At 34.5% G+C, this 203,654-nt stretch overlaps 11 protein-coding genes across 23 annotated transcripts; 6 read left to right on the top strand and 5 right to left on the bottom strand.

Annotated features, from left to right (window-relative positions):
• Positions 1 to 1,508: 1,508 nt before the first annotated feature.
• On the bottom strand, positions 1,509 to 3,550 carry LOC105214536 (PIN2/TERF1-interacting telomerase inhibitor 1). The gene is made up of 2 exons (XM_011188022.3): positions 3,316 to 3,550; positions 1,509 to 3,251 (listed from the first exon to the last, which is right to left on the bottom strand). Exons 1-2 carry the CDS (start codon positions 3,386 to 3,388, stop codon positions 1,552 to 1,554), a joined length of 1,773 nt encoding a protein of 590 aa, XP_011186324.2. The 5' UTR covers positions 3,389 to 3,550; the 3' UTR covers positions 1,509 to 1,551.
• Positions 3,551 to 3,767: 217 nt separating this feature from the next.
• LOC105214535 (WASH complex subunit 2) lies at positions 3,768 to 9,748 on the top strand. Its single transcript, XM_011188021.3, has 6 exons — positions 3,768 to 4,023; positions 4,093 to 4,293; positions 4,359 to 4,498; positions 4,553 to 5,972; positions 6,037 to 9,220; positions 9,286 to 9,748. Exons 1-6 carry the CDS (start codon positions 3,922 to 3,924, stop codon positions 9,435 to 9,437), a joined length of 5,199 nt encoding a protein of 1,732 aa, XP_011186323.2. The 5' UTR covers positions 3,768 to 3,921; the 3' UTR covers positions 9,438 to 9,748.
• Positions 9,749 to 11,847: 2,099 nt separating this feature from the next.
• Positions 11,848 to 44,859, bottom strand: LOC105214545 (uncharacterized). Of its 6 annotated transcripts, none has more exons than XM_054233900.1 (7): positions 44,720 to 44,859; positions 34,915 to 35,585; positions 19,530 to 19,688; positions 16,481 to 16,720; positions 15,893 to 15,993; positions 12,882 to 13,246; positions 11,848 to 12,799 (listed from the first exon to the last, which is right to left on the bottom strand). In XM_054233900.1, the coding sequence occupies exons 3-7, from the start codon at positions 19,590 to 19,592 to the stop codon at positions 12,129 to 12,131; spliced, it is 1,440 nt and encodes a 479-aa protein (XP_054089875.1). In that variant the 5' UTR covers positions 19,593 to 19,688; positions 34,915 to 35,585; positions 44,720 to 44,859; the 3' UTR covers positions 11,848 to 12,128. The 6 variants fall into 6 exon arrangements, with proteins under 6 accessions (XP_054089875.1, XP_054089870.1, XP_054089873.1 ...); XM_054233895.1 differs by having other exon boundaries at positions 19,530 to 20,521; XM_054233898.1 differs by having other exon boundaries at positions 19,530 to 20,521; positions 44,729 to 44,838.
• A 3,653-nt stretch (positions 44,860 to 48,512) lies between these two features.
• LOC105214534 (protein rigor mortis) lies at positions 48,513 to 58,713 on the bottom strand. Its single transcript, XM_011188020.3, has 10 exons — positions 58,547 to 58,713; positions 56,864 to 58,486; positions 56,427 to 56,766; positions 56,195 to 56,363; positions 55,377 to 55,530; positions 49,924 to 50,840; positions 49,671 to 49,827; positions 49,447 to 49,597; positions 49,125 to 49,382; positions 48,513 to 48,878 (listed from the first exon to the last, which is right to left on the bottom strand). The coding sequence occupies exons 1-10, from the start codon at positions 58,593 to 58,595 to the stop codon at positions 48,758 to 48,760; spliced, it is 3,939 nt and encodes a 1,312-aa protein (XP_011186322.2). The 5' UTR covers positions 58,596 to 58,713; the 3' UTR covers positions 48,513 to 48,757.
• LOC105214533 (uncharacterized) lies at positions 52,279 to 55,366 on the top strand. Its single transcript, XM_011188019.3, has 5 exons — positions 52,279 to 52,985; positions 53,059 to 53,239; positions 54,074 to 54,423; positions 54,485 to 54,736; positions 54,804 to 55,366. The coding sequence occupies exons 1-5, from the start codon at positions 52,539 to 52,541 to the stop codon at positions 55,302 to 55,304; spliced, it is 1,731 nt and encodes a 576-aa protein (XP_011186321.2). The 5' UTR covers positions 52,279 to 52,538; the 3' UTR covers positions 55,305 to 55,366.
• Positions 58,714 to 59,100: 387 nt separating the features above from the next.
• Positions 59,101 to 60,862, top strand: LOC105214532 (presenilins-associated rhomboid-like protein, mitochondrial). The gene is made up of 7 exons (XM_011188018.3): positions 59,101 to 59,262; positions 59,327 to 59,525; positions 59,587 to 59,884; positions 59,943 to 60,163; positions 60,226 to 60,327; positions 60,399 to 60,496; positions 60,565 to 60,862. The coding sequence occupies exons 1-7, from the start codon at positions 59,216 to 59,218 to the stop codon at positions 60,647 to 60,649; spliced, it is 1,050 nt and encodes a 349-aa protein (XP_011186320.1). The 5' UTR covers positions 59,101 to 59,215; the 3' UTR covers positions 60,650 to 60,862.
• On the bottom strand, positions 60,840 to 61,879 carry LOC105214531 (RNA-binding protein 48). The gene is made up of 3 exons (XM_011188017.3): positions 61,465 to 61,879; positions 61,246 to 61,390; positions 60,840 to 61,185 (listed from the first exon to the last, which is right to left on the bottom strand). Exons 1-3 carry the CDS (start codon positions 61,558 to 61,560, stop codon positions 60,905 to 60,907), a joined length of 522 nt encoding a protein of 173 aa, XP_011186319.2. The 5' UTR covers positions 61,561 to 61,879; the 3' UTR covers positions 60,840 to 60,904.
• Positions 61,880 to 62,037: 158 nt separating this feature from the next.
• LOC105214530 (GTP-binding protein Rit2) lies at positions 62,038 to 65,609 on the top strand. 3 transcript variants are annotated; one of them, XM_054234608.1, is made up of 6 exons: positions 62,038 to 62,189; positions 62,545 to 62,744; positions 62,818 to 62,874; positions 62,935 to 63,200; positions 63,263 to 63,394; positions 63,454 to 65,609. In XM_054234608.1, the coding sequence occupies exons 2-6, from the start codon at positions 62,663 to 62,665 to the stop codon at positions 63,565 to 63,567; spliced, it is 651 nt and encodes a 216-aa protein (XP_054090583.1). In that variant the 5' UTR covers positions 62,038 to 62,189; positions 62,545 to 62,662; the 3' UTR covers positions 63,568 to 65,609. The 3 variants fall into 3 exon arrangements, with proteins under 3 accessions (XP_054090583.1, XP_054090582.1, XP_011186318.1); XM_054234607.1 differs by having other exon boundaries at positions 62,046 to 62,295; XM_011188016.3 differs by having other exon boundaries at positions 62,052 to 62,295; positions 63,266 to 63,394.
• A 434-nt stretch (positions 65,610 to 66,043) lies between these two features.
• Positions 66,044 to 70,068, top strand: LOC105214525 (polynucleotide 5'-hydroxyl-kinase NOL9). The gene is made up of 4 exons (XM_011188012.3): positions 66,044 to 67,283; positions 67,346 to 69,533; positions 69,601 to 69,752; positions 69,806 to 70,068. The coding sequence occupies exons 1-4, from the start codon at positions 66,155 to 66,157 to the stop codon at positions 70,066 to 70,068; spliced, it is 3,732 nt and encodes a 1,243-aa protein (XP_011186314.2). The 5' UTR covers positions 66,044 to 66,154.
• Positions 70,069 to 70,146: 78 nt separating this feature from the next.
• Positions 70,147 to 70,652, bottom strand: LOC105214527 (39S ribosomal protein L34, mitochondrial). The gene is made up of 2 exons (XM_011188013.3): positions 70,489 to 70,652; positions 70,147 to 70,432 (listed from the first exon to the last, which is right to left on the bottom strand). The coding sequence occupies exons 1-2, from the start codon at positions 70,512 to 70,514 to the stop codon at positions 70,210 to 70,212; spliced, it is 249 nt and encodes an 82-aa protein (XP_011186315.2). The 5' UTR covers positions 70,515 to 70,652; the 3' UTR covers positions 70,147 to 70,209.
• Positions 70,653 to 70,930: 278 nt separating this feature from the next.
• On the top strand, positions 70,931 to 138,235 carry LOC105214529 (dystroglycan 1). Of its 6 annotated transcripts, none has more exons than XM_054234609.1 (16): positions 70,931 to 71,425; positions 107,842 to 108,276; positions 121,118 to 121,321; positions 121,453 to 121,578; positions 121,810 to 121,952; positions 122,035 to 122,160; positions 122,914 to 122,983; positions 123,666 to 124,721; positions 127,275 to 127,508; positions 129,874 to 129,924; positions 129,992 to 130,356; positions 131,386 to 131,585; positions 131,650 to 132,606; positions 132,675 to 132,869; positions 133,824 to 133,985; positions 134,063 to 138,235. In XM_054234609.1, exons 2-16 carry the CDS (start codon positions 108,151 to 108,153, stop codon positions 134,182 to 134,184), a joined length of 4,137 nt encoding a protein of 1,378 aa, XP_054090584.1. In that variant the 5' UTR covers positions 70,931 to 71,425; positions 107,842 to 108,150; the 3' UTR covers positions 134,185 to 138,235. The 6 variants fall into 6 exon arrangements, with proteins under 6 accessions (XP_054090584.1, XP_054090585.1, XP_054090586.1 ...); XM_054234610.1 differs by having other exon boundaries at positions 122,035 to 122,136; XM_054234611.1 differs by lacking the exon at positions 127,275 to 127,508 and having other exon boundaries at positions 70,932 to 71,425.
• The last annotated feature ends 65,419 nt before the right edge of the window (positions 138,236 to 203,654 follow it).

The raw sequence follows: 203,654 nt of genomic DNA on the forward strand, positions 1-203,654 counted from the left end.
TACCCTGGTCTACAACACACTGCGGGTATAAAAAAAATGTAACGAAAGTAAACGGCCTGTGCAATAAATTGTATAATTATTCTCGCTCCGCATAACGTGCAGGATCGTTGACTAGCTAGTGGACTAGGCGCGTATAGCAAGCGACACTGGGGAACCTGCTGAGGGCGAACGAACTACTTGTCTGCAACCAATCGGCCAATCGAAGGCAAAAGTGGGCTGGACCGCTGCGGTTAAAAGGGTAAGCAAGCCAAACTCGTCAATGAATTATAAATTGGTAACATGTGTACGTATGAGCAATTAGCGGGCAAGTAGCACAAATAATAACAAAAACAACAACAATATGAAGTAAACAGGAAAAATGTATTGTTATTGTACAATGCTGGCGATTGTTTACATAATTAAATTGCCAGCTAATTACATATTTGTCAATAGCTCGTTATAAATGTAATGAACGTGCACGGTTGTTGTTGTTGTCTGGTTTGTTATGCGACAAAAAGGATGAAATAACGATAATTGCACTTGTCAGGCGCGCGGAAAGGAATGTCCTGAATGGATACAGGCATAGATATGTATTGGTATTTGTGAATGTGTGTGTGTTTGGAGCACCACTAAGTGCATATACGAGGTATGTTCAAAAAATAACGGGAATTTTAGTATTTTTTTGTAATATTATATCTAAATGTTGTCGCCTTCAAAATAGTTCCCATTCGATATTATGCACGTATGCCAGCACTTCTTCCAATCGTTGAAAAACTTCTCAAACTCGATTTTTAGCGTATCCTTTGGCTCTTTCAGCGATTTCTCGTATGCTTGTAAAACGAGCACCGTTTAAGATTCTATTTATTTTTGTATACAGGAAAAATCACACGGAGTCATGTCTGGCGAATATAATAATAATTTTTGGCCCCTTTGACAGTCCTGGGTCATATAAATATAGGAAGCCGTTACGATTACGTAGAACAGTAATTAGTTCTGAGTTATGTTGTCCTTGGCTAGATAAAAACCCGGGTCCATACCGTTTTTGTAGAACCGACTGTCGTGAGAACATAGTTCTGAGGTTTTTGGTCTGATTGCCTGGTGTTTTTCAGTAGTCAAGATCGTTTTTGGGATATTTTTTTCGAAAAAGTTATTCTTACATATAGTGATGGGCAAAATTTCGCACTTTTGGGGCAAAAACAATCAGTCTAAATCGCAATATTTTCTAATAATATTTTCAAGATTTCTGCTTTTCTCTGCAGCAATATAAGCAAGTGTCTACTGAACTCTCAAAGCAAAATTACTACAAATGACTACGTTATACCTTTATTCCAGCGTTCCAATTTTAGTGTTGATGCTATTCAACTAATGGAAAGTTCTAAATGGTTTTAAGTATCCAGCGAACAGCTGATAAATTTTTATATAAAAAACCAATTCTAACTCTTCTAAAAGCTTGATAAATCTTTCCATAAGCTAGACAGAATAAAAGAGGTTTCTAAACAAAAAATACAACTGAAATAAATACAAATTAATTTACCTCTAAGTAGTAAATAACTTCTTTTTATTGTGTATCTTTCATATTGGTTGGAAAACACTTTTTCTCTTAAGCGACTTGATGTTAAACAACGGTAAGGGTTTCTTTGCATCTTTCTTATTTCTATATGCATTTATAGTATTTTGTTTGTATCTGCCAAAAATGGCTTTAGGATTGACTTCAATATATTTATCTTCACTGCAATTCCATAATCTCGTGATACGCTCTTCATCTTTGGGTTCATTCACCACCTTCAGTTGAATATCGCCCGTTTGTGTATAACCTGGTATATGTGTTATGGTTGAGCCTTTGAAGCTGTCTAAATCAACATTGCGGAATTTTTCTGCTACAAATGAGGAAATTGTGTAGATATTGTAAGAATTATATTTGGCTATCAATTCATCAAGTGTCAACGCTTTGTTATCTTCACTTACATCTTTTTTGGATTTCTTCGACTTTTTCGTTGTTTGTCCGGCGTCGACACTATCTTCGTTTTCACTTGATTTCTCATTTTTTTTCTCCTTTTTGGACTTTTTATTTTTCTTCACTTTTATACCATCCGTTGGTACTTCTTTTGCATGGCTTTCCGCTTGTTCCGGTATTTGCAATAACTTCTCATATGTTGACGGTTCAACCGCTACAATTATTACATCGTCATCATCTTGTGATTGCTTCCTTTTACTCTTTTTTGATTTCTTTTTCTTCTTAGGCGCCTCTGTTGCCGAATTTTCTTCTTCCTTGATTTCATCCATAACTTCGTTTTCATTTGTGTGTTGCTCTAATTGGTTTTCTTTGGACTTCTTCTTTTTCTTCTTTTTGGGAACATCCTCATCTTCGTTCTCTACATCGTCCGTTAAATCCACAGTTTCAATAGCACTGTCTTGCAGCTTATTTTCGTCCTTTTCGGAAGTTGGACTGTCTTCCATTTCTTTAAGAACATTTGCTTCGGTGGTTTGACTTTCAGCCTCAACTGCTTCCCTTTCATGCTTCCTCTTTTTAGATTTCTTTTTATTTTCTGTGGATTCCTCATCTGGCACTTCTACTATTTCTGCTTCCTTTCGTTCATTATTATTCTGTTTCTGTTTGTTTTTCAATGCTTCCATTTTTTGTTTAAAGTAATCACTCACCGACATACCTGTGCTAATTGTTTGTACGCCACCAAAATTTGGCTTTACTTCGTTTTCTTCAGCATCTGCGGTTTCCGTTTTTTCTTTATCTTCTCTAGTCATTATAGCTGTGAGCTGCGCATAAACACCATCCGCTTGTTCCGTTTCAACGACTTTTTTGCCAAATATATTTGCAAGATCTTTTTCACTATATTGTGCTATATCCTTTCCTTTCGTAAACTTTTTGTAATGTACACGAGCTTTACTATGTTTTGACTTCTGTTCCAGGGAAATACCACTAATTTTATCCTTCAACTTTTCCACTTTCGGTTTTTTCGATTCGGTTGCGAATCCGAATCCCACTCTGGGAGTTTCCTCATCAGAAGCACTGTCTTTATTGTCACTAACTTTCTCATTGTCCTCCTCCTCCTCACCATTTAATGATTTCAGCAATCCATTAAAATCTTGTTCATGTTGTGTCCAATGGTCATCACGATCTTCAAATCCCAAACCTTCGTTTGTGTTACGCATACGCACACGCACAAAATCTTGACTACCGTTCTCTTTGGCACCGAGACCTTTTCCTTTGGACCAGCCCATTTTCTCCAACATTTTTGTGCCAAAACGCGTATCATCTAAATTATATTTAATAGTAGTTAAAATAAAAATGAATGATATATTACTTCATTAAACAAATACCTTCATATAAGGCCTTGCCTCGCGGTGTTAAATTATACCGCTTACGCTGTCGTGGTTCAGCTAACATAGCCATCTTTTACAACAATTATACAATAACGATATGCTATGTATATTTTGTGTATTTTATGTATATTTTACTATATATTAACAAATTATTTTAAAACGATTGAAAAATATTCGCAAACAAAACTAATCACAAAGTGTTGCTGTCAACCACACGTGTATTAGGTACGTTCAGTGTTCATAAATAATATGCTGTCGTCAACTGTCAATATTTTAATATTAGACAAATCAAGTCAACAATTATTAAAAATACACACAATTATTAGATTTTCGAGTCAATACTGCTACCAGCAATTTTTTTAAATAAATTTGGTAGAAAATTATTGCAATGAATTTAAAGTATATTCATAAGAGTTTACTTGGCAAAGCAACACAGATGTGAACAGCCCCTTATATTTCATATCTCAATAGTGAACATTGAACATACTGCAGTTGCTGATAACAGCTGATTCGTGTTACTTGTTTTTGTTAAATAAATTAATTTAATTAGCGAGTAATCTAATGTTAATTTTAGTGAGTTGATAAAGTGAAAATAAAGAAATAATGGAGGAAAACGCAAGAGCTGACAAAATAATTTCACAGGCAACACAATGGAGCTTTGAAGGCGATTGTTCGCTGCTCGCCTGGATGCAAGAACTTTCGCAGGTATACCATTAATTTACGCCTACTAATAAGTGCAACTTGTTATTTAATAATCATCAAATATTATCGCAGCATATCGAACAACGAGCCACCAAAACCAATGATGCACTGCAGCAATTAAACATAAATGTTAATCGCACTGCAATTGCCTTGGATAATGCGGCCAACAGTTTAACTGCACTACAGTATACGCAATTTGTGGAGAGTCGCTGTCATGATGACGACGAAACACAAACCACTACAAACGTAGTGGATACAGAAGCTGCGGCTACGGTATGCAAAAATTAGCTATTACTAAATTAACTATGTATAACTAACCAACTTTTAATACAATACAGTCCACTGCAAAAACAAAAACACCCAAAGAAGTTCTCGAAACTTTTCTACAAAAAAATCTGCAAATGTTGCACAACTGTCATGAGAAGTATGCGCTCGATTTTGAAGACTCCGATGAGGATGAAGCCACCAACACTAATAAGTATGTTATAATATAATCACTAAATTAAAGTATATTGTCATTATACCAACACAGCTACATCTATCAGCCGAAAAATCCCTATAATGATGCTTTACTGCCACATATTTACGGTAGTAAGTTATGGAAAGAACACTGGCATGTAGGGCTCTGCGATGGCGCTAACGAATACTCCGGCGATGAAGCATCCGATGCATTCTCTGAAACCTCCAGTTCCTCAGCTGCGGATAATGAATCATATGAGAGTAATACCGCCAATCTCTCTGAATGGGCTTCGAGCACTTCCATACCAATTGAGCATAAACACCCAGCATTGATGGTAGCGCCGAAAGAGCATACATTACCTGTTACAGCAGCCACAGCGTCGCGAAATAAGCATTTGCCAAGCACACAACCTGTACAGAGCAACGATGACAGCGACACCTACTCTACAACGTCTCGAAGTACTGCAACGAATCCGCCACATAGAGCGCATGAGCATGATTTATTTGCTGCTTTACGTCATGATACGCCAATCACCAGCTCAACCACTTCGTCTTCGCCACAGCAACATGCTGCTGCAACAGCGCAGACACAACGCGTTATACCTTCAACAGCAGCGTCGAGAACGCCGTTCTTTGATGTTACGCCGCCTACTGATATTTTCGCAGATGCAGTCACAGAGCCGCAACCCACCAACCGTGGTGAAAACATAACAGTACAACAAAAATCAACAACCGGTCAAATTAAACGTAAACCCGTGAATCTATTTGATGATGATGATTTTAATTCATTCATGACAGAAGTCGTAGATAAGGCCCAAAACAAAGCTGTGCAAGAAGAAAAAGTACAACCTGTGCCGGCCAGTAGAACATTGCCTTCCAGAAGAGAGACCACGAAAGTAGTGGACTTATTTGCCGAGCCTCCAAGCATTCAAAAGCCAGTAACTGCACCAATCAAAATTGAAAAACCAAAAGAAACAACAACTCGAAAACCAGTAAATCTATTCGACAGTCCCGAAGGTAGCCTCGAAAATGATTCGCTCTTCAAGAACACTATACCGAGCGATAATAAGGCGAAAGACGTGGCGCCAACAGTTGCTGAGCCAAGCATCACTGCTAAGTCGCTGTTTGATGATGACGACGATGATGATGATTTCCTAAATGCGTTCGGTGCGAGAAAACTAAATCTGCCGCAACGCACTGCAGGCAAAACGCTGCTATTTGACGATGATAATGAGGCAGTAACACGCCCACCTATGAATACTCGTACAACAGTTAACTTATTCGATGATACACCACCTGAGGATGATTTTACTCAGACAACGGCAGTATTTAAGGAAAAGAACAACAACAAAAAGTCGAACGATAGTCTCACAGTTAACGGTAGTGTTGGTAAGGAACTAGATCAAAGCAATGAAACAGCAAAAACAGAAGCTGCAGTTGTGACAAATACAACAACAACAAAAACATCATCTGAAACTGCTTCGAACTCACAGGTAAGTTAATATAGTTCAAGTTTGAGTAACTGTTAAACAATTAATTTCATTTTCTTATTCACAGTTGCCTCAACCGCCGCCATTGAAACCCGTTAGTAAGCTCTTTGGCACCGATCTCTTTGCTGATGACGATAATGATGATCTGGATGATTTGTTTAATAAAAATTCAACGAAGCAACAAACAACAAAAACTGTTAATAATGAGTCAAGTAATAAAGTGCAAGAAAATGTGACAACAACAAATGTAATTACGCCGCAGAAGAATTCACTCTTCGGAGATGACTTTGTAGACGATGAAGATGATGATTTGTTCGGTAGCCAGGCAAAGAAGGTTGATAAACACTTAGTCGCGCCAACTAAATCTAATCAAAGTGCAGTTAGCACATTTAAAAGCTCGTCACTTTTCGGAGATGATCTCGATGATGATGCTGATGACTTGTTTGGCATCAAATCAATCAAGAAAGTAAGCAAAAATGAACCGAAGATTGCATCCACTACCGCTGCTGTCGTCAAAGATAATACACATGTTTTGTTGGAACAAAACGAAGACAAGTCTTCTAGCAAGCAAGCGAAAGAAACCGAAGTTTTTGAAACTGTGAAGAATGCAAGCCCAAGAAAATCGTTATTTGAAGACGATGATTTTGAAAATACTAATGATTTATTTGGCCCAGCAAAGAAAGATGCACTTTCCAGTGTGGAGAAGGTAGCAGAAGAGAATTTAGGCAGCAATGGTATTTTAGATCAAATACAGGCTGCCACAAGTGTTTCAGAACCACCTCCACTTGACACTGTTTTTGAAAAAGAGAGTGCAGCGTTGGAGCCGACCCCAATTAATGGACTCTTTAGTGATAATTTTGAAAGTGTGAGCGAACAAGAGAGTGAAAAGTCTCGGAAGACTCCTATTTCTGACATCACAGTGGAACAAATAGTCGTTAGTGATGAAAATAATGTTGAAAATATAGAGAACAATGTAGCGCAGGAAAAGAATTCCGCGCCGGATAGTTTGAGTAGCCCTCACAAGGGTATACCAAACAACGAAGAGATTAAGGAAGTTGAAACATTGGCGGAAACTTCGCACCACGAAGATAATAACTTGGAGAATCAGTTGGATTCATGGTCGAAGAACGCAGAGCGTCCTGAAAAACTCGAAACCCCACAACCCACATTGGAATCCTTGGAAGAAACTATGGAAACCTCTGACGATGTTGTCAAACCTCCTGCTGACACTAACAAAGATGTTGCGCCGGATAAAGAGAACACATCGAACCAACCAAAATATACCTCCATCTTTCTCGAAGAGCCACCCGATGATGATGACTTCTTTGCAACACTCAGCAGTAACACGAAGCCGTTATCTGTCTCGAAACTAACGCTCGATTTGGAAAATGATTTCTATGAACCGGCGCTACCGCAAGTACCGACTTCCGCAAGATCTACAACAACTGCAGCGACAACAAACACACAGGCAGGCACTAGTGATTATGGCGGTCTACGCCTATTTAGTGAAATTCCACCCGACGACTACGATGAGGACGATAATTTCAACACCGCCAAACAACAGTCGAAACAAGCCGCAGATAACGGTGTTGGCGTCAATCAGCGTTTGCATAGTGTCTTCTATGATGATTTCACAGAGACTTTGGAGGCAGTGCAGCAGATAAAGGAGAATAAAATAGCGGCGCATGCGTTATTTGATGATGAGCCGCCATCGGATGAAGAGCTATTCGCTGTTAGAGCAATGGAGACGCCGAAAAATTTAGTGGAAACAAAAACAGAAGAAGATTCTTACAAGATTGAAGGCGTTGAACCAAAAGATGAAAACTTTGTGAAAAACGTTAGCAAAGTTGAACCCACTAAAGATGTAACGGATCGTGTAGTTCCTAAGCTGGCATACACTGCAACCGCTCCTCCGCCGGACAACTTCGGAAAAACCATAAGTAAAGCTGAACCCTCGAAAGATCTAACAGATCGTGCAATTCCAAAGCTAGAAAACACTACAACCGCTCCTCCACCGGAGAAACCACGCGCTGTTGCTGGAAAATTGCAAATGCCAAATATCAAGATTAATGTGCAAGCCTTGCTGCCCGGCGGTGGCGGTAGACCAAATTTCAAGAAGTCTCCAACCACGCCAGTGGTGCCCATACCCACACAAACGCAAAGTGAAGCTTCCGTACCGTCTCCAGCGGCTGAGTTGAGTAAACCAACCTCAAGCGTAAGCTTGAAATCCACGGCGTCCGCTGCATCGACGAACGACAGCTTGCTGCCGAGCGTTTGTAAGACACGCGTGCGTGCGCCAGTCGGCAGGCGACCGTCCACGCGCAGAGCGCGCCAGGAGAACTATCGTCAATCGCTCATCGCGGAGCAAACGGACCACATAGTCGGGGATTTTGATGCAGAGGGCGCATCCAGCAGTAGCGTGATAACTGGAAAGCTGGCAAATCAAACTGAAAGTGATGCAAGGAATGCACAGCCAGCGCCAAGCAGCGTTCCGAAAGCACCAGCAGTCAATGCCAGTGTTAATCTTGCAAAGTCCGCAAATTTATTCCTAGATGAAGACGACGACGCCCACGACTATGATTCACTATTTAAGCCTGCGCAGGTTAGTAGCAATAATTCAAAGCAAGCGTTGAATGTAAAAACAGTAAAAGGGATAAGTGTGCAAAGACCGGCTATGCCAGCGAGTTCCGCAAGCGAGACACCTACAACTTTACTAGCTAAGAAAGTGGATTTCGCCGGAAGCGATGCAGACGATGATGACGATCTTTTTAAGAGCGTGCGGGTCGCGCCTACAAGCGCCGCGTCTAAGCCGACGAACAACAGCAAAGCAGCAACCACAACAGCAACAACACAAAGCATACCACCAACAAAGCCTACAACAAAATCGCTTTTCGGCAACACGCCGAGTGAGGACTCCGATGATGATCTCTTCAAAAGCAGCAAATCGCTTCCACGAATAACTACGAAGGCTGCAAGTCCGCTAACAACAACAACAGAAACTCCAACAGCCACAGGAAGCCGTGTAACAGAAACGCCGAAAACCACAAACGAGCGCAAGTTGGACTCGATTTTCGGTAGCGACGATGAAGATGACGATTTTCTGTCGAATCTTAAGCCCAAAAAGAAAGCAATAACGAGCTTGGTGAACGCAAGCGCGGGTAGCTCGGCAAAGCAGTCAAGCGCGGGTCTATTTAGTGATGTTGAAAGTGATGAAGACGATCTCTTTGGCGTAAAGAGCAAGTCCAAACCAAGTAAGATTCATCTTTATTTAAAAAAAGAAAACGTTTACCAATAACTGTTTTCTCATATTTTACAGTAACTAGTAAGTCGAAAGCAACATTAACAACTATGACGTCCACTAGTACGAAACAGAAGCCTATAACAACAACAACAACAACAAAGCAACAGCCACTCGACAAGCAGAAGTCGTTGTCAGATAATCCCTTGGCCGATCTGTTGAATCCATAACAAGTCGTTGGCCTTCTCGTAGTAAATTACCGCTGTAGTGACAAAGAAATATCAACGAAAGTGCATTAACCGTTAAACACATTTATTTTCCATGCGCCCACATTGTGTGTGCGCGCGCATCCATAAGTATTTAGCGAACAAAAAGTTAAAAACTTCTATTGAATTTTTAATGAATTATTTTATGCTTTAAATTTATTTTATATCTATTATATTATACACACATTTACATATGTATGCATACAGAAAAAAAACTAATTTCTTTTTTTCTTAAATATGCAAATCTACAAAATAAAATAATTACAAAAACATAATATGTGGTTTATTAAATGATTGAAAAAAAATAAAAAAAATATTATTAATTGAGTCAATTAGCAAATATTCACTTAATGATTCCAAAAACAATGTGTTGAGTATTAAATTATTAAAAAAAAAAATAATTGAGTCAATTAGCAAATATTCACTTAATTATAGTTGAGACAATCAACTAATTGAGCAAATTAAGAAATCTGCCTTAATTGTACGAACAAATTTTAGCAATTAAAAGAAAAAAGATATTTCATTAAAAAATACACTAAAAATATATTTATCGGAAATTTATATAGTCAATTTTTTATAATTATTTTGAATTTTGGAAAATAGCAAAATTCTAATTTTTGTTTATTTTAATTAAATAATTGAATGTGACATTTACTTATTTAAATGTAAAATTAATTGGTAAAGTTCATTTTTCAATTTGATTTATAAATAATTATTAAAGTATTTAAAACTTAAAATAATAATTATTTTTAATTTATTATTAAATTAAGAAAATATTTAATAATATAAAATAATTATTATTTTTTGCTATTATCATTTTCTTAGATGCCCCTTAAAGTATTACAACAATAAATTATTTGTATTTACTCATATGTATGTATGTATGTTTGCTAATTGTAGCACTGTATTGATCCAATTTGTATTTTTAGTAATCAATGAGTTAGTTTGCTCTTTGGTTGTCGTTATTACGTGTATTGCTAACGGTAACTTACTCTTAACATCGATTTGTCACACTTTAGTGAACTTTTATAGTATTTTTTTAAATAAAATAATTCAAAAAAGTTTTAAAAATTACAAACAAAAAAGAATCAAAATTAAATAAAATTAATTAAGAATCGAAAATTTAGATATAATATAAAAAAATTACATATTACATGAGAACTTCAAAAATTAATTAAAATAAATAAACATTAAAATATTAACTTTTTTTCAATTATTGAAAGATAAAAAAATTAATTGCGAATTTCTAACTAACTTTTTCAACCAACAAAAAATTTACAAAAAGTTTCAAAAAGTAAGCCTTTATAGTTTTTTTTTTATGAAAAAAGCTTTATAAATTATTTTAAATTAAATTCAAAAATTAATTGAAGTAAATAAAAAGTGAAAATTTTAATTTTTTATTCAATTACGTAATTATAATATTTTCAAGTAACAAAAAGTTTTACAAAAAAAAATATGCATTAAAAAAGTATTGAATTATTTTTAAAAATATAAAAATAAATTTTTTTCTTAAATTTCATATGAGCTTCAAGAAATATTTCAAAATTAAACTAAATATTAAAGATCCGCAGTTTATTTTATTCAACTTTTCTTTTTATTAATACAGTTGAACTTCCATAACTCTGAGTTCTCCATAACTCGAGCTCTTTAATTGGCAATAAAAGTCAATTTGCATAACTTTCCGTAACTCGGAAGTCCCTCTAAATCGAAATTTTTTTTTGTGAATTATTGTGATTTGTTTAGGGAAGTTCAGCTGTATATACTATGTATGTTCTAAACGAAACAAAAAAACCTTTACAACTTGTAATTTTTTTTTATAAATAAATATTTGTTTGCATATTTCGTAACAAATATAAGATTGAAAAAGTTTTTGTAATTTAATATTTTTCAATTTATTTATTTTTTTTGTTATAATTTTATATAATTTTTTTAAATATTTTATTTTTTTAAATAACTATTTTAATTTTTTTTATTTTATTTTAATATTTATTTTTTGTATTTAATACGTTTTAATTATTATTCTTCATTCAAAAATTTATTCCAGTTCATTTGTTTGTTTTTTAGTTTTAAATGTTTTTAATATATTATTATTAATTTTTCAAATAATTTAATTTAATTATCCAATTTTTTAATTTTATTTCACTTTTCAAATTATTAAAAAAATACTATATTTAATTTTTTTTATTAAAACAATATTATTGTCATATATTTCATTTAATTATTTATTCAAGCTCATTTCAAAATTAAAATATGATTATTTTTTGATATTATTTATTACAACCTTTGATTTAAAATATATTTTTATATATTTAATTTCTTTTCATCTTTTTTATTTTTAATATTTATTTTATTTTTTTTGAGTGTATTTAAGTTATAATATTATTATTATTTTTTCCAATTCATTTATTTATACATTTACAAATACATATTTTTTTACATTAATTATTATTTTTAAATTTAATTACTCTTCATAACCTCAAAATTTATTTAGTCAATCAGTGCATGTGGCTTAAGCCCAATAATAACTACATACACGTCCTACATTTATACATTTAACGAAAAATTAATCTAACCTCAAACTAAAAGCTAACTGTAAACATTGACTCATTTTCTAGCACCTAAACACATAACCTAAGAATCATCTCCTGTGTGCGCCTACAGCGCCACATCGCGATACTTCCGATAATCATCGGACTCATTGCCCAGCGATAGCTTACTGTTCGCCGTTATGTAGGGATTCGTGTAGTTCGCATAGTCGAAGCCGCCGTAGTACTGCAGCTGCTGTGAGTTGCGACGCGGCAGCGGTTGCGCTAACACGGTGCCCGAGAAGGGACCCACCGCCGAGCCGCTCGACGGGCGACGATACACCCCAGTGCCGTGCACCGGATTGTTCAAGTAACCGCTCAGCATGGCCAAATAGTATTGCTGTTGTTGTGTGTAGTTCTGCAACAGATTATTGCCGTAGGCGGCCAATTCGTTTTGCACCTTCGTAATGCCGTCCAAATTCTCCAGCGAAATGCAGTTGCGCGTCAACTTTCCCGACGAAGACGACGATTGCACGGACTTCTCGGGCGAACGCTGACGCTGCTGCGGCGGTGTCGGCAACTTCGGTTCGATCGAACAATAGATCGGGTCGTTAACCGAACCAATGACCGACGATGGGGGCTGATGCTGCTTGTGCGAGTCCTGTATGCTGTTCTTCAGGTCGTCAATGGTGATGTTGAAGTACTTGCCATTCTTGTCCTCGGTGTCGAGCACATAGCGCGGATTATACATGCCGGGAAGTGTGCAGCGCAGATCCATTAGCGATTGAGCGCGATTGCCGGCTGAAACGGAAATGAAAAAAAAACACACACACGTTATTAATTAATGTACTGTTATTCTTGTTGTTGTTATGTCTTCACTCACCGTTGCGCATCTGCACGCCACCTCCACCGCCGACGCCGCCGTTATGACCGTGACCGTAAGCGTGGCCGTTGAACTGTTGCATGTACTGTGGCATGAAGATCGCCGCATTGAATTCATTTTGTGAGCCAAACAACGGATTGCTGTTGTTGTACATGTTGAGACCTTGCGCCTGCGAGCCGCCCATATTGATCTTGGTCGGTTCGCTCACCTCGTAGCCGGCATTCTCGAAGCCGGCGCTCTGTCGCCGTTTGCTGGCACGTCGCGAGTCGGCCTTGACGATGGGCACGCTCGGTGGCGGCGTCTGCAGCTGGAGACGTGTGGCCAAGCCCTGCAGCTGTGTCAGCACCTGTGTCTCGCGGCGCCATCTGCGGGTGGTTAATCGATTAATCGTAGATACACAAACAAAAGACTTAAGCGACAAATTTCAAATGAAAAATGGAAAATGAAGTGAAATGCGCTGGAGAAGCAACTCGAAAGTGCGTAAGCCCCGCACACTTATTATTATGGCATGCACACATTATTATTTAAAAAAAGCAACAACAACAACAGCAAGCATAATTTTAATTGAAAATGTAACGCACGAAGAAATTTCAACTCGTTTTGCTGCCCAACTTCACCAGAAATCAGCATTTTAATTTGCACTTTTACTTTCCTACTTGCGAACTCACTGCTCTTTGGCAGAAAAGTATAATAAATATAAATATAAATAAACAGCAAAAATCGACGCAGTGAAAATGCACATAAATTTTGCGTGCTGTGAAATTGAAGGCGCTTTCTTTGCGTTGAAGTGCGCAAATTAAGGAAATTCATTAAAATTTTCATTAAAAAATAAAAAAGGAAAATCTTTAATGAGTTCTTTGACTCACAGCAAAGGTAAGAAAGTGTTAAGTTGAAAACGCTTAAATAAATATATTTCAGATTTTTAATAAGAAAAATGTTGTCTGTTTCATTATTTATATTTATAGACATCATATAGTGGATCACGATGCGCCAAAAAGCTTTATAAAACCGAAACGTGAAGTTGATCTATATAACTAATAATGTACAGATACTAAATGATCGTGTTGGACATATCGTTCTATTATTAGGTTATACCAAAGTTCAATATAAAGCGAGTATCTTGGAAGCGCACCATCTAACGAGAATCGGTGAAACATCGATGGAAAATATGCACCCCAGCTCTGTTTTACTGCCCTCAAACCTCAAAAGAATGACCTTGTAAAGAAATCGCCGAAATGAGAGCATATTTTATAGCATATTCACACAGCCAAATTAATTGATCGATTAAAATTTTGATTGAGAAACCAGTTTTTACACTTCACACTGCCGGCTATTCAATAATCAATCAGCTGTTACATATTTTTGTTTTTGCTTTTCATAAGAAGTTTCATCAGCTGATTTCTATTATTTTATTTATTTCCAACAGCGACATCTACCGTCGTGTAGGTTGAACAACAACTCGTATATATAATCACAAATACGGTCTATATAGTAGTGTTGCATTTCATTTTCATGTCGATTAAAATTCGTTTAAAAATTAATGTAGAAAAATGAGATTTTTATTTTGTATGGTAAATCGATCTAAATCAGCGTTTTAATCGAGCAAAGACCGGTTAATTGATCAATTAGTGAATTACTGTGTGAAAAGTGTATTATATTAAAAATAAATTGTACTGCAAAATTTTATCGAGAAGTTCATGAATTTATTGCCTTCGATTAGCATCATCTTCTGCAATGCTTGGTCAAAGTGATGTTATAAATATCGTTCCGCCGGTGTATTGACTACTGACGGTGTGATGAGAACAAGATTTATTTATTTGATTTGAAAGTCAGACTTTATTCAAATTATGTTCATGTAAATCATTAAAGTCACAGCGTTTCGACTTAATTGAGGTTCTACGGCTTGGCAGGAATTCGTTCAGTGAAAATTTGACCTAGTAAGAATTTATTCACATAAGGAGTCGACTCTCACCTTCTCAAATATGAAGAGAAAATGAAGCAAAGTCTGATGAGTCGTCATGTACGGCTGAATGCAGGGAGTGAAGAGAGCTCTTAGTTTTCTCTTCTTTTTTCTCGTTTACCCTCTCTCTTTTCTCTATATCCGTCTCTGGATTTCCAGTTTTCTCGGAATTAAAGCGGAATATCCTCGACTATATTCAATTCCTTTTTATATAATTGATTTTTCTAGTAGACCTAAACAAAACTTTGATAGAATCAGACTGATTGAATCCAGATGATGTCAGATTGCATAAGTCATGCATATATATACCTATTCACACACATATAAATGAGGTTATCCGTCTATAAGAGGGTTTAAGTATTATATATTATATTCTGATCTTTAAAGATAAGAGGAAGTGTTGAACATATTTTTATAGTCCACTATAGTCCAAATATAAAAAAATACAAGAAAAAATATCGACTCTCGTTTAAAAGTCTTGTTTGTTCTAAAGAAAAAATAGATGTAAAATCTCGACCAACCAAATCAACTTTTTATCGTTTTCTATCCAAACGACCATGATTTAATTAAACTCAGGGGATAAATGTAAAAAAATCGATTTTTTTGATTTTAACACCATCGGCTTATGACAGTAACTTTAAAGTTTCTCACCGCGGTCTACCACCTTTTCCCCATAAACACCTGTCAATCAACTAGCATGAATAAATAAACAAGACAGACATACGAGTATGAATGTCTACACCTACATACGTATACACATATAAGCTGGCGTGTTTAAAGTATGTAAAATATTTGCAACCTTTCGTTTATTTCACCGCCTGCCAAAGCGGTTGCATGCAACAACACCTGAGCGCGAACAACCTGATTCCTAGACCAGTTGCAAAATGTGGGTTAACAGCGAGTCGCGGCAAGGTCGAAAGTAAAATTTGAATGCTCACTGTGTTTATGATGTTAAACGCTTTTTAAAGCGACTACTGTTTGTTGTTGTTGTTGTCTTTTTTGTTGTGCTGTGGTGACTTTGTGCTCATAGTTTTTTAACTTTTGCTCTTACCTTATACCGGTTGGTATCACACAAATCAACGCAAAACAATTTATCACCAGTCTTACGAGGTAGGAAATGAGCTCAGTGAGTCCATGCACCGATTGTAGACCCTGAGAAAAAGTAGGAGAATTACGAATGAAAATTGTAAAAGTGAAAAGGGAAGTGATTAAACAAAAATAATCTTATAAAAATATATAAAAAAGTATATACAGTGGCGTAGGTAGAGTAGGGGTGTATGTATTTGGAGGTTTTGAAACCTCCTTAAGTAAAAATTTTATGATTTCTTAATATTACATTAAATTAAAAATTAAATTTTAAATTTACTTATTTTAAATTTTTGAAAAATATTTTAGATACCCCCTTTTGCTATTATTCTGACTACGCCTCTTATAATGATCAACAAAAAGACAAAGAGTTGAAAGTTATTAAAAGATTGTCATGTTTAAATTATTTATAGCATTTATATTTCATATTTTCTTTCGCACCACTTCAACTTCTTTTCTTTTCTGCTTCAGTATTTTGGCAAGTCAGCAAACCGAGTTAATCAAATGTTTATATATTATAATATATATTTATGTATGTTTGAATGTGACTTACCCAATGTTGCGTTGTCATAATCATGACAAATATCAGTTCCGGTATTGAAAGTAGCCCAATAACGACTGACCATGCGAATAGACCCCACGGCAACCCGGTGACCAGTCCATGTATGAGTATTGTTGTTGCCACAAAAACGATGAAGAATTGTGTGCAAAGTATATACGATGACATCGGCAAATCACCGTGTGCTTCCAATATCCAAGACACTTCGCATGAGAATGCACCCAAATAGACGATCTGTTAGGGAATTGTGAAAAATTTGTGATTTTGAGTGCATTAATAATTGCTATCATGAAGATATATGAAAGAAGTAGGATGAAGCAAAGTTCGAAAGGTACTGAACTTATATTAAGTAACAACAAATAAAGTGAAATAAATTAAAATAAAATTATAACAAATTAAAGTAAACAAAATCTAAAAATAATAAACAAAATAAATAATAATAAAAAAAGGCAAAATAAAATAGATTAGAAAGAAAAAATATTATTTTAATTTAATTAAATTTAAAACATTTTTTTATAGACTTCTTTATAATCGATAAAAGAAAAATCAAAGAAAATGTAAAATGTAAATAAAAAAAATTAAATTCATATTTAAATGAAATAAAATAAAATGAAAGAAAATCATATAAAATTTAATAAAATAATAAATAATTATTATAAAATGAAATAAGATTTAAATAAAATATTCATTTTTAATTTCAATTAATAAAAATTATAACTTGTATGTACTTCAGTGAAATAAAAAAAACATAGCATAACCAATAAATTAAATTAAATATATTATTTGAATAAAATATTATTTTAATTTAATATAATAAAAAAAAGTTTTTTATATATTTCAATAAAATATAAAACAGTCGATAAACAATCAAAGAAAAATAAAAAAAAATGTTATAATATAAAATTAAAAAAAAAAATAAAATAACGTTCGAAGTAAAATAAAGAGACATTAATTAAAGTAAGATATAATAGAATAAAATAAAATAAAAGTGTATTCAAATTAAAGAAAAAATAAATAAATGGCTTTGAATATTGATCTAATTTAATAAAACAAAATTGAAATACTTCGAAGAAATAAAAACTAGGTTGTGTACAATAAAATAAAAATAAAATAAATATAATAATATAAAATAAAATAAAAGAAAAAAATTATATTGAATTAATTATAAAATAAATTAATTATTAAATAAATATAATACAACTAAAGTAATAAAATTGAATTGATATGAAAAAAATGCAAGAAATTAGAAAATGTTAAGAATGTAGAAAAAAAATAAAAAATTAAATTCAAAAAATTTAATAATTTTATCAAATAAAAATAGAAAATAAATAGAAATGTAGTAAACAAAAAAATTATAAGCAAATAATAAAAAATAAATATAAAAATTTAGTGAATATAAACTAAAAATAATATTAAAATAAATTAAACAAAAAAAAAATAAAATACAAAAAGTTAAATTAAATATAAAATAAAAAAAATATAAAAAATCCATGATTAGTAGTCATAAATGAAATAAAATATCAAAAATAAAAAAGAAAGAGAAAGAGAAAAAATAAATTAAAAAATTAATAATTGGTAATAAACAAAATAAACAAAACATTTAAAAATATTTTTTATAAAATATTAAAAATAAAAAAAGATAGAGAAAAAATAAATTAAAAATTTATTAATTGTTAATTAAAAATTAATAAACAAAAATAAAAAATTTTTTTATAAAATATTAAAAATAAATAAGATAGAGAAAAAATACATTAAAAAGTTATTAATTGGTAATAAACAAAAAACAAAAAACAAAAAAACAAATTAAAAAATATCTTTTATAAAATATTAAAAATAAAAAAGATAGAGAAAAAATAAATTAAAAATTTATTAATTGTTAATTAAAAATTAATAAACAAAAATAAAAAAAATTAAAAATATTTTTTATAAATTATTAAAAATAAATAAGATAGAGAAAAAATAAATTAAAAAGTTATTAAAAGGTAATAAACAAAAATAAAAAATAATAACAAAAATATTTTTTATAAAACATTAAAAATAAAAAAAGATATAGAAAAAATAAATTAAAAAGTTATTAATTGGTAATGAACAAAAATTAAAATTAAAATAAAAAGAAGATGTAAAAGAATTAATAAAAATATTAATTTTTCAATAATAATATAAAAATTAAAAAAATTAATAATATTTAAAAGTCATAAAATTTCATTTATTTTCACATCAACTCTTATTATCATAAGCAATATTAAACTAATAACGGTATTATTTAGGTAATACAATAATAACCGCAATGCAACATCAACTAAACAGAGCACAGATTGCAGCCAAATGCCACAAATGCCAACAAATAACAAATCAACGTGAGAAAGCGAAAGTAAATCGCTCAATCAGTCAATTAAACCGCCAATCAAACAGAGAGAAAAACTGAAAAATTTTTCAATGTTACATATTTAATTGTTGTTTAACTGATTTCACATACGCACGCTTGCAATGCGCCGGTGAACTATTACACAATGCAAACAGTGGTTACTGTTGTTGTTGTTGTTGTGTATTTACATTGATTGTTTGCATTTACCATGCTTATTTGCGTAAATAGCGGTAATTACAGAGCAAATGTGGGTTGTATGTATGTGTGTGTGTGTGTGTGTGTGCGCGTGCGTTTTGGTAATATTTGAGTTTGTTTGCAAAACAAAAACAAGAAATAAATGAAATTGTGGAGTTTGCATTTACTCTATTTTCACTGCGTCACATTGATGCTGTTTGTTGTTGTTTTTGTTATGTCTTTCTTTTTTTTTTGTTGACTACTACACTTTTTTCCATTTTGTTAACAGTTGCTTGTTTTTGTTATTGTAATAATTGCTATTAATTCTCATAGCTGACACCTCAAACAACCGTTACAATTTCATTTAGCCACCGACTAACGGAAATATTTAAACAAACAATACAACTCACTTTCCACAGTTGCCGGTGAAGATACATGACATGAGTAAGTGTTTGTCTATAAATTGTATATGTATTTCTTGTTATTGTATTTATCATCACTTACCAGTAGCAAACCGGCTGCCACACAGCAAATCATAAATAAATTGGCCTTTATGAAACGCTCCATTATTTGATCATTCCAAAATGTTTGTATGCTATTTGCGTTGTTGTTGTTGTTGTTGTAGCTGCCTTTGCTCTCGTACGGCTGCGTTTCACCGATGGCCTTTTCATAGTTCATTTTGTTGTTGTTGTTGGATTTGTTTTGTTTTTTGTATAAACAAAATTTTAATTAAACAAAAGCAAAATTTGTCATATATACCGTTATATGTATGTATGTATGTATATATGTAATTTATGGAGCATCAATAACGGCATTCGAAAATCATTGGAGCTGTCGCGCGTTTCAATGACAAAGCGTGTGATGGATGCGGTGCGTAGCGTTTGAGTGAGTTCTTTGGTCGCTTGAGTATTTTCGTTTGAGTTGAGTCGTTTTTAGCGGCGGCGTTTGAGTGAAGTCGTTGTTCGTTGAGGTCAACACCACCGTTTGTTTGGATGTTTTGAATTATTTTTTACTTCTTTTTTTTTTGAATTTGATCACCTTTGTTAGTTTTTTGTTGTTGTTGTGTTTTTGTCCCGTTTTTGGTGAATGTGCTTATTCTTATGCTAAATTTGGCCAATATATATGCTCTTATATGTAGATATGTATGTTTGTAGGCATATGTGCTTATGTGCAATAATCGCTGTTTGATGACACCTTTTTGATGAGGAAGAGCTCGTTTTAGTTGTTAGTAATTTCGTTCGAATCAAAGCGTTTTTTCTCGAACATATTTTTTTCGATTATTATTAGTTATCTCCGTTGCCAATAAATGTGTTATGGTTTTTTGAGTTTTTAGTTTATTTAATTTTTGGTTCGCCTTATGCGTATATACTTTTTGTTGCTATTTAGTTTCAATGTTAGCAAAAGCGTTTTTTTGCGTTAAGCCGCTTAAGCGTTTCGGTATTTGTCTGTTGGGTCGATATATTTTTTATCGCGCTTTCAATGTACAGTTAGTTTTGCTGAAATGAAATGAATTTCCACCATTTTTTTTAATGTTTTCTGATAGTGGACAACAACAAATGAGTGCGTGTGTATTCTGTTAGTAGTAATTGGAAGGTAGAATTAATGCTGAATTCAATGGAGTTAGTAAATTGGTGAAATATGAATAAGTATGATTGTGTGAATGTATGGAGATTTTTCTATTAATGTATTATTTAAATAAAAATTTAACCAGCTTATAAAAAAGAAATAAATTAAAATTAAATAAAAATTATTTTTGAATAAATCAAAGATTCTTAAAAACAGGTAAGGAAGGGCTAAGTTCGGGTGTAACCGAACATTTTATACTCTCGCAATTTATTTATTTAATTTTATTTATATTATATAATAAACAATTCGTCATATATATTGTATAAAGTCCATTGAAAGTTGGAAACCATAATATTAGGTTAGAAGCACCGAGGTCCTCATGTTCGATATATGGGGCCTTAAAAACCTATGGTCCGATTTCGGCGATTTTTAGAATGGTGCAAAGTTCTGCACCGATATCTTCACTAGTGCTTACTTTATATATTGTAATGTAAACGATTCAGATCGTCTCTGGTATATAGGAAGTAGGCGTGGTTGTGCAGCGATTTGGACTATTTTCACAACATTCACGACTATTTTCACAACTGATATTTTTATTTTTTGGACTGTACTAAGAAGTGGCTAAAAAAAACGATTGCAGATAGCTCTATTGGTTTCCGAGATATGTACAAAAAACCTATTAGGGAGCGGGGCCACGCCCACCTCCCCAAAAAAATTACAGCCAAATATGCCCCTTCATAGTGTGATCCTTCATACCAAATTTTATTTCCATAGCTTTATTTATGGCTTAGTTATGGCACTTTATGTGTTTTCGGTTTTCGCCATTTTGTGGGCGTGGCAGTGGTCCGATTTTGCTCATTTTCGAAAGCAACCTTCCTATGGTGCCAAGAAATAAGTGTGCCAATCATTATTTCATTAAGATATCTTAATTTTTACTCAAGTTACAGCTTGCACAGACGGACGGACGGACAGACAGACATTCGGATTTGAACTCCACTCTTCACCCTGATCACTTTGGTATATATAACCCTATATCTAAATCGTTTAGTTTTGGGTGTTACAAACAACCGTTATGTGAACAAAACTATAATACTCTCCTTAGGAACATTTGTTGCGAGAGTATAAAAAATTATTTAAATCAGTATTTTTTAAATAACAATAATTATAACTCGAAGATCTCCTTAACTCGAACTCTTGAATTGGCAAATTTCATACAAATTTCCTTCTATAAATTGAATTTTTCGACCAGAGTATAATACAAAATTTACAATTTTAATATCGAGGCAGAATTTTAAAAGAGTCCCTCTATATGGTAAGGAGGCGAACAAAAAATATGATATTACACTTATGGATTACATAAATCATGTAACAAATGCATCGGATATAGAGGTCAAGAACCAATCAATAGCAAACTGCAACATACAAAATTAGAGAATATATTACTTTTTGCGAAGTAAATCAATGAAACTGAGTATCAATCTAGTATATTTTACAGCTGTTTGAAAAATTGTACGTTTTAATGAAAATTTCTATAACTCGAAGTCTCTCTAACTCGAAGTTTTTTTGTGGCTTATGGTGATTCGAGTTAGAGAAGTTCCACTGTATTTTTTTTGTTTCAAAATATATTTCATCATACAAAATAGTTTGTAATAGTTAATTAGTTAATTTGTCTACAAACTAAAAATCTAAGAAATATTTATAATTATTAAAATCTTGTATTTCTTTAATAATGTTTTAATTATAAATTTAAATTATAAAGTTTTAAATTCAAATAATAAAAACAAAATTAATTTGAGGTTAGGTCGGAGAATGTCATTAAGAAAATTAATAAACGTTGTAATTTAAATAATTATAATAAAAAATCGTTTAAAGCTTAAATTATTTGTTATAAAAATAATATTTCTTAATTTAATAAGAATGAATTTTTCAATAATTTGGCTTTAAAATTTTTATCATATGTTCCTAATAATTTACACATGACTGTAATACTTACAGATCTGCTGATTTTCTATTAAACACAATTACGTTACCATATTTAACAATATTTCCCCAATTTCTTTCAGTATCAAGCATGCTGTCTGAGCAAACAAACAAATTTTGAACAAAAGACTTAAGACACGAACTCGTTCACTTCATTGAATTGAATTCTCAAGCGCATTACTTTAAATCACTTTTATTGCCCCACTAGCACAGAGCGAGTGCGCTTTATGGCATCATAAGCAGTAAGTAGGTTCATAAGCCAACAAATTATGTGACACATTTTCGTTTTTATTTAATTTGTTATATTTGGCACAAGAATTTCAGAAAATAGTATACCATAATATGCATGCCATTGCAAATAAATAATGAAGATTTTCTGCGAATTCATTTATTTAGAAATGACCATTATAGATTTTTTTATTGATATTGCGTACCGTTTGGCACAACATAATCTGTTACACCCTTTTCGTCATTCATAAAATCATATACGAGTTCTTGTTGAAGTTTTTGCGCCGCTGAACGACGTCAATTGATTCGGAAATATACAAAACTGTTTAATTTATTTTAAGTGTTATGCATTGCTGTAAGGGTTATACGAGGGTGTAAGAAAAGAGGAATCTCTTTCAGACATTATTAAAATGTTTTTACGACACTACAGTAGATTGGTTAGGGAAAAATTTTTTTCTCACCAATTGGACAATTTTATTTGGAATCTAAAGTATACTTTAAGCTAGATCATAGATAGATAGATTTGGATATTTTAAATTATGATTATTTGAAAGACACTTTATTTTGCAGTTACTTTTACTAATATGTTTTATGCACATTTATTTTATTCATAAAGCTCAGTGTTGCACATAGTGCTACCATATTCTTCAATGAAATATTTAAGAATTTCAATAATTTTAGAAATCTCTTAACCATTCATGACAAAAGTATATACATATATATAGCAAAGTCAGTCATATCAATGGACTAGTCCCAATTAATGTGCATTAAAATGGTTGAGGATGAGTTTATTCTCCTAGAATGTCATTGATGTGAAAGAACAGACGAGATGAAGTTAATCACTACTCTTAACTGCGATTCAAGGCTTTACTTTGACTTAAAACACTGATTTGGCGCAATTTTAGACAGAAATTTAATTTTACTTTCAGAATGTCAAACATAACCTCAAATTATTAATCTTCATGAATAATCGTTAGTCGTGATCTAACATACTATAATGCAAATTTTGTATAGCAATTCTTAGCCTAACTGATTTTTGTTGTAAAATAGACCAATCAGATTCGATATAGAATATATATAGGAGGTGTTCAAAAAATAACGGGAATTTTAAAATTCATTTAATCCATTAAAAAATCCATACAAGTTTTAAAAGTCCAACAGTCTAATTGTGTTTTTTTTTAACAGCTAAAGACTATCTCAAAACTCGAATTTGAGAAGTGTCGTTTGGAAAAATGCATAAAATCGAATGGGAACTATTTTGAAGGCGATAACATTAATGTAGACGAATGAATGTATTAATATTTTTCAAAAAATTAAAATTCCCATTAGTTTCTGAACACATATATTAATAAAATCGGCTTGATAATTGTCGACAATTTTTCGAAGATTTTTAGTGCTCATTTTAATATTTATTGTGATTCAAGAAAAAGAACATTTGGGTTATTTACCGGAAATGATGTAAGCGTTTCGATTGTCTTCACATAATGCAATTATTCAACATTTGTAACTATTAAACTGTGTTCTGTGACAACACACTCACTCTGAAATATGAAAAAATGCCGCAAGCTCATAAAAAAAGTACTTAATTCTAATGACGACTCAAACCTTGAGACTACTGAATTTTCCACACTAAAACGCTTGACTTGGGTGTGTTATCACCCACACCGGCCGCAAATCGGAGGCGTAATTTCACACAAAGATCAATTAAAATCAATGCCAACCCCAAAGATATGCTGTGCAATACCGCCATTTGGCCAATTTCGTAGAGCCTAAGCGCATTAAAGATTCACAAAAATCAAAAACAAAGAAATTATTGTTGGTAATTTAAAACATTTAAGCCGGCGGCGATGGCAATGTAACGCGACGCTTTATGGCATTATTATGTCATTTTTGAAATTCCTGGCGACTACATATACGAAGCCACGCATATTTCTCTTTATGAATGAGTGTGTGTGTTTGTGTGTGTCAGAGTGTCAAAAACACGCAGCCAAGCCAAGAAATTCATGTTTTTTTTTCAGCTTACTCACTTGTGCAGCCATTGACACGCCACTTGACAAGCCAAACAACTACAAAAACAACAAACGACAAATAAAAATACACCTCCACCAAAAATATATGCGCGATTACCATTACTTAATAGCTCGCTTGGAAGCATTAAACATTAAGCGCGTAATTTATTGAAGAGCTGCCAACATGGCTCAATTAGGTGTGAGTGTGTGTGTGTGTGTGTGTGTGTCTATATAAAACTACTTTGGGGGTGCAGTGGCACTTGTTTCACTTGTTTGTTTGAATGATTTCTAACGCGATGACGCCAGCGCAACCAAACTACTTGCTTACATATAGACAAGCTTACTGTAATCACTTTACACAAACATTTTTCGATTGAAATTTGTCATTTGTCAATTTGTTGGTTTTATTGCGCCAACATGCTCGCGCACAAGCCTATCAGCCGATTAGCGGATTAGCCGCCTGTGAATGCCACTGGTCTTCTTATATAGCGCGTGCGCGCCAAAAGCAAAAGCAAATTATGCTGAACAGTATAAATAAACGGTGAATTCTATATACAAAGACATTATATGTGTGTAAGAATGTGTAAAAAGAATAAACGCGTTAAAACAATTCAATGCCGTTTTATTGCCGAACGGATGCCGCACGACAACCGCAACAGGCCAACACCGGATATTGCTGAATATAATGTAGCTGTTCAAGTCTAGAACTTTTTATTGCTTTTCAGTTAGTTTTTTATATATTTTCATACCGCAGCGCAACTTGTGGAAGATGGGATCAAATATAGCTTAGAATTTATTATAATAAACAGAAGACGAGTTGAATTGATTAAGTGTATATGGCAATCCATAAGAAAACAAATTTTGCAAATGCAACTGGAGTTAAATGTTCTCAGACATTAGGAATCTAAAAAATTCGCCAAGCAAGCTCTAATTTCATTGAACGCTGAGTATCTAAAGCCCGTTTGGTTTCCAATTTATAATTTTTCTTGACAAATAAGCGATTGTGAAAACTGAATTTCAAGAATTGGTTATTCGATTTTTACTAAGTTGTTGTTGTAGGTTAATTTCTTACTAAGGCCATTATATGTTGTTGTTGTTATTAATGTCATGGCTTATTGAACTGTCGGTAATAATAGTTTAAGTAATTTCATCGACGAAGTCGCCACTATGTTAAGGTCTTCTTTGCTCACCTTCAATCTTAGCTTCCGATCATTTATGAGCAAGCAATCCAAACCACTGGTTATATTACTACCATAAATATTTAGAGTCAGCTTAAAACTTGTAGGTCCCTCGTTTGTTTATATTGTTTGTTGCCATATACAGGAGAATCCCACAAATAAGACGAAAATTTCAGAAAATGAGCAATTTTGGAGGATTCAGATCACAATAGTTTGACTTGGTAACATTCCGCATTGAAGGAATGATGGAACTCTATGTGGACCACGTTTTTCAAAGTATGAGTAAGATATTTGGCTGAGCGGAGAAATGTAGGTTAACAGTGTATTGACCTTGAAGATTTTGAATTTTTTATGTTCTTCTACTAATCTACTTGAAACCAACCAAAATTCTTAACAGGCTATATGCCGTCTAATCCAATATAAAGAGCAATGATCAAGACATGACAATCGATTTAATTATATTTAGCAGATATTTGAAACCGTTGCGAAAATTTGAGATTGATTCGCGTCATTTAATAATATTTTCTAATTCCGAAAGAGAATATTTTTTAAAGCTATTAAAGGAGTATATCGGCACCAGTTGAATGCATTGCTGGTCTAATAATATCTCTTTGATTGTTTGTAACTATTTCGAAATCACTGAGTTGTTGTTTCCGGACTAGTACCGGACTAGTTCAAAATACAAATTAGATATTGTCATCATTAAAATTTATGAATGATCATACTGTCAATCATTAAACTATTTTATACGTATTTTAAGTTCAAAGGAGAAGAAAAAAAAGAGGTAATTTCAAAACAAATAAAACGAAAACTAAAAGTAATATTCGCTTATAGCAAAATTTCGGTTCCACTCGAATACAAACAACCTTACTTGTTTATTTTTTCATTCATATTTTATACATAATTCTTTTCTGCGTACATTTAAGGAATGTAGAATTCATGAGTATGCGTATTCACTTGCTGTTTTCGTACGTGTTATGCCGCCGCGAATGCCATTTGTGCATTGAAGCGAAGTTGCAACGGAGAACATTGCAGAAAAGCATTATGCACATGCGCCATATAATACACTTACTGCCTTTCTCCGTTCTAAACTTCCACAGACTTTCGTCACTAATGCTTTCATTCTGATTTTGAGCTGTGGAATATTTCGAGTTCGTTGCTTAAGTCTTTGGTTTTTTATAGTTAGTACTTCATTGTAAGTTTTTCATTGTTATTGGTTGAAATATTCGATTTTTACAACAATAATAAAAACAATAACAAAGCTTCAGAGCTTCTTCTCAAGCCTGAGGTCTATTTCTTGAAGTTTTCAAAGGTTTAAGAGTCCTGCTAGTATTTAGAGATTTCTGATGGGCTGCTGAGCTTGCATAAAAAGATTTTAAAAAGCAAAAATAAATATTTTGATTCTTCAATTTGTTGAGTGTATTCTTTTTTTTGGGCTTAGAACTCAATAACCACAGAGAACAAGTCACACCCTCAATTCACTCGGTTACGGCGTTCGTCCAGGCGTTAAGTTGTGATAATTTCTAGCACTTTGCAAGTTTTCAGTTAACACACACAGCCAACGCTGCCGACACTCTCTAAGTACAGCAAATTTAAATAAACCATCTTTAGCGGCTTTTCGACCACCTTCAGCACTTTGCTTTTATTGTAATTACCCACTGCTAATGCAAAACTAAAACTAGCATAAAATAAATATAGAAGCATAAGTGTGTAAATAGCATAAAAACTTAGCGGTAATGACGCGAACAACGGCCAGCCGCAAGCAGCGGAAAGAGTAGTGACGCCAATGTTAACGTCAACGTCGCTGCCAGCGCCCCTCATTGTTTATTTTCGATTTTGACGCTGCGCTCTATGAACAACAAGCACTTTTGTTCGACAACATTGTTGTAGTTAATGTTGTTGTCAGTGCTACTGTTGTTGTTGCCATGTTTCTTTTGTTGTTATCGGGGCCGCCAATATGATAGCACCGTTCGTTCGTTTATACATCCATTTGTGCTGTTGTGCTATTCTACTTGCCAATTGAAAAGAAAAACAACTGTAAATTTACGCCACATACTTTCCCCCTTTCCCCCCGGCTGCTTAGGCCATTTCGTTGGCATACAAAAGAACCGTTGGAATCAAAAGTGTACAAGTGTGGCCAGTTGGAAGTAGTCTACGCAATAAAGCACACACAGATATGGGTGCATATAGACAGACATACATACATATGTCTGAATAAATTTATTTTCTAATCAAATTGATATGTGTTCATATCTCTACTTCCACGACAGTGTGTATGTATGTTTGTATTTCTTATAATATGCGTGAATTTGGACAGTTGTTTGACTTGTCGATTCGCTTTGCTATATTCACAGTTTTATCATAATTATTACTTGGCAAAGAAGAAATATGGATTTGTGCGTAGAAGTTGTTGGCATAAAATCGTACATTTTAGCATAAGGAAGTCTTCAATCTATACGGCATTTTATAAAGAAAATGTGTGTTCGTACGTGAACAAAGCTATTTTATGAATGATTTAGATTAATACTATAAATCTAGAGTTTCGAAAAAATCAAATATGCTCTTTAGCACAATTTCTATTTATAGCATATGTATCGTCATTTAAATAATGGTTACTGAAAATTTTCGACTCCAAAAAGCAGAAAGATTTTAGGTAAAGGAAAAATTACTGTAAATATTTCAACATTTTGAAACGAGTAGTCTGTTCATAACGGCATTTGGTATTTAAATATGATTCATCTAGTTTATCTTAAACCATATAATTACAAAGTTAATAATGCCAGAACTCATTATTATTATGTTATGCAGTAACCTACTCGGAATCTTAATTAATCTCACAAGATTATTATAAAATGTCAGGTATTCAGACTAATACAGTTGCCCTTGATTATAGGGGATATTTAGGATCGGATGGATTTTATATAACCGAAAAATAACTCTTGCACTTGGGAAGTAGGTACGCTAAAATTAGCTCTAATTAGTTGTCAAAAGACTCACAAGAACTCAGAAATTAGAGTATTGACACATCATAATTCAAAGAAGTAATGGGAAGAAGCACAGTAGATTATCGGCGTTAAAGGTAACTAATGGGCGTATTTTAATCCATTATGTGAGCACAAGTTTGTTATGTAGATAAAGCAGATACAGTGGAACTTCCATAACTCGAACTTCTGTAACTCGAAGAGCTCCATAACTCGAACTTTTGAATTGGCAATAGCGTTTAGAAATAAAATTTCATACTAATTTCCTTCCATAACTCAAACTACCCTAACTCGAAGTTCTCCATAACACGAACTCTTAAATTGGCAATAAAGTAAAATTTCATACAAATTTCCTTCCATAAATCGAACTTTTCGACCAGGGCATAAATAAAATTTAAAATTTCACAATCGAGTGTGGATTTTAATAGAGTCAGTCTATATTTTTTGTAAAATATTATGTTTTTTGAAAATTCTATAACTCGAAGTCTCTCTAAATCAAAGTTTTTTTTTGGATTATGGTGATTCGAGTTAGGGAAGTTCCACTGTATTCGGAAGCATTCAATAAAACTGAACTGTGCAAATTAACATTAGCCATGTGAATGTGAATGAAGATATGAACAAAATAAGCGACTATTCCGCCACAACAGTTTTCTTACTTTTCTTACTATTACTGAAAAATAGGATTCCTGATAATCTTAACATTCCACTTCAATCATCTTCAATCGATATATATTTTCCACATTCCCACAAATATTACTACTTTATTAAGTAACTTAGCCCCCTTTTTCGGACTTCGTCAAACAAGTATTCTTTCGTAGTCTCGTATAAATTTTCTGTAGTTATTATGGAATCATTTCTTGATCGCGAATAGCACATTATCGATCTGTCATATGGGAAGAATGCTCGGAGAGTTATTACTTTGTAGTTCTCAACCATATAGGACTCAATATTTTGTCTTTTAAAATCGCACTATAACGCTGGACTACTAAAAATTGTATTGAATTATTTAAAAAAAAAATATCTATATAGATATATTAAAACGAGTTCAGTTACATGTTCAAGTTATGTTCCTCCGAAAAAAAGGAACCTCATTATAGGTTTTCAAAAGTTAAATAGAACTTTCTAGGGTGAATGCAATTATTACGAAAGGTGCCAACACCAATATTGATATATATATATTTTTCATATATGTGCATCTCAGTTTGCTTGAGTTCAGAGTAAGATGGATATATGTAATTCGATTATATGTAGCGAAAAAAATATATATTCAACGAACTCGCGATTGTTCCGTAAACAAAGTTGAGTTGATCACCAAACGCCTGAATGAATCTTTCTACCTCCAAATGCTTGCATATAAAAATGTTGACGTGACTTCAAATTGTCGCATAAATATTTACTTTTTGAATTTTTACAACTATGATAATGAGTTGGTTAAACATTTTAATATGAGTATAAGCCATTATACATTAAAGGAATTCGTTTTGATAATATTGTCAATATTTTTAACTCAATACAAACCCGAGTAAATTGTGGCATTAAAGAAAGATTTTTTGTGAATTTTAACTATTCACAGACGATTCTTCATTTTATTTAACTATTTTACATTGTAATTTTTTAGTTATATGGAATTTTCTAAAATACTTGCGGTTGCTTTAAGCACTCGAATTTTTATGGGAGCTATTTACGAGTATAAGACTAAAAGACTTTCAAAAGCTAACAAACTCCACAAATAATAGCAAAAAACGTGTTAAATGTATACTATCTTCATTAACCCACTTTAGTAATTCTCTTCAGCAATATTTGTTATAAAATGCTGTATAAACTAGACATACAATGACATAACCTATTTGCATTACCTATTTAAAAAAAAATCAAAAATTTTGCTGTTATTTGTTGAAGTACTTAGCCTAATAATGAATTTCGATTGCTTCTTTCACCAACACACATACATCAAATAATATAAGTATATCCATATGTACTCAACATTTTTGAGTGCATATCACTTTTAACTGAGTGACTGTTTGCCACTGACTCGAGCACTGCAAAATAATTAAGTTGAATGCCCTAAAAAGCGAATACACTTTAATTTAATTATATTACCGTTAAATTGTATTTAGAAACTATTTTTTAATAACGAGCAAATACCGATATGCATACTTGAATTATTATTTGTGCAATTATATTCCGGAGAATGACTGTCGTAGTCATGTGGGTTGAGTGCAATGTACCGTTAGGTGAATTTTATGTTTACATTGTTTTCTTTTTTTTTATTTTATTTAATGGCAATCACTTTCCAAGTGGTATGTTGAAAGTAGTGATTTCAAAGGGAAAAATACAATATAAAAGAAAATGTTTTGATATTTGAAAATCGATTTTATTCGTTACTCGTCCGCTTTTCTCAAATTTTATATATTGCTATTTTCTGTAAATATTTAAGGAATGTAGAATTTATGATCATGCGTATTCACTTGCTGCTTTCGTACGTGTTATACCGCCGCAATTGCCATTTGTGCATTGCAGCGAAGTTGAAATGAAGAACATTGTGGGAAGCATTATGCACATGTGTTATATGCTGAATAGTGTCTTTTCCCACTCTAAACTTCCACAGACTTTTGTCACAAATGCTTTCATTTCGATTTTATACTCAAAAGAATTTCGAGTTCGTTGCTTAAGTCTTTTGTTTTTTATAGCCAATGCTTCTTTTTCAACTTTTCATTGTTATTGATTGAAATATTAGATTTGTACAACAATAACAAAAACAAATAAGTCATAAATATTCTTTCTAGAGTTATTTTACAGAGCTTTCACTCAAATTGCCTTGATGTTTTCACAGAAATTAAGGGTCCTGCTGGTACTTAGAGGTTTCTGAGGGTCTTCTGAGTTTTCATAAAAAGCTTTCTAAAAGCAAAACAAAAATTTTCGAATATATTCTTTAAGACATTTCGGTTTAAAACTCAAAACTACCGAGAGTGTTAACTACTGTATTAGTTCAACGTTCCTATCACAGTCGGGTTCACGTTACCAGAATAGAACCTGATTTTTTATCAGCAGTCAACTCGCAAATATTACCAAAAATTATTAGAGGAACATTTTCATCTACTATAATATGTACAACAACAAATTCTATCAGCACAGATCACTTTTCTTGGTACTGGATTTTTGTTTTTTAATTTGAGAGAAGGGTTCAACAATGAGCTTCTCTTTTTAAAGCCTTTAACACAACAAAAGCCTATAATAACAAACATAGAAGATCAACAAAAGTTTAACATTCCCATAATAAATACTCGCGTCTTCTAAGAAGATTACATAAGCAACTCCAAGTCATAGAATAGGGACTAAGATGCTTAGAAATGTCAGTTAAAAAGTATAGACCGTAAAAGAGCGCGGTGTTTTATAACTCACAATCAATTTATGGCTGTTTTAGACTTCAATATTATCAAATTCTGGTTCTAAGAAATTTGTAAAGTCCACTGAGACAGTTCTAAGAAAAAGGAGAGACTTGAAGCCCAACTATAATACTTTATAATCCATTTGCTTTGACCCAGGTACACAGCCGATTTTTTCAGTGCCAACCACACCTAATTAACCGTCAAGTGAAAGCTCTTCAATATCTCTCTTAATCTCAATGCAATGAAGATGAGCGAAACGAAAAGGTAAAACTACAACAACAACAAATACAATGTAATACCAACCGAGATGATGTCAACACAACAACGCTGATTACAACAATGACATGCCACGATTTCATAATTCCACGCAGAGAGCGTTGCACAAACCGACAACGCACGAATGTTGGCTGATGAATTGGGTGTGTTGCGCTGCGCCGGATGATGATGAGCTGATGCATTAGACAAGCAGACAGACAACAAGCGAAAAGAGGTGGCGACAACCAAACGAATGCAGAGGAGCCGCAGAGACGAAGTGCAGAAGAATTGCGTGCGTCTTCATTTTAATATGCAAGCGACGCAACAATTTATGCGCATTAAACACTAAATGGAGCGGAGGCGAGTAGGTGGGCCACGGTGTGTGTGTGTGTGTGATGCTGCACCTTGGGCATGCGCGAGTTCAATGACAATGCTACCATATTTTTTTGCGCGGAGGAAATTTACATTTTCACTAAAGACCACGCATACCGCGAGAGTGTCTCAAAGACACGCCAAGTGGGGCACTGAAGTGGTGCGGGGAACCCTGTTAAAGGGAGTGCATAAAAAATTATGGAATTTCCATGCGAATTCGAATGGCTTAAGCTCTAGCTTAGCAATGAAAGAGTTCGCATAAATTTGATTTAGCAATTAGCAAGCGTTGCCAATGGCATTTTTTCTATGCTGTGGCTATCAGTCGTTGGCTGAAAATTCACTAAAGTGTTATGAATTCATGCGAATTACATATTGCATTTCTGCATATTTTACATGCGAATTTGCATTTATGTGTTTATTATAAAGCTAATAATCGCAATAGTAACAATACGATTCGCTGAATGTTCACTCTATCATTCATACAAAGAGCGATTACATGCGATTACGTCTACACATGATTGGCTAAGAGGAGGCAAGGTAAGGCAAACGCACAGGCAGGCCAGCAGTGAGGCGATTATGTAGCATATGTCTGCACAATGTTTTACAACAACAACAACATTTGAAGAAAAGAAGGCAATGCCAAATTCGGAATGAACCGACTTACTTTTATTTGTTAGTGAGTTGGAATATTTATTTGGCCCTAGTCCTTCGGAATAGATTTCCATATAAGTTTTGACAAGTTTTTTATAACAGTAGTCGAATTTTTGAACTTTTATGAAAGCTTTTTGATGACAAAATTCGAATGAAAACTTTGAAGTTATTTGAAAAGCTTTTATGGAAATATTTTAAATAATCGCAATTTGATGAAAGCTTTGAAGCTTTTGCGAAAAGCTTTTTCCTTACAGAAACAGAATTAATTATTTGAATAGGCTGCCGAGTGAAAATATTTTAAGTTTAGGAAGAATTTACAATAAAGTAGACTTACTTTAGCGTATTGCTACGCTAACTGTAGATAATGGTAACGAATCAAATCTAGGTCATCCGAAACCACTCCGTTTAAGCCACATACCCAGGACACAACACATAGAAAAATATTAGGTGATACAGCCAGCAAGCAACTAGCCATGAAAATTGCCTGCGAGCGCGGATTTATGGAGTTCGTTCTGCTATTTCCCTAAACTTAAAGCCGCATTTGCACGTAAAATTTGCGAACGGATTTTTTTCTGAGAGAAGTGCGATGAAAGCTGTTTATGACAAAAGTTCATTGAAAGCTTTAAAGCTTTTGTGAGCTTTTATAAGGCAAAAGTTCATTGAAAGATTTGAAGCTTTTGTAAAAAGTTTTATCACAGAAATTGAGTTGAAGCATTGAACGGCAAACGCTGTTTTATGTCAAATGTTCAATGGCATCTTCAAGATTGTGATGAAAACTTTAAAGCTAAATATATTTTATGGCTAAATTTCATAAAAGCTTTGAATCCAAAATTTTTATGAAAGTTTCGGATTTAAATATGCCCTTACAGCCTACATATTCACCGCTATCGGTTAATGTTATTAAAAACTACCGTTATGTGAGCAAAATCATAATACTCTGGCGAAACCGATTGCCCCTGGGTTACAAATTTTTTAATTTGAAATGCCTTTCATTTCATTTCATTTCGCTAAACGCTATAATAACTAATATTGTTGTTTTTATTGTTCGTATTATTATTATTTAAATCGCACCCTGTGTTGTGTTTCCTACAATAATAACAAAGCATGAAAATAGCGGCTTTATAAAATTAGATTATCAAAGCAATATGAAATATGAATTATGCGGGCATTATGTATAATGTGATGTGTTGGAATGTATGTATGTGTGCGTGTGTGTTTTCAGTTAACTGTACCAAAATGCATTAATAAATTGAGTTTATGTTTGGAAAAGTACAAATTACCTTTCACTTTCGTTGTGCGTTATGCTTGCTGCTGATGTGTCGTTGTAATGCGATTTGTTGTTGTTATTGTTGCTACAGTTATAGTTGTCGTTTAAAACAGATTGTTGTTGTTATAAAACACACAAGGAGTTTATATATATTAAAGCTCACAATTCCCACATTCTCTTCAGCACTGGGATGCAACACTGCCACACACGTCTGTAACACATAAGTTGTTGTTGTTGTAAGTAGCGCTTAAATGCAACACCTTGCGCTGTCAGCAGAAAAGAAAATGTGTCGTTATTGCTTTTGCTGTTGCTAATTACGATTTTGTTGCAATTAATTTTTTATTGGTTCGTCGCGTTGTTGTTGGGTTTGTTATTGTCGCTGCTTATTTTTATTGGTTTTCTTTTATAATTTTTTTTGTAATTGCACATTTATTTATCACGATCGTTTCACTATCCAATGTCTAATCACATTTACTTATATATCCATATATATGCTTATGTATCACTCGACACTGTAATTTTTATTACTTTTACTATTCACACGATTTTATTGCTGTCAGCGTTTTATTATCTGCATTTTCCGTCTAATATCTTTCGAATGCTTACAATGTTTTTGTATAGTTTGTCGCCGATTTTACAGGAAGTTTCATTATTGTTTGCAATTCCGTGTGTATTTTTGTATTCCTTAAAAAAATAATTACATAATTAAATATATTTAATTTTCAGTCATATTTCTTGTTGCTTACTTCAATCAAATATGAATAATCTTGTAAGTATATGTTGGGAGTTCAGTACAAAGTTATATAAACTTGCCTTGCTGATAGTTGGCAACTCTTTATTGAAAAAAATATATTTTTTTTATACACAGTTTATACATTTTTATACGACTAATATATTTAAGAAGTTTTTTCTCATTTTAGACAGGCGGCAACTCTATTCATACAATAACGTTTTCGATAAGTTGTAATAATAACCAATTCGTGCAATAAATCAATATTTTTTTGGACCTATTTAAGTTAAGCATACAGATTGCTTACTTGGCAACCCTTTTCCAAAATATGTCTAAATTATTTTCCTCCTGGCAGCTTGTCCACATCGCAACATGCGTACACAAAAGGCAGATCCGTGGATACTGCACTCCATTCATTGGTATACAACATTGATAAAGCTCTAGAATACAAGGAATATGCTCTGGAGCATTCAATAAGGTGTCTACGGAATTCATACTGCGAAGTATTGAGTCAATGGGTGTTGAGCCTGTCATACAAAGGTGGGTGAAAAACCTCTTGATTTCTAGAAAGATAAAAGCAGAATGGAATGATACCAGTGTGGCCAAGGAAGTCTGTAGAGGTATTCCGCAAGGCGGAATGCTATCTCCACTCTTATGGACATTAGTGGTAAATAAGTTACTAAAACAGTTTGAAAACAAAGCTTCCAAGATAACAGCGTATGCGGATGACATCGCCATCTTAAAAACGGGAAAGTGTCTGCACACTGTCAGCAGTATAATGACCAGCACTCTCAGCACTGTCAAAAACTGGGCAACGCTAGCGGGACTGGGGCTCAATGCGGAAAAGACAGACCTTCTGCTGTTTACTAGAAGGTACAAAATACCTGCATGGAGGCCCCCTTCGCTAAATGGAACCGAGCTCCCGCTCAAGCACCGTACCAAATACCTAGGGGTAGTCTTGGACACCAAACTTATGTGGAAGTACAATGTGGAGGGGAGAGTGAGGAAAGCCAGTAATGCTCTGTATGCATGCAGGAAGATGCTTGACACTACCTGGGGGCTTTCTCCCACTCTCATGCACTGGTGCTACACAGCAATAGTGAGACCAATTCTGCTCTACGGTGTTCTGGTGTGGTGGACAGAAGCCGATGGAAAAGGACATTCGCTGCTCTAAAACGAATATTAAACCTGCCACCTATATATCTCTTTGTCGAAAACTGCGCGGCGAAATCGGCGGGTCGACTGATGACAATAGGTGAATTCACATACAGATCCTTCGGACACTGCTCGGTTGCTAAGGGCAGTCTGACAGGTATCGACTATCTGGTCCCATTCTACAACTGGGAAAGAGGGTTCATGGTAAACATGGAAAAGGATGGTTGGCGCAAGGGCACCGTAACTACACACAACACCTTAAATATCTATACGGGTGGCTCTAAAATGGATGAGGGAGTATATGCAGGAATATGCTGTCCGGAATTAGGCATAAGACAACCGTTCAAACTGCCGAACCACTGCAGTATATTTCAAGCAGAGGTCTTTGCTATTGGGAAGGCAGCAGAGCTAGCCTCCAGCGCACAATGCCAATACTCTAAAATTAACATCTACGTAGACAGCCAAGCGGCAATCAAGGCAGTAAACCTCGTGTCGAATATTGGCCAAAAGTGTCCTGAGCAGCAGGGCAGCAGTGGTGAAGGTCGCCAGAAATATAAGGCTACACTTCTACTGCGTGCCAGGCCATAAAGACATCGAGGGCAACGAAATCGTAGACGGGATTGCCAAGAGTGGTGTACAGCTGGAAACATGATCAACATCGGTAAACCCATGCACATTCTGTACGATGACATAGACGGATGCATGGCAAGAAAAATCATGTCTCGCTAGAAGGATGTACCGGGGTGTAAACCTGCAAAGGTCATGCGCAAAGCGGTAGATCAAAAATATACAAGGTTCCTACTGGAGCTCGATCGAAAGGGCTGTAGGACCATGGTTGGCATTCTTACCGGTCACAGCCTTGTAGCGGCATATGCCTATAAAATGGGGCTGTCAGATCGGGAGGAATGCAGAAAAGGTCAAGAGCGTGGCACCAAGGAAACAGTGGAGCTCTCTTGTGCGTTTGTCCTGCGTTAGCGAGACAGCGCTTCAGGTACTTAGGGGCCCCACTGTACGATAAGTTAGAGGAGATATCGTCAGTGAAGCCTCATAAGCTATTAAAATTCACGACAGGCGCAGGCATCGTGAACGATGACTACTACTCAGGGAACACGTAACGACACTCCATTCTGGTATCGCAAAGGACCATAACTGGTCTATGCGTGGCCTGCATGCCTACCAGACCAACCTAACCTAACCTAACCTATTTTCCGTACAGCTCTCGTAAACTTAAAAATACAATCAAGTAGATATCGGCAAAGTCATTTTTTAAAAAACATATATGCATCCTATTTGTGGATGAGGCAAAAAGAGAGAAAGAGAGAAGACGAAAGTTCCTTGAAATTGCTTAATTCACTTGGAGACTAGTAAGGAAAAACATTGCCCGATCCCTCTGGATAAATTTTTAATTGAAGAAGAGTTTAATGATGACGACTAATTTGCCTTAGAGAACAAATCCCTTGCGTAAAATTTAAAGAAATACACTTATTTAGTTGATTAGCTAGAATCGGTCTTTCAGATACATCATTTATAAAAATAACTATCTTTAGAAGCGAAAAAACGAAGTTGGATGGCCTGTAGCTAAATATGAACCCTCCGTTAAAGAAGAGCTCTAAACATGAACTTTCTGGAAATTAGTCCATATGAGTCATAGAATACTAAATTTTTCTTTTGATGACTTACTGAATGGAAAAACTTGCAAGTATTGGTATAAGCAATCTATAAAAATCCATAACAAGTTTTACTAACCAATGCGCAGAGCTAACCTGTGACGGAAGTTGAGACAGCGCACAACAATGTCAGTACCACAAACAATCGGTCAAACGACTCCACAGCTGTCTAAGCAAAATTTTCTAGCTCTCTAATTATTATAATTAGATTCCAATCATACTTTTATTACTTAAATACCATCCATAAATGCTATATATGCACGTAAAATCCACACATATGACAGATACCTGTATCGATCACATTAAACTTCTAACGAGCTTATTGAGGTATTGGTGAAGGCGTGTCAGTCTTGCTAGAAATAAATAATAGCAATTCTTACCTCCGCTTCTGTATGAACATACTCGTATATAATATATTCCATGACAACAAATTACAATTATTGACTTTGTTATTGTTTTTGCTTTTGCTTTTGCAAATACTGTAAATAATACAAATAATCACGCCGTGGAGACTCGCGCAAAATATGCGAGAATCGTAGAAATTGCTAAGCGCTTAGTCACAAGAAAGCCGTCGGTATGTGGTCAGACACTTGCATATGTGTTTATAGGGTTTCTCAATGGGAGAGTAGGTTGACTTAGGTAGCAATCAGCAAATAATTGATGTTAGTTTGAAAAACAAGGGATAATGGCAACCTTTCATAGACCACAACTAAGCTCAGGAACCTAAGAGAATCAGCGAGTGTTTCCGGAATGGTCTTCGAATTTTATGGAGGTCACCGTCATTTTTATCGAAATCTTACTATTATTTCAGAAGAGCCATCAATCAGTGCAAAAGTCCTATAAGTGATCACTTTAAACTAAGGACGACATCTCGAAACCCACCAGATTATATAGCTTGGTTGGAGTTTTAAACCATCGACTTCGTAAATCCAACTCAGTCACCATGTTGTTCTTTAGAGAGTGTATATCAGATACATTTTAACCCCAATAATTTTCATGAAAGCAATTCGATTCATAAGTATGCCCTGATGTATACGTAACATCAGATATTTGAAGTTATGGTCGTCTCTTTCAGGAGTTTTGTAGATTTACTCATAAAATCGGAAAGTTTTATTTTTTAATATGCTTATAGAAGGGGAATGCTTATAACGGAAGGTTACGATTTGGGATACCGACCGTTCTCACGTAGTGTGTTCTATGTAAACTGAACGGATCCAGATTTTTATCCGTTAGGAGAAAGTCCCCTGCCATTAAAAGAACAACAAAAACATCAGTATAAACTTTATATGCCATAGGGCTACAGAACCACTTAGGTGGCTAACAAGTAAACTTTGGACGACTCCAAAGGAAAGAAAGTTCTTCCGACATCAGAAATGCAGTCAGAAGGTTGGACATTGGCTGTCGAGAAGCGGATGGTGTTAGAACGAATAGTTTCAAAGTTTTTAAAATTTTCACTGTCGTACTTCGAACCGAATCCGGGTCATAGTCGTAAATTCAACTGTCTTGACCCCATTATAACTATATAGAGACTTTGAAATAAAAATAACTATCTTTATAGTTCTGTACAACTCAGTTTAGCTCATTTCTATTGCGAACAGTCCTAATTGTAGAACCCTTTATCTGTAAATATACACATAAAAAGCTGTTCAGAGCTACGCATGCACCTCGAGCAGTGAAATTTTAGCTTGCGCGTGCCCTCACATCATCACACACGCACACACACACCATTATACAAACCATAATAAATATGAACAATGGACAGCGACGTGAGTGGAAAGCAGTATCAATAGCAATGCTCATATGTATGTATGTACATGCATATGTTTGTATGTGTGTGTTTATTAAAATTCAGAGTGAGGCGGAGTCGCCGTTCGAGCTGCTGACATTTTACTAACTGTGGTGACTAACTGTGAAACTTTGTGCTGTGAGTCGTCACTCACTCACTAGCTACTGCCGCCTAACGGACTAACTAACAACTGGCTAAACGACTAAGCTGAAGCAGTCAACAGTGCGTCGCGCCAACTGACCGAATAGTTTCTTATTAAATGGCAATATTTTTCCACGATTAAAATCCACAACTGACTTTTTGCTTTCCACTTTAATTTGTTTAATGCTTTAATTTATTTATTTTACTTTATTTTAGTTTTCAGTTAGTGCTTGTGTGAAGAACTTGTTTCTACTACCTCTACTATATTGTTGTTTTTATAGCTTGACACTTGCACTAGTTTAAATTGGCATTTGAATTTGGATTTTGAACGCACTTGTTCTCATGCCTTTGATTGTGTTTTGTTGTTGTTGTGTTATTGTTTTGTTAATTTGTTGCATTTGTTGTTGTTTTAATTGTTATTGTGAGGTCGCAAAGTCACACAGCAATTAGAGCAGTTCGAAAGAATGGAAAAACTACAAAGTTTCAAGGCACCGCCAAAAAAGTGAATAAATGGAATAGGAGAACAATGCAAAAGGTTGAGATTAATTGAAAATTGAGTTAGTTTAAGAATAAGTAAAATAAGAAGTATAACAAAAAATAAAGTACAACGAAATAAACAAAAATGTGTAAATTTTTTAATAATATTTTAAATTAGAATAAAAATGTATTTATTAAAAAAATAATAATATAAAAAATATCGAAATAAAATATTAATGATTTCAAAAAACATGCATTAATCTTCAAAAAAATATATGTATTAGTTTTGAATTTTTATAAATAAAAATAAAATTTAAAAAATATATTTTTTCTACTTTCTTGGAATTTTTAATTACAATAATAAATAATAAAGTAGTTAAAACATAAAAAGTTGTTTTTTTTATTATAACTAACATATTTGATTATTTTTATAAAAAAAAATATTATAATTGTTTATGGAATTTCATAAAAGCACACACTTTCCTTTAGTTTAGTTTTTTTAGTTTTTTTTCAAATAAATTTTTAAAAATACCTTTCGAAAGATTTTCCAGAATGTTTTACTTAGAAAACGATCTACTCTGTTCCACTTTACCGATAGGTGGCAACTCTTTTACAAAATATTACTTAATTAAAAATTAACAGAATACTTCCGGTTGAAAGCGTTATTGTTTTATTATACTCTCGCAACAAAATTGCTAGCAACAAAGTTGCTAAAGAGAGTATTATAGTTTTGTTCACATAACGGTTGTTTGTAACACCCAAAACTAAACGAGTTAGATATAGGGTTATATATACCAAAGTGATCAGGGTGAAGAGTGGAGTTCAAATCCGAATGTCAGTCTGTCCGTCCGTCCGTCCGTCCGTCTGTGCAAGCTGTAACTTGAGTAAAAATTAAGATATCTTGATGAAACTTGGCACACTTATTTCTTGTCACCATAGGAAGGTTGCTTTCGAAAATGAGCAAAATCGGACCACTGCCACGCCCACAAAATGGCGAAAACCGAAAACACATAAAGTGCCATAACTAAGCCATTAATAAAGCTATGGCAATAAAATTTGGTATGAAGGATCGCACTATGAAGGGGCATATGTGGATGTAATTTTTTTGAGGAAATGGGCGTGGCCCCGCCCCCAAATAGGTTTTTTGTACATATCTCGCAAACCAATAGAGCTATATAAACCAAACTTCCTGCAGTCGTTTTTTTAGCCACTTCTTAATACATTTCAAAAATGAAAGAAATCGGATAATAACCACGTCCACCTCCCATACAAAGGTTAGGTTGAAAATTACTAAAAGTGGGTTAACTTACTAACGAAAAACGCCAGAAACACTAACTTTTACATAAGAAATGGTAGATGGAAACTGCACTCAGATTTTTTTACAAAATGGAAAATGGGCGTGGCGTCGCCCACTTATGGGTCAAAAACCATATCTCAGGAACTACTCGACCGATTTCAATGAAACTTGGTTTGTAATAGTTTACTTACATGCCAATAATATGTTGTGAAAATAGGCCAAATCGCTTCGCAACCACGCCTACTTCCTATATACTAGAACTTTGAAGACAATCTGAATTATTTACTTTACAATATATAAAATAAGATCTAGTGAAGATATCGGTGCAGAACTTTGCACAAATACTATGTTTATAGTGTGGCAGCCCCATTCTAAAAATCGCCGAAATCGGACCATAGGTTTTTAAGGCCCCATATATCGAACACGAGGACCTCGGTGCTTCTAACCTAATATTATGATTTCCAACCTTCAATGGACGTTATACAATATATATGACGAATATTTGGGTCAAATTGTGTATTATATAATATAAATAAAGTTAAACAAATAAATTGCGAGAGTATAAAATGTTCGGTTACACCCGAATCCAAATCGCTTCGCAACCACGCCTACTTCCTATATACTAGAACTTTGAAGACAATCTGAATTATTTACTTTACAATATATAAAATAAGATCTAGTGAAGATATCGGTGCAGAACTTTGCACAAATACTATGTTTATAGTGTGGCAGCCCCATTCTAAAAATCGCCGAAATCGGACCATAGGTTTTTAAGGCCCCATATATCGAACACGAGGACCTCGGTGCTTCTAACCTAATATTATGATTTCCAACCTTCAATGGACGTTATACAATATATATGACGAATATTTGGGTCAAATTGTGTATTATATAATATAAATAAAGTTAAACAAATAAATTGCGAGAGTATAAAATGTTCGGTTACACCCGAACTTAGCCCTTCCTTACTTGTTTTTTCCTTGCTTTACTCACAAATTACAATTTCAGCTTTTCTTAAACCATAATACGATTAGCAATATCAAAACCGAACCATTTATATGGCAAGGTAATTTTTGAAATTTTTACATATAGCGAAACCAGTAAAAAAGAATCAAACAAAGAGCCCGAGTATTATTGCGACAAATATATATTCTGTTTGTGAACACATTTCCAGACTCTACTGGATAAGCTTTTAACAGAGAGGAATTTATTATTTTGCCTTAAAGAAAAATGTCGAAGCGCTAGCAGTCTTGTTTCATTAAATTTAGAAAGACTAAATTTATTAGATTACATCGAATCAGTCTTTCAGAGACATCATTTAAAAATAGCTATCTTTAGAAGTGCCAGACTTGGACCCTCCGTTTAAGAAGAGCTCTAAGAATGAAGTTTCTCCATAATGAGTACAAATCATTCTTATGATACTAAAATTTCTCTAGAAATAAAAATGAATTAGAAAACTATTAACAACTAAAAAAAGCCTTTAATGCTAAATTGTATTTCCAAAAAAAAAAAATTAATAAATGTAAAGCAAAGAGCTTGCTTAAAAAAATTATTTATGAAGCGAAATTAAAATTAAAAACTTAATAGCAAATTTAAAACCAAAAGACATTTGCCTTGAAAGAGAGTAATTTTACTAAAATAATTAAATACCAAAAAAAAAAAAATATTCATAATTAAAATATATTTAAATAAATGTTAAAAATTAAAAATAAATTGAAAGTAAAATTATTGACTTAGGGTAAATTACAAAAAAAAAACACCTTAAAAGCAGAAAAATATATATTGAATGAAGTGAAAAAATTCACACTTTTAAACTTAATAAATGTTTATTTTATTTTTTAAAAATATTTTTTTTTATATTTTATATTTTCCAACTTTTTTTGCTAGTTTATCTTATTTTATTTATAAACTTTTTAATAACAATTTTCATTAGATGCTGTTTCTCTTCCTTTTCACACACGCTTTCTTAACAAAACACGCGTGTGTTTCCCTTTCTTTTGTCCACAATTAGCGCTTTAATTGATTTTTAATTATTTGTCACACATTCAGTGAATTCGCTTGAACACGCATTTGTTATGCGCACATGTATGTGTGTTTGTATGTGTGTCACACATGCCAGCAGTGCAACGATCGGCACTAATTACACAACGCACTTTAAACAAAACATTAAAAGGAGCAGAGGAAGCAAAATTGTATCAAAATACACACAAACACACACACACATACGAGTAAATGCCACCGAATTTCCCCCCCTCACTGCCGCGCACTAGTCTATTTATAGTAATTACCGCAAAGGCAACAGTTAATTTATGCCAATAAAGTAAATACGAGTATCTCGACGCTTTGTCTCGGTTTGTGCTAACAAGAATGTATCATCAGCACATCTTTATGTTAACTGTTTACGTTGCCGTCACTCGCAAGCGTTAGAATCTTCACTCCACTACGTACACACACACACACCTATTTGTATGTGTGTTTGTATGCCGGCGCTCAAGTCACACCGTTAAGCGAAAAGTGAAAACGAACGAAAGACTTAAGCCACGAACTTGTGCGCTGACCGCTTACTTTGCTTACTCGCTCGTTCGCTCGCTGCTTAATTGCTTGCCCAAGCGTTCACTAACCGCAACTTTTCATTTGTACGTATGTTCACCACGCCGATCGCTTTGCAACTGATTGTGCTCGCATGTGCAGACGCTTTTGAGACTGTCAAGTTGGATCGGTGATCGCTGGCTTCGGCTTCGCTTTGGCGGCTTTGTGGTTTCGGGCGTTCCGTCGTCGTCGCTGGCCTTTCGGCGGCAATGCAATTGAATCACTTCAAAGTGAGCGCCGTTTATAAAGAGCGCCACAGCTGTCGACATTAGCGGGCCGCTCTGCTTCCGTCACTCATAACACTTTTAGGAACAGTGGTTGATTTTGATGAAAAACTCCAAAGTCTGATTTCGAATAAGCTTACGTCTAATACACTAGGATGGAGGCAAAGCAATACGAAGACACCTTTCAGATTTTCCTGTCAAAAATAAATCATTTTTGAGTTTACTTAAAGAGGATCGGTATATTTATTTTCGGTGTTACTTGAACTCACACTCTCTTCTGATCCCTCATACAATTGCTTCTGTTACCGATGATTTCGTAAATGCGAGCACTTTTATAATTGTACTATGAAAAATCCTGTAAAGTTCTATAAAAAATTTAACTTAGAATAAGCAAGTTCGTACTGTGGAGAGTCGACCAGGTCGATTAATGAGTTTGTAGCTGAGAAACTACTTGGAGCATTCGGGGTAACTGTTCTCCGCAAGATCTTTGGGCGGGAGCGAGGAGTAGAAGAAGAAGGAACCATGAACTTTATGCTATATTTTATGACTATATTTTATGAAAATAGTAAAGCGCATATAAATCCAACGAATGCGATGGTTGAGTCATGTCGTACGTATTGAAGTCGATGTCAAAAGCTCCTTCGACTCGGGACCCATGGGTGGATGCCGGAAGATATGGCGACCACGCATCTAATGGAAGGACCAAGTGAATAGGGGTGTCTGCACTCGGGATGTACAACTGGCGTGACTTCGCAAAGGATAGAGACAACTGGCTAAGTTTTGTGTTCTCAGCCCGGACCGATCCACGGTTCTAGTGCCAAAGTGGAAGAAAAAGAATATGTTTGAAAGTAAATAATAAAAAGTATATCTACCGACGAATAAGTATAAAGTGAGAGAAAGAGATTGGCTTAAAAGCAAGACATTATCAGGAAACCCATAATTTATGCAGAGCACGTTTATCAAAATTTATAAAGCTGAAAAAAAGTTATCGGTTATTACTAGACCCTAGAAAATACGTCCAACTGAACGATGTCTGCATCCTCCCAATCAAAGGACATACCCAAATGATATGTATTAGACTGATACCACAGTAATCATCCCTGAAAATACCTTCTTACTATAGACTTCCGGAGCGGTATTCCTTCCGGAAGCGGTAAGATCGATTTACTGAATTACACTTTAAATTTACATGGAATGAGATGAGCTATAAATATATATTACAAGACCTCACTGTCTTAAACTCATCTCTAGCAACGATCTGTTTTTGGCAGTGCCGCTTACAACAACTTAAATCGTCCAGCCTGAATAGGACACATGACACCAACAACAAAACAAATTGACAACTATCTTCTAACAATAAAGAATATTAAAGACATGATAACTCTCTGTTCTTTCGTTGAGGTTATAGAGCTGATTGGTATCGCTCTCTTATTGTTGCCTTAAAATGAGAGTGGAGTTTGGAAACAAGACAATCGGCAATCACTTTTCGGGATTGAAGCGATTTAAAAGACATTCTTTAGAATTTACCCAAAAACATATCAAATAACGGTCAACTCTCTTATAAAAGCTTCTTAAACTTCTCGCAAAAGCTCAGAAAAAAGCAAAGGATAACTGGCACTCTTACTGTAGATATTTGAAGAGAACGGCATTGCCACAATTATTCCACAATTTTACAATTTTATGCTCTCTTTATTGTATTTTCAACTTTTTGTTAACTTCTTTATACTTTTTTAAATCAGTGAATGTAGCGCAATTTTAATAGCAATAGTGGATTGTTTTTTTTCTGCTTCTGCTTCTTCGTGTGAATTTAATTTTTGGAGCCGTAAACAGAAATGTAAACAAAAATGTACGAAATGCCGTTTCTTAAAATAGTTTTTATTAAAGCTGGTGCTGTTAGTTCAACGGTATTCAAGCGAAGAAGGTGAATGCGCGACTAGTGGCGAGTGGCGCGAGCGTCGCTGGCGGTGCGGGGGAGTTGTGTTAAATAAGCGCAACTTTATAGTGGACAATGCAAGCACTTGTTGTTGTTGTTGTTGTTTATGGACACTCACAATTTTGTTTTGTTTATTCTTTCATTAATTTAATTTTTATTTTTGTTGTTTTCTTTTTTGCTTAAAGAGGATGAACTCGTGTGGCGATTGTGGGAATTTGCCGCCGTTTGCAGAAAAAAAACAAAATTATTCTCCAGAAATATACATACATATTATACATATTTACACCTCAGTATTGAAATGCGGAGCAATTATTTATGTTTTAATTTATGGTTTGCACTACTTTATTCGGCTTACGCGTTCACACATACATATACACTATGGGAAATTAACATCTCAATTTATATGTACGGGTGTATGTACTCGATAATAATAGTTGTTGGCCCGAAATAGAAGTAAAGTAAAAAATATTTTAATTTATTACCGTTAAAGATAATAGTATTTGGCTTAAGAAACCACTGGAATAGCAAGCAAAACTTCGGAAGAGACCGTTAATTGTGATAATGTCGTCTTTTTTTTGGATCATAGGTTCGAATATTCTAGCAGACCGACTTCTCAAAAGTATGAAGGAACAAGTAAGGAACGGTCAAGCTCGGGTGTTTCCAAGAACATGTTTCTATGAAGTATTACACAGATAACTCACAATTTGTGTGATTGTTGTTGCTTTAGAGGTTATCGAGATCTGCTTAAACTGACAATTATGAATCAATTGTCAGCCATCTAACTGAAGGTCCAAGAAACTGTAGCTGTTTCGACGGAATATTGAATTGAAATTCAGTGGCAAACACCGGACTTCGGACGCAACTGACTTCCGACAAGCACTGAGCGCCATACACAGAGGAGCTATTAAAAACCTTCTCGACTCTCTCCTAGTCAACGGGAATCAAATCACCAATTCGAGTTAGGGAAGGTTCACTGCATTTAGTATATGGCATCTGGGGTAATTCGCGGGCCAATTTCGCTCATTTTCGATATATCAATATTTCCTTATATCAAGAATATGAGGGCTAGATAAAGTACTGAACCGTTTTTTATCAATTTTATGCACTGTTAACAGAAAAAATACCGTTTGAATTTCAGTTATTATGAGACCCATCTTTCAGCGCTCAGGCATTCTTATAATCTCCCTTTACCACCATGCAGCCTTGAAAGCCAGCGTCAAATCGCTATTACCGACAAGTTTGGTCTGGGAAGAACGGTTGGACAGAGCTACTTCTTGACAATTTTAAGAACCTCTGTCGTACATAGAACGTAGCGATGAGCTGTATAGACTACCGCATTAAAATCAAATGAAGTCAAACGCTTAAAGAACACGATTTCGTTCCCAGACCAATTGAGTCTACGGCTTTTTAAACAACCAAATACTATTAACTCAACTGTTCAACTTTGATTACCAACAATATTATTAAATTTACTTATTTTAATTGATAATCTTAACGGGAAATCAAAACAAATTTTCTCACAACTTTTTTTTCAATTTTGAGTTCATTTCTTTATTTCCTTTATGGTTTTTCAAAATCAGTTACATAGAAATTCATTTGTATAAAAATTATGAAAATAAGAGTTTTTGAACCGTTATAACCGTTATAATAACGTAAATATTGAGTAAACAAATAACAATGCCATTCAAGCAATTCTTAAACACTACTATACTTTAACACATGTGAATGGTATGTACTCGTATGTATGTAAATATATGTATAACTATTATTGAGAAATGTATATACTCGTACAATTTAAATATGATTTTCATATGTATGTATTGTTTTTGTAAATAACAAAGTGTTCACTGTTCAACCTTATTGTTTAGCATTCATCTTTTTATTCAACATTTCCAGCACCCGTTCGATTTCCGGATAACTATTACGAATTCTGGAGAGCGTGTCATGCGCACGATTATACTGTCCAGAGAGTGTGGAACTGAAAGATTTATGAAGAAGATGAAGTAAATTAATTAAAAACAAATAAATTAATTAAAAATTAATTTTGAAGTATTTTTCAAATATTTTAGGTTAACTTATTATATATATATTCTTAACTTTTCTTAATTTTTTCTTTTCTATTTTTGTTATTTGTTTAACTTGATTTACTTCTTTTTATTCTGATTTTTTATTTTTATTTTAATCAATAATTAATATTTATTATAATTTCTGTTTTAACACTTACAGCAACGCCGACCCAGTAAGGTTGCCAGCCAGTACCAAATGCGAAGTCCATTTATCGACTATGGTCAACAATAACGGATCGTCCTTTTGTAAGTGAATGCGTCCGATCAATAGCGCCTCCTTGAAGTAATACTTTGACATGAGCATTTCGATAGCTACCTCGTGCCGATGCAGCGCTATGATGTAGGTGGCTGCCAGCAGTGCATAGCCCTGTTCCAGCAGTTGCTCGGCAAAGACTTGGCAAACGTGTTGCCAAAAACTGCAAACGTTATATTTTTGATTAATTTATACATTTATATAAAAAGGTGGATGTATTGGTGTACCTGTATGATATGGTTGGTGCGAGGGCAACATGCCATTCGCACAGTTCTTTGGTTTGTATAGCAATGAGTATCTCATCTTTGAGCGATGACTTTACCTGTGTCATAAATAAGTTGGCTACGCCAGCGCTTTTCGTAGTCCTATGAGTATTTACTGAAAAATTAGAAAACATTTGGAATTATAATTGTATAGTCAGGACTTATATACCCAACGGCATACTACATACATTCGACGTCCAATAATCTTTGTGCGTCCGCTTTTGTGCCAAATAATTTGGCGAGAAGCAAAGGTTTCGTATCTCTGTTGCTCAAAACCATATTCAATTTTTCGAGAACATCTTTATTCAGCTCCTTGGTTGTCAAGTTCATTACCGTGGATGGGGTCTAGAAAGTATATATTTTTAGATAAAATTGTAAAATAAAGAGAGAGAGAGAGAGAAAAAAAAATAAAACGCAGAAATATATGTAAGAAACAGTTACCCTCATATAGATCGAGCCGTTAGTCCAGTCCAAATGCATCTCATTGGCCTTAGCCACTTGCATTTCCTTACTCGCTTTAACTTCTTCCTTAACCAAGGCTGTCGCCGACTTCTCTTCTCTCTTCTCATTCAACTTCAGTGAGCCTAACAGATCGGCCACCTCAGCACCAGCCTCACCATTACCAGCCGCAGCACCATTCGCACACTCTGCTGTCGCGCTGTTCTCGGCTGGACCACCGACTAAAGCACGCTTGGCACGACGCCTCTCCGTTGCCGTCGATGGTTTTGTCACCTCAGTGCGCGGAGCCACCTTCATGGCCCACTTCACTTGATCCAAAGTGTTCGTGCGCTTCCATTTTATCGACGAATACATCTCAGACTCCTCCAAACGCATATCGAAGAGCTCCACGGAAGTGGATTTGCCAGCGCACATAACGATTTGCTCGTCGGTCGGCAACAACAGACCACATATCATGGGACAGGGAAAGAATTTCAAAAATTTCTCAACATTCTTAGTAGAATTGAGATCCCAAACACGTACACCACCATCGAAGCCGCACGTGAGAAATTCATTGGCATTGCGATTGCTCCATTTGACGCAGGCATTGGCCGCTTTGGGGTTTTTGATCTCTATGCGACGCACGGGTGTGAGTACACCATCCGTCGATTGTGCCTTCAGTATGTGTATGTTGTTGGCATTGGCCACAACGGCGACATGATCGTTGGCGATTGGGCTCCATGAGATTTCGGTGATGTAACGTGGCGCTAACGGTACGTCCTGTACTAGCGAGTAGCAGTATGCGACATTCGGATTACGTTTGTAGACTTGTACATGGCCACGTTGAGTGCCTACATAAAGTATGCCATCATGTATCGATACGGTTGAGATGCTTTTAACCTCACGAATGATGTGTGCATCTGAGAGGCGGTTGGAAAAAAATACCAGAGGTTAGTGATGCAGAAAAAGAGAGAACTTTTAAATATCAGCAATAGGACATATATACATATATTGAACCACGGGATAGTCCGCTAAGGTCCGAGTCCAAGCACTAAGGAATGGCTTCGCGTGTGGTGTGTAGGATTAATAGGACCAAGCTAAAGATGTTACCGAATGACGTGATGGCTGTCGAACTCACCCCTGTATAAGATTGCATGAAACTGAACTGTCTTCTAGGAAAACCAAGACATTAGACCGACACCGATAAGTAATCAACATGTTAACGAACTCTTTTCCCATGTAAATATATTTAGTTATGGGAGTCAAATCATTAACAACTGAGATCAAATGGCATGAATAATTTAGTGTAATCCAACTCTACAGGTCCTATATTATTCCCGCTCTGATTTATGGGGCAGAAGTGTAGACAATAAAAGTTTTCGAGAGAATGGTTTTGCGCAAGATTTATGGTCCTCTGAACATTGGCAACGGCGAATACCGCAGACAATGCATATGATATAGTCAGTAGATGTAGTTCATAGCTCGAATAACAAGACAGTGGCTGCGCTGGTTAGGTCATGTTGTCCGAATGGACGAAAGTACTCCAGCTCTGAAAGTGTTCGATACAGTACCCGCTGGTGGAAGCAGACCTCCACTTCGTTGGAAAGATCAGGTGGATAGTGACCTGGTGCACTTGATATTTCCAAATGGCACCAAATTGCGAGAAAAAGAGACGAATTGCGCGCTATTATTAAATCGGCTATCATCGCGTAAGCGTTCCTAAGTCAATTACCACTATGTCCATCTTTCTTATGGTCTGGATAATGAACAGTTAGTCGTTTTAAATTAACCCACTGTCACTGATGGAAAAAATCTGTCACTAATTACCGTTCAGTCTCGCTCTATATTCCTATATAGATTTCTCTAAATTCTTAAGGTCAAATCCGTACAATTTCTCAGTAGAATAGCCATCCATTGGTTCCAAAGGACCTAAATTATAGTCCAATTGGTGTCTAACCAATTGAGAACCCTACTCAACGGCTTAAATAAAGTCGACTAACTGAAGTGAGACGGAAAATTCTCGACAAAAATTTATTTGGACCCAATTTTAAAACACTAAACTAATACTTCAAAGTATTTTATGGCTTCAGCTGAGTTCTAACGATTTTATAATGGTAAACTGTCTGTCTTCAAATGACTTTAGTATTGGCAATGGTACAGGGTCATTCCCTGAATGGTACTTCTGTAGCACCTACCAAGGCACTTCTTGAAAAGCGGTTTAAATAGTAAAATACATATGTAGATACAGAGTGAATATGGAGAACACAGAAAAAAAATAATTCGAAAGCATTGCTCATAAGAGAGTGGCCACTTGTTTTATGCATACAACTGTTATACATAAAAAAACACCCGAGATCTGGTAGCTGTCACAAGCTTCAAATCAATTTTAAAATTTTCGTTTGGCAAAAAATTTGTAATTGAATTTTTCTTTTCCATTTTATTACATTTTTTCAACAGTCTGCACAACGGTTGTCAGAGTAACGGTACAATAAAACGTCGCGGTGGTAATTCGCTTGTTCGATATTTGAATGAAGACCTTTTAATGAACCAAGAAATATTGTAAAATATTTTTTTCCATATTTTTTTTTACATTTCCCAACAATAAAACAAATAACGGTATGTCGGTTAAAAACGACTTCGCGCGCATTTTTGTACAATTCGTGGATGAATGCAAAGAGAGCGGTTTGGAAATCGACAAAAATTTCGCGTATTTCTATGTGCATTTGTTGGCGCGCGACGCACGACTCGGGCTGCGTCAGGAAATAGCGGACAACTGCAAATTGCTGCAATTGAAACGGAATGCTATTCAACTGTATAAGAATAAGACAGATCCGACAATGAGTAATCTACTAATGACCTATTGTTATCGAAATTTCCGCGAATTGAATATCAATAATTTGAAAGAAATGTACGAGGCGAGCTTTCAAAAGAAGCTACAAACTCTCATCGAGGGCATACTACAATATCCGGAGACGAGCAACGACAAGCAGCTGGACGAAATGCTCTACAAGATGCAGGTCTTCATAATAGCCAGCTACAATATTGGCGATCCGAAGAATCATGTTGTAAGTATAATGCGGGGGGATGAAGTGGAAAGTCTACTGTTTCCAATTTAACATCAATTTTTTTTGTCCGTAGCTCTTGAAGCAGACGCGACAAAGTCTTAAAAGCGTGCTCAGCCATGGAGATTTGCAAAACTTTGTTTTGAAGAAGCGTTATCATCGTTTGGAGTATCTACAGCGTTTGACAGCCACTGTATGCGGCATACTTATCTACAATAATTGTGATCCGAATGGCGAGCGGGAAAATATGCGTGACAGTGAGTACAAGAGTACAAGAGACTAATTTTGTTGTTGCTGACAGACAAATCCTATTTTGAGGTCCAGTTACTATGTCGAAGTTAAATAACGTACAATTTCGAATAGTCGGACATAAAGAACAGTTATTTTTAGTTGAATACTTCCATAAGACATTTTGTTCATTATCAATAAGATACTTCAGTTAATATATTGAGAAAACAGAGGCGGATCCCGTCTCAATTAGAGTCTAAGGGAGGTTATTCGGAACCTTTGTCTACATGTACGACTAACTTGAATAGGTTACGAAGGTCTTGAATCGCGATAAATAATGAGAGTCTGCCCGTAGAGATCCGAAACAATAAATTGACAGGTTTCTACAACGCATGCTCGAATCTTCTCTACAATACGAACTGTAAACTCTTGTAAAGACTCTCTCGACTCGTTTGGACCAATATTTTGGCTATTTATCTATAGCAATGTAGGAGGTCATATTCACCTCTGAAGCAGCGTTCTACAGTACTCGGAGTCTTTGACAAAACCGACAGGTCTACGAAGCTAAAACAGATCCGAATTTCGATGAATGATTTACGATCCAAAATTGAGAACAACCTTGCGGAGGTTTTATTCGTCCTTTCGAATAGAAGCCTACCGAATACCGCTTCAAATCGGAAGAAATATCTACTTCTAGAATGAGCAATATTTTATATGAGCTAGGAATTTTTGAACCCAAATCATCAGATCTCGTCATCTTTCCAAAAATTATAGAAATAAGAAAATAGACTTTCATCAGAAACTTCAAAAATTGTAAAATATTGACTTTTATCAGCAACTCCTTCCTTTCTCCCCCCAAATAGTCTTAACCGATATACAAATGGCAAAAACGAACACCAGAGAAGCGCTTGAAACTGCTATAGAGGATATCAATCACTACATAGCGACTGGCATAGAGGCTATAGGCAAGCTAATAGAGGTGGATACAAAGCATAAGAAGGTCCACTGCAAGTGGCCCATTGAAAAAGTGCGCGAAATCAATAAATACGTAATATTGTTCAGTTCATATGATAGACTACTGAAAAATATAGTCGAGTCTTTCGAGAAAACGGAATATCTAGTGAGTTTGGATCAAAAGAAGATGGATTGCATAATAGAGAAAATTAATGAAATACTAAAATATCGCACAGCAATCGAATCGCAATTGGTGTTCGTAAGTAGAAGACGTTGAGATACATGAAAATAATAAGTTTAATATATTAATTTACACGCAGCCACATTTCAAGTACCTCTCGCAATTGTGGACCTCATTAATGCTGTCGCTGAGCCACTTGGCCGAATTGAATAGGCTCAAAGAGCTGCTGGACGAGTATGTAAGCGAGGAAATCAAGGAGAATTTTTGCAAACTTTTGAAGATAACCGAAGTGCGACGCAAGGTGGTGAAAAATGAACTCCTACAAACATTCGGTGAACTTGTGGAACGCACCAATAAAGCGCATCCCGTTATGACATCACTGCAGAAAGTCGTAAGTATACTTTGTTGTTGTAATATTGCATATTTTAAATACATTAAAGACACCTCCCGCTTTGCAGACAGTGAACTTTCAAGATTACTGCGCGCTAACGATCGCACTAACTAACGGTTTGCTGACACCCGCTTTTCTCACGAAGAAACTTTGCGAAGACTCACAATTTCGTTTCGGTTTTGCCAATATAGAGTTCGCAAAATATGCCGAACGTTATTTCGAAGAATTCATACATACACTAAAGACGGCTATTTACACTTCAGTCGATCTCATTTTACTCTTCGGACTGGCCGATGTGCTGCTACAAAAGGACTTTGTGGACGAGCATAAGCAACGTAGGAGAACACTAGTGTCGGCGAGTGGCACACAAACGGAAATGGTTGTTGTAAACGATCTCACGCCCGCAAATCGCATAAATGTCACCTGGAATCAGTGGGACTTTCATCGCGAAACTATACACTTGGCGTATATACGAAAACTACAGACGCGTTCGCAGCAGACCGCATTGTCGTTCGGCACCATGAATGCGCAAAACGAATGCTTGCCATACGGACATCGTACAAATTGATTGTTATTTTTGTACTGTGAGATTTTTTTGTCTTTCAAATAAATGTGTGTATATAAACTGGGGCACACTCACCTTTTTGCTCTGAATTTGTTTCGTAAACGGCCAAAATGTCATTGCAAACCACGAATATATGGTCGCCTTGCCAGTCAATGGAATAAATGGGCTTGCCACAGAAGGGGTGGAATGTGGTGGTGGGCTTACCCGACTCCACATTAATGACGCCAACCTGTTGGGCATTTAAAAGGGAGTAATTGGTTATTTTTATTGAAAAAATTTACAATTTTTCAGAAGAATTTGAGAATAAAAAAAATAAAAACAAAAAATAATTAAAAAATAATATAAAAAATAATTTAAAAAATAATAAAAAAAAATATAAAAATTAAAAAAGAATTATTATTAAAAAAGAAAAACAATAAAAAAAATTCAAAACTGATAAAAATAAATAAAAAGTTATAAAAAAATTATTAAAAAAAATAAATAATTTAAAATAAGTAAAATAAATAAAAAGATATAAAAATATAAAAAGATTACATAAAAAACAATTTTTATAAAATAATAATTAAAAAAGTTATTTTTTATAACTTAATTTAATTTTTAAAATATATAAAATAAATATTTATAAAAAAGTGAAATTTTTAGAATTTTAGAGTAAAAAAAAATATAAAAAAGAATTATTAAAAAAGTAAATAATTAGATAAAATAACAAATAAAATATAAAAAAATATAAAAAATTATTAAAATGATTAATTTAAAAAATATATAAAATAAAAATGTATAAAAAAATAATTTAAAAAATATTTCAAATAAAAATGTATAAAAAAAATGTTTAAAAATAAATTACATATTTTTTATTAAAAAAATAATTTTATTTGTTATCAACAACAACTTACTCTGCCCTCCAACGTGCCAAATGCCAAACGCTTACTATCCGGACTCCAAACAAGCGCCAACACGGAAGCATCAACGCGTGATACGAAATTTTCGATGAACACATTAGTGGCAGACATCTTTGATATGTCAATGATACCAACACGACGATCGGAGAAAGCCAAAGCAATTCTGGAAAACAATAATAACATATACATAGTATTTTTGAGCAATAATAAATATTTCAGTAATTACTTATTCATATCATCCGGGCACTCACGCATCGCCGAAACATTAGTGGAAGAACAACAATATTTGAGCAATAGCTTTTCCGACTGCAAATGCTCGCAGCTGATTTCACGATATGACGACAAACACCACAACAAGTTGTTGGCATGCGAAATGCTGAAGGACATGACGCTGCGCTGTTGGAAAGACTTTTTAGTGTCTGCTTTGAACTTGTAGCGTTGACGTTGATGCGTATTTATGGTTTCAGTTGGATTTGTTTGCACCATGTACCAAAGTGTTAGCTCGCCAGTTTTATTTGTGGTAAGGAATTCGGTTGAGCTCAGCCAATCAATGTGTATGCTGGTATCTAAAGGATGGGAATATTTAATTTTTAATTTATTTATTTGTTTTTTTGTTTATTAGTATTTTTTCTTTTATTACTGTAATATACACATAACACTTACTTTTGCCATGTTTTCCGGTACTTATGGCGCGCATACGATCACAACTTGCGCCGGTGTTGGTGTTCCAAATCCAAAAGTTGCCATCAATGCTAGCGGACGCCAAGAGTGTGGGCTGTTGTGCTGCTTTCTTTTCGGCAGTGTACGAGTTGGCTTGAGATGCGACGCCGTCAATGGATGGTTGTTCGGAATTGCTTTCAGAAACCGTGCGTTTATCTTCAACCTTCACTTCAACTGATGTCTTAGTGCTGTTTTTATCAATGTTATCGTCTGCCACAGGCTTAGTTGTTAAAACTTCCGACTTTTCTTTAATTTCTTTCTTTTCTAAATCATTGGATTGCTCTGCATGCACCTCGGCCTGATGCAGTATTTGTTGTTTTTTATTTAAGTCTCCCCCATCGACACAAACCTCATCGTCCGACGAACAACGCTCAGCCAAATCCAAACTACCTTCAGTTGACTCACCACTGTTGTCATCACCACAGCTTGAAGATAAATCGTCTGCACAAGCCACCTTTTGGCAATCGGCCAGTGTGACATCGGGCAATTGTTTGGCATCACCATCACCATAATCTTGCTCCTGCTTCAAAGCGTCAATTTCGCCTTTGAGACTATTACATGCTTCGACAAAATCGAATTCTGTTGTTGGACCACATTCCATGGACTTATCAACAACAAATTCTTCCGCTGTTTCCTTAAATTTCTTCTCCGTTTCTGTGGGTGCGCCAAACTCGTTATCCAAATAGTCGTAATCGTAGATGTCAAAGATGTCATCATTACCAACTGGCATTATCGATTTTTTCGAATTCTTTTGTGTTTTAGCATTTTGCTTTGGCGCAGTCTTTGTTTGCTTTGCATCCTCAGTTAGCTGTTGTGGTTCTTCAGTGGAAACTTTTTGCACATCATTTTTTACTTCTGTATGCGCTTCGTCAATTTGTGCAGTGTTTTGTTGTTTAAACGGTTCAATATCTAGTGGACGCCAAGACAGTGAAGTTATCGCAGTCTCATGGCCACGCAACATATACAACGTGCTCATGCTTTGTAAGTCACCAATTACAACCAAACCACGATTTGTGCCTACAGCAAAGATATGTTCATTGTATGGCGAGCAGCGCAACACCGTTAGCGTTTGATTTCTGCTTGAAATAAACATCGGTCGGCGACAATAAGTATTTGAAGCCACACAATACACTACAATATCTTGTGCATTAATCGAAAGCACATTGCGATTGCGCATATAACTTAGAAGCACATGATCTCCCTGCGGCGATGGTCCATTACCCTCCATATACAACGCTGTGCTGAAGTGTGCCTTATGGCCGCTCATCGCACAACCCAAATCGAAATTCCAAATTTGCACTGAATTATCCTGTGCTAAGGCTGCGAAATACTTGGCATTGTTGTGTGTGTTCGCCACTTCAGTCGCATTGTCGGCTGCTTTTATTACTGATCCTGGCCAACCCGGATCTATATCTATACTCAGTATACTTTGACGTGTATGGAAAACTTTAATTTCTGGCGGTTCTTTTATACCGTCTGCACCATCAACTTGTTGAATTGGACCAACGTAGTTAATGCTGCGTGATCCTACATATAGGAAACCACCATCCGGTGTGCAAACACATCCTTTGTTAAGAAAACATAATTTTAGTAACACAACAAATTACGCATAACTTATATATTTACCGTTTGTTAAATTCCATTGTGGAGTAAGTGGCACTTTTGCCAAAACCATATTTTTGATATGCACGTGTTTTATACAAATACTTTTGCACAACTCCTTCGTTCGCTTTTTTGTAAACACTCCTTGACCGGCGTCTTTAGTTTGTGAGTTCAAATTTACCTTTTTATTAGAGATGCCACTATTAGTTCGATTTATCGTTGTCTATGCTTGCAAAGCACATATCGTATTAAATAATAAATAAAAATATTTAATATTATTTAAAATAAAATACGTTATTTACATATTAAACTAAATGTAATGGTGTTGGGATATCAGTATTTGATTTCTTATTTGATTGAGTGTAATCGTTTATTGAAAGTTATACCGAAATGTGACTGCAACCATTAAATACTAAATATCGTGAAATTGTATTTAATTGTTATATAAAATTAGCATAATTTAAGTATTTTTAAATAAAAACTATTATTTAAACTATTTTTAAACAAATTGGTCTGATTGGGTCTTTCAAATGTTATCGAATGTGAAATCGTTCAACAGCTGTTCAGAATGTCAAATGGAGAATGAAAACAAATTGGAATAAACAGCTGTTTCTAATTGAATGGAGGCATGTCGAAATTGCGAAACGTTGCATTTTATTTGGGAAAATTATTGTAGAAGTCACAAAATAAAAAATGCTTCTACATAGAGCCTTATGCCGCAGTTGGACTCGCCAAATTGCGTAAGTACTTGAAAGCTGGATACACACCGACAATTATTAAAAAAATATTTTTATAAAAAAACAGCGAGCCATTATTGCCCAGTTACAGCAGTAAATTACTGCGACCACGTACAATAATAATGCGCTCAATGCGCAGCAGTCCACGCCATCAGCGTCCACCGCGCAGCGGCAGCCTACAAACATCGCCACCATTCGAAAATTACGCTTTCGGCGGAGCAGTGCCACCAAGTAACGTGGTGAAGGCACTCGTATTCACCGGCGCGGTATTATAAAATAATTATGGAGAAATTCCAAATTTTTGTAATAATATTTTCTTATATGCAGTTCAGTGTTGGTTGTTTCATGAGTGTCACTATATTGGAATATGAGAATACACGTAATATGATGTTAGAGAAAGCACGTCAAAGTAAATTTCCTTGGCTACGAAGACAAAATGTCAGTCAGGATAAAAGTGTTTGGCAAGAACTAAAACAGGAGGTGAAACAACATTGGGACAAACTGACACCCGGTGAACGTGTGTTTGTGCCACTTTGTGCGTTGAATGTAGTCGTTTTTGGTCTTTGGCGTGTACCATCATTGCGTAACACTATGATGACTTACTTTTGTTCAAATCCTGCAGGACGTAAGCTACCAAAATACTTTACTAAAGAGTTCGTTATATATGAATATATTTTTTCCAGGTGCGGTTTGTTGGCCTATGTTCCTATCGACTTTCAGCCACTACTCGTTGTTTCATTTATTCGCCAATATGTATGTTTTGCATAGCTTTTCCAATGCAGGTGTTTTGTCGCTGGGAAAAGAACAATTTTTGGGTGTCTATTTGAGTGCTGGCGTAATTGCCAGTCTGTCAAGTATTCTCTATAAAACGGTGACTTCAAAGCCGGGACTTTCAATAGGGGCGGTATGTTTCTTTAGTACATAAAATACGTATATTTGCAATTTATAACTCAAAAATAATTCTAGTCCGGCGCGATAATGGCGATTTTGGCTTATGTTTGTGCTAAGTATCCAGACACGCAATTAAGCATATTATTCTTACCAATGCTGAATTTTTCAGCGGGAGCTGTAAGTTGTAATACAGTTGCAAAGGTTTTCTCAAAATTTATTCTTGCTTTTCTCTTCATTTATTACAAAAGGCCATTAAAGTTATAATGGGATTTGACTTGGCCGGTTGCATATTAGGTTGGAAGTTCTTTGACCATGCCGCCCATTTAGGTGGTGCTCTTTTCGGACTGTAAGTTAAAAAAACGCAATTCATATATATTTTAACCGAACTTTAATTCACATTTACTTTTTTTACAGCTTCTGGGTTTACTTCGGCACTGAATTATGGCAAAAGCGGATACCGTTTCTAACAATGTATCATGATTTACGAAAAACTAAATAGCAGTTTTCAAAAGCTTTTCTGTTAAATTCAAGACTAAATAAAACACATAATTGTGTGGTCAATAATAATTTTAAATGCGTAGTTCGGTAAATTATTATTATTAAGTAGTGAAAACCACATATTTTTATGCATTCTTATGTATTTAAAACGCTAATGTTTTTCATGAGGCAAAAACAAATAAAAGCAAATCTTATATTCTATTTCCACAACAGACTTCTTGTTTATTTTATATAATTTTCCTTTTGTTTCGGCACATTACGACTCCTTACTAATTTTATCCGGCGGTTCATTAAGTTGAGCTTCAGTTGACATTGTTTTTGCCACTTTTTCGTTAACTTTCTGTCTGTAGTTGATTTCAACTTTTCTCTGTAAGAGTTTTTGTCGTAGTTCCTCTGTGGTTTCGTATTCCGGAGCATAGGATATATGCAATATACCGCCATAAAATTCTTGTGCGTCTAAATACCGTTTAGCACGCCGCGCTGCTTGCACCTTTGTGTAGGTCACATGATATACATCAGTGAAGGCTTCTAACTCCACTACAAAGTAAAAATAATAGTTGAATAACATATTTTGTAGAGCATTTATTCATAATTAACCTTTCTTTGCAATCTCTTCCGTAACACATTGTATAAATTCAATATCACCACACCGTTTGAGTTTACACTTGATTTCTTGTTTTAAATTAATCTTTGGCACTCCAAATACTAGCAGGTGCTTTGATTCATTTGCTACAGTGTAGACCTGATTTGGTATTAGAACTGTTGACAGATTATAGTGAAATTTGAATTTGTTGTATTAAGTTCGGTTTTTTATACCTTAACAGCTCTTAAACGTCGACCTCTTCGGTATTCCAAACGATTCCTACAATAATTCTGTCGTATATGGTGATTAGCGTTTTCGTTTTCATCCATTATTTACACATTAAAGCTATTTTATTGCAAGGAGAGAACTTTGGTTATTTAAAATTCAATAATTACATTTTCGAAACTATTTTTTATAAACATTGTTTTGTTTATTAGGTTGTGATGTGTTTGTTTATTACAATCGAAATCTTTTTAATTTATTATCGATATATCAATCGTAACAAAGATTATTATTATCGATTCAGCGTAAAATAACAATTTTTTATTCAACTCATTTCGCAAATCCAAACTTTTTGAACCTGCTTTAATTAAATCCCAATTGGATTTGAACAATTTACATTGATTAAGTTCTTATCAATTTAAATGCAAATCCAATTGGTTCTAATTGGTTTAGTATGGTGAAAAACGCTCCTTTGATTAACTCGCAAAACCAGCTGATAATGAAACATCTCTGCTTTACATTTACCATTTATATACAATACAATATACTTTTATATATACAGTTTTCAGTGTTTTTGTTTTTGCTTCAGCTGTCATTGTTGACAGTACATAATGCCACCAAATACACATGAAAAGTTGAAAAATCGAATCATTATGAAAATGTCGCACCTAAATTGATTTTAAACTTTGGCATTTCAAGCATAAATAAATTATATTTCATCTTGTTTTTATTGAAAGTAAGTGTGTGCAAATACGAAAATGGTGCTGGACAATTAATTGTCTAGTTTTTTAATTGTTAAATAGTCATTGGTTTAGTGGCTGGAGCATCGCAAAAAAATCCAGGTAAACAAGTGATGTGAAAAAAAGAAAAACACCAGCTTTTGGTAAAATGTGTTAATGTTTGTACATATTATGTCTGCACTCTTTTGATTTGCGATATGCGAATTTATTATAAACCAATTTTTCAATCATTTACTCTGAATTTCCGTTCATTTTTGATGACTGCATAAAATTACATATAAGGAGCACATACATACATACATACATTTAAAATGCATATTGTATTAAAACAATTATAATACTTTTCCTTAGGTGCAAATAACAAATAGGAAACGGAAAACGAATAAAAATATAATATTCACAATAATGGCTGCAATGTTTAAGTTCTAGAGTTACGCGCCCAACCAAAGTAAAAAGCTCGTGGGGAAAAATGCCAGAAAAACGGAATACGCCTCATGAACTGCGTGTCTACAAGATTGTGATACTTGGAGACGGTGGTGTTGGTAAATCGGGCAAGTTAGCAACAACGCACAACTCAGATAAATAGATCTTAATAATATACAATTTTTTTTTTTGCCATTACAGCTGTAACTTTGCAATTCGTAAGTCATAGCTTTACGGACTATCACGACCCAACCATCGGTAAGTGAATACTATGAATTAAAATAGAAAGATGTCTTATATATAATAACTTCTTTGCAGAGGACTCCTATCAGCAACAAGCAGTGATTGATGGCGATGCCGCGTTACTGGACATACTCGACACTGCTGGCCAGGTTGAGTTTACAGCCATGCGTGATCAGTATATGCGTTGCGGTGAAGGTTTCATAATATGCTACTCAGTGACGGATCGACATAGCTTTCAAGAGGCATCCGAGTATCGTAAACTAATACAACGCGTACGACTATCCGAAGACATACCATTAGTACTAATAGCAAACAAAATAGACTTGGTGTTAGCACGAAAGGTATCATTATTATTTTCTGCTAAATATAAGTGCTTACAAATATTAAATTAATGCTGCTTAAGCAGGTAACCACTGAGGAGGGCAAAAATTTGGCAAATCAGTTTGGCTGTCCGTTCTTTGAGACTTCCGCATGCGAACGACACTGCATTGACGAACCATTCTACACGCTCGTACGCGAAATACGTCGCAAAGAGGTAAACGAAATGTTTTTTATATTTTTATTTCATATTTGAATGCTTTTCTAACGCAACAGGCACAAGGCAGTGGCACAAGTTCAGAAAAGTTACACTCTCGTCGACGCAGCCGCTGGTGGCGTATACGCTCAATATTCGCTTTGGTCTTTCGACGCCGTAGAAATCTGAATTAAGCATGCGTCTAAATAAAATAATAGCTAACGTTGCGAAGTAAAGTATATAATCAAATTGGATTTATTAAAAACGCACACAACAAATCGGTAGTGATATTTGGCCTGCAACTGAGAGGGTTGTACATGCAACACAAAATTTTCGTTTTATACTAACAACAATAACAAAAGCATTTAAATCAGCGAACTTTTCTACTGCTCAAATCAACTTATACTAAGTTCTTTGCCACTTCTAATAAGGTATGTAACTACTTGTGCGCCGTCAAAGTGTATGCCAATTTGCTGCGTATAGCCAAGCTATGACTCAATATAGATTATCTTAATTTATTTTTTTGCGCCTGTATTTAATTCTTTTTTTACATGCAAAGTGAACTTTCTTATAGTTTTTGGTTCGCGTCATTATTTTATAACGGTTTGCTCAAATGTCAAAGGTGCAAAGACAGTGAAAAATTCGGTGTGATTTTATTTTTTGTGTTTTTGTTTTGCCTAAATGGGAAGAAAATCGTGTGAGTACGAAAGCTCGTGTGATAGATTTGTACGCTAAAAAGTGAAAAAAGAAAACTATTTGAAGAATTTATTCACATATAAAACGGAAGAGTGCGTAATTTTCAAAAATATCTCTTAAAACAGCAATAAACTACTTTTCAACCTGTCCCTCAAATACGTATGTATGTGTATAATATGTATTACATACATATAGAATTGTATATAAATACAAAATAAATGCTAGAGCATGCAACATGACAACTAATAAATTATAAATATTATACAGGAAGTAACATAAAATTACAAATTCTTAACATTTTACTCCAATAATTCAATAAATCTTTAATAGCAAATATTTACTATACTTCCGTAAAGCAGTTAGGTGGCTTAATACAATATACAAATACAAAAAACAAATAGTGAATATGTTAAGTATGTGAAACAATAACTAACTAGTTAATTTAAATAGAACTTGTTAATTTTATGCAAATACAAACACTTGATAGCTCTGAAACTCTTATCCCAAAAAGTGATAAACAAACTATTGAATGCGCCTAACAGCGCAAATTCTAATATGGGCCATATTCTGTAATTATAAGGATTTGTTGAAAAAATGTACTATACTAACAGTCTGCAAAAAAAATTCCCCCTACATATTGTACTACTACTATTAAAAATTGTTACAGATGTGTTAACTAGTTGAAAATTTACATGTAAAATGTACTCAACATAAATAGTTGATTTTGAATTTTGAATTCAAAATACATAAGTCAAACTATATAAATATAGTTGACAAAATATAGCTGAGTTATATATATATAGCATTAATTTGAAAAAGCTTTAATATATTTATATTTATTATTTTATTTTTATTGTTAAATAATATGTAATTTATTTTATTTGTTTTTATTTATGAAATGTGTAAATATATATCTTATTGTACCTGGGTGAAATAATATTACTTTTACAAGCACAAAAGATTACACAAACACTCGGGTATCATGTTCCAATAAAAATTATAGCATAACAATAAATAACAAGATTATAGCAGACATTGATATGGTCAAATACTAACTACATAAAAAATTGAAACTATAAGTTCCTTTGTTGTTGAATGGTTTATTTAAATTTATATTTATTGATTGTATAATTAATTAATTTATTTTTTTATTTTTATAGAAGTAAGTTTAGTTTTAATTGACTTTGTGTATATGTTTCACAATTGATGCTTGAAAGTTGTTAACTTGTGTTTTGTACAGAAGCATATTATTTGAACTCCGAGAGATAAAAACAATTTAAATATATACGACTATTTTTTGTTATAAACACAAATACATATATGTATTTATTTTTATTGTTTAAATTTTGTTATTTTTATTTTACTGTGTACTGTGTACAAATTTATTTCATATAATTCAGTTAATAATAATTAAGTTTAAATATATAAATTATACAATTAAATTATTGATGAAAGTAAATGTTTAAAAATCCAAAAATTAAATAATATTATACTTTATGTCTCCTAATATCATTACAAAATAAATCAGAATATTGCGAAATGGAATTTTGTTTGATTTACGTATAACTATATGTTTGGTGGATCTGATTTCAACTTTGAGGTTAGGTAACGTAATAAATGCATATCAAAGCTCCCAACTAAACTTGCGTTTACCCAATCAAAACAGCAACAACAAGACAGTAACGTTAAGAATGTTTTGGGTACAAAATCATTGTAATTTTATACCTAATTTCGACATTTGTGAATATAATATTTAGATCAAAAGAAAAAATTTTGTTTAAAAATATTGCTCTTCTTTTTGTAGAATACAAATAATATTTTGCTTCTAAAATCATCTCTTTAAGGTTTAATGGTACCAAAAGAAGCAAGTTTTAGGTAAAATTTATGTTCAAAATAGGTATAATTACTGAAAATACACGGTATACAGAATTCCAAGATATGGTAACCTTAATGTGTACGCGGTAACAAAGTATGGCAACACCACCGCCGCGATGGAACGTGCGAATTGTTTTGGTTTTTCGTTTGCACGTTTTTGAATACTTGATTTGGAATTATCGACAACTTCTAGAAAAATAAGTTATTATAATGAAAACTGAAAAGAATGATAGTAAAAGTGATAAGCTGCGACAGCGGCTAACAAGTATGTTTAAGAAAGGAAATGTGAAAGTAGGTACACAAGTCAATGGTAAAGCCCATAAGGAAGAGTTAAAGAAGGAGCCGTTGCCAACAAAAGTGGGAATGCCGAAGAGTAAAGTCAGTGCTCAAGCTAATGGCAATGCTTCTAAGTCGGATTTAAATAAAGAACCGCTGCCGACAAAAGTGGGAAAGCTGAGAAATAAAGTCAGTGCTCAAGTTAATGGTAAAGCGTATAAGGAAGCGTTAAAGAAGGAAAAATTACCGACAAAATTGGGAAACACGAAAAGTAAAACTAATAGTAATGCTTCAAAGGTGGAGTTAAAGAAGAACGGGCAGCCGACAGAAGTGGGAAAAGCTCAAAGAAAAACCAGTACACAAGTCAATGGCAATGCTCGAAAGGAGCAGTCAAAAAAGGAGCCGCTGCCAACAAATGTGGGTCAAGCGAAAAGTAATATAAAGGCACCTTTACAAGACTTGCCAAAAAATAATAACAGAAAGAGGAAGCTACAGCAAAATACTGCTCCCAAGCAGGAAAAGAAATCGGCCACAGTTCCAAAAAAGCAGAACAAAAATGCAAAAACCGTTGGTGGAGGTAATCACCAAGAAGGCAAAGTTGATTCAAAAACTAATTCAACTACTAACGGCAAAGGTAAAAAATCTAATAACAAGAACAAGAAAGCTAAAGTGGTGAAGGAAGAGCAAAAAATAAATTTGCCATTGGTACAACACAATGGTAGCAATAATGCAGAAATGTCGGGTAGCGAAGACAGCGAAGATTATTTTGATTCTGAAGAAGATTATGACTCTGATGACGCTTATAGTTTTGATGATGATTATTTTCATTATGATCAATATGACAATGATGATTATTCTGATTCAGATTCGAATGATGAGGAATATTTTAAAGACTATGAATATGGCTATGAAGATTCTGATTGTGATTCTGATTCCGATTCTAAATATACTGAAAATACCGAAAGTGAAAATGAGTACCATTACGACTCCGATCCATTTTCCGGAGCTGATCCAGATTATGAACTTCCACGAAATGTTGCAGAAGATTTAGTCATACACAGAGGTAGGTGTTAATATTAATTTGACAAGTGCACATAGTTTATTTAATATTTATATAACACACAGGCACTGCACAGAAGCATGATTTGAGCGAAGAACATAATGTTGAATTCGATAGTGATAACGATGAACCACAAGTAGTCGAATTGGTTGTAGAAAGTAAAATTAGTGAAATAAAACAACCGGATGCATATGCAAAAACTGAATTACATAGATTAAATGTGGAGTTTATTAAACCAAATAAAACACCCGTCGTAACAAATGAATTGAAAGAAAAAGTTGAAAATGAGAATGACTGCCCACAACTAGTACCAATAGTTGATGAAGATGGATTTCAACTTTACAACCCAGACAGTGATTCTAGTGATTACAGTTCGTATGAGGAAGAGGAAGTGAGTGATGAAAGCTCTATACCTGAGGAGGATATAAACTTGAAATACACTTGCAGTGGAAATGTTTGCGATAGCGATTGTGATAGTGACGATAGTTTACCAGCAAAGAAACGAAAACCAATTTTCAATTTAGGCATTGTTAATGTAGAAAACTGCATTCCACAAGAAAATAGTGAAAGTGTGATTAGAAATGATGAAGCAGAAATTGATAAACCGATTTTAAATATGCTCCATACCGCAAATACAAAATGTGATAAAAATACAATAATAACAGTTAACATATGTGAGCGAACAACGACTTCAGAGCCACTGGAAGAAACAGTTGAAAAGAAGTCTGATAATAAAGCTACACAAGCATCTGCTGAGTATGAAAAACAAAATGTCAATGCAAATTCGCTTAATCAGCCTATAAATCAGGAAACTGAATTAGTTGCAGTGAATGAAACTGTAAACGATGATGTTGTTATGGTCACTCCAAGTCTAAACGAAGAAATTGTGGTAGCTGCTGAGAAGGAGATTGAAGATCTCAATGAGGAAATGGACGTAAGCGCTGATTTTGATGACGAGATAGCTAAAAGCTTTAATATAAATGAAATCATAAACCATAATCAGGAAACAGCTACTTTTCGTTCAATTTTTACTAACGCTGTCAATTCAAATCTTGTACTTGTGTTGGTAAAAGAACCATTCTATTTATATGGAACAGTTACTGCAACACTTTTAGCTGGCAAAGTTGAAATATACGGTTATACACCACGTCTCAATGAAGAGTTGGAAATATTTTCACCGCGTGGCTGCTGTAGCGTTGATATAACCAGCATTCCATCAAATGCATCAGATAACGATAAAGCATACGAAAATTCAATGGATTCTCTACAATCCGCATTTAGTTCAGTTGATTTGGAGCGCATAGAGAAGGCTTTTGAAAGTGGTCGCGATGCATTGTTGCTATTGCAACGTAATAATCGTCGAAAGAAATTGAAAAATATTTTCAAAAAATATATGAATGAAAATGTGTTCCCCAACATGAATTCCATACAAACAGATCGACCGCTTTATGCCAGTGAATATCTACTCGATTGCGTCTTGAATATAGATACTGAAAGATCTTTGCGTATACCAAAAGAATGGCGTGACTTATACTTTACCAACAATTCGAAAGTTTTGCTGGCCGGTGGCAAGTCGGTGGGCAAGTCGACGCTGCTCCGTTATCTATTAAATCGTCACTTAGAGCACAGTGAACGTGTGCTTGTCATTGATCTCGATATTGGACAAGCGGAACTTTTCACACCACAAACTGTTTCCTGCACTGTTTTGACACAGCCTTTGCTGGGACCTGGCTTCTTTCTCAATCACCAACCTACACGTGCGTATGCTGTAGGACATTGCAACATTATACTTTGTGCTCAAGCGTATATGCGCGCCGTTAAAAAGTTAATTGATTACTGTAATTCAAACAAGGAATTTGCGGAGATGCCTTGGCTGATTAACACAATGGGTTATAATAAAGGATTTGGCTTGGAAGTGATGCACGTTATTACACAGTTGATAAGACCAACCGATGTAGTGCAATTGCAAAGTAACAGAGAAATTAATAATTTTGATATTTTGTTGCATTCACATGCGTTAGCGCGGTTAGAGCGTACGATTTACACACAGGATGAATTCAAAGCGCAGAAGAGTGATTCAGCAACGGTGGAGTATCGACTGCATATTTTATCCTCAGCTATATTGCAAGAGAGTCGCTATCAACGAGATTGGGAAATGAGTGCTAAAGATTTGCGTTACGCAACTTTGCTATCGCGACTGAGCGATGTGTTGCAGGGCAGTGCTGAGTGGCTGACCGATTGTATGCCATTTGGGTAAAAAATTAAAAAGTTAAAAAATATTAATTCACAATTGCTCTTAATGCGTCTCTCTCATTTTTAGCGTATTTATTGACAAGTTACAGCTAGTGAATTTGGTTTCCAATAAATCGTCACGCGAAGAGCTGATCCACGCTTTCGAAGCAAATTTAGTGTACTTGTGTCGGAAGGAAGTGGAAAATGAAAATAATGAACCAATTGAATGTTTCGGCATTGGTTAGTTTTTTTTTTTCAAATTGTTTCACTATTTAATATGTGCATTTTTACAGGTATTGTGCGCGCCATTGACCACAAAAAATTATACCTACTGCCGGCGATGTCTTACGACAAATTGAGCGTAGTGAATTGCTTAGCTTTGGGTGAAATGCCGCTACCGGCATCATTGTTCACAAATCAAGGACCCAGAGTGTGTCATATGGCGGCTTATCTTTACAATACAGTTGATGCGAAAACTTCCAAATCGATTAAGCAAATTTATCATCGCCCAACACAATTTCTGACAGGGAAACATAAAAACGTGCTTGGCGAATAGTTTAACAATTACATTTCTGTATCCTCTGTTAATTATACTTAATGAAATAATGAGTAAAACATGGACTGCATAACCGGCTTTATCTTTTAACATTGTATTATATTCACTTAAAATCATACACTTTCATTGAACTGCTGTTTATTAATGCGACAGTACATGTCGGCCTTTAAGTATGCGGCGCATTAACACACGACGTCCCTCTGGTGTAGACATACGCGTGTCCCAACCATGTACGTTTATGCGTTTCACTTCGCGTGGCTTGGGGAAGTGGCAACGAAGCTTAGTCTTCAATATTGTGCGATTGAAAACATGTGCCTCCCGATTTATTATGACTTGCGCAACATTGACAGCACCAAGCAACGATCTGTAAATTAAGTTACATTACTACCATAAGCAATAACTGAAATATTTCATAAATACCGGCTTAACGCATTTAAGAAGGACATTTCTAAGCTGAATTTAGCTAATAGCAAATCAAAATAAGAATTATGTATGCAGGTGATATTCGATTCTTATAAGTAAAAAATCAGCTGTTATACAGGTGGTATGTTCAGTGCGAGGCGATGCTGCCAACTAGTTATAAATTTTTAGATTTTTCAAAATCTAATTTTAATAAATGAAAACAACTCACTTTATATTCTTATAACTGTATTAAGTTGGGTGTGCTGGTATAAAACTACTACAACAGTAACAATTGTGCATGAATATTACAAATCAAAAATTACTTAATACTTTTCCGAAGGTTAATTTAAAAATATGGTGACTTTAACTAAATGCTGTAGAAGGAGCGTAAACAAAAATACCACTGACAGCTGTCATGTGCAGCGTTGTGTTCTTGCGCAGCTGCTTTGCTTATTTTACTTCACCGTACTCTTGTAGTCTTGTTCGGTATTCGTTTTTACCGCCGACGTTTTATGTTCATTCAAGTGCGAGCTGTGCTCCAACAATAAAGCTAACTAGCTAACTAGTTTTATAGGCTTTAGTGAATTATGTGTACTGAAAAATCGGGAAATAAAGAAGATGTAAAATAAAAGTACATAATAAGTGAATTATAATTGAAATGACCAGTGAAATTATAAAAAGTGCATATATTGTGTGAATTGAAAATTTTTTATACTACCCAAGCGCAGCATTCATACCTGGATATTAAAGTTTTCACGTAATAAATAGTTGAAAGAAAAAAAAAATAAATATTTTACATACCTTTGCTCGAGTTTTATATACATACATAAGTATATTAAATATAATAACTAATTGTTTAGTTATTTTTGAATTTGAAGTGAATGAAATGCTAACTACTAGCAAAAGAACGGTTGCGGCCTTTGCATAGGCTTGGATTATAATTGCATTACAAAAGGTAAGCCAGCACCAGTGCAAAAGCCTTCTTAACTCACTGTAGCTATGTATATATGAATATGTATTTGCGAATATACGACATAATCGATTCAGACTACATACATATACGAGTATAAGTGAATATGAATGTATGTTGAACTTCATTTCCGTAAAAGCAATATTTTTTCCATACATCCACACAACTTATTTCCCCAATTGTAAATTCCCAATACCTTTGATGTTTTGACTAGGCATGGAGGCTGCTCCACCTCTATGAGTCTTACCCCCAAAATTGTAGCAGCTTCATAGCCAAAGTATAGTGGCAGGAAAATCGATTTTTGCTTTGCTCTGTCTGCGAGGATAAGCAAATTGAATTTGAGCCATACAAAAGTGGCAAGTAAGCAATAATGGTCAGGAGTGATGTGTTTCAGCCACATGACAATTGCCAATGAGTTAAAAAAGAGGCTGCAGCATCATTCTCATCCTCATCCTGGTCATCACTCACAATCTGACACTGACAAAGTTATTGGAGTGTATAGTCAGCTGTCGCTACGTAAATGTTCAAATAACGTATTAGCTGATGGGCGTTTTGTGTTGTGTCCATCAGCGGCTCAATTGTATTTGTTTTGTTTTTGCTTCAATCTGAACATTTCACATAAATTTAATAGGTAGGGAATGGAGTGGAATTCAGCGTTAGTTACGCGAGGGAGGATTAGAAAATCGTGCGTGTTAATATATTTGCATTGATTCTAAGTTCGTTGCTGATACAAATAATACGATTTATTATTGTTGTTGTTTTTGTGAGCGTACAAAGGGAATTTGTCAGTTGCAGCAACACCAACACCCTCATCTAAAATTTACTTTCTTTGACTGCGAATCGCCGTTGAGGGCAGCTGGTGCGCGTACACTCGGCCAACCAAATGACTTGGTAAAATATCGCCAGTTGTATGAATGTATATCTCTTGGTAAATTTATATACGCGTGAATAGATAGAGGGGTTGTGTTGCTGGCAGCCGTGACACAAAGCAGCATGAAATTGAAAATTGTGAAATTTTTATGTATTTCATAAAATCTTAATCTGACCTAATTTATGTTTCGAAAAGCAACATTTATATGGAATTTAATCCAGTTCGATGTTAGTTTTGTAATATGTGAGGGTATAAATTTCACTTTGAAATGATTTTGAAAAAGTTATACAAGTGATATTGTAGGAAGAATAAAGATTTAATCTTAGGTTCCAATGGAGTTCTAATTCAGTTAGGGGGGATTTCGTGTGCATTATCCTTATATATTTACTTATACCAACATATCATATATGTATACGTTTGGGATTTGTGGTATTCATTGTCTTATATCAAAAGTGTTCATATTTATTTGGTGTATCTCCATAGAACGGACCTACCACTTTAGTATCAAACCTAATTTTTCAACATTCGCGTAGGTAGCGTATTTCATAAAGCAGCGGCTCCTAAGCATTTTGTAGATTAATGGCTTCTGTGACACCTGCAAACACAGACCCACGATAAACACACAGAAAAGGCACAATTTCTACAAGAATATACAAAAATTTATTCACAAAATTTGGATGAAAAAAACATTTCACCTTATCTGCAGACAACCTGTCCTTTTCAATGTTGTTGTTGTTTTGTTGGTTGTTGCAACAGCATAAAAATATCGCCTCTTGTGGCACTTAGTGGCAGAGTAGCGCCACAGCGCCCAATTAGAGAACCACTGCATAAGTACAAACTCCACTGTGTGCTTTGCTCATCATCTCAAGCATAGCGTATATTTTTAGTGGTTTTTCGTTGCTTTGCGTATTTACTAAAATTACGAATCATAATTGTTTTTACTTGAACTCACGCTCGGGTTATTCGAGTGCGTTCTGCACCAAAGTGGCATGGCAGTGGCAGAGGCAGCAGACACTTTGTGTTATTCAAATGTGCACACATCTGTGCATTTGGATATTCACAAGTACAAATGTCCGTATATATGTATCTATGTGTATAAATGTCTTTATATTTATACATAATTGTGGGTTGTTTTGTACACGGACGGGTGTAATTTCTTTAACAAACTTCACTTTAAAGTGGAGTGTGTTTTTATTGTATGCCCATATAATACATACATACATACAAACAAACACATTTGTACTTGTCGTCTCTGTACATAATTGCTGCGCCTTTGGACTTATTTGTATTATGAATATTCTGTATATATGTGTGTATGTATTTATGTATGAAAATTTGGTCAGTTGCAAAGCGTATTTTAAAGATGCCATTAAATACTTATTTGTGTACTTATGTAAATGTAAATGTGCGTTATGACTTTAAAATTAACGTAATTATTCAAAACTTAATGAAATTGTCTACGTAATTGTTATTTATGTACTTAAGTACATACATACATACTTATATTTATATAAAATTTCTATAATTACATAGTGTCTCAAAAGCTATTATTTAGAATGTAGGGAGCGGGTGTAGGCAGCTTTTGCTATTTGAGAATTCCAGTTGGATTGTGGAAGTATGAAATATTTCGTTTAATGAGCTCTGTATGGCTGATATTGTAAGTTGTATGCTGAAGATAGTTTTTTTGTTTTTGTTGTTGTATAACAAAATATTTCTTGGTTGAATATAATTCTTGGTTAGCGATTATTTTCCTTGCTACTATTGAAAGCTTTTAATAGATCATTCTTCTCCAAAATGATAAAGCTTGTTCTGGGAGAAAGCGATAGAACGCTACGAACGCAGACCAACTCTGAAAATATATTGATGATCCGAAATGATCCGAAAAGATCCGAAAACTCTGTTATGGACTAACTAACTGACTCTTTTGAGGTTTCCTAACGATGGTGTTGTTGTTGTAGCGGTTCGTTGGGCATGCAAAGAAGTAACTTGTATCATGCGGAGAATCATTGCATGCATGATATATATTCTGTATGTCGGGGTTCAGTCTAGATAAGTAGGAGTTTAACCTGCTACAATATCCAGAGCGAAGTTACGCAAGCGTAGGTTTTACGTAACAGGAACGGATCCGGATTTTTATGCGGCAAAGGACTGTCAAATCAGTAGCATTCCTCAAAATTATTTGGGGAATGTTTTATGCCGCTACAACAACAACAATCACTTGTCATCGAATTCATCCAACAGGAGGACCAAGAAACGAGATGCTTCGACAGGGTCGGACCAAAGGAAAATTCCAAAAGGTCTAACGAGAATAAAACAAAACTTTGGTTCTCTGATTCCTCTTTAAGCCGGCCTGCTCATTAAAATTTTTTTTATTGTGAGTGTAAAGGAAATATGGTTGTTTTTGCTAGAATATCTATTATTTCAACTAACTAATACTATTCTTTAGTTGTTGGTTGGAAAGTACACTAATATTATTTCCCAAAGGCCGGTCTCAAAAAGTGAGCGATTATTTTTTAATATTTTGAGATCCCCATATAGAAGAGTGCAGTTTCAAGTAATTAATAAGTGATAAGTGACAGAGAAATTATAGATATTGTTTAAAAAAAAACGTCGCTACCTAAAAAATTGTTTATAAATCACATTACGAATGAAGAATGCTTAATTTTGAGTCCCAATATATCGGTTGTGTTTTTTTTTATGTTTTAAGAAATGAAAATAAATCCTTCTTTCAGGGATCCGTTGATTTGAAATTAACAAAAATTTAAAATAAATTATTTTGTAGTTGTATTACTTTCGTTTTTGCACGCTATTAAGCACTGTTTAAACAATTATAACAACAACAACACGGTAATATTTATATTTCGGGGTTTGGTATTATTATTTGGTAAGCGGTATTACCCGCTTGAGTTCCACAAAGGTGCGGAAATTATGACAAATAAATGACAAGATTTTTGGTATACACGATTTCCTTAGAAATTCATTAGTAATATCAAACATTAGTGATGTCTGTGTGTATTTTTAATAAATTGACAACTTCATTGATTAAATGAGCCAGTTAAATGCGAATGTGTCCGTCCATCCATGCAGTGCTATAAGCGCAACAGTAGTCAATCTATTGCTCTAACAATTCGTGGAACAAAAGCATAAAAATTGTTTAAATGAATGTGATGACATATTTATGTGTTTATATACATATACATATAGATTTGTGAATATGGATGTGTATGTGTAATATATATGTATGTATGTAATATATATTTTAGTTTTGTGTTTGTGTATGGCTTTGCAGCGTTGATAGTATCTGCTGATCTTTCCAACAATATAGCCCATACTCACTTACATGTATTATAGTCAGTCTATCTCATATGCCACGCCGTTGAAACAGAAACTCTTCATTGTTGCCATAATTACAAGCAATTAAACTTCATCAAATTTTTGATACGGGTGCGGCGGCGGTGCACACGCGTTCGATTGCCGCCAGTTCGAATAACGCCAATTGCGCCGGCAAAGAGTGCATTGCTGTAAGTATGTATGCATTGTGGGTCGACTGCTGGCTGTTCAATTTTGCTTTATTGTAAGCACCCGACACACAATGAACGCTGACTCGTATTTCGTTGCTTCAGTTCTTCATTAATTAAATGAAAAAAAAAAAAAGAATGAACGAATGAAAAAACCGCAGTGCGTTGGCCGCCCGGCTGCTCTAAGCTATTGTCACGCAAATCGAGAACATATTCGGGCTAATCTTACCAGCCACACACAAGCCTTTCTTCGGTTAACCAGCAACCCACTGGTTAGACGTTGGTTATTGAGCGATGCTTTCTTGATTTCGTTCATCAAACCTATCAAAAGTCATAGAATACAATGAATAGAAGAACAACAACAACAATAATAAAAAATATTGCTTCTTTGCCGCCAATGTTGCATGGGTGCGCGCGGCATGCCATTGGCAAAGCTGGCATTCAAGCCGCATGCACTCTCAACTGATGCTGGTAATTGCTGGCGGCATGTCTGCAGTTTCACAAACACACACACATTTGTAATCATATCACAATGGTTATACAATTCCAATATGCGCATAGAAAGGGTCACAAGCGGCTTACATTGAATTCTTCAATTCTTCAAGCGTCTTTTATACGGTTCCTATGTTCTTCCACACATCCAAAGCATAAGCGCTGCACTCCTTTTTCGCTAGTGAGTCATCACTTAATTCAACAGTAATTACGACTTTGATTCGGTTCGATTTGTTGTCCCATTATGTAGCAGCTTCGAGAGTGTTGGAGCGCTCAAGTGTGTGGCTTTTATTGTGTCCATACCAAAAAAAAAAAAAACATGCAAACAATAGAGAATGATTACTTCTTAAGTAGAATCACTTAAAAAAGCGAGGTTATGGCATCATGTAACTAGTACAATAAATAAATATCTGGCAACCCACACAAAGTGCAACAGTTAAGATAAAAGTCGGAAATAAAAGCGGTGTTTGCGCATACCTTTTTGAGAAGAATCTTTTATTTGAGCAGAGAAAAGCGTGGCGCAGTCTGGGAAACATAAAAATAAAATATTATCACGCATGCGCGCGCACCATAAAAAGAACATTAGAACAAAGTGCTTTTACCAAACTGTGGACCTCCGTGTAGTTTTTGGAAGGCAACTAGTATTTTGTATTGTCTTATCGGGCGCTTTAGGCCTAGTTACCAAAAAAAAATATTGTTTAAATTGCATTGTCTATGCATTTTTCTTGTTTGTGAGTGGAGATTTAGACACTTTATAGCATCGGTTTCCTGTTAGATAGACTTCGCATGAAAAGTGTCTCACTCACATCTCACTTGAAACTCTCTTGAATACCTTATAGAAGGTTCTTAGCTGCTTACAATTTTACAATTTTATTCTAAAAATTTTGGTTTAACATATTTTTCTATTTGTTTATCACTTCTGAATAAGATGATTTTGAAATAGACCTACAATTCTACAATCTTTTGCAATGGACCTGAATTTACTACCATCTTCCTGTTTTGGAGACATAAAATTATCTCAACTGATTCCTGAAATAGTCCTAACCTTATTTTAGACAATTTCACCATTGCCATAACCTCAGTTTGTCGAATGATTACTTTTCTATGTCATTTGTGGTCGATCTTTCAAGAATTCCATTTGGAGTCCGCCTTTAAACTTAGTGTAATATTTATTTTCGTTTCCAAAATGTGTCGAGATCGCTTACAACTCATAAAATACCCGAGAAAATATAAAATCACTAATAGAAAGAACAATGAGTTTAACAGTTCTTTGGAGCACATAGCAAATTCCAAGCAAAAATTACATTCGCGAAGTTTCTTCAAGGTTCTTCATGTAATGTCGAAAACTCTAATCGATCCGACAATTACATTTCCGGATCCTTCTTAAGACGATCTTTAGACGTTTAATAGATAACTTCGAAGCTTTCAAGTTTTCCGCACCTCTTTACCAACTTCGTTGAGGCCAATTCCCACAACTGCCAGTTCTACATTACCGGATTTCATCCTGACTTTTTCTGGTCAAAGGGTTACTTCGACGATATAACCCTGTTTGGATCGGTAAGTTTTAAATGTAGGATCTGTCAAAATTTTCGGTTAACTATTTTCCTTTTCGAGTACCACTAACGGTATCTAAATATGTCCTCATATTCTAAACTGAACCAAAATGTAAATTTTGATTTTGATGACGGATCGATTGATTCCGCTAATGACAAAGCTTTCCACAGCTAAATTTGGATATGATCTGAAGAAACTCTTACAAAGTAAGCTATAGGACCGCTGCTACAATGGCTGAAGAGAGTAGAGATTTAGTGACTATATTTTCAAATTATGCATTTTACTCAAGACTGTATGGACCCACAAAATTGTATTAATTCCTGCACTGTTTCATTTCAAACTCAACATGACTGCCTCGTGTTCCAAAAATATATTTACTTTTCCAACAAAGGCACAATTATTCTTAATCGCCAGCATCGAATGCATTTCCGTATTCCCCCTTCTTTTTTGGTGAACCAAACCACACAGGCAAACATACATATTTAAGCACATATGTATATACAAAATTGGAATTCTCAAGTGGCTCTCCCACAATAACACACCTAAGCACATAAGTACTACATAAGCACAAACAAGTTCGGATCTTTAAGAGATGAGGAGAGTCAGTGCCTTGCAACATGCCCAAAATCAAGATTGACCACTCTTTTCGCTGAGCTTTGTGAGTACTCGTACTTATATACGATATAATGTGAATGTGTAAGATCTTTGCGCGTTCGTTTGCACTTCGGTTGCTCGGGTATTTATGAGCGCAGCGTGTGCATGATCAATCCTTTACGATCGCAAACTATTTTCATACATTTCTTGAATGCTATACACGAACAAATACATATACAAGTATACCGTATACACTTGCCACAAAAATACTCGGTGCTTAGTATTGGCACTGCAACGCGCTCCTTGTCATTGCTTGCTATAATGTGTTGCATTTACTTACATATTTGTTTGTATGTATACTGATATACCAGTTTCTTGGCTTTCGGTTTTCACTTTCTCTGCAATTCACAATCATTTCTTTGTATATCTGATTTTCTGTGTTTTGCGGTGCTTCCGAGTGCTGTTTACGGATCATTTTCGTTAGTAGTCGATTTCATAAGATTCGAAGTGAACTGAGTTTCTTCTTTTGGTACCCTTTTAGATTTCTAATATTTTCTTTCTTCTAACAAAAGCTTGAAAAGTTCAACTCCATAACGTTTTCTTCGGGGCTTTGGACTTTCAACCGCTAGGAAGATAGTTGAATAAGAAAAACAAGGCCAAATAATCTGAAGATATAGTTCAACCGCATACTTCGATCGTGCCCACGAGAGTAGGTTCTATGTAACCGGAACGAATCGGGATTTTTTCCGTCCAAGAACTATAAAATGCGCAGTTTTTCTAAAAATGTTGTTGTGTTAGTCTACGTGATTTAATCAGCGATTCTTCGACTTTTTGAAGTAGTTGATATTGTATGTCGAACTTCCGTAGCTTACAGTCCGGCATCTGGATCAGCATCCATAAACAAAGTCTATATCTTCGCACAACATCGTTCGAGTCTCAAGCCATAACTAAGAGACGGAAAAAATTTCTTCAACTTCGAAATATGTCCTAGAAGGTTACAGTTCTTAGCCTGTTAGAAATCCGGTTCATTGAATCAGGCATTCGGTTTTTCACTTTTTCTCGTTTTTTGTATCGGCTATGAGAGGTGTTCCTCTTATAAACGTGGGAACCTAAGGCATTATATTAGTATTATACGATATGGTAATTTAGTCTACACGATCTAACCAGTGAGTGAGTCTGTCTTCAACTTGAAGATGAAGATGTCTTCAACTTCGAAATATGTCCTTACAGGTTACAGTCGTAGAGTCAAAGATTTCATCAACTTCGAAGTTTGTTCGAGAAGGTTACAGTCCTTAGTCAATTAAAAATCCCGATTTTTCTACATAGTCCCTGTCTGTCTTAACGAAGAGATAGTTATTGAAGGTGGACTCTATTCCTTCTTAAATCAGACTTACAACTCTTCACCTTTTCTTGTTTCTTTTGACGTCTATTTTTTCCTTTTAAAAAACTTCGGTTCCTTATGTTTTCTCTCATTTGGATATTAAATGGAACTCTGATGAATATTTCAGATCCCTAATTACATAATAAAAATTTATAAGCGTGAAAATAAATGTTATTTAATTACCGTTATACTATGCAATTTGACCCAATAGTGTTGATATATAGACAGTGACGAAGTAGTGCGCTAAAGTGCTATCAAATTTGCCTTACAGACCGTCTGTAATTGTTGTTTGTACACTTAACGTCTGCTTGCTCGGTTTAAACCCCTTTCAAAGTACTTTCATACATACCGACATACACTCATACATACAAATTTATATATATATATATGTATATATTCATATATTTATACATACATAGATACAATCATCATTCGCCATTTCCCACTTTGTTGACTCCCTTCTTACTTCCCCTTAACCTTCTATTTGCCATTTCCATTTCGAAAATATGTACATACACACAGATACAGGCATATGCATGTTTTTGTTATTGTATTAGTGACTACCGCTGTTCCAATTACGGCAGAATTCTTCCGCTCGTTCGCTCGCTAACGCAAAGTATTTCGTTACTCGTACACGAGTCATCACACATGCATCTGCTGCGCCTTTTTGGTGGAGTTGTTGCGGTAGTAGTTGTTGTTATTTATTTTTGTTTAAAATTTTTTTTGTTGGTTGCTTTTAGTTGCGTTTCTGCCGGTTGCCGGGGCTATCGCCGTTCCAGTTCATTGATGATGACAACCATTTAGGCTTTATGCGTGCATCAGGCAAAAAGGCAACAACAAAAAGAACAAAAACAAAATAAAAATTTCGAAAAATACTGTAGAAAAAATACTGCAGCGCCAACGCCATCACTTGCTCAATCCCCTCAATATGAACCAAAAATACATATGTACTATATACTATATACATACATATGTATATACAACAGTTGGCATCAATAATATGTCTGTGGCTGTTTATTTCTGCTTTTAATGTATTTTTGTTATTTCCATTTTTCGTTTTTAGCTGTTTTTATTTGGCGCTTTTTTCATTTGGTTTTCGGTTTTGGAGATTTTGTTGTTGTTTTTGTACCGATAGTGTTGTTGTTGGCGCATTGCATTGCTTTTGCGTGTATTCATTGCAGCTTCTATGCTCACGTACGCACCAACAACAGCATATGTAAATTCGTTTTTTTTTCTGTCTGTGTGTTTGTGGAGAGCTTTTTTGGCTCACGTTTTGCCACCAATTTTTTTACAGTCGAATCTGCATAATTGCAGCTCGCTCGCATACTAAAAACCTGTTTTTTTCATTTCTGAAATTGCATTCATTTGAATTCAAGCGAAGACTTCGAAAGCGTGATCTATGTGAATGAAATGTCAGAAAGTGTGTCGTGTTACCAGCACCTACGTATAAATAATATAATACAAGATCTGTAGGGTTCTTCAATTGATTCTAATTTCGTTTTGAGGTTGTCTGATAACTCTCTTACATATTCGAGAAGTTAAGGTCTTCCAAATTGAACTCTTACTACTTATCTGTCGAAATAGGAGTAGCTAGAAAACCTCAAAAAGATTTCTACCAAAAATGTTGACACTGTGATGAGCTGGTTTCGACTTTGTTATATAAAAAGCATTCTTCAAGACTTGAGATCACCCGAGGAGTGGTAAAGAATGCAATAATGAGTTGAAAGTGCTAACGAAGCAACTGAAAAGGGAATTTTTTCATCTTCGTAGCTTTCAAAATGAAGAAGTCTGCCGGTGTACCCCTGAATTATTAAAGATCTATTCGAGTCGAAATACATCTACGAATAGTGTGATCAAATCTCAGTGTTCTGAAGAGGTTTATTCGAGTTCATTGATCTTTACATCTGTCATTACCACTTTTACTACTTCTATATTATAGATATTTATCTTAAGAATATCAATAAGAAATCGGAGTAGACCAAACATTTACCATTAAATTTATTTTACATCGACATATGATCTCGAAAATGGTATTATATATAGAACTCGAAATGCGACTGAAACTAAGAAAAGCTTTATATCCCAAATTCACAAAACTTTATGTTGAATGGTGGATCTAATACATTTAATATTTATTTTTGGTAAAGCGGTACTTGAGCTCAAAAAATTATATACATATCGCTCATTTACTTGAATAGTGTCACAACTCAAAAAACACACTCATGAGTTGAGTATGCAGAAATATGCGCAATTTCAGCATCCGTATTGTATAAAAATATCATTCCGATGCGTAGAAAAATAAACCGTGATATAAGAATGTGCCGTTATTAAACTTGTTATGTTGGATTATTTTTTAACTACAATAACGACACTTCTCAGTGGTGCCAGAATTAGGCATGGATTTTTTTCTGAAAGAGAGACATATTTTGTGATACAACACATATTGTCATAGGATGAATTTGCTTTTCTTTTCAGAAAGAACGACACATTTTGTATTACAACAATATTGATGAAAAGGTAATTAAATTTTTCATGTTGCTTTTTTCAATAAAAACTACACATTTGACTAAAGACGGCGAATTTGAATTATTTTTTTCACAAATAACGACATAATTCAAAATGGGTCACGTTTATGCCCAAGAAAATGCATCAGTACACTCTATTTGGTCCATTTATGCTCAACATGGTATTTAATATATTACACGCCACTAGATTTGTCAATAAACTGATGGCAGTTTTCTATATTTGCTAAATAAGAGACAATTGAAAACCTTAAACCGCTCTCCTGAAAAATCGACTTTTTTGAGTTGTGACACTATTCAAGTAAATGAGCGATATGTATATATACAATATTTTTCAAAATATGAAATATAAGCTTTATTTCCTTTTCTATTAGTCAAATTTTAGTTTGTCGGTGCGATATGCGATTCATTACGGTTCATAAGTCGTTAAGACAAATCCAACCATGGTTTCTAAAAGATGCAACATTTATCGTAAATATACCATATATATATATATATAAATGGGTTCCTAATTGGAGCTTTCATATTACAAAGAGTTGTCAAACGAAAAATGAGCTTTCACATGAAAAAAGAGCTTTCATATCAAATATTTACTTTCATATGAAAAAACTTTCATACGAAGAAAGAGTCTTCATTTCAAAAAAGTGCATTCATATCATTCACGATTCTAAAGTTATTTTTAGCACTGTGTGCCAATCTACATTTTTATTTATTTATGCCTTTCCAATATTAAGAACCGCCTCAGTATTTATTTATTTTACTTTTCTTTTATTTGATGTTGCTTCATTTGTTTGTTTTACATCTTCAATTTATCATTTGATTCGGTTCTCATTTCGTGAGTTTTTGTTGTTATTTTTTTGTAGTCTTGTGTTTCCTCGCCTGCGCTTTATTTTGATTGAATTTATGGTGACTTCAGCACACCAGCACTTTTCTTGGCCACATTTTCAAAGCTTACCATATGTGTTCTCGTAAATGTTTATTTTTCTTCGGCTATTAATTGCTGCAACAACGGCATTTTGTTTACATCAGAGCGTTGCATACACCTACAAATGCACACAAATTTCCCTTAATCACCCGCATTGACCTTTTGCCATGCCTCTTTGAGCTGACAAAGCGCATATTGTAATTGTACACTCATTACCGTTAAACAAATTTGTATCGAAATTGCTTGAAAATGTTTCCCATAACCTCAATCTAATTATAAATTTATTTATTTAAGTAATTATTCGAAATAAATATGCGTTTACTTGTGAGTTCAATTTCAATTGCATACTGAAATATTTTGAGAGCAAAAGCGTAGAATTATATACCATATACAAGCTTATAAACATTTTTATACTCTCGCAACCTGTTGCACAGAGTATCATAGTTTTGTTCACATAACGGTTGTTTGTAACACCAAGAAATATAAGAGTTGGATATGGGGTTTTATATACATAAATGATCAGGATGACGAGTAGATTTGAAATCCGGATGTCTGTCCGTCTGTCCGTGCAAGCGATAACTTGAGTAAAAATTAAGATATCTTAATGAAACTTGGAACACATGTTCCTTGGCACTCTGAGGAGGTTGCTTTCGAAAATGGGCAAAATCGGTCCACTGCCACGCCCACAAAATGGAGGAAACCGAAAACCTATACAGTGTCATAACTAAGCAATAAATAAAGTTATGAAAATGAAATTTGGAACATAGGATCCCATTAGGGAGGGGCACATTTGGATGTAATTTTTTTGGAAAAGTGGGTGTGACCCCGCCCCCAAATAGGTTTTTTGTATATAACTCGCAAACCAATAAAGCTATATAAGCCAAACTTTCTGCAGTCGTTTCTTTTAGCCATTTCCTTATACAGTCCAAAAATGAAAGAAATCGGATAATAACCACGCCCACCTCCCATACAAAGGTTAGGTTGAAAATTACTAAAAGTGGGTTAACTCCCTAACGAAAAACGTCAGAAACACCAAATTTTACATAAGAAAAGGCAGAAGAAAGCTGCACTGATATTTTTTTACAAAATGGAAAATGGGCGTGGCGTCGCCCACTTATGGGTCAAAAACCATATCTCAAGAACTATTCGACCGATTTCAATGAAATTCGGTACATAACACTTTCTTGACACCTTGATGACACGGGTGGAATATGGGCGAAATCGGTTCACAACTACGTCTACTTCCCATATAACCCAATTTTGAATTCCATCTGATTCGTTCACTTTATAATGTATTCATAAGGAACCAATGAAGCTAGCGGAATAAAACTTTACACAAATACTGTATTTGAGCTGTGACATCACTTGTGGAAAAATTGTCAAAATCGAACCATGACTTTTCAAGGCCCCTGATATCAAACATGAAGAACTTAGTGCCTAAGGTTAATTTTTCACCGAAAATATAGGTAAATCCCTCAGATATTTTAATGTAATTCATTCCCTCTGAATTTTTTTCTTATAACAGTTTCTCTCTGTACCTGAAATGGTAAAAATTGGGTCATAACTTCCCCCAGATCCCATATACCTAATTATAAGTAATATTAAATTAAGTGAGCGTATAGTCTTCGATACGTTGTATCTTGGTGGTGAAAACGAGTGAAATTGGTTTAGGAATTACCTCAGTCCCCATATACTATTTATGATGATTTTCGTTATTCTATTGAACTTTATGCCGAATATATGGGTCGAATTGTGTTGTCTTTATAAAATTACATCAATAAATTGCGAGAGTATAAAATGTTCGGTTACACCCGAACTTAGCCCTTCCTTACTTGTTATAAATATATATGTATGTAAGTAAGTTCATATGTTTATAGAAATGTGTCTGTATGTTTCGAATTTGTTTCGGAACTATTGCTGCCTGTTGTGCCCACATTTATCAGGTTAAACACACACGTATTGACCTACATACTTTTGGTTTTCAGCTATTTTATTTGCTTTTTTTATTCAAAGGTGATTAACCCATTCAAAGATAAGATTCTCCCAAAGCGTTTAATTTCATTTATAAATTTATTTTCGAAAAAAAACGTGATAAACAAAGTTGTCGAATATCATTTGTATTTCCATTTCCATTTCTATTATTTATTTATATTTTCTTTCCACCGAATTAGTCCACAATCAATAAATTGCTTATTAGTTTTTAGTTTTTTTTTTTGAAGTTTATGGAAATTAATTTTCACTTTCTTTCAAAGCATACGCCTCGTTTGCACTACCGTAGCAATGCTTAAATGCCTTAACGGTAAATAAAAACGTTAGAGATATGCTTTCAGTTAGCCAGTTTCGGCGCATAACATTTTCATATTAAATAATCCAATTGGAATTCGTTAAGTTTAATTGATAACCAGAAATTGATAACAAACACGCTTCACGTGGCATTCACTTTATACCGTATGGTCGTATGTGTGTTCGCTGCGTCATAGACTAGTCAGTTGCGCAATCTATGATTTAGTTAGCGACTAACTAATCATAAACTAATGTGTTTTATTGTCGTTCTTGGTTTGCCGAAAAGGGGGCTAAATAATAAAAAAAAATAGTTTTAAAGCATTGTTTTGACACCCGAGTATGTATCTATCGCACCTATATAGGTTCTCTAACATAATCTTCTGTTTATCCTAAATTACCAAAAAATATTAATATTGTTAGCTTCGTGCCGACTTATGATCCCATGCAAGATCCATCTACAATTCGAATCAGACTTAAACCTTATGTGATCTTTCTTTTTAGCATAATAACTAAGTTCCGTGCCAAAATTTCGAGAAAGATATCGTTCAAGCATCTTTCGAGCACACTAATAGTTACGTTATAGAAAAATTTTCCAGATATCTGGTAAACAAAATGTCTAAAAATCTCAGTCTTATGTAGATTAAGATCCCTCTATTATTATGTTTAAGATGGCAATTCCTAAAATCACCGTCACTCATCTCTTTCAAGATAGCCCTTACTAGGGCTACTGTTACCATTTGGTATCAAAATTAGTATTTTTATACACTCAAATAAATGAAAGAGAGAAAATGCATTCATTTTTCCTTACACAGAATACCTTGTGAAAGTTGAGCCTTTGAGCTAGACTGCTCGAACCATTTAACTAATTGTCTTTCCACAATTGTACAAAAAAGTTACAAATAGTGAATTTAAGGGGTCGAGCTAGTGATAGTTCCCCTTTTTACAGCTTATCTAACTTTGTAACCGTCTAAGCGATCGTCTCGGAAATTTTATGTGTTACTGATATTTTTCTTCCTTACCGAAAATGTCGCAATAATATATACAATAACTTTCTCATGTCGGACTACTGATAAGAGTTCAGAGAAATATTTCCAATGTTTTAAAATTTCTGTAGAGCTTTGTAGTATGCTCGCGTAAGTGCTAAGAAACTTTTCTAGACCCAAATTCACTTTATCCCTCTGTTGGATAGTTGATATTGCAGTTAAATTTTTTCTTCTCGAGATATTTTCAGGAAAGTCAGTTGTTTTTAATTGCATTAACTCTCTATTCTCCCCTTTCTGAGATGAGGTGATCGGTCATGGATCCTGTTTTGTCTCCATTTTGATGATTATACGTTCTTTCTAACTCATCTAACACTGGAAAAGCCCGAATAACATGCTGGAAAAGCAAGTTCTATGAGAATTTTAGATGAAACGAGATCTGGGTGTATCATAAGACCACAAGTCTGGGATCATTCAAAGTAATCGGGGAAATGTAATCGATCTGATAAATTTTCATCCACCTTCGCGTCAAATATCTTGAACGTTACTTTTCCGGTGAGAAAAGTGAAAATCTCTGCAAACGAGTTACCTCACTCGTTAGTAGCGTTCGCCAAGCACTCAGGAAACCATTTTTCATTCGTTTTATTGTGTCTCTAGAAATATGGGAATATAATTAATGCTTAATTACAAATATATGAGATGTTTAAATATGCATTTGCTGTACATCAAATTTACATACATACATATGTGAGCTGTATTCATATGTATGTATGTATTCATGTTTGTATGTATGTATTTTTATATAAGTGAGCAATCAGCTAATTATATTTGCATGAACAACTTAATGTCTTTCCAATAAGATTCATAAAATGCATCATTTAACACTTTCCAATAACAACAAATGCAAATGTGCATTTATAAATATGCATCTACTTATGTAAGTATGTATGTATGAATATGTATGTATGTATGTTGTTGCTTGTTTCTATGTGCATACGCCCGTATTTATTTCTGTACACACGTTTTCGCGCCATATCTGACTGCATTCCTTTTCGTGTACGATCAAATATGCATATGAACATGCAGAAATACTTAAGGCGCTTACATGCAAACAACAACAACAACAAATACATGCATACTCAATAAAGGCGTTTCAAATATTTATGCCATGATTTTAATATACTTATATAGCATATATGTATGTATGTACATATATTGTTCTATATATCAAATAGCAGTTAAAGTTTAAAAATTATATTATTATTATTATTATTATTATTAACTTTATTAGTATAAAAAATACTTTTTATATCATATACATATTTACAAATTTAATAAATTATTTGTCTTATTTCTAACGAATATACACATTTGCTTAAATGCTACGCTTCTTGTTTCATTTTTTATTTCCAATGGTAAATTGTTAAATATTTTTAAACCTGTATAAAACATCGACTTTTGCGCTTTGGAACTTTGCTTATATGCAATTTTAAAATCATTGTTATTTCTTAGATTGTAATTTTGGGTTTCCCCTACATATTCAATTTTTCCACTTAAATATTTAGGTGCGCTTCCATTTTTTATTTTATTTAAAGTTATAAGAATATTGAGTTCAAATCTTTCTCTGATACTAAGCCATTTTAACGTTTCTAACATGTGTTTTATTGATGTATATTTATTACATTTTAGAATAGTTCTCATTCCTTTATTTTGCACATGTATATGTAATGGTGGAACAATATTCAAAATGTGGCTTTATCATCACATTGTATATATTTATTGCTGTTATAATATCAACTCTTTTACGTATCCTTTTAAAGTATGCTATTTTTTTTCCAATTTTTTTACAAATGTACTCTATGTAATCATTGGATTTTATTTTCTTTATCTATAATAATACCCAGATATTTAATGTTTTTAGTTCTCTCAATACATTTATCGTTTATTGTTAAAGCAAAAGTCCCTTTGAAATTTATTTCCATAAATTTCGTTTTACTCTCATTCAATTTAAGCTTATTCATCTTTAACCAGTTACAAACTTCATCAATATCATTGAGTATCTTATTCTTGCACTCCTCCTCATTTTCGTCTTCTGCATATATTAGGGTATCATCAGCATATAGCGTTATCTTACAAGCTTTTATTACCGATTCTATGTCATTTATGTATAATATGAACAGTATCGGTCCTAAAATCGATCCCTGTGGTATTCCCTTCTCGACAGTACCCCAATTTGATATTTTTCCATTTACTTTTGTTCTTTGATATCTATTTTCTAAATACAACTTAAACCAGTTTAGTTCGATTCCTTGAACCCCGTAGGTATACATCTTATTTATAAGTATATTCCTATCTATGGTTTCAAATGCCCTTTTAAAATCCAGAAAAACTGCTATAATTTTATTATTTGTTCCCTTTGTTTTCCATTCGTCTATGATGTAGTTTATCGCTGTTTCACATGAGTGATACTTGCGGAAACCCGATTGGAACTCTGAAAGAAGCATATTATCTTCAAGATATTCAATTAATTGTTCTTTCACTACGATTTCTAACAGTTTTTCAATTGTTTTTAATGTGTTAATTGGTCTAAATTCTTCTACTTTTTTTGTGTTGCGTACTTTTTGAATTGGAGTTACCATGGATTCTTTTAGCGATTGTGGAAAGACACCGTCTACTAACGATTTATTGATTATTTTTAAGATATTATATCCAATTTTTTCCCAATTATCTAATTTAATAATTCTCTATTTATTTTATCGAAATCTGGTTTATTTTTCATATTTTTTTAATTTAAATTTAAATCTGCTGTTAACATCCTTAATTCGGTTTATATATTTTACTTTTTCAATTGTACTACTGATTTCTTCAATACTGTTTATGAAATACTCATTAAATTTGTTTGCTATCATTTCACTGTCATTACATTCGACTCCCTGAAATATAACCGTATTTATTTCTAATCTTTCTTCACGTAATACTAATTCTTTGATTGTTTTCCACATTTGTTTTTGGCTTTGGCAATTTTGTATACTGCTCTTTATATAATTATTTTTTACATTGTTTATTTCTTTTTTATATTTATTTCTACTTTTGGTATATATTTCCCAACTATAATCTGTATTTTTAAATTTTGCTGTTTGGTATGCATTAATTTTAATAAAATTTTAATTTTAATTAAAAATTTAGAATTGAGTTTGTCAATATATAAATATACATAAGCACATACATATATAACATAACCTCCATAGAATTCATTCTGAATTATTGCTGTTAAGCTTCGGTGTTAGATTTCAAAGCTTTGTAAACAACGATAATTTTTCGAGCGTGCTAACCTCAAAGACAAATGTCTAAGAATTTAATGAAAGAACATTCCTTTTCAGTAAGAAATATACAAAAAGAGAATAAAAGCTTCTTAGCTGTCTAAAAGCTGCTTAAAGTCTACACAATTTTATACAGCTTTTGAAAAAGTTCTTAGTTCATTCAAATTTCATCAATATTTATGAAATTGCAACAAAAATTTAACCAAAATCGTCAACTGTGGTGTATTGGCTTACGTCAGCACAACCCTGCCATTGATTCGTTAAATATTACATTTTGACGTTAGAAATCAATCTAGACTACTAATATAAATTAGTATTCCAGCAATTTCTTCGGCTTTCTTAAAAGACACAAGTAGAGCATTTACCGTTAAAAGACGTGATCAAGTCTCTTACCGGTCAATTCAAAATAAAATATACATTTCATTATTCCAAAGTAAATAAAGTAAATAAAGTGTCTAAAGTGTCGGTTTTCCAAAACAGCATAATCGATTAATTGATAAAAGGTCAATTGAGTGAGTACACGATTGGAAATATGTTTGCTTATTATATTTTGAGCATTTAAACTTTCGAAGAAGGTACCCACTCCGAAGTTCTCTCAAAATCTAAGCATATGTATAAGGGGTGGTAAATCCGTTCGATTGAAAAAAATTTCGATGAAACATTGCCGCCAAACGAATTTGCATTGATCTTTCTCCAAAGCATTAAGGTTGGAGATCCCATATCAAGCTTGGTCTCGTAGTTTTTAATAAAGTACTGGAAGATCACCTAATCGATCTTGCATCATTATTCATATATATATGTATGTATGTATATCTATTTATTACTCGACAATTTGATGTTTTCAAAATTCGTAATTATTTTGCAAAAATTTTGAAACCCAATTTTGTTTACATTCATATTTTATCGTTGTAATTTCTAGAATTTTGTGCAACGCCATGCATTTGCATATAAGTTTCCACATTCCGATAGATATTTGCATTCACTTGTAAACAAGAAAATGCAACTGAATTGCGCCATAAATTTTTGCACCCACCAATTGGTGGTGTCTCCATACACTCAAGCAGACATATGGAAATAGGTATACGTACATATTTATTAATGTATGTGTTACAGTGTTTCAAGCTCATGTAAATTATAAGGAAATTCTTTTTAATGTAGGAAGACTTACTAATGATAGAATTTTCAAGGGTTCTATCGTAAAGAACCGGTTGAAGTTTCGAAGATTTAATTTTTCTTGAATGGTAGCTTGAAGTTTCTTGATTTAGAGCTGAAAGTTCAGGAAGAAGAAGAGAAGACTAAAGGATTTTAAACACTTCATATTGGGAGCAAACTCCCGTCGTGGAACAACCATAAGTTCGACTTCTTTATCGTAAATATTTAATATCAAAATCTGTTGGCTTCATTCCGTAAACCCTATGCTGTTGTTGATTTTGGAAAAGTTCTATATAAAATTTCTAAACACCAAAATAATCAAAAAAAAATCGAGTTGTGTTCAAGGCCAGCTAAATATTTGATCATTAAACTCGATTTTGTGGTGGAAGTGTTAACAGAATGTTGTTATTGTTGTGATTCTAAAATATTTGCATTCTAATTATGGAGAGCCGCGTGTCTAATGTTTGATCAAAGAGATTTATTGTTTAATTTTATAACCTTATTTTGAAATTTAAATATTTTTGGCGTGCTGTCAGATTGTGTGATTTTAGGAAATTTTGTAATTATTAAAGGAATTCGATCATTTTAGTATCAAAGGCATAAATATTTTAGCGGTGGCGGGGAGAGAAGAGCCTGATCGATTAAATTTTTAACTTGTTTATTCGCTCGCTTTTGGGTATTTGATGTTCGTACGTGCATTTAGGCATACCGCCACAGCAAATAAAATAAAATTCAGATTTGCACACTGCACTTTGCACTCACACGCACACGCACACATACATATGTACATACGTATGTATATGTATATTGGTTAGACCTGTGTGAGTATAGAACTATGCAGTTAGTCGCACGCAAATATATAGTATGTCGCCATGTTTGAATACATACGAGGTGTGTTCAAAATATAACGGGAATTTTCGTTTTTTGAGAAATCGTCGAAACACTTCTCAAACTCACGACAAGCAACGAAATGTGAGCTTTTAAAGATCGCCAAACTCATAAAGAAAATAGGTTGATTTTAGCGGCTGCTAGAAGACAAAGTAAGAAATGAATATAGCTGGCAAATTTTATCGTACTTCAGGGGCATGTAAGTTAACAATTTAATAAAAGCAAATATTGAAAAAAAATTGGATTTAGGGAAATCCTGTTATTTTTTGAACACACCTCATACATACAGATGTATGTATGTATGTATTTTTGAATTTTTGTAATTTTTGAAAATACCGCACCCGCTCACTTTAACCTCCCTCTTCTCACGCTACTTTCAACGGCAGCTGTGGCCTATCTTTTCGACTTTTAGCATACAAAAAGAAATGATTGTTTTTGGCCAGAACTGAGAAAACTTATATGACGCCGACTTTTGGTCGCAACATTAATTTACACACTTGCTCAAGAATATTTACATATACACTTAGATAAGTGTTTGTATGTGTGCTTGTTGCAAGCTGCTCAGCCAGTGAATTCCAATGTATGGCAGTCGACTCTCGTTCACTCATTTCTCTACGCCACAAAGCTAAAATGTCTTTGGATATGCTTTTTACAAACATACATACATACATACATGAATGCATTCATATATCACTATGTGTGTGTGTGTGTGTGTGTGCACGCGTGCAGCAATCAATTGCACTGCGTTTGTCTTTATTGCCTCGTTGCTTTTATTTATGAACTCCACAGTGTGTTCTCTCTCTCCTTCTCTTTCTCTCTTGCTTACTACTAGCTTTAGCTGCTTCAGGCCAACGATCGAGACGACGTCGTCGTGTTGCAACGGGAATTGGAGCTAAATAACAACAAGTTAACAACAGCAACAACAACAACACACAGCTAAACCCTTTTTTTAAACAAATAAACACACACGCATTCCGACTGCTACAAAATGCAAGTGGCGTAGTCGTCTTCTACGCATTTACATTTAATTGTTTGTGCTTTGACACTTTTTCTCGCTTCGTCTACATGTTGGCGCATATTTATGTGCATCTTAATGGGCGTATGTGTGTGTGTGTGTTGTTGTTTTGTTGTCACTGCAGTTGTTTTGTCGTTGTTACCAATAAATCGCTGCTTCTTAATGACGACTACATGCGTATATAAATGCATTTTTTCTACTTGTGTACACTCATTACTTTGCATCTAGTGTGTAACTAGTACATTATCGACCAATAGTCGAAAGTTTTGATTTAAAGAATTTAGGTCGGAGGCACTATTTTAGTCAGTATTCAGCAATTGTATCAAGTTAATGTTATATTTTCGCGTTTAGTTAGCTAGTCTACACATATTTTTACTGCATCCACAGCTGTATTTCGACGTTTTTTTGTCATCTGCGATATTTACAAAACGGTACACATGAGTTTGTATGTAGCTTCTAGTATATTTATCTTCTCTGAGTATCTTTGTTTCTTTCATATTTTGAAAACATCCTTTTCCCATAACTCACTTTGTGCTGTTAACCCTTTGGCGCTCACTTTTGGGATGCACATATTTCTTTATTATATTTCAGTTGATAGTCTAAATTATATATACTTCGGTACTTACACAGTTACTTTACGTACTGTTTGAAATTTGAACCTTTTGTATCTTAGACAAATTTGTTCCTAACCGTGTAATTTATTATTTTACCTTTTTCGAAATTGTGTTATTAATTACATTATTTAATTTTTTTTCGAAACAATCGATATTTTACTTTATAAAATTTTTGAGAAATAAACAATTAATATATCAAAAAGTTCAAAGAAACGGAAGAAAGAAATACTCATCAAGTTGCATAAAATAATACTGAAAATCATAAAACCAGAAAACTGAAAGAGTGGATTTCAATATAATATAAGCCGTCTAAGTTATTGAACATTAATGTAAGATCTAAAAATATAAAAAAATCGATAAACGATAGTCACTTCATATCTTAAAAATGTTAAAATGTAAAACGTTGACTATCGATCCAAATTCAATAACTTTATTATGTGTTAAGATTACACCTGAATTATCGATAAAATTTATGATAATTTCGATTTTTTTCGTTTTAGGCAAAAATCACAAATGAATTATCGATATATGTTAGATATTTTTGGAGTATTGAATGATTTGACAATAATGCTGAACAATCTTTCAACTCAAGCCAAAAAGGTGGACGTTTTATTGAAAGAAAATAGATTTTTAAACAACAAAACTTAAATTGTAACGAATATATTTTTATCAAATTTAAATCTCAATATATCGTCCCCTCAATACAACAATAGCGTATAATTTTTTTTGGGTTTTGAGAAAATCGAGTTTAAAGTTTTTGTCAAATCAGAAAACATGAACAAAAAATATGAACATGAAATTATACACCATTTTTTCCAATGACATTTTGACCCACTTTGTGGAAGTAGAATTTGACGAAATTTTGACCAGACATAGAATCAATGATGGAGATTCTAAATATGCAATAAAAAAATAATGGCGTATGAGCACATACGCTTTTGTTATATTGAGGGGACGATATATACTTGTAATCTTGTTTAAAAATAATTTGGCATTTCAAAGGTTCAGCATTAACTGCAGTCTATGTGAGTTTTTTTGTCTCACTAACTCTTAATAAAAGAATTGTCTAAGACATACATATATTGTTCAAAATACTGAAATATATTAAAAAAAAAAAATAAAATAAACGAAATTATATCGATAAGTGGTGGAGTATAATCGATAGTACTATTAAGAAGTGCCACTAAGTGGAACTTAACGATTTTATGGTGCTAATTTTAGTTATTCAATTAGAAATTGAGTAAAATAAATTAAAGAAGAAACTCTATTAAATAAGTGTTTTCAAAAATATTACGAAATTAACTAGAAAATCGCAAAAATTTTAAATAAATACATTAGAAGCTTAAAAATATTTTAAATTAGAAAAAAAATTAATTTAATTTAATAAAAAATCAAAATCTTGAAAATTTAACCGAAATGGAAAACCAAAAAAATGTCGACTGCAAATTATCGTTTAAATAAATCTCGAACCAAAAAATCATGATCGCTAATAGAACATATATTATGTATACTGGCTAATGCACACATTTTTATACATTTGTAAGTGTTTTAAAATCTTGTTAAGACAACAGCGGGAGATTGCCAACAGAGATCGCAATCTTTCAAGCTCGTAACACTTAAAAAACATTACAAGCAAGCTTTTATGCTTTTGACAAATTTCTAACACCCAAAAAATTACATTTTCCCCACTCAACACAATGCTAAGTAGCGGGTTAATATTTGGTCCAAGCAAAACTGGTTTACACGCCTGTTCTTCGACTGCATTTAACATTTTTGTGATTTTTTTTTTGTTTTTTATTTTTGTTTACACTTCGATTCCTTTTCTTCGTCAACCATTTATGCCTGTATTTCGTTTCTTCGACGCAAGAGAGCTAGGAAGTCGATAATAAACACTCATACTGCCCCTTCACCGCGCCTGTTGGCCAGCCCACTCGTCGGCATGGCGTTGCCGCCCACATTCCAATCACCCCCAATGGCCCTTCCTATGGTTGTGAGACCTCGATGTGTCTGTCTGTCTGTCAGCGGTTGTGCGGCCGGTTTGCTTGTTGATTGTTGGTCGCTGGTGTTTACGCATAGTGCTGTTGTTGTTGCTATTGCTGTGGCCGTTGCTGGTGTCTCCATCGTTGGATGGATGTGAGGAGCGCCAGCTTGCCAGCCTGTCTTCCCGTCTGACTGATGATGGCATGCTTCGCTGCATTTTAAGTTCACTTTATTGTTAATGTTGCCGCATTGACTTTGTGGCAATGTTGTTGGCGCGAGTTCACTGTTGCTACTCTTCTTCTTCTAGCGTGTGTGTGCCTAATGAATTGCTATTTTTGTTGCCCCGCTCGTTAGATTTGTTATAGCATTAGGGCGTATCGTGACGACGCATAACCTCACATTTACATACAAACGTACAAAAGCACTCTTCGACGGCGGTGTGGCGATCGTTGGCGCAGGCGGCAACAGCTGCATCGACTGCAATGTTTGTTGCTCCAGCTTGTAAATAATAAACTTCGAAATAGTTGGCTACACAACATTTGCACACTGTTCGTTGTCGAATGTCGGCTATGAACTATGCGCCTACATTTATACAGCGGTTGACGACGAATTGGAAACTCTGTTTAGAATAAAGCTAATGTGAAGAGATTTTTGAAATTTATCTTCTAATACTCTTCAAATAAAGTGTTTCGATTATATTTTAAGTTTAAGAAATGACCGTTAAACGAAAATATAAATATTATTAATAAATCACAGAGTGGAAAAACAAATACGCGGAATATCAAGACTATCAAAACTTACCGAATTCATAGAATATAATATAAAATGTATTCTATACGATATTATTTTTGAAACTTCTTTAAAAAATCTTTAATTTGTATATTATTTGGATCACATATACATTTTTTCTTTATATCAACCACTAAGTAAATGTTTCTAAGTGTGTTTAATTAGTTGTCGAGCGGTTTATAGCTATTTTATCTTTGTTGCTTTATCTAAAATCATTAAAAAGTTATGTAAAACCATTTGTAGTTAGGTATTTATGATCTTTACATAACTTTTTATAGTGTTTTCCAAATCGTCCACGATTTACTGTGTCTTAAAGAAAGATAATTTGGAAAAAAAGCTTTTTGCATACTTGAGTGATCCAACATCCATTGAGTTTGAAGTTGATGCTGCAGGAGCGCAAAAAACTGCTCATGTATATTTTTTCCGATCTCCAAAGCGTCTAAATTATACAACAACTCGTCACCAACCAAATCGTCACCAACAGCGCGACGAGCACCGCCTATATCTGAATCGAAGAGTCGAAAACGTACAACTTTCGCAAATCAGCACTTGAGGAAGGGTATTGACATTTGACAGACAGTACTTTTCACAGACGAAAGGTTATTTAATCTTTTCGGCGATGATGAACCATAAAAAGTTTAGTGAAAACCGGAAACAATGCTTCTAACTTAAAATTTGCGATGTACTGTTAAATATGATGGAGGCAACTTAATTGTTAGGGGATGTATGGCAGCTTCTGGAGTTGGAAAGCTGATCTTTATTAGAAGAAAATTGACAATGAACAATATTTAGAAATTTTGAAGCAAAATTTAAAGCAGTCAGTTGAAAAAAATGGGCTTAACTGATGCTTATGTTTTAAAACAACACAACGACCCAAAGCATACTGCATATTTGGTTCGCGAATGAATGCGAAACAGCTTCACACCTCTCCACAAGGTCCGGACCTCAATCCCATTGAATACTTAAGCGATTATATGAAAAAGAATCTTTAAAAACATACAATTTCGTATGAATACTTCAAAAAAGGGCTTAATAGAAGAGTGGAACAAAATACCGACTACTTTTACAGCTACACTCATCTCTTCGATGCTAAATAGAATGAAAGACCCACAAACTACTATATTTTAAGTTTCTAAACAAATATATCGCGTATAACATAATAGTAAAGATATTGTTACATAAATGTGTAACGTACGATAAAATATGACGCAAAAAATTTGTTCAGTTTAAGCTTTTTTTAATTTATCATTTTTATTTTGAAATATATTCAATCAATTTGCATATAAATTATACTATTTCCAAGCCTTCTTTTATCTATAGAAGAACTTTTTTCATTTGAGTGGATTAAAAACGGAAATTTTCATTTTAAAGTACCGTACGATGAAATATGACGCTGACTGTATAAGACATTCAGCTATTACTAGAGTTTACGAAATATGCTTTAGTTGGTTTTATGTTTCAAAAATTGCGTTAGAACTTAGCAACATTGCAGTTCAAACGTCCACTTTTCTGCTTTTATAGTATGATTCTAAGCATTCTTAGTTCCCATCGTGCACATAACCTTCTCGTGTCAAGAAAACATATTATCTTCCGCCACACCAGTTGATTAGTGGATCTGTCAACAGGCACAGCTACTACACGCACTTTAATGCCTACAAGTTAATGTCTCCACATGCGTTGCATAAATGTGTCGCTGCTCATTGTGACAGCTGTCAAAAGCATTCTGCTAATTTAGCATACAATAAAGTTGTCAACAACAACAAACAACTTGTTATATTAAATTAAATAGTTTGCAGGCATTTCATCACGGATCGTCCGGCCGTCCATCCATCCATCCATTCAGCTACAACAATTTCACCATTCTCATTGCGAAGGCGTCTGCTCGTGTGTATGCGCTTCACTCAGTAATACGATATTCCCATGCAAATTAATCATAATTTCCCGTTTAATCCACGCTATTTAATATTTCATTGACGCCTGCAAATTGCTGTGGCATTTTCTGTCATTTTTTCTAAATAATTCTTTAATTTTATTGACCTCGAAAAGGCGTGTCGCCGCGGCTTTCTCTCCCGGGAAAAGCGCTCCATACACTTCCCGTCACATTAAAAAACATAAATTTCTGCTGTATCAACAACTTATTTACAATTGTACGTGCGCAAATGCATTTTATTGTCATTTAAGCCAGCATGTGTATGCGTGTGTGCATGTAAATATGTTTCGCCTATTTTTTTCTCAACAATAAAAATTCTAACCACGTGCATTTTAATAAGCATTAAATTTTCTATTTATTTTTATGTTTCAAGTTACAGCTCTACCTGCTTGCACTTAATGCCTATCTTTAGTTTGTATGTATGTATGTATGTATATGTATGTTAGCGTGTTCATTGCAGCGTTGCGTGTTCGTCACAATTTATTTGGCATTTGCTTAGACACAGTGGTGACAAAAAGCCGAAATACTAAAGTTGCATTCAAATTCTCACCACCTTATATATGTATATGTATGTATGTTTCGACCAAATACAGGGACACACATGCATACAAACAAACCTAATTTATTTACATATGCACACGTACAAAAGAATTTCTAGGCGCTTAGACATTTCGACTTGCTTTTTGGTAGTGCATTAAAAGGGTTAACATATTTGGTTAACTAAGTCACTGCAGTCATAGTGATATTGAATACCCGTCAAGTATTTTACGGGCAAATATGAGAGCTTAGAAATAAAAAAGAGGCATGTCAAAGAATAAATTTCTTGGTTTCTACTTAAATATATAATAGTACAAAAAATTAAATACGAGATGTGTTAAAAAAATAACGGGAATTTTCGTTTTTTTGAAAAAATAACATCGTCTACATTAATATTAATAGTCTCCAATCGATATCATGCACTTATGCTAGCGCTTCTTCCAATCGTCGACATATTTAAAATCCCTAAACCCATAAAAAAATGTAACCTTAGGGGCTGGTACAGAGAAATTTTTATCCTACTTCACGGGCATGTATACTATCATAATCAAAAGAAGTAAGGAAAGGCTAAGTTCGGGTGCAACCGAACATTTTATACTCTCGAAATTTATTGAAGAAATTTTATTAAGATAACACCCAAATTTAACTATAAATTCGGCACAAAGTTTTATAGAATAACGAAAATCGTCCTCTATAGTGTATGAGGGCTGAGGAAATTCCTGAACCGATTTCATTCATTTTCACCAGCAGGGTGCACTATATCCAAGACTATACGTTGACTTAATTTCGCTAAGATATCTCACATATTAATCAATACATATATGCAGATTAAAGCCCACCGTATTTTTGAAAAACCTATAATTAGGTATATGGGAGCTAGGAGATGTTATTATCCGATTTTAATAATTTTTGGAACCGAGACACACTATTAGAATAAACAATTTCCTCTGAATTACATTAAATTATCAGAGAGATTTATCCATATTTTCGGTTAAAATTTAACCTTAGGCGCGGAGTTCAACATGTTCGATAACAGGGGCCTTGAAAAGTTATAGTCCGTTTTCGAAATTTTTTTCTCAAGTGAATCTAGAGATGATATGTACTATTTGTGTAAAGTTTTATTCCGCTATCTTCATTGGTTCCTTATGTATACATTATGAAGTGAAGGAATCAGATGGAATTCAAAATTGAATTATATGGGAAGTTGTCGTGGTTATGAACCGATTTCATCCATTTTTCACATGTGTCATCAGGGTGTCAAGAAAGTATTATATACCGAATTTCATTGAAATCGGTCGAGATATGGTTTTTGACCCATAAGTGGGAGATGCCAAGCCCCTTTTTCATTTTGTAAAAAAAATCTGAGTGCAGCTTCCTTCTGCTATTTCTTCTGTAGTGTTTCTGACGTTTCTCGTTAGTGAGTTAATCCACTTTTAGTCATTTTTAACCTAACCTTTGTCTTTATCCGATTTCTTTCATTTTTGGACTGTATAAGGAAACGGCTAAAAGAAACGACTGCAAAAAGTTTGGTTTATATAGCTTTATTGGTTTGCAAGATATATACATAAAACCTATTTGGGGGCGGGGTCACGCCCACTTTTCCAAAAAAATTACATTCAAATGTGCCCCTCCCTAATGCGATCCTATGTTCCAAATTTTATTTTCATTTTATTTATGGCTTATGACACTTTATAAGTTTTTGGTTTTCGCCATTTTGTGGGCGTGGCAATGGTCCGATTTTGCGATTTCAGGGTGCCAAGGAATACGTGTTTCAAGTTTCGTTAAGATATCTCAATTTTTACTCAAGTTATACGTTGCAGGGACAGACGGACGGACGGACAGACAGACATTCGGATTTTGACTCGTCTCGTCATCATTTTGATATATATAACCCTATATCTAACTCGTTTAGTTTTATGACTTACAAACAACCGTTAGGTGAACAAAACTATAATACTCTCTTAGCAACTTTTGTTGCGATGATGCCTGGGATTACTTATTAAATGAACTTTGTGAAAATATTCGACAACAAATTGATTTCCATTAATTTTTTGGTTATTCCGCGCCTGAAACTAAGCTATACTTCAGAATAATTCTGATTCACCAATACAATTGCAAAATTTTGATTCCATAAGATCGATCGAAATAAGAGAGATCAGCTATGGCTTTAAAAGATCACCATAAGATCGAACTGAACTGGGTTTGCTGGCTGCTGTTTTTCTCTTTGATAGAAGGTAAACGAATGCTAGAATAGCTGTTGCTTGAGATGACAGGTATTTGAGCGGATTTAAAGTCTAGCCTGTTTCAGTCACGAAGTTCGCTGTTCACTTGTTGATTTTAAAACTTTAAATCAATCTTACCTTCAACCTCGCTAAATCATCGAAGTCATGAGACGTTGAAAATTTTTCTGCTAGAAAGAAACATTGAAAATTGGCACCTTTCGTTTCAAATGTTAATTTATTGTTTTATGAACATATTGTTGGTAAATTAGGCGCTATGCCGCCAGAAAAACTTCGGGCTCCCATTTCGCAATCGTTCTATTAGCTTTTCATACGATTTAGGGAGCACTTCTTGGTCTTGTAATATTAAATATAAGTATATAGTGATAGTGATTTTCGTTGATTTTTCTTGTATGAACAATTTATAGAATTTAAGAAACATAATCAGACGAAGTACGATCTGTTCAAAGTTTACTTAGTAACTTTTTTTATTTAATATTATAGTAGATTCGCACGAACATTTTTCGAGTAATAAAGACTACAAATAAATACCTGAGCTTTGGCATCAACTATGGCCTAAGTCATTTGAGATCCGTATTTAGTTTAGTCGTTGAGGGTTATTTAGCTCTTAGCTAAGTAATCTTCTCTAGGTTTCAAAAAAATTCTCTTTAAAATTATCTTTTGGCACTATTTCGAAGTCAACACCCTCTGTCGAGATAATTTTTTGGAAAAATATTATAGCTTGGTTTATTATAAGTCATGGAGGCCAGTAATTATATATTTTTTGACAGAATTTCGCCCTAGAAGGCGGGAATTTAACATAGAACAAAATTTCTATTCTATTATATGAATTTGAGAGCTTTAGGAATTTTTCTAGTAGTCAATAAAGCAGAAGCGCAGAAGAGAAAAAATAATTCCCCGGGAAGCATTAAAATTTTAGTTGCTAGAAAAGCATAAGTTCACATTTGATATTCATGAAGTTGAGTAGAAAATATCAATTTGATCTGCTGGGAAACGATTAAAATACAAACATACAACCATTATCGTAAGTTCTATATGTAAATGGACTTACGTACTTAGGCTGGACAATATTCGAAAACCATTTTGTATGTTTGTAAGATTTTATTCGACTGCCTAATACGTTGATCTATAAAAAATTGGTCTCCATTAAAGCTTCCTATAAAATACCGTTGCCTTAATACCATTTCGAAACATGCATTCGATGAACGATCTAACGAATGAAATATATTTTTTCTAGCTCGCTACATATGCTTATACATTATTAGCTGTAGTACGTATGTTTGTGCTGACAATTGTTTTAAAATATTCAATTTTTGATGCTGTGAACTATAGCTAGTATAGTGTTGTACGAGCGGTGTTGGCCCAGTTTTGGCATCGTAAATTTTCCACACGTTCGCAGTCGGCATTAAAAACTTGCTACAGCCGAGTGGCCGAGAGCGAAAACTGCCTGCCGAATGAACGGCAAACTTTAATTTCCCCTTCAGCTTTCAGGCACACATAGAAACATACATACATATATGTATGAGTATGTTATGCTGTATGCTGCGTTATGTTGCCGTTGCCTTTGGGATGTGCTGCATAGATAGAAGTCATAGTAGTATTCGGCTTATGCATGTCTGTCTGCCTGCCATATTCAGAGCGGATGCGATCCGGAAACCGATTTGTCTACCTAAAACAATTTGGAAGTTTATGTTGTAATTTCGTAAGATAGGAGGGTGCGCATGATTTTTAATAGTTATACTACAGATATATGTATGTATGTATTTATGTATTTATATGTTTGCGTGTGTGCTCTCAACTATGGAAAAAAAAGTTTATAATTGAAATAACAGCAAGTGAAGTGTTTTTTTGTTATCATGACTGATTAAAAATATGGAATGTACTTTGTGTACTCACATATACATATAGACATATATGCGTACATATGTATGTATGCTGCCTGCTCTATGCTGTGTTTGTTAACTAAATTCCATTAAAATATATTTTGGAATGCGAATTTTTGATAGTAATATAATCTTTTTAAACTGAATTTATATTATTTATGAGCGCTGCTTGACAGACCAGTGACGCCTTGAAGAATTCTTCTGAGATAATCTTATTTTTCAACATTATTTTTCGTTTCATAATTTAGTTCAGTTTTTTCAAAGTTCTTAAAATAACCGTTATTGTTTATGAAGACCTCTTATTTGAACCCATTGAACTTGTAACTCGCACAGGGCCTTAACACTTTATAATATATTCTATTAGGATTCACTTTGTGAGTTTTTTCTGATAATGCTGCTAATAACGGTATTATTTAGTACAATTTTTTACACGGAATGTTTTCATCTCAGTTATAAACCAATTTGATACTTTTTTAAAACGGTTCCAGTAATAATTTTACACCTTTAAAATTACAAGATAACCTCCGATTTTGGGGGAAAGTAGTGCGTTTAAGGTCGTATGACGACGGAAGATTTCTAGGTTGCCTGATTCTTGCTTCGTTAATACGAAATATTCATAATGGTATTTCTTTAAATAAAATTACATCCTGGTTATATATGCGAACAAGATTTTATTGTCTCGAGTAGTTTCCCGTTCGACATCGCTTAAGAACCGGTTCAGTTTTGTTTGTCTCATAATGATTCCCGGAATTGTTTCAGAGGTAGTATTGAGAAGCTTAAACCGATGACATCTGATTATAAAAACATTGGGAGAGAAAACCACATTTATAAACATGTAACTAACGGAATTGTAGAGTTTGGTTTTTGTTCGTCGAGAGAGGACTTTACTTTTCAACTGCCTACTCAATCTATAGTAGCACCTGTTGGCAAGAGTGATTCTGCTTTGGATTTGGCTGACATTATTATTGGTGTTGATGCTGGTGCCTGGGTATACGAAATGATCTACAACTTCAAAGTTATGACTGTCAACAGTGTCGTGGGAGCCAAGATGCACATGCGCTGACTGTTTGTTTGATGACAGGAGATATTTCGTCTTGTCCTCGTTCACCACCAGACCCATTCGCTTCGCATAAGGTTAAAGGAGTCACAAGTCTACAAGTCCCTCATGATTCACGTCCTACTTTATGGTGCAGAAACGTGGACGATGTCAACATCCGATTAGGCGACACTAGTAGTTTTTGAGAGAAAGGTTTTGAGGAAGATTTATGGTCCCTTAAACATGGCAATATCGGCGAATACCGCAGACGATGGAACGATGAGCTGTCCGATTTATACGACGACATTGACATAGTTCAGCGAATAAAAAGACAAATGCTACGCTGGCTAGGTCATGTTGTTCGAATGGACGAAAATGCTCTAGCTAGAATGTGTTCGATGCAGTACCCGCCGGAGAAAGCCGAGGAAGAGGGTGACCTCCATTCCGATGGAAGGACCTGGTGGAGGAGGACCTGGCTTCACTTGGTGTTATCTATTGGCGCCAAACTGCCAAAAGGAGAGATGCGTGGCGCACTGTTGTGGACTCGGCTATAACTGCGTAAGCGGTTACTGCGCCAGTCAAGAAGAGGAAGAAGAACTAACGGAATTTTCACTGAGTTCTTTAGTCTACTTTTAGGCGGTTGACGCAGCTCAGAAATCATTATCTCAATATCATATCTTATGTAGGCCTGTAGCTCTAATTTTGCTAGTTCGGTTATTTGTAAAATGCTTGATATTACACTTTACTGGTGTTTAGAGAAAATAATCTTAAGGTCATTTCTTTAAAGCGTAGTCAGTACAGCTTTTCCTCCTTACTCTTCCTGATATATTTTACAATAGTAGCTCTCGTTGTTATATCATATTCTCACAGTAACCTAACTTAACTTTTTCAATGACTTTTGTGTTGAATGAAACTCACTGCTTTAATTTTCAACGCAATTGTGCTTTGAAATTACCTAATAAATCGGGCAATAATTAGAGTATAAGTGTGACAGTCTCAATTCCAATTTACATATTAACATAGTATATATTTGTACAAGTATTTGTATATAATGCATTTCATTCTATGTAAATACGATTTTACAATAACAAAAAAAACGAGTCAACAAAATTAAGCCTCTTCAATTCATGAACGGCTACGAAATGAAAGCGAAAGCCTTTGTTTACGAACATGAGGCGAACAAGAACATTGAAACTCGATGTTAATCATATGCTAATTGAAATGATGTCAAAGTCATTAATACTCGTGCATTTGTGTCTGTCGTTCTGGTGCTAAGCGGCAACAGCAGCATCGTTGGTCAGCGCGTTTTAGATTTTTGAGCTTAGTCAACATTAAAAGCGGAATGAATATATAAATAAGTGTGTAAATATGTAACTGTAATAAAAACAATTTTATTTGGTGTTACGAAAAAGGGGTTTTCAGTTCACGGTTTTCACATTAATTCATTTTAATATGATTTTTATTATTAATCAACTTAGTTGTGGAGAGTTTTACGACTCCAATTTGTTATAATTTCCATGCGAGACGCTAAGGGTGTTTCAAAGCTGTTTCTTTTTTTAGACAGAGTGTTTTTTTATCAATATTTCGTCGAAGATTTCAGAACTTTCAGTATCAGGATTACAGATTCATTAACTTATAGGCTTGTTTTTTACCTAAGCAAGTGCCAAAAGAACACACAAATCGTATAAAAGTTCTCTGTGCTCAGCTACAAGTGAATCGTGCTGCGTTATGAGTTCCAACAAGAGCCGTTTCTATCTATCAGAGGCCCCACATTACCACCAGTGCTATGTAATCGAATAGACTCCGCGTATGGTATATTTACAGTTGTTCCAACAATAGTTATGCCTATGACTCAAGTGCTTAATGATAATCAGTTCTGACCCACTGCTAAGCGCCATTATGTCACTTTGTATTGTCAATATGTAAATAAGTCGGTAGTAATCGTGTGTTTTGTAGTGTTGAATAACGCATTAATTACATTTACATACGAACAGTTGTAATGAAATCATTTCCGTTGGTGTGTGTGGCCCTTCGGTGTGGAATGGAGTGTTTATTGTCACACTTTGTAAAGTTGTGCTGTCAGCTACTGACACGAATACCAAAATTGGTGCGAAATTGTTCGAAGTTTTTTTTTTAATTTCACATTACTGGTTCTAAATTTAAACACTTTTGATTTCTTTCTTTGTATTTTTCGTAATTTAATTTATGTCATGTCATACATAAAAATATATATTAATATGTATATGTAGACAATTTATAATATAAAAAATGCGTATTCTATAAGAAATCGTGTTAGCTTCCATACATACTTAGATACTAATATAGGAAAAGGTGCTAACTGTCAAATAAATTTCTGATATTCTTATTAATATAAACGATTATATTATTTGTTATAAGACCTAACAATGTCAAATTAATTATATATGACAAGTTAATTATGTATACAATGTTGTGCAAAATATAGGGAACTGCCTTCTTAACTTGTAAAATAGTTTTTTTTTAATATTTCTTGAAGTTTTTTTTAAATGATCTTCGATGTAACCGATTTCAACAAAAAACGATCTTTTTCAAAATCTCTTTCATGTCTATTCTAATAATGCTGTGTGAAAACCTTATCATACTATCGATTTGCTACTACGGGAACTAACCCTATATTTTTCTTCGAAAAGTTTAAATAGGCTATTGAACAGAATGGCTACTTAGCGAGTTTTTTCAAATCAGTGCTATATGAAGTGTTGTAAATGCATTAGTAATACATATTTAAGAAAACTCGAGAGATAATTGATATTTTGAGACTCACGAAAGCCATATTACAAACCAGAGTTCTTTTTACAAAAAATGTCAGAAAACTTTCTGAAAGGCTTTGGGATTATTCAGAACACAACAAAGGCACACAAATAAAGCAAATGCATTGGGTGCAATATGTTCGGCGGTCGAATGCTGATATTTTATATTGATTTGGCATTCTTACTCGGTCATTGGTAGGGTTAAATAACTATAAACGCCTGACTGTGAAAATAAGGCTCGAACTAACCCTTAAACGACTAACCCTTTAACTGACGGATACAATACAGTTGAACTTCCCTAAAGGTAGTAAGATGATTTTAATAATTGATAAAATTTTAGGCAGTGACCTCGAAACTAAGTTAATTTGATAACCGAGATTGACTAAAATATGGTCATAAGCTAACCTAAAAGCAAAAAAAAGTGCATCTTATTTGTGAGATAAATAAAAAAAGATCACGAAAATAAGTAAACTCAATACTTAAAAAAACTCTAATATTTATCACCTTTGCATTTGTTTTGCACTGTACTATACAAATAGTGTTATTGATTGATTTTTCTCAATTTTGGAACTTTAGGCACACATATGACTGTATGTTTATATTTGTTCACCACACAGCCTTCCCTCTGCCTTCTCAGCAGGCAAATACCCGCTAAATAATCGCACTAAGTGACTTTTGGCGATAGAAGTTAAAACAAATCCAACCAAATGGCGGCGAAGTCGGTAAAATCACATCAAAAATGGATGAGCAAATAGCGAAAACACAACACGACGGGCTTAGCGACAGAATTATCGAATAACCATGAGCAATCTAATATGCTTGGCGCTGCCATTTGATGTGTATGTGCGCCGATCTGTTTGGTTGTGTGCGTGTGTGTGCATGGTATTTAGGTGCGTAAGCTTATGTAAGCACAGCTGTGCAGATATTTGCTCAACTTTATTTTTGGGCAATATTTTTCTTTTCTGTGAAATTTCGGTTAGTAATTAAGCGATGAGCCAACCCATGTATCTCTAACTATATGTGGATAACTATATTTATCTTATATACTCATATATAGTGACTGTTTGTACTTTGTCATTAATTCTTTCATTATTTTCCACATTCTTTGCAGATAAAATCCACAAACGAACGCATGAGCACAGCTAAAGCAATTACGAATTGTCTCAAAACGACTCAAATCGACGCCAAATTCCTCTAATCCACAACAGAATTTGGAGATCACAGTGTTTTAATTTATTAACAAATATAATTTTTTCAATAATTTTGCCCAAAATAATTTTCGGCAAACCTTTAAACGCGCACCAATAACATTGCAGTGCAACGCACACTTAACCAGTTTTCAGTTTCCAGGAGTGTGGCAACACCACCTCTCCCCCACCTCTACTCATATCGCTTTGCAGCAAACAATAACAGCGTAAATATGCGTCGAATGCCAAAATTTGATTTAACGTTATCAAGCAAAGCGTCAACGCTGCTGCTGCTTTTCGGACTCGCCTGCTTGGCCTCTGTACGCGCGGAGCGTGATTTCAACTTTAACGACTCGCAGGTATGTACTCGAACACATATAGCTAAGTGATTGTTCTGTGTAATTTGCCGCGCCGTTATCGCTCTGAAGGCACATTTCTCATTCATTAGCTCTGAAGGCGTTGGTTTTGGCTCATTCATGTGGAGCCACAGTGTGTGCTAAAGTTATGTATACGCCTTTCAGAAACATATATATTTCTGGCCTAATAATGAAAATAGGAATATTTATCAATGAAAATAGTTTTATTGTTTTTCAAAATACTCTCCATCAAGATTTATACACTTTTGCATGCGCTCAAACCAATTTTCGAAGCACTTTTTTGAGCCTTTTTTTGAGCGATTGTCAAATTGTGCGGGATCCAACGAGAACAAACCTTTTTTACGGCCAGGTGTTCATGCAATATCGAATGTATGCTGGTGGGAGAAATGCATAGGTATACCTCTATCTGAAGGTATGTTACATGACGGTCTTGCATTATCAGTTCACGTACGGCATCGATGTTTTCTGGCACAACGGCTGTTTTTGGACGACCTTCACGGAATTCTTTGAGCGAGCGTCGGCCACGATTGAATTCGTTGTACCAGTTTTTCACAGTGCTATAGGATGGTGCTTCATAGCCATACAAAGATTTTAGTTAATCGATGCACTCTTGTCGCGATAATCCACCTCGAAAGTTGTGAAAAATGATCGCACGAAAATGTTCACGAGTTAATTCCATTTTTTGGCCGAGATGAATTTTTTAATTCCCTGTAAATAAAACAATTCACGATTAAATGACAAAACATTCTGAGTGATGTTATGGTAAACAATGTCAAACTTTCCAATGGAAATGTCAGATTGCACCTGGCAACACTTAGTGTTGCCTAAGCCAGAAATATATGTATATAGCAGCCCTCGTATTTATATTCGAAAAATCCATCATTAACAAGTAAGGAAGGGCTAAGTTCGGGTGTAACCGAACATTTTATACTCTCGCAATTTATTTAACTTTATTAATATTATATAATACACAATTTGACCCACATATTCATCATATATATTGTATAAAGTCCATTGAAAGTTGGAAACCCTAATATTAGGTTAGAAGCACCGAGGTCCTCATGGGGCCTTGAAAACCTATGGTCCGATTTCGGAGATTTTTAGAATGGCGCTGCCACACTATAAACATAGTATTTGTGCAAAGTTCTGCCCCGATATCTTCACTAGTGCTTACTTTATATATTGTAAAGTAAACGATTCAGATCGTCTTCAAAGTTCTGGTATATAGGAAGTAGGCGTGGTTGTGAAACGATTTGACCTATTCTCACAACATACTATTGGGATGTAAGGAAACTACTACAAACCAAGTTTCATTGAAATCGGTAGAGTAGTTCCTGAGATATGGTTTTTGACCCATAACATGCCACGCCCATTTTCCATTTTATAAAAAAATCTGAGTGCAGGTTTCATCTGCCATTTCTTATGTGAAATTTAGTATTTCTGGCGTTTTTCGTTACTGAGTTAACCCACTTTTAGTAATTTTCAACCTAACCTTTGTATGGGAGGTGGGCGTGGTTATTATTCGATTTCAACTTTTTTTATGGCGTGTGGTGGGGTACGTAAGAGAATCGACTGCAGAAAGTTTGGTTTATATAGCTTTTTTGGTTTGTGAGATATGTACAAAAAACTTAATAGGGGGCGGGGCCACGCTCACTTCCCCAAAAAAATTACATCCAAATATGCCCCTTCATAGTGCGATCCTTCATATCAAATTTTATTTCCATAGCTTTATTTATGGCTTAGTTATGGCACTTTATGTGTTTTCGGTTTTCGCCATTTTGTGGGCGTGGCAGTGGTCCGATTTTGCTCATTTTCGAAAGCAACCTTCCTATGGTGCCAAGAAATAAGTGTGCCAAGTTTCATCAAGATATCTTAATTTTTACTCAAGTTACAGCTTGCACAGACGGACGGACGGACGGACGGACGGACAGACAGACATTCGGATTTGAACTCCACTCCTCACCCTGATCACTTTGGTATATATAACCCTATATCTAACTCGTTTAGTTTTAGCTGTTACAAACAACCGTTATGTGAACAAAACTATAATACTCTCTTTAGCAACATTTGTTGCGAGAGTATAAAAAATGCTGAGTTAGAAAAATTTATTTTCGTAAAAATTTATGTACCGTTAGATTTACAAATTTACAGTTTTGCCCACAAAAAGTAGGTTTCCCCGATAGTTTGCTTTAAGACGGCGTTGTTTAAAATTTCTTAAAAATCTGTTATATATATATATATTCTATATCTATTCTGGCGCGATTCTCGAGAGGTTTGTGGTCAGGCATTGAAGGCAAAACTCACAAGAATAAGTTCATAGTATCAGAAAAATGTCACTCCTATCAATTAATAGAAACATCCTTTTGTCGATTCAATTGTATCTTCTTAACACCGATATGTGAAAGCTGGACGTGACCGAAGACAAGATAGTCCAATCTATTAAGCCGCAGACACCGAAATTTTCAGACGTTCGATCTGCTGTCAATTAAGTATACGTAACTGTAATCGGGACAGGTAGGGTTTAAAGGAGCAGAACATAGTATTGACGAGTTGGTTGAATTCCCTAAATTAATAAAAATTGCGAATAACAACAACAACAACAACTGGCAACATTTTATGCTTCTACTACAACAACTCATGGTGAAAATACACGAATTGTGAGAAGAATAAAACGTGTCACAAAGTTCTCAAATTAATCTCACAAAAAAGTCAGTTTGGGTTATTAAAGACAGTAGTGAGCGTTGACCGATGGGTACCGATTCCGTTGCATTTATATAAAGAGAGCAAAAGAGTTCTGTAATGGACTGGTAAGGTAGTCGCATTCCTTAAGCTAAACAAAATTATCAATAACGGTAACTACATCAATAAATTGCAAAATAGATATCGTAAAAAAGTACCGTTATAGGAAAGATGATTTAACTTATCAAAGAATTTTGGTATTACAAGATTTTCTTCATGATATTCCAGTTTCTACTCGAGTTATCGTGGTTAGTTGCTAAAAAGACATCAGCAAATGTGGCTTACAATTACTTCTGAAAAAAAAAATTATTTCTGAAATAAAATATTAAAAGTATACATACTCTTGTCGCACACTGTATATTTACTAACGAAGTTATGCTGTTAGATATGCGTACGTGCATTTACATACGAGTATGCAGTGTAGACACTTCTATGTCCAGGTATGGGTGTTTCTACAGATTTACATCTCTATTGCGTTTTAGCGCAAACGCTGGTGCAACATCAAACGTCTACATACATACGTACAATAGAAACAGGCTAATAGCTTTATAATTGTTTATGTTTGTTTGTGCTATGTTTGTGTGTTTGTTTGTTTGTTGATTACCAAAAAATATATAAATAAATAAAAGTGCATTATAGTGCGCTTCCAAGAATCAGCTTCCGTGTTCTCGGTGCACATGAAACTATTTGGGAGTTTAACTTGTTAACACATATGTACATACATATCACACATGCGCGTCATTTCTGCGTTCTGTTGTGGAGCTTCTTGCCCAATTAAAGCCTACCTGGAAGACCACATTGTGTTCCGATAATTAATTTTTTATTTCTTATTTATTTATTCCTTTTTAATTTTTATTAAATCTCGGTGCAGTAATTTAGATTTTTATGTACATTTTTTCTGATCGCTTCCAATTCTTATCGTCTCTATTATGTGTAATCTTATCAGGTCTTCCGTGGGTTTTTATCATTTTCTGTGTAGAAGATGAATATATATAGCTATGTGTTTGCATGTATGACTACACTTCTAATAATCGCTCGAGAGAAGAGGTCGGACTATTGAAAGACTGAGACTAGTACTTTTCGGGTGCAAAAGTAGATCGACCGTAATCTTTTGTATCACCGTCTATGTATCAGCTTGGTCAATGAGCAACAGTGAAATTTTCCTAGTATGGACTCATGCGTGTGTTTCTATAAATAACTAGAATTTATTTGTTTTTATTTTCGTTTTTTTTTTATTCCAAAAAATTTCTCTCTGTGTACTTTTACCGCAGACAGGTAAAATAATGAAAGAAAAGAATAAAAACAAAAAGAGCATTGGTAATCTGAGTGAATGCGTTCGCGTTTCGTAGAAAATCGGTGAGGCAGATGTTGTTCCATTAATCATGACACCATAATGCACATACATACATACATACCATCCATAGACCTCCGTTTGTTTGCACGCATCTTTGTATGTGTGATCTTGTTGAAATGATTGTACACTTGTAAAGGCCCAGGGCGTAGACTTCAAAGTGCTCAGTTAAATGAAAAGTAGTGAATAGACATGTATTGTTGCTTTTGTTGTATCATACATACATACATTAAAGGACTAGAGACTGCAAATATGTACATAAATCAATGTTGGCGTGATTGCCTTCTTCTTGATCGTGGTTGCCTCTTCGCTTCAATGCAGTACTTCTAGAACTGTTAAATTAGTTACAATGAACTTTCGAAACTTTTCTGCTTTCGAATTGTGTAATCTGGAGATGGACAATGTTACCATCTCAATTTGTATATTCTCTCAGAAACCGTTTCATCTGGCGAAATCATTCGGTTTTAGTTCGAATATCAAAATTTTTACTCGAAGGATCGTTTGCTGGAGATGGATTTAAGAGAACGTCCTGAAACAATTTAAATAAATATTAAACAAGTAAGGTAGGGCTAAGTTCGGGTGTAACCGAACATTTTATACTCTCGCAATTTATTTATTTAACTTTATTTATATTATATAATACACGATTTGACCCACATATTCGTCGTATATATTGTATAAAGTCCATTGAAAGTTGGAAACCCTAATATTAGGTCTAATATAGGACTGCCACACTATAAACGTAGTATTTGTGCAAAGTTCTGCACCGATATCTTCACTAGTGCTTACTTTATATATTTTAAAGTAAACGATTCAGATCGTCTTCAAAGTTCTGGTATATAGGAAGTAGGCGTGGTTGTGAACCGATTTGGCCTATTTTCACAACATATCATTGGGATGTAAGGAAACTATTACATAAGTGGGCGATGCCACGCCCATTTTCCATTTTGTAAAAAAATCGGAGTGCAGCTTCTATCTGTCATTGCTTATGCGAGTTAACCCACTTTTAATAATTTTTATACTCTCGCAACCTGTTGCACAGAGTATCATAGTTTTGTTCACATAACGGTTGTTTGTGTCACCAAGAAATATAAGAGTTAGATATGGGGTTATATATACATAAATGATCAGGATGACGAGTAGATTTGAAATCCGGATGTCTGTCCGTCCGTCTGTCCGTGCAAGCGATAACTTGAGTAAAAATTAAGATATCTTAATGAAACTTGGAACACATGTTCCTTGGCACCCTGAGGAGGTTGCTTTCGGGCAAAAATGGGCAAAATCGGTCCACTGCCACGCCCACAAAATGGAGGAAACCGAAAACCTATACAGTGTCATAACTAAGCCATAAATAAAGTTATGAAAATGAAATTTGGAACATAGGATCCCATTAGGGAGGGGCACATTTGGATGTAATTTTTTTGGAAAAGTGGGTGTGACCCCGCCCCCAAATAGGTTTTTTGTATATAACTCGCAAACCAATAAAGCTATATAAGCCAAACTTTCTGCAGTCGTTTCTTTTAGCCATTTCCTTATACAGTCCAAAAATGAAAGAAATCGGATAATAACCACGCCCACCTCCCATACAAAGGTTAGGTTGAAAATTACTAAAAGTGGGTTAACTCCCTAACGAAAAACGTCAGAAACACCAAATTTTACATAAGAAAAGGCAGAAGAAAGCTGCACTGAGATTTTTTTACAAAATGGAAAATGGGCGTGGCGTCGCCCACTTATGGGTCAAAAACCATATCTCAAGAACTATTCGACCGATTTCAATGAAATTCGGTACATAACACTTTCTTGACACCCTGATGACACGGGTGGAATATGGGCGAAATCGGTTCACAACTACGTCTACTTCCCATATAACCCAATTTTGAATTCCATCTGATTCGTTCACTTTATAATGTATTCATAAGGAACCAATGAAGCTAGCGGAATAAAACTTTACACAAATACTGTATTTGAGCTGTGCCATCACTTGTGGAAAAATTGTCAAAATCGAACCATGACTTTTCAAGGCCCCTGATATCAAACATGAAGAACTCAGTGCCTAAGGTTAATTTTTCACCGAAAATATAGGTAAATCTCTCAGATATTTTAATGTAATTCATTCCCTCTGAATTTTTTTCTTATAACAGTTTCTCTCTGTACCTGAAATGGTAAAAATTGGGTCATAACTTCCCCCAGATCCCATATACCTAATTATAAGTAATATTAAATTAAGTGAGCGTATAGTCTTCGATACGTTGTATCTTGGTGGTGAAAACGAGTGAAATTGGTTTAGGAATTACCTCAGTCCCCATATACTATTTATGATGATTTTCGTTATTCTATTGAACTTTATGCCGAATATATGGGTCGAATTGTGTTGTCTTTATAAAATTACATCAATAAATTGCGAGAGTATAAAATGTTCGGTTACACCCGAACTTAGCCCTTCCTTACTTGTCAACCTAACCTTTGTATGGGAGGTGGGTGTGGTAATTATTCGATTTCTTTCCTTTTTGGACTGCGTTAAGAAGTGGCTAAAAGAAACGACTGCAGAAAGTTTGGTTTATATAGCTTTATTGATTTGCGAGATAAACACAAAAAACGTATTTGAGGGCGGGGCCACGCCCACTTCTCCAAAAAAATTACATCTAAAAGTCTAAAAGCCGTCTCGGAATAGATCACAGGTTTTATAAAAGACCAAAGAAGACTATTACATTTTCCGAGGTGGAAGTGAAATCAAGGAAAGGTCTTTGATGAATGTATGTCGATTCCTCCAAGCTTTTATATTGGGTATTTTTTCATTAGTTAGACATTCCCTATAATTAGCCTTAGAGTTATTCAAATACAAAACTCCCGTGTACTTAATTGTTTATACCTTTGAGAACATTAAGAAGTCATACGATCAGTGAACCCAACTAAATATGAAATTTAGCACATCAACCTCTAATCATTTTAATTAAATTGTCGAAAATAGTGTCCAAAATTTTAATATGTGACCAAAGTTTTCGTTCGTTTTTGTCGATACCGCCGCTATGATTCAAAGTTTTGATTCGTCACCAATCAACATTAAATAACTTCTGACTGACGTAATTCTTTCTTTCTATGAGTCGTAGATTATAAGTTATTTAACAACATAATCCTTAGCCATGTTTTGGTTTCTAAAACCGTAAATATTCCGTTATCAGTCATCGAGTAAGAATGTTGACCACATTTCTGAACAAATCTGTAGTGGCAACTACAAAAAAAATATTTCTAGACAAGTTTTTGAGTCAGTTCGTGAAGGCCAATTAGGGGTTGTGGTTTGAAAAAAAAAATGGACAAAACCAAGCTTATTTGTTCTCAAAGAAGGTTTTGGACTTGGTAATAACAGATTACTTAACGGTAAAGAAATTTGTAGAAGCATTTTCAGTTTTTGGAGGTATTATATGACGGGTTCAATCTTTTAAAACTAATTATCTCGCTTTCTTTCTTACTTTCTCTTCTTCTTCTCTCTCTGGCACTGTCTTCGAATTCTACTAGACTCTTTTTTTTTGTCGGAGTTAACAGTTTTTGATGAAAATTTTCTTTTAAAACAACAGATTTTTGCGTGTACGCACTAATATCCGCTCTCACATTGCGCTCAGAGAGCAAAGGTCTGTGCTAAAAAGACCCCAATTATTTTCGTTTTTTCCTTCTCAAACAATCAGTTATAAAATAAAACAATATTTTTTTAATTTCAAGCAAAATTTCCTCGCACCAGTTTTGAATGTGCGGTCTAATGACCCTACAGTTGCGGCTACATGCCCATATGTACACACACTCACCTACAAACGAAGACAAACACAAGTCCGTGGCCAAATGGTAATGGAGTCAAAAAGCGAACTATGCGCTGCGCGGAGATGGGGAAACATTTGAATGTTTACATATTTGCACTGCTCAAGTTTTGTTTATGTTCAGTTTCAACTGTTCGTATGCGTATGTTGTGTGTGTGTGTGTGTGTTTGTACATTGCAACATAATCAAATATGGTGGCCGAGAATTCACTGAGAACAAGACACACAAGTGAAACTAAAATAAAAGTAGCATCACATGGTTTTGTTAATTGTGAAAGCTTTTTTCCCTCCAAATGTAAGACATTCTTTGTTCTTTTATCGAAGTGCACCTTGTTCTTTTTTGGTTTTTGTACATATGCTCTGCTTCTTCTTCTTCTTGTTCTTCGGGTTCTGGCTTCTGGAGGAGTAATTCAATATGTTCTGTCATGAATGCGATACATATGGTCGATTTGTTATATATATATAATCATATATGTGTGTAAGGTATGTATAAATATATATGCCGACATTAAGTTGAATGTACGACAAGTCCAACGTTTTGAATTTCAATTTGTTATTTAGAAATTAATTTTTATGTTTTTTCTACATTAATAAATTCAATTGATAATTTGTCATTCGCTGAAAAATATGCTTACATACTACATACAAACAGACAGGTTAAGAAGGTCATAAGATTTCTCCGAAAAATAAATTGTTTAATCAAAATTGAATTTTATTATTAAAAAATTTTGTATTGATTAAAGCGGTCTTCGAACTTTTCGATAGTAGTCTTGTAGAAGGTCATTTGCTTCAAAGTAGATCTCAACCACGGCGATTAAACTCTTGAGTTGAGAAATCATATGACTCACACTTTTTCGGGAGCGCACGCATACCCAAAACTTCATGAAGGACATATCCAATACGTTCCCCAGATAGCTTTCGAAACTCATATATATAGTAATTCAAAATCATTTTGTGAGTTCTTTTTGATGTTTTGGTCTGTAAGATCATATTTTGGACGTCCATCGGTTCGGTGCTCATATGAGCTCTACGGAATGTACCAAATTACTAACTAGTAGGTTTATTGAACGTTCCCCGGAAGGGTTGTTTGAGTTTCGGGAGCATGAAAAAATCTCAGGAAGTAAAATCGCGCGATTATGTTGGCAGAGCGATGGATGAGTCGGTTGTCGGTTCGGAAGAGATATGTGCATCTTCTACTACTTCTCTAAAATTAATGTAGATAATAACCTAGTCGCGATTTCTATTACTTTTCGGTCCTATCTCGTAATATCATATTTTAGACATCCTCTGTTGGGGTTCATCGGTTCGTTGGTCAGGTGAACCGTTCGAACCGAGTGACTTTCTCGAATGTTCGCTGTGATGTGTAGGCTTCGGGAGCAGGAAAAATGTCAGAAAGTAAAATTAGGCAATTATGTGGGCAGAGTGATGTATGAGTCGGTTCGGAAGAGATATTGGCAGAGCGATCGATGAGTAGGTCCAGAAGAGATATTGGTAGAGCGGTGGTTGAGTCGGTTTGGAAGAGATATGGGGTGCTTCTACTATCCCTCTAAAGCTAATGGGACAACGAATAGAGTGGCCACTATTTGATCTTTGAGATTTTTAATATCGCACTGGTTTCAAATTGTATAAGTTCGAAAGTGTTTGAATTGAATTAAGTAGTTGCTTGAAGCACCCTATACATTATTCGGTAGATATCCAATCTCTTTTGATTAAAACTAAACTGTACCTACTGATGAACGCTGTAAATGATTTTAAAGTTCGATAATTTCATGTAGTACCAATTGAAATATCCTATATATATACATATATATATATATATATAATTATATAATTTCAAATCGTTATGAATTAAATAATAAATAATCATTAACCTGGGTTCGAATTCTTTTGAAATTACAAGCAATACCAATTGGAAACTCCTGTATATCATTACAAAGTACGACCATGTTCTCATAGTCTGAATTGAAGTACCCTATATATAATTTTGTAGACTCAAAACTTTACGAAAAACTAAGAAATACCTGTTTGAAGTAGTCTCTTCCTTAATTTGCGGAATTAAATCATTTTGGAATTGCAATCAGTACCAATTGAAAGACCCTGTATATGGTTTTTATCGGCATATAAAAATAAATTTTCGTATCTATTTAGAACCCTGTATAAAATATCAAAGTTTGTCGAACTTGTCTAAATGTAGTTGATACCGATTGCCTCACCCTGTAAATGATTATTTTATTTTTTTCTCATTTTCCGCTTTCATATTTTCCATTGCTCTATATAAATAAACATTTACAGGTGTACATCGAAAAACTCAGTAGTTTGTAATCTCGCATTGTTTATCTTAGCTACGGACGGCCATCCGGTTGCGGCGGAAAGGTAAAGGTCAACTTCTTGTACGGGTATATGAATGCGCTATGCAGTTGGTAAACAGCTGTAATATTTGAAGAGCGCATTTACCTGACATTTGCTGCATAGACATATGCACGTATATATGTAGATAGTCTTTCATACCTTCACCATCTCTTGTGCTGCTGCCGACACCTGATCTTTCCTGTAACCGCACATAGCGCTGATTCAACGCTTTGGTGCGCCAAAATTGAAAGAAGAAAGACATTCATCCACAAGCCAAGCCTAAGCGGCATGTCTACACAACTGAGTCAGCTCTGAAGTACTTGGCTTTGACTACTTTTCACCTAAAAGCCAAGCAATGATTCACTATTTAGAGATTTCGCGGTTTTAGCGGTCCATACCGGTTTCCGGTTTTGAACGTACGACGCTCTTATTACACGCACCGCCCGCTCCTTAACATGGCTTATGAGTTCCTTGACTGCTAGCACAATGGACGTGACTTGCTTTTGCTATTGCCACAAACACATACACACACATGTTTAGTGAAATCTGCGTTCTTTTCGCAATTCTCTATAACGTGTCTCCAGTCTTATTTCTATTCTACCATTCTTCCATACACAGTCGCAATCAAAGAAGTGTTTACTTTCATTATTTGCCGCTGAATGACTCCACTTTGTAGCACTTGCGTTTGGCATTTGGCGAATTATGAGCTCATTAACATACATATTAATTTGCATATTGACGCTTTTAGCACTCTAATGTTTTATTTTACATACATATATACAAATATATATATAAATTCTATGAAATATTTGGCGATTTATTAGTTTTGAATACTTTTTTGTCTTAATTACTTTCGCCGAATTGGTGATAATAGCAAGCTGCCATTTTTGGTCTTTGGACAGTCTTCAAAAAAGACTAGACTTATGCTTAAAACTCGGAAAATGTTTAAATATATATTTTTTATTATCAACCAATTCTTTAAACTATATCTGAAAAAAGTATGACGCGTTCAGCATTAAGCTCTTCATATTTCGGCTCTTCCAAAACGGCGTGAAATTTACGAGCATTATAACCCCGCAGCATACATAATTGATTAATTATTATAGCATATGTTTCCACCCTTTTTTGGAACACTTACATATGTAAGTCTTTCCGGTCATTAAAAATTAGAAACTCTCGATGTAAGACACAATACTACCGAAGCAAATATCTTCGAACCCCCAAAAGGCGCTCGTTTTTTATGTGTAAGCTGCCGCCATTTCAAACCTCCAAATACGGTTTAACCCTTCATAACGTGGCCGTTTTAATGTTTTATAGCCGTATACATTATTATATACATATATCTTTTCACACTTTGTGTGCAAAGCAATAACTTCAAGTTCCAGAGAGCTTGTATAAATTATTAAAACATATTTTAGAAAATATTCCAAGCTAAAAGACTACGCCATCGACGACCATCTTTATTATATTTCTACAATCATATATTTTATTATAGTATAGTATCTATTTATCAGACCATCTACTCATCCACCATCTGAAGAATTTGCCTGAAAGAAGACGTGGTGGAATTACGTCAACACTTCCCACCGGAATGCCTAATTTTTGCCAGCATTTCTTTGATCTCACTTTCTTTGAACATCTTCGTGAACCATTGAACATAGAAGTAGAAAACGTATGCTAATTTATGGCAAGTTCAGGGCGCTTTGTCGAGTCTTAACGTCTAAATAAGGGAATTATTCTGGCTTCACAAAATTATATCTCTTATAGTCTAAATTAATTCCATTTTTGTGTAGAACAGCTATACTCGTAGAACCTTCATCCTGCAGTAAAACTCGTACAACCCCGTCTCCGTTCGTCTTAATCTTATAAATTTTTTTCCGGAGATCGTCTTAGAAAGGTTTCTTTCAGAAACTAATTATATAATATATTCTCATTCTTCAGATGAATATTTTAACTTATCAACAGGACTCATAAGCGCTATGTGTATGCCAGCAGGTTCCACGCTTCAATTCACCAGAAATCTTTCAAGCAAAAAGTGTGTGTCATTCCATTCATCTTTTCATAGATCTTTCAATACTTCTTCTGTCCCTCAATTATTCTGAGTTTTTTTTTATGTAGAAACCTGTCTATCCTACTTCTCTTACATTAGATCCCGGGGAAATATTAAGACCGTTAATGTTATTGTTTGACCTATCTGTTGACAATCAATATTTCCCTTCCAACGGACTAGTGTCGGAAAAAGCTATCGAAGTGATCGTCTTTGTCATATATAAATCTGGATCCTTACTACAGTAAAATTTTTATACTTTGGTAAAAGCTTCGAAGTGATTATCTCTGACATATATAAATCTAGATCCGTACTAGTTTCGTATACTTGACTGCCATAAGAACTGTCGAAGTGATCGTAGGAATGGAATTGTAAAGTTTTATCTATTACAGACTAGAAGGTTCAAAGTGATGAACGAATAAAGGAATCTTATAAAATACTAAAAAGCTTCTTCTAAAATCCAGTTTCTCTCAATATTTTTCCTTCCACTTCAATTATTAATTTTGGTATTATTTTCTTTTCATATCTTCAGGTTCCATTACTTGAACCACGCGACGAACCAGCACACATCCACTACGGCCATGATCCATACTCGGTGGAATTGTCGAGCTGTCGCTCGGAAAACAGCGAAATTGTGCTCTCGTTAGTGCTCAAAAGCCACGATTGGGCGGATTTGAGTGATAATAAAAAGGACAAAGTACTGGAGAAACTATCCAAGTTCTTCGCCATACCGAAGGTAAGTTGAAGAGAAGATATTGATTGACGTAAATATGTCTGTATGTCAGAAATAAAAAATAAAAATTAATAAGAAGCACGAAGTGTAAAAATTAACAGTTGACTGATTCGCCATTTTTCATCGCCTCTTAGGAATTCATCGTTATGGAATCAGCAACAAAACGTGAACTCAGCGAAATGCAGAAGGAATCAATACGCAGAGGTTACAACAAGTGCCATAATAATAATAAACACCCGCTGGGACGTGTTAGCTTTGTGGTAAGCAAGGAAATAAATTAAGAATTTCACTACGGTGGCAATACTGGCACTTGGTAGTCATTGAGAAATTATAGTGCTGATAATGCGTCCATTTTATTTATATAGGGTCATGCTATAGATACATATTTATAATATTTTTATACAAATAATTAATTTTTGTTTTTTTTTTTATTGCAATTTATACTTTTTACATTATTATTATTTTTCATTATTGTTTTATTTTTCATTCAGCTCGGCTGTGGTGCCAAATATTTCACAATGAGTGAACCTCTAATGAAACAAATAGGTGCTCAGATGAAGGACGATTCTATTGACAATATAACGGGCGAAAAGTTCGGCTGGTGGGTCATTTGGCGCAAGCTCTACAAAGCGCGGTATGTCAACTAAAAGTATAATTAATTAATTATTAATTATTTAACAAAATTGAAATTAACCGCTATATATTTTACCTTTTAGAGCTCAACGTAAACGCCGACAAACTGAAGGTTCCGGCATCGATGAAGCCGAAGATGGTGACGATTATGATTACGATTACGATGATGATGATGATGACGTTGTGTACGTATCCAACCCAATTAAAAAGTAATTTCTACCATCCATATTCTTATGCATTTGTTGGTTCAAACTGTTTTGGCAGCACGGAAATTGATAGAAAGTGTTTTGTAAATTCCGTTAGATTTTTAAAAGATTTCGTTCCGTTTCATATAGCAGATAGTGACATTTAAAAACTTAGTAGTATGGCAAATCACAAATTGAAACAGAACATTAGTAGTTACCCATTAAGGGTTTAGGGTAGTTAGAGACACGAAAAAATTAGAATTTTCAGTCATTTTTTCCCTTGCGGTGACAATTATTAGTAATTGGAGTTTCGTCTAAAATCAATCGAATGAGAAAATTTAGTTTTATAAATAGATAATCCTAAACCTGAGCGAAGCTTTTTTGTTTTTTTTTTTCAAAATTAACAATATTTGGGAAAATCAACAGTTATTTGGTCTTAATGAAGAATAACTCGAAAAGTAATTATCGGATAAAAAAAATGATTTTTTGAAAATCTTGAATACTATTCAATTCTTACTAGAAATTTTTCGTTTATTGTTTTAATAACAATTATTTAAACCCAGTTTGTTGGTTGGTAGGTAGGCTAGATATTTTATTAGACGTTATATATGTAAGTGCACATCTAAAAATACTTGTTTCGAAGGAACGAAATTTCTCTCGACAGTCGCTTGTACTTTGCTTGAGTTCCAAGGACTATTTTCTCGCCTCGGCTTTTTTCAACAATTCAAACATAAATATTTATTTGAATATTTAAACATTTTGTTTTTATATTTCCAGTGAAAGTGAAACAGAAGTGCCAGTAACAACCCCGCCACATGCGCATCGTCATCACCATGGTGATGGTCAGGTGAGTGTCAAGCGTTGTTTTAAACGTCCTACTAATTGTTTTGCAATATGCATTTTGAAAACAAAAACCAAAAAAAAAAAAAGAAAAGAAAATATGGAATCAAATGTTTCACGCGAAGTGGTGTACTTACTTACTCACTCATTTATTGGTCATTGCTTAGGGTTTCACTCATTTGAATACTGCACTTTTGTAATTAATAAACAATTTGTTGATATATGAAAATTTGCTAAACAAAAAAAAAACAAAAACAAAAAATAAGTAACATATACATACACACACACGTAAACATGGTAAAAAGTTAAAGACACTTACATACATGCATACATTACACATTTGTTACGGATTTGTTATTAATCTAATGATGTTTTTCCTGGTCTCTTTTTCTGCTCTCTGTCTTTTACTGTGCTAACCTCTAAACGTTTACTGTGATTCGAAACGTCAATGAATTGAAAAAACAAAAAATAATAATTATGCTGCTAATACGTTTGATTTTATATTAACTAACTGTAAACGTATATATTACATACATACATATATATATATACATAAATAAATATATCTATATGCATTCATTACCACTCACATCACATCACCACATATGCACACATTTACGCACAATCCACCACACCCACATAAACACACAATACGAATATTGTCTTATTGCACACGCATAACGGTATAGTCGAATATCGAGGATAACAAGTTAGAATTATCAGCGGCATCCACATCAACAGCGACCGCTAGTGGCTCGAACGAGGATGGCCTACTCGACGCTGTGGCAGCTGCCTCGTCTAGTGCCAAAGAGCCGACATCGTCCGACACGATTAGTGACACGAAACATACGAATATCGATGAGGAGATTGTTGAGAGCGTTTCCCAATTGGAATCGGTTATAACGAAGACCATTGAAAATACGAAGAACATCAAAGAGATACCGGTTTTGGAAGAAGACGACGATGAAGATGCACCGGTTGCGGTCGATATCGCCAAGGAATTGGATGTGCCAAATGCACTGGAAGAGATCAATAATGGTGGTGAGCTCGACGGTGCCGAAAATGATTATGACAAAAATGTGAATCGACAAATAACCTCAAATGCTGATCGTGAAACGGTAAAAGTTGCCCAGAGCTCAACAACCGCAGAAATACCGTTACACCTACGTAATGAGCACGGTGACACAGACAGCTTTGATGCTGTTGAGCCGTCCGCCGACTCAGATTCCGTAGTTGCGATTGAGTCAAGCGCCGCGCTGAGTCACAACTCGTTGGATCGTGCACAAACCGAAGCTTCGTTGGCGAGTGCGTTCGATACAACAGCCGCCGTCGCCGCAGCCGCTGAGTTCGAAACTCGCACCATAACGCCGGTAGCTAACACACTAGAACCCGCTATAAGCCGAGTTGAATTGTCTAAGTCAGAGACGACTTCTTTGTTGCCACCAGCTTTGCACACACCAGCAATGAATGCTTCAACAACACAAGCACCCAATCTATTGGCAAATGCTGTCACGACCTCATTATATGCATCATCATCATCCTCACCATCATCATCGTCCTCCTCCTCCTCCTCCTCATCATCATCATCATCTGTTTCGTCCTCCTCTCTCTCACCTTCGTCTACGCCATCGTCGGCTACTGTGCCCACATTCATATTGTCAACAATCACAACTTCATTTGCAACAACTCCAACAACAACAACAACAATAAAACCATCATTCATCACCACACCATTGTTAACAAAGGTAAATACTGAACAAACAAATCTCTTGTGGCTTCTCTATGCACCTCAACGATTAGAATCGTTACAGTTTGCTCTGCTAAACTCTATATGCTAAACATTCTAAATTATGTTAATATACTCGTACGTGTATGTAAAGCTAAATATACAAAGTATTAGTTCAACGTCGTGTATTTCCTCGTATAATGCTTTAACTATTGTCCGTTTGTATTGTAAACTCGTTACTCACATCGTTTTAGTATATACTCGTACATACTTTTCATACCTTAACAAGTTTAGACTCTAGTCTTATCAGTGCTAGTATGAACTGAAATATCGACATATGTACATATATACATAGTGTGAGCGTTATTCAGTCTTATACCACACATAGTTAGGTTATGATTTGTTTTTTATTTTTTATTTCGCTGTTTTGTTGATCCTGCCCACATAAAATCACGTTAGGCAAGTAGACAGCTGATTAGTAAATATTCTTTACATCACAAATATGCTAGAAATATATACTATATAAAGGGTTTTTCAACAAGGGCACTATAAAAGTTTCCATTCCATTCGATGTCATTATGTATGGAATTCGATTTCTTTTGCATGGCCAACACGAGCACGCTTGCAGAAGTCCAGACGCTGAACCCAAGTTTCGACGGTGTTCAAGCATAAATCGGCCGATACTGCTGCAATTACGCGTTCGATATTCGTACGAAGTTAATCAAACGTCGCTGTCTAGTTGGCATAGACCATAGATTTGACGTAGTCCCACAGGAAATAGTCTAATGGCGTCAAATCCCACGACCGAGGCGGCCAATTGACTAGTCCATTTCGTGAGATAACACGTTCACCAAACTTGGTTTTCAATAAATCGTTTGTGAAATTCGCTGTGTGGCTTGTGGCGCCGTCCTGTTGGAACCACGTATTGACCAAGTCCACAGTCACCCAATACGGGGCAAAAATATTCGGTGATCGTTGAGCGGTAGCAATTTCCATTCACAGTGACGTACCGGTCTTGATCATCATGGATGAAGTACGGCCAAAGACGCTGCCGGCTCATAAACCTTATTGCTTATTGACGAAGCCATTCAGCCAGATGAAGATGATTTTTCGATTAAAATTCGGTTCATTTTCAAGTTGTTACTCAGCACAATTCACGGACATGCGACGATTCTGGTGGTCAAGCGGCTACAATTCTTGTGTGAATTTTTGAAAAATTCGCCACAATGACGTCACAAAGATGGCCAACGCTTGAGAACGACGTGTGAGAGACTGATTTGGGTCACCTTCAATTGATGCGCAAGCGGCAGTAATATTCTCGACATTACGGGCACTTCTTTGTCTCACTAGCACGGGAACATTTTGTACTGTGCCTATGGATTCAAATTTTTCCACTAGACGCTCACTTGTTGATCTGATAGGACGATTATTACAACCATAAATTGGACATATCGCTCTTAAAGTCGAGGCCACTACTCCGAGTTTCGGTAGTACATTTTAATAATTTCGACACGTTGTTGGATTGTATATATAGCTGGAAACAATAAGGCGTCGTTTGCTGTCCCTATCGGTCCACTTTTGTTGCGCCCTTTTTGAAAATCCCTTTATATTCTTAATGGAAACATTTTTCATTTCTATTTAAATATTTTAATTATTATTATATTATTTTATATTTTATTTTTCATATCAATATTTTTGACTTTATTTGGTCTATGGTTAATTGGCCCTTGACTGGTCTTCATGTTACCACTGAAAGGAATGATTTATATTCATTGAATAGTCCAATATAAGGCTAGGTTTACAAGTGCTTGATAGAAAGCTCATTGAGCGTGTAGTTTATCTCGTTAGAACATATCAAGATCAACTTAGTAGTGAAAGTCTCAAATTATTATTCTAATACCCTTGCTCTTTATAACCTCTACTAGTCCTTCGAGGAAGTTAGCTAACTATTTAACCTCACTTTTTCATCGAGAGCAAATTTTTTGACTCACAAGAACAGACTAATCACATAAAAGTCGCTACAAAATACGTTTTTAAACATTAACTCAAGCCTAGTTAAAGCTAACTGCAACTAAGTATTGATTTCTACAATAATATAAGACAGCTGAAGTCTCTCTCTCTCTCTCTCTTCCTGGTTTACTAAATTAAGCTCAACATTTTTAGCTAATCTCAATAGAAATTGTGAACTAAAGAATATCTTTTGAAGAAATTGATTACAATAACAAAAACAAGATCGAGAGAGTATGTTAAATTTCTTGGTCTCTCAAAGCTCAATCTAGTCTTCGTTGATTTAAAAGACACCTTTTAATAGGATTTAGATACCGTTAGGTATGACTTTATTTTGACTGTGTTTACGTCGAGTCTATCTTTTCTCTCTTAACTGCAAGGCTATAATTTATAACGATTGTAAGAAATTAAAATCTTCTTTTTTGTTGTTGTTCTGTTATCTATGTATATATTATATATTGATATATTATATATATATATATAATTGAAAAATTCTGTGTAAACTACAAAATTGTATATGTATTATTGGTTGTCTATCTTACACTAATGTGGATGCCAAGTGCAGCTAGAACGTATGCAACAACAAACACAACAACAGCAAATACTTAAAGAAACAACAAAAACATTTGATAATAACACCTTACGTGAAGAAAATGCGGAAGAAGCCATTAGAAACAGTGCAGAGACGCCAATAACAAATGTGTTTGTGCCAATAGCAGATACAACAACAAGTAGTGATGTTATAGCAGCAACAACGCCGACTTTATTAACAACAACCGGTGAAGGCGTTATGAGAAAGGTGAAGAACCACTCGAAGAAAGCAAGCAAATCCATTTTATTTCGAATTATAAAGCTTGGAATGCGTAAAAATCATTTAGAAAACAACAACAACAAAAAATTAGCAACAGAGAAAAAAACAAAAACAGGAAAACTGTGAAATTTCCCGCTTGAAAGTTATGTGGAAAGGCGCAAATATTGTTGTATTGGCAATGCAAAACAGTGAACGCATGTTCCAAAAACAAAAAAATATGCACTTTTTATTAGCACCTCAATTGTCCAGGTCACCTTAACTTTACCACCGCAACTACTATCCATGGCTTCAACAACACCAAGCGCCTGCATGCCGTTACTTACTCCCACATAGATACATACATATATACATACGCATAGCCGTGCATGGTCCACTGTTTAGCAAATTGGCGTGCTTTGAAATCGCATTCACGCTGAACAAACCGCGAACCATGGCCCACAACCAACTTTCCTCCAATGATTGTGTCCCATTTGTCTCCCACCACCACCATAACTTTTCTTATGGATACATGCGCGCATATTGCACATTTATGTATTCAAATGCTAATCACGTATAACTGTTGCACTCTCTTGCACATTCAACACTTCATTAAGTTGTTAATTGCTTTTCTGTTATTTTGCCAATTATGCACATTTCTATTTATTATTGTTTTTGTATTATTTTTAGCATTATACATTTGTATGTGTGTGTGTGGCTCTCAACTTCTTTGTGTTTTAGATGTCTATAAATATTGAGTTATTGTCAACTAACATTTCCTCATATCAAAAGTTTATATAAAGTTGTACAGCCATTGACAACGAATTGGAGACGCTGCGTGTTTTTATAATAGAGCGTTATAAATCTACGTAAAACTTTATTTTTTTTAGTTTATATGTATTTTGTTCTAGTAAAGTTTTGAGATTGTGGATAAACAACCGTTATTTCAGCAAATAATTCCAAAAGTGACAAGAAAAAAGTGAACATTTTAATTATACTTCCCATTCAGTTGCCTCTAGCACTTTTATGAACGCCACTAAACATTTTGTCAATTTTTTTTTCCATTTTTACATTTCTCAAAAGGTGGCAACTCTGTTGTCAGGTTGCAAAACTACTCCAACACATATCAGAAATTGAATATCTCTCGAATACTTTCTGCAAAACTTGTTTCAACTACTAATCCTACTCAGTTTGTAAATTTTCTTGAGCTTCTGTTTATTATTCAAATTGCCGCAACTCTGCTCCAAAACTTAACCCAATTAAAAGCTGGATTTAAGTAAGATTTTCTTTAACACTTTATATAGCTGCAAACGTTGTAATATTTTTCTCAGTTTCAATTATTTTAAAAGTTGACAACTCTGCCCAAAACAATTTATAAATTAGTGACCCCCCGAACACTTTCCGAAAGCGATCTTAAGCTTTTTACATTAAGCATTTGTATTGTAAAGCTTATATGAGTTCTAAATTTTCGAAAGGTGGCAACTCTATTCTCAAATCTAGCTGAATTAAGGTTTCTAATACCCAATTGTTTAATCCTTACTTAACTTAGTTCACAAACGGTGATGGGAGCAATTGATAAGGTCGATGTTGTAAACATCTTCGGCACTCAGTGGGGAATGGCTTCATTAATGAAAAGATGTTGGAATTTAAAACTCGAAGACCAATTGTTCTTCTATCCAACTTTTTCTAAGCCGCTTTTCGAATAATGGTAGTCTGTGTCCCTTCGGATTCGAGAGTAATCACTATGATTTGGCGCAAAGGACTTTGTTTCATATTATTTTTGAGTAAAAATATTTATTTCTCATAAAAACTTGTAAATCATATTTTCTAAAGTGTTCCTCATTAGTTGCCAATGGCTGTAAATACATACATATATGTATTTGGTGTATTCGTGTCCTATGGATCCAATATTATATATATAATTAACAATTGTAGTTGATATTGAAATAATAGCAAGATAAAAAGTAGAAGCTTTAATAAAATCATAAAATAAAAATTCAAAAAAAAAAACACAACAGTAAATAAAAAATAATTTAAAATATAAAAGTTTAATTAAAATTAAAATAAATTAAATAACTACTACATTTGTAATTATTTTGCTAGCTACTGCACATATGTACGTGTCTGTCACATATTTAGTCCATATGCATGTCTTCTAGAATTATTGTCGTAAAAGTAAATGTTCAAACATTTCCATATATTTCTTCATACAAACAAACTTATATTGATTAACATCGAAATATCGCTGGCATGAAGTATCGATATCGAAAATTTTTGGCACTTCTAAGTTATACGAAATAATTTTATTTCTCTATTTTTCCCAAAAAACAAAAAAAAAAAAAATAAATCAACATACGATGACCATAAATAAACTTAGGATGACAACGAGACCAACAGTTTGCTTCCCGAAACAGATGCGAGTCGCACGGTGAGTCATCTTTTATTCATTATATTCACAATTATGTATTAATGCAATTTTATTTACTGTCCTTTAGCCTCCAACCACACCGCAAGGTTCCGACTCTGCTTCGTCGCCCACTTCTCTGCTAACCTCACCAACAACTTCGACATTGGGCACTTCGCCTACCTCCATCAGCACTGATGCCACAGCGCCTACGCTACCCTCTACTGACTATGTCGAGCCTAAAGTGGAAAATACACCGCCAATGATACGCACACGTCTGCAGAAATTCGCTGTGACCTCGGGCAAAGCCTTCTCGTACTCAGTGCCACAAGATACCTTCTACGATACGGAGGATCTCACAAACCTACGCTTAGATTTAACAGATAAGGATGGACGTGAATTGAAGGCGTCGTCGTGGTTACAATTCAATCCCGAAACACATGTACTTTATGGATTGTAAGTGTAGTGTTTTTGAAATACTTATATTTATGGTTACTATGATTGTTGGCTGTAAGGGCTTTGGCCTCCTTAACCTATCAAAACAAGTATCGATTTGTCAGTAAATTGACCTGAATTGATTTAATATCTGAATTAAGGACTTGTATTTGTAGTATTTTTGGGCAATTTTAATTTAATTAATTTTGCGTCATAAATTCTTTAATTAAACCGAAAACCGTGCGTAAATTGAGTTTTCTACTATTATAATTTGTCATGAATAGAAAAAAAAACAGTAAAAACACTATTAAATAAAGTATGGCTTTCCTACCCTTCTTCGTTCAAAAATGAGATTTTCCATCATAACTTATCCAGTTAAGCAGCTGAGAACACGAAATGTATTCTTCATTTCGCATATCTTAATTAAAATATGGACAATGAAAATGTCCAAGATCGGTTGAATCATTCAAAAATGAGATTCCGTGTTACAACTCGTCCAATTAAGCTGCTAAGAACTCAAAATTTCATATTATTTTCACATATCACCAATATAAAATGGACATAGAAAATCATAAAGATCGGTAGATTATAACATAAAACTTCCATATATATTACCACTCAAAAACAATACTCTGTTAAATAACTCTTTTAATTGAGTACATAGGGAAACCCAATTTTTTGTAATAGCTTTACTTATCCCAAAGAGAAAATGTTCAGAGAAAATCATTAAGATCGGTTGACTATAACATTTAGCTCCGGTATAAATTATCGTCAAAAAATAAGATTTCTGATTGGAACTTCTTCAATTACGCAGCTGTAGACACGAAATTCGATACTATTATCGCATGTCATAAATAAAATATGTATAGCGAAAAATTTCACGATCGGTTGACAATAACATATAGCTTCCATACAAGTGATTTTTCTAGTTTCGAATTTTCCTAAAATTCTTACAATTGTAAGAAATAGTATTTAATTATATGAAATTTAGTATTCGTTTTTTTTTTATTTTGAACTATCTTATAATAAATATCCCTCTTCATCTTCTAGACCTCTCGACGATTCTGTTTCGAAATGGCAATATCGTTTAACGGCTACCGATTCTGGCAACGAGTCAGTCACAGAGACATTAGAGATATCTGTGCAACAACATCGCGGTGTACGTACCGTTAATCACGAGATCAGCATTACCGTTAAAATCAACGAGAAGAATATACACAACATTGACTGGCAGCTGAAATTGATGCGTGGTAAGTAGTTTTGAAACAATTTTTGTTTATACTTTAATAACACTAATCATTCACTAACTTCCAGATGTTGCCTCAACACTGGGTGATGAAAACACCAACTCCTTGGTTGTGCGCGAGATACGTCCGATGCCACAGGATCCTAATACCGCTACATTTGTGTATTTCAATGAAACCTTCCCCACCAGTGAGTGTCCTGAGGCGGAGCTCAATAAGCTGGTGAAGCGTTTAGATGCCAGTCGTCTAAGTGATTTAGTGTATCCCACACTGAGCGTGAAATCCATAACGGGTCAACTGATTGGCGCGTGCCAAAAATCGCACATTACTAAACCGAAACCCACCACGCATATGGCGACCAACGTACCACCGCTACCACGCAATCAAGTGGATCGCGTTAATGCGACCGTCGGACATTTGCTCGTCTTCAAAGTGCCCAGCGATACATTCTATGATCCAAACGACAATGAACAACTCACATTAACACTAAAGACGAAGGATCACAAAGAGCTCAACCCACGCCATTGGTTACAATTCGACTCGAAGAATCAGGAATTCTATGGCATACCAAAGAGTGGTGATGCCGGCTCTGATGAATACTTGCTCGTGGCACAAGATGCTGGCGGTCTGAGCGCCACCGACGCATTGGTTGTGGTGGTGAATCATGCGCCCAAGAAAGAGTTTAGCGTCTACTTTAAAGCCTATCTAGCCATTCGACATGAACAATTCAATGCTGATCTGCAACGGAAATTTGTGGAACGCATTTCACAACTCTTCGGCGATTCGACTACTCAATACGTGCAAATACGTTCGGTGACAACGCAACACGACTCCGATAGCACGATTGTGAATTTCTACAATACGAGCTTATACAAATCGCATAACCGTTGTCCCGAAGAGGAAATCGAGGCTGTGCGCAGTGTTTATCTGATCAAGGATCATATGGTGCGCGATCATGTGAAGAAGATTTTGGGACCCGAATTGAATCTGACCAATGTACAAGCATTGCCGTTGGGCTTGTGCCATCGTAAGTTCGAATTTTTGTATTTCTTTGGCGGTTTATTAGTAAATATATGTTTTGGTTTTTATTTGTAGCACAAACTGATATCATCCATCGTGACTATGTGCCCACGAAACCTGATCAGCCAACACTGAAATCGAGCTTCAGCGAAGAGTATATGTACACGATCATCTTGCCGGCGGTGATTATTGTCAGCATGATCTTAATTGCTTGCCTCATTGCGTGTTGTCTACATCGTCGCCGTCGTAAGAGTGGCAAAATGGAATTGGGTGAGTTATTGATTAATTAGAAAATATCCAGGGTTGTTGTGGAATCTGACAGTTGTCGGAATCAGAATTCAAACCGACAAAAAATTCTGGTTCGTGTCATGAGTTCTGATATTATTGGTTTGATGTTCGAATCAGAAATTCTATTGGTTTGGGTGTCATTCAAACCAATTTTATCGGTTTAACTATCAGAAACAAACCGAGAGCTTCAGGGCTGACAGATTTGAGACATTTTGTTCAAATTTATTTTGATTTGTCGTTAAAACGCTTTGGAAAAAATATAATTATTATTAAAAAAATAAGATAAGAACGCTAAATGACGTAATTATTGAATTCAACGGAAAAAAATAAAATATTCTAAGAATTTTACAAAATAAGTAATTCAGATTAGATTAAAAGTTAAACAATATACATGGAACTTTCATAACTCGAAGATCTCCATTACTTGAACTTTTAAATTGGCAATAGCGTCAAATTTCCTTCCATAACTCGAATTTCTATAACTCGAAGTTCTCCATAACTCGAACTCTTGAAGTGGCATTGAAAGGCAATTCCATACAAATTTCATCGAAGTTTTTTTGTGGATTATGGTGATTCGAGTTAGAGAAGTTCCACTGTATATATACATTTAAATATGTACATTTTTACATAAAAATAATTACTATTTTTGACTTCCTTTAAGCATAAAGCGAATTAATGTGATTCCTTAAAATTTTCATTTTAAATGAATAAATAGCAGAACAGCTGATTCGAATATTGGTTTGCTTATATTCGAAAAGACGAAAATCCAATCAGACTCTGTGACACCAATGAAAATCATAATTGGTTTGCCATTCTGACATTCAGCAAATCTGTCTTGGATCAGGGGTGTTGGATCATATTTTTATACTCAGTCGGTTCCCGATTCTTACAATTCTTCAATACTAATGTATTCTAAATCTTTTTATTTTCATGTAGGCGATGAAGAAGAACGTAGATCGTTCCGCAAGAAAAATATACCTGTCATTTTCCAAGATGAATTGGACGAGAAACCCGAAATCGGCAATAAGAGCCCAATAATTTTGAAGGATGAGAAGCCGCCATTGTTGCCACCATCCTACAATACCTCCAACATGAATGGTTAGTACTTATATACACTCCTTTATTAATGAAATGCGTAGCTAATTCACAATTCCTTCCACTCTACCACATTTTAGGCGACAACGATGTCGATGAATATGTGCCACCACCCGCCGTTGTTGTCGGTGGACGCGAAGCGCGGGGGAAATCACCAGCAACGCCATCATATCGAAAACCGCCACCATATGTATCGCCATAAAAATGTGGAACATGGCGAATGTGGAGTATAAGACGTGTGGAGCGCAAGAAGAGTTTATGGCGAAAAACGGGAAACTTTCCCAACTACTGCTAAACTGCAACAAAATGGAAACTTTACTACTTAATTCACTACATAAACATTTATTTTTTTCTTTTTAAGTTATATACATACATACAAATATATATATATATATATATTAAGTCTATACAAACACACACATACATATATATATATATATATAGTATAGGTGATAGAGCAAAGCTACGAACGACAATTGAGTATTGCAGATAATTACAAAGTGGCGCATGAAGAGAGCGAGCAGCCACCAACTGTCGAAACTTATGAACAAAGTTATTGTAATTATTGAAAACAATCAAATATACAACAAACGTTAACTCAACACAACTACAACTACATTATAATTATATTTTTCTTTCTAATTTATTGACAACTCGAAAAAGTGACAACTAACGGTTTAAAATACTTTGGCAACTAAAAAAAAATAATAATAATAGTGACTTGAAGAAGTTTAATTTAGTGTCTAAATATTATATATATTTAATATACTTTAGCGTTAATTTAACGACACTTTCGAAAATCGTCTACTTTTGTTTAAAATTTTTTTCTTGCGAAAAAATTAAGAAATCGTGCACAAAACCAACTTTGTAAACACCCTGTATTAACACTGTACTCTTTACTCTCAAAAAAACTAAAAGAAAAATCATTTGCGTTAAGCGCTAACGGTGCTTCCGCAGACTAAAATACATATACAGTTAAGTGTATTTTACAGTTACGGTATTTTAACTAACGGCGTTGCGTAACATACATCATTGTATTGTAATCAAAAACAAAATATATAAAAAACGTGTCACAATCATTATTAATTATGCATGTGTGTTACTTAAGATTTTTCACTTGAATAACAAAAGAGCAACAAAAAAAGGGAGGAGTTGAAGTTAGAAATTAAAAATTATATTAAACAAACAGCTTAAGTATGTAATGTCGGATAATCAAGCATGTGTTTATACAGCAGCCATTTTCGTATTTTCATAAATATGTATGATGAGTTTGAAAATGTTTTGTATTTGTATTTGTAAGAAGAAGAAGAAACATTGTAGAAGAAGAGTGTTCAAGAAACGCTAAATAACAACAAATTAAGCTAAATTCAACATACTTTTATACAAAAAGCACACACACACACACAAAACGTGGTGAATTGACTTTTATAACAGCATTGAGAAGTTTTCGATAAAATGTGTAAAAGATAGTTGAAAAATTTTCTATAAAAAAGATTGAAAAGTTTTCGAAAAACAATATTGAAAAATTACGTTTAAAAAATTATTGAAAAGATTTCGAGAAAAAATATTGAAAAGTTATCGAAAAGGTTTTCGAAAAAATATTGAGAATATTTCGAAACTAAATTGTAGAGATTTTGATAAAGAAGTTAAGAAAAGTTTTCGATAAAAAATTTGAAACTACTTCGAAAAATATTGCGAAGTTTTCGGAAAAAATATTGTGAAATTTTCGGTAAATAATATGGAAAAGATAATTGAGAAGTTTTCGAAAACCAATTTTTGATAATAAAATCAAGTAATTGATAGTATTTAAATAGTTAATCATTGACAACTTGCAAGAGCTCGTTTTAAGTGTAAACATTTGCAACTACTCGAAGTAGTGCTAATCTATAATTTTGCAAATTAATATTCTTTCTTTAAACTTATAAAGTAATTTTTGGAAGCGAGTGGCAAAAGAACGCTCAACTCGATTAAAATGAGTGAGAAAAAATCGAAACTCTTAATAAAACTGTTTTATTTTTTTTTTATTAAAAATACTGTTTTTGAAGTCGCTTATTATTTTCGACCGAACTCACTTAACCTGAAAAAAATAAGCGAATGTTCTTTTGTCACTCGCTTAGCAGAATTTATTAATTGAGCGCATGTTCCATTGCCGCCCGCCTGCAAACTCCATACAGTTGTATTAAGAGATTATTTTCTGCAAAAATATACACACATATATTATACAGTTGAACTTCCATAACTCGAACTGCTGTAACTCGAAGTTTTCCATAACTCGAACTCTTGAATTGGCAATATAAGTCAACTTTCATACAAATTATCTTCCGTAACTCGGAAATCTCTCTAACTCGAAGTTTTTTTTTGTAGATTATGGTGATTCGAGTTAGGTAAGTTCGACTGTATTTGCAATTTTCGTAAACTTTAAAACAGAAATTGGTTAATTGTACAAATAATTTGAAATTGTTTTGCTTATTCTACTGCCAATTTGATTTACACACACATATACACAAATACATATCTACACACGCAGTTTTATAATAAGTTTTAGCGTATGATGTTGAATTTTGAGAAATCACTTACTACTTTATATCTACATATACATACATACATATGTATTTTTTTGTAATTTATATTAATGCTTAAATAATTTTTATATTTATACACCTACAATACATACATACTACTTATATTATATTATAATTATAATTATAAAAAATCAATCAAAATGTAAAACAACAAAAAAAAAAACAAAAAAAACTTTATGTTAAACACGACAAATGAACGATAATTTTTTTGTTTTTGGTGTTTTTAGTTTTAAAATAAATAATCTCGAAAGTAATTCGTCAAAGTAAAAGCAAACAACAAATGGTCGCGACAACAAGTAGCATTAATATCGAAAGTTATAATGAATAAAATGCCAAAGATAAATGTTGTTGTAATTTTATTTCGTTTTATGAGTGAGACGCCGATGGCTTGCGCTCTCATTATGAGTTGCATTCGAAAATTACTTCAATATGCAATGTTGAGTTTATTATTTTTTCAAAAAAAGCTGTAAATTTCGATAGGGTTGTACTATTCGTATAGAAAATTCGATTTTCGTTCCTCATATTTGAGATCGGCGTTTACTTGAGACCGAAAGCAACTCATATTGGAAGTCTGAATTTTTTTGTTGCATTTTGTACTTTTTTTGAAAGAGAAAGTAATTTTGCATATCACTTTTATTTGAAAAATCATGCAGCATGCCATATCGCATTCGGTTTGTAAAAGTAATATCGAAATTTATATATGAGCTGAGATGGCTTCATTTCATCTCTTATAAAATTATAATATTTAAGACATGAGAAAAAATAAGATATTCGAAATAAACTTAAAATAAATAATTTGCGAGATATTACGAATTGGAAAAAATAAGTTAGAGCACATAAATAATATAATTCAGAGCGTGAGTCTTCACTGCTGAGGAAACAATTTCGTAATTGTCACTAAATTTTTATGAGCATTAATTTGTTTTGCATAATGAAATTAAGATAGGTAACTGTCAACGGGTGTTTCGAATGACCACTAGTTCGCAAAAAAGTGAGTTTTTGAAGAAAGATGAAATTATTAATAAAATATTTATACTGGAGTGACTATTGGAGTTTGTGCAAAAACAATGCTTTGGACAACTTTAAGGGGTTAGGGGTTAGGTTGGTCTCAAAGCCTAAAAACATGGATATTTTAACATTTTTTTTTTTTATTAATTTCTTTTAAACATAATATTTAATATTACTCGGATTGATTTGATAATTTGGAATAATATTTCAAACATATTGTACTATTTTTTAAATTTTGAAACCCACCTAACCTCTTAAACTAGAATAAATAACAAAAATTAATTTAAATGTTAGGTTTACTATTATCTTTTCCTTAACCCTTCTGCTATGTTAGGAAAAAATTATTATATAGTGTTTTGGGTCAATTTGACCCACTTATAAAAACTCCACTAATAACACTATTTTATTGAAAGAGTTCATATTTTTTTATTTGAATCAAGTTGAGTGTATGTTAATTGTAGAAAATAGTTGACATATGTATGTTTTAACGGCAATTTTCACAAACTAAACTGCTTAATATTTGTTCGGATTTTTTGTATGATGACAGAAGAAACATCGCTGTCGTTTTTTGGTGGATTCATTTCTGGCAGAGCATAGAACTGTGCAAAATATACTCGATTTCCGATAACTAGCTTTCTTTGTCGGCGTTTTTGATCGAGTGATGTAATAATAAACGGCAAAATGTTTCAAAATACTAGGTGGGTCAAATTGATCCAACAACGTAATAAGTGTAATGAAATTACATTTGGCATCCTCCAGCAACATAAAAAACAGATATTATTTTAATTTTCATATTTATCTATTCCTTTTACTGCAGTTAACAAATAGAATTAGAATCAATACAATACGACTAGACTAACACGCGAATTTCGACGAGTTTTACTGAAAATTAGATCAAATTGACCCAAACATAGCAGAAGGGTTAAAGGAATTGCCTAAAAATACTAAAACTATCATGTCAAAATTGTTTCAAAATTATTATAAGTAACCTCAAATAATAAAAAATAACATAATTTATTTAAAACTATTTATGAATGAGTTATTCACATATTTTCTTGAATTATATGAAATTCAAAAGCTTTGTTGCTGCTATCACTGTATAAAATTTATGTTTAAAAAGTTCAACTTTAACAAAACGAGCAAATCGAAGACGGTTCAATTTCATATCATTGCGTTAATTCTGTTCGGTTAAAAAGACAGTTTACGCATTGGAAAAACTAAGCTATGGTTTTATTTTTAATATTTTCCATAAATTATTTTATTCCTAATATATATTTTTTATTTTTATTAGAATTGTTCAGAATTATTTATTTTAACTTGATTTTTTGGTTAAAATAATTTTATTTAATTTCAGTTCTTCATGATAATTCTTTTTTAATTGAAATTATTTTAAAAATATCAATTTTTATTTTTGTTTATTAAATTTAAATTATAATTATTTAACCAATATTAGTTTAATTTATAGTTTATTTAAAATTATTTTAATGATATAAGATAATTTCTAAAATGATTTAATTTATTTAAATTATTTAGTTTATTAATTGCTTTCTATTTTATTTAAATTTAATTATTATCTTTTTTTTATTAAGGTGTGTGAAATTATTTAATTTTCTTTATTCAAATTTTTTGTTTGTTAAGATGGATAAATTTATAATAAAATATTTTCAGCATACAAAAATTATTTTTATTGGCTTTTTATTTTTTTTTTTTTTTATTTGGAAGTTTGTTGCGCCTAAGATTTCAATTCGAATAATATCAATGATAACCATTTTTCATACTATTATTAGTAATATTTTCTTTGGGCAAGGATACAAATTATCTTCCGTAACTCGGAAATCGCTCTAACTCGAAGTTTTTTTTTGTAGATTATGGTGATTCGAGTTAGGAAAGTTCGACTGTATTTGCAATTTTCGTAAACTTTCAAACAGAAATTGGTTAATTGTACAAAGCTTTTTATTGCTTGAAATTTTAAAACAAAAACGCAAAAAATATTATTTGCTTTTTTGAAAAATATTTTATATTTAATTATTGAATGAGTTCATCATTAGCATTTAGCAGCTTAGCGCTTGTAGGCGCTCAAAAAGCTTCCATCCAAATGAAAACGACAAAAAATATTGCATAAGAATATTAGAAAAGATAATTTGAAAATGAAATAATTGAATTTATAAGCGATTTTAAGTGAATAAAAATTAAATAAAAAATATATTTGAAAACCAAAAAAATTATTTTGCTCATACATACATACATACATATTCGCAATAAAATGCATTGTTGCACTTTAGCTGCAATTATGTACGTTTTGTATTTGTAAAATGGAGCAATAAAAATGAAAAAAAAAAATAATAAAAAATAAAAAAAGAAGTGGAGCATCAACTATTGTATAAGTGAGCAAATTTGCAGGTTTTGTAAGAACATTTCAGTAAATCAATCATAACCCACCAGCGTTCCTTCAAAATACTAGTTAAAAAAGAAAATTTAAAATTTTGAATAAATAGCAACAACAACAAATTGCAACAATAAAAATAATATTTAATATACATACAAACATACATACATATACGTCTATAGATATGTGTTTATAATCTCTCCTCCTTCACCCGCAACACTTTGTAACTTCACACACTCCCAAAAAATTTGTATCATACAAACCAACGTCGGAGTTACGAAACCCAGCCAATCTAAACAAGTACATATATACAATACATAATTCATCTAAAATATCATTAAATATATTGCACCAAGGAGCAGAGTTGTACGCATACACACACAGAAAAACAAAATAAAGTAACCAAATACAATAATTACATATGTAAGTAAATAAGTAAGAAGGTTAATGCAAGTCTAAATACACTGGAAGAAAATAATGTGCAGAATTGAAATTGATTTAGGTGATTTGAAATGAGAATTTTACATAAAGTATTAAAGTGCATTTGTGTGCTAAATAAACAAATAATTATAGGTAGTAAGCAATAAAAAATTTGAAAATAAATTTTGAAAAATGAAAGAATAGAAGTGTTGACTAGAATTGTCCAATTTTTCAAAACTCAGTTATACAACTTAAAACAAAATATTGAAGACATACACAGAAAAGAAATTCTAATTACAAAAAAAAAGAAAATAACAATAATTACAACAATAAATGCAAAAATATTTGGGATTGTCGATACAGAAGAAAAAAATATTAAAAAAAATAAAAAATAATAATAAAAATAAACTGAAAAAAAAAAACAATAAAATATACAATTAAAATATGAATAAACAAATAAATATTAACTAAAAAACAAAAGTAAAAAATCAACAAAATACCATAACTCTTATGACCAGATTACAGAGATCAATAGTAAAGTTAAATATGAAAAAATTTCAATATTTCTAACTATTATACTAGCGAGTATGATAAACATTTGATGTATTATATACATAAATACCAAAGCATAATAAAACGTTTTTTTTTTTTTTTGGTATGAACAACAGTGTACTGAGCATAAATATGTAAATGAGCATGAAGAATTGGTTACTCAGAAAACCAACAAAAAATGATTACAAAAGTTTGAAGAATTGCGTAATTGCATGACATTGTCACGGATGTCTGAATACTAAATATTTATATATTTTGATAAAATTAAACAAATAAAAACGAAAATACCTAAAGTATATAAAATTTGGTTTTATTTTTTTAATACATATTTCTAAACACTTAGGGCATTATAGTCCTCTCTAATTGTTAATTTTTGAAAAAAAAAATTTTAAGACGAGAAAGAAAGTTTTAAGAATTGGATACAGGCTTCAAACTATTTAATAAAAGGAAACGAAAATTTGTGCCTAATCGAAATAAAAGTCACGCGAAATGGCTCCATTTCAATTTGGTTGATTTTATTTTCTTCTATCTTCTATAAGATCTCTGTAGCGTTCGGTTTAGACATCACGAACTTCATGCGAGGGAGTATTGTTTTAAGGTGGGAGTATAAATACTACGATTATTTGTCTAATTATAATCGAAAATTTACAAATTTGCCTTGGAAACGTTTGGGTTTTATTGTTCTAAAACCACACTGATACGATCCAGCCAAGACTTTAACTCCTGTACTTTACATGTACTCCAGGTGGAAGATATTTATTCAAAAACAAGATTTTTGTTTGGTAAATACACAACCTAGCTGAAAATATTCAACAAGTCCTAATGAACTTTATAGCATAATACTTATCGTATATGTATACAAATATCGCTGGTTATACCCGGATGCTGTAGAACTTTTACTGATCCATTATAAACTCGTTCATTCGAAGTTGGTTTGTAACCTTGAGCTCTACAAGCGATGTCGGATTTACCTTATCATCATTGAAGAAACATCACCACATTAATCTGAAAGAGGAAATGTTCCAAATATTTAGTAATGCTGTAAATTTATACTGTCGCAGCAAAGTTGTTAAGAGAGTATAATAGTTTTGTTCAGATAACGGTTGTTTATATGTCCTAAAACTAAACGAGTTAGATATATGTAGGGTTAAGTATACCAAAGTGATCAGGGTGACGAGTAAAGTTGAAATCCGGATGTCTATCCGTCTGTGCAAGCTATCATTTGAGTAATAATTGAGATATCTTAATGACATTTGGTTTACATGTTCTTTGCCACCCTAAGAAGGTTGCTTTCATGGGCAAAATCGGTCCACTGACACGCCCACTAGGAAGTAATTTTTTTGTGTGTGGGCGTGAACCCCCTACTAAGTTGTTTGAACATTTCTCTTTTACTAATGCTATATTAACTAAATTAAAGTTTCCTTCAGGCACTTCCTTATAATGTCTAAAAATTAAGGAAATCGGATTATAATTACTAAAAATGCTTTAATTCAATAAAGAAAATCACCAGAAACCTTAAACTATAATATAAAGATGATACTGAAGGGCTGTACTCATATTAATATAGAAATTTTAAATGGGTGTGGCTTCGCCTACTTATGGGTCAAAAACCATATATCCGAGACTAATCGACCAATTTCAAATTCAGTTCATAATATTTTCCTGGCATCCCAATGATATGTTTTGAAAATAGCCCAAATCGTTTCACAACCGTACCTACTTCCCAGAACTTTGAAGTCGTTCTGATTAACAATATTACTTTACAATATATAAAGTAAGCACTACTGAAGATATTGAAAAAGAACTTTGCACAAATACTGAATTTTAAGATTATCATCGCTCTTCTAAAAATCACTGAAATCAGACCGCAAGTTTTCAAGGTCCCATATATCGAACATGAGGACATCAGTGCTTCTAATATTTTTTTTCCGAAAATATGGTTTTGAGATATTTTGAAGAAATCCACAGAGAATATTTTTCTTCTAATAATACGTCTCAGTGCCAAAAATTAGTGAAATCGGGTCATAAATATTCTTTATATTAGTATTTTCAAAATTTCAATATTCTTTATACCATCCATATGGCGAATATGTGGATCAAATTGTATATTATACTAATAAAATTAAATAAAGCACTTCCTTACTTGATTTATGAATTTTTATAAAAACTTTAATACTTTATTTACTTCAATTAAATTTTTATAGTATATTTACAACAAGGACTTTTAATTTTTAAGTCCACTTTACCATTGAAATACGAATCAATCGAAATTAAATTATTATTGTACATTTCTCAAAATTTAATTACACATTGCACATCATAATTAAATGTCAATTTCTGGCAGACTCTATTAATGAAGCCATGCGCGTCAAAGTTCCCCTCCATTATTAAAGCCAAGGCTTCAATAGGAGGAATTGTTTTGGCTTCATCAGTAGCATATATTAACATATATACAGTACATACATATGTATTTATATACATGTAACGTTTATGTAATTATTTATAACTAAATTATTATAACACATAACATAACACACACATTTTGTTGTAATATACCATATATTAGGTTGTCAAATATCTCCCTTCCTCTTTTTTGTTCTATATTCAATGCTTTATAAAAAGTGTTACAGTGATCAGATTTAGTTCAAATATGCGTCGTTTCGTTCGATAATCTGTTTCCATCAAAACGGCAACTTCATAACGCCCTCGTAGAAGCCCACCTCCTTATTTGCGAAGAACTCGGACAGCCAATTTTCACAAGCCTCTTTTGAGTTCAACTTTACACCACATAGGGCATTTGCCAAGGACAGGAACAGGTCCCATCCGAGTTCCCGTAGCTCTGACGAGTCATCAACGAAGCGTGTGGCCTGTCGTTCTGTTGGCCAATTCTGGACGCTTCTGGTCGACCGCCTGCTTTAAGCGGTTCAGTTATTCGCAGTAGATGATAGAATTAACGTCTGGCCGTATGGGAGCAGCTCACAGTGGATGATTCTCTTCCTTCGGCGTCAGTGAACTCCATGTTTACACGTCTATAACTGTTGAACTCAATATCCAAACTAATCATGCATAGCGTCGTTTTGTAGGTTATGTCAAGACCTTTCAACGATGTATAGTATTGCCAGATACGAGCTCCGTAGTGCTTTATATATAGCCGTGAAATTAAAAAGACAAAAAGCCTTATATTTTCTTCTGGGTTGGTGCTAATTCGATAATTATTATTATTATTTGTTCGTCTTTTCGTAATTCTACTCTTCTAATAGCTACTCAGTTCAAACATTATTTTACAACAAGAACTTTTCGAGTTATGGAAGTTCAACTGCATATCTTTCGCAGCGTCTGAATACTCTTCAAAAGGATCAAAAAAAGGATCATCCACGAGAGTGTTGATTAAATGACATGACAAATATTAGAACTGATTGGTGAAATTTTCTACATATGGGGCATTCTCTGGAAAAAAAGCCACTTGAAAAAAAAAGTTCTTTATTTTTTTTGGCAATTATATATCTTAGGTCTGTGTAACTCGGGGTTGCCATATTATAAGGGGCCAAAGTTTTTTGTAAAAAAAATTTCGAACCGCCATAACTTTAAAACTAATGAACAGATTTTAAAACACCATGTGACTTTTTTGTACAGAATTTCTCAAACTTTGAAACTGTATATCGTAAAAATTTTTAAAATTAATATTTCATAGCAAAAAATGAAAAAAAATTTTTTTTTTTTGGAAAATTTTACAACTTATGCCCCCTTCGATTTTTTTCGAAAATATCTTAAAATGTTCCTTATTTCATCACCTTTTTACCCCCCCAAAGGGAATTTTGGGACAGCAATATTTGTATGAGCTACAAATAAAAAACCAACTCAGAACATGATGAAAAATCATTGATTTATGCACTATTATTATCAGAATTTAGCGTAACCCAGGATTAACGACGTGGACGTAGCAGACATTTAATCCCTTTTTGTTTTTTTTTTTTATTTTTTAATATTTTTTTTAATTTTTTTGTATTTTTCAAATTTTTAATTTTTTTTTTTGTTTTTGTTTTTTATTTAAAATTATCACGTACTTGAATCTAATCTACGTAATAATTAAAAAAAAGCAAAAACCAAAAAAACAAACAGATTTCCATATCGTTTGTAGAAATTCTTAGTTAGAATCATCAACAAGAAACAATGAAATTTAAGTAATTATATGAGAAGACGTGACAGTTCCGTTAGTATCACTTAAGCTGTTTATTATTTTTGAATCTTACAATAATTCGTCCTGTTTGAGTAATCCTTTATAAAAACTATTTAGAAGAGCTTGAAGAATCAGCGTTACAACTGAGTTTTTCGTTTGTTATTTAAAGAATTGACACAGAGTAACATAGTTCAATGCTTTTGCTTTGTTTTACAGGGTAAACCTCGGTTCTGAGTATCGAATTACAGTTTTATGAAATTTGACAATAAAAATGTTAAACCATTGACTGTTTAACTCTTAATTTACAAAAATATTTAATTTTCTTATGAAATGTCTATTAATATTTATTCGAAGGAAATACCTGCTAAAATCGAATTAATTATTTTGCCAAAAGTACACAGATTTCTATTTAAATGACTTTTGGCTAACAATTCGAAGGCTTATATAATATGACATATATATTTGTACATACGAACACATGCATGTACATATGTCCTTATTGACATTTATTGGCCCAAAATCACCGCTCGCCATTGCGCCATTGATTGCTCGCCAAAACAAACTGATGCGTGGTGATTGCAATTGTTGCTGTCGTTACAGTCAACGGTATCGTTACTATTGTGCCTCTTATTGTGGTTATTATTATTGTGATTTGTGATTTTTTTCGGCATTAACTACGAGTATATGTTTGCGTGGGTGACGTGTTGTGTCGTCCACTGGTTACTATTGGCACAGATTTGACGGCTGAAAGCAGCGTTAAATTGGAGCGGAGCTTCTCATGAAATAATGTTGTGTTTACACGCTTATATTTGTACTAAGTGTGTGTGTGTGTTATATAAATAACAATGTGTGTGGGAATCCTTAGCAAAAATAACGATGTGGTTATTTGTTTTCCTAATGCGAGGAGTATCTATGGAAATATTGTAGCTCAATAAAATGTTGTATCAACACTGGCGTCTGAGGGTTGTCTAACTTGACAAGCTTTGCTTTAACATGCCACCCTCTGTTCCGATGTTGACATCAGCAATTGTTTGGAATTTTCGTATGAGGGTAAACTAATGAGTCTGAGACTCTTTGATTGAATTATATTTTACTACTTCGACAAAAAGTGATTTTATTTAGACATCCAACAATTACATCACTCTAGATCGATAAATTGAGTCTGTAATAGATCTGCATAAATAGTTATAGAACAGTGAAAAGAGCTTCAGTGACAAGTGAGACATTTATATGGCAATGGAGAAAGAAAATATTAGTTGAAGACTCAATACGGTCAATATTGTGATTGATGGAGGAGCAAAGAGGATCCAAAATGTTATTCCCAAGGCTTAGTCGGCGAACAACGGCATCGAGAGCTGTTAGACAGAGCCGGATAAAATCGGAACCGATAGTCGTAGGAATTGTGGGATTTATTTCTGGCTTTGAGATATCATATAGGAAAGTATATGTGTTTCTCAGCTGGTCTCTTGCGAACGATTGTGAAAATCATTGAACCAATCGTTTCTGTAAAATAGTATAGACCCACCTTTCTTTGTTTTGGTGCCTTGATCTTCCGCAATAATGCTATAAATGCTAGATTCTATATGCATTAAACCGCCAATGAAGGTCAGCTTTTATTAGAAAGCCTCTTTAAATATTGGTCGAAAGGCGGGGACGTGATCCCAGGCTGAATATATCGAAGAAAGTTACTGAGAGAGACGGAGAGGATACCACTGTCTCAGCATATAACCAAAATGAGTTGGTGCGTCGATGACGAGGTGTTCTTCGTCGAACAAATCTACCTTTCATTTCATTATCACTATACACACTCAGAAGCACTATTATTCCGATTGTTTTAGATAGGCTTGATAGGCACAAACGATAAATATCTTCCGTTGTGTAAGAAAAAACAGATTATATTAGCTCCAATATTATTGTTGATACCTACAACATCAAGGTCGTATAAGTATTAATGAAAGTTTTGATATCAAATTTATCTTAATCATGGATTAGATGAATGTCAAAATTGTGTTTAATGCGAAAACGATGAAATCGTAGACAATAAAGAACCTTATTATGTGAATATCCGAAACAATAAATGAAGTTGATTCCGACTCAACGCAGTTAACCCAAAATTAATTCATTCCTCAGATCTCTTTGACTGTATTGTTTTTCGAATATTTCATCTGTAGCTAACTAAACATGTCTGAGTGTCTCGATATTGTAATATTAACTTTTATTTGTTTCAGAGAAGCATAACTCAGTCAAAGACACATAGACCTTTATCTACTACGAAATATGAAATACATAAAATTATTTATCCGCGATCTATGATTTGAACTTAAATTTACCCGCGTTGAGTTATTTGACGTAGGAATGCAGCGCTTTTACTTTTTTGAGATTTTCACATTTTTTTTTTACTTTTTCTAGGTATTTATAAAATGTGGAGAGAGCATCGTTAGCTTTTGGTATGCAATGCAAATATGAATGTAATTTTTATATAAAACCAAGTGAATTTGTATTGCAGTGCAGCAGTTTGTAAAGCTCATACCATAAAAAATACAGTCTTCACAACAAAAACAAAAAGGAATATGAAAACAATAAGCCGGATTATCAGCAAACACTCACGAACCGTGTTGCCAACCCTGTGCATTTCGCGGCAAATTTGGCGGTTTTCTGAAATGAAAACTGGTGTGAGAAGAGAGGGAAAGAAATAGAGTCAAAAAGACAGTAAGAGATGTAAAGAAAGGCAAGTTGTGCATAAGTGAAGTCGGTACTCTGTTTATATATTAGAGGGAATGCCCTTAAAATATTTTCGATTCGAGAACTCTGTCGAGATTTGTACTCACGAACAAAAGCATATACTTGGGGGAGACTCGGCTATGGCTGTTTACCCTGTAATATTTATTAAGCTTTCAAGTTAGAGATTAATTTAAGTTTATTTGCATATTTCAAATAATTATAAAAACCTATTGGCAACACTGTTTTCCCGCCACTGCTAATATTTCAAGAGCTTCTCCGTCAACACCGTGATTTCTGTTTACATACAACCATAAATACATTTAAATCCATTCACATACAAACAAATACTTTGTAAATTCCCATGTAAATATATATATAAGCTTTTACAATAACAAACACCTTAACTTCATTACTAAATTGGCACCGAGATGTATCTCCAAGTACAGCATACCTTGAGTACGTGCTCTTAAAGCTATTAATGTTCAGATTTCTTCAACAGCTAACAACAGCTAACGACGGCTGACGACTCAACGGTGGGCTCTGACGACTGCGCCAAATGCTTCATTAAGTTTATTTTATTCGCTAATTGAAGTATTTTGCTTATCCCTTAATACCAAGTAGGTGCGTGCAATTATGATGAGTGCACTTCGGCAACGCATCGCGCGTAAGCGTAACTACTTCATTGTACCTGAGCGCCTCTGAGTGCCTACACGCTTACATACTTACCATGTACTATATTTACATAAATATCAACTAGGATGGGAAACAAGCAGGCAGACGCTGAACTACTTAAGCTTGAGCTTGAGCTGTAAAAAGCCAATAAAATACATACACTTCCATAAAATATTGACTTACAATGCATTTTGTATGGTATGTGAAAGCTTTGTGGTGTTCAATGCTTTTTAAATTTTAAGAATTTAAATGTTCTGCGCAATATTGCTTCATTTTCTGTAGTTCTTAGTTTAATAATAGTCAATAATTATTATTCTCATATTCTGATGTCAATTTCGTAGCTTTCCATGTTGTATGGTTTTCCAAGAGCTTAGTTGAATATGGGCTGAATTATTTTTATTTTGTTTTGAAAGACTGTCGACTTTCATGTTTTCCAATACATTGGATAATTATAATGCAATATTTTTACCGGACCCAGACCCCAGCCCCGGAACTTTTTCCAAAAGTGCATATTTTAGCTTTTTAACTTTTTAAAGTCAAGTCTTGAAGGCAAACGATTGAATATTAATGAGTGTAACTTGAATTGATCGAATTGTTTTTTTAGCTTTTGCAACGGTCCCTAAGTTAGATAAGTTTTTCATTATAAAAGCTTTTTATTTCCTAATTTCTCTAGTTTGCTGCACTATTTTCAATCAGCATGTCAGGTGGTATCTAGAATCGGTCTCTTTTATCCGATCTTATTAATTCTCTAGGGTACTGTTTTCGCCTTGCTTGACTTCTGTAAATCATGATCTGGCTATTGGAAATTCAACATACCTCTACCATCTTAAATATACTGTTATACTAATAGTGAATCGTTATGCAGGTCTCGCCTTTTTTAAATAGGCATCGATTAAGTACCTCGTACAATTATGGATAATACACATCCACAACTCTGATAATATAGTAAGTAATCTTCGTGATGATAAATTGTAAAGTTATTCTGCATGTACTATATATGCGGTGCTACAAAAAAGACAGTGAAGAATCAAATATGATCGCGGAAATATATTATTGAAGAGTCTATTTCGTGACTATATCTTTTTTAACATACATATGTAAGTGGAAAGCTTTATTCTATATACATACGAATTCATCAACGAATGGACGAAAACTTTCCAGCTCTGAAAGTGTTCGATGCAGTACCCGCCGGAGGAAGCCGAGGAAGGGGAAAAGCCCCACTCCGTTGAAGGGACCAGGTGGAGAGCGACCTGGTTACACTTTGGATCTCCAACTGGCACCGAACTGCGAGGGAAAGAGAGGAGTGGCGCGCTATCATCGATTCGGCTATAACCGGCTAAACGGTTCAACGCCAATCACATACATACATCAATTACGGGCCTGTTAGTCGCGGGGATATATTCAAGTAGCGACGAAAGGTATGTACATATATGAACACATTTTCGTCTAAAGAGCGTCATCTTTTATCATGCTGACACACAGAACTTACTCGTATAAATCCGTCAGTCTTTCTACAGAATTCTATTATATCCAGTAACAGTAGGGTTAACCCTTAAACGCCTGCCGGTTCCTCCAGGAACCAACCGCTATTTTTGTAAAATTTTCATGTATAAACATGCATTTTTAAATATTACATTACGTGACCTTTCGCTTTGATATACCCGTTAACTTTTAGTGCAGTCGCCACTTTTGTGAGAGCTTTATAGTCATTTACATTATGACTTGAGTAAGAGTGTATTAAAAAAAAAATTTCAAGGACAATTTTGTACTTTCAAGTGACTAACAATAATGACGAATGAAGTGGTTTTAGGAGATCTAGCAGGATGGCCACATATCAATAAAATGTGAATTTTTGTAAAAATATATATTTAAAATGTATTTCTCTAATGAGCACCTAGTGGTTCCTCAAAGGACCTTCTAATAAAATACCCTGTAAAATCTAAAATAATAATTTTTAAGAAAAGTCGTAGAACAAATGTTGTTTGTAACCGACAATTATACTACATATCAAAATTTTGAGTGAATCGGAGTTATCAGGCTATTAAGGGTTAATGTATCTTCCCCGTGATTCTTCCTCACTTAGTTACTAAAGCAAATCTATCAGTAGAAGTGTCTTTAAATAAGTGTGAAAATATAACTAAGGTATTTGCTCGGCTCCAGAAACCACACACTTGCATATACATATATACATTCGTATACGAATTTCGCTAAAATGCTTCAATTCCACTTTTGTCAAATATACTGTGTAAAGTATAAGTACTTACGTATAGTGAAGTATACATGTCCACATACTCATCTATATTTACACAAAACTTAAGTTTAGCACACCAACTGTGTGTTCTTTTCGCCCGCTTCTTATCTCGCACAGCATAAATATTTCAATTAAACGCAATTTGCACGTAGCGCCAACACGGAGCGTCCATATCCGACATATGCAAAGTATTTACAAGGTACTCGTGTGTACTCGTAGGTATCTTTGTTTGTGTATACATATATCGGTCATGTAAATATAGAGCATACGGAAGATGTAGTGCGGTGTAGTGTTGTGTACAAATTAAGCTTAGGATTTTCCTGCTCAAATACAAATAAATTAAATGCAAATAATTAAGATTAATTTGCGTTCTGTCGACCGCGTCAGCACCAAAGCGAGTGCCAACGTAGCAGCTTTCAGCTCGGACATTGAGACATTGATACCGAGACAAGGAAGACAACAACATTTTCACAGGAATTTGTGTGACAATAGTTTAAGAAAGCGGTGATTTTTTGACTCCCCCATCACCTAGTGAACGGTGTATAAAGGTGCGAGACCTCGTGAGGATAACATTGTATGTGTCTCAATAGTATTGAAAGACAACTTTAACAAAGAAGAGCATTATACACAGATAACTCAACAGTAGTACTTCCGACGGAGATGAGTCCGTTGTCTGACAATTCCCTGAAGAGTGTGTTTTGCCGATGCAGCTAAAGTATAACGACTGTTGCCCATCAATTTCTAAGTTTCTCTCAACAACGGATTTGGTTTACTTACCGAAGTCAGGGCAGTCTTTTGAGAATCTACTACTTCGAGTTATTGAAAAGGTTAGATTTATTTAGAGGACTCCATATCATACTACCGGTATCGGTAATGGATCCAAGGAAACTAACAGAACGATTTCAGGTTTCAAACTAATAAATATGGAACTTGTTCTGCTGTGCATTATTTCTTTCAAAAATGACTTGAATTAAGATTATCTGGTCCAGCACAGTTAAATTTCCTACATGGCATGTATGAAACACCCACACTTCGCATTCAAATTGAAATCCATATGTGTTTATCAACAAAATTTGTTTGTGTATATTTGTGAATGTGTGTGTTTTTATGTATAAAGGCGCTTGGACCCACACAGTGTCCATGGTGACTGTTGTTTGCACAACGAGAGTGACAACGAGAGAACAAAAAAAATTGCCCAGCATGACCACTCCTGGAGTGTAAATGCGGCAAAGCTGCAACAAAAGCAACAACAGGAATGCTGAGTCTCCCATTCTACTCAACATCATGCCCCCTCCTCCGGCATACCCGTACATGTCCATCAGATCAGCTCAGCGAGCCATTAGTCTCTGCGCTATAGACAGCTATGCTGGGCTCAGTCTCCCAGGTTTGGCATACTCTCCTCCCTCCATCGTTTGTATTTCATTAATTCTCATTGTTTTCACTCTTGGATTTGCTTCTTTTAATGTTGCTATTTTCGTAACTTTTTTAATGTACACGTGCGCACAAACAACCATATACATATGCACATGCGTGAACCTGTATGTATATATGTATGTGTTTGTGTGTATTTGTTAAAAAGTGTGCTCTTTTGGCTTGGAAATGATAAATACAAGATTTTAATGTGAAATAACTGTTGTAGCGTTAAATCTTTTAATGAACATTTTTAATTCACCGCTTTGTATTGACATATGAAGGTACATTTGCGTGTGTGTGTGTGGGTGTGTAGGTAATGATTGTGAAGAAAATCTACTAAAGAAATCTATTTTAAATTATGAAAAATATTCCCCGATTTATTTTTATTATATTATAATGAAACCGTTTCTTAAGAAGTCCCTCTAAGCACCCAGCATTGCTAATATTCGCATATTCATTCGGATGTGTTATTTTTAGGGTACAATTACAGGGATGATTGCTCCATTATAGCCTTAATCCACGAGAACGTCTTTAAAATTCCCTATATATACCGAAGTTGTGATGAGAGGAATTGCATATACAAATTTAAAACAAGTAAGGAAGGGCTAAGTTGGGGTGTGACCGAACATTTTATACTCTCGCAATTTATTTATTTAACTTTATTAATATTATATAATACACAATTTGACCCACATATTCGTCATATATATTGTATAAAGTCCATTGAAGGTTGGAAACCATAATATTAGGTAACACCGAGGTCCTCATGTTCGATATATGGGGCCTTAAAAACCTATGGTCCGATTTCGGCGATTTTTAGAATGTGGCTGCCACACTATAAACATAGTATTTGTGCAAAGTTCTGCACCGATATCTTCTCTAGTACTTACTTTATATATTGTAAAGTAAACGATTCAGATCGTCTTCAAAGTTCTGGTATATAGGAAGTAGGCGTGGTTGTCAAGCGATTTGGCCTATTTTCACAACATATCATTGGGATGTAAGGAAAGTATTACAAACCAAGTTTCTTTGTAGTAGTTTCTGAGATATGGTTTTTGACCCATAAGTGGGCGACGCCACGCCCATTTTCCATTTTGTAAAAAAAGCTGAGTGCAGCTTGCATCTGCCATTTCTTATGTGAAATTTAGTGTTTCTGACGTATTTCGTTAGAGAGTTAACCCACTTTTAGTAATTTTCAACCTAACCTTTGTATGGGAGGTGGGCGTGGTTATTATCCGATTTCTTTCATTTTTGGACTGTATTAAGAAGTGGCTAAAAAAACCGACTGCAGAAAGTTTGGTTTATATAGCTCTATTGGTTTCCGAGATACATATGTACAAAAAACCTATTTGGGGCGGGGCCACGCCCAACTCCCCAAAAAATTACATCCAAATATGCCCCTTTATTGTGCGATCCTTTATACCAAATTTTATTTCCATAGCTTTATTTATGGCTTAGTTATAGCACTTTATGTGTTTTCGGTTTTTGCCATTTTGTGGGCGTGGCAGTGGTCCGATTTTGCTCAAAGCAACCTTCCTATGGTGCCAAGAAATAAGTGTGAAAAGTTTCATCAAGATATCTTAATTTTTACTCAAGTTACAGCTTGCACAGACGGACGGACGGACAGACAGACATTCGGATTTGAACTCCACTCTTCACCCTGATCACTTTGGTACATATAACCCAATATCTAACCCGTTTAGTTTTGGGTGTTACAAACAACCGTTATGTGAACAAAACTATAATACTCTCTAGCAACTTTGTTGTGAGAGTATAAAAATGAATCGCAAAATGTGTTGCTAAGCGCATAACTCGAGAACAGCTGAACCGATTTCGATAAATTTTTTCACAATGTTCCTTGAAGTACAATGATGGTTCTTTCGGAGAGAAAAGAATTAAAAAAATTCATGAGAAAGTCTAAAATCCACACTTTTCTAATATAACCTATTTGTAATCTACATACATGTAGATACAAAAATGAATTGCTGTTCATTAGTCTCGCATAAAGTCGAGAACGGCTAAACCGATCTGGCTAATTATACTCTCGCAACAAAAGTTGCTAAGATAGTTTTATAGTTTTGTCCACATAACGGTTGTTTGTAAGTCCTAAAACTAAACGAGTTAGATATAAGGTTATATATACCAAAGTGATCAGGGTGACGAGTAAAGTTCAAATCCGGAAGTCTGTCTGTCCGTCCGTGCAAGCTGTAACTTGAGTAAAAATTGAGATATCTTAATGAAACTTGGAACACGTGTTCCTTGGCACCATAAGAAGGCGGAATCGGATCACTGCCACGCCCAATAAATAGCGATAACCGAAAACACATAAAGAGCTATAACTTAGCCTTAAAAAAAGCAAACGATTGTTCTAGGAAAGGTCATACTTGGATGTAATTTTTTTGGGAAAGTGGGTTGAAAATGTAAGAAGAAACTTTCAATACTGAACTGAATTTAATTTGTGCGATTTCAGTACTCTCTCTATGTCGGATACTCAAGAAACAGACCACCACTTCTTTTCCTAGGTGTGTTTTCTGAACCCCAACTGCCTCAAGGTCTTTACATCAGTTAATTTTGTGTATGACAGAATGAAAAGAGGTGTTTGATAGATCCCAAATAGTAATAGACCTTCTGACGATTAAAACCATTCTGACCGTTCAAACGCTTAGTGTGGGCTTCATCTTTGTACTGAATAAGGAATGGGAGTTTTTCAGATAAGTTCCAAATTCAACCAAGTGAAATGGTGCCAAGACTTCAAAGAAAAAGAGAAAAAAATTTCTTTTCGTCAGAATAATATAAAACTTTGAGCTGAGGAATAACAACGTATATGTTTGCAATTCTAATTTATAATTATATAATTCTATATAACACTGAGTACCGGGTCATTCAGGTATTTATAGCAAAAAAAATGCTTGGTTTTCTCACTAATGATCACCCCGATCCAGCCTTCAATTGTACTACCTTCTTCGGCTGTAGTCATATAGAGATGTTTGAATGGTTGGGAAATACTGGAGATGATATTAGTTCCCGACGTCCTTATTCAATGCTGAGCAATGTGCGGCGTTTGGTCATCTTTTTCTTTTGATCAACTAGATCTGGAGCCAATTTTTTATGGAATAAGCACATGAAAGATCAAATTATAGGCCTTATATTCGTAATCAAAAACTTTATATTCAATTTCTGGTTCGGTCTTTAAGAAAATAATATATGTACATGTGCATATATTTGTAAGCTTGACGGAACTCAATGGGAGGCGGCAATATAAAAGACACTCTAGACTTTTATTTCTATTTGATTTACGATTTAATAAACTTGATTTGATACACAAAATATGAAATATTAAAGCACTTATGGAACATACGTATGTACACGTATATACGAGTACAGGAAAATTTACACAAACTCCTGTGTGCCACTCATAACTACTTGTATTTGTAAATTAAGACATTGTCCAAAGGGAATTTTTCATATGACCTCATTTTAAATCGAAAAGCAGCCACCGGAAACTCTCAAAGGATATTTCTATTCATTATTTTATTTTCAATAAGGCGAGCATACTATTACGTTATTTGATTTCTGCCAAAGTACTATGCCTGTCATTGGGGGGCAGTTCGTTAGTGTGATGCTGGCTCAAGTGAGCCTCAGTAAAAGTAGTCGGCTGGACATACATATATATGGAATCATATCCAATAGTGTAATCGAGAGGCAAGTACTTGTTTGTTTGTATGTATTACTTGTACTGTGTGAAGTGTATTAATTGTTATGTGGATACAGGGTGACTAATTGTAGTTCTAAATTCTAGTTAATGAATATATAGAGACGAATATCATGAAGTAAATGAACCGACGTGTCAGATCAATTTTTTCAGCAAAATATCAAACTTCAAAGAGACACACTCTTATAATATTTAGATTAATAAAGTAACTGCATCTGACCAAAAAGGAGCTTTAAGATTTGACAAACTGAAGTAAAATCTCCTTACTGCCTCTATAAAATAACAGATCTGGTCTGGATCTATTGTATAATCTTAATAGTACAAACAATTGTTGGCATTTTCTTTTCTTACTTCCAGAGGGCCAAGGGGTTATTTCTTTCAGTATCTCAAAGAAATCTATACGAGAAACTGTGCCAAATTTTGATCTTCTTATCTTCTAAAATACTAAAAAGGTGTTCCAAAATGGGTGGTCTTCAAGGTGGTTCCTTCTACAGTATGGGAAACTACTAGTTGTTGACCATCAGGCAGGTGGAGCTCATACTTGAGGGAGTCAGAATCTCAGCAATGAGAAATAATACTTCTAATTAAAACAAAAAATATGATTATATGTTCAGGAGAAAGAAAGCTAAAATTTCAATTGTAATCAAGATTTAATCTGACTCAGATTTATTCAAACTCAGCACAATAATGGTTCTCTCCAGAGAAATAAGAAATTAGGTGCTTGACATCTCGTATTACTTTCTTTGGCGTCGCTGCAGTTGCTTTCTTCACTTGTTTCCTGCGTTTCTCTTTTTCTCCCATTTGATCTGTGTATATTGGAAAACTCAAGAAGTTCCGAGTTGGTCTCTCATGTTGGGTGCTGGTAGAGACATTAATTTCTATTCTTGCTCTCAAAATGTTTTATAGTTATATTTGATATATTTTATAATATTATTGAAAGCAATGTTTTATGCGTTGATTTCAACCAAACTTCTGAAGCGTGCCAGTTATAAACCGTAATTGATCTTTCGTTGTCATAAGCACCGAACTTTATACCCTTAAAAGTCAAATAGGTAGTGAATTGAGGTGCGGTATATAGGATTATATGGAATACCATGAAATCATTAGTAATGCCAAAAATCATTAACAGGACATAGTGGAGATATCGAAATTCGGTATCCACCAAACTTAGATGCCAGTGTAAGGCTGGACAACCTCTCCGAGTCGTTTTATATTATATCCGATTTAGAGCGAGAGCAAAGTTAACATTAGTTTCGTTTTCTTAAAATCATAATTGCCCGTTTTGTGTCAAACGTCTCAAATGACAGTCATAACTTCAGTAACTTCACTCAGTTTACATGGGAATGTCGTCCAACCGAATCTAGGTGATTATGTTCGGTAAGTACTTCAAATGGTCCATACCAGTGACATCAGGGGAAGTTAGAGGTGATTGCTGTGTTGGAATAACCAAGATTTAGTTACATTTGGTGTTTCGATTGCGGCCAAAACTGCTTTGATGTGCATAGAGGTCATCAGGAAGAAAATGAAGAGTTAGGTGAATAAAAATCCACTTCTCTCACAGCTGCTTTAGCATAAGTTCCTGTGGAAATTCAGTTACATTTCGACTAACCCAAGTAAATTAGAACAATCAATCTCTAAACGGAGAGTTTGTTTACTAATCCACAAACATCCAAATGGGCATATGGAAGGAGATCCATCGGTGTATTAATATATGCTCGGATCAAATGCGTTATGTGACTATATGTATGTATGTTTGTATGTATTGGATGTTCGTGAGGCTGCAAACATTTTATCCACCTTGTGTATATCTTTCTATTTGTTGTGTTCACTACTTTGCGCACAGCTGGCTGGAAAGCTGTCTGGCGCCAAAGCATGGCTGACTTAACCGATTTTAGTGAAAAGGTTTCAACATGGACAGCAACACACAAGCATATAAGTGCTATGTAATTGTATGTGTGTGTTTATGCGCTGGAAATTTTCGGACTGTGAAAACAGCAGGAGTGTTGATGATGAAAACAGGCGGCGGCGAATTGGATCTGCTGAAAGCATATTCTGTTATGCCGTCAGTCGACTGGAGTCCGGTAACAGCAAGCCGCTATATCGACAGACAACAACAACCCCTCTCCGCCCCCTTTCCTAGTAGTTGTGCGTGTTTGTGGAATTTGCTGAAAATAGGTGACATTTCGTGACACGACTGACGCCATGCTGCTAAGGCGCCAAGTCAAGTCTTTTCAGGCTCAAAATAAAGCGGCGTGCTGACATATATATGTATATGTGTGTGTGTGTGTTTATACATATGTATGCATGTGTAGAGGAGTCCTGCCACAATTGTTAAGTGTGCATATCTTTGTATGTGTGTGTTTGCTAGAATAATTAAGTCACAGTAGCAGCTGCTGTAATAGTGGCAGGAACAGGGGCAACAACAACAACAGTAACTAAAAAAGGGAAATATAAAAAATAGCGAATCGAAAAACCAGAAAAATAACAACAACTTCAACATAAGCAACAAAAACAACAACACCACCTAAGACACTATAGAAGGCGACGCCGCTAAAAACGAAACGCTAAAACAGCGAAATGAACAAATAACAACAACAAAAACGGTTACAACACTCCAGAACAAACAACAACAACAACATCCATTAATCGCCAACACAGTGACAACAAGCTCGTCAAGTATGAAGATCCATACTGGCATGCGTAACATCGCTGCTCCCCAAAGGATAATGCTGAAGTGTAGAATTGAATACAGATATATTTATATATATGCAAGTATGTATGTATATAAACGACGGTGGGGAGGGGAGTATAGCAACACCCCGCTAGTATAATCGGACGGTAATTGTACACCAATTTGGTTTATGAATATAAATTAACTCGAGTGCCACCGACGGAGTTCAAAGATTATAAACATTATTATGTTATTATTATTGCCGGCGTGTACGCCGAGCAGTGGGCATACACCGACAGACACACACACACATACATATTTACCATGCTTTGAGTTGACAAACGCACAGCACACTCCCCGTCCGCATGCCTCTTATGCCGTCGAAGCGAGCAATCCTTTGCGCCGTTGAGCTGTGACGCAGGATGTGGCGGAGTGACAAACGAAGAGGCAATAAGCAATAAGCAAATGCCAAGCGTTAGACAAACGTCGGAACAGCGGGAGTGGCAGTTTGTCATGCGAACGTCACTTGCTCACGCTTTAGACATGCAGAAAGTCGTGCAAAAGAACACACACACACACCCATTCAAACATAAATACATCGTCACACAGGAAGTTACTGTGTATCACAGGCACAAAAAGGAAATGGATATGTAAATATAAATACTTACGCATACTCTCGTCAGTAAGTATGTACGTAAGTGCGCTTGTCAGTATGTAAACACTTGTTTGCTTTGACTCTTTTGCAACGGCTTGTAGGTGTCCCGTTCGTTTGAACATCAAACGAAAAGTAGCAAAATAAGAAAGTTCGCAGAATCGAGGTAACTGCCAGCATATAAATGAATGCAACGATGTTCTTGTTTTTTTGCTTGCTTCTTCATGCGAAACGCTAGTTTATTTATTTCATTATGGACAAAAAACGAATTTAAATAAATATAATTAGTTTTTAAATACCTGTGGACCAAATAATGTGTTGTGTCAGCCTTTAATCCATCTGGAACCAATTTTTTTCAAAGTTAGTTTTTAATAAAAAAAGGCAGATAATCTTGAAAGACACCTCTATTTGCTCAAAAAATATATAAAAGCTCGGTTTCACAAATAGCGGAGGTGTAAACGCGACTCTGTGGTATTAGTATAAAGATATAGTGACTAAGCAGCAATATTTAGAAAGCAATAGATCAACAGCCTGTGATACTCAAAACACAAATTTAACAGCTAGGCAGCTTTCCTGTCTATCCTGTTGGATAGACATTTTCGATCTGAACTCCCTGCCGTGCTCTCCAAATTAGTTAAGGACTGTGTACTGGATCAAAATATAAGTGCTAGAAACCAGACTGACGAGTTTGGAATGACTTCTCATATTATGAATACCATAAATCATAAGGGAATCTCGTGATCTTTTGCGCTAGGGGCCTTTAATAATTACTCTAAAGTCCTAATGCTTCGCCGGAAGCCTCTTACGTTTAGTAAAATAAATCTTATTTTGTAATATCGATTATGTATGGTCAACACCAAAAGGCTAAACAAAGGCTACAATTATTAGCCTTCTACTTTTGAAGTTGTTAAGGCAGCAAGTCTCTTGTAATGTCTTCAGGGTTTTCATTTTGGCTGTAACGGTTTTGAACGACCAAAGTTGAGGTACTTGGATCTCATTTCTTCTGCCTTTCAGTGGTATTATCGGACATTGGAGTAAGTTGATTTTACAGGTAATTTTAAGAATTCTAAATAATAATGTAATGGATTTTCCTTTGATGTGGCAATTCTGAAATAGCGCTTTACATAAGATCCTACCAAGGATCATACTGATATCATAGGACATAGCGATAACGGGGTTGTGTTATTGGTTGACACGGACGTTGTAGAAGACTTTATCATAGACGGCGCGAGCTCCAAAAGAATAATTAGCCATTCCTGTGAACTGTGGAAGAAGCATGGAGAGACTTTTTTATAGAGATTACTATTACAACAGCCTCATATCAATTAGTCGCTACTAGGGATGGCAACGATTAATCATTTGATTAAATTAATCGATTATTTTCATTTAATTTACGATTTAATTGCATCGAAACACCTTTTCAAATTACTCGACTATTACTCGAGTAATTGCAAAATAATCGCAAACAGCATTTTCAAATTTAATACATTTTATATTCATCTAAGTTAGCTTACAAGGGTCGAAATTGGTCACATCAGTCATTAATGAGTGCAAACGTTGTAAACATAGTTAAATTCTAATATGTCAACGTAGTTTAATATCAAAAAATTAATATCTGGTAACACTGCATTTACAGTTAAGTCAAACGCATTTTACGTTCAGTTGTTTGAAGTGCAATGGCGCCAGTTAAAAGCGAAGTATGGAAATTCTTTAATAAAATAAGCAATAACTACGTTAAATATCAACTCAAATATCAAAAGCGGGTGCAACTGCGACCGAAAAACGCAATCGTTTGACAACAAAACGTTTATCGAAATTGCTTTTTCTTCAAACTTGGTTGAACAGACTTCTAAATTTTCTTGACTTCATGAATATATTTTCCTTTTAAGACAAATGAATTTTTAATACGATATTTTAATTTTATTTACGTTTTTGTTTTTGTGTATATACCAACACAATTTGAATGTCTGAAATAAGAATATAGTCTCCTATTTACTGCTACTTTGGACTGAGTAGGCAATTGAAAAGTAAAGTCCTCTCTCGACGAACCAAAATCAAACTCTACAAGTCGCTTATCATTCCCGTCCTGCTTTATGGTGCAGAATCTTGGACGATGTCAACATCAGATGAGACGACACTAGGAGTTTTCGAGAGGAATTTTGCGCAAGATTTACGGACCTCAGAACATTTGCAACGACGAATATCGCAGACGATTGGAAGAGTTCAGCGAATAAAAAGACAGCGGCTACGCTGGCTAGGTCATGTTGTCCGAATGGACGAAAACACTCCAGCTCTGAAAGTGTCGGAAGCCGAGGAAGGAGAAGGCCTCCACTCCGTTGGAGGGACCAGGTGGAGAGTGACCTGGTTACACTTGGAATCTCCAACTGGCGCCGAACTTCGAAGGAAAGAGAGGAGTGGCGCGCTCTCATCGATTCGGCTATAACCGTCTAAACGGTTGAACGCCAATCACATACATACATACATATTTTATTGGTTTTATTTTTACGCAAAGTTGCAAAACATAGCCTTTCAAGCAAGAGGCAATTGTTTTACTTTAAGATTGCTGTGCATATTTTGAAAAATTTAATGTCATTGTGCTACTTAACTTCAAATGTAGGCCATTTTCTCTTTTTGGATATGTCTGGGACTCTGTGATAGAGCATTATAATACAAGATTCGGCGCTGAAACTGATGGTGGTCTTTATGCAATTTTGTATTATTTGAAAACATTGGAATTAATCGATTAATCGATTTTTTTACATTAATTGCAATTAATTGCAATTATTTTTTTATATCTTTCAATTAATCATTTGATTATTTAATCGATTAAAAAAATTTTTTTGCCATCCCTAGTCGCTACTGAAGTATCTTCTCAAAATACACATTTATTAAATACATGTCTAAATTAAATTGTAACTCTTTTAAATGCTTGGCTTAGCTTCTACTTCAATTTAAGCTTTGCGTCCTGATGCTAGTTATACGGCAAATGATAGAATCTGAAAATTTTAAGTCGACTTTAAATACTTAATGTCATTTAGGAAAGGAAAGAAAGATTTTTCCTGAAGAATTATATTCGGATTTATGTAAGAGGTTATCTGCCGACGAGCGACCGCCAATTCGAAATATATTATTTGTGTTAGCAGGAATCGAACACCGAACGTACCCAGTGGTAGTTACGATCTCTAATGACTACACCACAACAGTCGTTCTTTAATTAAATTAATTAGATCTTCAAACCAGAAACTTCTGCTTGATAGACTCCCAGAGATCCGTCTTGTTTTAAATTTCGCTCATTACTATTTTTTAGTAAAAGCTGCAAGGTGTAAGACTTCTTTAGTCTTCAAAGTCAAAGACCTTTTAATAAAGATGGCTAAGGAATTCTTATTATTCGATTAAAGGGTTTTAGAAGAAATCATGTTATATTTCATCTAATAAATTGTATAAATTTCCTAAAAAAAAAATACAAAGAAGAAGAAAACTCAGCTAAAGCTCTGAAATATTATAATTGTTAGTCAACACTTAGTTAAATGAATTTCGCAAACTAATTTCCTTGCACGCACTATTCGGCATTTCCATTTCGTTAATGGGTCAGTAAGGAGTCAAATCAATGCACAGGAACTCACATTGAGCACTTTCACATTTCACATTTGAGCACTTGCATACACTCAGATACATACATAGATATGTATATCCCTTGCATATGCACAAATATCTGCAGCTAAACTTAAGGCGAATTGTCCGGCCATGTTTGCAGTTAACCACATTTTCTATCTCGTAGAGGAAATTGAAAGTGGAAATGAAGTGCTCCTAAAGTCAACCAAAGGCATAGCCATGTAACCAGGCAAGAAGCCAGCAATTGACAAGCGCCGTTTGACAAAGTTAATAAATCAACAATTATTAAATAAATAATCAAAAATCATTAGTTCGACCATTTGGCATATCGCTGGTGAAATTACAAATCCATATGGCATTTTGTTTTGTTTTTTTGTTGTTGGCGACATGGCTCAAAGAAATCACTGGTAGGCAAATGAATGTCTGCAAAATGCTCGTTGCGTTTGAAGTAGAGAAGAAAATAATATTGACATGTTTTTATTGGTTTGTTATGAGCTTTCATACGCTTGTATGGTTCATGTTTGAAACATCCTTTATGAGCCTAGCCGATTTTTTGTGCTGAGTTCATCATTACAGAAGTATCTTCAGTTACCTAATGAGAATCAGCATTTCGAACATGAGATGAACAGCAATGTACAAACATTCTCAACGGATCATAGCTTTTCGTGATTCAAATTGTTGATAGCTTGAAGGAAATGTAAATGTAAGACGTTAGAGATTTTCTGATATCATATGAGTTTCATTGTACAACAGAACTTATAGTCAAGCTTGTCAAATAATGTTTTGATGCATTATTGTGATGCAGACCATAAGATTTTTGCCTTAACCCATTAAAACTCAACCGTATATAAAACCATTTTTTCTTAAATTCATTTATAAGGTGTTTATTAAAATGATATAATTAACTCCCACATAAAAAATAACAGATGAACAATTTCAAGAAGAGTCCATTTGGACCTGTTCCCAAGCGAGTACAATGGTATAATGTGGGGTATCTATGTAAAGTTGTACATATAAAAAAAATTTAATTGAATCTTTGATGACCATTAGTATGGCTCACAATCGCTAGATCAACATAATCGGTGGTCACAGAAAGGTTCCTGAAGTTTTTACGCTAAAAACTGTGCATATCCATTTTAAAGTCTACAAAAAATATACGCACGTAATGTATATGCATATTCCCATTATACCCATGCGAATACCCCAAAATTCAAGCTTACTCTTCCACATTTATTGTCTTATGTGTGTTATTTATTCTCAAAACTTGATGAGTTATAAATGTTTTATTACCAATCTTTCTCAATAATACCTATAGTCTCTCTCTGCCCGAGTGTTAAATTCTCACAGACCCACGAAAAAAAATAAAATTTACAATAGTAAGCGCTGAGATAAGCGAATAGCGGATAACGGGACCTACTATGTGTATACCGGAAATTGCAAGATCGTGCCCGCGTTCTGACAGCGTTTCAAAGAACCGTGTACAATGGGATCGAATGGGTTAAACTGATAACAGATGAATTGATTACAGATAGAGGTTGTAAAATAAGTAGGAAAGGTTGAAAAGTTATTGATTAACAAGTAAGGAAGGGCTAAGTTCGGTTGTAACCGAACATTTTATACTCTCACAATTTATTGATGTAATTTTATAAAGATAACACAATTCGACCCATATATTCGGTATAAAGTTCAATAGAATAACGAAAATCATCATAAATAGTATATGGGGACTGAGGTGATTCCTAAACCGATTTCACTCGTTTTCACCACCAAGATACTATGCATCGAAGACTATACGCTCACTTAATTTAATATTACTTATAATTAGGTATATGGGATCTGGGGGAAGTTATGACCCGATTTTTACCATTTCAGGTACAGAGAGAAACTGTTATAAGAAAAAAATTCAGAGGGAATGAATTACATAAAAATATCTGAGGGATTTACCTATATTTTCGGTGAAAAATTACCCTTAGGCACTGAGTTCTTCATGTGTGATATCAGGGGCCTTGAAAAGTCATGGTTCGATTTTGACAATTTTTCCACAAGTGATGTCACAGCTCAAATACAGTATTTGTATAAAGTTTTATTCCGCTTTCTTCATTTGTTCCTAATGTGTATATGTATTATAAAGTGAACGAATCAAAAGAATTCAAAATTGAGTTATATGGGAAGTAAACGTAGTTGTGAACCGATGTCGCCCATATTCCACACGTGTCATCAGGGTGTCAAGAAAGTGTTATATACCGAATAGTTCTTGAGATTTGGTTTTTGACCCATAAGTGGGCGACGCCACGCCCATTTTCCATTTTGTAAAAAAATCTCAGTGCAGCTTCCTTCTGCCATTTCTTATGTAAGATTTGATGTTTCTGATGTTTTTCGTTAGTGAGTTAACCCACTTTTGGTAATTTAAACTACCTTTGTATGGGAGGTGGGCGTGGTTATTATCCGATTTCTTTCATTTTTTGGACTGTATAAGGAAATGGCTAAATTAAACGACTGCAGAAAGTTTGGTTTATATAGCTTTATTGGTTTGCGAGTTATATACAAAAAACTATTTGGGTCACGACAACTTTTCCAAAAAAATTACATCCAAAAGTGCCCCTCCCTAATGGGATCCTATGTTCGAAATTTCATTTTCATACCTTTATTTATGGCTTAGTTATGACACTGTGTAGGTTTTCGGTTTCCGCCATTTTGTGGGCGTGGCAGTGGACCGATTTTGCCCAAAAGCAACCTCCTCAGGGTGCCAAGGAACATGTGTTCCAAGTTTCATTAAGATATCTTTTTACTCAAGTTATCGCTTGCACGGACAGACGGACAGACGGACAGACGGACGGACAGACGTCCGGATTTCAAATCCACTCGTCATCCTGATCATTTATATATATATAACCCCAAATCTAACTCTTATATTTCTTGGTGACACAAACAACCGTTATGTGAACAAAACTATAATACTCTGTGCAACAGGTTGCGAGAGTATAAAAATAACTTTCAAATGTTCTCAGTTCTGAAATATTCTCAGTACGATTAACATCAAGACATGTGCTGTATAAAATTATCTATTGTTCATTAAATAAATGTCTGAATTAAGTATAGATATATATATATATATATTTGGCGTAGGAACCACTTTAAGCGATTATAGCCGAATCCACCAGAGCGCGCCACTCATTCCTCCTTTTTGCTTTTTGGCGCCAATTGGAAACACCAAGTGAAGCCAGGTCACTTTGCACTTGGTCTTTCCACCGGAGTGGAGGTCGTCCTCTTCCGCGGCTTCCTCCAGCGGGTACTGCATCGAATACTTTCAGAGCTGGAGTGTTTTCTTCCATCCGTACAACATGACCTAGCCAGCGTAGCCGCTGTCTTTTTATTCGCTGAACTATGTCAATGTCGTCGTATAAATCGTACAGCTCATCGTTCCATCGCCTGCGGTATTCGCCGTTGCCAATGTTTAGAGGACCAAAAATCTTGCGCAAAACCTTTCTCTCGAAAACCCCAAGAGTCGTCTCATCGGATGTTGTCATCGTCCACGCTTCAGCGCCATACATCAGGACGGGAATAATGAGCGACTTATAGAGTTTGATTTTGGTTCGTCGAGAGAGGACTTTACTTTTCAATTGCCTACTCAGTCCAAAGTAGCACCTGTTGGCAAGAGTGATTCTGCGTTGGATTTCAAGGCTGACATTGTTGGTGTTGTTAATGCTGGTTCCCAGATAAACGAAATTATCTACAACTTCAAAGTTATGACTGTCAACAGTGACGTGGGAGCCAAGACGCGAGTGCGCCGACTGTTTGTTTGATGACAGGAGATATTTCGTCTTGTCCTCATTCACCACCAGACCCATACGCTTCGCTTCTTTATCTAGTCTGGAAAACGCAGAACAAACGGCGCGGTTGTTGCTTCCGATGATATCAATATCATCGGCATACGCCAGGAGCTGTACACTCTTGTAGAAGATTGTACCCTCTCTATTTAGTTCTGCAGCTCGTATTATTTTTTCCAGCAATAGATTGAAGAAGTCGCACGATAGTGAGTCACCCTGTCTGAAGCCTCGTTTGGTATCGAACGGCTCGGAGAGGTCCTTCCCGATCCTGACGGAGCTTTTGGTGTTGCTCAACGTCAGCTTACATAGCCGTATTAGTTTTGCAGGGATACCAAATTCAGACATCGCGGCATAAAGGCAGCTCCTTTTCGTGCTATCGAAGGCAGCTTTAAAATCGATAAAAAGATGGTGAGTATCGATTCTTCTCTCTCGGGTCTTTTCCAAGATTTGGCGCATGGTGAATATCTGGTCCATTGTGGATTTTCCAGGTCTAAAGCCACACTGATAAGGTCCAATCAGTTCGTTGACGGTGGGCTTTAGTCTTTCACACAATACGCTCGACAAAACCTTATATGCGATATTGAGGAGACTTATACCACGGTAGTTGGCGCAGATTGTGGGGTCTCCCTTCTTATGGATTGGGCAGAGCACACTAAGATTCCAATCGTCAGGCATGCTTTCTTCCGACCATATTCTACAAAGAAGCTGATGCATGCACCTTATCAGTTCTTCGCCGCCGTATTTGAATAGCTCGGCCGGTAATCCATCGGCCCCCGCCGCTTTGTTGTTCTTCAAGCGGGTAATTGCTATTCGAATTTCTTCATGGTCGGGTAATGGAACATCTATTCCATCGTCATCGATTGGGGAATCGGGTTCGCCATCTCCTGGTGTTGTACTTTCACTGCCATTGAGCAGGTCGGAGAAGTGTTCCCTCCATAATCCCAGTGTGCTCTGGACATCCGCTACCAGATTACCTTCTCGGTCCCTACATGATAATGCTCCGGTCTTGAAACCTTCTGTTAATCGCCTCATCTTTTCATAAAATTTTCGAGCATTACCCATGTCGGCCAGCTTTTCAAGCTTTTCATACTCACGCATTTCGGCCTCTTTCTTTTTACGTCTGCAAATGCGTCTCGCTTCCCTCTTCAGTTCTCGATATCTATCCCACCCCGAACGTGTTGTGGTCGATCGCAACGTTGCGAGGTAGGCAGTCTGTTTTCTCTCCACTGCGGAACGACAATTCTCATCGTACCAACTGGTTTTTTGGCGTTGCCGTAGACCAATTGTTTCGGCTGCAGCGGTATGCAATGAGTTTGAGATGCCGTTCCACAGCTCCCTTATATCGAGATGCTGATGAGTGCTCTCAGAGAGCAGGAGTGCAAGTCGAGTAGAAAATCGTTCGGCTGTCGGTTGTGATTGCAGCTTTTCGACGGCGAACCTTCCTTGTGTTTGTTGACGGGCGTTCTTTGCTGCACAGAGGCGAGTGCGTATCTTTGCTGCTACTAGATAATGGTCCGAGTCAATGTTTGGTCCTCGGAGCGTACGCACGTCTAAAACACTGGAGACATGTCTTCCGTCTATCACAACGTGATCGATTTGGTTGCGCGTGTTTCGATCAGGGGACAGCCACGTTGCTTGATGAATTTTTTTATGCTGGAATCTGGTACTACAGACAACCATATTTCGGGCCCCAGCGAAGTCGATCAGCCTCAGGCCGTTTGGCGATGTTTCGTCATGGAGGCTGAATTTTCCGACTGTTGTGCCAAAGACACCTTCTTTACCCACCCTGGCGTTAAAATCGCCAAGCACGATTTTGACATCGTGGCGGGGGCAGCGCTCATAGGTGCGTTCTAGGCGCTCATAGAAAGCGTCTTTGGTCACATCGTCCTTCTCTTCCGTTGGGGCGTGGGCGCAAATCAGCGATATGTTGAAGAACCTCGCTTTTATGCGGATTGTGGCTAGACGTTCATCCACCGGGGTGAATGCCAGGACTCGGCGACGGAGTCTCTCTCCCACCACAAATCCAACACCAAATTTGCGCTCCTTTATATGGCCGCTGTAGTAGATGTCACAAGGACCCACCTTCTTCCGTCCTTGTCCCGTCCATCGCACTTCTTGGACGGCGGTGATGTCAGCCTTTAGTTGTATGAGGACATCAACCAGCTGGGCAGAGGCACCTTCCCAATTAAGAGTCCGGACATTCCAGGTGCATGCCCTCAAATCATGATCCTTAGTACGTTTGCAGGGGTCGTCATCAAAAGGGGGGTTTCTCATCCGAGGCTCGGTGTTTGTTTTCATTGGGGAGATTTTTTTATGTGGTGGGTCCCAAGCCCTACGCACAACCGCACAAGCGGGCTTCGCCTTCTCACTTTAGCTCGCCTCCAAACGGATGTCTGTTAGCTACCCAGGGGATACTTGGTCTAAAACCGGAAGTCGTGAGCTGCTTGAGTCATATGCAAAAGAATCGTTCCTGGCCACTCCCAAGTGAATGGCAATCAGAAACTTTCCTCACTTGCGTGAACTTCTACATATGACCCCATCCCCCAACTTCTACATATGACCCCATCCCCCTAAAGATATAGATATTGCATTAACAATGGTACCAAAAAAAGAACTTTCGAGATAATAAACCAAATAGTGTCTTGGAGGCATAAAACATGCAAACGCGATACAAAACGGCGCATATGACCAATAAAACGGCGTTTGAATCTCAAGTCCTCTTCTAGTTTAACATCGACTATACAGCCTTCAATAAGAATATAAAAGCAAGAACAGAGGCCACATGATTGCATAGAAACTTGGTAGCTCTCTTCTAAAAGTGTGTGGAATTTACATATATACATTCGTATACTTGTCTTTAGCTCACCATTGGTTTTGAATGGAAACTCAAAAGAAGTCAAAAGATATCAAACAGGGTTTATGGGAGTCAATTCAATGGCATGTCTTACGGATACCAGACATTCAGGGATTTTTCAAGTAAAAACTGATTAGTTTAAATAAACTTACGCCTTCGTTGTAGCGGATTATATTTTTTCATTTTACTGCGTTACTTTTTCTAAAGGAACTTCTCTTTATTGCTGTTAAAGAAAAAAAAATAATAAAACTTGAAAAAAATATAATTTCTTTGTTTCCTTCCCGTATTTTAAAGGGTGCAGTTTGGTGTCTACCAAGCTGCTGAGACTAATTAAATCAATTACATACAATTAATCCAAGGCAATTCAGCATATTTAGTATTTAATTGTTTTTTTTTTTCTCAAAGAGTTTAATGCAAGTGAAATTCATTGGAATATATATACATACATTTACGCTTGTAATATGAAAATGTGGCGCCCCTAGGCACCAGTTGCAATATGCTAGAATTGCACAAAACTTTTCACTTTATATCGTTACAATGCAATTGCTAGTGCACACACACGAACACACATGCATGTCTAGATATGTACTTGCTACTGGCTTGTATGGCTTTGCCAAAGGCAAGCGGGAAGCGCTCACTTAACGGCAGCAACACATTATAACTGCACATTTGTACTTGAATACTTCAAGTGGTTATGCCAACTTGTTGCTGTTCGACAAACAGGCAGACATGGTTATAAAAGTGGGCCAAATAAATGTCTGTCTGTGGCTGTGTCTGCCTGCCGTTATCACAGCACTTCAACTCCAACTCCACAGCACTTCGGCCCACCACCGCACAACCACCCCTTTTCAAACTTCTGCCATTGTGCTTGTCGGCTTTGCCAATGCGTTGTGTGCACCCTTACCACAAATTTGTTGAAAGCTATATCAAATTGTCCTACTACCAAGTCATGCCTTTCCTTACCTTGTCTTGCCTTGCCTTCCACACACTCAATTGTTGTCTAGCATTCTTATTAAATCAATGCAACAAGTAACATATGCGCTCATGCATGTCAATGTGTGTGTATGTGTTGCAAGCTCCAACTCCCGCCACTTTGGTGAACGTAACGAGAAAAACAAGTCCTACTCGCCTTTATAAGCCAGCCGCCCGCCCTTGCAAGCAAACTGTCAGCCTTACAAACACACATATATACATACATACATATACACGAGTATGCCACATGGCTGCAAGGCAGCTGAAGCTGATGTTGAAGTTCTAAAGTCATTCAAGCTTTTTTGTGCGCGCAAGCAAGTCTCTCTCGACGGTGTGCCACCACCCCCCAAACTCGGGTCTTTATTGTGCGCTTTTGACTGTTTGTGCCACAACAGGCATATGTGTTTGAATATATATGTATGTTTCACCACCTCAATTCACCTTCTGTCGTCTGCCAACAATATTTTCTTGCCAACGCTTCCATAGAAAAAACCACCTCTCTCCGCCTCTTCCGTCCACAGAGAGCGTCGTGCGTCCGTGCAACATTTGACTTCTGAGCTTCTTTGTGACACCATTAGGCAGCTCTAACGGCAGCATCAACAACAAGCGTTCACCCACGCGACGCCCGCTCGCCGCGTCTACACGCGTTCTCAACTCAACTCAGCCTTTGAGTTTATAAGTATGTCTAAGTATATCCTCATGATTTTGTTACATTTCTATATATGCTCTTACCCTATTTCTTTACTTTGCTTTCGTTCGCGTTTTTGCTCTTTTCACGCTTCCAACAAATTTTGTAAAGTGTAAAATTTACGCTCGTCGCTTGATGCTCGACGCACGATAACGCTCGGCATCATTGCCTGTTGCCTGCTGCCTGTTGCTAGCAGCAGCCTGTTGCCACTATGCAAACTGTTTGCTAACACACACACACACTCTCTCTTACATATACATATTCAACAATCTGTATCCACATGTGGTGCCCTAAACCAACCCTCCGCCCACTCTCTTAAACACGAAGTTGGCTTCGGGCGAGTTGATGCCGCTTTTGAGCGCTTTCTCAATTGCTTTTGAGTACCTCTGTGTTTGTATTTGTGTAGAGTCACTCACTCGCCGTTAAAAGCAAAAATGTGAGTTATGTTTTTTTTGTGTGAAATTCCGCTCTTTCTTTCTGCAGACGCATGCGCCATAAAGCTGCTCGAGAAAAGAGTGAAATTTTATAGGCTCAATACTTTTTTTAGTGAAATTGAGTAGAAATACGTGAGCTTATATTATTTTTTGCCACAAATTATAGCAACAACAAATATTTTTGATTTTCTTAAAAACAGATTTTCATTATTGAAAAGCAAATATTAAAAAAACAACAAAACTATCCAACAATCTGTTGCCTTTGCTTGACGCTACCACTCCACTCAAAGCATTTTTTTGGCTTAATTAATGTGGCTACTCGCAAAAATACTCCAACAAAAATGTGGTTTTATCAGCTTTTATAACACTACAACTCCTCATATATACATACAAACATACATACATATGTATTTATTTGTATAGTCCCACTCATCAGGTTTTTATCAACTATTTTCATGGCTTATCGTCGCTTCGTAACCGAGTACGTGTGAATCGAACATATTGCTGGCGTCCTATAAGCAGACACGGGACATACACCCGCATAAAAGCCATGCGAAGCGCACTTTCCACATACATATGCACATAGTTGCATAGATACACACTACAATGCAGAGATAGACAAATAGGGAGGTTGATAGACGTAGCCTGATAGGCTGATAGAGTTGCCAACATAGAAAACATAAGTTATTAATATAAATGGACATAATGGTTTGTGGGGACTTGTATTTAGCTCTTTTCTTTATATTTTTCTCTAGATACTACCGAAACAGTGGTAAGCTTTTAGCTTTGCCTTCATTGGAATTCTATCACTAACAATCTCTCTTCTTTAGTCGCATAAATCAGCCAACGCTTTTGCTTTAGCTTCTACTAATTATTAGTACCCAATTATTACCTTTATAATGGGTTTTGTAGGAATCGTTTCTTATTTTTTAGTCCTTCAAAACAAACATACTTATCATATCAAAATCATCAAACTCTTTATGAGTGGTAAATTTACACCGAAATTACTGATTTGTTTGGAATTGAGAGTTCTAGTGACCCGAGCGAATCCTGGTGGAATATAATTTTTTTTGATAAAACACTTGAATTAATATTTGGATATATGTATTATAGTTCCACAAATTAAATAAATTAATTTTCCGCGGTACAAACCTACAGCGCACCGGAATTTACAGGAGTATTAGGAACTCGTGGGCGAAATATGGTTACATGACATTACATTAAAACCTAAGATATTACCAAAGCAGTGAACTGTTGCACTAGAACAGAGCCCAAATAAAACCTGGATCAATTCCACAAAGACAGAACCTATAATTGATATCCAAACAAATGACATTTACCAATACTAAATCCATACTTTAACTAATCTCTTCCCATTTGAAAACTCGAAACAACTTAAAATGCAGTTTTCTTAGATACACCGTTAGATGATTTCGTGAAATATTATTTGTTAATGATTAAACACAGTAATATCAGGTTATGTTAAAGGACTGATCTAATGGATCTCACACTGAAATCGTCAGTCCACAAATTCCAGCTTTATACAGCTTTTAGAATCATAATAATCCTGGGCCTGATCAAAACATATTTTCTTTTTAAAAATTTCGATTTTGTAAGACCAATTAACTGTTGATTTTTTCCCGAAAATATCGAAAACAAGTAAGGAAGGGCTAAGTTCGGGTGTAACCGAACATTTTATAATCTCGCATTGGGATGTAAGGAAACTATTACGAACCAAGTTTCATTGAAATCAGTTGAGTAGTTCTTGAGATATGTGTTTTGACCCATAAGTGGGCGACGCCACGCCCATTTTCCATTTTGTAAAAAAAGCTGAGTGCAGCTTCAATCTGCCATTTCTTATGTGACATTTAGTGTTTCTGACGTTTTTCGTTAGTGAGTTAACCCACTTTTAATAATTTTCAACCTAACTTTTGTATGGGAGGTGGGCGTGGTTATGATCCGATTTCTATCATTTTTGGACTGTATTAAGAAGTGGCTAAAAAAACGACTGCAGAAAGTTTGGTTTATATAGCTCTATTGGTTTGCGAGATATGTACAAAAACCTATTTGGGGGCGGAGCCTACTGCCCCAAAAGAATTACATCCAAATATGTCCCTTCATAGTGCGATCCTTCATACCAAATTTTATTATAGCTTTATTTATGGCTTAGTTATGGCACTTTATGTGTTTTCGGTTTTCGCCATTTTGTGGGCGCGGCAGTGGTCCGATTTTAAAGTATAAAAATTTCTTGAGGCCGTAGTTTTGTTAATTTAAAAAAAAGGCGACCAGGACCAGGATTATTTATAAAACTTATTTTTTGATCCGATTGATTTTAGATGATTCTCCAAGGACTTATGATTGTCACTTCAAGGACCTCTTTTTGGAACTGGGTCAACACAAAGAGCTATAACTTTGGAAATTTTAATTTTTTGTCAAGTTTTCGTGACTTCAAGTCAAAATATTGTGTAATAATGTCGCATTTTTACTTTTGTAGAATAACATCATTTAATAGCAAAAAAGAGTTGAACCTTACTAAGAACAAGGAGTTCAGTGGACGAGGTATCGGTAATGCATGTCAGGGAATATATTAGACTTTTTGACCAGGAAAATCACGTACCCAAACTTTCTGCTGTCCAACATTATTTGGTGCACCAGTTCCTGCGTGCGTCAAAGTTTGATTTCTGAGTTTTGAGAGTACAATTAGTGAAAATACTGGCAATATGCCGTTCATTTTGCGAACATATGGACATAATCATTGTATTTAAGAAACTGTGAAATAATTTTTTGTTCCATGTCTTCAATTAGATAAGAGAGATCCAAACATGGGTTTACTTTTGTGAAAATCTTAACGAAAAGCAATAAATTTTTTTGGAACTTTCATCTAAACGGACTAAAAAAATGTAAAATTTTCTCTTTAAAAAGTACTGAAGCCTATAAATGTCAATAGGCAACCCTGTTTGGCGCTCCAAATAGCGCACTCACCCCTCAAACAGCCCGTCTATTGCTACACTATCGGCGTCCTTTGACTATTACAGATATGCTTATGCATACATACATACATATGTTTATATATACAATATTTTCCGATTTGAGTACACGTCTACGCAATACCGTTATACCGCGCCCAAGTTGCTAACGTTACAATATGGATACGGCATCCTGATGGCTGTGGCAGCCGCTGGAGGCACAGCAACAGTTCAGGAACTCTTGCTGACCGAAAGAGAGACAGATTGTTCGTATTTATGCAGACAACAAGATGGGACTAGAGTGGAGAGTGCGGGTGAGGGGATGAAATAAATGCAATAGAGACGATACACTAAGTGAAGCTCCCACTTTTGGTGGTGGACTATAATTACCAATTGGCAGGAATATACTTACATACACATATACAGTTGTTGGTATGACTTTAAGCAACTCTAATGGGGTATGTTTATAACTCGACTGGTTGTTTAGTTGGTGGGCAATAGTCAACAATCATATTATATTAGAAGCTTGCCGCTGATTAACCGCTCAAAGTGAGTGTTTGCAGGCGCATATATACATACATACTCCGATTCATGCAAAAAAGTACAAAGTTCCACTTCGAACTCCCGTAAAGTTAGACGCCGCCAACACGACGACCGACAACCATCCGAGTACGAGTACGAATGCGAGTGGAAAAAGGGGCGTTTTGAGTTGAGCAACTGAGTCGTTGCTGTTGTTGTTGTTGTAGTGAGGAAAGTTCAGCAATCGAACGCCGCACACTCACTCGCGGAGCGTAACTAAGAAGTTTTCCTATTTGTGCGTCGTACATCGAGTTGACTCTTGCTCGGGGCCATTGGGGTATGGGTAGTGTTTGCTGTTGTTTTCCATAACTGCCGAGACATTCAATTCGATAAATTATCAAATTGTATGCCAGTCAGATAAAGTATCTCAACAGGATAGGACATTAAACAGCTACAAAGGAAATATAATATTTGGGCCACAGTTAATAAGAAAAAAGAAAACTAAAAGCTTTCAGAAGACAATATGGGTCTTTAATGAATTACAAAATAGCAAAATAATAAACCGAAATTTTTTGAAGTTCATTAAATTTAGTGTTTAGCAAGCAGTTAGTGGCTTGCGCTCGTCCAACAGGCAAGCAACACAACGCACAAGCATACTTTCAGGCGGCGTAACACCTATATATGTACATACGCACTGCGTATGTGTGGAGTGCGACACTGAATTGACGACAGGCATCGCCCAAAAAACTACCATATGGCAGAGTAAGTACGAAACAAAATGAACACAAACGATATGACTAACGGTGCAAAGTATTCTTATTTAATTGTGTGATAGTGTGAGTGTGTGTGAATAGTCTTATCAGCGCCTGGTTACTTGTGTTAATTTACTTTATTATTTTTTATATATTTATTTCAATGCAAATAGATAAATGATGACAAAAAAATTGAAATATAAGTATGTATATAAGCGAAAACATACTGTAGAGTCATGCGAAGAGCTCTTTAGAAGTATAAACATACATATGTATACATATGTGGCTGTGCGGTTTCAAGTATATAATCATACCGAAAAGTGCGCTTTAATAATTTTCGGCGCTTGCAAGCACATAAAAACATATTTTGTACGCAACAACAATAATATGAATTTACAACAAAAAATAATTATTTGCTGTTTATCGGCATTTTTATAGCTCTGTCTGTGTATATGCTGCGCTGTGTGCGTGTTAAGCTACCATATGTTGTCTCAAACTATTTCCGCATTAAGCATTTTGTAGAATTTACATTAAAGATTAAATTAAAATCAATATTCGTGAGTTTTAGCAACAATTAAAATGCAAAGTCCTTTGAAGCAATTAAGTCTCTACTCAAATTTAGCAAGAATTAAGTCACCATATTGCAGAAAACGCCACGTAAACGTATTAAGCAATGTACCAGCTGTGTACTTTTGCTAAAAAATTACAAAAGAACACTTAATAGGAATGCGGGAATAACAACTCGCTTAAATATAAGGTTTAAGATAACTTGGAAAAAGTCATGTGATTAGAGGTTTTACAATTACAAGATTCCGTGGAATCCAGCGATAGTATACTCAGCTTCAATTATATACAAGAAGGTCGATAAAAAAGCGACTTGTTGCATACCGCCTTTTTTCTATTAATATAAACTTAATTAAAAACAGTCCAAAGACAGTCAGTCATAAACACATATAACTCACATAAATATAAAGGTGGTTCAACTCGGAGTAATATTCAAATGATTCAGCGAAAGCTTTCTCTTGATCTTGTCGCCCCAGATCCCCATTGGTATAGTTGAAACGAACGGAGCAAAGTCGATCATTTTCCATTCTATGCCGCCTATCAATAGTTTGTTCTAACTTACAGCTTGGCTCATGATAGTTCTGTAAGTTTCCGGTAGCTCATGGGTCTAAATGTGGATTTCACGATTCTCATTAATTTTTGATACAAATATCCTACAACCTGAGCATTTTTAATTAAACTAAAAATTGAAAATAGTCTCAAGACCTAATATGTTTTTTGAATAGACGAATCATAACCTCAGTTATACATAACCTCAGTTATACATAATTATAGCATTAAGAAGTAAATATCGTGGCATTTATTTGTTAAAAGCGCATATTTCCGGCGCCAAAAGATGGTGTAATGGCTACAAATCAATGTCGAATCTATTCGTAACCAAATATTGCAAGTTTAACCTAACCTCAAACTGTTTTTTTTTTACATTTTTCCCGCTTTCACTTTAATTCCCGTTATTTCATAACTTCATTACAATTGTTACATTATCTTCAGGATTATGTCAAAATTTCTATTACAAAATTCAACAGCTCATCATTTTCTTGCACTCAGTTGCAATTGCGCGCTCATAAAAAATCTGGCGAAATCAAAGCGGCAGCTCATATCATTCTAACTTTTTTTTTATTAAAAGAGCTTTGCGTCTGCTGCAATTTCAGTATCATGCACTGTTACACATAATTCTTCTGACAGTAACTTTCGACGTCCATCGAATGCGCACATACCAGTATGTGGCAGGTGAGGATTGTATATCGAAGTGACGTACTCACATATGAGACAGTGACGTAAACCAAAACGGAGGTAAAGGGGTTGATATAGAACTCTCATATATGAGGCAGATCATTTTCTACGGACTACAGCTTACAGACTGACTAATATCAATATCCACGTTATTTATATTATATAAAATATATATATATATATTTGTGGAATATCCTTGATTTGTTGAGAACTTTACAAAATCATTTTCCTAGATAGAGAACGAATGCTTTTCAAAAGAATTTACCGCAATTTTGTAATTATAATTTGACAAGTTCGAACAGCTGTTACAGAGTTGCCTTTACATAATGGATGATTTCATATACTGTACAACTGTCAAAAATTAATTGAAAAATATGCATAAAAGTGAGTGTAGTGGCCTTCCTACTACACTCACTTGAAGCGGTTCAAAGTTGTTGTTGTTGATGGAAATCTGTATTTGACGGTGCTTTGTCGGGTTTTCACCTTTCTTTTCTAAGCATATTTATGACCAATTTGACAGCGTCCAAAGCCACCAAGTAATTATAGAAGCTTTCAAAGCAAAGTAGAATAAAATAAAGCGAATAAAGTTCAACTGAAAGCATTGCTTTGATTGACGCTTGAATCTCATTCGTCAATAGCGCTTTATCAAAACCGGTCTTTATAGATTTTTTCTCCAATACCATTAATATTCAGATGTTAATATTTAGAAGAAATATTTACTATACGAGATGTGTTCAAAAAATAACTGTAATTTTCGTATTTTGAATTTTACTCATTCGTCTACATTAATGCTGTCGCCTTTAAAATAGTCCACATATGATATTATGCTTCTTCCAATCGTCGAAACACTTTTCAAACTCGATTTTTTGGGAAAGCCTTTAGTTCCTTGAGCAATTTCTCATATGCTTCTAACACAATGACCCTTTAAAGTTTACTTTATTTTTGAAGATTGAAAAAAGTCACACGGAGCTATGTCTGGCGAATAGGAATATGGGCATCGTTCCAGTATTGTTTTTGACTTAGAGTGCAGAAACACTTCTAACCGTTAGCCTGAATGAAAAATATAAAAAAATAGTCAAGTACGAACTCTGCTATCAATCACCGCTGCACCCACTACGCCTCTGCTATGTTGCATTACATATGTCTGTCTGTCTGTTCACCTGTCCATTGAAAACCAATTCGTTGTCTATTCATCACAACGGATTTAGTGATTATCCAGTATGTAACTTATTGGCTGCCTCTCTAACTACACACATATAAACACATTTCTGTGATGTAAAGAGTCTCTTCACCATACGTTGGCAAAAAGATTTTACAGAGATTTTTGATGCATATGCAGACCGAATGTATGTGGTGTAATGAAAACACTCTGCTGTTTATTTACAACTGAGCACACACACAAATATATATATATATATATATGCATGTAACAGATTTATTAAGCTTTGAATATGTTAGCTGCAACATTGGTTACCGCTATTAAGCTTTGAACAAATGTTGCACCTTCTAGCTAATCATAGAGAAATTCTGAAGAGTTCAGGTTAATTTTGTCTTTATTTTACAAGCACTACTTAATTTGATTGATAATTATAGATATTACCTTTGCTCTTTGTATGCTTGTCAGTGTTTACTTGGAACATATTGTACTTCTACTTAAATTCATTTTCACATTACTCATACGACCTGTTGCTCCCTGCAAGTAGCGAAATTATTATTATATTGTTATAACAAAAGCTACCAATAAGTGTGTTGTGGGTTTATGTCTTGATTGTTACTAATTCTATGCTGATGAACTATTTTCTACAAATGGAGAAGATAATCTATATCTACTACGTTTTGGAAAAGATAATATTTAGAAGAATTTGTTTTATCTTAATAAAGATCACATACTACTGACTGGGTTCTGACGCATAACAGACAAGGTACACATCATCAATTTAAGTATTAACTCAAACATTCATTTAATGTAGCGGTACACTCTGCGTGCATATTATTTAAGAAAGTGTAAAGCGATATAAGGTAATGATAAGAGAATAATTGTTGGTCTTGGCTAACAGAATTCGTATTTATGTTCCTCAAGCGACCTCATTTTGGCAACTAAGTCAGCACGTAACAAATTCAAATGGTGTAAAAGTCAAAGTTAATTGGACCAAGAACAAAACTAACGAGTCATAATAATAAATCCCGAGATTCCTGTTCATACTACAGTGTAATCTGCGTCTTTGAAATCGATCAGTATTTTTGTACAAGGTCTATCAAATTGGCAGTATTTTTTTTTTTTTTTTGAAGGAATGATTTTTACCACTACAACAACAATAACATTCCCAAGTCCAAATATTACACATTTAAATGCTTAAAATGAAGGCTTCAAATGTATTAAAAATATGTAGTCTACATAAATTAAAAGAACACTAGTCGGTGACGGGACTAATCTGTACCTTAATACTGCTTAAAAAATTTCTTTCAACCCAATTTTTACTCGGAAAAAGTGTATATGTCTTGTGAAACTGTACAGGATAGGAACCTGAACCCATCCTTACACAATCAATTCATTGCAATCTAAAGTACAGCATGACTTAACATTGAACCCAAAGTTTGCTTAACTATTCTAAATACGTGAAATTAGTTAGTTCATATTCCTTATATGTATATGTATTCCAGTACATATGTATATTATAGATTTGGAAATTAGAAGAAAGCTCGGCTTTGCAGCCAGCCTAGACTCATACAGACTGTTCGTGAAACCGTTTTATTATCATTTTCTTGTTGTTTTGTTTATGACAATGTACTGGATTACTGGAGTACCAAAAAACTAGTATACATTTTAACTTTTTTAACAGATTCTTTTATACAATTATATCAAGAAACGATTCTATGGCACATAATTCGATATAATTCTAGCTAGAAATGCTAAAATGTCGAGAAAGATATTCTTCCAGTTCACAGATCTTTTAAAGGTATTTTGAGCGAAATGCTGATGATATCTATGGCTGATATATAGTAGACGCCAACTAGTTTAATAACCATGAATAATTGTATCTTTGAAAAATCCAATTTGCCACGTGATCTCATTCAGTATGCTTTTATAAATGAACTGGAGTAAAAAGTACTCTCACGATACGTATGCAACATCCGGTATCCAATGCATATAAAGTATATATAAATATGTATGTACGAGTATATGCGAGGTGAATTATGAAAACTGCCAGGCCTGCCAATTTGTCAGGCAATGATAGGGGGCCACCACGCACACACACACACACACTTCCGGTTTATTGAAATTCTAATCCATTGCCATACAAAACTACGAGTGCTGACATATTCGACGGCGTTTGCACACATACATATATACATACATATACGCATAGCTTTGAGTAGATGAGTAACTCACCGTTTGATGGCTGCTGTGTATTCAATTTACAACACACATGTTCATATGTCTATCTGTAGTTATGTATGTATGTACGTATGCGTCTGCTATGTCCTTTTGCTATCCTAATTAGTGATATTAATTAGATATGCTGGCGATAATAACATTTATTGTGTTGTGTTAATTATATTGTTTTATGACATGTCGAGCCACTTTCTCCACAACCATAAACAAGCTACCTCACATATTATATTACACATATCCTGCAAACAGACCTACATACTTACATGTGTCTCTTTAATTTATATGTGAGCATCTCTAGTGTTGCTTGTTGTTGTTGCTTTTAGTGGCTACGCTCGCATAACTCTGACAATAGAATGCCCATTGAAGTGCCAAAGTGATTGCATTCACTTCATGCAGACATATGTCGATACACGTGTATGTATGCATGTAGTTGTGTGTGTATTCTCTAAGATGCAATAAGATCAGGGTGGTGAGCTTAAGTGTCTGGCTGTAAAATTTAGATAAAGGCGGCAGCAATGTTCTGTGCAATACAATGGCATCAGTATTGTTGTAGGTAATAGATAATGTTACAATGATGGTCAGCTATGTTTTGTTGTAATTGTTGTTGTTATGGCAGCATAAAATAATATTCCACTAATATGCTTGTTGAGTGCCGCCGTGGAGACAAGCCTTAGCGAAATGTAATTCCAAGTTTATTCGGGTTACCGGACTGCTTTGAAAATCGTATTGAATCTTGTACTTCTTATTTTTATATTTTCCAAAAAAGAACCCATATTTCACTGTCTTCGCCAGAAATGTAAGGTATGTGGAAGATCGCCTGCAACCTATGCAGCGGTTTCGAAACACTTAACTTAGAGTTTCTTTAAAGAACACTCTACTATCTCAGAAAAATTCCCAAAACAGCTCTATATATTTTTTTATTGAGGAACACTGAGACAGAGATACTTGAATTACAACTTGAAGTTGTAGATAATTTCGTCTACCTGGGAACCAGCATTAACAGCAATAACAATGTCAGCCTGGAAATCCAACGCAGAATCACTCTTGCCAACAGGTGCTACTATGGACTAAGTAGGCAATTGAAAAGTAAAGTCCTTTCTCGACAAACAAAAACCAAACTCTACACGTCCCTCATCATTCCCGTCCTACTTTACGGTGCAGAAGCGTGGACGATGTAAACATAGGATGAGACGGCACTAGGAGTTTTTGAGAGAAAGGTTTTACGGAAGACTTATGGTCCCTTAAACATTGGCAACGGCGAATACCGCAGACGATGGAACGATGAGCTGTATGTCTAATTCGACGACATAGACATAGTCCAGCGAATAAAAAGACAGCGGCTACGCTGGCTATGTCATGTTGTTCGAATGGATGAAAGTGCTCCAGCTCTGAAAGTATTCGATGCAGTACCCGCTGGTGGAAGCCGAGGAAGAGGGAGACCTCCACTCCGATGGAAGGACCAGGTGGAGAGGGACCTGGCTTCGCTTGGTATAACCAATTGGCGCCAAACTGCCAGAAGGAGGGTGACGTGGCGCGCTGTTTTGGACTCGGCTATAACCGCGTAAGCGGTGTCTACGCCAGTCAAGAAAAAGAAGAAGATTGAGATTGTGTATTTTTCAATCACACTCTTAGGTTGATCTTTTGTTCTAACAATGATGTGTTCTATCATTTAGTCGGAACTTTTAAATTAAAAAAAAAATTCTAGCAGAGAACTTGAGAAACTGACAAATGAATACTAGTGAAACGATTTTTATTGTCTTTAATAGGCCAAGTGTTTTCCTTTTAGTGGGGAACAAACATACAACCTAACCTAACCTAACTTTCCTCTATCTGTTTACCTCTAGCTACATCAAGATGTGTTACATAATGACAGATATTTATACTATTGTTGACTGTGAGACATTTGAGGACCTCCAAATATTAAGTTACCGAACTTGCATGGTTTTGTATATATATACATATATGTCGCAAATGAACAAGTAAAACAATATAAATTCTACCTGTAGCTGTAAGATCTTAGTTATCTACGTCTTTGAGTACAGAAGAAACGGTCACTTTTAGAAAACACTTTCGAAAAACATTAGTTTCCTCTTGGGAAAGAAGTGACACACCCAGTAAAAAGTAATAATAAGATATATAGGATTTAAGGAACTTGGAAAATGCTTTTCACTGTTCCAAAGTAAAGTGTTACATTTGCAATGCATGAAAGTCAACAACTCAAAGACATACCCTCGTATTTCAATAAATTTCAGTTTTCCATTTAAAGATACTTTACTCGATAGGTACATACAACTACATACATACATCACACCCATGAGCTTGCCCACGATAAATCTACACCGTGTGTGTATGTAAAATCAATGTTTCAAAATTTTGTTATCGCGAAATTTCGCCACCTCAGTTGTCAATATATTTTGCGAAATGCCCACCGCCATTGTTATCGTTTTCAATTCCATCTATATTATGCGTATCTATTGGTTAATGAGAAACTGTTGGCTTTTCGACAGCAATGTGAGATATTTGCAACCTACTACTCTTGCTGTTGCATTCATATTTGACAACACCTATTGTACACAATCTGAAACCGCATCTATTATCGGGCAACCGTATATTATTGTGACTTTGAAGAGCATACATACATTTACACATTCAACTGCGAATGGTAGCAGAATAAAGCGCTGAACGCCAAACCACCCGAAAAGCGTGTTATGTTGTAGCAGCCAAATCATATGCAAGACTATTTACCGATGCCCAATCCATAAAAAGGGAGACACCACAATCTGTGACAACTACCGTGGTATACGTCTCCTCAATATCGCATATAAGGTCCTGTCGAGCGTATTGTGTAAAAGATTAAAGCCCACCGTCAACGAACTGATTGGACCTTATCAGTGTGGCTTTAGACCTGAAAAATATACCATGGACCAGATATTCACCATGCGTCAAATCATGGAAAAGACCCAAGAGAGAATAATCGATACTCATCTGCCTTCGATAGCTCGAAAAGGAGCTGCCTCTATGCCGCGATGTCTGAATTTGGTATCCCTACGAAAATAATACGGCTGTGTAAGCTGATGTTGAGCAACACCAAAAGCTCCGTCAGGATGGGGAAGGACTTTTACGGCTATCAATCCAGCTGCGGAGCTAAGTGGAGATGGTACAATCTTCTATAAGACTGTACAGCTGCTGGTGTACGCCGTTGATATTGATATCATCGAAAGCAACAACCGCGGCGTTTGTTCTGCTTTTTCCGGACTTGATAAGGAAGCGAAGCATATGGGTCTGGTGGTGAATGAGGACAAGACGAAATATCTCCGGTCATCAAACAAATAGTCAGCGCACTCGCGTTTTGGCTCCCACGTCACTATTGGCAGTCATAATTTTGAAGTTGTAGATAGTTTCGTCTACTTGGAAACCAGCATTAACAACACCAACAATGTCAGCCTTGAAATCCAACGCAGAATCACTCTTGCCAACAAGTGCTACTTTGGACTGAGTAGGAAATTGAAAAGTAAAGTCCTCTCTCGATGAACCAAAATCAAACTCAACAAGTCGCTCATTATTCCTGTCCCGATATATAGCGCTGAAGCTTGGACGATGACAACATCCGATGAGATATCTCTTTGCGTAAGATTTATGGTCCTCTGAACATTGGCAATGGCGAATACCGCAGACGATGGAACGATGAGCTGAATGAGTTGTACGACGACATTGACATAGTTCAGCGAATTAAAAGAGAGTGACTCCGCTGGCTAGGTCATGTTGTACGAATGTATGAAAACACTCCAGCTCTGACAGTGTTCGATGCAGTACCCGCTGGAGGAAGCCGCAGAAGAGGACGAACTCCACTCCGATGGAAAGTCCAAGTGGAAAGTGGTGTTTTCAATTGGCGCCAAAAAGCTAAAAGGAGGAATGAGTGGCGCGCTTTGGTGGATTCGGCTATAGTTGCTTAAAGCGGTTCCTACGCCAAATATATATATAATATTAATAATTGTAATTGTCACAGCTCTTTTCCATACACCTCTTTATAACAAATCCCTTCCGTTTTATTGTTATTATTAGCAAGCAATTTAGAATTACATACACCTATCATATCGTTCTTTGCCTTTGCTTTTCCAAGTTTCGAAATAATTTAAGTTTTCACACTTGGGCATTGAACTTGGGCTCTCGAACTAAATACAAACTATACAAAACCCGACACAATCAATTTTAGATACGAGAACGGACATTATTAAATTCAGAGTTGCCACTTAAAAAAAAAATAATTTTTTATCAAATACAATTTGTTGAATTTTTGTTTGAATGAATTAAGGTAAACAGTTAAAGAGGAATGGTAACTTTTTTAAGGTATAAATCAAGAATTTTAATTCTCACCAAAGATTGCAATCATATTTGGTTTTATCATTAAATTATTTACTACAAACAGACAGACTTCAAACGTTTACTTAGTCTATGGAAAAGACACTGAACTCGATAGAGTCTCAATTCACAGATTTAAAATGAAATTTACTTTCTGAAAAGTTCCAAGTTGGCCAGCAGATTTTTTCACAAATTTTATATCTTTTTTTTTGCGAAATGGCAACCCAGCTGCCCGCCTATTTGTCGTCCTTTGCGCAACAATGTGCAGCTGTAATTTCATTCGCATCGGCGGTCGAGCGGTTAACCGTAATATAGCGCCAATTATTTAACGCACACATGCATAATTAAAATGCTAGCGAACAAACATGTTGTGTTCAGCTGAAAATGCAGCCAAAGGAAAGCCGCAGCAAATACAGTGACAGTAAACTACGAGCACAAAAGCAACAAAAACAGCAACAAGTATGTATGCAACGTTGCAGCAAAATCAACAATTATTCACATACATACATATCTACATTGCAGGCATATGTGGGTATGAGGCCTAAGGGCAAAAATTATCTATAGCAAAAAGTGACCTCACACGAAAGTCATGGCGGGAAGCTTTGAATTGATGAAAAACATTTTTTTTTAATTTTAGTCACTAAAGTACATCTGAAGATGGGGAATCAGGACATGCTGAACCCCTCTAGTATGGTTTTAGGAAGAAGTAAAAACTCTTCCTAAGAATGCATAGGCCTTATCTGCTATTTTTAAACTAAATTGTAGATTTCTCTTTGATTCACATTCCTATTCAGCGTAGTAGTTTTCCAAATTATCACCAAATCAACAAGAATTCATCATACGATATTTCCCTTAATTTCCTACTCGGCATGCAGACACTCAATTGTCGCCAGAACATTCCAACCAACCAATCTTCATAGTGGCCGTAGGCAGCAACAATATTGAGTATCCGCAATATTACAGAGGTGTCGGAGGTGCAAAAGCTTCAATTAAAGTTGTACCCACATAACACCGTACTAATTTCAGACGTGTTCGGTCTGTTTATGTGCCGAGAACTGCGCTCCGGCGGGCAAACAAATCGGCAGATACGTGACACTATATATGCTTACATATGTGTAGGTAGATAGGTATGTGCATATTCAGCAGGTAATAATAGTGCTATGTTACGACAAGCCTAGCAGCAATATCAATATGCTTAAATACAGAGTGCGAGTATAATGTGACAGAGAGGCATTGGTCAGTTGCAGTGCTTATTCATTTAACATAATTAAGCATTTTCAAATATTTATTTGCAATTTTTGGCAACAAACATTAAATTTTAGGAATGACATGAATACTTATCGATATACAGTGTTATCGAATATTTTCTATTTTTTGTAGTTCAGATACAGAAATCACCAGTTAGGTGTTTAATACATTTTCGTAATTACAAATAATGATTTTTTGTTGCGTTTTAATTAAATTATGGATTTAAGTATTGATTGTGTTCAAAATTTCGAGTCCATAAAATTTATCGAAGATGAAAATGTCAATCAATGCTTGATCTGGCATCGATATTTAACTTTTTAGTTTCGAAAATACTCATTTTGAAGAAGAAAGAACTGGAAATGACATATTACTGCTATTCTGAACTCAATTCCGAACTCCAAAAACACTTAAAGTACCATAACTAAGCCATAAATAAAGCTATAGAAATAAAATTTGGTACAAAGGATTGGAAGGGGCATATTTGGACGTAATTTTTTTGGGAAAGTGGGCATGTTCCCGCCCCCTACTAAGTTTTTTTGTACATATCTCGTAAACTACTAAAGCTATATCAACGAAATTCTCAGGAGTCGTTTTTTCAGATATTTCTTTATATAGTCCAAAAATGGAGGATATCGGATTATAACCACGCCCACCTCCCATACAAAGGTTATGTTGAAAACGACTAAAAATGCTTTAATTCTGTAAGAGAAAACACCAGAAACTCTAAATTTCATTATAAAGAGGGTACAGAAGGGGTCCACACAAATTGGTATACAAAATTTTAAGTGGGTGTGACTCCACCCACTTATGGGTCATAAACCATATCTCCGAAACTACTCGACCAATATCTATGAAATTTGGTTTGTAAAATTTTCCTTGCATCTCAATAATATGTTGTGAAAATAGGCCAAATCGGTTCACAACCACGCCTACTTCCTATACACCAGAACTTTGAAGTCGATCTGAATCGTTTACTTTACAATACATAAAGTGAGCACTAGGGAAGATATCGGAGAACTGTGCATAAATACTGCACTTATAGTGTGGCATGAGGACCTCGGTGTTTCTAACCTAATATTAGGGTTTCCAACTTTCAATGGACTTTATACCATATATATGAAGAATATGTGGGTCAAATTGTCTATTATATAATATTGAATAAATAAATTGCGAGAGTATAAAATGTTCGGTTACCCCCGAACTTAGCCCTTCTTTACTTGCTTAGGTTAGATTCATTTCAAATTATCGAAACTGTACAACGTGTACAGCAGAACTTAATTTCTGGATGATATGAATAAATTTGGGATTAATCACCTACATATAGTATACATACATGTTATACATAGCAGCATGATCGTAACTTTTCGGAATCTCCATAGACCTATTGGCAGAATGTTAATCTTACACATATTTTATATCTAAATTCAACTTATCTCAAAAATTTTCATACTTATGCCGGTATTCTGCGAGCAGTCTCAAGTCTCTAATAGAGACGAATCTGTGGTGTAATCTCTATAGTGACTTTTTGGTATTCTGGCGAGTTTGTCTCATCTCTATTTGAGCAATATCAGTCTCTAATTTGTGATGTGCTTTAAACCAGGTCACAGAAAAACAAGAGCACAATAATGGTTGATGCAATTGGCCTAATATATATTATAATGAAGAAAAAAACGAGAAGAAGAGAGGTAATGTATTAATATTTGTAATTTTGCAATAATGGATAACAAAGTACCTATGTTTTAGCTACACTCGTAGGCGCAATCTGGCTATTTTGCGCAACAAGGAAGATCACTTTTTATATGAAGAAAATACGTTTAGGAAATTCTTTCGATTTCCAAAACACAAATATGTAGGTATATATATATCCAAAATCTAAAATATATAATAATCATAAAATAATGAATTTGTATTTTTTACAATTATTTACCTTCGATTGCCATTATGCTCAAATGTAAGGATGAGAACATGTGTTAGTCGATTGTTAGGTTGTTAACATTTTTCATATTTACTTAACAATTGATTCAGATAAAATGCATATATTACGCATTTATTATAAACTATTTCAGTATTATTTTCATTAATAGTATTATCCAATTATTTACAAGAAATTTTTCTGCTGAAATTTGGTAAAAAAAAAACTAATTGCGTGCAATCAATTCATAAAGTATCATTGTGAACATGCACTCATCTCTAATCAACTAAAATAAACAGCTGATAGCTTGCTTTTCTTTTCACCACACTATTTGGTGAACTTTTTTGAGACTGTATCAGCCAGAATACCAAAATGATACTTCCTGACTAACAGGGTCGCCAGTTCGCAATTGTGACAAATAAAGACATGAGACAAATGTGACAAGCAGAATACCGGCATTAATGTTACTCATACGACATAACATTTTTAATTTGCAAAATTTTATTAATTTCGCTATAAGATTTTGCACGCTCAAGATACAATTTAAATAAAAAATAATAATTAAACTATTCTATATCAATGCTTGTGGGATAACCCACATTATCAAAAATTTCAGAGAATTTACCCACAATATCAAAATTAAATATCCTCTCACAATCGTTGATTGAACGTACGTTGTCAAGTCAATGCATTTGCTCCGTAACGAAGTCATTATACCTTAGTACCATGTACTAAACTAATTGCCACAATAATAGAAACAAAGTGCAAGTAATATTTTTAGACATTTGTGCGCCAAGGCCGCCTTTTGCATTGAACACCAAGTACGCCTACCTTAGCCCATTGAATGCCGGCAACAAAAAAACGAAAAAAAAAGGATTTCGTATTATATAATTTTAGTTATAATTTAACAGTGAGCTGCTATAATAACCTTCTTTTGAATGCTTACCCAGATGAATTACGATTTGACTTGAAGGTAAAAAGTTACTCATACGCACTGGTACACACGCTTTGGATATAGATTCCAATTTCATTATTTCGCTCAATTATAAAAATGTGTAAATTTTGTTTAATTATTTAATTCTGTGAAAAATATAAAACATTTCACAATAAGTTCATATACATTTTTTTATATTATATTATATATAAATGGTTTAATGATAAAAAATATTGAATGTGTACTTCGATTAATCAGGAAATAAGTGGATTTATGAATTAAAAAATTATTTAGTTACACTATCATCCTCTACATTTTTAGAACGCAATGAAAGTGCCGTACACAGTAATGCTTTTATGCTCAAAGAAAGAGTACTATTCTCATTAGTCTTGTCAATAATAGATGCATCTAGGCTGAATTGATTCTAGAACGTCTTTCAGGGTTGATATTAGTATGAATTGAACTTCAGATTCTCAATTAAACGGAGTTGTACTCGACTTTAAACAGGCCATATTTCATATTAATCGTGTTTTGATGAACCAAGATCTTCAACAACGTTGATTAGGCAGAAAAAAATGTATGGTTCGTGCTGAGAATGATGAACAAGAAAAACCAAAATTGTTGGTTGATCAGTATTGATTCTAGGACGTATTTTAAGGTTGATATAAATATCGATTTTATCTCTTACTCTCAATTAGATGGAGTTATACTCGATTTTATGTACACATTTTTGGATAAACTGAAAACATAGTATGTTGAGCGTGTACTGTCGAGAGGAAAAATCTTGAATAATGACGAAGTTATAGCCAATAAAATGGAGTAGGCCAAAGTGCGTATTGCGAGTACTAAAATTTTAAACTCGATTATCTCGAAACTGTATTTTTAGAAACTGTTCAACCTGTACCGGCTAAATTTTTGTTTCGTCGTAAAAAGACCTTTTTTCATGATTTTTTTTAGAAAAAATTATTGCTGTAGGTTTATTTTACTTATTATTATATGAAAGTACAACATTTGAAGGATAATTAAAAAAAATTGTATCGAAAAATAGCGAGGAATAACGGATTTATCGTCGATCTCTGCAGGCACCTCGAAAAGAAGTTGTTGTGCGGTGACCAGCCTACAGCATCACTGGATCATCCGAAACCAAAAAGTCAAAATGCTTTCTTTAGTTTATTAGTTTATCTTTCAATTGACGTCGAGTTCTTTTTTAATTTTTCAATTTTTCAATTTTTGGTACCATTTTCAAGCCAAATTGACGATTTTAGACGAAAAAATCGACCTATTTGTTATTGTAAAATTGTTAGTAATTAAAATTTTTGGAAAAACTCGACGTCATTCGAGAACATATATATATGTAGAATATTTGTTCAAAATTTGAAAACCTTCGATGCAGTAGTTTTTTCTGTTGGCTGGTCACCGACTTTAAAAATTACATATTTGGGAAAATCGTTTCAAAGTTTTGTACACTCAGCGCAGGTAGCTGGAGGTACCGTTATTCAACCTGCTGTAACTTCGTTAGTTTTTCTCCGAATGACCTAAAACTTGCACACAATATTCTTGAGATGTTGATGGTTCAGAAAAAAAAAATAAAAAAAAAGTTGCCCACAACATTCGCTGAAAAGAAAGGGAAAAATGATTGCTTAAGGACTGCTTTCATCAGCGGTAAACCCGAAGTTATGCAAATAAAAATAGAAACAAAGTGCAATAAGAGCGTTTCCATATACAAATATACATATAAACACACATACATGTACAATGAGTGTCGTACAACAATGGCAACGAATGCGCGAACAACAACGGTTTGTCACGAAGAATAAACACTTCGTGCTGTTGTTGAGAGACTCGGAATTAGGTGCGATTTCTGCAATTGTATACACGCATAGCGCATGCAATCGGGCGGACACAATGATTTCACAAACAAATTTCATACATACAAATTTATATGTATATGTATATCTGTTTATATATATGTAAATATGTATTGAAAAATATATATAATTTGTATTTGTGAAAAATATGCGATTCGATTTGCTGAAAAATATGAAGCGCACAGTTGTTAAAGCGACGAATAAGACTAATTGGACTCACACTTAACAGTAAGCCATTGTGCAAATACGAAGAAAAGCGTTGACAGAAGTATATTTAGTTTCTTATATATAATAAATTTATTTAATAGCAAACAATTTAAAGTTTACCCGCTGCCACCAAGCGCGTGTGAAACTCCTTTTTTTTTTGGAAGTACCGTTAATTATATGCACAGACACATAATTGATTAAATTATCAAAAATATTTGAAATGCACGTACGAACCCTTTCTTTCATTTAAACCAAACACCATCACAACAAGAACAACAACGTAAGCAACATGTTGACATGAATTAATTAAGTTCGGTGATAACAAAACCAACACCAACAACAACAACAATAGCAAATAAAAATTGCACATACCTTTCTTATGACCGCAATGACGCCACAGTGCTAGAAGATACACAAACAGTTATATTTACATAGATATGTGTGCACATACATTCACATAGATACACCCTAACACAGTTAGTTATGTGCTGACCAACACTGCCATCGCGCAAATAATTGCCAGCTGTAATGTATGTGTATTTTTTATTGTTGTTGTTGGTTGCACTCTTCTACGCCCACATGCATTGGCCGTTCATTTCCGTTATTTTTCTGCGTATTTACTTTCAATTTTAATTTAATGCCTCTACATAGCCTTATGGCTGATTCACACTTCACATCTTTATATTCAAAAAATACTTATAAATACTCGTATATACTATACCTATATCGTATATACCTATGTATGTAAATACATTGCATTTGGATATATCAAAAAATAATTTGAAAATGCGTGGAATTAGTGCGAAAATCTTACTTATTCTTAGTTGTTGCTGTTGTTAACAACATAACATAACCTAAAATATCCACTTCTCAGTATACGAGATGTGTTCAAAAAATAACGGGAATTTTCGTTTCGAACAAAAAATATTTGTTAATTTCTCTACATTAATGTTGTTGCCTTTAAAATAGGCGCCATTCGAAAGTATGCACTTATGGCAGCGCTTCTTCGAGAAACCCTCCTCAAACTCGATTTTTGATACAGCTGGCTCTTTCAGCGATTTCTCTCGTAGGCTTGCAAAACGACGGCTCTTCAAGACTCTCTTTATTTTTGGAAATAGGAAAAAGTCATACGGTGTCATGTCTGGCGAATATGTATAATGGGGCATCGTTACGGTATAGTTTTTGGCTAAAAATACACGAGCAAGTAATGTGTGTGATGTAAGCAATAAATACAGCTGAAAATTTGATAGCACTTCGGAAGCAATTTTAAATTTTACACGTCCTGTTATTTTTTGACCACAACGTAAGTTTCCATAAGATTCAATGACACTTTCCATGTAACATGATTTTAAATTTCATAAAAGTTGGGTTAGATACGATCAAGTTTCTCTTCTTTGGTCTGATGTAGTCAGTGATGTTATCTGACAAATGGTTTCAATTTAAAGTCGACTCCGAACAACTAATGGATTTTAAAAGACTAAAAACTCCTTCAACTTGAAAAATATTTTAGGTGATTCTCCAGAAGAATTGTATCTTAAATAAAATATAATATTTTATAGATAGATATTATAGGTAGATCTTAAATAAATTTACATTAAAAAAAAAATAAACAAATAATTCCTAATAGACTTCAGTTAAATAATCTCAGCAGAAATAATATAATAACTCAGAGGTTATTTATTTAATTAAAACCTTTGGCCGTTCGTCATACTTCATACATAGATTAGGTTACTCATACGCCGTGTATGTCAATGTTCACAGAGAGACCATTAATTATAACACTAACGAATCTCAAAATATCAAATTAAATAAAATTCTTTAATATCTTAATATTTCACTATAAAATTCAAAATGTTATTAAATTATATATTATTGTTTAATATGGATATTTGATTTTTGTTAATACATAATTAAAAATATCAATTTCTGATATTTTTACTGATATTGATATTTTTCTTTTGTTCATTGAATAATTAAAATATTATTATTTAAATTTTTCAGGCTACATCCACTGGATTGAACGCGAAAGACTACATGGAACATAGACATACATATGTATGTAAAGAATAATTTTTAATGCAAAGTATTTTTTTAGTGTAATTAATATGCTTCAATTCAGTTGGTATTGAAAGTGAACAAGTGGAAAGAGTGTTTGAACTATTTTTAATAAGGAAAGTGTTAAAAATCTACAAAAAATCCATACATATCGAATTAAACGTTTTTTGTGCGGTGTTTCAATAAAATAGTGAATGCTTTAACACTCAAGCACAAATACAAGCATAAATGTGTACAGATAAGTGAATACAGTGTGCGCATTTGCGTCAAAGGTTATGAAACTTGAACGGCCACGCGTATTCTTGGGTTACTAACACGCTGTTTATGTTGTTATTGCTTGAGAATACACGTAGTTAACAAGTCTTCCTCCACACACCTTTTGACAATGCATAATGAACCGAGTGAAATATGATTATTTAATGAATACATTACAAATGCTTCGAACGCAACGAATATCTATACTAATATTATAAAGCTGGAAAGTTTGTTTGTTTGTTTGTTTGAACGCGCTAATCTCCGAAACTACTGGTTCGAATTGAATAATTCTTTTTGTGTTGGATAGTCCATTTATCGAGGAAGGCTAAAGGCTATATAGCATCAAACTGCGACCAATAGGAGCGAAACAGTGGTAAATGTGTAAAAAACGGGGGAAATTATTTATCTTTGAGGGCTTCCGTTCCTTGCGCTGCGAAAGCGGTTCAAGATACACAAAAGTTATGTATGAAAGAATTATTTCTCTTTTAATGATCTAAAAAAAATCCGTGAGTACCGTTTTTGTGATAATTAATTTGGTCGAAATTATTTGTTAGAGTCGTATTAACATAATAATATTAATATTTATCCAATATAGTATGAATTTGAAAATGCTAGAATTCATATTTTATATTCCTGTTGTACCCTCTGCGAGGACTTTCAAAAAAGATGAAATGTGACAAGTGCTCTGGGAAAGTGAAGATGGGCTAGATTTTGATGATGGTAATAGTCTATCGGAGCCAGATTATGATGTAAACATGGAAGATATTTTGTCTTAGCTGGATATGATGATATTTTATATACAGTTATTATATATTTTATGATGATATTATATATATATATATATATATATATATATATATATATATTAATATTTCTTTTATACATTTTGTATATATTTTATAGTAATAAAGAGGAATGATTTGTATCTATGTTTGTAATGAATAAACTCAAAAACTCCCCTGTCGACTTCAAAAATTCTTTCACCATTGGAAAGCTACATTCATCCCGAGTAACATAGGCTATATTTATTGCTAGAATCTCAACTTTCTTGAAATAGTTTGCATATGAGGGCAACAAAAAGACTCCGTGATGGAGAATCTTAACCTGAAACTGAAAATCGTCTTGCAAGTCATTCTCTTCGCATCGCAATCGCGTACCAGAGAGTCGAGTAACGAGTGTTCGCAGCTGCTTGCGTATGCAGGGGCTTGAAGAACAATTTATTAGAAATATACAAATTCACAATAGGGAGTCGAACTCTGTGCGTTCCCAACGCCTTCAAAATCAGAGAGAAAGACAATCGTCATCAAAGCCTAGAGGTCATAATCAAATTTTAGCTCATTGCAAATAAAATATAATTTGATGTTCAAATTTTCCTCATTTTTTTTTAACCCACGAATGAAACTGCAAAGTACAAACATATGTATCGGAGAGTATGTATAAATGCGTAAAAACTTATAACTTTTGAATTGTTTGATTAAGCCCGTGCGAAGCCGGAGTGGTCTGCTAGTACATATATAAAATAAGAAATAATTTCGAATAATCGTGTGAACCTTAAGCGTTTATTTCATTTTGATAATACTAGAGATAGTGGTGCCACCTGTTTAGAATGTTGCGATTCCTGAATTAAGCAAGCATAATTAAACAAAAAAATTAATTTAATAGGTAATGGTATAAAAAAAAATAAATTAAAAATTTTATTATAATAAAAATTAGATAGCGTTATCACCTTAAAGATATTGGGAATGTAGCATTTGTTTATTTCGTAAGTGTCCAAAAAATAATGCAAGTTAATCTGGTAGACCAAAATGCCACGCATAGACCAGTTTTGGTCCTTTGCGATACCAGATGGAGTTCCCTCACGTAGTTAATGAGGAGTAATCATCTTTTAGGATGCCGAATTTCAAATGGATATGTGGTTTCACTAACAAAATCTTTTCCAGATTATCCCAATGCGAATGCTGAAGCCTTTGCCTTGTTAATGAAGGACAAGCACACATAAGAGATGCTCCATTGTTTCTCTGGTGCCTTGCTCTTGACCTTTCCTGCAGTCTTCGCGATCTATCAGCCCCCTCTTGTTGACATGCGCCGTCACCATACAATGAGCAGTGAGTATGCCGACCATGTTTCTTTCTATCGAGCGTCAGTAGAAGTCTCGTACACATAGCTTTTGCGGTTTTTCATACTGGTATATTCTTCCAAAAAATTTTACCAAGTTTCTAAGTCTAAGCTTTAAGTCTAAACTATAAAAATTAAGAAAATACCTTAAACCTTATTCATATATGTATAGGGATACCATCTTTATATGAAAAAAAAAAATTATATAATTATGCAAATAAAGATAAAATTAATTAACAAAATCGAGCTTACGCAGCAAACTCTCTTAAATTGTACAAAAAACGACAGGGTCGCCATCATGCATAAAAATTATAATCGGAGAGTTTATATAATTTGCCATTATTATTTATTTTTAAATTTAGCGGCCTAAAAATTTACCAATACAGAGACAAAATTTGAAATATATTAAATATATATTATCATCAAACCGCTCCGGCTTCGCACGAGTTTAAACAAACATTTCAAAAGATACAAGTTTTTACATACACATATGCACACACGATTATGTTCAGCAAGCAAAGAGAATGACTTGCAAGACGTCAGTTTCAGAAAGTTGAGATTCTAGCAATAAATATAGCCCATGTTACTCGGGGTGAATGTAGCTTTCCAATGGTGAAAGAATTTTTGAAATCGGCACAGTAGTTTTTGAGTTTATTCATTACAAACATACATACAAACATTTCCTCTTTATAATAGTAAGTATATGTAGATATATATTTATTGCAGGTAAAGAGTTGCCATATTTCGCAAGAGCTTAAATCGAAAAAATATGGTAGTAATATTTTATAAAATTGTACAAATCGATATCAAATTATAGAGATTTATATGATATTTTGGATCTGTTGAATATAGAGACTTGACAAACATTCAAAAAATTAAGCGCTAAGTTCGGTTGTGACCGAACATGTTATACTCTCGCAATTTATTGAAGAAATTTATTAAGATAACACACACATTTACCCATAAATTCGGCATAAAGTTTAATAGAACACCGAAAATCGTCATATATGGATATGAGGGCTGAGGTAATATCTGAACTGATTTGATTCATTTTCACCAGCAAGGTGCACTATATCCAAGACTATAGGTTGACTTAATTTTACTAAGTTATCTCACATATTTACCAATACATATATGCGGAATAAAGCCCATCGTATTTTTGAAAAACCTATATTAAGTATATGGGAGCTAGGATATGTTATGACCCGATTTTAATAATTTTTGGAACAAAGACACACTATTAGAAGAAAACAATTTACTCTGAATTACATTAAATTATCTGAGAGATTTAGACATATTTTCGGTTAAAATTTACCCTTAGGCGCTGAGTTCAACATGTTCGATATCTGGGGCCTTGAAAAGTTATAGTCCGTTTTAGACAATTTTTTCACAAGTGAAGCCAGAGATTATATGAACTATTTGTGTAAAATTTTATTTCGCTATCTTCATTGGTTCCTATTGTATATATGTATTATGAAGTGAACGAATCAGATGGACAAATATTGAGCTATGTGGGAAGTAGGCGTGCTTTTGAACCGATTTTGCCCACATCTGTGTTATCAGGGTGTCAAGAAACTATTATATACCGAATTTCATTGAAATCTGTCGAGTAGTTCCTGAGATATGGTTTTTGACCCATAAGTGGGCAATGTCACGCCCATTTTTTCATTTTGTAAAAAAATCTGAGTGTAGCTTCCGTCTGCTATTTCTTCTGTAAAGTCATAATCGTCCTGTTTGACCGCTTAATGATAACCGAATATTTATACTCTCGCAACAAAGTTGCAAAGAGAGTATTATAGTTTTGTTCACATAGCGGTTGTTACGGAGTGGAGTTCAAATCCGGATGTCTGTCTGTCTGTCTGTGCAAGCTGTAACTTGAGTAAAAATTAAGATATATTGTTGAAACTTGGTACACGTATTTCTTGGCACCATAGGAAGGTTGCTTTCGAAGATGGGCGGAATCGGATCACTGCCACGCCCACAAAATGGCGATAACCGAAAACACATAAAGTGCCATAACTTAGCCATTAATAAAGCTATGGAATTAAAATGTACAAAGGATCACACTATGAAGAGCATATTTGGATGTAATTTTTTAGGAGAAGTGGGCATGGCCTAGCCCCCTATTAAGTCTTTTGTATATATCTCGTAAACGACTTATGCTATATCAACCATACTTTCTAGAGTAGTTTCTTTTAGGTACTACCTTATACAGAGAATAAAATGCTAACTTAGCCCTTTCTTACTTGTTTTGGTTTCCTAATAGTGTGGTTTAATTAGTCAAACTAGGAAAGTGGTTTTCGAAAGTTTCCAATAAATTGACATTTGACGGATTGAAGAATAACCTTGAAATAATTTTTCACCCAATAGAAAAAAAAATTTAATACATCTATTATACCCACCACCCATTTTACGGTAATTGTAAAATTGCATAAATTATAATAATTGGGATATCTATAACACCGTGTTGTTCAAAATTGGTACCTCCTAGCCTTATACATAGAATGCAATGCACACCCCATAATTAATCAAAAATCCTCAAATTGTATTTCACTCTCAAAACCGAAGAGACTCAAGCTGTTTCATTTTAATTGAACATAGCTGAAAGGGTTTGAACTAATATCAAAGGCCGTAGATTAATTTTCCGAGTACAAAGTACCCTATATAAAATAAAAATGAATACATTGAAAGTATTTTTGTTTTCGATGAAAACTCACATTCATTTATATTAATTTGACCGCTGAATATTTTTATTAACCAAAACTTAAATGGTAGCCACTCAATTCAAAGGGAATAAATTAATTAAATAATTAAAGCGAATTTTTCCTTCCGAATAGGGAGTTGAGCTCATCTAAAACACCGTTTATAAACATACGACACGACGAGTGGTTGTGGTTCCCACACTCTCCGTGTAAACACAAGTAAATCATACCCTTAGAACACTTTAGGGTAATTTCCTAATTCAACCTCTAAAGGCGCTGCGGGAAACGATGTGTTTATTTTATCTGTACGTGCTTTACTTATTTAGGACTAATAGGTGGATGGAGGTTGGTTGGAGTCAGGGCAATTTGATGCTGTGAAGTGAAATGGAGGAAATGTACTAAAGCGTCCACTTACCAACTCCTATGCAAATAACGGTCGTGTATAATCATGTTTATGTGATACCACGTGAAAGTTATTTAAGTATACATATGTATATATATTTACTGGCGAATTTTGTCAGCCTACGTCATCCAGTTCGTGTTTGAAAACAATTCAAATTGGAACATTTCTTTATCCGAAAATAATGTAGAGTATAATTTATGTAAAAGGAAAAATCAAATAAAATCCAAAAGTAAACTATGGAAATGTTTGATTGTTATTGGATTGTAAAGAAGACATAACTCAAAATTTTGCATAGTCGATTTTTTTCAGTCGAAAGTGCACTATAAAATAATTTATTTATCTTGAAGAAAGGTGATGTTTTCATTTTTCGGCAATAAAAAATAAACTGTAGTGTTTGGAGATGTGACGTTTTGCCGTAGGTAAAGGGTGATTTTTTAAGAGCTTGATAACTTTTTTTAAAAAAAAACGCATAAAATTTGCAAAATCTCATCGGTTCTTTATTTGAAACGTTAGATTGGTTCATGACATTTACTTTTTGAAGATAATTTCATTTAAATGTTGACCGCGGCTGCGTCTTAGGTGGTCCATTCGGAAAGTCCAATTTTGGGCAACTTTTTCGAGCATTTCGGCCGGAATAGCCCGAATTTCTTCGGAAATGTTGTCTTCCAAAGCTGGAATAGTTGCTGGCTTATTTCTGTAGACTTTAGACTTGACGTAGCCCCACAAAAAATAGTCTAAAGGCGTTAAATCGCATGATCTTGGTGGCCAACTTACGGGTCCATTTCTTGAGATGAATTGTTCTCCGAAGTTTTCCCTCAAAATGGCCATAGAATCGCGAGCTGTGTGGCATGTAGCGCCATCTTGTTGAAACCACATGTCAACCAAGTTCAGTTCTTCCATTTTTGGCAACAAAAAGTTTGTTAGCATCGAACGATAGCGATCGCCATTCACCGTAACGTTGCGTCCAACAGCATCTTTGAAAAAATACGGTCCAATGATTCCACCAGCGTACAAACCACACCAAACAGTGCATTTCGGGATGCATGGGCAGTTCTTGAACGGCTTCTGGTTGCTCTTCACCCCAAATGCGGCAATTTTGCTTATTTACGTAGCCATTCAACCAGAAATGAGCCTCATCGCTGAACAAAATTTGTCGATAAAAAAGCGGATTTCACATTTCGAACCGAACACTGATTTTGGTAATAAAATTCAATGATTTGCAAGCGTTGCTCGTTAGTAAGTCTATTCATGATGAAATGTCAAAGCATACTGAGCATCTTTCTCTTTGACACCATGTCTGAAATCCCACGTGATCTGTCAAATACTAATGCATGAAAATCCTAACCTCAAAAAAATCACCCGTTATTATTAAAATTTTTCCAATATTATTTGAACAGCTAAAGCGTAGAATTTCTCGGGATAAAAATCTACAAAACTATTTACATGTATAAAGATCGTAAAATGAAGTAAATCGAGTTAACTGACACTTTAAATATATTAAAGGAACGTGTTTGAAATAACGTTATAATTACTTAAGGAACTTTCATGTATCCTTGCAATGTGGATGTCATGAGAGCTCATTGACCGTTTCAGCTGTCACAATTCAACAAAAATTATGTCAAAATTACTTTCGCATCTACCGTGTTCTCCAGGTCTGTCATTTAGCGACTTTTATTGTTCTTAAAGAAACTCTGCTGAAAAAAAAAAATTGAGAGCATGGTGGCTATTTAAAACAAAAAAATTAGCTGATATTGAATAAAATCATATTATATATGTAGATATATATAAACATATTTATCAGTAGTTTTTTCATGGATTTAATTTTCATGGATGAATTTTCAAAGGGAAGGAGTTCTGGAAATTTGTTTTTGTTCGCAGAGAAAAAGGAATGTAGTATCCAGGGTTAACTTGTGGCTATCAACAACTTAGTGTAAATGAAGAAATATTATATGGAAAAAAATTCGGCTGGAGCAGATAATTATTTACTTTTGGATGTTCGATTGAAGATTAACTACTAGGGCTGATCCACGTGAAAAGTCTCACGAAGTATTTCACTTGAACAACTCAGAATATTAGCTTTTGTTTAGAAAGAAAAAAACTTTGTTCTCGAACCTTAAGAAACTGAAAATTCCGATTCGATCGATCCATATCTTTAAGAGCACTCATATCAAAATGATGGTCTCTGTTTGTTCAAGTTTTCTTAATTATTATGTAAAATGGTATTAAAATTTAATAAACTCGGTATTGACCCTGGGACCCATAGATCGTAAGTGATAAATATGTCATTTGATTGAGCCACGATGAACACAATCCCTGATTTGCTAAACAAGGAGACAAACGTGGTCTGAACAGAGTAAGGGGCGTATATTTACTCCAGTAAATCTACACTATGCGACTGCAAGGTGTTGTACAGGAAATTAACAACAACTCTCGGTCACAGATTCTCTGAAGATATCTCGCAAGTTGCTCATATAAAACCTTTTTCATTGATTAGCTTTATCAAGGTCATAGAGTGGCCTTCTGGTAGTTTCACAATGAATATCCTAAAGTGTAACAACCACTGTACCTATCTATATACATACTTATTCTTCAAGTTGATTTTGTGCCGTACTTTTAAATTTGTAAGAGAGATATACAATCTACAAAATTATACGAGAATGCTTTACATTTCATTCCACCTGAACTTGGCCAAAATTAATTATACAATTTGGAGTTCAGAGAAGCAAAATATAAATATACACAAATATTTAAAAAGTATCCCTTGTATATAGGTACACATGTATATAAAAATATATTTAAATAAAACAATCTAATTTTTTTCATGTGTCTGTATGTGTGGTTTTTATGCAAAAATTTCATTAATGAGATGCAAATTGTTATTTTTATGTTGTCAGTTGTCTGTTGTCAGAAGAAAATGAATCCATGCAGAAGTAATTGCAACTGAGGCGCAGAAACGGGGGGGAGAGTGACAACACTGTGACTCCCCATATAAACATGATGTTCCGGGGTAGTTATCATGCGTGTGCATTGTTTCGCAGCTCATTTATGCAATTATTAAGTCATCAAATCAAATTCGTTCAAGTAATTACTTTACAACGATTAAAATCACACGATTTCATTTTAAACGATGCTCACTATTGCAGCAGTTGTGGGGTAGCGAGTTTTTTCATATACCTACATACATATGTATACAACAATATGATAATAAATTAGGGGTTGATTGAGCTTTTCTTAAATATGGAAGCAAATTTTTCTACTAAAACGAATTTAAGTACTTACCCCTTGTCAATTATATCGGCGCTGGATCATAAAATTTGGTATTTGTTGAAATGTCCATATTCATTTTATTCACCGCATTTAAGTCACTCTAGTTAGTGCCGTTTCATTTTCAAAGCTCCAGAAACCAAAATCAAACTTCTCAAACAAAACTTAATTCACTTTTGAGACCATTCTGAAAATTACTTAATTCCAGCTGTAGAAGAATCCGCTCTCCTGTCCGAAGATGACGAAAAACTCTCATGTGTGGAAATTGACCATCGTTGAGCAGACTTTTGAATATAGAAAGGGATTGAAGATAAGTTCAATTGCAGAAAAGTCATATCCACGTCGTAAAAATATCTTTACCTTCTCAAGTTTGATGCTTTCTATTAAAGGGGTTTTCCACATAATCATCATTAATCACTTGCATTTCCAAGTACAACTCATTTGTGGATTTTTTCGATTTTTGGAATAGACTCTTGCTGTTTCAACGATTTCTCTCGTATATAATGTCACGCGGGGCCATATCTGGCGAATATGGAGGCTGTTTTGTTCGATGCAGTTTTGTTTTTGGCCAAGAATTCACGAACAAGCAACGAAGTGTGAGCTTTTAAGAAATGAAAATGGCCAGGCGGCTCTTAAAACACGTGTAACCTTAGCGGCTGCTAGAGTGAATGATACAATGAATACAGTTGAGAATTTTATCATTCTTCAATATTTCGTGAAATTTTAAATTTTCCCGTTAAAAATTCCCGTATTTTTTTGAACACACCACGTATTTACAACAGTGATGACAGCGTAGCGTTATCATAAGAAATCCATTATTTATTCCGGTATCAAAGATTATGTCGAAGCTTTAGAAATAGAATTTCGATCAAATTCTGTGTGATGATAAATGTCGTACCGACGTTCCATTTGGAATTACATTAATTTTAATAGAATGTCTGATATCTGATAAACCTCATATAATTGAGTTATCCTCATATGCTACATCCAAATATCGTACTCTACAAAATATTTTTGCTTAAGCTTTGGTTGGAACATCCCCTTGTAATTGTTGTAGTTATAGCGGCATTAGACCTTCCCTGAATAGTTTTTAGAAATTTCACCAAGATTATAGCACTGGAACTTATAAAAAATCGAGTCCACTCCGGCGATGTAGTAGAAGTGGGAAGTATTATTGGACCTTTTACAACTCCGGTGCTGAATACTAACGGAGAATTCAACCAATTGAAGTCTACATAGGAGTAATTCTTAAACTGCTTTAAAAAATCAATATTCCGGCTTCACCAAAACGCCTCTCTTCTTTTACATTAGACCTTAG

Source organism: Zeugodacus cucurbitae, chromosome 6 (assembly GCF_028554725.1).
Source record: "Zeugodacus cucurbitae isolate PBARC_wt_2022May chromosome 6, idZeuCucr1.2, whole genome shotgun sequence".
Taxonomy (NCBI): domain Eukaryota; kingdom Metazoa; phylum Arthropoda; class Insecta; order Diptera; family Tephritidae; genus Zeugodacus; species Zeugodacus cucurbitae.

Bases quoted from the DNA above. Each gene is read 5' to 3' on its own strand.
- LOC105214533 (XM_011188019.3), top strand. From the start codon at position 52,539: ATGTCGGTTAAAAACGACTTCGCGCGCATTTTTGTACAATTCGTGGAT. The intron at 53,240-54,073 runs GTGAGTACAAGA...CCCCCCAAATAG, and splicing joins GCGGGAAAATATGCGTGACA to TCTTAACCGATATACAAATG. The intron at 54,424-54,484 runs GTAAGTAGAAGA...ATTTACACGCAG, and splicing joins TCGAATCGCAATTGGTGTTC to CCACATTTCAAGTACCTCTC.
- LOC105214536 (XM_011188022.3), bottom strand. From the start codon at position 3,388: ATGGCTATGTTAGCTGAACCACGACAGCGTAAGCGGTATAATTTAACA. The intron at 3,252-3,315 runs GTATTTGTTTAA...AATATAATTTAG, and splicing joins AGGCAAGGCCTTATATGAAG to ATGATACGCGTTTTGGCACA.
- LOC105214535 (XM_011188021.3), top strand. From the start codon at position 3,922: ATGGAGGAAAACGCAAGAGCTGACAAAATAATTTCACAGGCAACACAA. The intron at 4,294-4,358 runs GTATGCAAAAAT...AATACAATACAG, and splicing joins ATACAGAAGCTGCGGCTACG to TCCACTGCAAAAACAAAAAC. The intron at 5,973-6,036 runs GTAAGTTAATAT...TCTTATTCACAG, and splicing joins AAACTGCTTCGAACTCACAG to TTGCCTCAACCGCCGCCATT.
- LOC105214545 (XM_054233895.1), bottom strand. From the start codon at position 19,703: ATGAACTATGAAAAGGCCATCGGTGAAACGCAGCCGTACGAGAGCAAA. The intron at 16,721-19,529 runs GTAAGTGATGAT...ATTCCCTAACAG, and splicing joins TGGCAGCCGGTTTGCTACTG to ATCGTCTATTTGGGTGCATT. The intron at 15,994-16,480 runs GTAAGTCACATT...ACTTTTTCTCAG, and splicing joins TTATGACAACGCAACATTGG to GGTCTACAATCGGTGCATGG.
- LOC105214527 (XM_011188013.3), bottom strand. From the start codon at position 70,514: ATGTCCTTCTTAAATGCGTTAAGCCG. The intron at 70,433-70,488 runs GTATTTATGAAA...CTTAATTTACAG, and splicing joins TTCTTAAATGCGTTAAGCCG to ATCGTTGCTTGGTGCTGTCA.
- LOC105214534 (XM_011188020.3), bottom strand. From the start codon at position 58,595: ATGGTTTTGGCAAAAGTGCCACTTACTCCACAATGGAATTTAACAAAC. The intron at 56,767-56,863 runs GTAAGTGTTATG...CCCATCCTTTAG, and splicing joins TACCGGAAAACATGGCAAAA to ATACCAGCATACACATTGAT. The intron at 50,841-55,376 runs GTGAGTGTGCCC...ACCGCCTCTCAG, and splicing joins AACAAATTCAGAGCAAAAAG to ATGCACACATCATTCGTGAG.
- LOC105214532 (XM_011188018.3), top strand. From the start codon at position 59,216: ATGCTTCTACATAGAGCCTTATGCCGCAGTTGGACTCGCCAAATTGC. The intron at 59,263-59,326 runs GTAAGTACTTGA...ATAAAAAAACAG, and splicing joins AGTTGGACTCGCCAAATTGC to CGAGCCATTATTGCCCAGTT. The intron at 59,885-59,942 runs GTAAGCTACCAA...TATTTTTTCCAG, and splicing joins TTGTTCAAATCCTGCAGGAC to GTGCGGTTTGTTGGCCTATG.
- LOC105214529 (XM_054234609.1), top strand. From the start codon at position 108,151: ATGCGTCGAATGCCAAAATTTGATTTAACGTTATCAAGCAAAGCGTCA. The intron at 127,509-129,873 runs GTGAAGAACCAC...AAATAAACTTAG, and splicing joins GTGAAGGCGTTATGAGAAAG to GATGACAACGAGACCAACAG. The intron at 132,870-133,823 runs GTGAGTTATTGA...ATTTTCATGTAG, and splicing joins GAGTGGCAAAATGGAATTGG to GCGATGAAGAAGAACGTAGA.
- LOC105214531 (XM_011188017.3), bottom strand. From the start codon at position 61,560: ATGGATGAAAACGAAAACGCTAATCACCATATACGACAGAATTATTGT. The intron at 61,391-61,464 runs GTATAAAAAACC...ATACCAAATCAG, and splicing joins GACGTTTAAGAGCTGTTAAG to GTCTACACTGTAGCAAATGA. The intron at 61,186-61,245 runs GTTAATTATGAA...TTTACTTTGTAG, and splicing joins GGAAGAGATTGCAAAGAAAG to TGGAGTTAGAAGCCTTCACT.
- LOC105214530 (XM_054234608.1), top strand. From the start codon at position 62,663: ATGCCAGAAAAACGGAATACGCCTCATGAACTGCGTGTCTACAAGATT. The intron at 62,875-62,934 runs GTAAGTGAATAC...ACTTCTTTGCAG, and splicing joins CTATCACGACCCAACCATCG to AGGACTCCTATCAGCAACAA. The intron at 63,201-63,262 runs GTATCATTATTA...ATGCTGCTTAAG, and splicing joins ACTTGGTGTTAGCACGAAAG to CAGGTAACCACTGAGGAGGG.
- LOC105214525 (XM_011188012.3), top strand. From the start codon at position 66,155: ATGAAAACTGAAAAGAATGATAGTAAAAGTGATAAGCTGCGACAGCGG. The intron at 69,534-69,600 runs GTAAAAAATTAA...TCTCATTTTTAG, and splicing joins ACCGATTGTATGCCATTTGG to CGTATTTATTGACAAGTTAC. The intron at 69,753-69,805 runs GTTAGTTTTTTT...GCATTTTTACAG, and splicing joins AATTGAATGTTTCGGCATTG to GTATTGTGCGCGCCATTGAC.